Raw genomic sequence first — 278617 nt, 5'->3', positions numbered from 1 at the left:
GGTGGGCAGGGACATTTGCCCCTCTCCCAACCCTTTAAATTTACAGCAATATACTTCGCACCTCTGTTTTCTCTTTTTTTCCCTCCTTGTTTTTTGGGGGTTTTTTTTTTTTTTGGGGGGGGGGGGCTTTTTCAGGGGTTGCTCCCCCCACACGTTCACACGACGCCCATGTTCAAGGCCGTTTGCTCGGCACGTAGATCACCAAATATGACCGTGTGCCGTGAATTTTGCTGAGTTTTCCGCCTCCGAGACGTTTCTGTTTCTTTCGCCTCGCGAGGCAAAAAACTCACCGTGTGCGGTGAACATGCGCTGCGTGCTGAGCTAAAAAGATTACCTAGCCAATGAGATGACGTACTCTGTACGCGTGATTTTAATATATTTTTGTGCAAAGCTTCTAAAGCCTGCTGGCGTTTGTCCACATTTTTTTTTTTAAATTGCACGACCGAATTACAAGAATAATGTGCTTTTCTTAGGCTAGTTAATCTTCACCTAGTGAGAGGAAAGAAAAAATCAAGTAGGATACATATTTGCCTTATGGCTTCGCGAGGCAGAAAACTCTGCAAAATTTTACCGCACACGGGATATTTTGTGAGCTACGCGCTGAGCAAATGGCCTCAAATGACTTTATGCCCAGCAGGCATCTCTCGTGTGCGGTGTTCTGTATTGAAGCAGTTTTACTGTTGTATTGTTTTCTGTATTTCTAATGGCTAACCTGAAAGGTGCAATGGAAGTACAGCACACCACATGGCATGATGGCATATGATCCTGAGGTGAATTTTATCATTGAGGAGGCCTTCAAGAACAACTTTTCCTCGGTAAGCCTTGAACTTGACGGTGAAGATGTGATAATCTACTTCCAAACCATGCGGGAGGAATCGGATTCTTCAATCCTTGATGTCCAACGAATTGACCTGAAGAATGGTTTGTATAAGGAAACTTGTGTATATTGTACTATTGTAATTATTTTGATTAGGGTAAAAAAAAAAATCTAAATTTCGAAACTATTTTGTGTTCATTAAGTTAAAATAAAGAGTCGACCTTGGGGCTCACACAACTTGTCAGCTAAGTCTTTGATTCATCTTAGGTTTGACTTACTCTTTTCTATCCCATGAGTGATGTAAGAAAGTACACACTAGACCGAGCAGGTTCATTGTTTTGATTCCTGCATCTTATACCGTTCTCAGCCCCTTCATTTGAAGTGCCGAGCAACTGGATACCTATGAAGGATAACCACCTAAAAGTGGCACCACTTGTTGCAGGCACACCAGAATACACGACTGTGGAGAGAAAATTTCAAGCAGCTGGGGGACGTCATCAAATTAAAGAGGTAGCAATTACTTGTTATTTGCCGTAGATTTTCACCGTGACAAACCTTTTGATGGATAAACAATTTTATTCACTATCTGTTTTTTCTTACAATTTCTCTGCAAATATACAATTTCTTATTGCTAAACTACTCAGCTAAAGTTACTTTGCGTCTATAGTTCATTCGTTCGTCCGTCCTTTCCTTCGTCCGTCCGTCCGTCCGTTCGTTCGTTCGTTCGTTCGTTCGTTCATTCGTTCGTTCGTTCAATCGTTCGTTCGTATTGTATAAAAGGAGGGTCAATTACAAGAACGACGGAAGATGTGAGACCTTTTACATGTTAATGTCACAAAGATTAAGTATACTGTTAAAAGAAATGCTGTTTTGCCCACGATGTGTGTACACTTTCGTTTTCCATCACAGATACACAGAATTCAGAACAAAGGCTTGATGATGCAGTACCAAGCATGTAAGGCAGCGATGGTGGATCGTCTTGGTCGTTCTGACATCGAAGAGTCGTTGTTCCATGGTACTGATGAGAATACGTGCGATAACATCAACAACTTTGGGTTCAATCGCAGCTTCTGTGGAAAGAATGGTAAGAATATATGTATGTGAATAAAATGATTCATTTATTTTAAATGAAATAATTCATTAATTTTAGCTAATTAGGCAAGAAATCTGTTGATGTTTGATGGTTTGGCCAATTGATACTTCCTCATGAACTTCATTGACATGTTGTCTTTTTATATGGAATTCTCTAGGTTGCTATGGGTATCAAAGAAAAAAAATATAACAGGTATTAGAATGAATAAATTTAAGAAAAGTTGAGGTTCTGGACAAATTGCTGGTGCTTCACTTGTCTAACCTCACATCAAGTTCAATTGACACTTTTATAAGGTCATACTTAATAATACATGTTTTATTGTGCATGGAATGGGAAGAAAGATTGCCTTTAGATTGCTATCTTTGGATAATTAACTGCTTCTAATGATTTAAGGATTATATCTGTTTGACTTTTTGAATGCATTTAGTACTTCCTTGATTAACCTTTTCAGATTGTAAAATTACTGTCGAACATTGGGTGTTTGCCAACTATTGAGCATAATTGAACAAAATGTGTGTGTACACGAGCGGGATTTTTCACGTATACGAGAGCACAAGATTTATTGTACTGGTCATGAGTTGTTTGTCGACCCTGGGAATTTTTTTTTACATAATTGAAAAGAGCTCAATCTCAGCATTACTTCTGTGAGAACTGCATGCTGGTGCGATCTTAAGCTTAAAAATTATGAAGTATGAACACCTTGAGATGTGATGAAGTGATGTGATGAAGTGGTCATATTCTGGCCTGAATCTCCAAATGAAAGTTCCCGGAGAACGACTCAGTTAGCTGGATTGCATCACATTTTTTTTTGCGTCTTATTTTAACTCTCAGACGTTTCGTATTATTCTTCTAATGTAGTTTGAAGTCTCTCAATGTGGAAATAAACAGTTGTCACTTGGTGATGGTAAAATAGAAGGGCGTTGTATTCTAATGACTGTGGCGGCACTTGTATGATTCAAATAAATTGATTTGCCCTTGTTTTTTTATCAGCCACCTACTTTGGCAATGGAACCTATTTTGCCGTGGAAGCCGATTACTCTGCACAGCAAAAGTACGCACAGCCTGACGCACACGGTGTACAGTACATGTACCTAGCAAAGGTTCTGGTCGGAGATTACACTAAAGGCTCTCAGGGAATGAAAACTCCTCCTAACAAACCAAATTCCAACCAGCAGTATGACAGTGCGGTGAACGATGAAAGCAAGCCAGGCATCTATGTTATTTTTCACGATACAAAATCCTATCCAGAATACCTCATCAAATTCCAGTAAGCCAGTCATAAATGTTTCAGACGGTAGATGTTTTCATTCTATTGTATGATGAAAAACCTTCAGTCCATTTGAAGATAAAAAATAAAAGGCACGTAAGGGCAGTCTGAAATGAGTGATATTATGAAGATGATAATGATCAGTACAAATAGTGGTTCTATGATATCCATTTCTTTAATGTATGTTATTGTTTACACACATGAAGGCCAAAGCCATGAATTGATTTATGTCTATATATCAAATACCTCAATTCAATTCAATAATAGTTTATTATAATATGGTGACCGTTAGCGACGCAAGGCCGAATTGTTTTTGGATTTACATTAAAAGACAATATAAGACGTCATAAGACAAACTATTATAACTAAAATGGTTTTTAAACATCATGCATAAAAAACAGTTTAAAAAGTATATGTATATATGCATTTAAATATATAAAATGAAAAAAGAAAAACCTTTTAAAAGAGTAGTGAGATGAGCAATAATGGAGCTAAGATGAAAATGAAAAGGAACGAACATAACACAATGTGGTTAAAAAAATAAGCCATCTAACTTTTGAAGGGAAAGACTTCGAATAATAAAGAGAGAATTTCGAATTGGAAAAAAAAGGTTATTACCAAAAATAAGTGACATACAAGATAACTATGGACAGGATATGATAAGGAAAAACAAATATATATGTATAAATAGACTGGAAAATAGACTTTCAAAAGTGTGAAAATAATGAAATTTAGAGTAAAATGGAATGAAAAGAACCAAAAAACAATGTGGAAGAAAAATGTATATATATATAAAAAATATAAATTTAAAAAGAGTGGGTAAGCAAAGCTGGACACAAAATGTGCACAAAGTGTCCACATTTGAAATAGTAAGAACACGTGAAACTTGTATAGGTGTTTGCTTTATGCTAGTGCTCAAAAATCTGATTGAATTGTAAATCAATTATGGCTGAACAATAGTGTATGATAAAGAACTAAAATTGGTCCTTCTGTTGTTCTTGTATTCATATCTGAAGCAATACACTAGGTGAAGTTTCACCAAGGAGTTATTCATAAATAAAGTGTAATCAGTGCTGTGCAAAACGCCAAAAAATGAAAACATTTACTGAGATGTTTTGCAGCCTGTTTAGGGTGAAAAAAAAACGTGAAGGGCAAACCTGATATAAAAATAGTACCCCTTTGGTGAAACCGCTTCGGCAGTACAGTTTAAGGGATATTATGAAGATGATACGCTTACTAAATTGAAATAGTGCTTAATTATAATAACCATTTCTGTAAGTAAGTATATTATTGTACTACATGCAAATGACAAATCTTTGAAATTGATTGTCTGTAGATCAAAGGCATGTGAAGTAGAAAAGACTTTAAGTTTGTGTTGTTGTTTTCTTTCGAAATTACGCTTCAGCTTTCGAAGTAACAGCTTTACTATAGTTTACTTTTTCAATACACACAGATTAATCCTAACCACCTAGGGTGTGTGAAACATCATATTTAAATTTAATAATTCAGGACTGTTAGGGTTTATGTAACGTTTAAAATCATTAGATTAACGAATGTTGTCACAAGATGTCCGAACATCTTTTCACGTGCTATAATAATTACACTTGTAAACATAATACATGACGTGCCTTTTTGACTGATGCTGGTGCTCATAAATCTAATGGAATTGTCAATCACAAAGATACAGTTGACAAACCGAACAATAATGAATAAGGATTAAAAATAATCCTCCTTATGTTCTTGCATGCAAACTTTAAAAAGATACATTATATTAGGTTTATAAAAATGTAATAAGTGCTGTCGAAAGCGCTGAAATATAAAACCTTTTACAGACATGTTTTGCTGCATTTTGGAAAGGGGAAAAATGAAGAGCACATCTAAAATAGGAAGAAAACCTATTTTGTGAAACCACATTACCAGCACAATTTAAGTGATATTATAAACAAGATGATATGCATAGCGAATTGAATTATGTTTTCATAATAATTTCCTTCGAGTATATTATAGTATTACACGCCTATTGACCGAATTTATAAAATTGATTGATGTCTACTTCAAAGACACATGCAGTAGTTCAAAACACTTGTGTGTGTTTTTTTTTTAAATAAGTTCCAGTATTTACTTTCCAATACACATGGATTAATGTAGCTTTAAAAGTCGTCTGGTTAAAAAAGATTGGCACAAATGTGTAAAACGTTTCCACGTGTGCCATGGGTATGAGAACACGTCAACTTAGCAGTGCCCTTTTGACTGATGCTGTTATGTTACTTACAAACATCTGATCAAATTGTCAGCAATCATGAAGATACTGACAATTGAGAAACTGATAAAGATGGTCCTTGTATTGTTCTTGCATTCAGGTTTGAAGAAAAAGAAGTACTTTTAACTATAAAGCTTGTGAATAAAAAGCACCTCGGCTATTCCATCGTGACGTGCGTGACAATTCTAAAAAATAAAAAAATAAAAATTAACAAATTAAATAAGCACTTTGACTTGATATCACTTGCTTTCAATAACTGATTCAGCAAATGCCTGCAGTTAGATATATGATATAACTGATATTTTCTGAGATATCACGATTGATTCCATTTGTCTTGCGTGACGGGCTACTTACAGAGGATATTTACAACACCTCATATACTTGTTCTATTTTGTAGAATATTATATGTTAAACCTTGGTTTTTCCTGATTAAGATTAGTTTTACGTGATTAAACAGCCTCATTCTTATTTGGCACGTAGCGACATAGTAGCTTATAACTTTAACAAACGTAAGTATCATCTAAATTAATTTAAATACAATACAATTAAATACAATATTAACCTTTCTCTCTGCTATAAAAATATATGATTGGCCACAATCCATAATGTTAGCAAATAAAAACGTTTCTTGGACATCAAGATACGGCTTAACATTCGATGTTACTAACACATAACTCAAGTAAAGGATTTGTCGTCCCCTTCAATTTGATACCACACTTGAGGTGGTTATGTAGTTTTAAGATTCCATATTTTTTGGGGGGACATCCATTCATACTTTTTTCATGGAATTGCTCACCTGTGAGTGTTTTGAATCACAGAATATGCTAAAAGCAGTACATAAGCCATTACAGTTTTCTTTGCAAGCATAAGTAGAACGTTTGTATTTTATCTTATCTCTCTTTGATTTCAGTTCAATCATGATAATAATGATGTACAATAGTGTAATGGTAAAAGTGTAATACAGGGTGACCCCCCCCCCCCCCAAATGAAAACAGCACGTTGGGCCGCTGAGAAAATACCAATTATGTAACACAACTCCTTTTTGGTCCATTCCAATGGCATTACCACAGTTAAGGGATCCACATGCGTTTGTGTCGTAATCCTTACAAACCACACGGCACATAATATGACAAGAGTGAAATGAATTTGATGGAAATACCTTTTATTTTCCACCTAAACAGGTATCTTATCCGTGTTTAGTCCTATTTTAGACCTTTTCAGCATCATGAATAATGTAAAAATAAAGAACTTGCACAAACAAAAGCTGTTTGAACCACTATTGGAAAGGATGAAAATCACTTTTTTTCACATAAATGGCATTTTCTCAGCAAGCCAATGTGCAGTTTCCATGATTTTTGTAAAGTATAAGAATGAAAAACCTCCAAGCTTTAATCCTACTTCCAAAAAATAAACATTCATGGATCACATTTTTGGAGAAAAAAAAATGTTGCGGCGTTGCATTTTGTGGGTCACCCTGTACATGTAGGCCTATTCATAGTTTTTTAAAGGATTTAGAGCCGTATCCGTCGAACCCTAAAATTCGGAGATTTCAAACAATAATTTGATGATTGTCTAACGTTTCCAAGCAATTTATATATAACGAAATATTACTCTCTGAACAATATCGTATATTATTATTTATATCAGGCGTCCGTCCAGTGGTAACAATGAATCAGCGGATTGTTCGTTTTCGTAAAAAGTACCTGGATGACTACAATATTATGTCTGAAAAGTACTCGGATGAGGAGGAAATTATTCTTGATATTTGTCCTCATCCTGGCATTTTCACAAATGTCGCTGGTTCCAGCACAATCAACCAGTCAACGGAGCGTTGCGCGCGGCATCGTCACAAGCGGAAAACGGGCAGTAGGATTTACGGCTATACGCGCTCTGTTTTCAACAGCCACAATGCAGTCTAGACTAGTCCACGCCAACGACAAAATATGGGGACCAGTAGCTTCCATTAAACAGTTTTTGATTGGATCACCTCTGTCTACGCGTGCGCAGCATGATTTGTTTATACTTTCAAACGATGTGCACAGCTTTGTGCATGGGTGACACTTGAACGCATGGCTATAAACAAAAATACTTTTTATACCGAACCCTGTAGGCAAAATCGCCATGCTGAAAAGTAGTGCGCCTCTCTTTATTGAGAGTTGCCAGAGACAGTTTCAAATTCAGTGAAAACCGAAGCTTATCACCACAAAACGTGTTCAGGTAAACCTTGTTGCCATTTTGCAATAGGCTGGTTCCGCGCTAATATTATGGTTGTGCTTTTGTGTTCATGGGCAGGAATCAGACCTAAGCTAGTCCTGCATAGAATTTGAATACATTAGAAGAAAACCTCCCATTGAATTCAAGGGTCATTACCCTCTACCTGTCCCTACATTAGAAGTCCGAAGGACGACGGAGAGACCGGGAACCAGTCTAAATGCATTTTTCGAGTTTCACGATTTTTTTCTCTGTAAGCTAAGAATATTCTACAAAATTGGAGAAATAAAGACAATGTCCTAAAATCTATTTCTTGTGGATCAAGTCAGCCTGATATAAATAATAATCCAAATAATAACGGGTGGCTTTCGGTGGGGGGTACAAAAGTATATTGCACTCTAGAGTCGAAGTCAAGTGTAATATTGCTATAGCTCGTGCAATATTTCATAATTGTTGACTGCTGTGGTGTGGGATAAGCCGTGTTAAAAACCCGAGGGGCGCTTAACGTTAGCACACGATATAACAACTTGTTCCCCTCAAAGCCATCCAATATTATGTAAATCTGTGATGATAACCGCCTGAAAAGTACATTTTTTATATGTTACTCAGAGATATTACACCCATTAATGTACGGAATTTCAAGATAACCCATTTTCTTTTTTAAACGTTCATGTGTTTAAAACAAAAGGTGCGTTAGGACGAAATAACTTTCGAGATGTTTAAAGCATATTTTGTGGATGCTGCCTTTTTCGCCTTATTAGTTTCAATTTGTTGATTATTGATTTCGCTGTAATATGTTTTTCTCCGGTTATTGGATGAAGACGTATAAGCCTCAGGGCCATTAATTTTCCCCATCATTTTCACGGGCGTACAAGAGTACTCTTTTTCCTGGAACTCCCCCGAGTCTGATATCACCTGTTGTCCAACAAAGCCCTCTCTGTCTCCGGTCCAACGTCTGCCATAGCCATAAGTCTGCCATAAGTCTGCAAATTTATGCGACTCGTGCAACAGCCAATTAACGTCGCCTTTACAAAATTGTGACGTCATTTCGATCAGAAAGGTGGATCAAACTGTTGATTGGTCAATTTGGATGCTGTTTTGGTATTTGCAACAACGGGCATAGAGATATAGTTGTCTTACATCTTACAACGGGTTACCGAAAATCAAGGCGCCCGGTGAATGGTCAGAATCTCCAGGTCAAGACGGAGTCTTGTTTAGCATAATTAATCGCCGAATCTTGCACGCATATCGATCACAGATCGATACCAGGGATAGTCCACAGACTACACCCCCTCCCAGAGGGTACAAACTGAAAAGAATAAAATACGATTTTTCTGATTATCATGGGGGTGGGCATTATCATCATTTTTACACGGTCCCCCCCCCCCCCTTCAAACCGCCTCCCCAGCATACAGAGTGTACGCGCTTGAAAATGATGATTAAAATGGATGGTCCCTATAGACGTCTATATCAATTATCACTATAAAAAACGATCTTTTTTTTAAATGTGTATGGTATCATCGAGATTGTAAAAGTTGGTACATGTATCTTGTCATGGATGTACGTCTTATATCAAATTAACTTCTTGTAAGCTCAGTCATTAATATTTTCTAAGAGCCTTTCAGAAAATAAAATATCTAATTATACAATATATGTTCATTTAGTCATCATCATAGTTCAAGAGTCATTTGTGTTACAGTTTCAAATTGTGGTCCAACCACTGTGTTTAACTCATGCACATTAAATTCAAGTGACCATAACCTCCCCTCTTTATTCATGAGAGCGACGATTTTTTTCTGAGAGGACAAACCATCATAATTATCATACACATTAAGACTGGCAATGAGGTCACTAGTGCACGTCTATGCGCACCGAAGGACCGTGATTGACCAGAAGATGGTTCTATTTCCAGAAGCCGAAGGCCGATGGAAATAGGACCGAGAGGGCACTACAGTGACCGAATAATGCCAGTCCTTATGTGTATTGTAATAAGCCCGTACCTCTGTTCAAAATAAGAAAAATAAGCAAATAAACTTTTAAGGGTTTTGTAATTGAACTGTTATTATAAAAAATCAACTCATAAGCAATAGAACAATTAAGGGAAGGCTTTTAGTTTCCCTAGCTTCAGTTTTTAAAGCTATAGTCCATCATTTGTAATTAGTGCATTTTTTTCGTTTGAAGCAACAAAAGTGTTCAAAATCTAAAGAAGGATACTGAACAACTTACTTGATGAAGTTTCAGCTCAGCTTCAGCTTCATATTCCGAGAAAAACAGCATTCTAGGATCTCAATTTAAAATCAAAAGTTGCTAAATCATGTTTCGAATTGTTTTGAATTGCAGCTTTACGCGATGTTGCGCACTGATCCAACGAAATATAGCAACCGCGCGCGCCTTTGCGTCGTTCCAATGCTTGTGCGGGCTGCGCCGAATAACAAAACGAACAACTAATTTAAATTTTCCTACGGTGCTTCTTAAGAAACACCGTTGGAAATGCCTTCTTTCGTTGATTTCTTCAAAATGAGAGCTTGCCAGAAAGGATAATTTCACAGGGAGTTTAGTCCCCTTACTATCTTTCAACCAGTATGTTTTTCAACAATAATTACGCCGGTTACTTTTTTGGAAAGCTGCAAATGATGGACTCGGGCTTTAAGCTGCTGTTCACTGTTCACATCATGTGAGAGGGCGCTGTAATCAGTCAAATTTTTTCAGAGGAGTGCCTGAGTGGACAGACTCTGTATCTTGATTTGCCGAGAGCGAGTCACACGGTATTCGCTATTTTTGCTATCTTGCTGTGCACGGCCAAAAGTACTATACCTGTAGCAACCAAGGCACTATAGACCGCTTGCAGACGCGTTCGATAATTGACGCGCTAAGGTGAGCAACGCCATGTTATGGGACAAAATGTGCGTGAATTGATATACGCCTGTCCCACAACATGGCGTCGCGCGCCTTCGCGCGTCGATTATCGAACGCGTCTGCAAGCGGTCTATAGACCGCTTGCAGATGCGTTCCATAATCGACGCGCGAAGTCGGCACTATAGACCGCTTGAATGTGCGTGAATTGATATACGCCTGTCCCATAACATGGCGTCGCGCACCTTCGCGCGTCAATTATCGATCGCGTCTGCAAGCGGTCTATACCCGTAGCAACCAAAGTACTGTGGGCCTATGCGCTGTGTGCAAATGCATACGGTGTGTGCAAAAGTGTGCGTTGCACGTTGCGCGTATTGTTCCCAAGCCCTAAGCGCTACAGAACTGTAGTAAAACAAAAGCCTCCCTCGGTGATCCATGGAGCATTTTATTTTCGCGCTTGAGTTGTTTGCGTATCTTCCACATGCGCGTTGCATTAAGAATACACTTTTAAAGTTCAATCCATCTGTTTTGATTGTGTTCTACAAACACGCACATGAATTCAAAATGTCTGCGCCCAAAGCGGCTTCAAAGCGTCTCCGGATACGCACTGTGTGCAAATTGCATAGGGGGGGGGGTGTTGCGCGTTGCGCGTATTGTTTCCAAGCGCGAGCGCTTCAGAGCTGTGTTCCAACATTTCGTGAAGGGGTAGTAAGAAAAAGTGCAAGTTAATTTTCAACTAATTACGTATTCAAATATAGAAGTAACATTTTATTTTATTCAGATTAAATTTGTCAGTTATCACTTAAAATCAAGCAGAATCTGTTACAAAACAAATATTGACCGCTTTATATCGTGATGTAGTAAAACTAGCCTCCCTCGCTGATCAATGCAGCCTTGGTCAAGGCGCTAGTTGTTATTCATCCCGGCCGTAGAGCGGTAAACGATATCCTCGCTAGCGATATGCATGCGGTGCATTAAAAATACAGCGCGAACAGCGACCTCACGCGGCCACCATTTCTATGCAAATCAGTTGGACCCAATCTAGCGCCTTGGTTTAATCGTCGGCAAAAGCATATGTTTTTCTTTATTTTGCGCTGGATTTCTAGCGCACGACCTCGTATGCGAATACAGATAAGTGTAGGCGGGGCTAATATGTGGAGTGTCCAATCACACCTTGGTAAATCCGGACTTCATCAAATTATTTTCAGCTATTCGCCTTTTGCGGACGTGACAGAAATAACAGTTTTTTTGTGCATTGATGCCGTGTGCAGAGACACACAACGTGTACGTATATGGATTATGTACGGTGCCACGTTTCACTATGCAAGTTTCCACGCAACGATCGACCAATAAGAAAACGACATTTAAGGTAAGCTAAGGCTATTAACATAATGAGCACCAACCCCAAAACCTCACATAGACGATTGAACCAAGGCGATATATTGGGTCCAACTGATTTGCATAAAAACAGTGGCCGCGTGAGGTCGCTGTTCGCACTGTATTTTTAATGCACTGCATGCATGGACATATGACTGCATCCATAGCGCTAGCGAAGATATCGTTTACCGCGCTACACGGCCGGATGAATAACAACAAGCGCTTTGACCAAGGCTATGATCCGTGGAGCATTTTATTCTCCCTCGGCTTCGCCTCGAGAAAAATAAAATGCTTCATGGATCACCTCGGGAGGCTTGTTTTACTACACCACTCGAAACAGTCAATATTTGTATACTATTGTAACGAACAGTTGCGGTCAAGGACTTAAACTCACGCGAGTGGGCTAGCTTGGCTGAACAATCTCGGGAGAATAACAGAACTAAACTAAAGGCCGGGGAATTAAACTCAAAGAAAGGAATAAACATGGAGACGGGTTGATGATTCACTAATCAAAGTTTCTGGTCATGTTCCATCCACAACTAAACTGTTTTAAAACTAGGTAATAACTTACACACTATAACGATTTTAGGCGGGAGCCTAATATTTGGCCAAAATTGCAGTATGTGCGCGCAAGGACCCTGGGGATCCAGGACTTGGTACGCACTACGCGCACTACGCGATGCTGCTCGACCAACTCACGCGCTGGACAGCGCCCTCAGTGACCAAACCGTCACACTATACTCCGGAAATTACGCGCGCGCGGTGTCTTGACGCGCGTCTAGTTCACGCTGACGCACTAGCCATTATTAGTGAACCCCACGTGATCATGTTTCAGCCAACCAATATAAAGTACCAGCAAGAGATGTGTTTTGATACGAAATATGTCAGTGGAACATCAATGCGCATTGAATGGTATGGGCCTAGTATAGTGGAATCCGGCGACCAGAATTCGAAGCTTTTACTGCGGTGGTGTCACCCTCACGTGCATGTTGCACGCGTTCTTAAAGACGAGGCGCACGCGCATTTTGGTAATCTTTTTGGTCGAAGGAGCCCAAAGTGGGTGCGTCCTCCCTATGAGCGCGACTTGCGCGAGCCGCGCCGGGTGTCACTGCAGAAATTTGGTGCCGCCTTAATTGTCTATAACGAGTTTTTTAATAAAAAACATTTTCCCAACGATTGCAATAAATGTCGTGAGCTGCTCGACCTATCAACTTCACAATCTTTCGAAATTAATATTTAAATTCGTGATCTTTAGGAATTTTAGCAGATAATCCCTAGGCAGGTGTTTCGCTCTTTTGTCAGAACGTTTGAGAAAGACCCTGAACTACTATAAAGTACATGTCCATGGATTTCCGTGCACAATGCACTTTGGTATTGCGTGCTTGGGAATTTCCAATGTGTTGCATACCGGCAAGCTAACAATATGGCATCATTTACATGCAACGTCAAATACTTGAAATCAATTTGAAAGAAAAGGTCACAGTTCAATACGACGATAAAGGTTGTCTCTCTAATGCGCCTGCGCTGAACGTAGGTTAAGAATTTCCTGTATGTGCAATAACAGGAAGACAACTGCATGATTCCCTTCGTACATGTACATGTACATATATTCATATCCTATTATTACTAACGGCGTCCAGTATCAAAGTTTCACAAAATGTAACTCCCAATCCTTGCAGTTAGCTATGGAGACTAATCCCAGCCATTCGCTGACTTCTATTCGCATCCAACTTCCTCTTAGATGCTATCAATCGAAGGGACCACAAATTAAAGATAAAGTCTGGATATATTTTCAAAAGACTCAAGTAAGTGGAGGTTGCGGAGTGGAAGATGTCAACCTTTTCGAGGATGTCCATGGATTGTGGATGATAGTCACTTTCAATGAGCATTCAGGTGAGCGATCTCACATATGCATATTATGGAGCAATTACGGGTCCCGTTCGATCTCGAATGCGTTCTTATCAAAGAACGAGAATTGAGTTTTAATACATGTGGCTAGCGATATAATATTATAATGGCCTAAATTAAGCATGAATGTACTTTCGTGGAAAGAGGGCAGGGTTTTGAATTGTTTTTGAGGGAAATCAATGTTTTGGGAAAGTCTGATATGAAAACGACAAAATGCAACACAAAATTTATATGGAGATGGTGAACACAGGGACACACCGTGAATGCACAAAATAATGACATTTTTATAGATACTGTTCAAAATTACAACAACAAAAAACAGGGTCATAAAATAAAAAGAAGACTGCTGTAGATTGCAAAAGTTATTCCCACTTGACCAAAACTGGGACCGTTATTGTGTGGGTGGCAGGTGGGAATGTCCAACTAAAGGCCTATTCGGATCTCAATTATAGCTTAGTCACAGGATGGAACATTTTTCTCCTGCCTGCTCGAACTTCGTTGAATTCAATATTTCTATAATTTGTGTTTTCCTCCTGCAATAAAGGGTGCTTTGTATAGACCTACGTTACGTGTATAAGAAATTTACAGCCATGGTTCTCACTGTATAGGGGGCGTGGTGGGCTGGATGTTGTTAGGCTACACTGGGGGTGCCCACTTTCTGTTACACCCATTGAACATGGTCGCATTAGACAAAATAGTTTTCAGTGGGGGCGGGGGAGGGCAACCCTTTTTATTGGGGGCTTGCGCCCGGCCCCTACGCCCCCAGGCTACGCCGCTGCCACTACCCCTCCCACCGTGATGTTCTGTTATAGCGGATGATATGAGCCTGCAACAATTTTTGACCAACTGTCGTACAAATCTTGTGAAAACGTTATTTTACATATACCTTTTTATTCCCTTGGACGTCTCATCTCAATGAAACCGTCACCAACAGGTGTTCAGCAGGTATTAGAACAGGAACATCATGAGCTTGAGATTGACGGAGTTCGAACTCTCCTGGAAGTACATCCACATGAGCTGTCTCGAAGGCTCTCACTTATAGACTCGGCGTCTCACCAGGCATCCTCTTATCAACTCAAGGTGGTCTATTTATTATGTCTTTATGTATTTGATACTTTTCGGTTCTAATTACATTTACATATTGTGTTTTTATTCACATGTATAACTGAGTATGTGTTAATTGTCAAGTAACAGTTTGAATATGGACTTTGTCTTCAATAAAATGTGTTATATAGATTTTCTAAATCAATTTTACGTTAAACTTGCATTCTAACATTACCAATTATCTCCACGAAAGTGAATCGCAACTTGGCAGAGGTATTCGTGAACTGCATTGGGTGCACATTCACAAATACCTAGTCAGTTAACCCATTGTTATTGGTCAAGAGCCCGTCACGTGGCCGGTCTTAACCCTAAAAGGGCCGGGGCGGAATCCGCCCCCCCCCCCCCCTCCCCGACGTTTTCCGCGATAGCCTTAAAAAAAAGTTCGCGACCCGAGCCTCGAGCCTTGCGCATCTTTGATACCAAATTTATAAAAATCGGACCACGGGTTGTCGCGCAGCGAAAACTTTTTCGGCGCTACGCTCCGTGAAAACTGAATTTTCCCATATACGTCGTGTACATATACGTACCATTAGCACATTGGATAATTAATTAGTCATAATTCCAAAACCCTTTGACCTATAGTCATGACATTTCTTGGGTATGTTCATGATGAGTTGTTCTATGCATGTACCGAGTTTCAAAATTGTTTATCTTTCGATGGCCGAGATCTTAGGGCCCCCCCCCCCGGCATAGAGATGGTCAAAATAGCCCGGCCCTAATAGGGTTAAACGGATGATAAAGACCGTGGCTGGCTGGTCTTAAACATTTTTCCAGTGTTACATGAAATTTGGACTCCTATGAAATCCGGTGCCTTTTACTGTTTTCTCAGTTGAACATTTACAATTATTTCGTAGGCATGCCAATACTACCACTGACTCAGTATTTCATAGTCCTAAATTCACACAACCACGGCACAGCTGTGTTCTGCGCCACATCGCGTAGCATACGCGCGACGCGAGCGCCAATCTCCATAAAAAAAATTTGCGACAGGGTAATTCCATAATACGGCTAGAGGGGACTTTAGAAAAACATGAATTAAAAAAAAATGTTGGAAATTATAATGTTTCACTTTTTTCTTGAATTTTGGACCGACAGGTTTTGATTTTTACCGAAAATTTATTAAAGAGAATAAATATGTGCTTGGCCGGTATTAAACACAATGTTCAAGACCGATTGGACACAGGATGTTGATAAATACCCTCGCCTGCGGCCCGGGTCATTATCGCCCATCCAGACTTCAACCGGTCTTGAAGTTAGTGTTTAAAACCGGCTGAGCACACATTTATTCCGTTATTAATAGTAATATTGTTTTTCTCTTTCGATCTGTCGGAGTATTATAAAGGAGTGCAAAATAGTATCCTACCATTTCATTAATATAATTACGTAAATATTACGCCACATGAGCGTACTTGCTGAAATAACCCTAAAACAGTCGATGGTTCTATATTTCTTTCCCCTGAACCCGCCATTTAGTAGATCATCGCTTCTATCTTATTTTTAAAATCACACGTCTATACAATTTAGGGTGTTCCTGGACATAACAAGATATGGGGCAAAGGACCCCCCCCCCCTTGTCTTTTGAGACATTTGATATAAAAGGCAACACTAGGGTGTACGGATACTTGGAGGTACTATTCTGATCTGCCCCGAATGGTGCTGGGTATTGCAATCTTCGAGACGAAGATTACATTTTGGTCGAGCTTCGTTCATGACATTTTACTCTGCAGCATAAAAAGTAGACACTTAATTTGAATTAACTTGCCCTGTTTTGTAGCTGCCATCAACTCTTAACATTATATACCTGTATCCAATTTAGCATGATCCAGAAGATCACTCATCAGATTCAGAAGGTGAAGATGACGAGCCGGTTGTTGAGGTGACTGAATTCAAGCCATCGACATCAGATGAGATGCTCAGGCTCTATTTTGAGACCCCTCGTAAATCAGGAGGAGGTGACCTCAAAACATTTGACCATGACCCAAAGACTGGAGCCATCATATTGACATTTGAGAATCCATCAGGTAAATACACGGTATTGGGAAAAACACAATTATCCATGAGTTCTGAAGTATGGCGCCTCCAGACATCGATATATGCCTTTCACATATTTTGTGGAATTCAGCGTTGCCAAAAATGCCGCCTCCTATACACAATCGTATTTCGAAGTATATAATCGTACTTGATTAAAATATATTGAAAAAAAATATTGTTAGCAGCGGCGGCGGAATGGTTTTCAAACTGTTGGGTGGGCATCACCAATAACGGGGCACTTGCTCAGTAAAAGGTATCTTCCGTCAATGCAGCAGTGTATCCAGCATTTTTTGTTGGGGGGGGGACATCGGTGCTGAAATGTCGACACGGTGTTTTTTTAAGACACTTAGCCTCCGTAAAATCAAATAGTGTGGGGGGCTGGGATCTGGTATCATTTTCCAAAACCGGGGACGCTCTTCAAACCCGGCCATCATCGATATGCTTACGCATTATATGCCCATTTTTCGGGCGCATTCTTAGGGTGTTTGGGCTTGGTTTTCATATTCCTCGTTCATATCAGAACTCTCTATACCATTTTGGGAGATGGTTACTAAAAACAAATTATCAGAAATTTTAGGGCTGTCAGTTGTGTTTTCATCGCGAGGGGAAATTTTATGCTCGAGGGGGCACATTTAATATGTCTGCAAAAGGGGTAATTCGGGGGGGGGGCAAGTAACCCCCTCCCCCGGTTCCGCCGCCCCTGTTTTTTAGAATTTTTTTGGCGCCTTTAGACTAAAATCACTGCATAATTTGTTTACTTGGTCGTGCTTTACTGTTCAATCCTTTTTATCCACATACATGTATTAACTTAGATAGTCGTTGAAACCTTTTGTGGTTGTTATTTGTAGTTGCGCACTCAGTTGTCGCCAGATCGCATAGGGTTGATGGTACATCGCTGTCAGTGCGACAGATTGTGAAGAAGAAACCTCGCCCTTGTCCAGTCAAGAAGCGTTGTCTATTTCTGAGCGGAATTCCTGATGGGTGTTACTCAGAGCTTGTGACAATGTTCATCGAGATTCGGTCTGGTACGGATGAGTTCAAGATACAATATGGTGAGATGCCTGGAACAGCACTCTGCACATTCAAAGAAGATATCCCAGGTACACATGTCAGCCTATATTGATGTTCTTTCAAATATGTTAGGTGTAGAATCACTCAAATAATATTGAATGATATATCAGGAGACAGGAATGTATAGGCTTAATTATTTGTATGCCAATCATTCATCGTTGAATTCTTCTTTGCCCTCAATTTAGTTTACCCTTTGTTATATTTGTTTGTGTACAAAAATGTTTGATCGACGGCAAACTGTTTTTATTGTAGACATGGAAAATGTAATCGAAAGATTTCCCTCAAGGACTTTGCAAGGAGCCCAAGTGACAGCCGAGAAGGTGTACGAGTCAGATTGTATTTTAGTGCAAGGTGAGTAATTTACAATTACATCAATGTACATGAACAGAATCTATGTTTAAATGACAATTCACAGAAGACTGTACCTGTTTTAAGTAGGCCTTCGAGGACTCAACCATTTCGGGAACCATTTTCAAATTGAATTGGGAATATTCCAATGTCTTCATTAGTTAAACCTCTTATAAAAATATGTTTCCATAAATAACTTTGACAAAAATTTATTTGTATTGAAGGAGTCTCACCAAAAGCATCTTTAGAGATGATTGAGTTGTATTTTGGCAACAAAAAGAAAAGTGGCGGCACCGATGTCAGAGATGTACAACAGGGACCAACTAACACTCAAGCTATTGTCTACTTTGAGGACTGGAAAGGTACGTCAAAATTTCACGCAAAGCTTCTGGTATTTTTTTTCTAAATAACATTTAAGTTAAACGTTTGATAGTATAAAGACGTCAAACTGTTTCAACCGAACGCCTGTATTTATTTTGTGTTTGCGCACCATGTCCTAAAAAGTAAAATTCTTCTTCATGTGCATTTTCTATCTCTTCAAAACCTTGTAGAAGTTTACCTCCAATCAGCCTAATTCCAGTCTTCGTTTCATTTTCCCGCGAACAAATGCGATCTTAATTCAACTACTGAAACAGAAAAATATTGTTTTATTTTTCATAGTTATTGGGAATGTTTTATCAAAACGTGGAACCCACAAGGTTGCCGACACTGAGCTATTGGTTGAAGAGTACCATGAACGTCTGGGAAGACTGAGTCCATTAGATGTCCCAACTCCTCATGTCCCTAAGCCAGTCACTGTTCAAGTCCAAGAACCCATCATGGAGTTCATCTTCGGGAAGGGCCAGCACACAAAGAAGGCTTTGATTCAGAAGCTTAGGGATGCAAAGGCCATTCTGAAATGGCCAGATGGTGATGATAAGACAACAGCTAGGCTGGAACCTCTACTGGAAGATGGACAGCGACAATCATCTTGGCTCAAATGGTCTGAAATTGCTACCCAAGTTCTGACCGACTTCTTAAACAGATGCAAGTCATCCAGGATTGCCGTCCCACCGCCTTTTTGGAAAAACGTCATCGATAGAATAAATCAGCTTGGCACCTATAGTTTCTCCATTCAGCCTGATGCTCACACTCATCTAGTCACTCTGGTTGGGGAGCAGCAAGACGTTGATAAAGGACGCAGTGACATTGCAGGAGTTATCGAAAAGTTGAGAGCAAAGGCCGAGTATGAAGCCGAGCAAACAAAAGAAGACATAACCTTCACAGAGGAGAAGTCCAAGCCTTTTATCATATGTGGCATCAAGGACAAAATTGAAAAGGACTTTCCGAACATGACAATTACTGTCTTCTCCTTACAAGATAAAATAAGACTCGTTTTAGAAGGATCACGCAAGACCGTCCAGGAAGCAGAGCTGTCGATGTGGAGGCAAATGGACAGTCTAGAGAAAGTAGAACATAAAACGGGACGCAACAAAGTCAAGTTCGTTCAGAATCATACCGACAAAATCCATGAGATCTTATGTTCACAGGGCATTCGAGCAGCGTGTAATGGATCCGATGATGTCAAGATCGTCATATCTGGTGCCACTAAGAAGGATACGGTCCAAGCTAAAGCATACATCGATCAGGAAATAGAAGAGAATGTCATTCCAATCAAGGATCAGACTGTGCTTTCTGTTCTAAAGAGCAAAGAAGGGAGAGATTTGCTTGATGAAATACACAAGCAGAGGTTTACTGTGGTGAACATCAATGAAACCGAAGGCAAGCACTTTTTATTGATAATATCTATAGAGAAATTGTACAAAAATATATATATTTTGTTAGCTGCAGGTTAACCTCAACTGAATGTCTTTTTTTCTAGGTGTGGTACAGTTGGCTGGATTCAAGACTAGCTTGGAAGAGGTGAAACAAAGCATACTTGAATTTCTGGCAGTCAACGTCATCAACAAAGAATTCATTGAAATGAGTGGCAGTAAAATGCATGTGCTCCTTACACGTCATGGCCAGTCATTGGACAGCTTGGCAAAGCAACAAGAGCGCAATCACTTGAAGATCGCTCCGGAATCCGGCAGTAGAACGGGCGTTTACATTCAAGGTAACGAGGAAGGGTTGACGATAGCTCGTCTGTTCGTTAATTCATTGGCGGAAGGAATCAAAGACTCAAGTCCTCGAAGCAGCAGCGAATCGGATGAACAAGAGGTAATTCACAAAATAATGAAGGTAGCTACAAATTGACATCAATTTTGTCGATCTGTTTTCGCATGTATATGTACAATTTTATACAAATATAATATTTTAACACACCAATTAAGAAAATCCACTTATTACCTTAGGAGACAGCAAAAGACCAAAAGGAAGAGGAGGACGAGGAGCAAATTATTGAAGTTACCGGTTTCAACAAATCTTTATCAGAGGAGATGATAAAGATGCATTTTGAGAATCCCAGAAGATCTGGAGGAGGTGACATCTTTGAAAAGTTCTGTTCCAGTAAAATCGTTCAAAATAAGGTACGATGGAAATAATTCGTGTACTTTTACGAGGGAACACATCAACACTCGCATATCCCTAATTTTTCCTTTTAAACTATCGTTTAAGGTATAATTGTAAGGTGTAAATGGGGCCATAATATTGGAAGAGAGATGGTTGTTTAAAAGCAAACAGCATTCTAGGTTCTGTTATTTTTGCTTTGGTATTTTGTAATTTCTTTTAGTAGCTAGCAAAGTGATTGCAAGACAGCATAGGGTTGGAGGTACTAATCTCACAGTGCGTCAGATTGTAAAGAAGAAACCTCGCCCTCGTCCATGCCAGGGTTATCGACCTAGAACCACGCAACGTGATAAAACTCCCATGGTGGTTCCACCGCGTACATTTTTTGGGCTTGAAGCTTGAAGGGTTAATACAGAGAGTGTACTCTCCCGTACCCGAGTTCATATTCTTGATGTTTGTGCACACAGGTGTAAATTTATGTGAACACGAGGGACTCGCTGAATGCAGCCTCGGGGAGTCAGGTACAATGAGGATTATTGGCGGGGTCCAGCATAGACATTTTCTGTCTTTCCAATTTGTTATGTGCAGACTTATTCATCTGCATTGATCCGTCTTTAATCTCTTTCAGGAGGATTCTCCTGGTGGGAAAGAGGAAGAAGAGGAGGAGGAGGAGCAATTTGTTGAGGTTACCGGTTTCAAGAAATCGTCATCAGTGGAGATGATCAAGATGCATTTTGAGAATCCCAGAAGATCTGGAGGAGGTGACATCAAGACATGGGAGCATGACCCAAAGACTGGAGTCATCAGAATGACATTTGAGAACCCATCACGTATGTCATTTTCTTTTTGTAAAGTTTTATGCCATTAAATACAAAATCCTCTCTGTCATTTTTATAACAAATACAACAGAAATAATTTGTGTATGTATGTCAACAAACACATCAGCACTTGCACACTCCTATATTTTGGCACTTAGTGAATGGGGCCATAGGTTTGGAGGTGAGATGGCTATTTGAAAGCAAACAACATTTTTGGTTCTGATTTTTTTTGCGTTGATAGTTCTTTTCTTCTTCTTTTAGTTGCTAGCAAAGTGATTGCAAGACAGCATAAGCTTGGAGGAACTAACCTGATGGTGCAACTGATTGTGAAGAAGAAACCTCGTCCTCGCCCAGTCAAGAAGCAATGTCTGTTTCTGAGTGGAATTCCTGATGGGTGTGATTCAGAAAATGTGACAATGTTCATTGAGAATCGGTCTGGTACGGGTGCCTTTAAGATACAATATGGTGAGGTGCCTGGAACAGCACTCTGCACATCCAATGAGGACATCTCTGGTATAACTATTATTTTATATTTCTATTGTTGCATGTGGACTAAATGTGGTTTCTCCCGCGTTTAATTGTACTTAATTTTAAATATATAAAAAGGGGGTATAATAAAAAGTGACTGCGTAGGGACAGAGAATTACCTAACATGAGTAAAATATTTAAAATATGGTTTTAGTAAAACAATATTGCTGTTCTCTGTTTCGGCATAAGTTGTCGGTTGCTGCTCGTTGTACTTTCGAGAGTGTCAAATCACATTTATTTCTTCTTCATGACAGAAATGAAAAAATAATATAAGTATTGAAACGAAATACAAAGGCAACTAGAGGTGGCCAAACCTTAAAAGCATAGTTTGTATCAGGCATGCCATTACACATTAATGAAACTTATTTGCTACTTTTAGACTTGGATAAAGTGATCAAACGCATCTCTTCAAAATGTTGAAGGGAGCCAAAGTGACAGCAGAAAAGGTGCATGAGACAGATTGTATCCTAGTGCAAGGTGAGACCTAATCTAAAGTCAGGTTAACAGTATCTTAGCAGAAGATCAAGATAAACTCCAACAAATGCATGAAAGATACTAATGTTGATGACATTTCGTTAAGCTATACTGCATCCGATGCTCAGTCTTGGAAACCAAATTTCATTAAAATCGCAAATCTCATTAAACATACGTTTAATAAATTATTTGTGATTTATTGGCTTCTGTGAATTGTTGCGGGGATAATGTACAATGAAAACGCTTTTTTTCAAAAAATAGGAATTAGTCGCTGATTTTAACTTCTTTAATCTTTAACTTCTTTTTTTTAATGTCAAAAAACATGTTTCTCTTTAAGGGATCTCACCAAGAATACCTGTGGAGATGATTGAGTTGTATTTTGGCTACAAAAAGAAAAGTGGCGGCACCGGTGTCAGAGAGGTACAGCAGGGACCAACGGACACTCAGGCTGTTGTCTACTTTGAAGACTGGAAAGGTACATGCCAAGACTTTTTAAATTCAGAGTTTTACCATCGTTTAAGAGTGATTTTACTTTGCATTCATACTGTTGTTTACTATTTAAATCAAAAATTCTTTCTTGCAGTTGTTGGTGACGTTCTGTCAAAACTGGGAGTTCATAAGATTTGTGGTATTGAGGTTTCTGTTCAAGAGTACCATGAATGTTTAGGAAGACTCAGCCACAACCGAGAAACCTCATCGATTTCACAAATTATATCGCCTAAAAGCGTCAAATATGGGGCACGGGGAACAAGGCTGATCGAAAGTTCCCGAGGTGACATCGATAATCAATCGGTAAACGCATTAGACGATCTGAAGAGTAATGCAGCATCGCAGGCGACAGTTTTCCTGCAGACTGACAACCGTAATACGTTCTTTAAGTTTAAGGATGGTAGGTCCACTGGGGACCGAGGCGGTCCATTTGATGCAACAACACGAGCTGAATCTGCCGATGTTAAGAAAGATGAATGCCCTATCTGCTTGGCAGATAAAATGATTGACGAAGTGGCCCTCAGGTGCAACCACCGATTCTGTAAAACTTGCATCGATCAAGCGCTGAAGAACGATTACAAATGTCCTGTATGCCAAACAGTGTGCAGCCAACCTAAAGGCAATCAGCCAAAAGGAACGATGAAACACAACACTGACAGGTACTTGCATCTCCCTGGCTACGAACAAGATGGAGTCATAACCATAGCCTATCACATACCAAGTGGCACACAATGGGTAAGATATCTTTTTAACCCTTCAAGAAAGTAAAGATTTAAAGTAAATATTGTACATATTTCTCATTAGCAATGTAATGTCCTTAAACCAACCGACTAAAACTACGCCGTATTACATCGCTTTGCTCGTGAAAAACAGCATCAATATCACAATTTGGATGATATTTTTTTTCTTAAGTATATAACCATGGGCAATTTTGGTACATGTATACCGATTTTACAAAACGTTAATTTCCCTCTTGTTATTTGTACTTATGTAGGCTGACCATCCCAACCCTGGGAAGCTATTCACAGGCACTTCCCGAACTGCGTACCTACCTGATAACCAAGAAGGAAGGGAGGTTCTAGTCCTTCTGAGAAAAGCGTTCGGTGCTGGACTTGTGTTCACGGTTGGACGGTCAATTACTAGTGGTCTGGGTGACACGGTGATTTGGAATGATATCCATCACAAAACCAGCATGTCTGGTGGACCGTAAGCTCAAATAAATTGCATTTCAACAAAGCTTACAAATGAACAAGAAGTTGATCCAAAATCGCTTGAATCCTAAAGTCTTTCTCGAGTGTCAACAGTACTGTTCATTGTTTACCTATGATGAAGAGGAAATAATTGTCCCAAATGTGACCATGCACCTTCTTTAGGAAAGAAACCAAATTAAAACTGTTCACCAAAAAATTGAACGACCAAAAAAATAAACCGAGTCGTGAAAAAGAGAGAACGGCAAAGTTTTGCAGTGGCGTAGCACCGTCATTTTTATTGGGTGGTAATTTTTTTGAAAAGGGCACTTGCACATCCGCGGTGAAATGTAGACAAGGTTTTTTCCCCGGACACTTGGCCTCGGTAAAATAAAAAAGCGGGGGGGGGGGGGCACCATCTGTCGGTGGCAGCGCTGTTCAAAACCGACGATTATGCACACCAACGGCCAATATATTATGGTGGTTTTCAGGGCGATACATGTGCGAAATTCAGAAAAAGGCACCAAAAACGGCAGCTGCCACAAAAAAGGGCACAACTTCTTTTTACAAAAGGACACTTTTTCAGAAAAAAGGGCACTTCTTAAAAAAAGGGCACTCTTTACAAATTATTGGGGGGGGGGTAAAGCCCGTTATAAAAGAAAGGCATTTGAATGGAAAAGGCAGTCTTTATAAATACCCCCCCTCCCCCCCCCCCCCCCCCCCCCCCCCCCCCCGCTGGCTACGCCTATGCTTTGACAGTAAAATAGTTCACATATTTCATAGCATATTACTTTATTGGATATTAAAAGAAGTTATCTGGGTTTTTCCAGACAAAACTATGGCTACCCTGATCCTGGCTACCTGAAGAGAGTGAAGGAAGACTTGGCAGCAAAGGGTTTTCAGTGAAGCTCCCCACGTGAATGTGACACGACCTGCATTGGTTCTCTCCGTCTCGCATTGCAACCTGTAAATAAGGGCTAAAATAATTACTTCAAAAGAATTTGAACAACAGTGATGCAAAAAAAAAATTCTTTCAGCTTCAATCATCGTAACTAAATCTTTGTGATCAATTGGCAGTTTATGTGCCGAACCATCATTAAGAAACGTTGTGTTTATGTAATAGTTTAAATATCAGTCCGTCAAACACGCTTTTTCTCCAATAAATGTTGGCCTTAAACTGTATTGATAGTCCCATGAAGTTCTTTTGCGAAATGTTTGTAACTATCGACAAAAGTATGTCGCGAAATTATAACTTGAATGTTGAAGTACATGTACTTCCGCTGTTATATTGAAGAGTGTAATAGAACAATTATTCTCCAAATGTTCAAATTAATGTCTATATAAATACGACAGTTGAAAGTAAAAGTAAACCTTGTAAAAGTTGAAAAAAGGAGAGTGCATGTAACTGTTTAAGTAGAAAACTGACTTTATATTGGTTTATTTGCGATATTTCGGTTTTATCTATCTCCTCATTTCTCGATTCATTATGTATATACAATTGGCAGTGAATCTAAATGATATGAAGAGAAGCCTGCTTATGATATTATACTGTACTGTATATCAAGTAAGCATCAAAGTATACCAAAGACTTGCAATCAATATTAATACTGTACTATCTATGAAAGTACGCAGTCTCCACGTTTTTTTAAAACGAATACTTCAATCTATTTGAAAGGTTGATTTCTCGTAATGGCAAGGTTTGCATTGTACTTTCATTATGGCAAGTATCAAAGCATCATGGACGGTGTACTTTGAAGAATGCAAATCTGTTTTTTTTAATCCTATACGAATAGAGGTTATAACAGTGGCAATGCATAATGTTTCATTGCTTTTAAATGAATGTTTATTGTGACTGATGTGGTTAAAGCTCACTTACGAAGCTTTCCATCTGGCTGATGATGACGATGATAGTTCTTACTATATGGAGATACAAACAATCAAGTTATACCCAGTTGTATTTACCCAGACTTAGTATTCGAAAGCTATATGAGAAATAAGATGGATTTATTCTTCTTCTTTTTTCGTTTGATACATGTTGTAATGCTTGTATAGTTTGCCTATAGAAACAAACTTGTGGAGATTGTTAATCGTTAGTGTTTTGTCAAGCGACACTTTTCCAGAAAATTAAGGTAATTTCCCACGTCATCCGATATATGAAGCATAAAAGGAGAAACAGGCATGGTTGGTCATAAACAATACAATATCAAAACAGGGAAGGAATTTTGGTGATTTCTTGTATTTTTGAGAGGCATTTCCCATTATATGAAGGACTTGAAGTCACTTTATATTAAAGGCTGCATAGGCACAGAGAAGATATTCAAGATATGCTTGGGTATAGGTCTCAGAATCAGTTGCACTAATTTCTTATCACATATTGCATCTTCCTGCTATTTATATTCGGTTCGAAATTTGAAGTCCTCAAAACAATGCAATGACTATAATATGGATGATTTTATTTTACAGTAATAATGTCCTTTGACATTGTCAAACAGTTGTAACACTTAAGCCAGTGGGTCATTTATTCCAGGCAAATTTGGTATTTCAGGGATTTTAATGTCATCGAGAATACATTGTAAGCACAGAAACGGCAGTGTTTAATTCTTAGTTGTCCTATTTCCAACAAAAGTATGACGACGTGCACAGTATAGCCTCGATTAATTTTTATTGTAATGTGGCTTAAACTCTGCGTTTAAAACAAATAGTGTTATTGTACACTCTAAAAACTGTGTTTAGCAATTAAACACAATCTTGCTTTCACTTTGTAAACATGTTTAGAAGCTATATGATTACGTGTCCAACTCCTAAACATCAATGCTCAAATGCTAAACACTCTGCTCTAAACTGATAACAAGTGTTTAGGAAAGCGTTTAGCCTAATATTGCTTAACATGCGAAGATTTTGCAGTGTGGTGTTAGTTTGTAATAATTTACAATAGAGTATTTGAATTGCTGTAGATTTAGATATAGACGGGTTTCAGTGTGCATTGATTTATGAAGATTTTGTATAGGCCTACTTGCTGATTATTTTTCACTTTGTGAATCATGTCAATTTTTGGGGAGTAGTTCTGTACTGTCTCTTGAAGGATCAAGTGTGACAAATTGGATTCAGAAACAACAAAAAAGTTTGGTTTGTTAGACTGCATTTAAAGATGTATTGTCCGTGCTCTCTAACAAATTCGATTTTGGTTTCTCCCAACAAATTTTCAACTCATATTTATATTTTAACAAGAAAACAAGGGGGATTTTTAGCAACTTTACATAGATTCTTTATAGACTAAATTGACATCTCAAGTGAGCAATGAATTGTGACACGGAATTTTGTATAAGTAAATCCACGTGGTGCTCTAATCTTGCTGTTTATTGGACCCCGTGACGTGTTCTGCTTATCCACAGAAGTACATCGTTTATGAAAGTTTGCGCATGCACGAATGAAATGTCCATTTAGCTTATTATCAGGGTGAAAGCACGCACAGTCAATTTTGAATCAGTTGGGAACATAAGTTTATTCCATGTAGCTACTGAAGTATACAGTTGTCTTAAGTAATACAAAAATGTAGCTTAGCAAAAACAGTTTATTGGCAAAAAGTCACGTGATATTGCTTTTTATTGCTTGGATAAATATTTGTATGTAGAGTTTCATCATCAAAAACTGATTGGGGAAGGGGATAAAAAACACACACCGAAAACTCCTTCGCGATGGGCATATCATCATGGACCTTATACACGAGGAAGCCATTTTGGTCGTGTTTCCTGAAGGTTTCATGTGAACTGTTAAATGGGATGGTGCCAGACTATATATGCATTCTAGCCTCACTTTCAATTTTGTTTTAAATGTGGCTTAAAACATTTTGGTATGTTTAATCACATATTTGAAATTATTCATCAATCCAGACTGGTATTAATTTGTTATTAACGTTATGTCATCGGTTTGATTTCTCTTTGCAAGTTCCAAAATTGAAGATTTTACATCGCTTTCAATTTAATATAGCCGACTGGTGAATAAAGCCCATTCTGATACGAACGAAATCTCAAAAATTTCACTCACGCATGATGTTGGTGTTCATTTTCCGTTGAAGAATCAGCTCTCGAAACTGGCTAAACTCTTGTATGCTGTACATGTTCCCCATTAGTAAACGTATCTATCCTTAAATTGAAACGCTGCAATAAATAAAAGCCGCTGCATCCCTTCGTCTGTGATATTATTTTGTCATGCTTAATTTTCTGGGTTTTTTTATCAGCTAATCGTTAAAATAAATAAAAGCCGCTGCATCCCTTCGTCTGTGATATTGTTTTGTCGTGCTTAATTTTCTGGGTTTTTTTTATAAGCTAATCGTTCAGGATTTCGTTATTGTCGATACTAACCTCCAATACTATAGATAATCATATTAGCACTTGATTTGGCATACATCGTGTAGTGTACTCACTGTGATGCAACGAAGTAGTTGGGGTGGCTAAATTACGCCCCCCCCCCCCCAACACACACACCTCGCCCCAAGATCTTACATCCATATACTTGTGGGGAAGACCTTTGTTTTCCTTCTTCTCCTTTGTTTCCTTCTGGGGCAGATAGACTTCTAAAGACTCCCTTGTGGGGTCTATTATACTACATTATACTACATAATCATCTACAACAGCAATGAATTTTAACAGTATGGTGTTCTATATGTGCCGTCGGCGTCGCATTTGCCGAAGTCGCATTTTTAAGCTCTGGCAGGATCATTTTGAATGATTTTATGCAGACATTCATGCAAGAATTCTGGCAACACGGCCAGAGCTTATTGTGCAATCGCACTTGTTTTAATTTGACGATATTCATTAATAGCTGCGGGGATTACACTCATGACTTTCACGGTTTGCACACTAATCAGCTGAAATTGCAATTTTTGAATCGAAAGAATTATGAACGACTTTAAGGGTCCATGAAAAAGAATATTTCTTAGTAACATATTATGTGCAACTTTTTTATCTTCGTAAATATATAAAAACTATTTGACATCCCTTTTTGATTAATTTTATTGGCAAGTGTACTTCTTTCAGCATTTAAAATTGTCAATGCTTTTCCAGATAACTTAGGACGCTGTTGCTGTGATGTCTTTCAGGAAGTGTCTGTTCGTTTTAGGGGTTTCCTGTTCAAATGATGACCCCCCCCCAAAAAAAAATGCCATGTACAGACACAGCAACGAATCACTAGAAAAAAAAAAAAATTTACGACAGCGAAATATCCAACATTCTGGCACTTTTGGGAGCTGACACTAGTAACATTGAGGTTTCTGCCATGACATCACGCTTTTGCTCATGAATATGGAGATTTGCATCAGCATAAAAATCAAGAAAAGGAACAAAATACCCTTGACAATGGCAAGCCGAAATTGAAAATAGGGATCACAAAGGTGTTTTCAAGGATTGCACTTAAAAAATACATTGCATGGGCCCTTTTAACCTGTGGGATCAAACAAAATTACAATATCAACTAAGCTGAAAATGTTATGGGTGATATAGTTGTTACGCATCCCATTTACCACTCTGGGCAATTGTACTACATGTACTTCAAAAGAGAAAATGAATAAAAACAAAGATCATGTGCTTTTAAATACGCCGGTATTCAAGAAACTGCGTTTACATATTATCACAATTATCATTGAATGTTGTTTACTGTAAACAAAAACACTAATTGCTTTAATAACAATTTAATTGTTATTTAATGAAACTTAACGCACTCCTCAATACAACATAGAAGATGACCTTTATTATCAGGCGATGGGGCCAACTTATAATATCGAAAGCACGAGGGTATATTGATTTAGTGCTTATCTGTCACTCACCGTACTTTGGTCAGATGAGGATATCCGTCACAATACAATGAGTCATGTTGCACTGGCAACGACACACGGCGGTGGATGCAGTTATATTCCCCGACATAAAACTCATAAACATGGCGTCTCGGCCTTCCACTACAGTGTTGTGATTACTTGTAGGTATAGAACGACCATGGTCCATGGAGGGAAGAAAACGTGGCAGCACTGCTAAGCTTGAGACACACTTGAGTCAACCTCAGACTGAACAGTCATTTTCTGACACCTCATTCTTGATCCCAAAACAGAAACCTGGCAATTCCGATCCTTTTGCTGCGGATCGCAAGGACGACCGAGCTTTGATTGCAAGCCTGTAGCTAACCAGCATAGTGGACTCAGGCTGCATGATCATAGCGCATAATAGACGGGAAAGGAAGTGCTGAAAGAATATCAGGATTATCTACAAGGTCTCACCATATCTAGTCGAGATTTATTTGCAAAGCTGCCAACAAGACGCTGTATAAACCAATCCGATGGCTACAGACATCCAAGACACCTCTACTGGTAGTACGGAGACCAAGCAGTGTCCGATATGCTTGGCAGAGATCACAGGCGACGAGGTAGTCCTGGACAAATGCAAACATCGATTCTGTAAATCTTGCATCGCTCGAGCATTGAAGAGCAACTACAGATGTCCTGTATGCCGCAAGGAGTGCGGTGAGCCCAGAGGGAACCAGCCCAATGGAACAATGAAGAGTGAGACTGCCTCGTATTTTCATCTCCCTGGTTATCCCGACGATAATGTTATCACTATACGGTATAACATACCGAGTGGGATGCAAACAGTAAGATTTTTTTTATTGTCACAAACAGTCTGAGTGTTGATGCTCAAGTTGATCAGAGGATGGTCCGTGATCAGAGGAACCACAAAAAGAAGAAGTCCATTAAATAACAATTAATGGCAACGGTGTTTAAGCATAGATTTTCCATCGTTGAAAAATGCATAGTATATTGGGGCTTTTCATTTGGAAAAAAATGCAAACAATGGCGAATACTTCGCATTATTACATTGGACACTTGATGAAGTTTAGTTGTATTTAAATGTTAAAATAGTTCTTCCACAATGTACACTGACATCACTTTACAACATAATTCTCTGATGCGTTCGGAGACCTTGAAACTCATGCACAATGTAAACAGTGGACAAGCACCGTCAATGTTTTCACTACGTATCCGTCCAGGATGTCAAGCTGATGACATATCCCACTGAATTGCTTACGCTCTTCCGAATACGATCATATTTTGCTAAATCTTTTTGATTTTTTTTACGTGGGCTAATTCATTTTGTCGTGTTTTCCCCACCTTGTCTGTCTTTCAACTATAGGCTGATCATCCCAACCCAGGCAGCCATTTCACCGGCATTACACGCACCGCCTTCCTACCTGACAACCAAGAAGGCAAGGAGGTTCTTCGTCTTCTTGAGATAGCATTCGAAGCACGCCTTGTGTTCACGGTCGGACGGTCGGTCACCAGCGGTCAAGAGAACATTGTGACCTGGAATGACATTCATCATAAAACCAACATGTCTGGCGGACCGTAAGTTGAAAAAAATTAAATATCGTGGAGGAACAAGACAAGGCAAGACTACTAAAGATGGTCCAATGTGACTCACAGAACTATGATCAATTGATTCAGATTTGCTATTATTTACTAGAAGTCCTTGTACTTTTATTTTGTGCAATGGGCCGGATTTAGTCCTCCATTGGCGTTTAGGGATAATCCTATAGACCAATCCGGGCACGCTAGCAATTCTGTCACGAAGGCCCCCTTCAGTGGCGATAGCATTGCGCTTACTATTGCTCAGATAATCTGTAATGGGCAATAGGTTTGTACAATAGCCCTATAGCGTGCTACGAGAGTAGGCCCTACAGTGAGCACCCAAATTCATCTACATGGTAACTGCTCGGCTCATTGAGATGAGTGAGGAGTTGTTCAGTCTGTGAGTCAATCATCAGGCAGGTGCCAGGGCTGATCCAGATATTGGTTACTACCGGGGACGGATGGTGTGTCGGGGGGGGGACCAATAGTCAAACAAAATAATTTTAAAAATGGCCTTATTGAGAAAATTTCGGTCATTGCCGGGGAGGCCCACTCCGCGCCCCTTGGATCCACCACTGCCAGGTGCAAAGAGGACTTATAGGCTGACCCCAGTGTTGTAGTACTTGTACTCGGTTCTCGTACTCGAGTACTACTCAAGTACTTTTTGGGAGTATCGTACCCGTACTCAATGTCAAAGGTACTCGTTCTCGAAATGACGGTGCTCGTACTCGGGCAGCAAAGTACTCGTACTCGACATATCGAAATTGTACTTGATCATCAAAGTACTTGTACTCTAATAGTAGTACTCGGGGGGGGGGGGGGGAATAGTATAGCTTGACTTACCACTGCCTTATTTTATCGATACTTTCCGTTTGAAATAGTTGATTGGCTTGTAGAGAAATCGAAGTTTTCAAATGTTCCTCTGTGCACGTCTGGACAAACACATTTAACTGCTAGCCGTGAGTGGGCCTGTATATCAGTCTGACTGGGCCTGGGCCCAGAGGAAAAAAAGAGGGGGGAAAAGGAAAAAAGAGGTGCGAAGCCATATTGCTGTTAATTTGATTTAATTATGTTGTAATCGCAGATAGTGAAGTTATTGATTTGCACAATAATTTTGTTTCTTTTCAGAACAAGGTACGGCTATCCTGACCCTGATTACCTGAAGCGAGTCAAGGAAGACTTGGCAGCAAAAGGCATCGTGTGAATTGGAAGCAGTAGGCCTAGATGGCCCTTTCACTGTTTGAAATAAATGTACATTAAAGTTAAGCGACCATGATGACCCCCTCCCCATTATTTCACGGGTTGTGCTTTCACGGAAAACATACCATAACACGAATTTAGTCCCTGGAACACGAATATCGATGCGCATAGGATTTTAGTACAAACACTTTTTTGTGTTGTTGCACTTGAGAGATATATGGGGTCTAAGATAGGAAAATCGTGGGGAATTAAAACACAGCAAGTGTTGCCCAAACCGCTCTTAATTTAAACCTGCCATATCTGCGGGCTTCCATATTTAGCGTTTACATTTTTTTGATTTGTAAGTAACGTTTTCTTATAAACTACTTATAAACTACTTATAATGTTCCAATGTGTTATTAAAAGAAAACATTTAGAATGCATGTAGTTGTAAACTTTGACTGGATCAAATGGGGAAAAAATGAGGAATCTGATGGGAAAACACCAGGAATTTCGACAGCCCTTTTCCTCAGGAAGCCAAGCCACAGTAAGATCGACCCAAGTCAATCTAGATACAACAGAGTGTTATAAGTACACAAGAGTGAATTTATGCATATTCCATATTGCCATAAAGTCGCATCCGGCATGTTGCGTCTGCCAATAAAAAAAAAAGGAAATGGAGGTCAGATGTCACCCAACAATGAATTGGGGGGGGGGGGTTGAATTCATATCACTGACTCTAGATACCTTTCTCTTGCACTGTCTATAAAGTTCATTGACCTCTTGAAGGTCATCAGAGGTCAGACATGAAATGCCCACGTATGAAAATTCTTTCCATGGCATGAAAACATTGCCTTTAAATCATAGAATGAAAGCCTAACATTCAAACTGGGTCTTACAAAAGGCGGAAGTTTAAAGAGTAAAATTTCATATAAATAACGAGATATACGGTGTACAAAAGTCCTTAACCTATCAAAGGTCACCAGGGGTCAAATATGATTTCCCCCCACATCTGAGCATTGTTTTTATGGCCTGAAGACCTATGACGCAGACCTGGGTCGTAGGAAAGTGGTGTTTTTAAGAACAATAAACAGAGTATATGTACAGGTCATTCACCTCTCAAAGGTCACCAGAGGTCAAATGAAATGCCACCACGTCTGAAAATGTTCTCCATGGCATGATGAACCAACGTGCAACTATTCATGTTTCCGTCACAAAGTGCACAATGTACTATAGCATCCGACTGATATTTGACCTTGACAGCCCCACCGAAAAAATATAATCGGCGGTGGCAGAAGCTCTCAAGAAATCAAAACGTGTCTCGATCGCCATGGCAATTGAAGATCAGCAGCCATTGCCGCTCACCGACATAATTATGGAAGGACAGAGGTTTTTTAGAACCACAAAACTCCAAGTCATGAATGTTCAAGATTGATTTCCCAGGAGCCACATATGGGCCTGAACATTGGCAGGAAATCACTCAACCCTCATATCCTCGTTCCCATGGTCTCGAGCAGTACGCCCCCACTACTGTATACTTGCACCCGCTCACCCTCAGGCTTGTATTCAGTGATCATTTGCATGTTCAAAAAATTGGCGCATGAATTTGTATACAAATTTGGAATATATGTCATCTGATGCTTGTCTGTGCTTTAAACCAGTGTTTTATGGCATATGCGGTGTCCGAGGTAAATCTATTCGACGCGGTACTGTCAGCCTCGAGATCCGAAAAATCGATTTCCTTGAAGTAAAATGTTATAATCTTAATTTTATCTAGCCAATGTGCAGTATGACCTAATAAATCACGCTGAATAAAGATTGGCATACATGATGTATTGCATCAGGATTGGAAACGATAAAGTAACGCCTGGAAACAAGGTTGAGAAATCATCGTAAAGAAGTAAAGAAAAGGTAAGTCAACCTCGTCTCCAGTGCTTATTTGATTTCACTATCATTGTAATTATTATAATCCGTCCATACTTTCTTAAAAATACTATTTCCTTTACAACTTGCTCATATTAAAATGAAATGTGATACTGCATATACTGCTCGACACCCTGGTGACGGATTGGGTCACAGTGCATTCAACCTCGTCCCCAGGGTGTCGAGCAGTACGCGCCCACCACTACCTGCTCTCTCACCGTGGTATTGGATCATTCGCATGCGCAAGATTTTTGAACACGTATGCAAATGAGGAGTAGTTTGGTGTCTGCAACAACGTTACATTAGCGTTTGTTTTTGTATGCGGTGTCTGGGGTAAAAACAACATCAATTTGTTGCGCCGTGATCATGATAGCACGATTTTTTAAAGTTAAAATGTTACAATCTGGCCCGCTAATGTGCAGTATCACATTTCATATTATGAGCAAACTGGAAAGGAAAGGAGTATTTTTGAGAAGGCTGGACGTTATAATTACAATGATCATGAAAACACGCAATGCACGTTGGAATTTAACAACTACACGATATAAATACTAGCAAATTGCGGTATCGAATCAGGATACAGGAATAAGGTTTCCTATCCAGGGCTTACTATAGGAAACGTGGTTGGAAATAAGGTAAGCACTGGGGACGAGGTTGCAGTGCATTGTAATCACACAGCGTTATAAGGGTATTTCTCTACTGCGCCTGCGCTGAATCTAGGTTGGGGACTTCCCCGTGTGTGCAATAACACTATGATAACTGGCAGACTGTGTTCATGTAAAAATCGATACAGGTACGGTACGGATCGTTACCATTCGCGTGAAATTGCGTGAAAATATAGGCATATATTCTCAGATAGAATATCCTTATACCTTCGGCCATGGCATACATACCTAGTCGTTCTCAGACATCAGTTCGCGTTCGACTACCTCCTCACAAATATCAATCAAAAGGACCACAACTGAAAAATAAGGTATGGATATATTTCCAGAAAGCCAGCGGAGGGTGCAAAGTTGAGGATGTTAATATCGTATTCGCGAATGCCAGTGGCTTGTGGATGGTAGTCACATTCGTTGAGCCTTCAGGTGAGTGAATTGTTGATTCTTATTTTTTACGTAATGAGGCGAAAGAGTGAGTATATACGGGAGGTGAATTATTCGGTTGTTGTTGAATCAGCTATGTGATTGGTTTCCGATTCACTGGTTGTTTGCAAGGGGAGATTTGGTTTGAACATGTTTGAATATTAAGGCACGGTGGTCAGCTGCCTTAGTACCCAGTATAGGCCTGATTAATTGAAACCAATGACAAGGGTGAATCTGATCTAAAATGGGGGGGGGGGGGGGGGGGTTGTCAGGAAGGCTTTCAAGTGGGGATCCCGGGGGCATGCTCCCGGAATTCTTTAAATCTAAGATGCTCTCGCCTGAAGGCAATCTGAGAATTAATTGAGAAACTTTAGCATTCCATTTACTATATTTGACCCAGTTAAACACGTCACAGTATACATGTAACAACAAGTCGGCAGCTGAAGGGGGGGGGGGTGCAACCCTACCTTTATTCTGATCCACCATTCCAACTCAATGTCAAAACATCAAAACAACGATTAAATAAACAAACAAAAAGAGTTGTAATTATGTTAGGATCTTGCAACGAGTATCAGTTGCATCGGCTCTAACTTTGCTTTTCTTTAATCTCACATGAATTTTTCCCTGGTGGGCCCATCAATTCCCAATCAAATGGTCATCATCAGGTGTTCGGCAGGCACTAGCAAAGAGACATCATGAGATGGAGATTGACGGAGGATTTCTGACCAGCCTGGAAGTATATCCAGATGAGCTTCCCCCGGTTAAATCACCTCAAGATGTTGTAAGCCTATTTTCGGATTATTAGTTGCTCATTCTCATAAATTAATATACAATGTATCCAAATTACCGCTGATATCCACATGTAAGTCCTAAGAATTATAAATTGCTTTTGTATTTCTTACTCCAATTAAACTGTACAGGAAAATATCAGCCAACATTCCGCTTGCAACCAAAGTTCATTATCATATCGAAGTGACCAGACAATGTTGTCAGGTCATTCATCGAATCAACCTGACAAGATCGGGGGTCATAGTAACGATGACGTTCAAGAAGAATACTCTGTACCCCTCTGCCAACGAGGAGTCGGGATTGACGAACAAGACGAGTTGAGCGAGGATTGGGGTAGTGATGATGATGATGATGATGATGAGGATGGGGATGATGGGGGGGATGATGATGATGATGATGATGATGACTCTCCGTGTGTTGATCCAGAGTTTGATGAAGACCAATTGTGCTCTTCTTCCGGCGAGGATGAGTCACAGGATTCAGAAGGTGAAGATGATGAGCTGGTTGTTGAGGTGACCGACTTCAAGCCATCGACGTCAGATGAGATGCTCAGGCTCTATTTTGAGACCCCTCGTAAATCTGGAGGAGGTGACCTCAAAACATTTGACCATGACCCCAAGACTGGAGCCATCATATTGACATTTGAGAATCCATCAGGTAAACACGCGGTATTGGGAAAACACAATCCATCTAAATATTCAACAAAAACGGGTGAATATAGATACATAAAGTCTAGTGCCTCCAGGCTTGTATGTTCTTTTCATGCTTTATGTACTTCAGTTTACAATGTTATGCCGCCTCGTGCAAAGTACAGATTACTTCCAAAGTATTCTATATTCATTTAAGGAAATACCATTTTAACTGCTGAATTTATGAGCCGCCGTATGACTATAATTACAACGTGACTTGATTATTTTAGTAAGTCGTGCTGTACGTTTCCATCCTATTGTTCAAAGGTTATTTTGCTTTTTTGTTGAAACCCTTTGTGGTTTTTTTTTAGTTGCTCGGACTGTAACCGCCAGATCGCATAGGGTTGAGGGTGCAGCTCTGTCAGTGCGACAGATTGTGAAGAAGAAACCTCGCCCTCGTCCAGTCAAAAAGCGATGTCTTCTTCTAAGCGGGATTCCTGATGGGTGTGATGCAGAGCTTGTAACAATGTTTATTGATACTCGGTCTGGAATAGATGAGTTCGATATACAATATGGTGAGATGCGTCGAAAAGCACTCTGCACATTCACGGAGGATATCCCAGGTGATTTGTTTTGTTTAAACTTGAGATATGTTGTTTTGTCATTGCCGCACTGTCTGCAACAACAAACTATACGATTTCAGGTTATCATATGTGAATATTATTATGAATTTTATTTTACAAGGCTATTTATAAACTGATTAAAATTTACATTATGTGCACTGACAGAACAGCATGCAAACCCCTCAGCTTTGCTGTTAGGGCACTAATTGTTAAACACACCTTCTTTAAAAAGTGTCGGTTTATAGTAATAAAAATATTTCGATTGTCTGTAGACATGGAGGTAGTCATCAAAAGGATTTGCAAAAAGAAGTTGCAAGGATCCTTTGTGACAGCAGAGAAGGTGCATGAGTCGGACTCTATCCTAGTGCAAGGTGAGAATTGTTGTCAGTAGCCGGAACATGGGTAATGTTTTGGCGATAACTGTCTCTTAATATAAAGGAATTCCGAGTGACATGACCAAATACTTATATTGCTTTATAACCATTTGAAAACGATTTACAGCATTTAACTTTGTCAAAGAAATATGTTTGTCTTGAAGGGGTCTCACCGAAAGCACCTCTGGAGATGATCGAGTTGTATTTTGACAACAAAAAGAAAAGTGGTGGCACCGGTGTCAGAGACGTACAGCAGGGACCAACGGACACTCAGGCTATTGTCTACTTTGACGACTGGAGAGGTATAATGCAATGGTCGTATTTATATAGACATTTGGAATTTTACGATTTTTTTTAAGCTTAACTTAAAGATAATAATACACACATTCATGTTTACCGTCATTGTGGTTAATTCGGTTTTCAACATTTTACAAATTAAAGAAGCTAGAACATTCCAATAAATAACTGAATCACGACTACAAAAAGCTCTTATTTTCGGCAAATATCAAGTTCATGCCAGCATCGAGCGACCTCATCCTAGAGAGTATACGATTGGACTCCGAAAAGCGATATGAAATCGATACCTTTACTGAATGTCCCTCAGCAGTTCCCAAGTCATTCCATTCATGGCTGTATAAATGTATTTACTCATTATTAAAACTTGCTTGCTTTTAGTTGTTGGTGACGTTCTGTCGAGAAGGGGTACCCACAAGGTTGGCGGCACTGAGCTGTTGGTTGAAGAATACCATGAATGTCTGGGAAGACTTAGTTTATTAGATGTCCCAACTCCTCATGTCCCTAAGCCAGTCACTGTACAAGTCCAAGAACCCATCATGGAGTTCATCTTCGGGAAGGGCCAACACACAAAGAAGACATTGATTCAGAAGCTGAGGGATGCAAAGGCCATTCTGAAATGGCCAGATGGTGATGATAAGACAACAGCTAGGCTGGAACCTCTACTGGAAGGTGGACAGCGACAATCATCTCGGCTCAAATGGTCTGAAACTGCTATCCAAGTTCTGACTGAATTCCTGAACAGGTGTAAGTCATCCAGAATTGCAGTCCCACCGCCATTTTGGAAAGACTTCATTGGTAGAATAAATCAGCTGAACACCAAGAGCTTCTCCATTCAGCATGATGCCAGCACTCATCTAGTCACTCTGGTTGGAGAGCAGCAAGATGTTGACAAAGGATGTACTGATGTCAATAAAATCATTAAGGAGTTGAAAGCAAAGCCCAAGCATTTTCGCCAAAAAAAGAAAGGGGGTATTTTGACCTTCTGTCGCTGGTAATAAACCAAAGCAAAAATATCCACAACTAAAAGTCACTGGATAGGCCTAGTTTATTAAATAAAACACGTGGCGGCATTTCGAATTAAGATAACAGAAAATGTAAAATATAAAGAAACAAACAAACAAACACCCCAACAAGCAAACAAAAAAACCCTAAAAAGTGTTAACGATTAAAATACGATTGATAAAAGGTCGGTTTATTGTGAAATAATCAGTACAATCATCCAGATTGCACTGAGGGATAAAGTATGATTCGTCACTTTTGATTACATTAAATCAAACAAGTAGATATACATTAACTTGATATTTAATTAGTGCATGAACACCTTGATATTTGATTAGTGCATTAACACCTTGAATTACATTAAAACAAATTCACATTATTATAATTTTTTTTAATGAACAAGTCAGTGAAAAAAAATTAGTTTACAGATGTCTGTTCAGAGTTCTCAGGGGCTCAATACGTTTACATATAATATTGGTAAGTTTTACATATAAAGTTGGGAATCCCATTTTAAATCGCTTCGAATGAGTATTGCACGTTCGTTGCAACATATCTCAACATCATCCAACAAATAATGGGTGGAGGCACAGGGGAGTTGCGATAAAGCTTCCACGGTACGGTACTGACAGCTTCATGTAACTTGCTGTATGTTGTTGTCCAGCATGATGACTCTATTACCGTGTAAAATAGAATGTACACATGTAAAACTTAATAACTACATATTTATTATGGTGAAACTATAGTGGATTCTTATAAGGGATGGCGTGATCCCATCCGATTCATTAAATCAGAAACATTGTCATTGTGGAATATTTCATTAGGCCTAAGTTTGTGCATAGAGCTCTATGGTTTGTGTAATTTGGGAATGTTTGCATAACATCCGCAGACGTGAAGGCCATTATAGTTCTTTTATTGGACCATTTTTGAGAAAGTCCCTAAACCAGAGCTCTAAAGCACCCCGTTATTGTAAATGTTGTTATTGCGTGCTCAGGGATTTCCAGTGTGTTGCAATACCGAAAAGCAAACACTGAATGTCGCACGTACAACAACGATATGCTGGCACTCACTCAACTTCGTACTCGTACTGTCGAGCAGTACCCTCCCACGGCTACCTGCTTACTATCACACATTGAGTTGGACTTTTTTGCATGTTCAAAATCTGCATACATAGTCTAGTGCGTGGTGCATATGGCTATGGTTTAAATGAGTATTGGTTTTTGTATGCGGTTTCTTGGGTAAAACAGAATCGATTCGTCGCAGCTATCGGCCTTCAAAGTTAAAATAGTAACCAGCCAATATGCATGCAGCGCTGTGAGGTGGAGTGGACCTTCACACTGAACGTGACTAATCTAGCTTATATAGGCAAAGGCCTACACGTCGGGAAATAAAGCATCAAGTACAGACGAATCCCATTACTTCCTGTATTGCTATGCTGTCAGTGGCGTAGCCGGAAGGGGGGGGGGGCGACAGCCCCCCCCCCTTCCTATAAAACCTTGACGCCCCACCCCCCCAGTCGCCCCCCCACTAAGATTTTGAGTGTCTATAAAAAATATCATTGATCTGCCTGACGCCCCCCCCCCCATGAAATGTTCCAGCCCCCCCCCCCCCCCCCCCCCCCCCCCCCCCCACGCCACTGCTGTGTTGAATCAGGATAGCCAAATTTGCTATCCAGGGGGAACTTAAGTGAGCTCTGGGGACGAGGTTGGGTAACCCTTAAGGAAAAGGTCACAGAACAAAGAAATTTCTTTACTGCGCCTGCGCCGAATCTAGGTTGGGGATTTCCCGTGGCCGTGTGTGCAATATCGACAGCAACAGGCAATGACAGTTCATTCATGTAGGCTACTATACTAGGTCCTACCTTTGGATTCGTTTCAATTTGCGTCAACATTTTCTACTAGTATCAAATTGCTTGAAATTGCTTCGGTCTTTCACCGACAGATACTAGACTATCCTTACGTTCCGAAGCCATGGCATATATTCCTACTCCTAGCCATTCGCAGACTTCCATTCGCCTTCGACTACCTCTTGACAAATATCAATCCAAAGGACCTCAACTGAAAAATCAAATTTGGACATATTTCCAAAAAGACCAAGTCAGCGGAGGTTGCGAAGTGGAGGATGTTAATATCGTCTTCAAGGATGACGGTGGAGTGTGGATGACAGTCGCTTTCGCTGAGCCTTCAGGTGAGTGTGGTGTTGATTTATGTGTGGGCAGTGAGTTGGAAATGTAAATGACTTAATTATACTAAATTAGTTTGTTTTACAAATTACATTGGCTATGATTGGTTCGTTTTCACTGGTTGGTTTTAATATGCGATCATGTGTGGTACGGGGAGATTTGTCTTGAATGAATGAAGGCAAGTAACCAGCTTAGTAATAGCATGGAGCTGAGGGAAGGGTTAAGTGAAGGCTAGGCCCATAAATGTGGCCAATTTACTGGACTACCTCCGTAAATAAACCATCTACCATGTACAAAAACATGTCGATCTTTGTCAATTTGATTTTCACATTTAGGCTTAGTTTGTTGTCGATTTTTTTGCTTTAGAAGCATACTCGCCCTCTTTATAGGCTAATCAGAAAGTGCTGCCTTTTTCAGATGTCAATTTTTTTGTGAAATGTCCAGATTTGTTTGCACATGTTTGCGTATCAAAATTTCAACATGAAATTTCACGAAAATTAGACATCTGAAAAAGGCAGCACTTTCTGATTAGCCTAGAGGGAGAGTATGCTTCTTAAGCAAAAATAAACTACAAAATAAGCCTAAATGTGAAAATCAAAATTTGACAAAATTCAACATGTTTTTGTACATGGTGGAAGTGTGGCCTTTATTTACGGAGGTAGACCAGTAAATTGGCCACATTTATGGGCTAAGTGAAGGCTTGCTCTAAGGGATCCAGGGGCATGACCACCGGATTTTTTATTCAGCGAATCAGCGATTTATTCACCATTTGAATGTAAAAACATCGGAATGGCGATTTAATAAATAATACAAGAGTTGTATGTTGAGATCTTACACTGATTATCGGTTGATTTCTTTATTCTCATCAACATTTTCCTGTTGGGCCATGCATATTTAGATATCTATTTGTTATCAAATGGTCATCAACAGGTGTTCAGCAGGCATTAGCACAGACACGTCATGAGCTAGAGATTGATGGATTTCTGACCAGCCTGGAAATACATCCAGATGAGCTCTGTCATCAAGATGAGAGTATCTCCTCGGTTCATTCTAATCTGGAGTCTTACCTTGAATCCTTCATAAAATCCAATGTGGTAGTGGTAAGCCTGTTTTTGGATTATTATAGTTGCTCATGCTTATAATTAATCCTAATATCGATTCCAAAACGACAGATTTCAAAAGACATGTCAGTGTGGGAACGTCTGCTTTACTTCCAAACACTCTAAATGCTGATATAGGCAAATCCCCAGGACAAAGACTTGTAAGTGGCTTTTCTTCCTCCATTTCAAAATTCAGGAAAGTATTGGGAATAACGAACAAAACAACCTTGGTGAGGATGGAGGTAGTGATGATGATGATGATGACTCGTCGTGTGTTGATCCAGAGTTTGATGAAGACCAGTTGTCATCTTCTTCCGGTGAGAATGACTTTTCAGATTCAGAAGGTGAAGATGATGAGCTGGTTGTTGAGGTGACTGACTTCAAGCCATCCACGTCAGATGAGATGCTCAGGCTCTATTTTGAGACCCCTAGTAAATCTGGAGGAGGTGACCTCAAAACATTTGAACGTAACCCCAAGACTAGTGTGATCATGCTGACATTTGACAAGCCATCAGGTAAACACGCGGCATTGGGGAAAACCCCACAATTTTTCTCCATGTAAATATTCTACCAAAACAGATACGTAGACAAACCAAGTCTGGCGCCTCCAGACTTTGGCGTACTGTTTATATTTTGGGTACTCCAGTTTACAACCTTACTATGATAGCAGAGTGCAGATTACTTCCAAAATATTCTGTATTAACTTGAGCACATTGATGGAGATATCGTCGTAAGTGTTTAGGTTTTTATGCCGCCTTTAATATACACTGTAACTAAAATTACAGCATGACTAGAATTGTTTAGTTGGTCGTGATTACTTTTCTATCCTATTTTGCAATTGTTATTTCATTTATTTTTTTAAAAACCTTTTGTGATTGTTGTTTTTTAGTTGCTCGGTCAGTTACCGCCAGATCACATAGGGTTAATGGTGCAGCTCTGTCAGTGCGACAGATTGTGAAGGAGAAACCTCGCCCTCGTCCAGTCAAGAAGCGATGTCTGTTTCTCAGCGGAATTCCTGATGGGTGTAATTCAGAGCTTGTGACAATGTTCATTGAGAATCGGTCTGGTACGGATGAGTTCAAGATACAATATGGTGAGATGCCTAGAACAGCAATCTGCACATTTACAGAGGATATCACAGGTAATTAGTTTTTATAAAACTTAAAACATGCAGTTTTGTCTTTGCTGTTAACCAAGTTTATTGCAGCAGAAACTAGCTGTGATTTCCAAAAAAATTGTGCACCAGCAGAACAGCATGCCAACCCCCTCAGCTTGGCTGTCAGCCTGCCTGTCACGGCACTAATTGTTCAACTTATCCCGGCTTCTTGAAGACTTTCCGAGTTTTCTGCAGTATACAGAAATGGTTGATAGGTGATTTAATAGTTATGAACTGTTTCGATTGTCTGTAGACGCGGAGGGAGTCATCAAAAGGATTTCTACAAAGAAGTTGCAAGGATCCTTTGTGACAACAGAGCAGTTGAAGGAGTCGGACTCTATCCTAGTGCAAGGTGAGAATTGTTGTCAGTAGCCGGAACATGGATAATGTTTTTATTTAGATAATTCTCTCTCTCTCTCTCAAAACAGCAAAAGTAATTCTGAATTTCGGTATTTAGAGAAAAATTTGTTTTCCTTACCAGTTGAAAAAAAGAAAGATTTACAGCACTTAAATTTGTCCGAGAAATATGCTTATCTTGAAGGGGTCTCGCCAAAGGCATCTTTGGAGATGATTGAGTTGTATTTTGACAACAAAAAGAAAAGTGGCGGCACCGGTGTCCGAGAAGTACAGCAGGGACCAACGGACACTCAGGCTATTGTCTACTTTCAAGATTGGAAAGGTATAATGTGATACATATATTCAAATAGACATTTAGAATTTTACCACTATTTTTTTAAAGCTGAACTTTAAGGTCGAAGATGATAGACACATTATGTTTTACTGTCACCACAGTAATAATGTTTTTGAACTTATGACAAATTAAAGGAGCTAGAACATTCAAATAACTTAATCACGACTAGAAAAAATGTCACATACAGGGACCTGATCCTCAAGAGTAGCCGATTGGACTCCGAAAAATGATATGACATTGTTGCCATTACTGAAATGTTCTAGTTATTGCAAGAGCCCCGCAACAGTTCTCGAGTCATTCCATTCATGGAGGTATTCATTCATTTACTCATTAAAGTTGCTTGCTTTAATTTTCAATAGTTGTCGGTGATGTTTTGTCGAAAAGGGGTGCCCACAAGGTTGGCGGCACTGAGCTACTTGTTGAAGAGTACCATGAATGTCTGGGAAGACTGAGTCCATTAGATGCCCCTACTCCTCATGTCCCAAAGCCAGTCACTGTACAAGTCCAAGAACCCATCATGGAGTTCATCTTCGGTAAGGGCCAACACACAAAGAAGACTTTGACTCAGAAGCTTAGGGATGCAAAGGCCATTCTGAAATGGCCAGATGGTGATGATAAGACAACAGCTAGTCTGGAACCTCTACTGGAAGATGGACAGCGACAACCATCCTGGCTCAAATGGTCTGAAACTGCTACCCAAGTTCTAACCGATTTCCTAAACAGGTGTAAGTCTTCCAGGATAGCAGTCCCACCACGTTTTTGGAAAGACGTCATCGAAATAATAGATAAATTTGACACCAAGAGCTTCTCCATTCAGCTGGATGCCAGCACTCATCTAGTCACTCTGGTTGGGGAGCAGCAAGACGTTGATAACGGACGCAGTGACATTAAAGGAGTTATCGAAGAGTTAAGAGCAAAGGCCGAGAATGAAGATCAGCAAATAAAAGTAGACATACTCTTGACAGATGAGAAGTCCCAGCCCTTTATCAAATGTGGCATTAAGGACCAAACTGAAAAGGACTTTCCAAACCTGAGGATCACTGTAATCCCATTACAAGATGAAGTCACACTCATTTTTGAAGGATCAAGTAAGATCGTCCAGGAAGCAGAGCTGTCGATGCGGAGACAAATGGACAGTCTAGAGAAAGTAGAAATCAAAATTGGACGTAACAAAGTCAAGTTCGTTCAGAATCATACCGACAAAATCCATGAGATCTTGGGTTCACAGGGCATTCGAGCAGCGTGTAATGGATCCGATGATGGCAAGATCATCATATTAGGTGCCACTAAGAAGGATATGGTCCAAGCTAAAGCGTACATCAATCAAGAAATAGAAGAGGATGTCATTCCAATCAAGGATCAGACTGTGCTTTCTGTACTGAAGAGCCAAGAAGGGAGAGATCTGCTTGATGAAGCAAACCAGCAGAAGTTTACCGTGGTGAATATCAGTGAAAGAGAAGGTATGTTTTTTATTTTAAAAACTATCTTTTAAGAATAAATAGTAATCTATTGACATCAACAAATTTGTTTCCCATATTTGGATTTAACGGTGTTTTCTTTGTTTGTTAGATATGGTAGAGCTGGCTGGATTCAAGACTAGCCTGGTAGAGGTCAAACAGAACATACAAGCTTTCCTGGCAAAAAACGTCATCAACAAAGATTTCATTAACATGAGTAAGAGCAAAATGGATGTCCTCCTCAAGCGTTATGGTAAGTCATTGGACAGCTGGGCAAAGCAACACGAGCACAATCACATGAAGATCGCTCCAGAATCCGGCAGTAGAACGGGTATTTTAATTCAAGGTAATGAAGAAGGATTGATGATAGCTCGTCGGTTTGTTAATTCATTGGCGGACGGAATCGAAGACCCAAGTCCTTCAAGCAGCAGCGAATCGGATGAGCAAGAGCTGCTTCAGCCGGATGTTGCAATGAAGGTGGTAAAGCAGGTTCCCCCTGTGGCAGCTAAGCCTCGTAAGAAGGTACGCTCTTTGAAGGCTTCCCCCGACAAACGTGAAGCAGCAGAGATGGCCATGATGATGGTAACTGACCAGAGTGCCTCAGTATCACTGCCTCCCCAGGCTACTCCTGTATCAGTGAGTACTAGGCCTGATACCTTCCAAAGATTTGCTTCGATGACTCCAAGACAAGTACATGTATCACCAAGACAAGTACACGTATCACCAAGACAAGTACATGTATCACCATACAGCGGAACCTTTGTAACAAGGGAGAGAATGCAAATTTCGGTTTGCCAGGGTGACATCACAAAGCAGTCAGTATCCGCTGTAGTCAATCCAACGGACCCGGCCTTGCGTAACGCAGGAGGTGTGTCCAGGGCTTTAGCGTCTGCTGCTGGTGCTCCACTACAGAAGCATTGTTTAGACATGATGAAGAGTCGTCCTAACAATGTTTTGAACATAACGGAATGCATCCTCACACCGGGGTTCAATCTCAACTGCCTCATCATCCATGCCGTGGGACCAGGCAAAAATGGCCCGAACTTTAGCAATGAACTGCAGGATACATTTCTGAACTGTTTGCTCAAAGCAGAGGAAAATGAGGTGCGCTCCTTAGCAGTGCCGTTGATAGGTTCGGGATCAGCTGGCTCGCCCAAGGATGTCTGTGCCGATGCCCTTGTTTCTGCTTTGCTGAAATTTAGTAGTCAATCCAGTATGAATCTTCGTGATGTACAGTTGGTGAACATTGATCATGAATCTTGCGTTGCAATCACACAGGCCTTGCAGAACAGCGGACTCCATGCAACAAGCATGCCATGATGTACTTTCCTTCGTTAGCATGGTGGGTTTCAGATCGATTTGATAATAGGAATTCCCAAAGACTTCAACGAGTTAGTAGTACAATCACAAATTTTTTACTGCATGCACAATGTTAAATTTGAACTAAATTAAATTAGGCTTTAGCATATAATGATATAGGCCTATATGCTGATAATTTCAATCTAGTGTTGGATTTCATCAGTAAAAAAAAAGGCCTATAGGCGCTAGGCCTAAATCATTCTCGAAATGATTTTTTTTGTAGGTAAATACATGGTGGTCTAGGGTTCAGGTTTTTTCTTTTTGCTGCCCAAATGGAGGGGCAGTCGCTTAAGCCCTGTATATCCGCTACCAAGTTGTAGTAGGCCCATTTCATTGGTTTAAAATTGGGCCTAAAGTCTACTATCAGTGAGTGACAAAAACAATTGGGACTATTTGTTACAGCTTACCCTAGCTAGCATCTGCTCCATGAAGTCTAGAGCACAATTACATGTATTACAGAACACACATTTGAGACCGCTGGATATTCACTTTTCAGATCATTTGTGTTGGGCCACACATCGACAACAGTACGCTAATCCCACGTGTTTATTGTTGATTACTCCAAGATGGTCACCTTACAATTTCCTAACAGTCAGTGGTGCTTCCAGAATTTGGCTTGGGGGGAGCTCACAATTTTTGTTTAGAAGTTTGAATTTTTTTTTCAAATTTAGAACTAATATATTTGACATCTGGAACGTGTTGGCCCACACAGCTTTTGCCGCAAGTGTTTAAAAGTAGCTCAAAACGACATAGAAAAGGCTTTTTTTCTTGTATTTACAACTTCAACATGTTGATAAGTTGGGCACTGTTTATGGGAGCTTGCTGTTGTATGTGTATCTATACAAGCATGGGTGGGTCACAACAGGTATCGTGCCCACTACTTCGGCAAAACTACCAATACTTTTGAAGTGTAACTTTTTAAACTTTATAATGTTTGCTGCAATAAGTGTTGTTTAATAGTTACACATGCATGCGTAGGAAGACAGATTATTTGCTGTTAAAAGTCGACTTGTATACTTTAATTTCCATATTCACAGCACTGAGGAATATTATTAGAAAGCCAAACTGTTTGTACACAAAAGTGTTATCTATGGAATGATCAATGGAACATTTATGCAATATTTGCTTTGTAATTTCTGTTAAAAGGTTTGTTCGGTAATTGAAATGATTTAGAAAAGTACAAAAATACAAATACAGGACACTGAAATGGACACTGTTAACATTATTTACAATGTTGACAAAATGTCATGGTTTGCCATATCAAATATGTGTGCATGTATAGACTTCCTTCATGACAGCCATCTTGGATCTATATTGAATTCATTAACAATGAATGCACTAAATGTCTTCTCATGCTCGTCCAAGAACAAATCTAGTTTTCTCCAAAATTGCTGTTATGCCAAAAGGTCCATTAATACATGTACTCTTAAAGAAGTTGAAAGGTATTACTATACTTGGACATTGTATATACATGTACATTTCTTATTTTGCCACAGGAAACACTTTTAGTTTGTATTGAATCTGAAATAGCTCTCTGCACACCATTCTTGTTTTCCCTATTGCAGTGAAAATCAAATCTACTTGAAGACTATGTACATAAAGAACATTACTTGATATTTTCACTGATACTATACTAAAGTATGTTAGTTATACAACAAGACATGTGATTATCTTCAAACTGTTTTTGCGATGATACCCGTCCAGGGTGAAAAAAAAAATGCCCAAGAAAAATATACGACAGGTGTTTGGGCTAAACTGGCAAATGTGGTTTGACCTACAGATTTCCCATCAATCTGAGGATACAAGTTTGAATACACCCCTGAAGCACTGCATGGCTGAAACACTCTTGCTATCTATTACTGTATAGTTATTTACATGTTTAATTACTGTTGTACAATTGTACATTAAAATTCTTATCACTGAAGGGCATGATGTGCATTTGAAGATGTATAATAGCATCCATGTAGTAATATTGAAAAATATGCAGTCGCATTGGACTTATTTGTAAAAAGTGACCTGTGACTGATTGTTAACATTCCATTATCATGGTTATTCTACCGTGCATCCACACTTGGAGTAAATGCAGCCTGTGGAAAGTCATTCGCTGCATAAACTTTACCGCACCATGAATCTTGAAGGGAATATACAACATTTGTTTTTGGTGTAATTTTCAGAAATGGATGGATTTGGGGGTTAGCATTTGTAGATCATGCTGGAAAATCCAAGAAAAATATTCAAGTTCTTGAAGTCTGGTTCCCTGACCCCACTTGAGATGCAACAGAGCAATTTATGGACGTCAGGAATTGTAAAGTCAGAGAACCAGTCCAGCTGGCTTGTACCCGTTCATACAATGTACCTGTGTAAATCGATTGCAAATGAAATGTGGACTAACTAAAAATGGTAAATTATGGGCATTATTTGAAACGAGCCAGTTTTTTCCAACGCTGGTCAGCTGACCACTGTTGGAAATTGATACAAAAATACAAATTTTCTTGAATATGTCAGCACACCAAGTGCCATGATTTCACAGGATGCTTTAGACTGTCGTTCACTGACAGTCCAGCAAGGTATTTTATAAAAATTTGGTAGTTTTTGGTTTTTGCAAATGTTGTATATTCCCTTTAAGAGGACACCTTGAATTTTATGAGGAAAACCTGCTATTGACCTCTTAAACTTATATCAGATGTGGTTGTAGAAAAAAATGCCAATAATATCGCAGAACACGACACATAGACCAACACATGCTGAACTTGTAAAATATCGCAAAACACATACAGTAGAGGTCAATAAAGGTGACCCACACGGAAGTCACATGATCATAACATTTTTTTTGGTGTACTGAGCAGTTGCCGTCCGTACTGCAGCTATCTGCATTGGATTTAATTGGGCTAAGTTGACAACCGTTTCCAGTATGTTTTACCACAAAAGTCCAACGTGAACCTGGCTTTAGTTCTGTGTTAAATTATAGTATGCCTTATATCAAAAGACAAATTGTGAGCTTTAGGTAAATTATTTACATTTAGCTATAAAAGACAACAATGTGCTTATTTTTTCTTTCTTTCTTACACTCTTGTGTTGCGTGATCTTAGCTTGCGTGTGACAATACTATGAGAGTTGTCACTCTTTGATTCACCAGCGTTCAGGACCTGTGGTGACAAAGAAAAGGAACGGTTTCACTTTTGAGGGGAACATCTTTTCAGCAATAGATTTCTCACTGCATGTAGAGGTTGTGAACAAAAAGGTGAGTTGTTTTGGCAAATGAGACAGAACTGGCCAGAGGTCAAAATGAGGGTTTGCAAGTATCCGCTCCGTTCACAAGTACCCCCTCACCGGCAAAGAGAGTACAGTTGGGGGTGACCATTGATCTCCATATACACTGTGTATATGGAAATCAATGGGGGTGACCGACTGACGCCATCTTGCCCAAATGCAATTCATTTGCCACGAAGCGCAGCCACTGCGTGTACATAGAACAAATCCCCTGGTGCGCGTGCGTTACACACAAGGAACAGTGCGCGTGAACCAGAGAAATGTCCCGCCCTTGGGACGTCGTTGCTAGGTAAAAGGGCGCCCTCTTTGTCGGCGCACGGAGCCCATAGGAGAGAGAATAAAATTCCCCAAAATAATACTGTTTGTTACACTTCAATAAAACATGCCGTTTACAAGTTACGGATGTTTAAATTCGCATTTATCAACGTTTCCAAAAGGTAGTATACTGAGAAAAAGGCATTTAAAGTTTCGAGTTTTGTATTTGTGAAAATGAAGATGCCCATTGTTTTCTCTTAAAAACTCTTCTATTCCATGATTTAAATACAATTTCTTAAAAATATATGTATAGTAGAAGACATATCAAAGATTATGAATATCAATAAAACTGAAAATCAAAAAATATTACCCCATTCGGTTTTCCCTTTTTCTCCACTACTGCTTGTACCAAGTTCCATCTCATTTTGCCAGAACGCCACACAAATATGTAAGTCATGCATTTTAATTTTGGTATTGCCATGTAAATTTACATTTTGAAATATTATTTCAAGAAGAGTTGCAATACAGTTATTGAAGAAGATGGCTAATGACTAATTTTTTAGAGTTAAAATGTTTGTTTTTTATCATTTGCTAACTCTGATAATGGAATAAAATGCCTCAATCATATTTGAAATAATTTTCACTTTATTGCCTGAAGCTGATATACAGGGCTCGTTCAATGTAGGCCATTTCTGTAGGAGAACTGCAACTGCGTATTTTGTACAATCAAGCATGCATTTGCGCAGTGTTGAAAATGTTCCAAACATGTGTGCTTGTTGCTCGAATTGTGTTCAAAATACGACGCAGCCGATGCGCGTTATGCAACTTGATGCTCAAAATGCCGATGCACGTGGATGGTCTGTAGGAAATGAAGTCATTTGAACGAGACCTATTGGCAAGTGCCATTTTGAGCCGATACACGTATTATACATTCTGATTTGTCTTGCTGCATTCAAAGTCAAAGCATGCCGGGTTGTCAAGAACTCCAAACCATACCTCAAATGGCGAGCTCTCAAACGGTACTGAGATGTCCGTCTTCAGTAGACGCCTCTTGCGTTTCTTCTCCGTGGTGGGTGGAGGATAATAGGCAACCTCCTGCACTTCTGGAGACTTGGTTGGGGAGGTCATGTGGGCTGCGGCCGACTCCACTAACTTCTTGGCTGAGGTTTGGGAGCGAGATGAGAGTTTAGACTTAGAGGCAGCTGAAAACACAAGCGGAAAAGAGAGAAAGCGGGGTATAGCCAGAGGGAAGGAGCAAGGCCATTGAGGACCATCAACACATCATCAGAGTTGTTCAAGAGTGAGATTTTTATATTTCACGTCCATACAATTTCATTTGACTTCCGACCCCGTAACCAAAATATTGTAGGCTATGCAGTTATGCACACAGTCACACATTGAACTTGCACAGTGTTCCATAACTTTTGGACAGATTCTAAGTCAAGTCCTTAAAGTCATACACACGCAAGTCAAGTCAGAGGCTAATGTGACAAAAAGTCAACAAAGCCAATCGTTTGTCTTAGTTCCTTTCCTACTTGTGACCCCACTTGTGATTTGACCTGACTTGCAATCTGACTTGTGATTTGTATTATAGCCTAACTTTTGTTATTGACATGTGGTCTGACTTGTGACCTGACTGGTGATTTTACTAGTCACCTGACTGGTGAGTTGACATTTTACCTGACTTTCGATTTGACTTGTGACATGACTTGTGACCTGCAGCCGATTTCATAAAACCTTACGCAACTCCGCATGCCCCACAATTTATTGCGTAAGCTGCACAATATTTCACGCTGAGCAACATTTCACTTATGACACTTTTCACAAAAGTCTCGTAGTTGTAAGTCTGCGACTTGCGTAATAAATGTTGGCGTAACTTGCACAATCATTTCAGGTGGCGTAACTTGTGGCGTAGCGAATGAAACTGACCCATTTTACCAGCAAATCGCGATCATCATGGAGCCTGTTATTGCACAACTTATCAAGGTTGATACATGACACTCACAGCTGCTTGTTCGATGTAAATGAATTTCTATTTTACTCTTAACAGAGGCTTTTAGAGGTTGCCACAAGATTCCGAAGAAAGACAAAATTACTTTCAAAATGGCGGACGAAGAAATTCATACACAAATCGCCATCGTAAACGCTGTTATTATCCTTGTCCAAGATGTTTAAATTATTTAAAACGTTGCGCAGCTACGCCAAGTTTCATGAAATCGATCGTTACTTTATTGCGCAGCAAATTTGTTGCGTAAGTTTTATGCACTTTTTTTTCTTCGTGAAATCAGCTGCTGACTTGTGATTTCACTTGTGATTTGTCTTGTCACCTGACTTGTGATTTGACTTTTCACCTGACTAATTTTGTGATTTGACTTGTGATAAATCTTGTGATTTGTCTTGACTTTGAGACTTGATTTAAGACTTGACTTGGGATATGACTTGTCACCTGAATTGTGATTTGAATTGTCACCTGACTAATTGTGATTGTACTGACTTTATGGACTTGACTTCCAATCTGCTTGAGATACTTCTCTTTCATTTCCTTTGTTTTGATGGCCAAGGAATACCTGGAAGATTTTCTATAAATTCTCTATTATGTGATGATGGGATTGTATTAGCAGGTTATGGCCTTGATAGACGTGAATAGAGCGGTTAATCATTTCTACTTTCTATTAAAGTCGAATTAGATGGCTAAAAACTATAACAAACTATAAGCACAAACAGAATTTTAGCAAACAACAACACAATCAAGCTTTAGCAAACACAAAATCAGAAGTAAGGAAATGTGAAGCAGAAAGGATTGTTAAACTACTGATTCAGAAATCAACACAAGATTTTGGAAAGATTGAAGCAAATCTGAAAAGCGCAAAGCCTAAGCAGAAGTTCACTTAACAGAAACTGGCACTTTCACACAGCAGAGGTTTGACTCAGACTATGAAAGAATACCTGATTTTGCAAATTGAGTGTTTTGTAGGAGGTCTCCGATCCGTGATAGGGCAGCTCTCTTCCCACGATTGCTTGCTGAGGGAGTCTCTGCCGCGAGGGTGTTTTCATCTTGATCCTGAACACACAAAACAATAACAATTTATGAAAAAGTAGGGTTTTGTGTGGAAGACGGGTAAAATTTGGTTAAATTGGTACATTTTGCATGGAACTTAAGTTGACAGTACAGCAGTTTTGATTCACATAGAGATTGTGATGACACTTGGAAAAAAAAACCATGTAGTTCAAAAACCATGCACAATAAATCTAATACCAAGCCATGGACTACATCAAAATAGACAATTGCAGAGGATATTGCAAAGGCTAACAATTTCACAGCCTTACCAGATCTGTCTCGCCCCTGTTAGCTCTAGTATTGCGCTTCCGAGTGCTTCGTACTGGCCTGGCCGCACTCTGCTCCTCCGGCCGACTGCGTTTTTGGTAGGCATCCATGTCAATTTCCTTTAAGAGGTTGAAAAAGGACAGGAACAGGCATGTAAAAATCAAGTTTGTAGACAACTTAAGCCATGAAGCAATGTTTGTGTGTTTGTGCTTGGAAATTGTAGAGTGGAGAATTTATTGCAGGGCTTTCTTGAATAAATGTGCAAGCACTTTATCCCAATGGATTGAATGGCATTCTCAGGATGTAACCTGTTAGCACAGTTTGTATTCCCGTAAAATATAGGCATTTGTAGGTTTTTGGGATGCAAAACCGTGCAGAAATATATCTAAATGCTTATCTCGAATTCTCCACACTAGATAAAGTTACCAAATTTTGAAACACTTGTAACAAAAAAAAGGTTAATAGGTTTTGAAAAATCAAACTAGGTTTTCAAAGATTTCCAAGAGCCAAAATATAGGCATTTGTAGGTTTTGGAATGCAAACCCGTGCAATTATTTAGCATGAGGTAGCAAAAATATATCAACTTGCTTATCTCAAATTCTCCACAATAGATAAAGTTACCAAATTTGAAACACTTGTAAAAAAAAAAAAAAAAGTTAGAGAGGTAGGCCTCTATTGTTGACGTGGTTGTTTTGGAATTATAACTGAACTGTGGGTCAACTTGAAACTGTTGAAATGTATGACAGAAAATAAAAAATTCGATTTGTATAGGTTATTATAGGTTACTTTAATAATTAGGCTCCCAAATTGAAACATAGGGTTTTCATAGGTTTTATAGATTTAAAAAGGTTTTGCTGTGAGGCTTGCAATACTCCATGTCTACTGCATGGACATTGCTAGGGGGTGAGCAGCTATACACTCTAAGGAATGTAAACCTCTTGACATTAAGCAATTGAACACTTTCCCATGTAATCAACGTGCAGGATGTGGACATATCTGGCTGACTGGTACTCAAAAAGAGAGGCTTCTCAAAAAGAGAAGGAAGCATGGAACAAACCTCTAAGAGTTCTGTACTCTTTCGTTTCCTGGCCTTGCGCGTATTAGCCCTCGTCTTGCGAGCGGGCTGTTTCTTTTGGAGCGGTGTGAGGTCCAATTCCACGCGAGTGCGACGTCTACCGGGTTGGTGAAAACTCTCCTGATCTTTGACGTCCACGATGAAAAGGTCGGGGGAGTCTGGGTCTGGCTGTGGGGATGATGATGGTGCCGATTGTCTGGTTGTGGTGGAGGACTCAGAGCTGCTGCGTGAAAGACGTTTAACGTCCACGGTAACCTGAAGCGGTGATTTGAAAGGATTACACACAACTGTTTTTCATGTCCATCATTTAAGGGCTTCCTGCATGGACAAGAGGCGGTATTTTTTTGCCACTGTGAAGAGCCCAGTGTATGTATGGGACACACCATGTACGCATGTACTGATTCACCCCCGTATAGCGTGAAGTATGTGTCTTCGCATGAGTGTCAGGCCTCGTCAGCAATGTGTTTAAATGTCACTCCAAATGGTCTCCCTTTCTTACCATTGATGGGAGCCCATAACGAACCTTAGGTATTCTCTAGGAATTTTCCCAACCTGTTATTGGAATCAACCACTATTCAAGAACCCGTTAGTATACATGCTTTGTAGTTCAACTTTATAGGAGGCATCAAGTCCTAAAAGCATGTATAACAGTGGGTGTAGTTCTCAAAGCTGCAAAAATCCTCTGAAGTCTACTAGTGGATTTTAGTTTGTCTTCAAAAGAGGTGCTAATTGACTGCTCAGTTGAAATCTCAATGCAATAGCGCATGCAAGTCTTGACAGTTCAATTTTCATGTAAACGTCTTGGTACCACACACAGAGCAGTCTTGTCACAGACTCCAGTGTTACCAAGCTGTTATCTGCATGATTGATTTAACGAAAGTTGCGCTCCAATTTTTCATTTGATTATACTGTTAATGATTATTTGCAAAGTGGGTTTAGTTCTCAAAGCTGCAAAAATCCTCCAAAGTCTACCAGTGGATTTTAGTTATGTCTTCAAAAAAGGTGCTAATTGACTGCTCGGTTGAAATCTCAATGCAATAGGGCATGCAAGTCTTGCCAGTTCAATTTTCATGTAAACTTCTTGGTACCACACACAGAGCAGTCTTGTCACAGACTCCATACCAAGCTGTTATCTGCATGATTGTTTTAACGAAAGTTGCGGTCCAATTTTTCATTTGATTATACTGTTAAGGTCCATTATTTGCAATATTTGTCAATTGTAATGATTTCTTTCCTTTCACAGAGTCTATCCATTTCCCATGAATGGATAAGCCTAGTCAGAATATAGGAAGTTTTACCAGGCATGCAACTGAGAATTTAGAAGGAAAAAAAGAGGAAATGCCAAACCACACAAGACTTTGTACAGTATTTTTCAATTAGTAATGGCATTCATGAGAAGTAAGAAAGGAGGAGAATGTGGCCTCAAATTGTGTTCGCCAAATTAGTGTACAGTAGACTTCGTTATCACAGACTCAAAATTCAGGTTAAAGACTAGTGAACAAAAATCGTACATTTTTGTGCACAATGAATGGGACTTCACTTAATACAAAATCCAACAACATTTTGGCTTGGTCCAACCCAGTTTGTATCAATTACCTCAATGAGTCCTAGTTGCTGCTGTAAGTGGCGGTTGGCGTCCTCCAATTCTTGGATGGCATGGCTCTTCAAGACAAGGTTTCTCTTGGATTCGGCGACGACTTTCTCCTTGGCATTTCTCTCCTTCTCCATCTTGAATCATGAATGAGAATTCAATTTTTAATTTACCAGATAGTATTTTTTTCTTGTCGTATTCATGGCTTCATAATACAGAGGTGCAAAACTAGATGAACCTTTCCATTCTTACCTGTTCTCTCAATTGCTGTACCTCCCTCTGAAGCTCTCCTTGCACATTGGAGGTTTGGCCCCGCCCCTTCCTTGACCTCCCTTTTGTCTTGGTACTCGATGTGTCCTCTATGTAACTCTCATCATCAGTAACACTCTGAGAGTCTGAAATGTTTTCTATCATCTTAGTCTGCAAAGAAATTTAATGAAATAAATTTCAAATTTTTGAATGAAAGCACTTTCTCCAAATTTTTCATTCAGTCTCCAGAATATGTATGGAATTTAGCAATGGGAACTCATAATGCACATGTGTCCTTCAGAAAGACACTTTACACCAACTGCTTCTCTCCAAGCAGGAATATCTAACAGCACAGTCCAAAGTTAAGGAAGAAACTGTTATTGGAACTTGTAAGCTCTGGAATCTTGCAATGGGAATCCATAATGTATGCATCCTTCAGCAAGACACTTTACTGCAACTGCATCTCTACATGTAGGAATATCTAACAGCAGAGTCCCAAGTTGAGAAAAAAACTGTTATGGGGACTTCTAAAACTTTGGAATCTGGCAATGGGAACTCATAATGCACATGTGTCCTTCAGCAAGATACTTTACTTCAACCGTTCTCTCCATGTAGGAATATCTAACAGCAGAGTTGTAAAGCTTTGGAATCTTGCTATTGGAATCCATAATGCCTGTGTCCTTCAGCAAGACACTTTACTGCAACTTCATCTCTTCATGCAGGAATATGCAATGGCAGATTAAGAAGCTTAAAATGAAGATATGGGTAAATATAAGTTAATGTCTTTTACCTTAAGCTGTTCAATGTGCGCATCTTTTTCAGCTAGCGCCGCCTCATTCTTTTCCTGTGTCTCAAGGAGGGAAGTCATCCTCTGTTCCAGGGCCTTGACGAGACTGTCCCGGTCCTCACGCCACTTGTTGAGTGTTTCCTCTTTGCTGGCCACCTGCTTCATAACCTGAAGGCAAAATGGTCCAGGGCAGATCTTAACATGAGGCTCTACATCTTCATGGACAACTGTTACATGGATCAACATTAGGCAGGGTTCCCACAGAAATCTAAAAATATAATTCCATGACTTTTACACGACACTGGCAGAATTAAGGCTTGCCACGACCCATTCATAGGCAAAAATGTTGCAACCTGACGCCACTTTTTTTTCAGTTATCATCTCAATGAAGGTCATTCATTGCAAAAATGATGATAGGACATGAATCTGGGACTGAGAAATATTTCCAATTTTGTTTGGAAATACTTTGAAAATTTTCTTGACTCCCCATAGACTTTGTACACAATCGTGGAAGCGGCGTCAGTTTTTTCCCATTCCTACGCTGTTTTGGTGTCTTGGAGCCTATCTACAATACACTTGACCAGTCCAGTTTGACACACGACTACTGAGAACCCAAAAAGCATCACAATGGTGCACTGAACATGCAACAAGTGTACAGCACACATGCAAAAGAGAAAGTACCACAAATTGGAAGACTGTCATAGCCAAATACTATGCATCTTCACGTACGGGTTGTGAAGGACTCCATGACTTTTCCATGAATTGTTTTTTTCTAGGAATATTAACTTCACATGACTACTTGTAAAATAACCAAATTCCATGATTTTCCACAATAGCTTTATTTTGAGGATTTTCAAGGATTCTCCATGAATGTGGGAACCCTGGTTAGGGTTATAGTTGCTATTGGTGTTACATTTGATTTTTGTAGCTTTTATCTTTTAGGAATAACTTCATCTTTCTGCTTAGTAAAATCTGCACCCTTTGCAACTCAAATAAATGTTTAAATCACTAAGATAACTCTCAAGGTGAATCCTATTTTTTTTTAATGTGTCAGATAGCTTCTAGTAAACTTTAAAAACATAACAGACCTTTCAATTATAATAAAGAAACAAATTATTTCAACCTCTTTCTCCAGTGCAGTGACTTTCTTTTGCAGCTTCTCAGCTTGGAGTTTGTCAGGACAATCAACAGGATGATTCTTGGACTCAATAAGTTGTTTCTGAGAGTTCTCAAGCTGGCTTCTGAGCTTGTCAATGTCCTGCTCTAGGGTCTTGATGACCTGGTTGGAATCCTTGAGGGTGGACTCTGATTGAGATAGCCGTGCCTTTAGTTTACGAAAAAAGCAAAATGGGGAAGTTTAGAATAATTTTAGCAATATAACATTGTTGCTCTATCCTGGTTAGGTCTTGGAACATGACCTTTATGCTACAGTATACAAATATTGAGTAGCTCGGCGTGGAATGGGAGGAATATTATCGCAAGGTAAAATCTGGACCTTTTCATTTCACAAGGCGAAGCCGAGTGAAATGGAAAAGACCAGATTTTACCGAGCAATAATATTCCTCCCATTTCACAATTTAAAGCCACTCAATATTTGTTTATATAACTGACATATAGATCCTTGTCATTTGATATATTTGAAGTTTTATTTCAATACAAAACTGGAGGAAAATGTATTTCTCTCTTTGAAACCACCCCTTCACGAAAATGTTAGAATCCAACGCTGTAGCGCTTGCTCTTTGGAACAATACGCGCTACGCGCAACACTGAACGCACACACCAGCATGCATTTGCACACAAATACCGCATCATGATCCTAACTGTTGAATAGTATTTCCCATTCCCCATGGGCGGATAGTACTTGAGAGGCGGCGTGAATGGGAGCAATAACAAATGTCACGTGATGTGAGTTCCACCAATCAAATGACAAGGATCTGTATGTCAGTTATATAATATACAAATATAACATGGTTTGGATAGTTGATATTCACTCCCCAAGGCATTGGAAGTTGACAAACTTCACCTCGGGAACTAGTTTGTCAACTTCCGATACCGAGGGGAGCTAATATTGACTGTCCACCCGAAATAAACTATGTCATATTTGTTTTACTATACTTCATACATTTGTACATATTCAGTTGCCAAGTTTACTTTTCGTTCCAGTATGCACCAAAAATAAAATCGTCATAGAACTTGTCCAGTTAACCAAAAGTATATTATTGCTCAACTTCGCTAGTTCAGTTCTTTACAATACAGTATTTTTGAAACAGTTGTTTGTGGACAACTTTCTTTTGCACAGGAGGCATCTTTATTGTCCATAAATGTTCTCCAGTTCGGTATCATTGAGCTCGGGAAAATTAACCATCTCTTTGTGTGTAGCTCACTTGGGTGATGTTTGTGTGTGTGTACTACAAGCGTGGGACAGTTCTACGACTGATTTGTAAAGTGCATGCGTAGTACACTGTCTTACCCATGCGACAGTCTACTACGGATGCGTATTTGCCCTGCGCGTGAATCCGCGCGCGCACGCTTGGTAAACAGCAAAAATAACATCTGGCACGTGATGGTGAATTGACCAGTGAGAGTTCGGCTCTTGATCATGAATCTGTATGAGGTACAGTAATGTAAATTGTTGAATATTTTCAGTGCAAATAAAAATCTTCCAACTGAAGTCCTACAATTAATGATGCTATCTATTATAATCGCTACCTCAAGATCCTCGACGTGCTCATCTTTATCAGCTAACGCTGCCTTATTCTGTTTCTGAGAGTCTTCCAGCTGGCTTCTGAGCTTGTCAATGTCCTGCTCAAGGATCTTGATGGCCTGGTTGGTGTCCCTCAGAGTCGACTCTGATTGAGACAGCTGCGTCTTGAGTCCCAGAGAAGATGCAAAGAGGAAACAATGAAAAGAGAACACCATCATATTCAAACTTCTTAACAAGCATCTGAAAGTGACCTCATTGGAAAACATGTCCCACCTCTGAACCTACAGGGTGAGTAAAAAAAACACCCCGAAACCCAAATGTCGGGACTATTGTTTTAGTGAAGTTCTTTATGTAGCACTTTCAAAATCTAGGATATGAAAGCCCAATTCATAAGCTTTGTTGTAGTACAAGAATCATTCAAATCACTCATGTACTTTTCAAGTTACAGAATTTTAAACACAACCACCGTTTTAAGGTTCTGTCCACAAAAAACTTCAGTGTTCTTTCAGCAAAATGAAAACAAATCACATAGGGGTGTGTGTGAATTGTTTTCGTTTTGCTGAAAGAATGCACACCTTTTTTGTGATCCGTGGACAGAACTTTAAAACGGTGGTTGTGTTTACAATTCCGTAACTTGAAAAGTACATAAGTGATTTGAATGATTCTTGTACTAAAAGAAAGCTTATGAATCGGGCTTTCATATCCTAGATTTTGAATTTGCTACATGAAGAACTTCACTAAACCAATAGTCCCGACATTTGGGTTTCTTTTGTTTTTTTTACTCACCCTGTATTCAAAATTTTTGCTCATTTTCAGCATCCATCAGAAACCTCCCACCTTAAATCCAGTTGATAAATTAAGTTCCTGTCAAGTAGTTGTGAGTGCTGTCAGAGAGTAGACACTGATTAAACTTGACAACCGTTCTAATTGTTACCTTAAGATGCTGGATGCTTTCATCTTTCTCAGATAGTGCTGCCTCGTTTTCCGTTTGTGTCTCAAAGAGGGACGTTACCCTCGTGTCCAGGGCCATGACGAGACTGTCATGTTCCTCACGCCATCTGGCGAGTGTTTCCTCCTTGCTGTCCACTAGCTCCTTGATCTGCAGGCAAAGTGAAACAGTGGAGATGCTGAGATGCTACCGGAACCCAATTTTACATTGGGGCTGTTTTTCAATTTCATTATGACGGTCAGCAAGTTTAACTGACAATCCTTCAGAGGTAGCCCTTCTCCAACCCACCCTGAGGTAACACACTGAGTATACAGTGTTTGAACGTTGGTGAAGGGCAAAACCTAATTTGATTTATATCACCCCAATGCAAAATTCCATCTTATAACAAAATACAATCAAGACTCGGATAAGCTGGATCCTAAATTAATGAACCGGTAGCCAACTGAGAATGAGACACAGCAAAGATAAATCAAGTTTGTGGAAGTTCTTTTACTAAGCGTAACCTATGTCTTCAAAGTCAACTTTTGTTCTGAAAAGCTCTATACAAGGAATGTTTTACTTGTTACGATAACTCACTGAGGTAGGGGTGTACATTAATGGGTAGTACGTGAACCGAGTACCCGATTAGAAAAGCATGGTTACCCAGGCACCCAATTAAACCCCACCCAAAAATTTGAATTTCTGAATTTGCTCCTCGAATTGTTCATACATGTAAAGGTCTGCACGATAATACTACCACATAGGTGCATCAATACAGCAAGATACAAGGTGTGTACAATGAGCATGCTTTAACCCTAACCTTCCCAAATCCATTCCCATTCCCACCTATAGTAGTGGTGGTATTGTGGTGATTTCATTAGATTTGGTCCTAAAGCATTATATGAAGCAGGGTCAGTGATGGATTTTGGCAGACTTGGTCCAATACTAAGTAAAAGCCACTAGGTAGTTAGGGTTACGGTGTAAAACTGCAACTTTTGCGAGCTTCATAAACATGAAATATATTTTGTTTTCCCATGTACCCTGATTTTCATTTTGAAAGATTCCCATGAATCTCTTTCAAACCTTTCTTGTTCATTGTCTGAGATGTAACTTAGTGATTTGTAAAGTTTGTTACGAGTACCCTATCCAATAATCTGGGACAGGTTCCTGACATCAATGGCCGGGTACTCAGGTATCTGTTTCACATGCACAGCTCCACACTGAAGGAAAATATTTCTGGTAAATTCTTCATTGGGCCCATCAAATCCTCAAAACAGTATCTAGATGGGATTTCCATAAAAAAATAATGAAATTTGAACATTTTCAATCTCTTTCTGAAGGGCAGTCACACGTTATGAAATAGACATTTCCATAATAAAACAAACAAAATAATAACCTCTTTTTCTAGTGTAGTGACTTTCTTCTGTAGCTTCTCAGCTTGGAGTTTGTCAGGGCAATCAGCAGGATGCCTCTTGGACTCGCTCAGCTGTTCCTGAGAATCCTCCAGCTGGCTTCTGAGCTTGTCAATATCCTGCTCCAGGGTCTTGATGACCTGGTTGGAATCCTTCAGAGTTGACTTGGATTGAGAAAGCTGCATCTTTAGACAAAAAGGGGAGAGTTGGGCATACCACGCAAAAATCCTGGCTAAAGCATGGAAAGTGACAAGTCTCGAAAACCAGCCAAACCTGACCTAAATTTGTCGGTTGCGCCATGAAGTGACGTATCCTGTGCACAGTCCACATACTATACGTCAATTCGTGGTGCACCAGAAGAATTCTAGGACATTTTCAGTGGCCATGAGAACCTCCATCCTTAAAGCCTAGCCCAGAGAGGAAATCGAATATGACATGTTACTTTCAAGAGACTGTGCATGCTTTATCTGATATCTCTTACAACAAGTACCTCAAGATCCTTGATGCGTTCATCTTTTTCGGCTAACGCTGCCTCGTTCTGTTTCTGAGAGTTCTCCAGCTGGCTTCTGAGCTTGTCAATATCCTGCTCAAGCGTCTTGATGACCTGGTTGGAGTCCTTCAGGTTTGACTTGGAGTCACACAGCTGCATCTTTAGTCCGAAAAAATAAAATGCAACCAGGTGAACTATACAAAAAAGTTTTAAAACGTACACATTTTGTCTAATAGAAGGTGATATAGGCCTACATTTGCAAACGTAAAAAAACTGCCAAATTATTATGAAGTACCTGAAGTAAGTGAATAATAGTCTCAAGCATCCTGTGAAATCATGGCACCTGGTGTGCTGTCATTTTCGAGGAAAGTGGAATTTTGTATCAATTTGCAACGATGGTCAGCCAACCATCACGTCGTTGGGAAAAAAACCTGACTTTTTTCAAACACTAGCCCCATTTTACCAAATTTAGTCCACATTTTGTTTGCAATCGGTTACACAGCCATGAACGGGTGCAAGCCAGCTAATCTGGTTCCCTGATCTGAAAATTTCCTTGTGTATATAGATCAGGGAACCAGACTACAAGAACAGTATTTTTTTTCTTGGTTTTTCCAGTATCTATGAACACAAAACTTTAAACATGTCAGTGTAACAAAAACATCCTTACCCCAAAATCCATCTCTTTCTGAAAATTATGGCGAAAGCAAATGTTGTATTTTAAATTTAGATGCGCTAAATGAGGATATTAACACTAGTATTGATTATGATTATTACCTTAATATCCTTGAGGACTTCATTTTTATCAGCTAACGCTGCCTCATTCTGTCTTTGAGAGTCCTCCAGCCGGCTTCTTAGCTTGTCAATATCCTGCTCAAGGGTCTTGATGAGCTGGTTGGAGTCCCTCAGAGTGGACTCTGATTCAGATAACTGCGTCTTTAGTTCCAGAAGGAGTTACAAAGGGAAAGAGTTTGGAATAATTAAAAAGAACAACACTGTCGTTAATATACAAATAATAAAATGTTTGTGAGTGCAATGGTAAGAACAATTTCATGAGGTGACAGATGGACTGTTCCATTAAACAAGGCGAAACTGAGTGGAATGGAACATTCAATTTGTCACCTCATATATATATCTTTTCCATTGCACGAATGTGATACATTTTTTTGTTTTACACAACACCTGAATACATCCTCATCATCTGATTGGTCGGAGCTGCCAAAAGCTAGCCGTGAAATGGAACTTCCATTTACTGTGGAATGACATGTGATCACTGACCCACCAATCAGATAATGAACGTTTATAACGGTTTATGTATAAATCCCGGTGAGACATTGTCGAGTGACAGTTCAATTGTAATTGTTACCTCAAGATGCTCAATGCGTCCATTTCTGTCGGTAAACGCTGTCTCTTTCTGTCTCTGAGAATCCTCCAGCTGGTTTCTGAGCTTGTCAATATCCTGCTCATGTCTCTTGATGACCTGGTTGGAATCCTTCAGGCTTGACTTGGATTGGGACAGCTGCGTCTTTTGTTTCAAAGATGATACAAATGGGGAGAGTTAAACAACAAAATACACTACAGGTTTGGCGTTTGTCTTTGTTACAAGTGCAGGGTGATTGGCTACCACACTATATGGTTGTACATTGTCTCATACAGTAATATGCACAACTCGGGATCAGGGATGATGTTCGAGTCCAAGTCTCAAGTTTATGCTGTGAACTATATAAACAAAAAGAGGAAAAAAAATCTCACACAATCTGTAACGTGATCAGGTTGAGCCCAATCTCCCTAAAAGATGGCTGCTCAGTTCTAGCTTACCATTGTAAAGTGATAACCTTTAAATTGAACTGCCAATTTTAAAAAATACGTAGCATTATTTCTATTATGTGCATGTTTTGTTTTTTCCATTTTTCCCATTTCAAGCAACAAACTTGGTCAAAAACTAACCTGTGGAGGTTTTTATCTAAATGGCTCCTACACATGAGAAAACAGAGAAACATATGCGGAATTTTTTTTCTCGTAACAGGATTCTGTTGCTAACATATATCAAAAAGAGAGCCAACAGGAACTTTCTTAATTAAAACAACCTTCAATGATTGATTTATTACAAACTATACCACTTTCGGGCAGAACAATTTCACAGGGTATTTGGTACCAGTCCCATCTTAACTTTGAGCAAGGTTTCCCCATTGATTCATTGATTCGGTAGGTCGTCCACTTCTCGGTAATGTTCCTTCATGACTTAAAAAAAAAAACTCTAAAACTCCAGTCCAGTCCAAAAAGAAAGTTCTTTTGTCAAGTTACTGTGAGGTATAATATAATTGTACCTCGAGATCCTTGATGCGTTCATCTTTGTCAGTTAACACTTCCTCATTCTGTTTCTGAGAGTCCTCTAGCCGGCCTATTAGCTTTTCAATATCCTGCTCAAGCGTCTTGATGAACTGGTTGGAGTCCTTCAGGCTTGACTTGGATTGGGACAGCTGCGTCTGTAGTTTCCAAAGGAGATGCAAATGGGGAGAGTTGGGGATAATTCAAAACAAATTGTTGCTTATTCCTGGCTTAAGCATTGTAAAAGCGAAAGTTCTTAAAAAACCCTTTCTCAACCTATACGTGGAACTGTATTACAGACTTGCAACTGGGAATTTTGAAAAAAAAAACCAAAAAAAAAAGAGGAAATTCCAAACCGCACAAGACTTTGAACATTATTTTTCAGTTTGTAATGGCATTCATGAGAAGAAAATAAAAAGAAAATTAGTGGATCCGAGGAAAAGTTGCATGCCTTGTATTAACTGTTCGAGAAAACCTCCAAACTCCAGCAACAGATTTCTGATAAGTGACTGCGTAAGACTGAAAGTACCATAGAAACGATACATTTGAAGACCACTGAAATTAGTACCTCAAGATCCTCAATGCGTTTAACTTTCTCATCAAAGGCAGCTTCATTCTGTTTCTGAGACTCTTCCAGCTGGCTTCTGAGCTTGTCAACATTCTGTCCGAGGGTCCTGATGACCTGGTTGGAATCCTTCAGGCTTGACTCTGACTGGGACAGCTGTGTCTTTAGTTCACCAAAAAAAAAATGGAAAGAGATAGAATTAGAGATCATTATAAAAAAGAATGTCACTCAAAACTTCCCTTCGCTTTCACTAATTTAAAAAAAAAACCCAGAAGCTGTCCACTGTGATTATTACCTCAAGATGCTGGATGCGTTCATCTTTCTCGGATGATGCTGACTCACTCTTCTTCTGCGTCTCAAGGAGGGAAGTCATCCTGTGCTCCATCTGTTCAAGGGTATTGACAAGACTGTCCTTTTCCTCATGCCAATTGCTCAATGTCTCCGCTTTGCTGGCCACTTGCATCTTGATCTGGAGGCAAAGTGATGCACGGAAGATGCCCGGTTGTTAACATGAGGTTGCACTAAGACTGCACTTAAGCTAACTCTTAGGCCCAAAGGTTAACTGCAACTTGTTAGCAATTTGGCTTGTATACCTGTCTTTTAAGTATTGTATAGTAAAACTGCATTCTCTAGAACTCCGAAAAATCCTCGCATTCATTTAAATGATTCCAATAAGTTCTCATCTTACGTATTAGACTTTCCATAAACAAAAAAAGAAGAAAAAAAAGAAAACCAAGAAAGAAAACAAATTTCAAAAAAAAAAAAAAAACCCAATGCAAACCTCTTTCTCCAGTGCAGTGACTTTCTCCTGCAGCTTCTTAGCTTGGAGTTTGTCAGGACAATCAACACGATGATTCTTGGACTCAATAAGCTCATTCTGAGAGTCCTCCAGCTGGCTTCTGAGCTTCTCAATGTCCTGCTCCAGGGTCTTGATGACCTGGTTGGAATCCTTCAGGGTGGACTCGGATTCAGATAGCTGGGCCTTAAGTTCAAAAGAAAATGCAAGGTGTTTTTGGAGAACATCGTCAGTCAAGTTCCTGTTTAGCATTTGAAAATGATCTTTCTTTAAAAACAGTCTTCCTCTAAATCTTTTTGCCATGCCAAAGAAAAATGTTCAACCTTAAGTCTGTAAAAAAGTTTTAAAACTATTACGATTTTGTCGAGTAAATACACAAAAAAACCTCATAATTTTTTTTTTTTACATTTAATGCGCTAAGTGAGGAATTTAACACTATTGCCTGTTATATGGTCATTACCTTAAGATCACTGACTTCATTTTGGTCAGCTAACGCTGCCTCATTCTGTTTATGAGAGTCCTCCAACTGGCTTCTGAGCTTGTCATTATCCTGCTCAAGGGCCTCGATGATCAGGTTGGAGTCCTTCAGATTTGACTCTGATTGGGACAGCTGCGTCTTTAATGAAAAAAAAAAAACAAACAAACGCTAAGTGGAAGGGGACTGTTAGTATGATAACACAAGAGATCATCACTCAATTTTTTGCTAAGCATTTTAAAGTGACCTCAGGGGCAAAGCAAACACACTGGGAAGATGGACTATGGCTCAACTCTGTTCCATGTACAATCGTTTCATGCCTTAAGACCACCCAAATCTGTGACCTCACGGTCCTTGCTGTAATGCCACCCCACCATCTCAGGTCTTCAACCACCATCTTCAAGTTCCAGAAAATGAGACCCCTCCCCTCCATCAAAAGATCAATGAAACTAGCCAGTGAGTACTTAAAAAGGTAGAGTAGATCATTTGCAGCTATCTAAAAAGTTACTGACAAAGTAACATTGAAAAGCTTACTTGGTTTAAAGATACTTGGTTTAAAGAAAGTAATCACAATAAACTCCCTGTCAAATTATTCTTTCGGGCATGCTGTCATTTTAAAGAAACCAATAAAAGAAGGCCATTTCCAAAGATGCATCAAGTGACCATTTTTTTGAAATTTCAGTTAGTATTGGTTTGTAATTCAGCGAAACCAAGAATGGGTGCGCGCAAGTGTTGACATGACGCACATACGTGTGCAGTACCTATTACTCATCGGTTTTGTGCATGACATCGCGTAGCTGCAATCGGCTGAATGAGATTCTGCCCAGGAAAACCTCCAATATACAAGCTTAAAGTAATCTTGTATGCCCAAGGAAATAAACATAGATAAGTATTGAGGCCAATTATAATTGTTACCTCCAGATGTTCATTTTGTTGATCTTTTTCAGCCAACACAGCCTCATTGTTTTTCTGAGTCTCAAGAAGGGAAGTCATCCTGTGCTCCATCTGTTCTAGGGCATTGACGAGATTGTCCTTTTCCTCACGCCACTTGTCCAGTGTCTCTTCTTTGCTGGCCACTTGCTCCTGGATCTGGAGGCAAAGTGATGCGGGGAAGATGTGTTACACATTATTTTTGCACTAGCAGTACACAAGGAAAAATGTTGTGTCTTTAACCTATATGCATTCTCAGGGTTCCCACAGAAATCTGAAACACAACATTCCATGGACACAAACTCAGGCTTTGCAAGACCAAGTCCTTTGCTGTTTTGGCATCTTAGGAGCCTATATTGCTCTAGAGGGCAAGAGACGTCACTCCCTTTCAGCCTTCCAGTTTGACACTAAGACCACTGAGCACCTCAAAAGCATCACACCAGTGCACTGAATGTGCAACTAGTTTAGAGCATATGCACACAAAGGAAGTACAGTATTTTCAAACTGGACTGCCATTCACAGATGCTGCGCATCATCACAAATGGTTTTTGTGCAAGATTCCATGTCTTTTCCATGACTTTTTTACTTGAAATATTCCCAGACTTGTCCATGACTTTCCGTGATAGCTTTCAATTCCATGATTTTCCAGGATTATTCCATGAATGTGGAAACCCTGATTTAGATCAGCTTTCAGAAGAAGGCCATTATTTTGATTACCCAATAACTATGAATTACCCAATTTGTTCAATGTGTCCAACAATTGCTACGTACATCAATATTTAATAGATAATTAAACAATAAAACCAAATTTAACCTCTTTCTCCAGTGCAGTGACTTTCTTCTGCAGCTTCTCAGCGTGGAGTTTGTCAGGACAATCAACAGGATGGACCTTTGACTCGCTAAGCTCATTCTCAGAGTCCTCCAGCTGGCGTTTGAGCTTGTCAATGTCCTGCTCAAGGGTCTGGATGACCTGGTAGGTGTCCTTCAGGGTCGACTCTGATTGGGACAGCTGCGTCTGTAGTTTCTAAAGACAAAAAGGTAAGAGTTTGAGGTAATTACAAAGAGAATATCATTGCTCAAATTCTGGTCCAACGACAGAAAGTCATTTTTCTTTCTTTAAAAGGTGGTCCCTCCTCCTCTGCGATGAAAAATATTGTGAATGAACTCGACACCTTTTCAGTTTTTTGAAGTCCAATCCCACGAAGTCGATAGACCTAAGGCATAGTGACTTCACGGCTTTGTTTACATGCCCGCTTACCTATGGGATCTGGGGATGATACTGAATCCTTCCTGCTTGACTACCATAGGAAAATGAACGTGTAAACAAAGCGTGACGTCATTAGTATGTCTAATAGGTCTATTGGACTTACACTTGGTAACAGTTGTCTTCTGTTTGTTGAGGATTGAGTTTGTTTAACAGAATTGGTCTCTACATAGTACCACATGACCACGCAGCATCAGTTAAACGTGATGTTCCGGACTGAAGGGGATACTTGGTATGCATATTTACATTTAAAGTGCGTGATAAATCAAAAAGAGTGTGATGCTACTTGGTGTCAAAATTAGGTCAGGAATTTTTTTCAATAATGAGACAGAATTAAATTCCATTGCTAGTACACAAACGGATAGAGTATTATATGTTTCTCTGGAATAGACTATCAATGAAGCCATGCTCCATGATGTGATGAATTACAGTTGTGATTGACATCCAACATGCGTGTACAAATATCCGACATGTGTGCACGCGTGTCTGGACCATACATTACAGCATATTAGAGAGGCGCGCATATCATTGTGTGTGTACCGGCCCAGTGGGCGGGGCATAATGGGTTTGTCTGTTGTGGCAAATGCGGCAATAGAAGTACATGAATGCTTTCTCAATATTACATACATGTAAATCGATATTTATAATATTCAAGGAAGAATGCAAAATTAAACAAGGGGTAAGTCAAGATTTTACCTTTTCTAAACTCACAAAACCCTCTTAAACCTTGAAAACCTCAACGTGTTTGCCTTGTCCAACTGTTGAATTTTGCATTCTCCCCTGAAATAAATCTGAAAATGCCTCTTTTCCTCTTTTATTTAGAATTCAAGAGTCTACTTACCTCAGTGAGACCTAGTTGTTGCTGCAAGCGGCGGTTGGCGTCCTCCAATTCCTCATTGGTGTCCTCCAGTTCCTCAATGGCGTGACTCTTCAGGGCCAGGCTTCTCTCATATTCAGCGGCAACCTTCTCCTTGTCACTTGTCTCCTGCTCCAACTTGAATCATGAATGAGAATTCAGTGTCACAAGCGTCCGTTCATTGTAGAAAACAGAAGGAAATGTGTTTGGATTGGTTATTTTTTTCTGTTAATACATGTATAATAAATATTAAATCCAATTTATTTAAACTGCAAAACAAATGGGTCATTCCATAAATGTAGTGTCCAATATGTGACATGTTAACCTTGGAACTTTGTAATTTTTCTTTCAAGTGTCATTAAAGGGAAAATACAACATTTGCAAACATCAAAAAATAAAACTACCAAATCATTTTGAAATACCTTGCTGGACTGTTAATGAATGACAGTGTAAAGCATCCTGTAAAATCGTGGCACCTGGTATACTGTCATTTTCAAGAAAAGTGGTATTTTTGTATCAATTTCCAACGCTGGTCGGCCGACCAGCGTTGGAAAAAACTGGCTTTTTTCCAAATACTGGCCCCAATTGACCATCGCACTTGTTTGCAATCGATTACACACCTATGAACGGGTACAAGCCAGCTAGACTGGTTCCCTGACCTTACAATACCTCAATGTATGTAAACTGCTCTGTTTCTTCTTAAATGGAGTCAGGGAACCAGACTACAGGAAAATGATTGTTTTTCTTGGTTTTTATAGCATTTTTGAACCCAAAACCTCAAAAAAGTCAGTGTAACTATATTTGCTATATATTTCCAACCCCCCAATTCCATCCATTTCTGAAAATTACAGCAAAAGCAAATGATGTATATTCCCTTTAAGAGTGACTTCATATTTTTTCTTAATTGTTTGGTAGGAAGTTTGATATTCATAATCATTCTTGGAGGACAACTGCATTAAGCCCGGTTCATACTTCATGCGAAAGCAAGTGCGAAGCGAAAGTCATATTGTAAACAATGGCTTCGAACATATTGCTGACACCACAAATTTCGCTTCGCTTACACTTTCGCATGAAGTATAAACCGGGCTTTAAGGAGTGTATCTAGAATTAAAAAAATCATACGTGTCAGATGCAACAGAAACAGGGAAAAACTCTGCGGACCCCAAATTGAAAGAATCACCCGATTGGATTATCTATTTCCTTACTCAAAGGTTGTAAAATTGTGCAGCTCTGGTGTAAATCCAAACATTATACAAAATCACAATAGTTTCACTGGAGGAGATTTAATTTGTATACTTGATAATGTGCTTTCTACATCGCGCTTGCAGCATCCAAAATAATGATACTAAATACTGGAAATGAAATAAACATTCTTAATTACCACTAAGCACAAATAAATATTCTTTATGACCACGAAGCACTTCATGTTGTTGTTTGCGGTACACACCTTTTGTCTGGAGTCTTTGTGAATGTCTTCCAGTTCTGAAACGGAAACATTAAAATTAACATCTCAGTACCATAAGGGTAAATGGGGGGGGGGGGGGGGAGGAAGGCAAATGGTCCTGTAATCTAAGTAAAGTGGTTGGAAATATAATTAACAACATCTGACATTTGTTTTAATTGGAAATAATTTATGTTTTCAAGCTTTAAAGATCCGCGTGTTGAATTGACCTGATATTTTCAAAGCAAATTTCTTGTGGGGCAAAATAAACTCTCATTACATATCAATCCACAACACTGACAAGAGGAGACCGCCAACCATGAAATACTATTGAGAATAATGTCCAGAATTTTTCTTCAGAGAGGAACAGCACTCAATAGGGGCCACAGTATTGAAGCTATTTCACACTTCATACAGGCAAAATGCAAAGTGAATTTGACGTAGAGAAACATTCACAGTAAAATATTCTACATTGTTATTTATAACAGGCTTCCAGCGGTAAAAGTAAATCAGCGTAGTGTATACTTTCGTAAATGGTACCCGGATGACAGCAATAATTTATTATGTCAGTAAAAGTACCAGGATGAGGGCAATATTACTTTTGATATTGCCCTCATCCGGGCATATTCGCACGATCAAGAGCGTAGAAACTCAGTTGTCAACCAGTCAACATAGCGCTGCGGGCGGTACCGTCGTACGCAGACGCGCAGCATGGTATATGCGCACTGTTGTCAACAACCACAATGGCAGCTTCATGAGGCGCAAAAGTTGTTTTGGTAAGTGAAGACCATAAGAAAAAATAAAGACAGTGTCTTGAAAGGTATTTCTTGCAAATGAAGTCGGCCTGATATAAATAATATTATTGGATGGCTTTTTTTTTTTCAGAGGATACAAGAATATATATAGCACTCACTACGACAATATTGCACTCGTCAACTAGTGTTATATTGTTATAGCTCATGCAATATTTTCTTGAATCCCCTCAAAGCTATAATATAGATGAATCCAGGCACATGATCACTGAACACTGTACACACCCCCTTCAGTGGCGAAAGCATTATGCATACTACTGTGCAACGCTACTGCCCCATGACCGATTATCTGCACAATAGCTAGCACAATGATTTCGCCATTGAAGGGGGTCTTCCTGATAGAATTGATAGCGTGAGTGGATTGGCCACCTTGTATTTTATGGAGCAATGCGTCCAACTTCTCATCTTTGGCACATAGCTTAGCCTCAGCCTCCCTCAGGGCCTGCTTGCTCTCCTCTGTCAACCTCTGCAGCTCCGTCAACGTCTCGTCCTGCGAGCTCATCTTCTCGTGGCTCTCTTCAAGAGCCTCTTTCAGCGTCTCAATGTCTTGGCGCAGGCCTTCATTTATCTTCTCCTGGTTCTGAATTGAGATTGCAAAACAGCAACGTGGTCGATGGGATACTAAAACTATTATTTCGGAACAACTCCTTTAGAAATACGGACAATGTGTACAAGTAAAGATTCACAAACTTGCTGGGATGGGACTCGAACCCGTAATCTCTTACACAAGGAGCCTCAACCAAAGCAAAGGAAGCTCTAGGGAGGCAGATTGACACTTCATTGCCATTGAATGCACAAAGACGATAGGTTTATACATGAGTTTGTGCACATTCAAAATACAATTAGGCAGTGCACACACATGCAAAGTGTTCTACTGACTTGAGTTCTCGTAACAAAGTACCATCTAATGTTCATGAAATGAGTACACATCCTTGCTAGCCCGGGTAGTTCAATTCTTGTGCGTCGTTAGACTACCCTGGCAAACCAAGTCCACACTATTTACTATTTTAACACTCGTCGTCAGTCAGTCAGATTCTCGAGATCGGACATCCGTGGACTTTCGTTGCACTTCCACGTAGCAACAGCGCAAAGGGGAAAACAAACACAGGCAAAAAGGGAAGTGAAGCTATGCTGCAATGAAGTACAGCGACATTTTAGATTTCGCATCAGATTTCGTGGTTTTGACGCCAATATTGTCAAAACTTGAAACATCAAAGATGGTTAAAAGTTGCTGTGTATTCCACATACTGATAACTCATTTCAGGAGTCAACAACACTTCGAAAATACAATGAAAGAAGCGAGAGAATTAAAGAAATGAGTGAAAATTCATATTAATACGGCGATCTATGCATGACTCAGTACGTACACGTGGCTTTGTTTTCCCCATTGACGTCATGCTGACCTCAAGAATTGTTTGTGTTGCCTTCGTGACGTTTCTCCTGGCGTAATCTTTAAACTGTCAATCTTAGACGATTTACAGTCTTTGGTAGTAAACGAGGTATCAAAATGTAGCTAACAAAATTCCCCAAAGGTCTATGTATATGACGTTATCGTAAGATGATCAGATTCAAAATTATGAACCCTCCAATGAGTATGGACTTTCTTTTTTTGCTGTGTTTAGTAGATATATGTACTCGCTTTGTCAGGGTACCGTCTTAGTATGTTCAAGAGTAAGACTACCCTGGCTAGCGAGGATATGAGTACATAGCATTAGTACATTAACTTGTTGGTTTTCTGTTCCCTTTCAACCACCTTAGATTTCATTACCTGGACTTTTGTCTGCTCTGCATGAAGGAGAAGACTTGACACGTATTCCTCTTCGTCGTCAGGGCGCGGCCTCTTACGCGTAGTCTTGACCGATTTCTCGTACATTTCTAGTCGCTTTTCAAACATCTCTTCTGTGGTGAGACGCTCTTTCTCCAGCTGGTCCCTGAAAAGAGAAATTCAATCAATTTTATTACCTTTTGGATTAATTGCGTTCCAGTTTTTGTCAACTGATGCAGAAACATTATGTTCATTGGATATGCTTGCTTCATAGCATCTTTGAACACAAGTGCCTAGTGGCATGTATTTACGGGCAGTATGGGAACAGGGTGCGCTACTGAAGTAAAACACGGGTGCCCTATAAGCATAAAAGAAACCCAACCCAAAATGTCAAATCCCGGAAGTTGTCTACAGAGCTTTTTAGCTTAACACTTTTGCGAGCGTCATCTGTCCCGCATAAAAATGCACATAAACGTACCATCTGTATTGGTTTTCCATGTACCCCAGTTTCGTTTTGAAAAGTCCCAACAAATGGCATTCACAACCTTCCTTTTTCATTGTCTGAAAAGTTACTAAGTGACTGGTAAAGTTAGTTACGGTTACCCGATTCTATAATCTGGAACCAGTTTCTGACATCAGCGGTTGGGTAACCTGGTACCCAGTTCTAATGTACGCTCCCACAAGTGCCCCTGTTTACAGTGTCAAAGACAGAGTAAAGGCAGTTTGTGAATGCTGGGCCAATGCTATTGTGATTGCCAATGATGCTAGTTTACGCACATTCATGAATATCATAACTTTAAGCTATATCAACAAAGTACACAAAGCCCCTTAACTAGCCACACAATGCCATTGACTCTACCATCACCATCATCATCAGCCCAACCATAAACTCCCTTTCGTCACAAATATCATTCTTATACTTGTCCTTATTCAACTCTCACTACATTGTAATGTCTTACTTGTAGTCTCCCTCTATCTGGACCAGCTGCTGGGCCATCTCCTGACAGACTTCCTCCCGGATCTGCACCTCCAACATCATCATCCTTTTCTTCTCCTCAATCAACTGTGTCTTCAGCATCTCAACCAGGTTGATTAATGCCTGCAGAGGGTGCGAAATGAAAAGTTTAGAAATAAAAGACAAAACAGTCGGTGAAGTGCAAATCCCATAATTAAGATTTACCTTACTTACAATGGGGGAGTTTTGTCTAGTGGTTAGTGTTTGGGACTCATGATCAGAGGGTCAGGGGTTCGAATGCAGCTGCTGGTCATATGATGTGTCCCTGGGCAAGCTGCTTCATCCTCACTTGCCTCTCTTCAGGAGTATAAATGGGTACTGCGATGGACTAGCATCCCATCCAGGGGGAATAGAAATATTCTCAGTCATTTCATATTACTGAAACCGGAGAGAACTGCTGGCCACATTGGCTCATGACGGACTTTACTTACTTAAGAGGCAGTATTCTACTATGACAAAAGGCCAGCTGACCCTGGAATCTCAGTGGTCATGTGGTAGATGTCTGCACTAGTCAGCACGAGTTTGTGGGTTCGAGCCCCACAAAGAGCACTAAATGAATTTTCCTCGTGCAAGCTCTTTCATGGAACTGCATACACAGTGCTGATGAAAACATTGTTGGTGAGACCAACACTCAGAATTCAAATTTACTTCTATCTTGAGGCAACTTTCATCACGCCGGCTACATGAGGAACATTTCATACACAATGACTTACTGAAGAGCATAATGGCATTATGTTTATTGTTTTTCACAGAGCGAAATGAATCCTCACTTACCGATTGTGCCTTTTGGTTTTAGATGAATTGATTTACTTTTTGCATCAATCTGAATACAAACGCAGACGTGCAAGTTTAAAAGTAAAGACTGTCATGAGCCAATGTGGCCCATCAGGCTGGCGTTTATCTCCGGTTTCAGTAGCATGAAACAACTGAGAATATTTCTACTCCCCCTGGATGGGATGCTAGTCCATCGCAGATTACTCCCCAGCTAGAGAGGCAAGTGGGGGTGAAGTGGCTTGCCAATGAACACAACATATGGCCAGCAGCTGGATTGGAACCCCTGACCCTATGATCATGAGTCAAAAACCCTAACCACTAGCCGCATTCCCTTACAGATGTGCAAATAGCTCTACAAAATTTTGAGCTTTCCACAGGTCTGTACATAAACATGGATGTGGCGAGAGAGATGTATTGTCAAGGAAAAGAAAACTCTTGACATTCAATACAGCTCTTCCGTCCTGTCCCCAGCCCAAGACTTACAGCTCTGGACTCCTCATTCACCATGGACTCCCTTGGTGTCCTCTCTCCATCTTCCTCCTCCTCGTCATCCTCCTCATCATCTTCATCTTCCTCGAAGGACTCATCGACAGTCGTTAGGTCCAGGTTGGAGTCTAGCTGGGGGCCGGGTGTGGCCCAAGCCACCGACGCCCTGTTACGAGACAGCGACTGCCGAAGGGCCAGGGAGAGGGCGCGGGAGGAGGCCAGTTTGGGCCCGCCTGCTGCGGGGACCTTCCACTTGTTGTCCAGCTTGGAGGTCACTGTGGTCACCTGTTGAGTTAATTAACAGACTGTTAATTTTATTCACATCTCAAATATAAAGCTCAATTAAAAGCAATGCAGCCAAGTAAAATCACCAGCCAAACACGCGTTTCACAGAAAAGGATGGACAATGGCAAAGGAATGGTTTTTGACTAATTAAGTGCAAACCCGACCGCAAACCGAAATGGTTTGTCCATTTTTTCAGTCGGGTCGGGTTGGGTTCGGTTTTGCATTTACATTTTCGGGTCGGTTTAGCCATCTTTTGAAAAAAACAAAATAAACCGAAACAGTTGTGAAATTCAGGTGATGCAATAGTATTGACAGTCACTGTGACCGCAGCCCATTGTGTGGTGTGGCCACCGAGCGCACTATCAAGTTCCCACGGTATTAATTTTCTCCAGACGGATCAGGACTGACAGTGAAATAGATACATTGTAACAGTTTTCATGATACCGCGTGGTGATACCATGCGTTAGATCAATAAGCGGAGTTACTCTCGATCAACCCACTGAGTATGACAGAGAGAGAGACAATGGTTTTGCAAAAGAATTCATGCCAAAGAAGTGTTCCTTTTGTCCAAGCCAGATGTTCTTTTTTGGGGGGTCGGTTCGGGTCAGTTTTACCTTATTTTTTGCCGGGTTGGGTCGGTTTGAGGGAGTTAAGATCGGTTTCAGTTTGGATTCAGTTTATATCTCTAATGTTTCGGGTAGGTTTGGCATGACCATGCTTTATGTTAAGGCTGGGTGGGATTTCTTTACTTTTGAAAATAGTCTTGATTAATTTTGACTGAAAGGACTACTTGGCACAGAATGTATGCTTGCATTGGAGGGTTAATCAAGTTATAAACCCTGACGCTTGGATTCCAGCAGAATGGTTTAAAAAAAGGTGAAAGAAAGATAAAGAAAGTAAACCAAACATTCTGCTGGGATTGAAAATCCCAGGCTCTGTATAATCTGTATGTTTCAGCACTCAGTTTGTAGCAGCTTTTCACCACAAATTAATTGTAGTCATCAAAAATTCAAATCCATACCTGTTTTGCTATTGCCGAGAATTTCAAGACTTGGAGGGTCTCATCGAAGCCCGAGGCACACTGGTTGACGTTGACAACCATTGAAGCCTTGCCTTTACCCATGAAGAAACTCTGAAACAATCGTGTGAGCTTGCTCTCCCTAAACGGGATAATCTTTGGATTGGATCTGAAACAAAAAATGATAAAAAAATCCCATTGGTTTATAAAGTTGTTTGATTGTTCAAAACTGATTCTTGAGATGACCTTATGTTTGCAAAGATTTTAAATTTTTTCCGCTTGTAAACAATTTGTTGTACTTTAATTAAAGGCTGGCTCATACTTCATGCGAATACAAATACGAAGTTAATTTCGACGTCAGGAAATATTTACTGACATGAAATTCACTGGAGTTGAAATGTGTTCTACTTTTGGGAATTCGCAGCGCAAATACTGCATTTACGGGGAATCGGATACAGATTAAAAAAAAAAACAAGGGTACCTCTTAAAACTGGCATGGAACTGGAAGACTGCCAAATATTATGCTTCATCACATACACAGGGGTTGTACAGGATTCCATGACTTTTTCGTTACTTTTCTTGGAATATCCGTTTTTCACGACTCCTTGTAAAACAACAGAACTCCTTGACTTTTGAGGATTTTCCAGGAATTTAGTTCCTGACTGTGGGAATCCTGAATGAGCATGAAATGAGGAAACTAGCGACTTACTTTGGGTGATTCTGGTTGTATCTTAGTGTGTGTATACATTTGCCGAGTGTCAGCAATGACGTGTTGATGTTTCCTGCTTCTTTGAGGCGATCACCGGTGTTTTGGGTACGAGTGTACCGCTCCGATCCCGCCAGGTCACAGAATGAGAGCCTAGAAAGAGAAGGAAAGCCGTTAAAGATGGGAGTTATTCAGACTGAAACACCAAGTGCAGAAAAAATATGCCCGGACTCTTTCTTTCACTAACAAAGTTCTCCAAAATTTCCTCAGTATTTCTCTGGAAGCAAAGTTTGAAGTCTGAATTCAAATTTGAAAGGAGACTTTTTCTTTAAGATTTCGCACCAGTGAGTTGAGCCAAGTGATTAATGTTGAAGCCTTAACAGACTAGGTTGGTACGTACATGTCTAAATTTTTCAGTAGTCTGGTGTCATGACAGTGAAAATGTATTGTAAATGCAGGCTTGGTACCATGCAAAGTACTGACAGTCCTGAAGTTTCAGACTAGGCATTATTTACAAAATTCAGTCCCACATGGCAGTATGGTTTTATTTGCAAGTGATAGCCTATTGCAATATAGTTAAACTTGAAATCAAAAGGGATGCCCTCACAACTTTGTAGTTTTGCTAAATTTCACTGACAATGGATCAGTGCTGTAAGTTGGTTGAGTAGTTTTCCAATTTACTCTTTTGAGGTGTAAACACAATCCCTTTTGCGGCAAGTGTGGTAGAAACATTTAGTTACATTTTGTGGATTACAAACAAAATGTACAAAACAAAGTAACTGAGCATTTATAGTGCAAGTATGGATACTACAACACTGTAGAGAATTCAAGTGGACCCTGACATATTGAGGGAATGTACTCACTGACTGACTCTGGCGACATGTGGGTTCTCCACGTCCACCACTCTCAGGATCTTGATACTGAAGATGCAGTGACTGAGGGACAAATTCAACAACAAAATGAAGTCATTTTTATTCATTACAAGGTTCAACAAAGAAATTGCCTGCAGCAGGATTGGAACCTGCAATCCCTGGGATGCTGTACCAATGCTCTACCAAGTGAGTCATCCAAGCTTTGTCAGTGGTCTGCCAAACTGTTGATCTATTTGATGAGGGGCTGATTTCACGAAACTCATCTTAGGACTTAAAGACGAGTCCCCGCTCTAAGATCGATCTTAGCTCAGACGCGTCCTGAGACCGATTTCACTAAACCCATCTTAAAGCTACAGTCCATCATTTGCAGCTATCCAAAAAGTATTAAACTGGCGTAATTATTGTTGAAAAACATACTTGGTTGAAAGATAGTAAGGGGACTAAACTCCCTGTGATTTTGAAGAAATCAACGAAAGAAGGCCTTTCCAACTGTGCGCCTTAAGTCTTGGCACGACGCACACACGCTTGCTATAATTCGTCGGATCCATGGAAAAAAGTATGTTGGAAAAATAAAGCAAAAACAAGAATGAGGATTGATTACAACTCATGCAGGAGATGATGCCATACAATGTACCTGCGACTGGAGCAATGGTTGAGCTTGGTGGCTGCCATGCTTAGATTCTGCTGGCCAATCTTGAGGATTTTGTAGGCCTCGTCAGCACTCTGCACAGAGATTTCCTTCAATCCTTCACACAAACAGACAAGACCGAGGTTAAAGGGTTAACAGGCAGGTAACGAGGAAGTAACAGGAGAAAATGACAAGTTGTAGAAGACTTTATGGAGTGTTTTCAAGTTTGAATGACATAAAGGTGAAGTGAAAAACGAGAAAATCATGCAGGTACACTAAAAGAGAAAAAAAGATCCCTAATTCTAAACCACTTTCCTGGCTTGTATCATCAAAACTACCCTAACAGATAGATTAAGAAAGGAACAAGTAAAGGAACAAAAGAAAGAACAAACTAATACATGAACAAAATTCACAAACAAACCAGCCAACCAATAAACAAACACACATCAAAATGCAAGCTTGTTGAATCTTTTCCAGCAAGAGAGTTAGAAATGAATAAATGGACTTAATCTCGTGCAAGTGTTCAGTGCTATTCAGAAATGTTCAATACTTTGTCATCAACACTGTGAAGTCTTACCTTTGATGTATATTTGCCCGTTTTTATCCTCGGAAAATTTGAGGGGTTGCCTGCGGACTTTCTTGGCCTTCGGTATTGCTTCCAGTAGGTCATAGATGTACTCATTGTAGACTTCGGCAAATGAAACCCAGACGGAGAATTTCAGGGGACCCTGGGCCTCCACATCAACTGACGTGTCGTCAGGAATACGGCTGTTGATGTCATCAAGAACGTTGGGCATGCTTGCTGGAGACGAAAGAGTCAGTCAGGACAAATGTCATGTTAAAAATGTCTTAAATGACTGCAATTGCTTGAATGTAAAAGCACTGTATTCTCCGTGATGTCTGAAGGCCGGTTCATACTTCATGTGAAGCGAAGTTGACGTCAGAAAGCATTCGCTGCGGGAGTTGAAATGTGTTCAACTTTTGCAAATTTGCAGCGTGTAAACTTGCCCTGACGTCACAAACTCGCGTTCGCACCGAGTATGAACCGGATTGCTCAGATGGGATTCAAAAGCCAACAACCTCCTGCTCGGGTAATTAAAATCTGGTGAAACAGCTGGTGCATGCATCATTATCAAATCAGCTGACAGGTAGTTGACTCAACAATGATTTTAAATAGGTCGTATTCAATTTTTTATGGGAGATCGGGAGCCAACTATATCGGGGGGAGGGGGGGGGGGGGGGGACGGATGGACGTTCTAGCGGATGGGAGTTCCAGAGTACTTGCATTGTTGTCCTTTTATCCCTTTTTCTAAAGATTTCACTTGGAGGTACCTCCAACAAAGGACAGGTACCCCACAAGTGCTGGTAAGTACGGACGGACAGACAGACGACGACTACGACAATATGGGCGATTCCCAGACAAACTAGACTGGACAAAGTAGCAATTTTAAGTGTCCTACGCTGCGAATGTGTCGATTGTCTCCCACAATGCATTGTGAAAAATTTACTCTCTGTGGCAACCTCTTGGCGGCGCACTGTATTTGGAATCACTCGTATTGATAGACGCATTAAACCAAGGTGCTGGAAGATATAGAAGCCTTACCATCGTCTGTGATACTACTGACAGAAATTTCTGACTGGGAATCCTCAGTTGCTGTTGTGTAGCTGGAGGCCCTTGAGTCATCTGCTTCATCCATGCCAGAACTGTCTTGGGTCCCTTCCTGAATGAGGTGAAGGAGAGAATGGGCCTTAAATATAAGACAAACGAAGGTGTGAGATGACCAAGCTGCATGCTGATTGACAGAGGGCAAAGGTACATATGGGCAATTCCATGCAAAAGTGGACACAGCTGAAAAGAGGCCAGTTTATAAAATGTCCTTTTTTTGGTAACGTCAATTTCCGAGAGAAAACTATCTTCTGTGAGGAAAATCCACCCTAAATGCCTTAGCAGAATAATAGCACAGAGTTGACAGAAGGCCCACTCTAAATGTAACAGCAGTTACCAAGGAAGTGCCCAAACACATAGATATAGCACAATTGTTTCTATAGCTGGGTCAGGGTTAAGGCAAACTGTTTAGCACAAACTATACTTCAGCTAGCAATTTTTACTTTTCCATGAATGTGTACTTCCTTTCAATTATTGTGTTTATGCAACGTACGTACACAAATTTAAAGGATTTTCTGCTTACAACATTTCTTTCTTAGCACTGTAAGCACAGAATGTTTATTATAAGCACAAATATTTGTGGTGAGCAGATCCATGAAAATTGAGCCCAGTTTATTGTCTGATTTATTTTTCATGTCACCTGTTTGTTTGAGTTTCCCTCAGCCATTGATAGCACGGAGTCCTTGATGTACTCTTCCTTCTTACGTTGGCGCTCGTCCAACTTGGCCACATCACAGAAGAAACGAGGCTTGAGCTGCAAGCTGGGAAACAGACGGCCTTCAAGACTGTTGAAGATGACGTCCAAGGACCGAGGCAAGATGCCGCCATCTTGTGGCACGCCTAACAGGTGACGCATGGACAAATGACAAATTACAAAAAATGACATTTTTGGTTAGTTTTGTGTTCATAGATGCTGAAAAATAAAACAAGGAAAAAGATATCATGATCTTGTAGTCTGGTTCCCTGACCCCTACTTCAGAAGAAACTGAGCAATTTATAGATGACTGGGAATTGTTAGATCCAGACTAGCTGGCTTGTACCCGTTCACAGATGTGTAACCGATTGCAAACAAATTGTGGACCAACTAAATTTGGCAAATTGGGGGCAGTATTTGAAAAAAAAAGAGAGCCAGTTTTGTTCCACGATAGTTGGCTGACCATCGTTGGAAATTGATACAAAAATTGCACACATTTCAGCACACCATTGACATTATTTTACAGGATGCTTTAGACTGTCATTCACTAACAGTCCAGTAAGGTATTTCATGATAATTTGGTAGCTTTGTTTTTTTTATGTTTGCAAACGTTGTATATTACCTTTAAAGAGGTTGTTATTCTTTTTCTTAATTCTGGAATTCAACAAGGCCACAGGCATTTTTAGGTGGCAGTTATTTACAAAAAAGTAAGAAACATACCCATTAACTTACAACCTGCCAGTTGATCATTGAAAACCACTTTCATGCAAGTATACATGTATGCTAAACCGAGGGCCTACTTTTGTTGACAATAATCAACGTTTGACACAACAGAACCTTGCAGTAATCTTTCAGTTCAGTGAGTGAAACTACTTTGTCGAAATGAACTACATGTAACTAGTACATATGTATATTCACATTTTTTTAGCTGTCACATGCAAATTCCACCACCTAATCACCAGGCATGCAACTGTACATTCGCCAAAAAAAGAGAGGAAATTCAAAAATTCGGAAGACTTTGTGCAATGTTTTTCAATTTCGAATGGCAGATACGAGAATAAAGAGGAAATCAGCTGATCCGAGGAAAAGTTGCATGCCTGAATCACGAGTAGAATTTCTTTCCATTTCTGATACTTTTCATCGAACAAATTTAGTGAACAATCAGAAAATGGCACATGTGGGATGGTAACAAACCTCGGTAGTGCATGGCTTGTTCACGTATGGCCTTACAATAAGTCAAGCAGCTGTACAATTTTCAAGCGAAGCCGGAAAACTGACAACTTCAGGATTTGAAACAGCAAGCACAAAATGGTCTGCAGTGCCAGTTTTGCAAGACAAACAGGTCTCCCATATGCATAATCTTGCAACAAATGGTAGCAAAATGACCGTTTATTACCTACCCTGTATCGTATATGTCTTCCCGGCGTTTGTGACCCCGTATGTGAAGACCAAGCAGTTCTGGCCGTCGATGAAATCCTTGACCGTGCCCAGCATGGTCTCGTCAAAGAACTCCTTCTGGCTGGTGTCCTCGCCAAAGATGCGGCTGAAGGTGAACTTGTGAGTCATGTTGCTGAAGCCCCGCTGGCTGGACTTGAAGGTGAAACTGTCCTTAGGGGCCCTCATGAGGAGTGAAGTAGGCTGAGAAATCTCCATACAGTCCTACATGTAGGAAACGTGGACAAACAGTATTAACCCCAACTCCCCAGCCTAATTTACTAGGAACCATACCCATTCTGGCAAATTCCAACACCCACATGGGAAATCGTACACACACACTGTTGGACTTAGTTTCTGGAGGTACGCCAACCCCAGTGTAAAAGACCATCAGTTTAGGGGTACTGTACCTATCCCAACAGATTTAAACAAAACCTGCTGTTGAACTTTGATGGGTTGTGTTCGGTTAGGGTTAATAAAATAATTCAAATCTCCCTGCCAAATGATAAGATTTTTTTTATCCAGAGTGGGGTCTGGAAATCTATTGGACACCTCCAGGTGTTTTTGACACCCAATTTTGAAAGTGGTTTTTTTTGTTAAGGGAAATTTGAATCAGTTGGTGAATAAGGCCAGGTTCATGCTTTGTGTGAAAACCAATGTGAAGATGCAGCAAACCCAAATTCACACTGCAAATTTTGCAAAAATCGAACATATTCCAATTCTAGTGAATTTTGCAGTGAAAGTGTTAGATTTGTGTACAGTGAGGGGCTGTTGAATTAACTTGACATAAAAGTGAAATATAAACGGGCCTTAAAACATTTGAACCAAGACGGAAAAGGCCAATCATAAGCCCGAAAAATAAATAAAGTGTCTTTATCTCCGGTTTGGGCAGTGGAGTCATGTTGGCGTAGTGTTACTTTCCTTGCCTCCCACCTCTGTGACCTTGGTTCAAATCCTACCCAGGCCAACATGTGTATTGGATTTTCAATCCCTTCCTGATTTTGTCAGTTTCTTCAGTGTATCACAATTCACTTGTGTCTGGGTTTTCCTCTCACCTCTAAAACTGAACGTTTTTTGAGTGACTTCACCCTACTAGTTTCTTTTATAGTGAGCTAAGCACCATTTACCATTGGGGCTTTTGAAGAAACTCATAACCAGAATTAAAAAAACAAAAACAAAAACAAAAACAAAACAAAACAAAACAACGTAATCATACATACATATACATATTATGTTAACAGTTTGGAGTCTACATGTATGTCTGGGGTCTACCCGGTGTTCCCCACTACCGATGTTCCCCGAAATCCTTAGGATTAGGGCTAGGGTTATTGGGTAGGGATTTCGGGGAACATCAGTATTGGGGAACATCGGTATTGGGGAACATAGGTATGCACCCCTATGTCTACCGTAAAGAGTTGAATGGAACTTTTACCTGGGATTCGCCTTGTTCCTTCTCCCGGTTTGTGAAGGGTCGTATCCTGAGGTGGACCTGCATGTGCTCACGGCTGTGGGCAACGCTCTCCCTCGTGAGCTTGGCCGTAGGAGCTGCAAAATCCTGTATACATGTAAGGCAGAAATCATTGAAATTACAATACCAACTATCTTTAAAATAGAAATGTGGATTTTTTTTTATTGGCAAATAGCTCCAGAGGATGAGTCTGTAAATGTCTTGAGTCTGTAAATGTCTTGAGTCAGACTCAGATTTGCTGCCGAGTTTTCGACTGCAATTTTGCATGCAGGCAAAGTGGGAAAATACTTGGCATATTTGGAGGTGTCAATTCTTTATCAGAATAAGGCCAAAAAAAAAAGTCTCCGGTTTCTGGTATGGAGCTTGCCCCAAAAGTGGTGCGGCGACGCGGCTTTTTTTTTTTTTTACCTGTTTTTTTTTGTTTTTTTTGGCTTCAAATGTCGGCTGATGACTACAAATGGTGCCCGACTAAACTTAGTGCAAATGTATGGGAGTCCAGAGAGGCCACATAAATCTTATTCTCGATCATAACCCCTTCTAAAAACACGTTAAAATTGTGCAGCAGGAGAATTCCAGTCAAACCAGTGAGTTTGGCGGTTTTGAAACATCATCTTGTATTGAAAAAAAAACTTTTTCATTTTGCCGACGCGCATGGCTACGGCGACGCGCGCGCATACCAGAAACCGGAGACTTTTTTTTTTGGCCTAAGGGACATAATCTATGAAAAATTCCGGAAACTCAAGTTTGCAAGTTGAATGTATAATCAAGTTTTCCAGAAATTGTGTATTAACAAACTGCTACATTTTTCAAGAATGCAACTGGAATAACCCCAAAAGAGGAAATTACAAAAATACAGTTTTTTTCCTAATTTATAATGGCACACATTGTAAGTGTGAAGTGAAACAAGAAGAAGAAATCGGCTGATCCGAGGAAATATTGCTGCCTAAAATTTCTTTTAACCTTAACTCCCTAGCCATTTTTGCCAGGATGCAACCCTAATCCAGCAAAATGCAAAATCCTCCGTTAGCCTATTTCTTGAATGTGGTCCTTGAAGGGGTGACCACTGCCTCAATCCTCCAGCAATCACTGTCACTATGTTGAGGCCGAGCCATGTGACATCCTGGAGCAGTGCTGAGGATTTCAAGTATAATCTACATGTAGGCCTAACTTTGTGCATGGCTTGCGCATAAACAACACGTACATGTAGGCTACATCTGGCCCAAGACCTTGACAAAGTGCATCCTCCAAAATCGGCAACACCTTTTTGCCCTATAGCCTCAATCCTGCAAAATCCTTTATTTTACAAAGAGGATTTTGGAGGATTTGGGAAGGTTAGAGTTAGTGGAATCTTCCTGGGAATTTTGCATAAGGGGAGATGCCAATTGTAATACCTAATACAGTAATATCTGCCTTGCACTTGATGTTGGAAAAACCAAAACTTACAATTGCACAATATAGCTCATTTTAAATCTATAATTAACACTTTCTGTTGTTTAAAAAAAACCCAGATAGTCCTCATATTTTCCCCCTAATCATGCATTATGTCCAAGTGTGATAAAACCTTTCATTAGCTACTAGGCCACTTGATGAGAAAAAAAGAGACCTCAGGAATGAACACATACCTCCAGCAGGTTCTTGCGTATATCCGGTCTGGTTTCATCAACTTCATCGTTTTCAGGGTCGTAAAGGTCATCAAAGCTGGTGCATGTAATGTCTGCCATCTTTGTTTGAAAACGTTCGAGCGTAGAACTGCTGACGGTGTCTGAAACTAAAAGATTTCAAATATAACTAATCCATCATTTGATGTGACAAACATGAATAAATTATATTCAATTCAGTAGTCAGTAGTCAGAGTGAACCCAAGCAAACATGTATCTAAAACTTTATATTACAATAAATAACGTGCATTTTTGATGTAACATCACAGGGTTCAATTGCTCCCCCAAGCGTATTATGAATCCAATGTTCTTCCATGCGTATCATAAATCGTATGATTTTGAAATTTTTCACACGTCTGAATCATAAGTTTTGAAACAACTTGTATTAATTTCTGGAAAAAAAATGTTTAAATTTCATTAAAATAGAGGCAGTTTTCTGTATACACATGTTTTTGTGAAACGTGCACGCAAATGATACTTGCACTTGTACGCATGCGCAAACTATCATTTCGCTTGTACCGTACCCCCCGCGGCGCGCTCCGAGCAAACCGAAAATCATCGCTCGATCATATGCGTGCATGTTTCAAGTGTCAGGTTGGCTCAGTGCGGAAAGGGCATATTTTTCATCATTTAAGCCAAAAAACGACAAAATCCAGCGATGTTAGTTCTGCGCATATTTTGTGAGTATGTCATGAGGTGTAGTACGGAGTTTGGGGGCAAACTGTGCAGCGGTTCTGTGGGAAATGTCTGCATTTTGATGGACGTTTTTGTACTTAGGCCCCTAATTAGTGTTTTGTGCTGATAACAATTTTGCGGGGTTCTTAATCTAGTATGATATGTTCACTACGTGGAGCCTCATAGTTCTAGGAGTACAAAAAAGGTAGGAAAGTCACATTTTCTTTGAAAGTGCTTTCAAAATTACAACTTTAGAACATTCATTTGAGGAAAAACAATAAAACTTTTAAAAGACAATTAAAAGACTTCTAAGTTCTAGGCTAAAGTTTAGCGCAGCCTGCAAAAGTTGATTTTGGGTCAACTCGTACCCGAGTTAACTCGTATCCGAGTCAACTCGTACTCGAGTCAACTCGTACCCGAGTCAACTCGTATCCAAGTTAACTCGTACCCGAGTTAACTCGTACCCAGGTTAACTCGTACCCGAGTCGACTCGTACCCGGGTCAACTCGCACCCAGGTCAACTCGTACTCCCCTCCTTTTTTAGTTTGGAAGTACGGATGGATGGTTAACAAAACTTCCGATTTTACCCTCAAAAACGGCGACTGAGAAATAGTAGTTACGCCGCCAGAAAAACAAATAAAGTTCAAGGATTAGTTGAAGGCGGTGGTATCAAATGTTGCTCACAATCTGGATGAAAAGGGAAAATGTACCGTTCATCAGCAAGGGCTTCATCGCGAACGGACGGGTACTGCGCGGAGAACATTTTCAAAACGGCATCAGTGTGGTACTCGCGAGTCGACGGAGCCCTCGCTGATAAACGGTAAATTTCACTTTTCATCCAGATCTTCAGATGTGTTATTTTAAAATTTGTGTAGTATTTTCTCTTAGTAATGATGTTTTTCCTTTCTTTTTTTCAGAGACCCTGGATCACTGAGATTGCGGAGTGACTGTGCGAACTGCTACATCTTTTTTTTGTTCTAAGGTGTTTTAAGGGCATAGTTTTCTTTTTACGAATTTAGTATTTTAGACCTTTTTTCTTTTAAAGAAAGCTGCTATTAAAAAATGAATTTTGTAATGTAAAAGTAATATTTTTCAACGTTCACTCACTCCATTTTTGGCATCATTTATTGAATAATAACTGCACATGGCACAAATCTCTTTGGGAAGATTGGGGGCCCTGAAAGTACAAATCTGAAGAGAAAATATATTACAGGAAACTTAAAAGAGTCACACGGACATCGTTATTTAATTTATAATGATTCTTTAATATGTTGGTCATTTTTTGTACAATTAGTTCGGTAAATGTCGTTAAAAAAATCTTGTGCAGCTTAAATAAAGTTTCTGCGATAAGTTCAACTAGAATATTATTTTGGTAACAACAGAAATGTAGGATTTTTAATTATTTGTTTACATTTGAGGCATCAAGGAAGTAAACACGATAAAGGAAAATGGTGGCTCGTTTCATTCAGAGATGCTCTTTCTATAAGTTTTAGGGGACCAATTTGTTAGTTGATCCTTGGGTGTGAAAGATTGTTTGACATTAGCAAATTGTAATTCAAGTGCAAGAGAAAGTTTTATTATCTTAAACAAAACTGAGCTAATCGGGTTTCGTCCTCGAAACTTGACATCCGATTCGATTCATCATGAACTGTGTGACAGCTAGACCATCCGATCGATCGGTTCGAGCAGCAGAAAATGGTTCATCGGAAAACCACAGGATCATCTGTAATATAAAAATAAAATAAATTGATAAAAGCATGCATACTTTGGGTAGAACATTTATTTGAAGTATGAAAATTAGCCCCGTATTAAATATGTACAACTACAACTTACACCAAGGCCTAATGCCGTTGAAAAACGGCGAAGGTTCCGACACTAACTACGCGACGGCAAAAACACCGTGCACGCACAACCACTTTGACCGGCGAGTGTGCGCACAGGCTCGGCGAAAACGATATCACCGTGCACGGTACGACCACGTTGACCGATGAGTGCGCGCACAGGCCCGACAAAAACGATGTCACCGTGCACGGACGACCACGTGGACCGGCGAGTGCGCGCACGGGCCCGGCAAAAACGATGTCACTCAGTGCACGGTACGACCACGTTGACCAGCGAGTGCGCGCACAGGCTCGGCACAAACGATGTCACCGTGCGCTGCACGGACAACCGGCCATATCCCTCCGATCTTCCGTTCGTTTCACTGATTTTCTTTTCGAAAATAGGCAACTATTTTGAGCTGCGGGTACGAGTTGACTCGGGTACGAGTCGACTCGGGTACGACTTGACTCGGGTACGAGTTGATCGGGGTACGACTTGACTCGGGTACGACCTAACTCCGGTACGACTTGACTTGGGTGTCAATTTTGGGGTACGAGTTGACTCGGGTACGAGTTAACTCGGGTACGAGTTGACCCATTTCCCAAAAGTTACTTTGGTACCGGACAGTCAATTGCAAAAGTCAGTTTTGAACAGAACTTGTGAAAATTAGAGGTGTCCTACTCCTAAAAATAAGGATTAAACCCATATGGGCATGAACAGTGATGAAACCATGGCATGGCCATCATGGCCATGGGGGAAAAAAGTGGAAATGGGGCGAAGTTGGTTGGGTACCCGGGCCTGGCCTATACAAAAACAATATATGGCAGGTTCCAACACTCCCCAGCAGCGCGAATTGAAAAATAAAATGTCCTTACCAACCTCAGTATCCTTCACGGTATGTGCACGAAGCAATTGTCATATATTTATCTTCTATTGGCTTTCAAAATCAAGGGAAAACATACGCCTTGATTTTGCCGTGTGCCGTCTAAAATCTTCTATCTCGCGCCGTATGAAAATGTTTTAAAAAATTGACCAATCAAATAACTACTTTTAACTGGTTCCCATCTTCGTGTTACGCGGAAACAAGCGTTGGGTGAGTGAGAGCCAGTGCTTTATATTTATTAAAAAGGACGACCGTTTTAGCCGAATTTCAGCTAAATTTTTGACATAATTTTTCAAGAAAAAAACGAGTTAGACAGAAAATTTAGCAGAATGATTTTTTAAGCAGATTCCTAGCAGAAATAAATGAGAGATTAAGAAAAAAATAGCACTTAGCAGATTTGTTTTAAAAAAGGCTTCAATCTGTGGTTCCCTGGCTAGACACGTGCAAATTGTTTTAACTTTTCAATTTGAAGTAAATTTTACGATTTAAGTTTAGCTTAAGCAAATTTCTATAACACCTGCATGTGAGTAAAGTGTTTACAATGTACATGTGTTTTATTTCTCCATGGTACATGTATTTCGTGTAATAACAGGCGATTCAGCAGATTTTGGTTAAATCTAGCAGAATTTTACCGTGATCTTACGGTCACCCCGTTATTACACTTAACGAAACGTTGGCGGCGCTGTTGTATACAATAAACGGTGATGGATTCCGTGGCGTAGAACAGAGTGCAATTGTAGGGTTGGTAAAATCCATCCCCATCGGCTAGAAAATTGGAGTTGAGTCCACAGAAGTTTCTCAATATCGTCCTTAATAAACATACATCATGTATGGTCAAGATGAAGGTAATTTGAGTGTAATTTGTATATGTAAACTAAAATTGATAATTTGCTTGCGGTCGTACTGTCGATCGTGTCAAAACACAAGAAATCGGTATTGCCAGATTACAATGTACGATAAATACTATCCTACGTAACACAGGGGTGGGGGAGGTTGGGGGGGGGGGGGGGAGAGCACGGCAGGTAGCGCCACGACTGTTGGGACATTTCTCATTTCCTTCGTAGACAGCAGCGCGCACACATCGCGGACGAGCAAACCCAATGTACATGACGTATTTGTACACAACTCTACGACGTAGGCCTAGCGGAAATCGGCCTAGCCTATATGCCTAGGGTAGACGTCCCGAATTTCGGCACCATAAGAGTCGATTATTATTTTTCGACATATGCAGTATCGATTTACCCGGTACTCCCGTCGACACACAGCATGTGGGCATACATGGCATAGCGCATGTTGCGATACCTAAACTTTATCGATCCCGAACCTGCTTTGGTAATGTCACGTGACTTTACCTTTTATGGAGATATTTTTAATCCCAATTTTTTTGGCAAGAATGCATCTCAAGTTTCCATTATTTCTGGTTGAAACCCAAGCAGTACGGGCGCACGCACCAACTCGCGGATTGTCCTCAATAACGCGGAAATCCCCCGATCGGGGGACAAAATGTGTCCCTGTAAACACGGAATGTCTCCGTTTATGGGGACAGTTTTCAAAGATAAGATCTTGCGCCCTCAGGGGGTGTCTGGCGCATGTCAAGGATGCTAAAATCGGATTCCTTGTCGAAAGACACCCCTTTCCAGTGTTTCACTTACGTAATCCAATGTATAAATCTCAAATTACAGGCCGGAGAATATTTCGGCCTCCAGCGCTGCAAACCTCATGGTTCCAGTATCGATACCGAATATATCAATAGTATCGATACTGGCAGTACCATTGGTACAGCATTGTTGAAGTCGAATATTACAATGCAAAGAATCGATTTTTGGTATCGAAAACGGTAAAGTTTGTTTTGTTTTGCACGTGCGACATTCGACCATAGACCAACCTACCTGTACATAAAATAAATTGTCATGATGAACTAAACAATATTTTTCCCCAACTTTAATTTGGGCTAGTCACATAATTATATATTACTAAATTAACTGTTTATATCCATATTGTCAGGTGAGGATGACTAATGAGGAAAAGCAAGCACAGTCAGTGGTGATTGCAGAGGGAAGTTGATGGACAAAATCACCAAGTGGGAAATTAAATACCACTATTATTGTTTATATGGATGGGCATTTTGTAATTTGGCAGTTCTCTGTCATGTCTGTGATTAAACAAAATTCAAATTGGCGTGAAAAGTTACTTTTATTTAACCACTTAGTGTAGATGGCTCTTAATGAACTTACCTGAATACTTCAGATGCCTGACGACTGCTTCCTGATTGCCTTTTTTATGACTTTTTTTTATTATATCCAATTCTAATTCATTATGATGCGCAATCTTTACATTTTAGTGCATGAAAGTTGAATAAACATAAATCAACAAGTGAAGATGCCAAGTGAAGATACTTATTCCTGTCTTATCTGGTGGTAAATAAAAGTACATTGTATTTAAAATTAAAGACCAGTATTCACAAATTTTAAAAGCATTTCCCTGTTGGCTCCATTTGTATTTATTCTTTCGATTCAAAAATCAAACTAACAGTTAAAATAATACAAGAGAAATGAATAAATGTTCCTTCTTTTTTGGCACTCAAAAATTAATCACAAGGGATTACAACTAATCAGGTTATTACATTCAATGTATTTGTCAATCTACCAACTATATATATTGTTTATGGAATATGTAATGTTTTTTTTTCCCCGATGCTGCTTTTGTATGGTTTTTATGCCCCGCGGCGAAGCCGAAGGGGCATACTGTTTCCGCCTTGTCCTTCCGTGGGTGGGTGGGTGGGTGGGTGTGTGGGTGGGTGGGTGGGTGTGTGGGTGTGTGTGTCCGGACAAATCTTGTCAGCGCGATAACTTGAGAAATACTTAACATATGAACTTCAAATTTGGTTTGTGGATTGTTCTTGGTAATCCTAAGAAGCCTTTCGCATTTGGGGCCAAAAGGCCAAAGGTCAAGTTCACAGTGGCTAAAACAATAGAAATCTTGTCAGCGCGATAACTTGAGAAATACTTTACATGTGAACTTCAAATTTGGTTTGTGGATTGTTTTTGGCAATCCTAAGAAGCCTTTCGCATTTGGGGCCAAAAGGCCAAAGGTCAAGTTCACAGTGGCTAAAACAATAGAAATCTTGTCAGCGCGATAACTTGAGAAATACTTTACATGTGAACTTCAAATTTGGTTTGTGGATTGTTTTTGGCAATCCTAAGAAGCCTTTTGCATTTGGGGCCAAAAGGCCAAAGGTCAAGTTCACAGTGGCTAAAACAATAGAAATCTTGTCAGCGCAATAACTTGAGAAATACTTAACATGTGAACTTCAAATTTGGTTTGTGGATTGTTCTTGGCAATCCTAAGAAGCCTATTGCATTTGGGGTCGAAAGGTCAAGTGTCAAGTTCACAGTGGCTAAAACAATAGAAATCTTGTCAGCGCGATAACTTGAGAAATACTTAACATATGAACTTCAAATTTGGTTTGTGGATTGTTCTTGGTAATCCTAAGAAGCCTATTGAATTTGGGGCAAAAAGGTCAAGGGTCAAGTTCACAGTGGCTAAAACAATAGAAATCTTGTATTTATTCTGAGATTATAGGGATTAGGGATTAATTCATATAAAACCTACAGAAGACACTAATGCTGTCAATGAATGTTCCATGTGACCAAGGTACATGTAAGTTGATGTTAAAAGAGTGGTGTTATGTCATGGGAACAGTCACGGTTGCGGGGCATTTGTGTTTGTAAACACACCTGACTTGTTCTGCCTACAACATTACTTTGTTGTTTGTAATTAATTCCATTCAGTACATCTTATTTCAGTTTTTTGTAGGTTTCATTCTAACCAGTAGAGTTAAAACTTGTAACACATACATTTAACTCCTACCTTTAAAACAAGAAGATTCATATCACGATCATGAATTTGTCCGACAACAATGTCAACAATATTGACCTGTGGTATAATATTCTTTCACCTACAGAAATTACTTGGTTGAATGAGTCCTTACAAATAAAGCATTTTGTAGCGTTTTAAGGAATTTTTCTGTGCCAAAAATTCTCCTGACATGCCTGAACATGATTAAAGCAGGTATCATATTTCTTCAATAATTTCAAAGTAATATTGAATTAGCATTCTTCTGAACAAAAGCCAAAACAATATCTAGCAGCTTGTTCACTCTTTGATGCATTGAATTTAGCACTGCCGTCACAGAAGCACCGTTGGAAGGTTGGTAATCCTAGAATGAAAAAAAAAACACATAAAGGTAAGTTGGAACAAATGACAACTGATTAATTGTTACAATGAACCACTTTATCAATGAACGAATGATTAAAATTGTGCCAACTTCGATCTTATCAAACATTTTTTTTTAAATTTAATGGGGATGGTTGAGCAAAAGGAGTTCATTTCTAAAAAGCAGCTGATCTTTTCAACTATTGCCTGTCCCTAATTTGTTTAGTCACATTTTTTAAGCAGAAAAAAATTATACAGCTCATTTTCAACAAACGAGCCTGAAAAATATTGGTTTATAAATACATGTATCGTATAATTGGGCCTGGGTTGGGTAGCATTCTCGGTCATCATGAGCGTGCAAAATTATTTTAAAACTTAGTTTAAAAGTTCTGAAATTGAAACCAATCCTGTACTCACCCAACATCAAATTCAAACACAATCAACAAGGTCATCTGTAAAGACTAGCCCAAAACCCTGTCATCACTCAAAAGATTTCACAAAAGGTGCTAAATATGAAGAAAACAATTTTGAGAACAAAACATTCACATCGTGCAAAACAAAACACGAATCTGCCGTGCCCAAGATTATTCTCCAGCCTAACCAAACCTACTATGACATACAGGTCAATTAAGTCAGGACACCAGGCTCAAAACGTTTGTCCCCCGATCGGGGGACATTATCCAAATCGGGAGACAGTGCTGCTCCAAAATAAATTCGGGGGTCGACTGTCCCTGTTTTGGGGGACATTCTCTACAGACTGAGACAATCCTCGAGTTAGTGCGTGCGCCCGTACTGCCAAGGGCGGGAGTTCGTCTTGTCACCCGATAGCATTGCAACATGGCTGGTCACGTGACCGCGTTGGCGGGCCAGTTCACTTTTTATATAGGGGTGCCGAATTTCGGGACGTGCCGAAATTCAGGACGTCTACCCTACTTGTTCAAGTCATAGAGCTATATTAAATTACTAATACTAGAGCGTTAACTCCTCATTCTTGCGCGCGGAGATGCTTTGAAGCCGTTCTGGGCGCAGACATTTTGAATTCATGCGCGTGTTTGTAGAACATAGTCATAGTGAAATCGGATGGATTGAATTTTGAAAGTGTACTCTAAATGCAACGCGCAAGAAGAACATACGCAAACAACTTAAGCGCGTCATGACAGTTAAAAAAACGTCACGGCAAAAAAAGCATATGCAGCGAATACGCGCACACGTTGCGCTGTTTGCGTAGAGCAAAATGACACACTCATTTGCTGATCGTGCGTTTCGGTTTTGGGCGTATCCGCTTCGATAACGCACCGGTATGGAATACAAACGCAGATATGCAAATAGCCGTACAAAAGCCGTACAAACTTGCTAGTTCTCTATAGGTTTGTGTACAAACATGGATGCGCCCATCAGGCATTACTTTGTACATCGAGTTAGCGCTCTAGTAATTTAATATAGCTCTGTAAACCAAGTACAATTAATACAGAGTTAAATATTGTCAGACCTCCTAAAGCTACGCACTCCTATTTCTGCGTATACGCCTTTAAGTTATATTTTGCAAGGCATGCATCCTAAAAAATGACATACCCCTACCTTCAGAGGTCTTACATCATGTACATCCAGTAATCATGGTAAATCGGCAACGAATTTCGACGGTTTTAAAAAGCATGGCGTCTCTGTGATTTACCACATTGTTTGGCGAACGTGTACCTACGGGCCCGGTTCCTATAAGGGAACAAAATCCACTTTTAAATGATTTGACCTACCAAACTAGTTGTCGACATTAAGAACATACAGGTATGTCATAGATAAATGGCAGGGTTTTGAATTTTTGAGGGAAATTTTGGGGTAAAATGATGATGACAACGACAAAACACAACACGAAAATAAAGATGGCGGTCACTGCGCGATGTACATTTGTGTACTGTGAGCAAGCAAGTCGCGCTGCACGGCAACAACCGGCCCTCAAACCGCATAAAAAAAATCGTAATTTCTACCAAAGAAACTGTTCAAAAATAACCAAAAAGGTGTCATTACATTGAGAGAAGTCTGCTTTAGGTTGACAATGTCATTTTTAGTAATAAAAAAATTTTTGATTCTAATTTGATCGAAACAAAACAGGGGCCCTACACTACACGATTGCCGATTGTTTCCTGACCCCTCCCCCCCCCCCCTACAATAAACACAAGGCCAATGGGGTCAGGGAACCAGACTAGAGCTTTAGTCATCCACTGAGCATGCGTACACCACGGCTGATGCCTGTCTTTCACAAATCTTTGGAGCTCTCTGAAGTACCGGATGCACTACACGACCGCAAGTGAAGAGCGCACACAAGAGGGCGCGGCGCGCCTCACTGCATTGAGCTCCACCAGTTATGCCAGTACCCGCTGCTCCGCAGCCGACGTGTCTGGCTCTAAAATTAAACGTTTTCACAAACTAATTATTTATACTATTTGAAATGTTGGGCACGAACCGTCAGGGCTTGGGGTACCCCTAGAACTATGGGGCTCCGTGCAAACAAAGCCCCATTTCATGTAGATGATAGCCCCAAAAATGTGGCTGAAATACTGGACTTCCTCTGTTTCAGCAAGCTAACCGACAAATACACCAAAATGCGTGAAAAAGTCCGTTGCTAGGGTAGCAGAAACTCAAATAGGCATCGGAACTATTTTGTCACTTTTTAATCACCAAAAACAATACTGAACTGCTTATTAGCAAAAATAAGTCTAGTTATCCTGTAAGTTTGGGCAAAAGATGGACGGCTTCTGGGCAAAAACATAGAATCACACCGCGTCTATATTTTGGAGTGTGAACAATTGATCCCATAGATCCACTGATTGTGCCAATACAACAAAAGAGAAAGTGTGTGATATATTTGGCACAAATGCCTTGTTTTTCAGTGTCCTAGCCATTACTTTGGGATAAAGAACCGAGTACTACAGAATACTACAAACATTATGTATGTAGGCACCATGTACCAAAAAATACTATGTGTATTTGTTTTGTGCCCACTTACATGCTGAAGTACTGCATACAACATGTAGTAGTATTTTGTAGCTTTAGGTGAGGTTAGTGTTAATAACAGACTACCGGGGAGATAAGGAAAGTATACATAGTTTTCTGGACTTTTAATGCCTCCTCATCTTTTAAACTTTTGTTGGCTGTTCTCATTCCAGAGCCGTATGAAGAGGATGACTCTGAAGAGGTCACACAAGATCTTTGGCAGGAGGCCTGCTGGATTGTCATCAGCTCCTACTTTGATGAGAAGGGTCTTGTGCGTCAGCAGCTGGACTCCTTTGATGAGTTCATTCAGATGTCAGTACAGCGCATCGTGGAGGATGCCCCTGCAGTCGACCTACAGGCCGAGGCACAGCACACATCCACCGAGATGGAGATACCGGTAAGTTATTGAATCCTAATCCCAATCAATCCTCAAAAATAAACAAGGCGCTTTTGGAAGATTTGAGAGGATTGAGGCTCTACATTCCTTTGAAGTGCTGGTTGATATGTAAGGATGCATTGTGTCAAGGTCTTGAGCCTTACCTTGCATTATAGACTACTTCGGCAACAGCCATTTTCAGAGGTGGAATTAGGTCTCGCGCGAGTCGCGCTCAGGTAGTATGCACACACTCCAAACTATGTCTTTTATAACGCATGCAGCATGCGCACGAACGTGTTTCCACCTCAAAATGGCTTCCAATTTGTTCTCCGAATTACTCTATAGATATCCACACTGCTTCATTGCCTTAGAAGTGAGTTGCGGGATTTTGAAGGATTGAGGCAGTGGTCACCTCTCTATCACACAAATTCAAGAACTAACTTATGATTTTGAAGGATTGAGCCAAAACCCAAATCTTACTTATGGTTTAAGTACCACATACTGCATGACAATGTATCAGATTCCTACCACTCTGGGAACTTTTGGTTTAAATTATTTATAAAGGGGAAAAAAGGAAAGTTATATTGATACAGTAAACAATTATCACTTTTTTGTTTTATGCAAATGATTCAATTTTTAAGTTTGATGATGTTTTTAAGCCATATTCTACATAAATTATTGTACAGACCAACTTTGCATACAAAGTATCCACAATTTTTACTCCTTATGAGCCTTATGCTTTGGAAATAGTGACTTGCAAGATATTAACTCCATTCACATCAAAAAAGCAAGTTGTCATGGAATAAGTTGGTTTCAGTAAATGTAGGATTTGCTTTTTTTAGTTATTTGTATCTACTAAAATTTCATTGTTTTCATTCTTGAGTGTGATATTTTTTTCCTTTGACAGACACGTTACTTGGTGAAGTTTGAGCAAATCTACCTGTCCAAACCTACACATTGGGAGAAGGATGGTTCACCGAGTCCAATGATGCCCAACGAAGCACGACTCCGTAACCTCATGTAAGCAAGTTTGTCTTTAATAGCAAATCGTCATCAGGGCTCAAATTTAGTTTGAAATCCAACAGGTTAGTTGTCATGCACTGTAATAAGATTTTCAGCAATTTTGTTGCTTCAGATGGAAAGAAATGCACAGAAGCAAATGATCCTACGTACCTTTAACCATAAACTCCCCAACTCCATCAAAATCCACCCCCAATTTTGGTGGATTTTGGGGACTTGGTCCTGCAGGCCAGGTTTGACTAGGTATTGATGGAGTGTGATGGACTTGGGTCTGGAGGCCTAAAGCAGAGCATGCATTGTAAGCAGTGTGATTGATGGATTTTGTCGGACTTGGTCCAGTACTTAGTAAAAGACAGTAGGGAGTTGGGGTTAAAGCAGAATTTCAAAACAAAGCCTGCACCTCTCCATTCTGCAGCTACTCAGCCCCTCTCTATGTGGACATCATGAAGACAGTGATCCAAGATGGCGAGGAGACGTCAGAAACTCAGCATCTCAAGACGTTCATTGGCAAGATTCCCATCATGCTTCGCTCCACGTACTGCCTGCTCAGCGGCCTCACGGATCGTGACTTGACAGGTCAGTCCACAGTGCCACATAAAATACTTATATAATATTGGATAGCTTTAGGGGGATACAAGAATATTGCACTAGCTATAAAAATATTGAACGAGTCGAAGCTGCCATTGTGGTTGTTGACAACATACAGTGCGCATATATTCTGCTGCTTCTACGTGCGACGGTACCGCGCGCTATGCTCACTGTGAGTTTCTACGCTCTTCATTGTGTGGGAACCAGCGAAATGTGTTAAAACGTCGGATGAGGACAATATCAGAATAATATTGTCTTCATTCGTCATGATTTTTTTAAGACGGTGTAAATTTTTCGGACATCATGCATTTTCCAAACTAATCATGAGGTTTTTTTTTACTGACATAATATTGCAGTCATCCAGGTACTTTTTAAGAAAGCTGTAAGCATACAATACGCTGATTTATTTTTACCACTGGAAGCCTGATTTAAATAATAAAATAAAGCTTAATCAGCTTCAGGCAAAGCATAAATCATTGTTATGACACCTCATGCATATGGTAATTTTTCCAATGTTTTAGTGATATAATAAACATAGGCATTTCAAGGACGTCCTAGTAGTACTATGCATTAGTACCCCGTGTTAGCTCCTAGACTCGTAATGATGCAATAGTTAACAGGGTTTCCAGCCATGTTGGAGATGAGTTTCAAAATTTGAAGTCGGGGAGAGCTCTTGGAATTTGGGGAAAAAAACAAAAATCAGGGAAAACTCGGGGAATTTTGGAAAAACACTAGCCCAGGTTGGACTCCATTGTGTACACGCATTGGAGTCCAGGGTATGAATCTCTCCTGCCATAGGGGAAAAAAATTCTAACACATTTTTTTCATATTTTTACCTGACGGAGGACGCTGAAATTTCACTTAACATATTCCTTGTGTCCAGAATTGTGCCTGCGCTGGGTTTAGAAAAGGCAAATATGTCCGTGGGCGGCGTGTTTACCGAAAATTAACCGCAATTCCACGCTTTCGTTGAAAACATTTTCAGTACGAAATCCCCGTGCATGCACACCTAGCACGCTGCCGCCATGGCAGCAAATGGCACGCGCGTGTACGTCTGAGTTCGTACTGAAAATTGAAAGCGTAGATGTTGCGGTTTATTTTCGGTAAACACGCCGCCCGCGGACATATTTGCCTTTTCTAAACCCAGCACAGGCACAATTCTGGACACAAGGAATATGTAAGCGAAATTTCAGCTTCCTCCGTCAGGTAAAAATATGAAAAAAATGTGTTATAATTTTTTTCGCTATGGTAGTTGAAGTTATACCCTCAGTTGTTATGAAATGAAGACGTCGTCCAACCTGGGCTAGGAAACACACCAAAAATCAGGGAAAACTCAGGAAATTTGACAGTAACCCAGAAGGGAAAGGTTTTCGCCAGTTTGACGTAGGTGCGTCTTGTGCCATGTATCCAAGTTGTGTCCATTGACTATTAAATTGGCTATGATGGCATTTTATAGTTTATGCAGTGTGAATATTGCACACCTCTCCTGACACTAACAATTGGCTGTGCTGCACCACCTCTTGACTTCCCAGCAACCTTGTTAAAGTGAAACATTTCTCATGGAATTTTTGAAATTTCTCAGGGAAATATCACGGAAAAGTCATAGTATTTTGTTTTTATGAAATTCTGGGAACCCCTGTAGTAGGTAATGCAAGTGAGGTTGAATACAACTCTGGTTTCTGCTGCTAAACTATTTCTTGTCAAAAAGTTGCTGCTTTACATTGTTCAGAGCTGTTTGTATTTTCAGTAGCTTGTATCCTCAATTTTCTCCTTTTTTTCACTGGCAATTGTTTGTTTTTTTTCTCATCAGAGTTGAATGAATGCCCTCTCGATCCTGGTGGCTACTTCATCATCAACGGTTCAGAGAAGGTGCTGATAGCGCAGGAGAAGATGGCCACTAACTCGGTCTATGTCTTCTGCAAGAAAGACTCCAAGTATGCCTTCACTGCTGAGTGCCGATCCTGCTTAGAGAACTCATCCCGTCCTACAAGTACCATATGGGTCCATCTCATGGCCAAAGGAGGACAGGTATGTTAATTAAGACTTGAAGATTTGCGTGGTGGAAAGTCAATAGTTGTTGAGTCTGTGGTAGAACTATGTAGTCCACTGTCTGTGGTTGTGAAAAGAACCGGTGTTGTAACTTTGTGGGGAGTGTGGCCAAGTGGTTAGGGTTCGTGACTCATGATCAGAGGGTCAGAAGTTCAAATCTAGTTGCTGGTGATAACGTTGTGTCCTTGGGCAAGCCATTTCACCATTACTTACCTCTCTCCACCCAGGAGTATAAATGGGTACCGGCATTAGCTGGGGAGTAACCTGCGATGGACCGGCATCCCATCCAGGGGGAATAAAATTATTCTCAGTCGTTTCATGCCAAGGAAACTGGGGATAAAGTCCAGTCTGATGGGCCACATCACTTCATGACTTTCTAGTTACTTGGTAACTTGGCATTTTGGACAGTACGCTCTGTCAGTCTTCTGGAGACTAGACTGTCTGAAACTTCAAGTTACCAAAGCCGTTCTTTTCAGAACCACACAAGTCACAAAAGAGATTTGCCAACATGGTACTACCCCAAACCTAACATCTATTGACAGGTATGGTATCCTTTAGCAGCAGGGCTTTCTATTAGTGTGCGTTTACAATGTAGCTATATTTTATGCACTTGCAGTGGAAAATACAAAATGAATGTAAACTCTAACATTTCTTTGTGACTTGCAGGGCTCTAGGAAGAGTGCCATTGGCCAGCGCATTGCATCCATCTTGCCCTACATACGCCTGGAGATTCCCATCATGATTGTCTTCAGAGCCCTGGGCTTTGTCGCAGACAGAGACATCCTAGAACACATCGTCTACGACTTTGACGATCCTGAGATGATGGAAATGGTAAGAAGGATGCATGGTTTCTTAACCTATAACCTTTGAACTTGACCTTGTGTAACCCTAAACTGATATTTGTGAAACCATGTCTAGTTCGGAAACTTTGGCTATTTTTTAAACTTTGGCTATTTTTTAAACTTTGGCTATTTTTGAAGCTTCGGTTTTGTCACTGGCTTCAGCTGCAGGAGATTTGAGGCCCCTGATGTGGGGAAATCTGGTTCAGTATATGTCAGTATTCTTTTCTGCTAATATTAGGCCATTGTGTAAAGTATTTGATTTAGCCATGCTTTGACTGGAGGGATTGATATGCCAGCTGTACTAACCAGTTACCTCTTTTGTCTGTTGATGGAATTTTACTAGTCACAGCTTTAACACGTGATCTGACTGTTTATTACTAGCCTGTCTACAAATGCATGGCAGGGGAGGTGCAAGAAAAATTGACTGTCTGTGATTGATCAAACAAAACGAGGGTTTTAACCCTAACCCCCTCGGCCCTTTTTGTTGAGGTCCCTTATGTAGGGAAATCTGGTTCAATATGTCGGTATTCTTTTTTGCTAATATTAGGCCATTGTGTAAAGTATTTGAATCCTTCAAAATCTTCCAACAGTCCTGCCTCTCAATATGCATTCATCCTCAATCCTCCAAAATCCTCCTCGTCTTCAAACACCATTCAGCCTCAATCCTCCAAATTCAACCGATACTGAATGTCCATGTGCCCTCAATCCTCCAAACTTGTACGTTACATTCAGCCTCAATCCTCCAAAATCCTCCAAAACTGCCCGGAGAACTTTGGAGGATTGAGGAAGGTTAGGGTTACTGTGGATTTTTCTGCTGTAGTTCTGACTGTTGGATTATTTGAAATCCTCTACTATAGGTGAAACCATCGCTGGATGAGGCCTTTGTCATCCAGGAGCAGAGTGTCGCGTTGAACTTCATCGGTGCTCGTGGAGCTAAGCCGGGTGTCACCAAGGAGAGACGAATCAAATACGCCCGGGAGATCCTACAGAAAGAGATGCTGCCTCATGTGGGCGTCAGTGATTTCTGCGAAACCAAGAAGGCTTACTTCCTTGGGTAAGAATAGCAGAAAGGGAAAATTTAGTTTGCTGATGTAGAGGGTCGTTCCATAAGTTAAGGGAACAATTGTTTTGGTGACCCTGTTACATGTGATTTAAGATTTTGTAAATTCATGACACATTCTTTAACCTTCCTGCTTGGTTATTTTCCTACTTTTTTTGTGGTACTTCATAGATACTGCGTACACAGACTACTCCTTGCTGCATTGGGTCGGAGGGAAGTGGATGATCGTGATCACTATGGCAACAAACGGCTGGATTTAGCTGGTCCCCTGCTGGCCTTCCTCTTCAGAAACCTCTTCAAAAATCTGCTGAAGGAGGTCCGGATGTACGCCCAGAAGTTCATTGATAAGGGCAAGGTAAGTTAAAACAAAACAAAATCAAGAGTGTACAATATTCTTTTCAGCTGATTCAGAATGGGTTAAAAGTTTGTAAATTAAGCTAAAAACAATACAGTGGTATTGTGAAGGAAATAATAACCAACTTTTGCGGTTTGCATGGAGACTTGACTTATTGCCTACACTTGTATCATAGAAGTACATGAAACAAGCAGCACCAGACTAATGCACATGTGGTGTAGAGGCTACATGAGGTACATAAAAAGGCAAACCTCGAAAAACTAGTCTCAGACTAGCGTATGTCACAAGTGACAGACAGTGAGTGAGATAGGTAACCAGTCTATTTCACAAGTGACAGTCAGTCAGTGGGGCTACAGCACAAACGAAAAATTCTGCATTATCATTTTCTGATTACATGATGATAATTATAATGCCAAAACTTGGCATGAACAGGTTTTGTACAGACACTTCATTAAAGGCACTGGCACTTCATGTCCACACAGTATACCTTGGACATTTTCTTTAATAACCCATCAGCACCTGTTCTATATTGCATTGTATTTATTAGAAGGATCCACAAAACCCTAGAGTGATCGGGCAGTTTTGGGCTATACAGGGAGAGTATGGCAGGGCTGTTTGGGGCTGTACAGAGACAAATGGGTGAAAGCGAGCCTTGAAAAGATTGAATGGGTCTCATGTTGCAACAGAAGGTTACCCAGTCACTAGAACAATGTAACACCTCCCTGGTTTCTTGTTTAACCCTCGTATGCAAACATACTTATTGTACCAAGTAGTCCTTTAAGTAAAACTCAAACAAGTGACTGTTTTCAACAGTTAAGAACTCCCAGACTACATTAAGCAGGATTGACTGGCTGGGACTGTTTAAGTAACATGATACAGCTATGCTTTGACTCCGGGTGAATGATAAAACAGCTGTGACCACAGTTTGCGTGCTTTGTCTGTTGACCCAGTTTGACTAGTCACAGTGTGCTTGCTTGACATATGATCTGACTGCTGGTGATTAGTCTTTGTTTGAAGTACATGTAGGTTACACATTACATGTACCGCAATTGCAAGCTTTTCATGTTCATTTTTGTATTGTCTAGGATTTCAGTATGGAGTTGGCTATCAAGACGAGGATCATCTCTGATGGGCTGAAGTACTCACTAGCCACTGGAAACTGGGGCGATCAGAAGAAAGCACATGCTGCCAGGGCAGGTGTCTCACAGGTCAGATAATAAACCTATCCCGCACAGGGCCTCCAGAACCCATGAATAGTTTGTATTGCAGGCACGAGAAAGTGTCATTTGGTTTGCAAAGTGGAGGACTTACGAGGCACTCAGCGAGGTTGTTGCAAAAATTCTAAACAGAGTTAGGGCTACTGAATTCTTCTATGTTGAAACTTGATCAAGAATTTTATTGAAAGAGAGAAAAAAATGGTATTTGAACAGCTTTATTTTGAAACTTGTAAAGTCAGAAAAGCTTGACATTTGGACAAAGGGGAAACTTGCTTTGGGCAAAATTATATGAGAGCAGCAGCAAACAAGCAAGAAACGTTAGCCAGGATGAAAGGGAAAAGACAAAAAGGTTCAGATGCAGGCTGGAGGGACAGCGGATGGTGAGGAAAGGGAGGGAATAGAGAGAAACAAAGTAATGACAACAAAGAATTGTTCTATTGCACAGTGTTTGATTTTGACAGATCAACCATGTTGGTCTTTAATAATTCACAACCCTTCAAGTTTTGCCTCTTTGATATGAACAAGCCTTCACACATCACAGTTTATTAACGCATCAAACCACTGACATGAGACATTTTGAAGGGTTACACACTACATTGGTGAATTTGAAAAATCTTGAAAAATCCTGGAAAATCCTGGAATTTGAAAGCTATCATGGGAAGTCACGGAATTTTCTTATTTTACAAGGAGTTGTGGAAAGTTGATATTAAAAAAAACAATTCATGGAAAAGTCATGGAATCCTCTCTTTACACTTATCCTCTATATTGTTATATGTTCAGTGCCCCATTGTGATGCTTTTGTGGTGCTCAGTGGTCTTGTGTCAAACAGGAAGGCTGAAAGGGAGTGGTTGCCACATTTTGATGACTGGCCAGTGTATTGAAAATAGGCTCCTAAAATGCCAAAAACAGCGGAGGAATTCTGTCATGGAAACCCTTAATTCTGTTCTGGAAAAGTCGTGGAATTTCATTTTAAGATTTCTGGGAACCCAGCTCCCACTCATGTTAATTTCTGGTTCTTGCTTTCTATTCACAGGTGTTGAACAGACTGACGTTTGTGTCGACGCTCTCTCATCTTCGTAGACTCAACTCCCCCGTCGGCAGAGACGGCAAGCTGGCCAGACCACGTCAGCTTCACAACACACTCTGGGGCATGATTTGCCCGGCCGAAACACCAGAGGTCAGTGGGTATAACCAATATAACCCCAACCCTCCATAATCCTTCAAAGTCCACCAGGGGGTTTGGGAGAATTGTTCGGGATTTAGGAAAGAAGGGCCTAGTCACTATTAGTATACATTGGGGTGATGCCCCTCGATGTTAGTGTACATGAAGAATGTGTCAATGGGCTATTAACAAAATTTCTTCTCAAAATGCTTCGAGATTCTCTTTCCATGCCATTTTCGAGATTCACCCCCAAAATAGATTTTCTTCAGTTGCTTGTCCTAGCATTACAAAAGTTATCCACGTTTGAATGAGACTTTGAATGAAACAAAATATTCCAATGTTTAGTTTTGAAAAAATTACTCTAAAAATCCAGTTCTCACAGAGTAGTCTGGTTTCTGCCACCTTACCACGCTAAAGCAAACCAAATTAAAAACGTTGCTCGGAGTGTTGACGCCCAGAAAAGAGAGAAGGCATTTTTCCCCTATAAAATAAAAAATGTAGACCCTTGGTGGCATTCGAACTTGGGCCACAGAAGTGTAAGGCGAGGAAAGTACCGCTGCACAAACCAGTTCCCCTGGGTTTTACAGATAACATGGCAGCTGCTAGTTACACAGGACTATATTTGTTTTGTGTTTTGTCTAGGGTCATGCTGTGGGTCTTGTTAAGAACCTTGCCCTGATGGCCTACATCTCAGTCGGCTCCATGCCCAGCCCTATCCTGGAGTTTCTGGAGGAGTGGAGCATGGAGAACTTGGAGGAAATTGCCCCCTCAGCCATCAATGAGTATGTTAATCAACCACTCTGATAAACTGGTGATCAGTCTCAAACCCGTTAATTGCTACATGAAATTGAACTCCCTTAATTCTCCGGTCTTCACTTGAACAATAACATTGACAAAGTGGGAAACTACCAACACTGGGTTAGATAGCTCGGCTGGTAGAGCACTGCTTGATATTTCAGAAGGTGCAGGTTCAAACCCCACTCCAGTAAATTTCCTCGTTCAATTTGTATAATTATTGCAAAATTAAACAAGCAGTAGCTGAAGGTTGAACGCTGAGATAACCCTGTAAATCCTCGTAAAACCTTGAGGTAAAATCATGAGGTAAAGCCTTGAGGGAAACCGTAAACCTCAAGGTAAAACCTCGAGGTAATCCTCAAGTTACCACCAGTCTAATTTTGGCATTCTCCCTCAATAAACCTAGGGCCACCAAGATCTTCGTCAATGGCTGCTGGGTGGGCATCCACCGCGAGCCCGAGCAGCTCATGAATACCCTGCGCAAGCTGCGTCGACAGATGGACATCATCGTCTCTGAGGTATCCATGGTGCGTGACATCCGGGAGAGAGAGATTCGCATCTACACCGATGCCGGTCGCATCTGTCGACCGTTGCTCATCGTGGAGAACCAGAAACTCCTACTGAAGAAGAAACACATTGAAATGCTGAAGGAAAGGGAGTACAATAACTACAGGTAAGGATTTTGTTCATGAACCATAACAGCTAGACCCTTGAATCTTTCAAGATCCTCAAACTGCCGCCATGTAAAAATTGGAAACAACAGCAGACCTCCAAAAACACTTATTCTTTCTTGAATTTGTTCAGAGGAGGGATGACCACTGCTTCAAAACGTCAACATCTTCCAACAATCACTGTTAAGACATTGTGCGGATATTATAATGTCATTGTGGACTTCAGTTATGCATGGAATTTTAAACGCAACCACGGTTTAAAAGTTCTGTCCATGGATCACCAAAAAAAGTGTGCGTTCTTTCAGCAAAACGAAAACAATTCACACACATCCCTATGTGATTTGTTTTCGTTTTGCTGAAAGAACACTTACCTTCTTGTGATCCGTGGACACAATTTTAAAATGGTGGTTGTGTTTAAAATTCTGAAAAGTACTTGAAAAGTACATGAGTGATTTGAGTGATTCTTGTACTAAAAGAAAGCTTATGATAGGGCTTTTATGTCCTAAATTTTGAAAGTGCTACCTGCAGAACTTCACTAAAACAATGGTCCCGACATTTGGTTTTTTTTTTTTTTATTCACCCTGTATGTTCTTCAAAATCAACTGACACTTTTTGCCATTCAGGATTGGGGAGGGTTATTAAATTTATTTTTTGGCAATGGGCTGGTGTAGCCAAGGAATGACTTTTGACAAGTGGAGCCCCTTGGTAAGAGATGAATTTTAGGAAATCACTATTTTATGCGTGTGGAAATAAAACCTGCAGGATTGGAATTTGATTCACAGCTATGGAAGTATGATAATCAATATTTACCATTGTATTCATTGGCTCCTAAAATTGCCTCCAATAAATGCCATGAAACATAGTAGACTCCATTCACAAAATGTGGGAATGTAATAGATGAATAGAATAATCGTTATTTTAAAATACTGAGATACGCATCAAAATACTTGAATCTCTGGTATGGTATTTGGCTGTATATACACTTAAAGGGAATGTACATCATTGGCTTTTGCTGTAATTTTCAGAAATGAACTATTTGGGGGTTAGTATAATAGATCAAATGTTGTTACACTGACATGTTTGAAGTTTTGTGTTCGAAAATGCTGGAAAAACCAAGAAAAACAAAAATATTCAAGTAGTCTGGTTCCCTGACTCCACTAAAGATGAAATGGATCAAACATACCAGAAAATTGTAAGGTAAGGGAACCAGTCTAGCTGGCCTGCACCCGTTCATGAGCATGGAACCAAAAGCTAGCAAAACTAAATTTAGACTTAAAAAAATTGTAAATTTGGTGCAGTAATTGAAAAATAGTTAGGTTTTTCCAACGGTGGTCGGCCGACCAGCATTGGAAATGTAGACAAATATACCATTTTCTTGAAAATGGCTTCACACCAGGTGCCATAATTTTACAGGATGCTTAAGCATGTCATTTACCAACATCCTAGTAAGGTATTTCGTAACAACTTGGTAGTTTTATTTTTCGATGTTTGCAAATGTTGTATTTTCCCTTTAAGACAAATGACAGACGGTTTTAAGTCATTTTTATAAATATTACCAAGCAACCTACTCTGCTTCCCTATCACGCCTGTTATAGTTCCTAATGCTAGTACTGCCAGATATTCATCAAGTTTTTCCCGGGAACTGCCTTTCTTTGGAACTCCCTACCTGAATATTGCTTCCCTTCTACCTATTATCTTTCACAATTCAAATGAAATGTGAACAGATACCTCTTGCTACTATGACTTCTTCCACTCTTTTTTTTTGTTCTCTCAAATTTGTAGCCGAAGCTGTTAAGTGCCTCGGCCTTGTGTTTTGGCGATTCCCCCCTCCCACAAAAAAAATACCTTGAATAAAAAAAAAACATCTCTTCTTCTTTCTTGACAGCTGGCAGGACCTTGTGGCCAGCGGTGTTGTAGAGTATATCGACACCAATGAGGAAGAGACCATCATGCTGGCCATGACCCCGGATGACCTACATGAGAAGGTTGTCATGTATTGCTCCACCTACACACACTGTGAGATCCATCCATCAATGATTCTTGGTGTGTGCGCGTCCATCATTCCTTTCCCTGATCACAACCAGGTGAGACACCCTAACCCTAGTAGCTGATTGACCCTTGAGTTACTCTAGCGTCCCAAACCGCCCTGCCTATTACTCACTGTAGCGCCCGCCAAGCGCTCTATGCTTTTATTGATTTTTCAGCGAATACACACATTGTAATACAATGTAGTACATGTGCTAATGGGTTATAACAATCCCTGGATCGAGACTGCTGAAATTTTCTTCACGTTTTGTATTTGTTATTATCACTCACATAGTTGAAGCTCAAGTGTGTTCCTACTCAGTATACGAAAACATAAGGCCTCAGGGATTAGTATTGTTAGGGCATAGGCCTAGTAGTTGACAAAATATTCCCTTAAAAACTTTCTCCATTATATGATTGTTATACAAACAGGTTAACCCCTTAAGCACGGGTTATTATGGGGACATTCCTCCACACATAGAGCAAGTGGCCCGCATGACTGCACAGCCTTTGTGTGGTAGCGGGACTGCCAAAAGCAGCAGCTGTGGAACTACCCACTAGCCTTGTGCCACGGCATACCACAGCTGGCAACTGCATTCCAATGAGGATTAGCGGCCGCGGCCATGACCGCTTCCCGAGCGCATGGGGTTAATAACTGGCTACAGGAAACTACAGGAACTCCACAGGATGTCACGCTTATCCCCTGATCAGTAAATGATGCCAAATGTCGCACTTAAACGAGCAACGATGAACACCTTGTACTTAAAAAGTTTAATGTAATCATGTGATTTAAATTTATGTACATTTATGTAAAATTACAACATTATTCATGCTCAGCAGCTATTTTGGGGTTATCTAAAGTCCTGTGGGTTTCCTGATATAATCCACTTCAATGAAAACATGCTTGTCAATTTTTTTTCTGAATTAGTTCAAATTAAACCTGAAACCTGGTAAGTCATCTGATTAGTGGTGTAGTACGGGAACCTGGTACCCTATTGAGTTAAAACAAGGGTACCCATTAAAGAAACCCAACCACAAAAATTCAAATCCCAGAAGTTACCTAAAAGGCTTTGTAGCTATACATGTTCGTTGTAAACTGCAACTTTCGCAGTTTTGGTTTTCCATGTAGCCAGGTTTTTATTTTGAAAAGTCCCAACAAATGGCATCGAAATTTTACTAAATGATTTGTAAAGTTGGTTACGGGTGCCTGACCCCATAATCTGGAACCGGTTCCTGACATCAGCAGTCGGATACAAGGGTGCCCGGTTCCCATGCACATCCCTACATTTGATTATATGTAGTGGTTCCTGCTGGCTTTCATGCATAACTTCATCATTACAAGCTATTGATTGCAGTACTTGCTTCTATATAAGATGTATAATTGGCTAACCAACCCTTGCCTGTGGACTTGGTCCCAACTGAGAAAGCTTGTACTGAGTATACAAATTTAAAAAAATGAAATTGTTAAAAGACAAACCAAATGTTAAAATGTTTCCCCCTTTCTCCCCCAGTCTCCGCGTAACACCTACCAGTCCGCTATGGGTAAGCAGGCCATGGGAGTCTACATCACCAACTACCACGTCCGCATGGACACCCTAGCCCACGTGTTGTACTACCCGCAGAAACCACTGACCACCACACGGTCCATGGAGTACCTGAGATTCAGAGAGCTGCCGGCTGGTATTAACTCCATCGTGGCTATTGCTTCATACACTGGCTACAACCAGGAAGACTCGGTCATCCTGAATTCTGCAGCTGTGGATAGAGGATTTTTTAGGTTAGTGTCAGACATTTTTTCTGGATTTTTTTCAAAAAGTTTCCTTTTGAAATGTGGAATTCCTGAGACTTTCCCATGAAGGTGTCATTTAACCCTAATGCCCATATTTGTTAGGATGTAACCTCAATCCTGAAAAATCATACGGTAATCACTGTCAATATGTTGAGGCAGAGCCAGTGACATCCTGGAGCAGTGCGGAGGATTTCAAGTATAATCTAGGCCTAAATTTATGCATGGTTGAGCATAAACAACACAAGGTCCGCCCAAGACCTTGACACAGTGCATCCTTTGAAATCAGCAACACATTTTTGCCATGTAGCCTCAATCCTGCAAAATCCTCCATTTTGCAAAGATGATTCTGGAGGATTTGGGAAAGCAGGGTTAATCTAAAGGTTTGTGTAGAATAAAAGGAATTGGAATTTTAAGGGGTGCCTTTTTAGGCAAATGCTAACATATCTCAAATTAGGTTTTGCCCTTCACTGACGTTTTTAAAACTGTATACTCAGTGTATGACCTCCCGAGTGAAAGTTGGAAAAAAATCACTCGGGTGGGACTCGAACCCACGACCTCCTGCTTTCTAGTGCAGATGTGTTTAAAAAACGTCGGTGAAGGGCAAAACCTAACTTGATTTATATCACCCCGACGCAAAATTCCATCTTATAATTGCTAACATATCGTGGACCCTACATTGCTCTATGGACTAAGGTGGCCCCAAACCCTCTGCTGATTATTTCATGAATTTTTCATTTTCTGAAGTGTTACCTATACTCAACAGATTACCTCAAAGGATGTTGAAGTATGGTAGCTATGGAAAAAAGTTGTTATGCAAAACTTGATGTGTACAAAGACTTTTGAAGAGGAGTAATATCTCATTCTTCTTTCCATCAGGTCAGTGTTCTACCGTTCCTACAAAGACTCCGAGTCTAAGAAGATGGATCAGGAAGAGTATTTTGAAAAGCCTACCCGAGAAACTTGTAGAGGTAAACAGAATGTGACATGCAATTAAAGAGATTATTTCCTTAACCTCTGATGCAGACATACATTCTGTGCTAAGTAGTCCTTTCAGTCAAAATCAATCAATGACTGTTTTCGACAGTTAAGAATTCCCAGCCTACACAAAGTAGGATTGACTGGCTGTGACTGTTGATGTAACTTGATACAGCTATGCTTTGACTGGGTAATTGATCAGCCAGCTGTGCCCAAAACTTGCCTGCTTTGTCTGTTCATGGTCTGTTGACTGAGTTTGACTAGTCACACTGCTTGCTTGACATATGATCTGACTGTTGGTGACTAGCAGGTGTTACAAGTTTAAAGCAGGGGAAGTGGATGGAAATTTTGACTGTCTGTGACTGTTCAAATGGCAGGAGGTTTAAAGTTGTATTCTCTGTGCTTTTCAATAAACTCTAAATTTTTGGAGTGCACAACATTCTATACAATCAAATCACATTGGCTATTCAGTGGAAGTCTGCTCATGCTCTAGCCTTCACAATTCATTGATTGTGTAACTTGTTAACATAATAATCGGAGCATACGTTTAGGTTGTTCCAACTCAATATTGATTGGCAAAGAACAATGGGTAAGTTGGCCAACAGAGAGGGGTGCAAACCGGTAAATAGGCCAAAATCCATCCGCCGAGCTCATGAATAAAAGTTATACCCTCAAAATATTCTATATTAGAGAAGTCTGAGCGCCGTAAAATTGGGGAATTGAAGAGATTTGGTAATGAACCTCTGGCCCGGACTTGGGGCTTCCAATTTTGAGCATTTTGGATGCTATTGGGCTCGAAAGTGGTACTATATTGCCATGTTGTGGAGGGATCGTTTTTCAAGATGGCTACTTTTCCGCTTTGGAGAAAATAGGGGTTGTCTTCTTTGGGTGAGAATATCTTGAAAAGTCAATGGTCAACCCACCAAAAAATGAAAAAAAAACAAAAGATTACATGTTGATCAGCATTTTTCTGTGCAGCTTGAATACCTGTGAGAGTTCCGAGTATTTTTAAAAGAATTTTGAAGTATGGGCATTTAGCACTAGTGTCTATGGGAATTTATTTGCAGGGTTGCATCCAGAGATTGCTGGCATGTTCATTTCCTTTCATCCCCTTTGCTGCAACTTGGACCACATTGACATATCATCCCTTTCAATTAACTGTCTATATCTCTGGATGTAGGTGTCCAAATGAGATAGGGCAAACAGCATTGTGTAGAGAAATAATCATTCGTATACAAGTTATTATTAAACAAAATAGGAGCTAGTATTTTTAAATATTATTTTCTCTAAATGTATCATTTTTTTGATACACACTGTACTATTTCAAACTTTTGGGTCAAGGTGAGACTGACGCAAGTTTGATTCACAAGTGACAGTCGGTCAGGAACAAAGAGCACTATAGGCTTGCCCCTCATGTTATGTATGAGGTGTAATAATCTGAAGTCAAGATATCTGACGGCATCTCCTTGTTTCCTTGCTATCACCAGGGATGCGGCCAGCCGTCTATGACAAGCTGGAGGAGGATGGTATCATTCCCCCAGGCACTCGTGTCTCTGGAGACGACGTCCTCATTGGCAAGACCATCACTGAGCCAGAGGATGATGATGAGGTACCAGACAAACAGGAATTCATAGCTTGCTAGCAAATTTGCTTCATTTCATTCTGGTCTCGATAGCAGACCCTGGAATGAGTAACTGGCTTCCCATGATCGGATTTGAAATCAAAATAACAAGTCATTGATGTGTATCATATGTTTAATGTTGACTTTCAACATTGTGTTGATATTTACTTGTCTTCCTAAAAAAAATGCCTTTTTTGCATTTTGCCAACTACTTTATCATAAAAATAGTAATTTGTCACGTTTGTTTTCGTATCTAACGTGGCAACACATTGATACAGTCTAGTACCCTGTACACTCTCATTGCGAACCTCATTTTAAAATTTAAGATTTTTGCCTTTTCAATGATCCAATACCAGGATACATGTAAGTAGTAGCGTACTAGTAGAAGTGGGAAACAGGTTGTCGATACTGCACATAAGAATATGAGCCCCACCCCTCAACCAAAGCACCTCACAGATTATTCAGTCCGATAGTTTAAATATCTGGGGTAATTTGTAGTTTGTCCTACAACTCCTACAAATGATGCCCTATCCGCTCCGTTCACAAGTACCCCCTCACCGGCAGAGAAAGTTTAGTTGGGGGTGACGGACCGACGCCATCTTGCCTGACTGCAATTTTGCTGCGACACGCGGCCGTATGTACCACTGTGTGTACACAGTACAAATCCCCTTGTGTACGTGCGTCACACGCACACAACCAGCTAAATGTCAACCAGCTAAATGTCCCGCCCATGGGACGTCGTTGCTAGGTAAAAAAGGGCGCCCTCTTTCGTTGGCGCATGGAGCCCATACAATGGGCCTATAGATATCTCTTAAATGACGTCACTGCCTACAGATTGTCACGTGCATCAGCATTTTGGGTGTCAAATTTTCGTGACGCGCATCGGCTGCGCCGTATTTCAAGAAAATTCCAAGCATCAAGTTTGTGGTTAAGAACATTTTACACACTGCGTGCACACGTACCTGATGGTGTTGAATACGCAGTTGTAATTTTCTTACAAAGATGGCTGTCTTGGAGAGGGTCTATTGTTACACTTGTCTATGAATTGTCCTGGATATTCAATGGGATTGCTCCTAACACGTTGCATGTGCATTTACAGCTGGAGGGTACCAGTAAACGGTATACCAAGCGAGACTGCAGTACGTTCATGCGACGCACGGAGACCGGGATCATTGATCAAGTCATGGTCAGCATCAACCAGGAAGGCTACAAGTTCTGCAAGATCAAGGTCAGAATTAAAGGGTTCATGACATGACTTTTACATCGGCACATATTTGTGTTTATAACCTTGGACCACTGTAGGCCAATGAAAGCATAGTATCCAAGACATGATATGTTCTGCGGTATCAAACAACAGATGACTCCAGTACATGAGAGTGTTTGGCGACTGAACAAATTGCATCTGTTGAGATAAATGATGTTTTGTTAATTTTTTGGATGCCATTTTTGTTTTCTTAAAGGTTCGATCAGTGCGTACTCCTCAAATCGGAGATAAGTTTGCCAGTCGGCACGGGCAGAAGGGTACCTGCGGCATGAAATACAGACCAGAGGTAATTGTCTCTCCAGCTGTTCCGACAGTGTTTAAGAAAATCAGTTCTATATTTACTTCTGACTGTGTTTAAGTAAATCAGTTTGGTACAGTTACTTCTGACAGTGTTTAAGTACATCAGTGCTATATTTAAACTTGGGATAATCACAGCAGATCACAAGTATGGGGGGCCATGATGATCAAATTTACAATTTGTAATTAAGCATGAAATCAAAAAAAAAATGGAAATATATAGGGCTGTGCATCGGAACCGGGTACCCGACTAACTGACTGCTGAATGTCTCAGGAACGGGTTCCAGATTATAGTATCGAGCACCCGTAACCAACTGTAAATGTTACTTAGTAACTTCTCAGACTATGAAAAAGAAAGGTTTTGAATGTCATTTGTGGAGAATTTCCAAAATGAAAACCAGGCTACATGGAAAAACAAAACAGATTGATGTTCATGACGCTTGCGAAAATGCAATTTACACTGTAAAGCTACATGTATTGAGCCCACTGAACACAATCTTGTTGTACATGTATGTGGTAGTGTTATCATGCAGACCTTAATGAACAATCTGTAAAGCAACTTCCTACATTTGAATTTGGGTTTCTTTAACGGGCATGTGGGTAATCGTGTTTTTTTCTGTCGGGTACCCGATTCCCATACAACCTGTAAATGTACACCCGTAGAAATATAGGTTGCATATAATTTGGTGAAAACTGCATGACTTGCCCTCAGTAAACAAGAGGCCAGAACAAACAAGTGAGCTGCTATATACTAGTACAGATACATCGTAGTTTGAAGGGAAGTTCCACAAAAATTGTGGTCCTTTGGTAGTCAAATGCAGCCAGTGTGGAGGGACCAGTAATTTTGCACTACTTTCCCAAAATAATCCATGTTATATTTGATTTACTACCTTCATAGAATGGAGGGAAAAAAATTCAACTGCCGTCCCTATGTACACTCAAAATTTTAGGGTCTGTCGGTTACCAGAAACATTTGTTGGGAGAGACTAATTAATTGGTATTGTTGTACTGCACCTGTTCAGGACATGCCGTTCACCTGTGAAGGTATCACCCCAGACATCATCATCAACCCCCACGCCATCCCTAGCCGTATGACCGTTGGTCACTTGATTGAGTGCCTCCAGGGCAAAGTATCGGCCAACAAGGGAGAGATCGGTGATGCCACACCGTTCAACGACTCGGTCAACGTGCAGAAGATATCGGACCTGCTGCATGAGTATGGGTACCATCAGAGAGGCAATGAGGTAGGGACTTGCTTATAAAGATAACCTTACGTTATCCGTCTATTTCTGACACATTACGTCCAGTTTATAGGAAATCCGTGTATTTCCGACACCTTACGTTAAGTTCATTGTAAATCCGTCTATTTCCAACACCTTACGTCCAGTTTTTAGGAAATTCATGTATTTCCGACACCTTGCGTTAATTTGATGGGAAATCTGTCTATTTCTGACACCTTATGTTAAGTATATAGGAAATCCGTGTATTTCTGACACCTTACATGAAGTGTATAGGAAATCTGTCTATTTCCAACACCTTATGTGAAGTAAATCGGTCTGACTGGGCCTGGGCCAATAACGCACAATGAACCATTTGCCGTACGGCCGTATTCGGAAATAGAAGTACACGTACTAGTACTCGGCATACAAGTACTCGTACTCGCACTCGGGAAGTACAAGTACTCGTACTCGGAGACTTGTACTTGTACTCGGAAGTACAAGTACTCGTACTCGTACTCGTACTCAGTAACCTAAGTACTCGGCAGTACTCTGTACTCGGAAAAAAGTACGTGACTATAACACTGGTGGAATTCTATGATGGTGAAGGAATTTGACCCCCACATGTGACAGCCCACAATCAATCTCAGTCATTCATTTCCTGCCAGCCTTTTGACCCTACTGTGTTGTTTTTCTTTCAGGTGCTTCATTGCGGTTTTACTGGCCGCAAGATTGGCGTGCAAGTCTTCCTTGGTCCGACCTACTACCAGCGTCTGAAGCACATGGTGGATGATAAGATCCACTCTAGAGCACGAGGGCCCGTGCAGATCCTGAACAGACAGCCTATGGAGGGCAGATCACGGTAATGTCCAGATCAATTCCTTGTTTAGATATGTGCTTCAACAAACTTGAAAAAGTTTGTGAGGCGTTCTGGCAAACTGAGACAGAACTGGCACAGGCCATTATTGGAAAAAACTGCAAAGAAACAATTTTTGGGGGGGATTTTCAGATTGATTGACATTTGTAATATTGGTATGCCTACTACACATTTAAAGAAATAGTATAATGTCATGGAATATCAAAAGAGTTTTTTAGGAAAAAAACAATTGGCATCTCTCATTTTCACAAATACAAAACTTGAAACTGTAAAGGCCTTTTTCACGGTAATTTTCTTTTTTGACATGGTAATAATTGCAAACTTTAAACAGCCATAACTTGCCAACGGAATAACTGTCTGATTGAAGTGAAACAACCAGTGTTGCAAGGAGAATATTATTCTCTTTCCTAATACCGTAATTGCCAATACTCATTTCAACCTCTGCTCATGTTGCCAGAACACATAGAGCAGTGCATAGGCTCGACTAAAGTAAATCATCTATTCAATTGGTTCGGAAAGGCTATTGACTGGAAGTCTTTTCATGCATATGGTGTAGGCAATTGGCCAGATATAGCCCAGTATGTGGTAATCCTATACAATAGCACTGCCCAGCTCGCTTCTCCAGCCAGAAAACAGTCTTTTAAGTCACAATTAACAGTTAGTGAGTTGGCTACAAAGATGACTATATGCTTACCCTGGGCTCACTAGGACCAGCAGAAAGATATAAGGACAGTATGAACCTTGTATTGTCTAAAGGGAACAATTATTATTATTTTTTTTCAATTTCAGTGATGGCGGTCTACGTTTCGGTGAAATGGAACGCGATTGTCAGATTTCTCATGGCTCGGCCCAGTTCTTGAGGGAGCGACTGTTTGAGGTATCGGACCCCTACCGAGTCCATGTCTGTAACCTGTGCGGACTCATGGCCATCGCCAACCTGAGGAACAACACATTTGAGTGCCGGGGCTGCAAGAATAAAACACAGGTACGGAAACCTAGCCCTTCCACCCATCACCTAACCAACTGCAGCCAATTTCACAAAACAGTGCATAATCGACTTGCCCAATGGCATTTGCAAAATAGATTTCTGAAAATGTCAAAGAATTTTCAGCATCTGTTGATAATGCTGGAAATCTGCTCTTTTTTTCCCCCCTATTCTTGATGCAGATTTCCCAGATCCGTCTGCCCTATGCCTGCAAGCTGCTCTTCCAAGAGTTGATGGCCATGAGCATTGCGCCACGGATGATGGTCCTGCCAGAGGGAAAAACATAAAGGAAAACAAGTCCCCCCCCAGAGATGGAATCCTACAGGGACAATAGCATTGGAAGTTCATGTTGCCAGTTATGTTCATCCCTAAAAGATGCCCTGTTTAAAGGGATGATGGTACCCTTAGAAAAGGTCTCTCAGAGCATGAAATCATAATTATTTATACAGAATCTCAATGAAAAGACTCAGATTTGTTCGTCCTTACCCTCCAGGCATGTACTTTTCTTCAAAGTGGAACAGGGAAAAGCATCTGAAAATATCTCTCTCGGAAGATGGAATCCTGATTGAAAAGTACTGTAGTGGAATTCTGTTCCCAGTTTTGCTCATTCTAATTGATAAGGCACACAAAGCAAGAAAATATTGTTGTATGGAAGTGTCTTAGGGACCGTGACCATTCAGCCCTGGTATTAAGAGGGCCCCCCGGCACCCCGTCCGGTCTTCAGCCCAGTCTCGTCCGGTACATGGTCCTGTCTGACCAGAAGTTTTGAAGTCAGTCAGGCGCATTAATTTATTGCCCTTCAGAGAACGTCCAGAGCAGAACAATAGCAGACTTACCGGATTAAAGATAAAATCCTTCCATAATGACTTGGTAATTTACGGTCCCATTGTGCACGAAACCACATGGCAGGGGTTTTGATCTGTGCTGACGAAAGTTTTCTATTGTTTCGCGCAGAGAGATGAAAACCACAAGCGGGTTTCTTCTGGGATATATTACATGTGTCAATACTTGCAAACAATAGACCCCAGGATAGAGGAGTTCCTGATTAGCAACAGGACTAGCTCCTGGGCCGGTACAAGAGGACTTCTTGGGACGGGACGAGCTAAACCGGGGGGCCCTTTTCATACCGGGGCTGAATGGTCACGGGCCCTTATAGAAGATATGATCGTTAATGGAAAAGTAATGTTATAATTTAGTTTTCCAACTGTGATTATCCCGATTAAATGGGCATATAGCTTTTCCTTCAGTCAGCTGATGACTAATCACTGTCAGTGACATAGGAAACTGTGAAAGGGAAGGATAATAATGAGCAGCTTAGATGGAAAGTGTTGGTCATATGGAAACCTTGAAAAAGCTGTGACTTAATTCTTTGTGTATGGGAGGCCCGTGCATGGGCTCAAAATACACCTGCTTGAGCTGACAAACTGGAAAACAAGCTTGAACTTTGCGTAGACGTTGTTCTTCATGCTATCGTTCGGCAATTGAACCTGTTCTTAACGAGTTTAAAATTAGCTTGATAGCAATACCGTGAGAAAATCCTGGATGTGTTTTGATATAGAAATTCTCCAAGATGGACAACAGTTGGCATTTATGCTACAAGGTTTATACGTGTATTTGGTGCTCAATGGAAACGCATCAGCATGGAATTCACATGGAAACAAGTGAACACAGAGTTGACCAAACCAATTATTGAAAGTATTTATTTCATTAGTTTTTATGAAAACAATTCACATCAAATTTTCATTGCGCAAACAGTGTATTGCAATGCCAAATACATATTTCAACTTCAATGCTAATAGAACAAATTCATTGTTAATTTTAAGAATTAGAAGAAAATCTATAAGGCACCTACAGTGACGCACATTTACAATGTAATACAAAGGTTCTATGGACGGATGACAAGGATGAATACAAAATTGCATCTAGCTGAGGAAGATTAAACATGTGCATAGTGTACAGGGCGGGTCATGTAAATCATTTCATGAAATGCTGTTGAAATGACTAATTGTTAGCTCAAGACTACCAAATTTGCACAACGTCATATCCAAAACTGTTTTGACTAAATATTTTTGGTGCATCCTGAGCTACAAAGTAACACATTTTTTTAGTTCGACCTTTGAAATGGCATAAAGAGCAGATAGTACATGCCAATACAATTCACTGTCACTTGACTGTTGCAGATGTACCAAATGACTCCAGAGTGTTAAGATGTTGTTCTAGTAAATAGGCATTAATTCATAGATTATGCCTGTCTGAAACCAAGTAAATTTGGGTCGAGACGGTGTAACGTTGCTCAAGTACCTTGTCCAAACAAAATGTGTGCTGCAAGTCCAAGTGCGTGTATTATCAGGCATTTTAGAGAAAAATTCCAAAGTCACAAGACTTTGTACAGTGTTTATCAATTTCTAATGGCATTTATGAGAAGAAAAAAACGAGGCATGCCTGTATTAAGCATTTAAAATTGATTGTGCTGGGTCATTTTTGTAGGATCCATTTTTTTTGTTTAAAAGTTTAAACAACTTTCCCACTTTCCATCATGGACACTGTATATAAAACTAAAAGTACATGTAAATATTATGTTTCCGAACAAGTTTTTTGAATAAACTGTCAGCTAAACTGCTGGTGAAAATAATTGTGTGTCGTCAATTGTTAATGTTCGTAACAGAATTGTATTAACTAGTGCAGTGCCCGTCTAAAATGTGCATGTTCGGGAAGCGCAAATTGCTTTGCCGCTGGTATAGGTTGCATACTTGCAGAGTTTTGGAGAACTGCTCGTGCAAACAACGCACGCGATTCAATGGTGTTGTTTTCACAGGTTGTCAAAGTTTCACACTTACGTCAAAGTTTGTGCCAAGTTTGAAGTTCGACCACCTACAATGGTCGCTCAGTCGACTGTAAAAATAATGTGCCCGTGTACATACGAAAACATGGTATGCAGTGCTATTCACCCGTACTGGACAATGTATCGCCCTACAATGCACGTGCCCGTCCTTTTTGCATTGTTTGCGTCATATTGAGCACGTGCGCTTTAGCTTAAACATGACGTAAACAATTGAAAAGAACGGCAGTGCGTGGTGTTATGTTCTAAGCTGCCACGTTTGCCTCCGAAAACACTGCTTTTTTGCAGCTTTTTCGAGAACCGCTCATCCAAACCACTTCAAACTTGGCACTGCACTTTCTGTGGCCCCGAGCAATACACCCGCCGATTTTCAACTCCATACGGTGCCCGGTTCTGGAGATAATCGACGGACAGACAGACAGACAGAGATTCCTTGAATTATAGTAATATGAGGGTCAACTGTAATTCCAACACTGCCCCACTCCAGGATCTGTCACGGCTGACCTGACTGAGCCATGAGAATGACTTCCAAGTTGATGGAACGACCTAGGGCTAGCTCTAGCTGACTCGGGGAAGCTAATGGCATGTACACAAAGGCTATGCAATCTAAATGGCAAAGAAAATGTAAAGACAACAAATATGCCATGCCATGTCATATTACATGCAATGCCCAGGGATGTAAGTGGACTCGTAACATTCTTACTGTGATTGAGGTCCAAAAACTCTGAGAAAAATGCGGAGCCAACACCCAGTGCTGGGTTGGCAGGATTATGACTACTATACACAGCAGCACTGGTAGTGACCATTTAATATGCCATCTGATGAAGAATTTGCGATTATTTTATGTGAAACTAAGCCTAGTTTACTGCAACGGTGTGATGTGGTCAATTATGGGGAAACTGATTGGTCAGGTGGTACTTTGACATCATACGATCAGAACCTATATTGAGAACCGGTCGGTAATTACTAGTACTCTCTTGTTCTTACAAATTTTGTAATGTTAGAATATATAATTCGGGGATATGCATTAAAATATAAACACCCACTTTCAATAACACAATCTATCAAATTCAAAAACCAAAGCAAACAACATTAACAAAAACCTCTCAACCTCAGAAATCTAAGCCTTACTGAACCTGGGTCACCATCAGATTGGGCAACCCGTAACACACATAATTGAACCAATGCCTGCTGATCAACTCCAGCTCTTCGTTCCCAGCTAACTGCTCTCTGCTGGTCGTGTCGGTCGCTGAACCCTGAACTTTGACCTCAGTCACCTGACTGATCTTCCTCTCTTCCTTCTTGCCTTTGGTCTTGGCGCTCTTGCCCTCTTCACCTTTAACCTTTGCCTTTCCACCATCGTCGCCTTTGCCCTTTACGTTTTTAGACTTGTCTCCTTTTCCGTCGCTGCCGCTACTGTTGGCTTTCTGGGGCTGCGAGGCGACGCTGTTTTTGCCGTCGTTTTTGTCATCAGCTCCTTCACCTTCTTCTTCTTCCTCTCCTTCCTGCTTCCAGGTCGGGATGAACATCCGGCGGACTGTTTGGCCAGACGTCCTTCCAATCTCCAAGAGAGCTGTTAGGTTCAATCGGTAAAAACAACAAATTAAATATCTAAGTTTGTTAATGTACCCTGCCGGAGATGTTTTGTCGTCATTAGTTATACCTTAGGGAGACAGCGGACTTTAGGGAGACATTTCAGTGTCTCCAAATGTCACAACTCCTATTTTGTAGATGCACAATTTTAATGTTGCAAATCAATTTTATCGACTGAACGATAAAATATCTTACACGCAGCACGAATGGTTTTTATGTTTAATGATTTATTGGAGATCATGAATAATGCATTAATGAGCGGATTGGCTAGCCCAGCAGCAACGTGGTTAGACAGAGGCAAGGTGTGGGCTGTTGTCACGTGGAGAAGACCACTTCGTTGCAGTAACTGAATGTGGAAACATCGTTATCGCTATTCTCCTGTTCAGCTTCAAGTTATACTTCGAAATTTATCCGAAGTTGTCTTCGAATTTCTTAAAGTAGTTTCGTTGTCTGGTTGACGTTGGATCTCATTGAGTAACTTCCAAGAATGCCTAAATCCACCCGGTCATCAACTCCAGCAACTCCAGCTGCGAACAGGATGGATGCCGGCATTGGCAGGAGGCAGCGCGGGAGACCCCGTACACGGGCCACGCAGTCTGGGGTGAGGGCACGTCGTGTTCGGATTGACGATGTGCCGACGCCGGTGGTCAGAAGTCAGCACCCGGCGTTAGGACAACCGGAGCTGCCGATCGAACCTGCACCAGGACCGAGTGGATCTGAGAGCCAACAAGCAAGGCGGGGTGAGTCTGGCGTGTCATCTTTGCCTGCAATGAACATTAATCACGCTTCTTTTTGCGAGCCAGCCACGAGTATTCGGATGTAAGTGCTCTGAAGACTTTTGCTGCCACTTAGCGGTTTCTCGGCGCTTCTTTGCGGAGTTTTTCCCAACGGGATTTTGACTCTTCATTTTGGCAAACAGGAAGAGTGGGTTTACCTTGAGGGTTTTTTCACTCCGTAAAAAGTGTGGGAAAGCGCGACTGTGGTCGTGGGACAGGGTTCGGCAAGCCATATTCCAGGGTCGCTGAGCCTGTCCAGTGAAATGTGTTGACATTGATTTATAATTGTTTAATTCCAAACCTTTACAACAATAACCCAGCCTGTGCCGGCTAGGGTTTGCTTCCACGAAGTCGGTTCCGATCGCGAAGCATTCCAATTATTTATGCCAGCGAACTTTGTGTTTCAATTAAGGCAATTACTTTAAAAGTTTCTACAAGTGTCCTATCAATTACGGAGCAATTTAGAAGGGGCGTGTATATACCACAGATGGTTTTCGGAGTGGGGGACCGTTATTACCCCAGGTACGGTTTAAAGTGGATCCGGAGTGGGGGCCCGGTTATGTACCCCAGGTTCGGTGGGTCTGATCAACCCAATGGTTTGTAAGAGTCAGTTTGCCCAAAGGATTTCAGCAATGAAAGACTGGTATCTGGCCGTCTATTTATGTTGGTGGTGCGGTATGGTAAAACGGAAAACAAAACATGCTTTGATTTGTCATGAAGATTTAATAAACACATTCAGGCTGCGGCAAATCCAATATATTGGTTAATGATGTTTTGATTGTACATGTATTCGTGTCTGAGTGTAATAGGCTAGATCGATTGCTCATGGTCCAAAACGTGAATATACCAGAATTTGTGCAGGTAGGATAAGGGAAAAGTGGTTAGGGATCATTAAAGTTTGACACATTTTGTGCACAACCCTATTGGAATGTCTCCCTGATCGAGGTACCAATTCCCGTAATATCAATACATAGTAAAGTCTGTCCCGAGCCAATGTGGCCCATCAGGCCGGCGTTTATCTCTGGTTTCTGTAGCATGAAACAACTGACCATTTATACTCCTGGGTGGAGAGAGGCAAGTGGGGTGAAGTGGCTTGAAGGACACAACATATGACCAGCAGCTGGATTCGAACCCCTGACCCTCTGATCATGAGTCACGAACCCTAACCACTAGGCCACACTCCACCCCTGATCAATACATATGACAAACTAATTATTTCAATAGATATGATACTAATTCAGTCACATGATGTTTCACACATGCGTCCTGCAGAAGAAAATTTTGTGACCAGATTTGTGAACTGACTTCGTCTAGCAATGGATTTGACCAAAACTCTGCCCTCACCAAACCCATCCCACTAAACCACTAGGTCCTTACATTTCATGAGTGTCTGGAACTTGTTGGCGTTGTGCTGCAGCGTGCAGTGCCACTGGTTTGCCATGACGCAGCTAGCCCCGCTCAGACTCAGAAGCATCGATGTCTCCACCGATTTCTCCAGGGATAACTCGTTTTTGCTGAAAACAAGAGTGGATGTGTCATGAAATCGATTACAACTTGGGAATAAGTTGTTAGATGTGAGGCGTTATGAGACGGAACTGGGCACGATTTTCAGATTTATTGGCTGTTTCGGCAACCGGCCGAAACAGCCTTTGTTTTCGTTAAAGTTTTTTTTTTTTCTTCTTGACTTTTTCAGCCATTCTTCATAGCATTTGAACACGTTTTTACAGTGGAAGGCACTTTAAGCAATAAAATCAATCCGATTGACTTTATACTTGGCACACACTTAGACCAGCATCTGAAGTTGTGTGCCGAACATTGACGTCATCATGACGTCATCACGAGTCACGTGACGTCACATTATATGCGATTTTTCTGTTGTGACCATTTTCTAGCAGAATTCGGCTAGATCTGACAGATTGGGCTATATCTCCAGAACTACATAGACCAGGATGTCTTATAGATGAAAATTAACTTAACGTCATGATGACGTCATCACGTGACATATGACGTCAGATAAAAAAAACCATATTTTGAAGGCCTATATCTCCAGAACTGCAAGTCCGATTGAGTTGAAACTTGGTATGTATATGTACCTACACCGGGAAGCGTTATAGATGAAAAATGAAGTGACGTCACGATGACATCATCACATGACATGTGACGTCATATTAAACGTGCATATTTTGAAGGCCGATATCTATAGAACTGCAGGTCCGATTGGGTTGAAACTTGGTATGTACCTAAGCCGGGAAGTGTTGTAGATGAAAATTGAAGTGACGTCATGATGACGTCATCACATGACATGTGACGTCATTATTCAAAACCCTATGAGAATGTTATCACATATCATATGCCACCATTTATTATGAACAGAACTACACATCCTTCCTTGATGGAACTTATACTTGAAACTTTACATGTCACACGTCGCAAAAAATTACCGAAACAGCCCTATGTTTGTCCACAAACATAAATCTAGTTGATATTTGAAATCTCTTATATGTAACTTGTAATCTAACATATTTTACAGACACAGTATAACAATTGTGGAATAGCTGTGTTTTTAAGGAAAAACAACTGGCATCTTTCATTGTCACGAATACAAAATCTCAAAACTTTAAAGGCCATTTTTTCAGTATTTCACTTTTTGGACTTGTTGATTAACGCAAACTTTAAACAGCCATAACTTGTCAACGGAATGTCCCATTGAAATGCAACAAACAGTATTGTGAGGAGAATTTTATTCTCTTTCCGAATATCCACCAACCCTCAATCCAAACTCTGCCCAGCGCTGTCTCATTTTGCCAGAACGCCTCACATATTTAACAATTTTTGACTGCTGCTGCTTAGTGATGTGGGACATGCTTGCTTTAGGTAGCCATGGAATCTGAGACAAAGTCAAAGTTAATGCATCTTCAAGGGTTTAAACAAAACACGTCCAACATCACTTTCATGACAGTAAAAAAAACATTTAAGGCCAAAAAAAAAAAATAGTCGGTCTCTGGTCAGCGCTCGTCGATTTTAACCATGCGCGTCAATCTTTTTTTTTCCAAAATGTTCCAAAAAAAAAAAAAAAAAAAAAAAAGCAAAATAGTACCCCACCTTATCTGTACAATCCAAGCTTGAACAACAAAAAAAAAGCCAAAAAAAAAAAAAAAAGGGCTGCGTCGCCGCATCAATTCTGGAACTTTGGTCCGACCAGAGACCGATTATTTTTTTTTTTGGCCTAAGAGAATTTGGGTTCATGCTAATCATTTAAATACAGCAGTCAAATTTTGGACTGAATTTTACTTTTTTTGGACGTCAATCTTGGACTGCCGCATGAAACTCTCGCTCGTCTGCACCAGATCCAGCAGTATCACTAACTGGCATTCTGTTGATTAAACAAAACAAATTCTTTCAGATGATTAAAAATACAAGACAACAGCTCTAGACCCAAAACATTTCTCTCGAGCCAAATAATAATGAACATACAAAATCAGGGAAAAAAGAAAATAAAGTAAATTTGTTTGTTTTTTTGGTTACAATTCTTTATCTCAAATTAAAAAACAAGACAACAGCTTTAGACCTAAAAGATTAGCGCAATTTGTGCTACAGACGAATCTGGGCATGTGACCACTGTACAGTCATAAGGCTCCATTTTTTAATGGAGAAACCATTGTGTACTTTTTTAAAAAGGCTACTGCCCCGTGACAGGTTATCTGAACAATAACAAGTACAATGCTTTGCCACTAAAAGGGGCTATCATGATACATCTGATAGCGTGCTCGGGCTTTAGCACAATGTTTCCGCTGCTTACTGTTAAGCAGTGCCAAGACATTGATTCTTACCCGAGAGATTCATAGGAGCCAGTTTCTGAGGAGAGAGATGAGAGAAGAACTTCTCCAGTCCGTAGAAGATGAAAGCAGCACACTCACGGAACTGCTCCTCCCATTCACCAACACTGTACAGCAAAGAAACAAAAAAAAAGAATGAAAATAAATGAGTACACAATGTAAAAGTATATAGTAACAGCACTGTATCGGTAAAGGGCAAAATACCACCTTGGTTTTTTTCCCTGCAAATTCTGAAAAGGGGTTGACCCCCCCATGCAACTGTCAAGTTTGCCATAATGCTATCTTCATCTCCAATAGAGTCCAAGCCTCTTTGACGCAGACAAATTTCAAACCACAGTCAATGCTGAAACTCTCGGTTCTAAGCCATTATTATTAAGACATTTAGGAATTTTCTATTTTAATATGTGCCACAAATTAGGGAGCAGTGATATGCAATTTGAAATTCTATAATCCAGCTTCTTCAGAATGTCAAAAAAGCAGGGCTGCATTTGTACAACAACTTGAGTCTTCCAAATCTTGCGAGTCTTGTTTTTTTCCTTCTTTGCAACAAATATCTTTCTTATGTCTTACTAAGATAAACCAAAAAAAATGCCAACACAACGCCAGAAATTGAAGTTCTTTCATTTCCTTAAGAGTACACAATAATCAGGAATTAAACCGAGATGGTATTTTTGTTGGTTGTCTGTTCATTTTACCTTGGAACATGTTCACTGCCGGTAATGCCTTCCCAACGTGCTGAGAACTGGTTGTTGTAAAGCTTCAAGGCTTCTTGGAGCTCATACACAGGATAGCCAGCTTCTGGATGTCATCAAAAGAACAAGAAATGATATATGTGAGACGCGTTCTGTCCAAATCAGACACTTCTGGGCAACCGGCCGAAAAAGGGCGTATTATGTGTTATTAAAATCTTCTCCTTTTCAATGACAGTTAACTTTTTGAGATATGGGCTTCCCAGGCAAAATTATGCCCCTTTCAAGTACGTGGTCTCAGAAACAGGAAATTGCCTGATGAAAGCATTCTTGAACTGAAGTTTATTTGAGGTTCATCAAATTTAAAATTATTCTGCACAGTCACATGCAAAGTAATGGTATTACAAATACTATTTTTCAGTAAAGTTCAAAAATATTTATAAAGAACTGATTCCAGCAAGTGGCTAAATATTGAAACAAAAATGAAGCAATTGCAAAAATTGAAAATGTTTTGCAAATCTTTACCTTCTCCTGGGCAGTCATAATGTGGATCAATGACATCTGTTCAATGACACACTTGAAGGAAAATAATCAATCTAAAACTATGCTGATAATACACAAAAATGCTAATTTTTTATATTTCCGACATTTGGCATCTTTCAAATTGTCATGCTTCCCACACTATTATACATTGTGTCTGGAGACATACATTTGAATGACATCAAGTTGAGATTAAAGTTAAGATTGACAAAGAAATTAGCAGGTGCTGAATTTGTATCTGAAACCTCAGAGTACCAAACTGGTAGTCTCCAAATTTGTCCCCTTTAAAGGGAGGATTAACTTCCCAGTTTTGCAGGCTTTCTGGTGATGCTGGCATTGTACTTTAGCATTATCCCTGCCAAAATGGCACATTAGGGTTTATTATTTCTGTCTTACGTATCTTTATCAAAATTGAAAAAGACAAATTTAAAGACTGCCAAAGTAGAGCTGGATAGCTCAGTTGGTAGAGTAGTGATGTGGTGATGTGTTGCGGAGGTTGCTGGCTCGAATCCCACTCCACTCATTTTTTTTCAACCTCAAACTGATTAAATCAGTAGGCCTACTACTCCGTTTCCCTCAGTGGTTGATTTGATGATTTGAAATATAAACTTGAATTTTCTCTGAGTGATCTCTGATCACCATTTGCCAGATCTGCATCATTGCTAGTTTTGCTACCCGCAGGGCTATAGAAAACTCAGTGGCTAGATCACCAATGCACTGTATTATGATCCAGTCAATTAAATTTCACATAGATTGTGAATTTAAAGGATACATTTGAAGCTGTGGGTGTCAATGGGCAGGCAACCAGGTGGGACTGGGCGATCAATTGGCACCTGCAGAAACAATATACATGTACCGGGTATATCATTCATTATGTTATCAATAGTCAATTTTGTTAAGCAAATAAGGGTAGGGTAACATTTCAATTCGGTGGTTGGGTGGTAATGCTTCTACACTTGTAAGGAGGAAGTCATAGGTTCAAGTCTTACCTGAACTAGATTGTGGATTTTTTTCTCCGCTGGGAAACATTGAGTACACTTTTTTTTTTATTTCAATTTGGTTTGAACTGATGAGCCTGCATTGCACAATTCTGAAGCAAGAGGTGCAGCCAATGCTGGAGGCAAAGCCTGGCTTTTGCAAATGCCACATGGAGATAACAAATGGCCAATTTCATGGAACTTCTAATTATCACAAAAATTTGTTAAGCACAGAAAGTATCTGCTCATTAAATGCAGGTTACCAGTCAAAATGCAATGCAACCAATATTGCACGTGACTGGTTCCCAACCGCGTTTCGCTTAGCACATGAATTTGCTAAGCAATGAGTGTTTTTCTGTCAACCTACCATCTTGACTCCTTTAGCCTTGTCTTTAGCTGCCTTGATCTTAGCTGCTTCTTTCTTCTTCTTGTCGTCACTACTTGCTTCCTCTGTCAAAAAGAAGGCCAAAACTGATTATTATATTGTCTCCGACACTGATGACTGTGGAGCGCTGTGGTCCAGTGCTTATGGTGTTCAACTCATGTGCCATGGTACGTGAGTTCGGACCTTAACGGGGAAAATGGTGCTTGTGTTCTTGGGCAAGACACTTTACTACAATTGTTTCTCTACAATGGGTACCTGTGAAGGCAGAGACCAGGTTGCACTGATCTCGAGCTGCTGCAGAAAAATGGTCTCCTGGCCTGATGAACAGGGGTAATAATTGTGCAGCATTTTTAAACCTTTGGTATAACGCGCTATATAAGCATCACATTTTTATTATTATTATGTCCCCACAAGTCCATCACATGTCCCCACAAGTCCATCACAAGTCCCCACAAGTCCATCACATATCCCCACAAGTCCATCACATATCCCCACAAGTCCATCACATGTTTCCACAAGTCCATCACATGTTTCCACAAGTCCATCGCAACGTCCCCACAAGTCCATCACAAGCCCCCACAAGTCCATCCAAGTCCCCACAAGTCCATCACAAGTCCGCACAAGTCCATCACATGTCCCCACAAGTCCATCACAAGTCCCCACAAGTCCATCCAAGTCCCCACAAGTCCATCACAAGTCCATCACATGTCCCCACAAGTCCATCACATGTCCCCACAAGTCCATCACAAGTCCCCACAAGTCCATCACAAGTCCCCACAAGTCCATCACAAGTCCATCACAAGTCCCCACAAGTCCATCACAAGTCCATCACATGTCCCCACACGTCCATCACATGTCCCCACAAGTCCATCACATGTCCCCACAAGTCCATCACAAGTCCATCACAAGTCCCCACAAGTCCATCACAAGTCCCCACAAGTCCATCACATGTCCCCACAAGTCCATCACATGTCCCCACAAGTCCATCACATGTCCCCACAAGTCCCCACAAGTCCATCACAAGTCCAAACAAGTTCACTACAAGTCACTTTCTTTTCCATGCATGCAACACAAGGATTTGTTGTTTGGGCCCTCAAAGAGACGGAATGCCGGAATGATTTTTTTTCTCCAAAACATGAAAACGTCAGAGATCCAATAGCCATCCCTGTTCCCTGGCATCCCTGTTCAAAGTGACCTTGGTGGTCCGGTCCTTAAGACATCTGCTACAGTGTTGCAGTCGAGTCTGTCATAAATCTGGTCACAAGTAAATCACAAGTCCTTTCACAAGTCTAGCCACAACTAACAGGGGATGAATAATGACAATGGATTGCCTTTGCCACAGTTCGTTTGAAGAGCTTGCCACTTGACTCGAGACTGAAGGACTTGTGATGGACTTACGAGGACTCATGATGGCTTTGCGATGCACTTGACTACAACACTGATCTGCACTAGTAAGCAGGAGGTCATACTCATGGGTTCGATCTCATCCGAGCAAGCTTGTTAACTTTCTGTTCTTTAAAAAAAAATCTTGGATAGCACTGAAGTTCAAAATTATGTCAGTTAAGAACAAAACTAGATATGAAAACCTCTGGGTTACCTTCTGGTTCCTTGTGGATGCGATGGTACAGCATCTGCAGGGAGAAGTCACGAGATAGGGAGGTGATAGCTGGAGAAGAGAAGATTGCCAAGGCTTCTAGAGGCATCTCTAGGAGCCACTTATCAGCCAGAAGGATGACGCATTCCTCTGGGGAAGTGGAGGTCGATGGATCTGAACGAGATGTTGGAGCGGGTCCTGGTGTCTCCAAAGCTCTGGGGAAAATCAATTTAATCCATTGTTATTTTACTCTGCCAATTGCAATTCTTTTTATTTTGATGGGGAACTGCCAACATTGGCCTGGATAGTTCAGCTGGTAGAGCATTGGTACGCTATTCCAGAAGTCGCAGGTTCAAACCCTGCTCCGGTCAATTTCTTTGTGCAATTTTATAATACATTTCCATTTTGATCAATTTCATATCATATGTATTTGTCATCCAACCTTAAATGTGGCACATGCCTTGTTTGTATGCGTGACGGCCAATTTACTCAGCGGAAACAAAAAGTGGCATACCGCGTGATATACAAATATTGACTGCTTCAAGTGGTGTAATAGAACTAGACTAGAACTATGCCAGGAAGAATAATTTCACAGGGAGTTTATTGCCATCCCCATCTTTAAACGCAGTAAGCTTTTCAACAATAATCTCGTCAGTTACTTTTTGGATAGCTGCAAATGATCAACTCTACCCATAAGGGGTGCAAATAGCAGTTAATGCCAAGCCAAGGGTAGCGTTTGCTCCACAGGGTGTACTAAACAAAAAAACAGTATGTTTTAACTGTTTTAACTTAAATTAATCAAAACTTAATTTAAATAAGACAACAGGGGGAATCGACAACCTTTTTACACTATTTTGTTCAATAGGGAAACCAACATAAAATCCAAGTCCCTTCAATATCATCTACCTGATAGCTGGGTCCAAGTAAGACAGGACGGGTTTCAGATATTCCTCCAACTCTCGTAACAATTCAAGAAACTGCTCCTGAAGTTTCTCCTCAGCTTTCTCAATATCCCCGGACCAATCCTGTAATTTAAAAAAAAAAATAGCACGATTCAAATAACTAGGTTTGGACTTGACTCCCAATAAATACAGAGATAGTAGACTATTCATGAGCTTGCCAATGCATCATTTGCACTGCAGCCATCTTTGAGGTGGGTGCTGTTGTTAAACAGGGATTCCCATGAGTAGACCTCTTCTACATTAAGGGAATAAATGTGTGCTTGGCTGGTTTTAAACAAGACCAGTTTGGAGTCTGGATGCTGATATCGTTCAAGACTCCAAACCGGTCTTAAACATGTTGTTTAATACTGGCCAAGCACATATTTATTCCTATTCATAAGGACTGTGAAATACTGACTCACTGGTAGTATTGCGCATGCCTACGTGAGGACTGTGAACATTCAACAAAGGGTAAAAGGGACCAGATTTCATAGGAAAGTAAGATTTGAGGCTTTGCATGGTGGAGATACTAAATAATGAAAGGTGTACGGAAACACCATGTGGGAATAATTTCTCAAACTAAGAGAATGGTTCTGAAAAGAACCAGAGGTATAAACTCGACATTCTGGTCAGTATGCTCTGACCGTCTCCTGAAGTCTCCGTGCTCTGACTCTCTCCTGAAGACGGTCAGAGCATCCTGACCAGAACGTCAAATTTATACCTCTGGTTCTTTTCAGAACCATTCTCTTAGTTTTCTATTAGATTTCATAGGAGTCCAAATTTCATGTGGCACTGGAAAAGTGTTTAAGATTAGCAGCTGGTGTTTTATCAACTGTTTAAGACTGGTCACGTGACAGACTCTCGACCAATGGGAATGGGTAAACAGTCTTAGGTATTTATGAATCACTGTTAATAACAAAACACACCTCAAAGTTGGATGCTGAATGCACTTGATCTACAAAACACGGGTACTGGGTTCGTACTGGGTTCGTACTGGGTCCGCATCCCGGTTTACTCACACCCGTCCTGACAATTACCTTGATGCTCTCCTTCATGTCATCTGAGATGTTCTCCAGCATCTTCTGTCGCTGGGCCTGCTGTGATCGCTGGTACTCTGCCTTCAGCAAAGTGGCCATAACGTCCTGTTTATGTTGACGGAATCTGCATTGAGAGACAAAAAGGGAACCGATTGAGATCCACCAGCTTCCACTGCAGGTATCAGTGAAAGCAACACTGTAAAACTTTCTTTCTTTAGTGTGTATTTTTCTGAAATCAGATTTTTCCCTTGACCGTTTTTCTTAAGTGTTTAATGAACATGTATATACATTTACTTGCTTATCAATATTTGTTAACTGTCTTTTAACCAAGATGATCTGTATTGTTCACTTGTGATGAAATTTTGTGATAGTAATTGAAAATTTCTGCTCAATACAGCTTAACTTAGAATTGATGTTTAGTTTCTATTTTAGCTCAGTAGCATTTTGTATTTTTCACTGTTATGTGTTTTTGTTTGTTTTGCATTTTGCAAATAATTACTCAATTGGTTTCATAATATGAGTGTTTACATGTAAGCCTTGCTTGTTTTTTTGTATGTTTGCTAGGTTTGCTTTTAATTTTTCAATTTTTTGGTTGTTTGTTTTTGTTTTTGGTATATTCCCTGATTTTGAGAAAATTATATATTTTTCATTAATTTTAATGCAGGCTTTCCCCCTTATGTCAGAAACATCACTATGAGGTAATAGTAGAACCTTTTAAAACGAGAGAATTTGAGGTTTTTTGGGGTGACGTGATAAAAATATATAAAAACAGATTTGTCTGGTTATAAAGAAAAAGATCTAAAAATATTGCATTTGAGAAAGATTCTCTATCATTGAAACATCCGGCCTGCTAAATTTTATGATTTACAAAACATGACTGGTTACAGACCTCCTGTGCAGTGACTCCAGGATCTGGGGATCCACCAGTGCCCGAGTGACCTTTGCCCTGGATGTTGAACTCTGACTCCCTTTGGAGGGTTTACCCCCCTCCTTGCCTCCCGCTGGTTTGGGTCTGTCCAGAATGGAGCCGTAAAGTGTAGACCTGGTGCAGAAAATTGACAGAATGAATAAAAAACATTATAGGGTGTTTTTGCAGGAATTTTGCATCAGGGAGATAACAAAAAATGCGTTGGTGAGATACAAGGAATTCCAGAAATGAGTTGAAAACAAAGTAACATTTAAAGAAAAGTGGAAAGAACTTTTTTTTACTAACTTGTCTTCAGAATGTTGCAGGATGACTAGGTTGAAGTTTGGAGGCAGCTCTTTCATGAGGTCCATGTGCTGTGGGCTGACTGCAATACGTTTCCATGCCTATCGTGCAAACAAGACGGCAAACATCATTCACTTCACAAAATTAATTGGATTTACAAACCAATTATCAATTACAAACTTTTCTGGATTAAGCATTTGATACAATGAACTTTAAAGGCCTCATGATCACTTTCTGCTACAAAAAGAAAAAAGAAAACTACCAAATTCTCCAAAATAGGCATCTAATTCTTTTGCCTGTGTAGCTGTACGTTGGAGGAAGAGGGTGAACCTCACTTGGTTGAAACATTGTAATGATCCTTCAATACTCTGTGAAGTTTGCCATATGTTATATGCTGTCATTTTGAAGAAAATGACAGAAGATGGTCCGACACATCTTTGGAAATTCACGTCGTGGTCAGTTGAAATCCGTTCCCTCCATTAACGCATTGTCTTCTCTTATTATGTAGGAGACAGGAACTAGTCCAGCAGTTGTTTGAATAATACCTCCGTGTGATCAAATTTATTATAAAAGGGAGAAAGTGTTGATGAAGCTCTTCAAAATGTTGAACCACACGTTCTCAACATGCAACAAGGCAACGATTAAATTTTTTTCCCTCCATGTGTTTAAGATCATCCTGGCGAACCCTCTTGGGGTTTATCACCTTCTTTGTTGCCCTTCCCTTTCCATTTTACCCTTTTCCTCTTCCATCTGTTCCCCCTCCCTATTCTGTAATAAGCCCCTCCTCCCCCATTCACACTAATACCACATTTATTAATATTCTCCCTTGGTCCCCCTCTCCCACCCCCCTCCCCCACATCATCCCTGCTTTCAATCCCCTCTGATCCTTCCCACCACACTCCTTTGTTCCCTTATTCCTGATATTCATGCAGACTGGTCTCCCCCCCCCCCCCCTCAATCCCTCCTTTGTATTTCTCATTCCAATCCTGCATGCCTGTATGTCCCCTGCATGTTTGTTTCTTGTTCCTCTGCCATTTGCCTCTGATGAAGAAGGCCGTGCTAAGGCCGAAATATCAGGCCACTTACATTTGTTTTTACTTGTATATTTCAGGTCACAATCAATCCAGTCAGTTAGAAGTTGCAGCAGAATATACGTGTAGTTAGTTAGTATCAAATCTTGAAGAAAAAAACCTTTTCACTGTTTTCTCAAACTGCATATTACCTATGGAGCTAAATTAATTAATTGTTTTCACCAACTGCCTACAGTTCCTAAACAGAGTCCAAATATATCGTCCTACCTCAGAAGTTTCTTGCAAGCTTTCGTTGACCACTTTAGCCAAGGTGCTATAGGCCATGTTGGTGGTTGCCGCGTCACTCTCTAGTCGCTGTCGTTGCTGCAGTAGGGCTGCTTGCTTGGAGGTGGATGGATCACGCTGGGCCCGCAGCAGCAGGTCTTCAAGACACTTGGAACTTACACAACTCTGGGAACAAGAACCAGAATGTTGCAAAGCAATTAAATTGGCCTCAATAACTTATTCATATTGCTATTATGATTCAGTCTTTTAGTTTTCCCTCAAAGTGGACATGCACTGCAGCTGAAATGTCAAAAGTCACAGGATGAAGAAATGTTTAGGATTTTAAGAGCTGTTTTCAAAAGTGACACTTGTGGGATTGGCATACAGGATGCCGCCAATTTTGTCGACAGTATTTTGATGACACTATCATTCCACTTGGGCTTGGCACATCGGCAGGGCCAAGCTAGCGAATGCAGACACGATCACGTGACTGAAACGCACACTGGGATAACCAATAACGCTTCTGAATAGCAAAGCATATGTACATGTACACAGGGACAACAATGGATTAAATAATGATGGTTTTGGCTGGCTAAATATATGTGTACGCTCATCCATTCAGGTGCTAAGTTTCTAAAATGCACATATCTGAATTTTCCCTATCTCACCTGATAGAGAGCTAAGTATTGAGAGGTCATTGCACTATCATACTGACCACAGCTCTCCACAAGCTCAAAACATGCGGCCGCTACCAAACTCTGCAAGAAAGAATTGTGAAAAATCATAAATGACCACATACAAAATACTTTTCCAACAGGAATATCCTATAAAATGCTTCATGACACAAGGATGACAGGAACCTCAAAGAACTGAAAACTTTGCAGCTCTAATAAACTGTTTGCACCTCTACTTTACTGTACTACATTGCGTTTATTCCCTAATGATATCCATTCAAAGCTTGGGCATTTTAGGGCAGTACATAGGTACCGATGGGCAGTACAGGGAGTGGTAATAGGCAGGGACTATTTTAGACGTTGGAAGCAACAAGACCACCATTCAATACATACAAATGGGTGTTTTTTTACTTACCAATGCATCCTATTATTACTTTTCAAAGACTCAACTAGTTATCAAAAAAATTAATACCACAGTATGTTGTCTGTTGTGATACAGTACAATTGGACTCCTTGCACAAGTACCCCCTCAACGAATGGAAAGGAAAAGTTAAGGGAAACCATGGTAAGGGACATTCAAACACGGACAGTGCTTGATGCTCACAAGAAGAGACCACAAAGCGTCATGCACTGTTTTTTAGGCAGTCCATGGGTTACAGCCTCAAGAAGCAATGAAATGGCACCAAATTGGCTTCACTTCGTTACACCCACTGATCTCTATATAAAGACTGGATAGCGGATATCCATACACCAGTCACACAGTAGACTTTGTATATGGACCAATTCGCCTCCGGTCTCACGAAGATGGCCGCGTATATTACAAACGTTCTACGCATATATAGCACACCCGCTGTATCAAGAGTTGACGCGCAGTTTGGTCACGTACATGTATTATGATGTTCTAAAAAGGACACATTTCCGCAGTGATTATTTTTTCCAAAACGCCGAAAAAGGAACTGCGGCATTAAAAAAACAGAGTAAATCACGACGTTAGAGAAATTGTAAACCGTAATCAGTGGTGGTGGTCAAAATATAAATCAAGTGAACCGCGACGTTACAAAAGTAACCATGATGCTATAAAGACGGCAACTTGTCCTTTGTAGATCACCAGCCGGTCTCACCGGTCCCACCAATATGGCGTCAAATTTATTCATTGTGCGGCTCTTTATCCGTTATCCAGTCTTTATATAGAGATCAGTGGTTACACCCCTCAGTTGAACAAAGTACCATGGGCTACATCATGGCAGACAATGATTACTGTATACTAGCGACTGAGACAGCTACTGTTCAGATTATGGACTACCAATGCACCGGTTGGATTCAACCTTTGACCCTTACCCTGTCTCCTTTCTGGAGAGCGAGCTGCACACTCTGCGCAAGAACCTCCGTAGCCTGGGCCAAATACAGCTCAGAGACCGTCTGATTAGCCTGGCAAATCAAAAAATTTAAAAATAAAGAAATAAAAAAGGGAAAAAACAACAGTTTGGGTAATCAAAGTTGGCAATATTAGCAGCTAATGAGAAAATATTACTTCACAAATTCACAAGAAATGTTGCTGCTACTCCGACAACCACTACGGCCACTGACAACAACTATGGTCTTTGTTGGAAAGCACATGTGCTTGCCGTACCTTGATATCAGCTGCTACTGCTGAGTACTTGATCTGTTGAGAGGCAGACACCTCCGGATCCTTCCCATCAGGCACTGCTTCACCATCCTCCGTATCATCGATGTTCTTGATTGGCTGGCCGCCTCCTTGGCCAACTCCCGATCCAGCTGTGAGATTCTGAAACATGAACAAAAATAATCTTAACACAACCAAACAAAGTAAAATGGAAGCCTCAAGAGCTACTTTTGTTTTGCAGGCTGTGTGGGTTCCGTGCACAAGTACCCCCTCAGAAGGCAAGAAATGCTCAACCAATGCTCTACATGTATATACCAATCAGCTATCCAGCCCAATGTACTATGAACATCTTCATCCCTTAAAAATTCATTAAAAGTCCATTTCTCCGTGAAAAGAATCTTTAAGAGATGTTTCACGGACATTTACATGGGGCTTATATAGGACTAATCCTGTAAGGGTATTTTCACGTTTTTTTAATGACCCTGACCACTGAGGATTATCATTGGTTAAACATAACGGTACACTGGGTCTATCTCCATGAGTAAACAAAGGACTTTCTTAAGGGTGTTTTCACGGGACTCCTAATCTGGCTTAATATGTTGAAAAATCCGTGAAAATTAAGTTAACTGTAATTTCAAGGGAAAATGGCTCTTTAACAAATTTTTAAGGGATGAAGATGTTCCATGTCTGACACTTGACAAAATAAACTACGCAAAAGACCCTTGACACACAAATACACTACAGCAACATTGACATATCTTTATGATTATTTGATATTTTGGTTGCGGATATGTCAATATTCACCATGTATTGTAGATCCCATTGGCTTGGTGGTGCAGCACTACAGCTGTTAGCTAACATGCGCAGACAACGACCCATGTTATACAAACTCTGCAACAGTCAAAATAAAAGCAGATGATAAAAACAGATTCAATTGTTAAACCAGAGATTCACATAGTAGAAATATTTTGATGTAATTTTATTTTTTTGAAGAGAACCTCATACTCCCAGATTGTTTATCTGGGGTCAACTTTTTTTTTGTCCCTTGTGAATCTTTTCAATATTAGGTTTTGCCCTGTATACTGCCCCCGAATGATTGTGAGAAAAAAAATCACTCGGGTGGGACTTGAACCCACGACCTCCTGCTGACTCGTGCAGACGTCTTACCACTCGACAACCGAGCTTGCAAGGGTCGGCTGGCTGCTTCGAATCAGATATAGCAGCGGGTGCAATGAAACTAACAAGATGGATTCGCACCGGGCTGATGTTAATTCAATATTCACATTGAAATATATTAATTTATGATGTTGATGCGCCCCTCTCTCACCGGATATGCTGAATCTGGGTTAAGCATTGAAGAGCCATTCAGTGGCTCGAGCCCTCCGCCACCCAAGAGGTTGTCAAATTTTTTTGTTGTTTAGTCCCACGATTTGCCCTTGGTGATATGAATGTGGCCTATTTTTGCATAGTATAATATCAGTGTGGTGCCACCAACGTCAAAATAGTCCTCCCCCCAAAAAAAAAACACACACACAATTTTTTTTTTATGGCCAAAAATTTTGGGCAAAAACTTCTAAAAAATTGGAAAAAAAAAGTTGAGAGTGGCCCAAGTAAAATTTACACCCTTTCACTTAATTGATTGTATTTCTGAATCTAGGGACCCAAATGGACTGGGGTATAAAGGAGTGGATTGAGAAATAGTCAGGCTTTAATGTGATATATAATTTTACTGAAGAAAAACAAACAGTTTTAATCATTTGTTTTCTGTATGTTGCACTTTTTGTGGCACACTCTGTCTAATTTCCAGAAATTCATCTGACCTTTGCTTTGAGTTGACTGATGGAACCAGCCAAAGAGTGTGCACTCTGAAGGAGGGACAGGGCACCGGTGGCAAACGTGCTGCAGAGAAAGAAAAAAAGAGAGTTACAAATTTTAGATAATTTAAACTCAGACAAGACTAGGCAAGCCTAATAAAGTGGGAATGCAAAATTAAACAGACAATAAATCGAGGTTTACCTCAAGGTTTTATGAGGTTGTATGAGGTACCTTAAGTTTAACCTCAAGTTACTCTTTGGTAATTTGGCATTCTTCCCTGTTAACGAGTTCGCCCCAGGATTATTTTTGCTGAAAATTTCAATTTTGGAATGAGGCAAAATATAGCAGCCATCTTCTGATGTACAGCCGAATGCCACAAATATTGATTCGCAAGAGTCATTTCAACAGTATTTGTTTGATATTTCCAACAGAGCGTAAATTGCAGAACAATAGGTCGTGCACAGCAGCCAATTCAAAATCAACACACGGCCCGCCTCCACTGACGTCACGGACTTTGTGTGTGTGTACAAAAGACACGAGGGATTAGCGTGTTTAGACGTCACCCAGAGGCGATTGGAGGCAATCTTGACGTTTTAACCTGTCAGCCATGCCTGTGCATAAAGACAGCCAGTGCGTGTCAAACTGGTTAAAAGCAGGTCCCAGACCAATGTCAGTCATCTGAGTCAAATTTTTGGGCCAAGGTGAGACATATATAAGCAAGTTTAATTCACAAGTGACAGTCCGTCATATCGGTCAGTGAGACAGGTACAAAGAGGATTGCCTGCTGGCCCTCTAGGACAAGCAAGAAGGAATCTCACATTATGCTACAATACTGGCAATCATAACAAAGAACTTGAATCCTCATTTGAACATTTCAACCTTAAACAGAATACATACATTGAACAATTTGAAATACTTTACCACAGATGCTGCAGATGTACTGTCAATGCTTTTTAACAAATTTGAATTTTTTTTCTCCTAACAAATGTTCACATTAATGTAACATTCCAACAAAAAACTGGGTTATTTTGGTTTTGCATTAACAACAGTTTGCCTTCACAAGAGAACCAAATCATGAGCTATATAAATACCTGATACAATATACACCCACCTGGCCATTTGCTGCCACAGTTTGTCAGTATCAGTCAGGACTGGTGTGGCCGATATGAAGTCTTCTACCAGCTGAAAACAAAGAAAGGAGAATAATTGAATCAGTGCATGTACACGGTGTGCCACTTGGAATTCTCTGAAGCAGTCACACAGTGCCATTAAAGCTATAGTCCATCATTTGCAGCCATCCGAAAAGTAACTGGTGTAATTATTGTTGAGAAACATACTTTGTTGAAAGATAGTAAGGGGACTAAACTCCCTGTGAAATTCTTTCTGGCAAGCTGTCATTTTGAAGTAATCAACACGCGCCCACGGTTGCTATAATTCGTCGGATCAGTGTGCGACATCGCGTATAGCTCCAATCGGCTCAGTGAGAACACGTCTCGGATGCTGAATTCAGGCCCAATTCAAAACATGATTCAGCAACTTTTGATTTGAAATTGAGATCCTATAATGCTGTTTTTCTCGGAATATACAGCTGAAGCTGAGCTGAAACTTCATCAGGTTAGTTGTTCAGTATCCTTCATTAGATTTTGAACACTTTTGTTGCTTCAAATGAACAAAATGCACAAATTACAAATGATGGACTATAGCTTTAATAGGGCAGAATGCAAAATTAAACAGACGGTAACTCGAGGTCTACCTCGAGATTTTACAAGGCTTTGAAGGGGGTACCTCGGGGTTCAACCTCGAGTTACTGCTTGTTTAATTTTGCATTCTTCCCTCAACTATTCCTGCATATTTTTTTACTGCATTTACTTCAGATGTGTTTCTGAGCTCACATCATGTCACACATGGGGGAAAAGGTCTTTCTCTGTAGCAGCACCTTGTCTTTCGAAGCAACTTCGTGTACCTCTCTACATCAAAACTTCTTAAACAATTCATTTTTTCCAGGAATATCTCTAGACCAATCTCATGTCTTTCACATGTGGGCTCTTTAGGTTTATAGAGTTAATTACTACAGTGAGTTTTCTACGTTTTGTCTTTCCTTTCTCAGTGTTTTTGTCGTTGTTTAGTAATTTTACGAACTCTCTGGTCTTAATATTATTTGCCACCACTGTGTCAGAAGTGGAAACTCTCTACAAATCTCTACTCTTTAAAAGCCTCTTCCTTTTATTTTGTGTGCTTTCATTATTTCACTGATCATCGTCTTCATGGATAGGAATAATTTAACCCATTAGCACTTGAATTATCGCATGTTTTTTTTACTCCTTCATGAATCCATGAAATCATACAGTGAGATGGTTCAAGGAGAAACAGACAAAATTGTTTTTACCGATACAGGGACTAACGGTCAAAATTCCACCTGATTATTACTTTTATTCATATTGAGGGTTATGAGTGTCATTAGTTTAATTTCAATATAAAACGTTTATTACCTTTTCCACTTCTCCTTTTTGAGCCTCGGCTAGTTGGTGATGTCTCTGCTCCTCTGCGTAGATAACAAACATGTCAATCAGGAGTTCAGCATAGGAGATCTTGAGGGCACAGGACTCACGCTGCAGAGGCAGGCTGATGCTTCTCATCTGGAAAGACAAGGAGGACATATACAAATATTGACTGCGTCGAGTGGTGTAGTAACTCCCCCCCCCCTCAAGTCTGTCGATGGAGCACTCTGTTTTCCTGAGGCAAAGCTTGGGCACCGTGGTCTATTGGTTACTGTGTTTGACTCATGTGCCGTGGTAGGTGGATTCAAACCCTGAAAGGGAACATGGTGCATGTGTTCATGGGCACATATGGAGAACTAGGGAGCATTTGCTCACTCGCCACTAGTGGAGCTCTGTTTACGTGGGAAGACTGGCTCATGTCTAGGCACTCTGAGCAAACTTTCGTTAATACGCGTGTTGGTTAAACTTACTTCCTCGCATCGCATCACAAAATGCAGATTTTCCTCTTTCACATGAATATGATTTCTTTATGAAGAAAGGCGAATAATTTTTATGTGCACTTTTTCATTGAAAAACGGGCAACTCAGTGAAAATTTCGCGTTTCCTATGGAGGTCACGGCACATTTCCCCGATTTTTTAGGTTGCAGGTTTACTTCTTCGAACAGCACACGTGTGAACCCGGTCGCATACAATTACCTCGCACGGTTTCTGAAAGATAACACAATAAGCTTTCCATTCATGTAACAACCGTTTAGATTGGATGAGAAGGACAAGGGGCACTTTTCTTGTCAAATCAGACATCGTTTTTGTTCCGAGGATCGACCTGCTGTTTATGTATAGTCCGGTCAACGCAGTGGGGCTGTGCAGGTCGCCGGGTCAATACACCGTTGTGTGTGACCGCAGAGCATGCAGGGCTTTGATTTTCTGCACATATGGGTGGCAAAGTTCTCCATATGGACACTTTACTACAATTACCTCGCTCCAGCCTGGAGTATAAAATGGGTACCAGTGAAGGTAGAGACCAGATTGCACTGATCTTGAGCTGCTGCTGAACAATGGTCTCATGGCCTGATGAACAGGGGTAATAACTGTGAAGCACTTTGAAACGTTTGGTCTAAAGCGCTATATAAGCACCAAATTTATTTTGTATAAACTTGAATGCTCTTTGGGTCACCAAGGAAGGCTAGTTTTACTGTACCAGGAGTTAAAGCGGTCAAAACCTGTTTTTGTAAGACCTGACCCATAGATTCTACTTAGTTTTAAAAGATATCCTTTATATTGGAACAAATTTCAACACAAAGGTACTTCTATTTCAATCTGAAATAAGTTGAAAAATTACTTGCACTTTCCCAAACAACCCTTCCATTAAATAGGCTATTTGTCCTCAACTCTGTAGCGCTTGGGTATATATGCATGTGCTCAAAGACTTCCAGTTGTTTGCTATGCATATAACACTTTTTATTATTTCAATTTTCAATTTTTTATTATTTCAATTTTCTGTCAAGTTCCCTGAGTTTTCCCTGATTTTTTTCCCCCAAAGAGTTTTCTCTGCCTGAAAAAATGGAAACTAATTTCAAAAGGTCTTCCCCCGATTTCCAGAGTGGTTGGGAACTCTGTTGAAGGTGACATGGAATAATTCTTTAGGAAGTACTTTGAGGATCTGTTTGGTGCCATACCTCTTGCACTGCAGACAGCGTGCACACGTCCTGCACTAGGCTGTCCATCATCTGCACTGCTTGCTGCATGATGGACTGGGCTTGCAGGAGATAGCTGTGCTGTAGCTCTTTGTCGTCACTGTCGCATGCAAACAACCTGAGGAGGAAAACGTTACAATGAGAAGTCATGGAAACTTGGTGGTAGTATAAAGTGCACCACTTGTCCATGAAGCAATATGTATCATGGTCAGTATACGGAAGACTTCATGAGCATGGACTTCGGCTATGTAAACCATCTGTTGCTCGTCAAATTTAATAACAAGCAACATCTAGGGGTGTGCATTTACGGGTAGTAAGGGAACGGGGTACCAGATTGAAAAAAAAAAGGCAGGTACCCGGGTACGTGTTATACAAACCCAACCCCAAAAATTTAAATCTCGGAAGTTGCTGTTCAGAGTGTTCATTAAAGGTTCACATGATAATACTACATTGGTGCATCAATACAGCTAGATACTATGTATACAATGAGCTTTATAGCTTTACGGTGTTAACTGCAACTTTCACGAGTGTCATAAACAAGAAATACATTTTGTTTTCCCATGCGGCCTGATTTTCATTTTGAAAATTCCCCACAAACGACATTCAAGTCCTTTCTTTTTCATCGTCTGAGAAGTTACTAAGTAATTTGTAAAGTTGGTTATGGGTACCCGACCCCACGATCTGGTTCCCGACATCAGCTGTCTGGTACTCGGGTACCCTGTTCCGATGCACAGTCCTAGCAACACCCCAGCAGTCTACTGCCATTGCTTCGCTCACTGTTTGTGCCGTGTTGGGGAGCTTCATAAAACTTACCCCTATAAAGACTACATGTATTGAGATCTGTGCTCGAAGTAAAGAGGGAACTAGCCAAGCTCTACTAACATATATGCATAGTTGGGAATAAACTGACATGCATGAACTACACAGTCATAAGTATGGCTAGGAGTACAAGTACATGTGTCATACAAGGATGTCCTGCAGTTAATGTTTTTTGCTTTTCTTGAAATGGAAAATTGACTGATGAGAGCCTTTCGCTAATGAATATGTAATAGGTTAGACAAAAATTCCACAGAAGTACCTGAGTACGCTAGCATGTTGCTGCATGACCTGTGCAGCCTCTCGCTTGTAGTTGGCTTCGATGAAATCCTTGGCACTAAACTGCAATCTCTGTAGACAGATTAAAGGGACCTTGAAGTGAATTTTACACTGGAACTTATTGTGTGCAAATTCCCATTCCTCTGAAATGTATTAAAACTATGAGACGTCTGCTTTTGGTAAAAAAAAATTCAATCGTACACATTGTAAGAAAATAGATAATGTTTCGTTCTTTTCCTGGCAACTGTTATTGCTGTTATGTCGTTGGCTCTTCACACGCTCTTCTTTTTTGCTTACTTTCTTTTTATGTTCAAATCGAGAAATTTTCTTGATGAAAAAAGATGGTGCATAAAGTTTGCTCAATGATTTACTGTCAAGTAGTTAATCATCAATGGCCTATGAAGTGGAGTGTCATGGCCGAGCGGACTCAAGCTCTGCGGATGTTTCTGATCAGCAGAGTGTGGGTTCGAGTCCCGGACTCGACACTTATGTCCTTAAGCAAGACACTTAACCATTATTGCTTTGTCCTTTGGATGGGACGTAAAGCCGTAGGTCCTGTGTGTAATGCACATAAAAGAACCCAGTAACACTATTGCTAAGAGAATGGGTTTGCCCCGGTGTTTCTGGCGGGGCGTTTATCTTCAACCAGATGAAGGCAGCACTTGTAAGAAAGGAAGGAAGAATCACAAACAACAGAAAATGTACCACAGCACAAAATCTAAAGTTCTGGCAACTTTTGGTGCTGAGTTAAGTCTGGAGCACTGACATTTATGCCTTGACTTACAGTGCAGATTTGCTCATGGATATAGAATTTGCAGGCAACAAAACGCCCTTGAACACTGCAAGAATCTGTGATTAGCCTAGAAACATTAAAAGTATATTCAGATTGGAAAAGGAAAGCTTACCACCAGTTTCCAGCTATTTGATAAAACATTTTGATAAAATGTTGACTTAATGTGTGAGTGACTCACCTTGCATGCGAGCTTCAGCTCGTTATGTGCCTTGGGTTTCATGGTGTCTTTACTCTCCTCAAGAACTTGACTGATCTGAACTGAAGCAAACCTGCAGAAAAGATAATACATGTGATCAATGATGGTGAGAGACATACAACAACTTACTTTTGGGTCAAGACATTGATGTCTGTATAGATACGCGATCACCTGCCGGAAGAGGGCGTTATCAAAACCAACAGCTATCACCCACGAACCATTATCAAAACAACATCTTGGGAATCTTGTAAAGTCCCCCTACAAATTGGGGAAACTAGTGTGCATGAGCTTCTTTTGCAGGAAAATACGGTCCATTTTCAGTCACATGCATACTACATGTACTTGCGACAAAGAGCTGCCACAAAATTGCACTAAAGTCTGGTAGCATCTTGTACGCTACAGGCTCGAAGGTTTTTGATAATGCCCTCTTGTGATAAGTGACTGCGTATCCAATATTCAACAACAACGTCTTGACCCGAGACTAGCAAAAACTGTGATAAATTGGGCCGGTATAGCTTGAATATCCGAGTCCATGAAATATGAACTCATTGGTAGTATTGCACATGCATAAGTATGATAATAGCCTATTTATAGGCCTATACATGTATATACTTGTCACATGCGAGGGATTAACCAATAATAGGGAAAAGGAGTCAGATTTTCATAGAAGTCAGAATTTCATATGACACCGGTACAACAACTTGTCAGGCGCGTTTTTTATGTAAGGTCCTTTCCACAGCAACCTTTAATCAATGTGTTAAGGAACAAGATTAATAAGGCTGATGCAGTCTAACACAACATGAAACCCAGCATCATCCATAGCCCAACACTCACCCTCCTGAGGACGGACAGAGCACACTGTCCGAAACATCGAGTTCTACACTCGACCAACCGGTTCTTTTCAGAACCACACTTCTTCCAAGCAGAGTTTACTTTCCACATGGTGTTACCTGCAATCTTTCTACTTTATCTAATCCACCATGCAAAGCTTCAAGTCATATATAACCGAAACCCAGAGTCCGACATTTACATTTTTTGAAATATTGTTCCACTACAGCTGGGTTAAATTTGAAATTTCCAAGCCCATTTACACATTCTCAGAGTGAAAACAATTGCAGAAATTTCTTCCACTACTGAACAAAGTATACACTGCCTGGCATTTTTACCCACAGCATCACTTACAATCTTGGTTTTTGGGCAGTGAAGTAAGCACAAAGGCAGGTTCATACTTGTTTAAAAGTGAGCGCATCCCAAATTTGTGAATTCCAGGCATATTTTTGGACTGTGGCTTTGCAAATATTGTCTACATTTCAACTTGATGAATTTCACTGCGAATGCTTTGTAAAGTCAACTGTATGGAGTATAAACCAGCTGCAGTTAATCATACAAATGAAGCAACTACACTTTAGAATCTTTCTTAAAAAAAAATGAATTAAGATGAATTTCTTACTTAGCGTCCAGTGTGGACCCGATGTAGGTAATCAAGTTTTTCTTGTTTGGTCTCTGCGTAGCGAAGCTAGTGTAGGATGCCAGTGCTTTTTTGATGATGGCTCTGGCTTTGTTGTTACGATCTCTGTCTTCAAGATCGCCCAACGTGGCATCCACGAGTAGCAGTATGGTATCCAACCAGTAGGACTCATCCCCGTCAAACTTCTGAGCTTCCAGAAGTAAGTTGATGGCCTGCCCGTAGTTGGCTTCTTGGAAGGCTAGCTTGGCCAGGTTCTGGAGTATCTGGGCTTCAGTGTGTTTGTCATCAAAGGCCTTCGTGGAGAGATGGGCTTCGCTTAACAGCTGTCTTGCCGCTTGGTAATAACCCTGAAAAAAAGAAAAGTCAGTAAAATATTGGAATCTAAATAGACATAATGACATTATGCTTTGTTTCATGTGTACGTGTATTCTAGAGGGAAGCAGATATTCTAGTCTATACATTACATTCTTTGTGAAATTAGCTCCACTAGTGGAACAAAACTATTTAGTTGAAACAATGTGACCTGATCCAACAACAAAGGCCTTACATTTTTTTTTTCACTATTTAAGCATTTTATATGCAAAGACTACTCTGCTGGCATCAATAGGCAGATCTTATGTGAGTTAAAATTTGTCTGATACTGTTTCAGGGGGGTTGTGTGGCCTAGTGGTTTGGGTTTGTAACTCGTGATCAGAGGGTCAGACGTTCGAATCCAGCTGCTGCCCATATGTTGTGACCTTGGGCAAGCCCCTTCACCCCCACTTGCCTCTCTCCACCCAGAGTATAAATGGGTACTGGCATTAGTTTTGGAGTATTCTGCAATGACTGGCATCCCATCCAGGGGGAGTAGAAATATTCTCAGTCGTTTCATGCTACTGAACTTAAACCTGAGATAAACACCGGCCTGATGGGCTATATTGGCTCGTGACAGACTTTACTTGATTGTTTCTACTGATTTCTGTTATGCACTGAGGCCTAGTACTTAAAAGCGGCTCTGGCGACTTGTAACTCTTTGTTGGGTTTGGTCACAAATTTCTTTTGTGAGTTATCAGCCTTAGAGACAAACAGACGGTCGCAAAAGTTTCCTTTGAATGTCTAGTTTTTACCTGTTTGATGAGGATCTCTGCTTGTTGGGTCCAGGCCTGTCTGAAGGTCATACCACTCAGTGGTATACTGTGACCCAGCACCGACTCCACAATATCAGTCTGCAATGGACACAAATGTACTCAATTATAGTAACAATATGTGAAGGAAAAATGACAAAAGGTATGTGTGGCAAACAGTGTGTGTTCATGCCAGCTTCCTCGAGTTGACCAAAGCTGGACTTGTGCCACTTGCGAAATTCTTTTGCTATTTTCATTTCTTAATTGTGGCACACCAGAGTAGCCACAACAGAATATGCTCCTGGAGTAGAGTAGTGGTGGAACTGTTTCACATTTAGTTTATCTCAAAGAGTTGGCCGTGTTGTAGACAGTTGGAAAGACTAACTTATGTCGAATAAAGTAGTCCAAAAAACACCTCTGTTGATGCTAAGTTGAATTCTAAATCGCAGAAGCCAATATGCTTGTTTAACACTATTCCACTGCAATAGCACATGACTTTTTGACCTTTAAATTAAATTTGGTAAAAACTACAAGAAGGCGTGTTAGCATGTCTGGCTCAAGTGGCTGTTTAATAAGTCTGCCTTTACAACTAGACTAACCAGGGAAGCCACTTGATTGCATTTTGAAAAAACAAAACAATTGTGCCCTCTACCTCAAGATGGCTAATGTGGATATAATGCAAGTATTGCATGGAACTGAGTACTTACACCGTAAGTAAGACTCAATACGAAAAACACATCAGAAAAGCAATTGTTGTAAAGTGTCTTGCTCTAGGACAATATCAGCATGGCTTTTGAGCTGAATGCAACTCCAACTGGTCCAATATGTAAACTGAAGGGATGCTTGTTTGTGGAACATTTGTTGGGAAAATGATGTGAATCTACAATATAAAGGGAAGAGGGTGCGCAATAAAAGCGAAAGACTGACTTTTTGATCAGCAGGAATGATGGTCCTAGAGGGCTTCTTCTTGAGTTTGTCGTCGGCCGACATGAGACGCTGCAACTCCTGAGCTCGCTGGGCCTCCACTCGCACTTGATTCTGTCTCTCCTTGAAGCGAGCTGTTTCCTCCCGACACCTGTCAAGAGAGGCCGCTTTCCAAGTTAAGTTATGAATTATTGACTGAACAGGGCCTTAAACATTCAAATTCAGTCAAGTAAAACTCACACTACATCTCTCTGGTGTGAGCATTGACTTACTTGGCCATATCTTCTTCACTGACACCCAATGGGCCGGAGCAGGACTCGTGAAACTTGGCTGCTGACGTCAGGTTCAACTCTAGACAAATCTCGGCAGACCTGGGACGATTATGAGGAAAAAAACAAGTCATGTACACATGTACATTTGATGAGGAGAGTACAAATTGAGAATAATTTGTGGATATATCAGTGTTGTAGTTATCCTACTTGTAGTCAAATACATTTTTAAGTACTTGTACTCAAAGAAAAAAAATACCTGTAGTCGTCTCATACCCATGGCAAAGTACTTGTACTCGTTCTCGTACTCATGGGAATATTCTCCCATTAGAATTTTAATTTCTTTATGAGGTACACACAAAAAAGGATCCCATTTTCTACTGTTTTCTAAAAATGCCTTAGTTTGACAGCAAAAAGCCCATGAGAACATGTACATGTATGTCGATTTCAAAATGCACATACTCAAGGAAAGTACTCATACTCATGCTCATAGAAATGTACTCTTACAATGCCCTCATATTCATAACGTGATTGACTTTGGGGGCATTTGGGGGACTTGTGGCGGATTTGCATTTTCCAAATTGAAGTCAAAGCATGCAGACCAAAATGTCAAGCTAACACCTCTGTTTCATCCTAGGAACCAACTCTCAATTTTTGCATTAGATATGGAAGAAACTCCACATGGTGTATTTTACAAGCATCCACCAATATGTAAGCATTCACAATATGTGCTGCAAGTGAGCCCTCAAATACAGTCGGTTCGGGTATGTTCAGATTTGGTTCAGAAAGTGTTATCAGCAAATTGGAACGTCAAAAAAACAAGTTGCTGCTGATTTACATGTACACCTGCATGCATAATAAACCACTTTTAAAGAGCCGGTCAAGTGCCAGTATAAACCTAGGCACACAGCTGCTCTATAGCACGGACTGAACAATGGAGTTTGTTTCGGTTTGGTTCAGTTCAGTAGTGCTATATTTGACAAAACTTTTTTTGGTTCAGAGGTTCCGCTGCAGCACTACTCACAATAGCCTGTATGTGTTGCCAGCTACATTGGACTCCACGATATCTCTGGCGATGACTTCTCCTAAGACGAGAGCAGGAAAGGTCAGGTGACTGTAGCCAATCCCTCGCAGCTCAGACACTAGGCAATCCAGGTAGTAGAGGGTTAGCGTCTGTGCAGATAGAAAAGATTGCCAAAAAAAGACAAACATGGAAATTAATAAGCTGGGAATGATTCTGTCACAAAGACTAGCAGCAAATGAAAAAAAATAAATCGAATTTTATCTAATGCTCTATGATGTTCAAGCTGATATATCATCGCTCTGTTTCCAGCAGGCGCCATTTTAAGTTTGAACACGGGCTCAAAATGATGTATTATTGGACAGCCATTAAAAGTCTGATACCAGCCAGTGTGTTGATTGTCAGGTTGCCTTATGACATAGGGTCAACCTATTTAAATATTGAATCAGATGCATCATGCTGCATGTGCTGTCAGTACTAAAAACGAAATTAGAAGCACAAGGTCATTGCCTGTCCTCATGCATACACTTGTATTATGTCAACAATATTACATATTGTAAACAAAATTGACCAGGGGTGTGGGGGAGTTGGAGGTGGGTGAGCGGGGACTGAGAGACAGGATGGAGACGCGGGGTGCGGGGAAAAGTAAGGGAGAATTATCAAAGTTGACAGATATGGAATGACTGCTTTAATCATCCGACAGACTGATAAAAATACACTAAAGCACGGTTCATACTTCACGCGAAAGCAAGTGCGAAGCCAAATTCATGTCGTCCACAATGGTGGACCTGCTTGAAACGTATTGTTGACGTCACAAATTTCGCTCTGCTTTCGCGTGAAGTGTGAACTGGGCTTTAAGCTGCCTTATTGTTTGAAGAGATGACTTCACACTATACCATAATTCTTCTGCAAAACCTTGTTTTTTTGGGGGTCAAAATAAGACAACTGTATCTATACTTTCTCAGGCTTAATTCCTACTGTACCTATTTACATTTCAGTATGCGTTGACTTGGAGTGAAGCATGTTTCCATGATTCAGACTACATATTCTATTGGAAATGCAGCAATGAAGAATTAAGAAATTCAGAAAACAGTTCTTACCGGTTTGGTGACGGAATCTTTGTTGATGCCCTCTCCAGTATGATCTTCCTTAAAAGCTTCTCGCATCTGACAAAAAACAAATAAACAAACAAACATTAAAATCAGTTTTCAGGCACAATGTTTCCACTGTAATTGAATAATGACTAGATCAATATTTTTCCAATCATCCAGTTACAAGCTATTCAAATGAACTGTGACAAATGCATTCCCATGTCACTGCTAACTCCTTGTCAAAAAGGTGTGCGCAGACATCCAGGAATTGTTTATATTGGCTCATCTAGCTTCCACACCAAGTTTGTTGAAACTCAATGGTTCGTTCTCAAGTCTGGAGTGCTGAATGAAACAACATCAGCAACTGATGAAAACTGGTGTTCAAATGAATAGATGTTTTCACCAGTTGACGTGATCCCGCCCACACTTATAGATAACAGATCTTGGCAGAAGTATCAACAGTCTCAAAAGTATCAAAAATCTCACCTCATCTGGGACATCATACATGGCCCAGTCTTCGGGATGAAGTGGCACCGCGTCCAGCGGACCTTTCCTCTTGGGTTTATCCCTGGGCGTCTCCTGCTCCTTACCCCCCTTGCTGCCCGCGTCTTTCTTGGCTTTACCCTTGGCCGAGTTCTTCTGGCTTCCCTGCTGCTCATTGGAGATGGAGACTTTGGCCATCTCTTTGAATACTTGACCGGCAGAGCTGAGAGAAACCTGCAGAGATTAGAATGTGTAAATAAATACCTTTGAGAGTTGATAGCTTCTGACTGGTCATAACTAAATCACGTGGGGGTGTATTAACGTGATAAAAAGACCAGCTTCAAGAACAAGTGAATAAATGGCCTTTGAACCAGCATTGATCCAGCAGCATGTAAGCCAATGATTGGCCAAATATACAACAGTCTTACAGTAGCTTGTTACAATACAGCAGTACATGTATACTGGCTTAACTACGCAGGCGTATGCAGCACAGTTGCTATGCAGGGCATGCATACGCCTGCGTAAGTCTTCAGACCACATGGTCGTACTGAGGATTTACAACCAAAGCGTGGATCTGTGATTTATTTTCTGTTAACACGTCGCCACAGACATATTTACTTTTTCTAAACGGAGCATCTTTGTAAGTCCAGACACAATAAAAATGTAAAATTCAGTTCCCTCCCTAATATAAAAATATGAACAAAATGTAATTTAATTCGCTATGGCAGCAGAAGGTCATACCCTGAAAGTCAGTAGTAATGCAAAAAAGATGTCGCTGTGGGGGAGCTAAAACAATCCGTACAAAAATCACACGGTGAAGGAATGTTTGGCAGGAAAATGCGGTCAACAATTCCGCCCTTACAAATTTCACCTTAAAAATATGAATAGGAAGCAAGTTTCAGCTTTATGAACCCAAGTTACAAGTTAAAAAAAAATGAACACTGAAGATAGTTTCTGTAGTCCTGGCTGCATAGGGGTAGCAAACTTTTTACAATACACTTGTCAGTCATCACACTGAGTCGAGCCTTCCAGTTAGACACATAACCACTGAGTTCAACAAAAGCATCGCAAGGGTGCACTGAACACGCAACAAGTTTAGCGCACGCATGCATAAAGAGAAAGCAGAATCAACTGGAATGAAAACTGGAAGAATGCCAAAAGCCAATTGTTTTATATTGCGCTTGGATACTGTAATTCACTGGCTGAGAACGGCCACGTGTCCAGTCGGTAAAAATGCACATTGGTTAACCTCATATATATATACCGGTACATGTACATGTACAATGGGCACGCGCGCAAAGCTGCATACATGCAATGCGAATCAAAACTGCTCAGTCTCATGCAGGCCAGGAAAGCCTGCAGTTATCAAGGGTTATACCGCACTGATTTAAGTTATTTCTTGCAAAGTAAGTTACGACCATTTATCGCTTTGTCTTCTTGGCACGATGTAACTAAACAATTGTTCACTGCTGTGATGTGGGATATGCTGTTTTTTACCCCTCGGGGTGCATAGCACCCAGGCGAAGCACCTCGGGTGTTAAAAACGTCATGTCCCACATCACAACAATCAACAATCAAAACAGATTCATGCTTACCTGCCAAATTCTGACCAGGAAACCCCAGGCTAGCAGGCAGTAGGTCTTGTGCATGGGCGACCCCCGGCCGGCCATCTTGGCCAACATGGTGTGGATTCGAACCAGGTGCTCCAGCTGCTTGACGCTGGTCAGCTCAGAAGCAGACAAGTTCAAGTTGGATGCCGACAGACCGATGACCGACTGCTTCTTGATCGGGATAAACCGGGCTGCTTTGGAGTCCTCCCCCTCGCTGTCTGTCGCCCCTTCTGTCGCTGTTTTTGTCTCCGTGGGGGTGGGGGAGTGAGGGGCGGCAGGGGAGTGGGACACTGGCTCAGCAGATTTCTTGCCTTTCTTCTTTTTGGACTTTCCTGTTGCTGTGTTGGAAGTAATAAAATCAATCTCATTGATACGTCACCTTGATCATTCTCAAAGACTTTTGAATAGTTTCATCTCGGTTGCTTTATGCAATGTTGTTAGAATGGACAAAGCAAACAAGGAGGTAGTATATGCTCACATTAGTGCAAGCCGATACTGATACTCGCAGTCAACAACCAAAGCATTGACTTCAGGATTAAAAACACACAGAGCTGCCAACATGATCCCTTTGATTACATCTTAAAAACAATTATATGCACATAATAATGCCATGTTACAACACAACAACATTGCCTGATGTGCTAAGGTTTGTGGGTTATCACATCCTCGTGGGTTATCACATCCCAATGTGCCATGTTTCAAAGTGAGTGTTCAGAACAAGAAAATTTAAAATACAGCAAATTTTATGGCTGTGCCTAACATTTAGCAGAAAAGTTTTATAACTACTGCAGATAACAATGTGGTATCCTTAAGCACATTTTGTGATGTAGACATGCTAACACTTGTGCTAAAAACTATCTATATTGTTGTGTAACTATTTTAAGCAAATTCTGCCCCTGTAAGTTAGCATGCTCACTGCCCAGCTTATTGCTTACAGTTCCCATGAAATAGCCAAGGTTCAATGAGCAGAAAAACATGCAATGTGCAGCGCCATAAAATGGGCTCTAGATGTTCCAAGTAAGTTTTCAGAGTAACTTCCTTACCTTGTTCGGTGACTTTAGCCCTGGTCTCAATCTTCATGTTCAACAGGATATCAGCGGCCCATTCCAATTGATCCAGGCAGTCCATCAAGGGAAACTCATTGACGTACAACCACTCGGAAAACTCCATCAAGTACTCTACTTTCTGCCAGTCACTTGCACTAACCTGTTACAAGGGCAATACAAAATAAATAATATGAATAAATAAATTGTGGGGATTACTGTCCTTACTCACAGCAGAAGCTGAATTGCAAAGGATGCAGCTACAACGTGGTCAAGCAAAAGACGTCTTAGGCAACCACCATACGACCCATGTCTAACCATGGAGCACAACCAGATCAAGAGTGATAAATTTTGCAAAGGGAGGAAAACTGGACAACCCTGAGAAAGCCCTAGTGGCACAGGAGAGAAACAACAAACAACTCTACTCACATATATGACCAGAGCCTGGGATTCGAGCCCAGGAATCGAACCCGGGCCACAGTGGTGAGAGGCGAGTGCTTTACATACTGCAGCGCCCAAGCCAACCATGCCAAAAGTGGCGGTAATATCTCTACTCGAATATGACCCGAGCCGGGAATCGAACCCAGGCCATAGAGGTGAAAGGCGAGCGCTTTACATACTGCATCTCCCATGCCACCCATGCCACAAATGTCAGTAACAACTCTACTCACATAAGACCTGAGCCGGGAATCGAACCCGGGCCATAGTGGTAAAAGGCGAGCGCTTTATGCACTGCGCCCCCCATGCCATCCATGCTAAAAGTGTAAGTAACTACTCTGCTCATGTATGACCCGAGCCAGGAATCAAACCCGGGCCACAGCAGTGAAAGGCGAGCGCTTTACACACTGCGTCTCCCATGGTAGCCATTGCCAAATGTGTCATTAACAACTCTACTCGCATATGAACTGAGCCGGGAATCGAACCTGGGCCACAACGGTGAGAGACGAGCCCTTTATGCACTGTGCCTCCTGTGCCACCCATGCTAAAAGTGTCAGCAGAGTTGTAGTGTAGTCCACTACAAGTGAAATCTCAATGGAGTACCGAAGTGAATACGTCAGGCGCACAAAATGTGTGCAAAAGACATTAGCGCGTGATTCAGCCCGAGAACCAACATGTACGCGTACTCCATTCGTTTGCACTGCACTTTCTGGTTCTAAATGACGTCACACTTCAGTACTCCATTAAGTCCGTCACAGTCTCTTACCTGCAAGACCTCAATGGCATTCTTGTAAGACGTCAGCTGCTCGCGCTGATCTCTGGAGCACAGCGCCACCTTGCGCCACATTGTGGACAGGTAATCTTCACTCTCATCCTAATGTTGAGGAAAAAACGAAGACTTAACTTACAAATCGTTGCTGTTCTTACTGTTTTTTTTTCACTGTTTACTTGTCTCAAAGTACAATATGCCCAAATGTCAAAGCGAAACATTGTTTGCTTTCTTAATTGTCATCATTAGACATATTGCCTGCATTCCACGTCTTTTTGTTTGTTCGAAAAGTGCAAAAGACACTGTCTCCACATCTTGAGAACGTAAATTCATGAAATTGTGTGCAATGGGTCCATAATGTTCGCATGAAGTGACACAAAATCTCCTTGTTAACGTGCATCGTACATTGGTTTACACGAATCTGGATGGGAGCGGACACGTGCGCTTATGATGTTGCACAATTGTCATATGACACGTGAAAGAAACATTTTCACAAAGTGACAAAAGCTTTACGGCGCTGAAAAGATAACATCCTCCACAGTTTTATGTTCCCAAGAAGTGACCAAAATATTTGTACAGAGTAATGGGCAAATAATAAAGGCCTCCATGTTTTAATGTTCCCATTGATAACATTTTGTTGATGACATTACTGTTCCAGTTTGTGTCGGCATGCTCGCAGGGCCTAGCTAACAAACGCAACATATTCGCAAGAGTGGAACGCCCATCGTATTTTTAAAAGTTGGATGCTACATAATCGGTGTCTTATCTAGCAATCTGACCACTTGTTTTTTACCCAATGAAATCATCACTTCTTATAGCTGTTAAAAAAGGATTGGAAATAAGTTCTTTATGTTTCATTCATCTAAAATATTCATTCAGAATAATGGCCTTTTGAGAAGGGCAAATGTAACGTAAGGCAAATATTTGGTAAACTCACCTTAAACTTGGCAATATCCACACTGACATCTCTGCCTAATTTTGCCTTGACCATTAAGCGATGCTTGAATATCAACCTGAGAATAAACATCAATTAAAAAACAAACACAGGAAATATGAAAATACTGATACTAGTGTATTGACAAACTGATATAACTTTCTTAGTTGAGTTGTATTCAAGTCAAATGAGTCGAGTCCGTGTCTCGAGTCATTTGATTTAAAGGGAATTTACATCATTAGCTTTTGTTGTAATTTTCAGAAATTAACTATTTGAGGGGTTAGTATAAGATCAAATATTGTTACACTGACATGTTTGAAGTTTTGTGGTCGAAAATGCTGCAAAAACCAAGAAAAACAAATAATTCAAGTAGTCTGGTTCCCTGACTCCACTAAAGATGAAATGGATCAATTTATAGATGCCAGTAAATTGTAAGGCAAGGGAACCAGTTGTAGCTGGCCTGCACCCGTTCATGAACATGTAACCAATAGCAAACAAAATTTGGACTGAAAAAAATTGTAAATTTGGAGCAGTAGTTGAAAAACAGTTAGGTTTTTCCAACGGTGGTCGGCCGACCATTGTTAGAAATGTATACAAAAATACCATTTTCTTGAAAATGACTTCACACCAGGTGCCATAATTTTACAGGATGCTTTAGACTGTCATTTACCAACATCCTAGTAAGGTATTTTGTAAAAACTTGGTAGTTGTATTTTTCGATGTTTGAAAATGTTGTATATTCCCTTTAAGTCCGAGTCCAAGTCACTTTGGTAAAAAATGAATGTGTATGGACATGTGATGCGCTGTCGGGAGAAATAGGGACGGACACATTTAATAACAAACATTGTTATATGCAACACCACCTGGACAGTGGTGTGGTACAGTTCAATACATAACGTTCTTTTGGCGATGCTTTAACGTTACTTTCAGAAATAAATATCAGAACTACAGGTATGTTTTTAAAATGCAATTTTCTTTTCTAAAAAAAGGTGTTGACGAGTCATAAGTCGATCATTTGCATACAGTGTGAGTCATGATGATTGAGTCCGAGTCTCAGTCTTTTGCAGATGTGACTCAAGTCGAGTCTGAGTCTCTGAATTGTGTCTTGAGATGGACTCCAATCCGAGTCCTGGTCTTGAGTCCCACAACGCTGACACACAGTGACGATGACAACACAATAAAATAAGGGTAGCCAAGATTCTGCAACTTACAATCTGTGCTTGGTGCGAGGCATGTCAGCCACAGCCTTATCCATAGCCGCTAAGGCTTCCTCCCATTCACCCTGTAAGGAATGAAAGCCACTGTGTCAAGATTGCAGCTTGGTAATACTGATAATTTAACTGTACACAAACAGACATCCGAAAATCTTAGACGGTTGACGTCCAGATTTTATAATTTGCAGGTACTCCAAGTTTGGGGAAATCTATCTTAAGAGCCTTTCACCTTGACAACAAACTCCATTTCGGACCGTGGTTGAAAAATGAGATTTTGGAAAGCCCTTGGACACTAGCAAGAATCCAACACGGCTTCTACCTGTGTTGATTTCAATAACAATAGTGTGAAGAGGCCTGTAGGTACTTTTTGCAGATGGGACACACATTTTTTCCCCTAAAACTTTTGCATGATGTACGGTACATACTGTTTCGTGAAATCATTTGTATTCTCTAGTCTTACCATGGAACTGTATTAAATTACTAGAGTGCTAACTCAATGTACAAAGTAATGCCTGCTGGGCGCATCCATGTTTGTACACAAACCTATGGAGAACTAGAAATTTTGTACGGCTTTTGTACGGCTATTTGCATATCTGCGTTTGTATTCCATACCGGTGCGTCATCGAAGCCAATACGCCCAAAACCGAAACGCACGCGTGTCATTTTGCTCTACGCAAACAGCGCAATGCGTGCACGTATTCGCTGCAGATGCTTTTTGCCGTGACGTTTTTTAATTTTCATGACGCGCTTAAGTTGTTTGCGTATGTTCTACCTGAGCGTTGCATGTAGAGTTCACTTTCAAAATTCAATCCATCTAATTTCATTATGTTCTACAAATACGCACATGAATTCAAAATGTCTGCACCCAGGACGGCTTCAAAGCGTCTCCGCGCGCAAGAATGAGGAGTTAGCGCTCTAGTAATTTAATATAGCTCTATGAGTCTTACCGATCTCCTTACCTGATCTACATATGCCTGGAACATGACCCCATACATGGCAGCCCTGAGAGTGAGATCATCCTCTGGGTCTGATAAGATACCAGCGATAGGGGAGCTAGTTGGGGTCGGGGCAGGGCTGTCCCCCTTGGCAGCGGGTCCTGCTGCGGGTGCTCCGTTGGTCATGGTGGTCCCCTGCTAAAGAAATATTTTCAAAATCAGGAAATCATAACACACAAAAGATATGCCTGAATTATCGTCAGGCCATAAATAATTCGAACTTTGTAAAGTAAGTGTTCGGAAGTGGGGAGGGATTTTTTTTGTTCGATGTCTCAATCAAAAGGGACTACTTAACCAACTGTTTCCTCCCTAGTTCGTACAGTGATACCATGATTACTTGTAATCTTAAGGAAGGCAGCCAATCACCAACCTCCTTCTTGACATTCTTGTCTGCAGTGGCCGTCACACAGTCTAGGATGATTGTGATTGGTTGTTTGAGTAGCTGTCTCTCCATTGGCTCATTGACCAATGGCAAACACCCGTTCCAGTAGAGTCTGGCCGCAGTGATGACCAAGCCGTAGTTCTTGGCCTTACGTCCATACCTGGCATGAAAAACCACTTCCATCACTATTCACAAGTTCTAATTCATACTTTGATTGGTAGGGTATCAGACTATTGTGTCCTTAAGCAAGACAGCTTACTTCAATAAATTCTATTCCCTAAACAGTTCAATCTGTCAGCAGTGATGACCAAGCAGCAATTCTTGGCCTTGCATACGTACCTAGCATGAACAACACCATCTCAAGTTTTTTCACAAATTCTACTGAAAACTGGAACCCTATAGAATATGTTCATGAGTAATATGATAATGGCTAGAGTACCAGACTATTGTGTCCTAGAGCAAGAGAATTTACTCCAATAATTTCCATTCCCTAGACAGTACAATCTGTCTGCAGTAATGACCGAGCCATTCTCGGTCTTGTATCCATACCCGGCATTAACAAAACCATCAAAATATTTATTCACAAATTCTTATAAAGTAGCAACCCTACTGACAATATGTACATGAGCCTCATGGTATTGTGGCTTAGGTACCAGACTACTGTGTCGTCAAGAAAGACGGCAAAATATGACTTTTTTTCTCATTGTGCCGGATATGGTATATAAGTTCAAATTTGTAGCAAACACTTGAAATCTAGTAAGCTGATATTTTGCAGGGATTCATTTCTGGCCTCTGGGCAGTGAGTGTGAACATCCTGGTGAGTCAGGTTGGTGCAGTGGTTCCTTCCTCCCCTTCCACCTCAATGGTCCAGGTTCGATTCTTGCCCTGGTCCACATGTGGATTGGGTTTTCAGTCCGTACTGGATTCCATTGGTTTTTCCAGAATATTCTTCTAGGGTTTTCCTCCCATCTCTAAAGCTGTAATTTCTTCTCAATGTCTTCACTCTCTAGCTGTCTCAGGCTTGTGTTTTACAATGTCGGTGTTTTTGAGGAATCACTGGTTTCATTACCAGAAAATAATTAAATAATATAAGTTATCCCCCGAGGGGGAGTGGAACACGGAATAATGTAATGTGTCTGTGTCCCACATATTCGGCCGAGTGGTATGTGGGACACAGACGCACTACATTTTCCGTGTCCACGAGCGTGAGGGTGATTAACAAATTTATTTTCAAGCAAACTTGATGCGCAGTAAAGTTGGACCTAGCTCGCTTTAAACGAACCTTCTAGCGGTTTAGCGCATGCAGCAGGAATGTCGCTCGCATCTTTGAAGAGCGCAATACGCAGGGTGTGATATGGACAGTGCAATACAGCCTCATATCACACTGTTGTTGCCATGGACCGACCAATCAGAATCGAGGATCCAAGTTAGCTTAAAGATAAATAATACTAATTACCTTGCTGCATTCAGGAAAGCATCCAACGCAGCACGTCTGATGGCGTTCTTTCCTTGCATGTTGAACATCAAGCTCTGGCCCAGGATGCGACTGGAGTAGCTCAGCATCTCATTGTACACCATCATCTTGTGCCTTGAAAAAAGTCAAGAGTTGAGAATTGGGTTTGAAAGTTGTATGTATAAATGCAAATGAGCTATTCATAAAAGAATGAACCACTAAGGGCCTGCCTCAAAGATGCCAATTTATGGACCCTATGTACAAACATATGACGCTTTGTGACTGTTTTCGAAAGTTCTAGTGGGAGAGATACAACACTTGCGCATACTGGTTCACACATGAATGTTGCGGAGTACGCACGACTAATTCTATTCTGAATACATGCGCACAAAACCTGCAGCGTCTTCACATGAATGTCAGTTGCTGCCAGCAGTGTGTTGGAATGTCCATCCCAGTGGTATCCCCCTACTCTTCTTTTGTAACTGTTGAGGGGAGAAGCACCACTCAAAACACAAATACATCATTGGGAAGTCTCACGAATAAATTAACACTTATTGCCCCAAAACAATGCAACCCCCCAAAAAGGAAAACTGCTTGACAAAAAATCTGTGTGCAAAACAAATACATTTGGTACGTGGATGTCCAGTTTGTTCCATAATGGTCTGGTGAGTCGAGACTCAAACTCGACACTATAGACTCAAACTCACACTTGGATTGAGGTGTTAAAGTTGAACACAATTGGCTGTTTTTCCTGGGAATAAAAAAGAGCACAAAGTGGAATAGACTATTGCCTAGTTCCTACCAGTTCTGATGAGCCAAGATGAGTGCAATTTTTGACCTGAAATTTTTTGGCATTCAATTGCGCAAAACTTGATAAAATGTTCAACTCCAGGCAACTTTCACCTCAATTGTTTCTCTTCAAATTTACTTTGCATTTGGGCCCCGCCCATAGGCCCTGCACACGTGGGCAGCAACACATGAACCTCTCCAATGCCACACTGTATGTCCAGCCGCTCGCGTCATACACACATGCACGCATGTCGGCTGACCTTTATGCACGCATGTCCGATGTAATTAATCATGGCTGTGATTGGTCAAAGTGTTATGGGTTTCAGATTTTAATAATGGATCAGTCTATAATGAGCATTAATGGGACCATCAGACACACAGAAAGAAAAAGAGACCAACAGACAGTCCTTACTCATCCATCTTCTTGCTCCTGACTCCACCGTTGTTAAACTCCAGTGCCTTGCCCGTGACACGGATCACAAGCTGGTGGTCTCGACTGGACAGCGCTAGCTCCGCGAGCCGGGTCCAGACTTGGAGCTCTACAAGAACATCCTGCCAGTCACATTCCTCTACCATGTTGGATATCTGCATGTTAGAATGCACAGATGTTAGGAACAGGTCAAGTTAGAAATGATTTGATCCAGGGGCTACGATTTCTCGTAATCACTAGCGGGCTGGGGGGGGGGGGGGTGGTTGGAGAGACAAGGGAACAGAGGGTTGGTAAAATTCAAATTTCACACATACATTTTATGTGCGCTTTTAATACTGATTGCAAGCAAGCAATACCTTAGCGCTATTACAACATTTTGAGAACCTAAGTTACTACAGCTGAATGACATGCATGCATTTGTTGTATTCATTCATAACTTATCTTGACACTGTACTTGTTGCAATAAGAGTAACTTTTAATATGTTTGGAACTCATTGAAACTGCTGCTGTTCCTTTTTTCCCCTGTACTTCCATTATTAAAACTAATTTTTGTTACTCATGGAATCTCCGTCATGTGTCTTCCAAAATTTTTTAACTTTCGGTGCCTTAAAAAAGCCAATCTTTTGTCTAAGGCAATGTTCGACTTACTTGGCAATGGCTGGAAAGTCTTTAGGAAGTGGCTGCAAGCGCTTCCGTAGGAGCATGTGTAATTTCCAGCCAAAGCCAAGTAATTCTGACACGGCCTAAGTTTGTGCCACTTGTGTATGTTTGTGTATTGTGGCATTCTCGTATCACAAATCATTTCACCCCTAGGCCCTGCCAGTGTATTGAATCCCCTCTCAAACTCACAAATTTCAAGCAACACACGGTTATAAAGAAGTAATGTCCCCACAGACATACATGTATTTCATTGGCTACCAATACATCACTGATGTTTGTGTAAAACTGCTTCTTTACATGAAAGTACCACAATAAATTTTGCAAACACGGCTGACAAGGACTCAATCAAAATTACGTACAATTTCCAACAAGCCATTCAAATCATAAGTCCCTGTATAGCACCAAACCACCCTGCCTATTACTCATCGTACCGCCCCAAACTGCCCAAGCACTCAATGGTTCTATGGATTCATCCGTGAATAAATACAATGTAATGCACAGGTGCTTATGGGTAAAGTGGAATACAAAATTCGTTCAGGCCGCGAGTTTCTGATCGAGTTTCTTTCTGTGCCAGGCAATAACTCTATACTTATTTTGTAACTTTACCTACCTCTGCTAGCGGTGGCGTTTCCTTGAAGTCTGTCAATCCGTTGCCGTTCAGTGACCTCATCTCCAAGGCAACCAGGGAGCGGGTCAAGGGTCGCTGACCTTCACTGTTGTTCTGCCACACAACGAATACCAGGTTTGTTAGAAAAGAGACGTGTGACTGTAACATCAGATTTATTACCCTACCTCATCTTCAGTTCCTAGGGACTTGGGAATCTGTTGACCCAGGAGTTGTTAAATAATAAGCAAGTATCACCCCAACCCATGAAATATTTCTCACTATGCTACTGCAGGAAATTATTACCCTACCTCATCTTCAGTTCCCAGGGATTTGGGAATCTGTTGACCCAGGAACTGTTAAATAATAAGCAAGTATCACCCCAACCCCATGAAACATTTCTCACTATGCTACTGCAGGAAATTATTACCCTACCTCATCTTCAGTTCCCAGGGATTTAATGCTGTTGACCCAGGAGTTGTTAAATAATAAGCAAGTATCACCCCAACCCATGAAATATTTCTCACTATGCTACTCCAGGAAATTATTACCCTACCTCATCTTCAGTTCCCAGGGATTTGGGAATCTGTTGACCCAGGAACTGTTAAATAATAAGCAAGTATCACCCCAACCCCATGAAACATTTCTCACTATGCTACTGCAGGAAATTATTACCCTACCTCATCTTCAGTTCCCAGGGATTTAGGAATCTGTTGACCCAAGAACTGTTAAATAATAAGCAAGTATCACCCCAACCCCATGAAACATTTCTCACTATGCTACTGCAGGAAATTATTACCCTACCTCATCTTCAGTTCCCAGGGATTTAGGAATCTGTTGACCCAAGAACTGTTAAATAATAAGCAAGTATCACCCCAACCCCATGAAACATTTCTCACTATGCTACTGCATCACATTATTACCCTACCTCATCTTCAGTTCCCAGGGATTTAGGAATCTGTTGACCCAGGAACTGTTAAATAATAAGCAAGTATTATCCCAACCCCATGAAATATTTCTCACTATGCTACTGCAGGAAATTATTACCCTACCTCATCTTCAGTTCCCAGGGATTTAGGAATCTGTTGACCCAAGAACTGTTAAATAATAAGCAAGTATCACCCCAACCCCATGAAACATTTCTCACTATGCTACTGCATCACATTATTACCCTACCTCATCTTCAGTTCCCAGGGATTTAGGAATCTGTTGACCCAGGAACTGTTAAATAATAAGCAAGTATTATCCCAACCCCATGAAATATTTCTCACTATGCTACTGCAGGAAATTATTACCCTACCTCATCTTCAGTTCCCAGGGATTTAGGAATCTGTTGACCCAAGAACTGTTAAATAATAAGCAAGTATTATCCCAACCCCATGAAACATTTCTCACTATGCTACTGCAGGAAATTATTACCCTACCTCATCTTCAGTTCCCAGGGATTTGGGAATCTGTTGACCCAAGAACTGTTAAATAATAAGCAAGTATCACCCCAACCCCATGAAACATTTCTCACTATGCTACTGCATCACATTATTACCCTACCTCATCTTCAGTTCCCAGGGATTTAGGAATCTGTTGACCCAAGAACTGTTAAATAATAAGCAAGTATCACCCCAACCCCATGAAACATTTCTCACTATGCTACTGCATCACATTATTACCCTACCTCATCTTCAGTTCCCAGGGATTTAGGAATCTGTTGACCCAGGAACTGTTAAATAATAAGCAAGTATTATCCCAACCCCATGAAATATTTCTCACTATGCTACTGCAGGAAATTATTACCCTACCTCATCTTCAGTTCCCAGGGATTTAGGAATCTGTTGACCCAAGAACTGTTAAATAATAAGCAAGTATCACCCCAACCCCATGAAACATTTCTCACTATGCTACTGCATCACATTATTACCCTACCTCATCTTCAGTTCCCAGGGATTTAGGAATCTGTTGACCCAGGAACTGTTAAATAATAAGCAAGTATTATCCCAACCCCATGAAATATTTCTCACTATGCTACTCCAGGAAATTATTACCCTACCTCATCTTCAGTTCCCAGGGATTTAGGAATCTGTTGACCCAAGAACTGTTAAATAATAAGCAAGTATTATCCCAACCCCATGAAATATTTCTCACTATGCTACTGCAGGAAATTATTACCCTACCTCATCTTCAGTTCCCAGGGATTTAGGAATCTGTTGACCCAGGAACTGTTAAATAATAAGCAAGTATTATCCCAACCCCATGAAATATTTCTCACTATGCTACTGCAGGAAATTATTACCCTACCTCATCTTCAGTTCCCAGGGATTTAGGAATCTGTTGACCCAGGAGTTGTTTGACTCTGGTCCAGATGATGATGAGGGGATGACGGACTGAGATGGGTACAATGTCCATCGGTCTGGTGCCGTTGGTTACCTCCATGGCATACTCACACACCTGCAGGGGAAGGCAGGGAATCAGACAATTGTACACAAAGTGTATGCAAGTGCATTACAAGATAATATTTCCAGTCAAGTTATTCAGAGCCCTGAAACTGATACCTGAGCCAACACATTGGGTATATTATGGTCAAACTTGTCCCCAAGTTATCCCAGATATTCATAAAGAGAGATGACTTCTGATTTTTCCATGTTATCTTTAAAAGCTGCTCTCCACATGCTATTTTGAGTTTCTCATATTTGCATATTGTAGCCTAGCCACGTGAGGCCGCTGTTTGCGCTTCGTTCAGTACGTGTGAGAGCGTAGCGCCCGGCTATACTGTTTTGTTTAATAGCGCCCAACCATCGATCATTGCCTTGAAATTACACACGCGTCTATGGGAAGCGGCTGCAGCAACTCCGCAAAGACTTGTGTGTAATTATATGTACAAGCCTTACCAAAGTAATTTGAATACGGCCTATGCTTGACTACACTCTTGACGGCACTGCTCTCGAGGTCGTTGCTGACTTCAAATACATTAAAGCTTCGATCTCATCAACAGACAAGGACCAGAATGTTTGAAAGGCACTGGCCTGGACGGCACTCCACAAAATGAAACGTTTTTGGAAATCCGGCCTACGCGACACCCTGAAGCACTCTTTCTTCGTGGTGCCAGTAGAGTCAATCTCAGTGCCATAACCTGGATGCTTACTACTCAGCAGGAGAAGATGGGACGTACACCCGCATGCCGAGGATGGCCTTGGATGTGTCATGGACTGACCATATAAGGAACATCCACCTCTATGGTGGTCTACCCAAGGTACATGTAAGTGAGAAGATTCGTGAGCGAAGATTTATTTTTCGGCAGCCTCCTCCCTCACCCTGTGGGAATCAACCCAAGGAAAGGCCTCCAGAGGCTAGAGGAGGCAACCCTACATCGATGTCCTAAAGAGAGACACAGGAGTCCCCACGACTTACGATCTGTGCTTCTGCGTGGAGGAATGATTTGACTGGAAGCAGAGAATCAGATGGGCCTGTGTTGCTGGAGGACCTCTCCCAGCCAGGACCTGACCTGAACCTACATGAATGATTGTGAATCACTTATATTGGCCTTTAACCTTTAACTTTTAGCCTCTCACCTCCAAAGCCTTTTTGATGTCATCTTGTCCCTCTGGGTCCACTGTCAGGCTCTTGGTCTTAGCGGAGGTGTGACTGGTGACTGACTTGGCCTTCCTGGGTGACTCTTTCTCCCCGCGACCCTTCGGGGAAGGGGACGGTGGGGGTGCGACCTCCCGGGCCGGCGATTTGGGGATCCACGGCTGAACCAAACCGTAGGCCAGGGCAGTGCATAAATTTACTAGCATCACTGTTTCACTGTAGTACGAAGAGGAAGAATAATAATAACTGACATTCAGTTTTGAGTAGAGTCCATCACAAGTCCAGACCATTTATAGACAAAAAAACATGTTGGATGTACCACCTCATAGCCGAGTCAATGATTGTTATTAAGTTGGCTTTCCACAAGCAAGTTTTTTTTTTTATCCGCTATACAGGGTGTATAAAAAAACGAAACCCAGATGTAAACGTTAGCTATAAAACATCTAATACACATTTTCAAATAAGTTAAAGATCATGTGAAACCCCAATGTGTCCTCTTTCCAATGATACCTTGATTATGTGTCTGTGGCCACTGATGACTGAGCACTCATTGTTATTCTGTCTTCTGTCAAGGGTCAAAACTTGTACTGTGCCAAGTTTGTGCAAAAGTAACTGGTTGCTGGCTGGTTTGTTATGCAAAGGTAATTACGGTTGGAGATATGCGACGTCGTGCAGAGCTGTGTGTGGAAAGAGGTGGTGGCCAGGAGGGGTTAACTTCAACATTAAGAGTGGTTAAATCACTGTGTCAAAATGGAATAAATTGTTTTGAGGAAAAGGATGTCTTCTTTCTTTAAAATAAGCCGTTCCACGTGCCCAGAATACCAGTTACCCTTTTGCACAAACTTGGCCCAGTGCAGGATTTGACTCTTGACAGATTAACAACAAATGCTCAGTCATCCGTTGCCACAGACACACAATCAAGGTATCATTGGAAAGAGGACACATTGGCCTTTCACATTATCTGTAACTTATTAGAAAATATTTATTAGATTTTTTATAATGTACATTTACATTTGGGGTTCTTTTTTGATACACCCTGTAGATATGTTGCTTATCATTCACAATCAATCCATGGAATGTTTTGACAGACACTCGAAATGGACACGAACATAAAGGTATATATGAAAAGGTACGTGTGCTACATTTTGAGATTAATTTTTCGTGTCTGTGAAAATGAAATGTTAAACTATGTTAAATGGATAACAAAAAGCTGTACAGAAAGGCAGCTTCAGGTTGGCCAAATACTCACCCAGCGTGTCCGACTTGTTTGAGATCCTGCAGTAGTGAGCCATAGCAAGCCACTAATTCCCTGTGTCTGTCTGAAGACAGAAGGTGATTGTTGTAATTCCACAGGTAGGCAGCGGCGCTACAAACGACCCAAGGCTCGTTCAGCTGCACGCCAAGCTCAGACCCTCTCAGGAATCCCTTGGTGATGGAGTCCGATAAATCTTTGATCCAATCTCTATAGAATATTTTCAAAAAGAAAGAAATACTAACATCTGTTTGTAATATAAAGGGATATGTATTTGTGGATTCTGACATTTTTGCCTGAAAATTGCGACACAAAGGAAAAATATTTACACAAACATGTATGGTGCCAAGATTTTTTACAATTTGGTTAAAATTAGAAATCAGGCAATTGCAGGAGGATCTGCACCCCTGAATAAAACAGTTATTTTGTTTTGATTTGGATACTGTAATTTCACTGGTATGGAGCAGTCATGGGTCAAATCATGGGTAAAGCGAAGTCAAGCGTCAAGCTCAGTAAAATCTTGACTTTTCCATTTCACTCGAAATTTTCAATTTCACTGACGACAAGCAGAGCATACTGTTCGAAACGTTGAGTCCCTCTGGTTCTTTTCAGAACCACACATACTCACAAAAGAGATTTATTCACATGGTGCTACCGCAAACTTATCTGGTCTTAGTACCTTTCCACCATGCAAACCTTCAAATCTCATTTCACACGGCGAAGAAAAGTCCAGATTTTACCTTGCGACAATATTCCACCCATTCCACTCTGAGCCACTCAATTTGCATAAATAGTTGACTAGAGTAATCTAACCCTGCCTTCGGGTGAAAGTAGTATAACTATGGTCATGCATAGTCCTCGTTAAAACTTGCTCATTTATGTCACACAATTACCAGAGTTGTACAACTTGTGACTCGAGTCCCATTTCCCGTGACTCGGACTGATAAATGACTCAGATTCAGACTCCGACTCGACCTTACGGACTCGGACTTGGACTCAAACTCGGGACTAGGACTCGGGACTTGACCAAATTCCCCCCCCCCCTAAGATTTTTTTTTTGGGGGGGACAGTGTAATTATATTTTGAAGACGATCTTTTCCTTTTCAAGCCATACAGTCAGTGCGAAAAAAAGAAAAACACCTTAGTACTGTGCATACACAGCACATGCGGCTGGCTTGTTTCTGATATATTCATTGAGGGAATCAATGTGAGGTTTCAGCAGCACCGCCACATTTATTTCCAATATAAAGTACTTAAAGTTAACTCATGACTAGAACTTGGACTCGACCTTTGTGACTCGTGACTGAGACTTGACATGGATGGACGTGCATGACTTGGTCTCCGACTCGATGTGTACAACTCGAATACAAATCTGTCAGTTACTGTGGAGCACATCATGTGTGTTTTAAAGATGCAGTGCATCAGTGAACATCTATAAATGTGTAAATGCCATACTCTACAAGAGCATTTCACGTCTGGCAGGACAGCTTACAGTCATCAAAGATGACACTGTGATTGATTGATTTCTGCTCCTTGGAAAAACCTCTCTAATGTGTTATTAATTAATCAATCACCTGTATGTAATCCAATCTGGATCATCCTCAGGCTTCGTGGGCACATATCCCTTGGGATGCTTGCTTTTATCCACTGGAGGTATGGGCTCGTTGTTTAAGCTTACGCCTTCCGATCTCAGGAGATGGATTGAGGACTGAAAAAAAACCAAAGATACAGTTTCATCAAATAATACTCACCAAATGATACTGACTCCAGTCGGCAAGACACTTTATAGCCCCTACTGCTTACCATGGTTGACTATTTAACAAACTCAAACACAGCATGCACACAACATATAAATTTACTACTTTTCAACAAGCTGGCATGTTAGTGTGTTTTGCTGCCCTTACTTCAACCATACCAGCAGCCTTGGTCGAGGCGTTCGACGCAAGTGTCCGATGATTGATGGTTGGCCGAAATTAAGCAAAACAGAAGCCGTGCTAGGAACTCACATGTACTGTACGAAGCACGAACAGCGACCTCACGCGGCTAGGCTACAATATGAAAATCAGTTGCTGGTGACTGAACTCCTTGGAACAACGGTCGTAATGACCCAACTTTTTTCCGGCAATTTTTGTGAGTTTGTCGCTGGATTTATATCAAGTTATATTTGTTCTGCGTTTTTTTTTTAACTTGCTGCAGAATGTAGCCACACTATCCAGCTCACTATTCACTATCTGTCCATGTACAAAATGAGCCCCCATGACCAAGTACTGAATAAAAATGTCATCTTTACTCACGTACAATTAGGTCGTCGCTGAAAGGGCGTCGCTGGAAATCCAGCAACAAAATAAAGAAAAACGTTAGCCAAGGTGCACAATTGTTTCATAGCGTTCGTTCACAACAATGGACGATGCTGAACCGCCTCAGAACTGGCGTAGGCCGCTTCGCCGCGACTATGAAAGGCTGGGGGCTCAGGGACTCTGCCGCATGCGACTGTGGCCACCCAGAGCAGTCAGTTGACCATATCATCGAGTCCTGTCCACAGCACCGGCCACCCCACGGCGAACATGGCATTATCACCCTGGACGATGACACAAAGACATGGCTTTTCTCCACCAAGTTGCAGGTGTGATGAAGAGAAGATGGTAGCATACGAGAGAAGAAGCACCAACTGATTTGCATATTGCAGCCTTGCCGTGTGAGGTCGCTGTTCGCGCTTCGTACAGTACATGTGAGTGCATAGTGCGTGGATACTGTTTATGTTAGCGACCGACCATCGATCATCAGGCACTTCCGTTGAACGCCTTGACCAAAGCTACCAGCTTTGAGAGTATTTTCAGCTCGTTCTTATGGTGTTGATTACTCATAATGTTACCATTACAAAAAAAATTTGATAAAACTGTTGAAGTATGTATAGCCATGCACAATTTGAGGTATGAAGTGCCATTTGGTGATGTGATGAATTGGCTTTTATTAACCCAGATCATAAAACAGCGATAACTTTCATATTTTTGCACATGTGGTCTTGATTTTTTTTCACCACACATAAAATATAAAGTTCAAGGAAATAAATTATCAATACACACACCAGTTCTAATTTTGGCTAGTACGCAGTGGGTGTAATTTTGCAATGAAGTCACATTTTTCTTTCATACAAAGTGAAATTAAGGTTTAGTAAGGATTCGTTTGGACTTCACCTCAGCATTCAAGAAGTGGATCTCAGAAAGCGTCCTTATCAGGTCCTTGTCAGAGTGGGACACAGTGTGAACCTCTTGGGGAGGAGCTTCAGAAGCTGCCTTCCTGCTCTTGGTAGGTGTCTCAGCTTGCTCTGGTTGGCCTGAGACAATGCTGCCAGGCGAAAGAGAAAGACGTTCAAGATCAATAAGTTTACAATTTGGAGACAACGAGATCCTCTTCAGGGCACATAGCCTTCCAAGGAGGATGTTCAGAAGATGCCTTCCTGCTCTTGGTATACATCTCAGCTTGCTCTGGTTGGCAAGAGACAACCCACCCAGGGGACAGAGAAAGACATAACAGATTAATTAGTTAATATTAAAGAGCAGGGCAGGTCCTAGTCAGAGTGGTTTAGGGAGTGAACCTCTTGGCAAGAAGGTTCAGAGGCTGCATTTCTGCTTTTGGTTGGTGTCTCAGCTTGCTCCGGTTGGCCTGAGACAATGCTGCCAGGAGAAAGAGATAAAGATGTTAAAGTTTCATTATCTAACAACTTAGAGCAGGTCAATCCTTGGTCATTAGAGACACTTGGAAATTTGGTAAAAACTGACAGTTGATAGATGGCAAGGTGACTTACCTATCGTTGCGGGTGTCTGAGCGCCCAGTGGACGGCCTGACCATATGCCAGCGGTCATCATCGTACAGCAAGGCAAAGCGTGCAGCTACGCGGCAGACGTCCCACACCTCCTGCTTTCGAGCAACCTTGGCTAGATCCGCCCACAGTCTGGCTCTGTTGGTGCACAAACGAATGCAGGAAATGCATACCCAATGTCAAATAGCTGTCACAAGGTTCCGATTAGTGATGTGCTTCGTACTTTGACCTATACTTCGTACCATGAAAACTAGTGGGCATCCCTTTTTTGGTTAATGTTATTAAAAACTGCACTTCTTTAAACATTTAAAAACTGTCCATGCTTTTCTGAAAACTGAGGGCGCTGTTGCTTTGATATCATTTCAGGAAGACACTGTTCTGTTCAGGGGGTTTTCTGTTCAAATTGTGAACCATATAAATAGCTCTTTGAGACATTTGTGAGAACAGTTTGCTCATTGAAATATTGGCATGTACTTAAACAACAACAAATCGCCAAAGGAAACTAAATTTACGACGGCAAAATATCAAAAATTCTGGCAAATGTTGGTACTGAAATAGCTGTAACTCGACAATGGTTGATTTTGCTCCTGAATGTGAAAATTTGCATGAGCATAAAAACCAAAAAGGCATACCCTTGAAATAGGCAAAACAAAAAGTAAGGTAAAATGAGACACAAAGATGAATTTTCAAATGATTGCATTAAAACAATACGCTGCACAGGCTCTTCAAGCAGATTGTGAGAAGTGCTGTAGTTGAGTTCTTTGCCATGAGTACGAGTGCCAGTAGTTTGCCACGAGTACAAAGAGGTACCAAAAAAGTACTCGAGTATGAGTGTGAGTACGAGTACAAGTACAAAACTGCTTTGAAGACTTTGCAGACTCGATCCGCACGCTCTTCTACTTATTACTAACCTTTCTCTTTCATTCTCACTCCCCAGTCTCTTGATGTGGCCGCTGCATTTTTTAACGCATTTCTGAAAGTGTCGGGCTCTGTTGCCAAGCTGGTTGATGACGGTCTGGTACCCCTTGCCTCCTCCACCTGTTTATGAGGGAAAAGAAGCAAGGGCGTCACACCAAACAGAAGTGAAAACTCAGTCGATAATGCATGTTTTCTGACACCGATTGCGATAGTACAGTAAAACGCTGCTATAACAAACACCACTATAACAAACTTGCAGCTATAACGAATATCCCATTTAGCTCCTGAAATATTAATTGTATTTCATGTACAATTAAGGCACAATCACTATATAGCGAACAACCACTACAACAAACATTTCTTATGGACCCCATCATGTTCATTGCAATGGCGTTCTACTGTGCTTTTTACTTCTCAAAAGCAGAAACAAAGCATGTGGGTTTTAACATTTTACAGCACACAATTCACACATTAAAGACAAAATACAGTACATTGTACATGAATGTCGGTGTTTCATATGGCATGATGAGCCTATCCGGATGGAAATTTTAATGTTGGTTTCATCGTTCTCTGATGTTACTTAAGCTCTGTATTGAGTTTTAATGAAGTCAGTCACAAGTCACCACAGATTATCACAAGTCAATCAAAATTCATCCAGTTTCAAGTCATGTCACAAGCAGTGTTGTAGTCGAGTGCTTTCATAAGTCCAGTCACAAGAAATGGGATGTAATGTACAATGACAATGGAATCACTTGACTTGAGACTGAAGGACGTATGATGGACTTGTAATGGACTTGCATGCAGGGACTTGCAGGGATTTGTGATGGACTCAACTACAACACTCGTCACAAGCTATTCAAATGAAATGTTTCAGACAATGTTATTCCATCTTATGGCTTTTGATACATGCCGCAAAATCTGGCAGGGCTTCCATCACTTGTGACTGGGTGGGACCTTAAATTAAGATTTGATTGACTTTCACTTCTTGTGATTAATTACAACCAATATTGCCTCTGACAACAAGCTTCAATACAGCGTGGCCTAGTTACATATTGATGTCTCTTTCAAATGTCTATTTGATGGACTCTGCAAGTTAATGAAACAACGTGACGACTTCGGATAGATTCTATGCATCTTGGTAACCACATATCAATTCTCATTATTGAGACGTTTCATGGTCAGTAACGAGTTCACATAATCGTTGCTGTTTTTTCATGTCACTGATTGACACACTAAGCAGAAGTGAGTGACACTGATACAATAGAAAGAGACCCAGCATGTTTTGATATCTTCCCTTGTGAAATTAAAAGCACATATCAGAGTTAGGGCAATGATGCTCTTCCAGATTGATGTGCAGTCATTTCAGCACTGGACTCCGGTTGGGGTGAGATGTGGGAGATGATGGTGTCTAAAAGGTTCATCTTTGGCTTGATATGCCTTCATCTGATGGTGGGGTGCACTGGTGGTAACGAGATGTGTACGGCTTCTAGATGGGCGTGTCCTCCTACTTAGATCCAGTGGATGGTAAATGCTACAAAGCCATCGCTGAGCCCATGACATGGTTTGAGGCAAAAGAGGAGTGCATCAAGATGGGAAGTGTCTTGTCCAACCTGCACCACAGCTGCACTTTTAAGAAACCCACAGTGAACACGCCTGGACTCATATTAAAAATAGACAACTTGCAATTCACCAAATACGGAGTTGAGCTTGCAATCACTAAAACATTAAAACCATTGTGACCAATATATCTTGCCTTTGTGTAGCATGGACTGTGAAGAAAATTGAATGAGCAATTTTATGTTCATGCATTAAACACTGTTATAAAAAATAGCAGGCTAAACCACCAACGGGTATACTGACATGTACCTTTAATATTTGATGCTTTCATCAGACTGAAATCTTTTGCTCATGGATGTTTTAACTAATATTAGTAATGTAATTTAGAGATAATGAAAACATGAAGCAAGGTGAAATGGTAGTCAATAGGGTAAACTGGGGTAAAAACGCCTGATTTTTAGGTTTTTGTTAAATATCTCAGTACTACTTGGAGACACCAGGAAATAAATGTGTGGTTTTATGCAATACATGTCTCCTCTATCAGGTGCAAATATAATATCATGGTCATTATATTGATAAGGAGAAATTTTCCCCCCTTTTCGGGAGGAAGTTTGGCGGGCATTTTTAACCGGACCTCGGGGTAAAAACGCCCGCCCACATTTATAAAAAAAAAAATTGCTTTACCACAGGTTTCCCTGTAGTATAGTCATATTTTTATAATTAATTTAATATGGAGGGATACTTCATCAAATACAAATAACTTTTCAAACACAACTGGTTAATTATAACTACAAACTTGATCATTTGAAACAGGTATTTTTATGTGGAAGGAAGTGGAACATTAGCGTACATAATTCGTCCATAATGAACTTGTCAACATTATACAACTCGACATTATACAACCATGCATGCGTAATCATTATAGACGCCGTTTGCACAACAGTGGCATGACAAAAATGTAATACATTGGCGTACACGTACGTAATAATACAGGTTGATATACATGTACGTGTACATGTACATTAATGGCCTTTAGATATGAACACCAGTCCAAGCTCTATTTCGAAAACAAGGAGTATAATTTTTGTTTTTCACCTCAAGATTTCAAATGTGGGGCACCGGAGGGGGGGGGGGGGGCAACGGACATCTGCTGGGGGGGGGGGGACACGTGCCCCCTTGCCCCCCCTCCTAGTGACACCACTTGTGTTAAAAACATCATATCCCACATCACACCAGCCAACAATATCACCAAAAATAGTGAAAGAGATCACATTTTAGGTACATGATACTTCAGTCAAATGAAACCATGTCGTGTCATGAAAAAAAAACACCAGGATAATCCCACAAAACTCCAAGGTAGACAATTAGTACCAGTATAAGGTAGGGCAGGACTATCAACTCTGGAATTATAAAGCATGTTGTTTTAAGATTGGAAACAGAAAGGCTTAAATAAAGGTTATGGTAAGAGCCAGTTATCATGGTTGTGATAGTGTTCCGATATGTTTATGTAAATTGTTTTGGTTTTGCTGAAACTTCTCTTTATAGTGATCTGTGGACACCGTCAATTTTATAACTGTATTTGTCTTTAAAAGTCCATAACTGGATCTGTACATGAGTGATTTGAATGATTCTTTTACTACAAGAATGGGCTTGCACATCCTAGATCTAAAAAGAGCTCTTCTTTAAGAAATAGGGGTGCCATTTGGGTTTCCTTTTTTGACTTACAGTACCTTGTACATGTACACACAAATCAAATCATCTTCAAGTTTAATAAAACATCCAGAGTCTCTGCATACTATTCAATGCATTGAGGGTCCATTGGCATATAATTTGAGTTGTCTCATTGTTATACAGAAGAAAAGGGAATAGGAGTCACAATGGCTGCTATTACTTGTACTACCTTTCATCAATATTCTGCACCAGTTCATATTGTCCATGATACAAAGGCCGGGCTTCCAACTTGTTTTGGTATCTTACCTCTCTTAATTAAAAGAAAATATCTGACGCTCAATTCTTAACAAAATGAGTCAACGTGAAATGCAGTCACTTCATTGCAGAACCAGACACCAGTTGAGTAAGGCCTGAGAGATGATGGTGTCTAAACGGTTCATCTTTGGCTTGATAAGCCTTCATCTGATGATGGGTTGCTCTGGTGGTAACGAGATGTGTAAGGCCTCCATTGGGCATGGATGGGCATGTCCTCCCACTTGGTACCAGTGGGGACGCAAATGCTACAAAGCCATCACTGAGCGCCTGACATGGTTTGAGGCAAAAGATGAGTGCATCAAGATGGGAAGTGTCTTGGTTGTGCCACAGTCTCAGGAGGAAACTGAGTTCCTGGTCCAGCTACAGCAATCCAACTTTTGGATAAACTGCAATGATCTCCAGGAAGAAGGTTGGTTGAAATTTTGAATTTACAAAATTTCATCAAATTAATACCAGAACATTGTGAGCTTGTTTGTTTTAAACAATCATACCGATACTTGGCAATTCCCACCTCTGTATTTATTTCCATTCTGTTTTTTTTTAATAGGTACTTGGAAGTGTGAGAATGATGAGGCTGAGTTCAGGAATTGGTGGACTAGTCCACAGTGGGGGCCGCAACCTGATAACAGGAGAGGTATTGAGCACTGTGCCGAGATGTGGGTAGATCAAGAAGCGGAATGGAATGATGTGCGATGTGATGCTCAACTCCCTGCAATATGCAACCAACCTGCACCACAGCTGCACTTTTAACCATGTTAACCGGCAAAAGTTATTATTGACTGGCAATCAAAAATGGACACCATGCAATTTGCCTACTTAGTAGAGATTTGAACCCACAACGATGAGAACAAAATACTCAATCTGTCAAATATAGCTTCACTGTTCAAGATGATGGGAAAAAAACTCTTTATAGCAATAAAAGACACTGACCATTACAGGAATTGAACCCCATCACCACAAATTGACAACACTCTACCAAAAAATTCCAAGCTCAGAAGGTTCAAGGCACACAGTAGAAAGAAACATACATGTAAACTTGGTTAAAATACCAAACAAAATTTAAATGACAAAACAATGAGAATGCTGCTAAGTGTTATTTTTATGTTTAGTGAAGCTACATGTACGTGCTTAATGTGTAAAATACCAACAAGAGTTTACTGCTAATGCTTTTTTTCTAAATTACTTAAAGAATAAAATTCTGATATGGAATTTGATTTGTCCTAGAAAAGAGGCAAACTTTTAACTCAAACAACATCAAGCAGAAAGGATGTAAACAATTCTTTCAAAATATAGCGTTACATGTGTGTCAGCAGGTCTGATGACCATAGTGAGTTTTTTCGCTTTTGCTGACCATTTTGTCCACGCGGTCATAGGTTTGTCTTATTTTCTGTGTTAGTCTATTTTATGTTATCTTGAATTGTATTGTTCTTATTTAATAATAATAACATAATGCTTGCATACAAGACGTTGAAATTGTGATGTAGCAAATTGATTGGCAATTGGATATTGAAATAAATTACCTGGTAGATGCACCCTCTCGGAATTAAAGATTGCAATTTTATTATTGGTTTTGCTCTTCTCTGATGAAAACTTGAGCTTTGTATTAAGTTTGAATGAAGTCAGCAACAAGTCACCCCAAGTTATCACAAGTCAATCACAAGACATCCATTTTCAAGTTATGTCACAAGCTACTCAAAGGAAATGTTTGTGGCAATGTTCCATCTCATGGCTTGTAAAACGCGCTGCAAAGTCTGACTGGGTATCCATCACTTTTGACTGGGCGTGATATACCTGAAATTAAGTTTTTGACTGACTTTCACTTTTGGCGATAAGTTGCACCAATCTTGCCTCTGATAACAAGGTTCAATACAGCGTGGCCTACTTGCATATTGATGGCTCCTTCAAATCTCTATTTGATGGAGTCTTCGAGTTAATGAAACAAAACAACAACTTCTGGTAACCACATGTCAGTTATCATTATTGAGATTCTGTCATGGTCAAAGATGACTCAAATGATTGTTGCTTTTCCTGTCATTGATTGACACACTAAGCAGAAGTGAGTGGCACCGATACAACAGAAAGAGACCCAGCATGTTTTGATATCTTCCCTTGTGAAATTAAAAGAAAATAACAGAGTGTGGGAGATGATGGTATGTTTGAAACCGACTGGCAGATAGTCCTCACCGTTCATGATCTTGGCCTTTGTCATAAGGTTTGATGACAATCTGCGGATTGTTTCTGAGTTTAGGAATGGTTGATAGTTCTGTTTTGGTCATGTTTGTGAGGGGGTTCCTCAGCCGGATGTGGGCTACTTCCATTTTCGTTGTTTCCAAATAATTCTCAAGTGTGAAAATAGGGGTGGTTTTTGGAAACCATGAAAACGGAATTTTAAATGTTTTTTGTTTGAGGGGTTTATTTATTCTTTTACTAAGAGAATTAGGCTTTCACATCCTAGATCTGAGTGCTTCATGTAGATCTTCTTTAAGAAATAGAGGGCGCCCTTTGAGTTCCCTGTGTTTTACTAAACTTGTACAAATAAGTCAAAATCATCTTCAAGTTAATGAATCACCCAGAATCTCTGCATACCATTCAATGCATTTAGGGTCCATTCTCATAATTTTGTGTTGTCTCATTGTTACAGAAATGGGAACAGGAGTCGTAATGGTTGTTTTTATTTGTACTACCTCTGATCAATATACTGCACCAGTTCATATTGTCCGTGATACAAACGCCGGGCTTCCAACTTATTTTGGTATCTTCACTCTCTTAATTAAAAGAACATATTGGAGGCTGAATTCTTTACAGAATGATTCAACGTGAAATGCAGTTACTTCATTGCAGTACCAGACACCAGTGGAGTAAGGCATGAGAGATGGTGGTGTCTAAACGGTTCATCTTTGGCTTGATGAGCCTTCATCTGATGATGGGTTGCTCTGGTGGTAACGAGATGTGTAAGGCCTCCATGGGGCATGGATGGGCATGTCCCCCAACTTGGTACCAGTGGGGACGCAAATGCTACAAAGCCATCACTGAGCGCCTGACATGGTCTGAGGCAAAAGATGAGTGCATCAAGATGGGAAGTGTCTTGGTCGTGCCACAGTCTCAGGAGGAAACTGAGTTCCTGGTCCAGCTACAGCAATCCCACTTTTGGATCAACTGCAATGATCTCCAGGAAGAAGGTTGGTTGAAATTTTGAATTTACAAAATATCAACAAATTAATACCAGAACATTGTGAGCTTGTTTGTTTTGAAGAATCATACCGGTACTTGGCAATTCCCACCTCTGTATTGATTTCCGTTCTGTTTTTTTTACAATAGGTACTTGGAAGTGTGAGAATGATGAGGCTGAGTTCAGGAATTGGTGGACTAGTCCACTGTGGGGGCCGCAACCTGATAACTGGAGTGGTATTGAGCACTGTGCCATGGTGTGGGTAGTTCAAGAAGGGAAATGGAATGATGTGCGCTGTGATAGTCAACTCCCTGCAATATGCAACCATCCTGCACCACAGCTGCACTTTTAATCAGCAACAAGTAATTATAGACTGGCAATCAAAAATGGACACCATGTAATTTGCCTACTTAGTAGAGATTTGAACCCGCAATGATGAGAACAAAAGACTCAATCTGTCAAATATAGCTTCCCTGTTCAATATACAGGATGGAAAAAGAACTCTTTTTAGCAATAAAAGACACTGACTATTACAGGAATCGAATGCATCACCTCAAAAACGTGAAGTCAAATTCACAACACTCTACCAAAAAAATCCAAGCTCAGAAGGTTCAAGGCACACAGTAGAAAGAAAAATACATGTAACTTGGTTAAAATACCAAACAAATTTAAATGACAAAACAATGAGAATGCTGCTAAGTGTTATTTTTTATGTATAGTGAAGCTAAGTGCGTAAGGTAAAAAATACCAACAAGAGTTTACTGCTTAAGCTTTTTATTCTAAATTACTTATAGAATAAAATTCTGATATGGAATTTGATTTGTCCTAGAAAAGAGGCAAACTTTTAACTCAAACAACATCAAGCAGAAAGGATGTAAAAAATTCTTTCAAAATATAGCGTTACATGTGTGTCAGCTGGTCTGATGACCATAGTGAGTTTTTTTCGCTTTTGCTGACCATTTTGTCCATGCGGTCATAGGTTTGTCTTATTTTCTGTGTTAGTCTATTTTATGTTATCTCGCATTGTATTCTTCTTATTTAATTATAATAACATAATGCTTGCATACAAGACGTTGAAATTGTGGTGTATCAAATTGATTGGCAATTGGATATTGAAATAAATTACCCGGTACATGTAGATGCACCCTCTCAGAATTAAAGATTGCAATTTTATTATTGGTTTTCCTCTTCTCTGATGTAACTTGAGCTCTGTATTAAGTTTTAATGAAGTCAGCAACAAGTCATCCCAAGTTATCACAAGTCAATCACAAGACATCCATTTTCAAGTTATGTCACAAGCTACTCAAAGGAAATGTTTGTTGCAATGTTCCATCTCATGGCTTGTAAAACGCGCTGCAAAGTCTGACTGGGTATCCATCACTATGGACTGGGTGTGATATACCTGAAATTAAGATTTGACTGACTTTCACTTTTGGCGATGAGTTGCACCAATCTTGTCTCTGACAGCAAGGTTCAATACAGCGTGGCCTACTTGCATATTGATGGCTCCTTCAAATCTCTATTTGATGGAGTCTTCGAGTTAATGAAACAAAACAACAACTTCTGGTGACCACATGTCAGTTATCATTATTGAGATTCTTTCATGGTCAAAGATGACTCAAATGATTGTTGCTTTTCCTGTCACTGACAATAAGCAGAAGTGAGTGACACTGGTACAACAGAAGGAGGTCCCGCATGTTTTGATATCTTCCCTTGTGAAATTAAAAGAAAATATCAGAGTTGGGCCATGATGCTTGTCAAGATCAGCCCCCTTGATGTGCAGTCATTTTAACACTGGACTCCAGTCCGGTGGGAGATGATGGTATCTAGAGGGTTCATCTTTGGCTTGATATGCCTTCATCTGATGATGGTTTACACTGGTGGTAACAAGATGTGTTCACAAGGCCTCCATTGGTGGTCGTAGAGGGGTGTGTCCTCCTACTTGGATCCAGTGGCAGGGGCGGCGGAACCGGGGGGGCTTTTGCCCCCCCCCCCCAGATTTTCCCAAGTGCCCCTTTTGCGGCCATAAATGTGCCCCCTCGAACAGTAAAGTGCCCCCTCAAGATACAACAAAAATGCCCTTAAAGTATCTTACTATTTCTTAGAAGTAACCATATCCCAATAATGGTATAGATATTTTTGATATAAACGAGGAATATAAAAATCAAGTCCCAAAACACATACAATACGGCCTGAAAAAGGCACATAATGCATATTTAGCATATAATCATTGGTTTTGAAGAGCGCCCCCTATGTTGGAAGATGGTACCAGTCATAGCATTACATGTACATGTGTGTCAGACAGTCTGAGGACCATGGTGAATATTTTTTTCCCCTTTATTTTTTTTTCCTTTTGCTGTTCCTCTGCAGTCATACGGTTTCGTCTTAGGTTCTGTATTAGTCTATTTTATGCTATGTTATGCATAATGTGTTATCTTGTATTGTATTGTTTTTATTCGCTATATAAAATGATAAAAGTAATAATAATAATAACAAAATGCTGAGATACAGGATGCTGAAGTTCTGATGTGGCAAATAAATTGGTAATTGGATGTTGAAATCAATTATCTAATTCGAAAATAAAGTTGAAGCAAGACAGATCTTTTTTAATATACCGGTATTTTAAATTTGGGTCAAATCCCTTGGCTTAAAGTATTCCCTTTTCCATGACCTTTCCACATTTTATTTTTTTTTATTTTGTAACTTCCAGCATTTGTATGGATTCTTTGGAGTATATTAAAAAATACAAACAACTTCAGGAAAACTGGAGCTCCCCTAGGCTGATATCTGGGCATTTTCTTGAAGGTGGCACACTCCCCCACCATTACCCACTAGTGCATTTGCAAAATGTATAGCATCTTTTCGTGTTTTTTATTATGGCAAAATGCCTAGCAACGTTATTACACGTACAATGTACATCTCAAGGTTACCAGTGCTGCCCAAGTTGCCATATTGCTAGGCAATAAACCACGGTGGTACCGGTAGATATTTTAAATAAATAATAACACAATGCCTGGTTACAGGATGCTGAAATTGTGATTTTGCAAATAAATTGGCAATAGGATATTGAAATGAATTAGATGCACCTTCTCAGAAATAAAGTTGAAGCAAGAAAGATATTTTGAAAATATTCCGGTATTTTAGATTTGGTTGTTTAAAAATCCCTTGGCTAAAAATGTTCCCTGTTTCATGACCTTTCCACATATTAATTTTTTGATTTTGTAACTTACAACATTTTTATGGATTCTTTGGAGTTTTATACAAATAATAAAAAAAGACTTCAGGAAAACTGCAGCTCCCCTAGGCTGATATCCGACATATTAACAACTTGTACAATTGCAAAATGTATAGAATCCTTAAATAAAGGAATAAATGTGTGATTGGAAGGTATTAAACACTCTGTTTAAGACCGGTTGAAGTCTGGATGCTGATAGTTAACCGAGCTGAATAATTACCCTTTCGGTAAAAAAAATCTAAACTTTTCGGTCCACAAGAGTAAACAAAAAGGCAAAAATTACAAATTCCAATGATTTCTTTCAACAAAACACCACACAATGCTAAGGCCCTCTGGTAAACAACAACTTATATATGGAATGCTGTGTGATGTCGTGCAGAATGCAAATGTACGGGTGTAGTGTGAATTTAGGACTATGATGTACTTACTCACTGGTAGCATTGTGCATGCCTGCGTGAGGATTGTGAAGGTTCAACCAATAAAACCATGCCGGCACCAGATTTCATACATGTACCTTTTAAGAAGCAACAGTAATTACTGACTGGCAATAAAAAAAATGGACACCATGCAATTTGCCTACCTAGTAGAGATTGGAACCCACAACGACGAGAATAAAATACTCAGTCTGTCAAATATAAATAAAGCTTCCCTGTTACAGGACGGAAAAAGGACTCTAGCAATAAAAGACAGTGACCATATCAGGAATCAGACCCATCATTACAAGAAATGCTCAAAATTCCAAGCTCAAAAGGTTCTAGACACACAACTTGAAATCATACATGTACACTTGGTGAACGACTGAAACAAAACTGAAATGACTAAAAAATAGGAATGCTGCTAACAAGATGTTGCCAAGTGCTGTGTGTGAAAACTACTAACAAGCGTTTACTGCTTATTATCTTTCTAAATTGCTTATAGAATAAAAGTCTGAAACAAAGTGTAATTTGTCCAAGAAAATAGGCAGTGTCTTACTTCTTTTAGAAACCATTTAGAAAGGATGTAAAAATTTACTTGATCAAGTTGACAAGTCTTTCAAAATTGGCTTTCTAGCATTACATATACATGTGTGTCAGCCAGTCTGAGGACCATAGTGATTTTTTTTTTTTTTTGATTTTTTTTTGCTTTTGCTGTTCCTTTGCAGTCATATGGTTTTTATCTTAAGTTCTGTATCAGTCTATTTTATGCTATGTTACATGTATGTATAATTTCTTATCTTGTATTGTATTGTTTTTATTCGCTATACATGTATTACATGATCTTGTATTGTATTGTTTTGATTCACTATATAAAATGATAAAAAAAAAATAATAATAACACAATGCCTAGTTACAGGATGCTGAAATTGTGATTTTGCAAATAAATTGGCACTTGGATATTGAAATAAATTAGATGCACCGTCTCAGAAATATAGTTGAAGCAAGAAAGATATTTTGAAAATATTCCGGTATTTTAGATTTGGTTGTTTAAAAATCCCTTGGCTAAAAATGTTCCCACATTTTAATTTTTTGATTTTGTAACTTACAGCAATTTTATGGATTCTTTGGAGTTTTATACAAATAATAAAAAAAGACTTCAGGAAAACTGCAGCTCCCCTAGGCTGATATCCGACATATTTACAACTTGTACAATTGCAAAATGTATAGAATCCTTAAATAAAGGAATAAATGTGTGATTGGAAGGTATTAAACACTCTGTTTAAGACCGGTTGAAGTCTGGATGCTGATAGTTAACCGAGCTGAATAATTACCCTTTCGGTAAAAAAAATCTAAACTTTTTGGTCCACAAGAGTAAAAAAAAAGGCAAAAATTACAAATTCCAATGATTTCTTTCAACAAAACACCACACAATGCTAAGGCCCTCTGGTAAACAACAACTTATATGGAATGCTATGTGATGTCGTGCAGAATGCAAATGTACGGGTGTAGTGTGAATTTAGGACTATGATGTACTTACTCACTGGTAGCATTGTGCATGCCTGCGTGAGGATTGTGAAGGTTCAACCAATAAAACCATGCCGGCACCAGATTTCATACATGTACATGTAGGAGTCCAACTCCAAATTTCACATGAAACTGGACAAGTAACAGTCGCTTGTTACATTCACCAAAAAGAAATATCTACATATTGCTCTACAAGGATATTACAAGTTGAGGTGCAGTCATTTCACCACTGGACATCAGTGGCATGAGATGTGAGAGATGATGGTGTCTAAACGGTTCATCTTTGGCTTGATAAGCCTTCATCTGATGGTGGTAACTGGTGGTAACGAGATGTGTAAGGCCTCCATTGGTGGTCGTAGAGGGGCGTGTCCTCCCACTTGGTACCAGTGGGGACGCAAATGCTACAAAGCCATCACTGAGCGCCTGACATGGTCGGAGGCAAAAGATGAGTGCATCAAGATGGGAAGTGTCTTGGTCATGCCACAGTCTCAGGAGGAAACTGATTTCCTGCTCCAGCTACAGCAATCCAACTTTTGGATAAACTGCAATGATCTCCAGGACGAAGGTTGGTTGAAATTAGAATTTACAAAATATCAACAAATTAATAGCAGAACATTGTGAGCTTGTTTGTTTTGAAGAATGGTTGTTTGGGAATTCCCACCTCTGTATTTATTTCAATTCTGTTATTTTGTTCAATAGGTACTTGGAAGTGTGAGAATGATGAGGTTGAGTTCAGGAATTGGTCGACTGGTCCACAGTGGCTGCAACCTGATAACTTGAATGGTGAGCACTGTGCCATGGTGTGGGTAGATCAAGAAGGGAAATGGAATGATGTGCGCTGTGATAGTCAACTCCCTGCAATATGCAACCAACCTGCACCACAGCTGCACTTTTAATCAGCAACAAGTAATTATAGACTGGCAATCAAAAATGGACACCATGTAATTTGCCTACTTAGTAGAGATTCGAACCCGCAACGATGAGAACAAAAGACTAAATCTGTCAAATATAGCTTCCCTGTTCAATATACAGGATGGAAAAAAGAACTCTTTATGGCAATAAAAGACACTGACTATTATAGGAATTGAACGCATCACCTCAAAAACGCAAAGTCAAATTCACAACACTCTACCAAAAAATTCCAAGCTCAGAAGGTTCAAGGCACACAGTAGAAAGAAAAATACATGTAAACTTGGTAAAAATACCAAACAAATTTCAATGACAAAACAATGAGAATACTGCTCAGTGTTATATTTATGTATAGTGAAACTAAGTGCGTAAAGTGAAAAATACCAACAAGAGTTTACTGCTTAAAGGGAATGTACATCATTGGCTTTTGCTGAAATTTTCAGAAATGAACTATTTGAGGGTTAGTATAATAGATTAAATATTGTTACACTGACAAATTTTGAAGTTTGGTGTTCGAAAAGGTTGGAAAAACCAAGCAAAACAAAAATGTTCAAGTAGTCTGGTTCCCTGACTCCACAAAAGATAAAATGGATCAATTAATATATAGATGATGGAAAACTGTAAGGCAAGGGAACCAGTCTAGCTGGCCTGCACCCGTTCATGAACATGTAACCAATAGCAAACAAAATTTGGACTGGAAAAAAATGGGAAATTTGGAGCAGTAGTTGAAAAATAGTTAGGTTTTTCCAACGGCCGACCACCGTTGGAAATGTTTACAAAAATACCATTTTCTTGAAAATGACTTCACACCAGGTGCCATAATTTTACAAGATGCTTGAGACTGTCATTTACCAACATCCTAGTAAGGTATTTCATAAAAACTTGGTACATTGTAGTTTTATTTTTTGATGTTTGCAAATGTTGTATATTCCCTTTAGGCCAAAAAAAAAAGTTGCACCAATCTTGCCATGGGCGTCGGCAAAATGAAAAAGTTTTTTTTTCAATACAAGATGATGTCTCAAAACCGCCAAACTCACTGGTTTGACTGGAATCCTGCTGCTGCACAATTTTAACGTGTTTTTAGATGGGGTTATGATCGAGAATAAGCTTTATGTGGACTCTCTGGACTCCCATATATTTGCACTATAGTCGGGCACCATTTGCAGTCATCAGCCGACATTTGAAGCAAAAAAAAAAAAAAAAAACAGGTAAAAAAAAAAAAAGCCGGTCGCCGCACCACTTTTGGGGCAAGCTCCATACCAGAAACCGGAAACTTTTTTTTTTGGCCCTAAGCTTTTTTCTAAATTACTTATAGAATAAAATTCTGATATAGAATTTGATTTGTCCTAGAAAAGAGGCAAACTTTTAACTCAAACAACATCAAGCAGAAAGGATGTAAACAATTCTTTCAAAATATAGCGTTACATGTGTGTCAGCAGGTCTGATGACCATAGTGAGTTTTTTCGCTTTTGCTGACCATTTTGTCCATGCAGTCATAGGTTTGTCTTATTTTCTGTGTTAGTCTATTTCATGTTATCTTGCATAGTATTGTTCTTATTTAATTATAATAACATAATGCTTGCATACAAGACGTTGAAATTGTGGTGTAGCAAATTCATTGGCAATTGGATATTGAAATAAACTACCCGGTACATGTAGATGCACCCTCTCAGAATTAAAGATTGCAATTTTACTATTGGTTTTGCTCTTCTCTGATGAAAACTTGAGCTCTGTATTAAGTTTGAATGAAGTCAGCAACAAGTCATCCCAAGTTATCACAAGTCAATCACAAGACATCAATTTTCAAGTTATGTCACAAGCTACTCAAAGGAAATGTTTGTGGCAATGTTCCATCTCATGGCTTGTAAAACGCGCTGCAAAATCTGACTGGGTTTCCATCACTTTTGACTGGGTGTGATATACCTGAAATTAAGTTTTTGACTGACTTTCACTTTTGGCGATAAGTTGCACCAATCTTGCCTCTGATAACAAGGTTCAATACAGCGTGGCCTACTTGCATATTGATGGCTCCTTCAAATCTCTACTTGATGGAGTCTTCGAGTTAATGAAACAAAACAACAACTTCTGGTAACCACATGTCAGTTATCATTATTGAGATTCTGTCATGGTCAAAGATGACTCAAATGATTGTTGCTTTTCCTGTCATTGATTGACACACTAAGCAGAAGTGAGTGACACCGATACAATAGAAAGAGATGTTTTGATATCTTCCCTTGTGAAATTAAAAGAAAATAACAGAGTGTGGGAGATGATGGTATGTTTGAAACCGACTGGCAGATAGTCCTCGCCGTTCATGATCTTGGCCTTTGTCATAAGGTTTGATGACAATCTGCGGATTGTTTTTGAGTTAAGGAATGGTTGATAGTTCTGTTTTGGTCATGTTTGTGAGGGGGTTCCTCAGCCGGATGTGGGCTACTTCCATTTTCGTTGTTTCCAAATAATTCTTAAGTGTGAAAATAGGGGTGGTTTTTGGAAACCATGACAACGGAATTTTAAATGGTTTTTGTTTGGGGGGTTTATTTATTCTTTTACTAAGAGAATTAGGCTTCCACATCCTAGATCTGAGTGCTTCATGTAGATCTTCTGTAAGAAATAGAGGGCGCCCTTTGAGTTCCCTGTTTTTTACTAAACTTGTACAAATAAGTCAAAATCATCTTCAAGTTAATGAATCACCCAGAATCTCTGCATACCATTCAATGCATTTAGGGTCCATTCTCATAATTTTGTGTTGTCTCATTGTTACAGAAATGGGAACAGGAGTCGTAATGGTTGTTTTTATTTGTACTACCTCTGATCAATATACTGCACCAGTTCATATTGTCCGTGATACAAAGGCCGGGCTTCCAACTTATTTTGGTATCTTACCTCTCTTAATTAAAAGAAAATATTGGAGGCTGAATTCTTTACAGAATGATTCAACGTGAAATGCAGTTACTTCATTGCGGTACCAGACACCAGTTGAGTAAAGCCTGAGAGATGGTGGTGTCTAAACGGTTCATCTTTGGCTTGATAAGCCTTCATCTGATGATGGGTTGCACTGGTGGTAACGAGATGTGTAAGGCCTCCATTGGGCATGGATGGGCATGTCCCCCAACTTGGTACCAGTGGGGACGCAAATGCTACAAAGCCATCACTGAGCGCCTGACATGGTCTGAGGCAAAAGATGAGTGCATCAAGATGGGAAGTGTCTTGGTTGTGCCACAGTCTCAGGAGGAAACTGATTTCCTGCTCCAGCTACTGCAATCCAACTTTTGGATAAACTGCAGTGATCTCCAGGAAGAAGGTTGGTTGAAATTTTGAATTTACAAAATTTCAACAAATTAATACCAGAACATTGTGAGCTTGTTTGTTTTGAAGAATCGTTGTTTGGGAATTCCCACCTCTGTATTTATTTCCATTCTGTTATTTTGTTCAATAGGTACTTGGAAGTGTGAGAATGATGAGGCTGAGTTCAGGAATTGGTCGACTAGTCCACAGTGGCCGCAACCTGATAACTGGGGTGGTGAGCACTGTGCCGGGGTGTGGGTAGATCAAGAAGGGGAATGGCATGATGTGCGCTGTGATACTCAACTCCCTGCAATATGCAACCAACCTGCACCACAGCTGCAATTTTAATCAGCAACAAGTAATTATAGACTGGCAATCAAAAATGGACACCATGTAATTTGCCTACTTAGTACAGATTCGAACCCACAACGATGAGAACAAAAGACTCAATCTGTCAAATATAGCTTCCCTGTTCAATATACAGGATGGAAAAAAGAACTCTTTATAGCAATAAAAGACACTGACCATTACAGGAATCGAACGCATCACCTCAAAATCGTGAAGTCAAATTCACAACACTCTACCAAACAATTCCAAGCTCAGAAGGTTCAAGGCGCACAGTAGAAAGAAAAATACATGTAAACTTGGTTAAAATACCAAACAAATTTAAATGACAAAGCAATGAGAATGCTGCTAAGTGTTATTTTTATGTATAGTGAAGCTAAGTGCGTAAAGTGAAAAATACCAACAAGAGTTTACTGCTTAAGCTTTTTTTTTCAAAATTACTTATAGAATAAAAGTCTGATATGGAATTTGAGTTGTCCTAGAAAAGAGGCAAACTTTTAACTCAAACAACATCAAGCAGAAAGGATGTAAAAAATTCTTTCAAAATATAGCGTTACATGTGTGTCAGCTGGTCTGATGACCATAGTGATTTTTTTTCGCTTTTGCTGACCATTTTGTCCATGCGGTCATAGGTTTGTCTTATTTTCTGTGTTAGTCTATTTTATGTTATCTTGAATTGTATTGTTCTTATTTAATTATAATAACATAATGCTTGCATACAAGACGTTGAAATTGTTATGTGGCAAATAGATTAGCAATTGGATATTGAAATAAATTACCCGGTAGATGCACCCTCTCAGAATTAAAGATTGAAATTTAATTATTGGTTTTCCTTTTCTCTGATGAAAACTTGAGCTTTGTATTAAGTTTGAATGAAGTCAGCAATAAGTCATCCCAAGTTATCACAAGTCAATCACAAGACATCCATTTTCAAATTGTGACATAAGCTACTCAAAGGAAATGTTTGTGGCAATGTTCCATCTCATGGCTTGTAAAACGCGCTGCAAAATCTGACTGGGTTTCCATCACTTTTGACTGGGTGTGATATACCTGAAATTAAGATTTGACTGACTTTCACTTTTGGCGATAAGTTGCACCAATCTTGCCTCTGATAACAAGGTTCAATACAGCGTGGCCTACTTGCATATTGATGTCTCCTTCCAATCTCTATTTGATGGAGTCTTCGAGTTAATGAAACAAAACAACAACTTCTAATAACCACATGTCAGTTATCATTATTGAGATTCTTTCATGGTCAAATATGACTCAAATGATTGTTGCTTTTCCTGTCATTAATTGACAGACTAAGCAGAAGTGAGTGGCACCGATACAACAGAAAGAGACCCAGCATGTTTTGATATCTTCCCTTATGAAATTAAAAGAAAATATCAGAGTGTGGGAGATGATGGTATGTTTGAAACCGACTGGCAGATAGTCCTCGCCGTTCATGATCTTGGCCTTTGTCATAAGGTTTGATGACAATCTGCGGATTGTTTTTGAGTTTAGGAATGGTTGATAGTTCTGTTTGTGAGGGGGTTCCTCAGCTGGATGTGGGCTACTTCCATTTTTGTTGTTTCCAAATAATTCTCAATTGTGAAAATAGGGCTGGTTTTTGGAAACCATGACAACGGAATTTTAAATGGTTTTTGTTTGAGGGGTTTATTTATTCTTTTACTAAGAGAATTAGGCTTTCACATCCTAGATCTGAGTGCTTCATGTAGATCTTCTTTAAGAAATAGAGGGCGCCCTTTGAGTTCCCTGTTTTTTACTAAACTTGTACAAATAAGTCAAAATCATCTTCAAGTTAATAAATCACCCAGAATCTCTGCATACCATTCAATGCATTTAGGGTCCATTCTCATAATTTTGTGTTGTCTCATTGTTACAGAAATGGGAACAGGAGTCGTAATGGTTGTTTTTATTTGTACTACCTCTGATCAATATACTGCACCAGTTCATATTGTCTGTGATACAAAGGCCGGGCTTCCAACTTATTTTGGTATCTTCACTCTCTTAATTAAAAGAAAATATTGGAGGCTGAATTCTTTACAGAATGATTCAACGTGAAATGCAGTTACTTCATTGCAGTACCAGACACCAGTGGAGTAAGGCATGAGAGATGATGGTGTCTAAACGGTTCATCTTTGGCTTGATGAGCCGTCATCTGATGATGGGTTGCTCTGGTGGTAACGAGATGTGTAAGGCCTCCATTGGTGGTCGTAGAGGGGCGTGTCCTCCTACTTGGATCCAGTGGGGTGGTAAATGCTACAAAGCCATCACTGAGCGCCTGACATGGTCTGAGGCAAAAGATGAGTGCATCAAGATGGGAAGTGTCTTGGTCGTGCCACAGTCTCAGGAGGAAACTGAGTTCCTGCTCCAGCTACAGCAATCCAACTTTTGGATAAACTGCAATGATCTCCAGGAAGAAGGTTGGTTGAAATTAGAATTTACAAAATATCAACAAATTAATACCAGAACATTGTGAGCTTGTTTGTTTTGAAGAATGGTTGTTTGGGAATTCCCACCTCTGTATTTATTTCCATTCTGTTATTTTGTTCAATAGGTACTTGGAAGTGTGAGAACGATGAGGTTGAGTTCAGGAATTGGTCGACTGGTCCAGAGAATCCACAACCTGATAACTTGAATGGTGAGCACTGTGCCGAGGTGTGGGTAGATCAAGAAGGGAAATGGAATGATGCACACTGTGATCTTCAACGCCCTGCAATATGCATCCAACCTGCACCACAGCTGCACTTTTAATCAGCAACAAGTAATTATAGACTGGCAATCAAAAATGGACACCATGTAATTTGCCTACTTAGTAGAGATTCGAACCCGCAATGATGAGAACAAAAGACTCAATCTGTCAAATATAGCTTCCCTGTTCAATATACAGGATGGAAAAAAGAACTCTTTATGGCAATAAAAGACACTGACTATTACAGGAATTGAACGCATCACCTCGAAAACGCAAAGTCAAATTCACAACACTCTACCCAAAAATTCCAAGCTCAGTAGGTTCAAGGCACACAGTAGAAAGAAAAATACACGTAAACTTGGTAAAAATACCAAACAAATTTCAATGACAAAACAATGAGAATACTGCTCAGTGTTATATTTATGTATAGTGAAACTAAGTGCGTAAAGTGAAAAATACCAACAAGAGTTTACTGCTTAAAGGGAATGTACATCATTGGCTTTTGCTGTAATTTTCAGAAATGAACTATTTGAGGGGTTAGTATAATAGATTAAATATTGTTACACTGACAAATTTTGAAGTTTGGTGTTCGAAAAGGTTGGAAAAACCAAGAAAAACAAAAATGTTCAAGTAGTCTGGTTCCCTGACTCCACAAAAGATAAAATGGATCAATTAATATATAGATGATGGAAAACTGTAAGGCAAGGGAACCAGTCTAGCTGGCCTGCACCCGTTCATGAACATGTAACCAATAACAAACAAAATTTGGACTGGAAAAAAATGGGAAATTTAGAGCAGTACATGTAGTTGAAAAATAGTTAGGTTTTTCCAATGCTGGTCGGCCGACCACCGTTGGAAATGTTTACAAAAATACCATTTTCTTGAAAATGACTTCACACCAGGTGCCATAATTTTACAAGATGCTTGAGACTGTCATTTACCAACATCCTAGTAAGGTATTTCATAAAAACTTGGTACATTGTAGTTTTATTTTTTGATGTTTGCAATGTTGTATATTCCCTTTAGGCCAAAAAAAAAAAGTCTCCGGTTTCTGGTATGCGCGCGTCGCCGCAGCCACGGGCGTCGGCAAAATGAAAAAGTTTTTTTTCAATACAAGATGATGTCTCAAAACCGCCAAACTCACTGGTTTGACTGGAATCCTGCTGCTGCACAATTTTAACGTGTTTTTAGATGGGGTTATGATCGAGAATAAGCTTTATGTGGCCTCTCTGGACTCCCATATATTTGCACTATAGTCAGGCACCATTTGCAGTCATCAGCCGACATTTGAAGCCCAAAAAAAAAAAAAAAAGGTAAAAAAAAAAAAAGCCGGTCGCCGCACCACTTTTGGGGCAAGCTCCATACCAGAAACCGATAACTTTTTTTTTTTTGGCCCTAAGCTTTTTTCTAAATTACTTATAGAATAAAAGTCTGATATAGAATTTGATTTGTCCTAGAAAAGAGGCGAACTTTTAACTCAAACAACATCAAGCAGAAAGGATGTAAACAATTCTTTCAAAATATAGCGTTACATGTGTGTCAGCAGGTCTGATGACCATAGTGATTTTGTTTCGCTTTTGCTGACCATTTTGTCCATGCGGTCATAGGTTTGTCTTATTTTCTGTCTTAGTCTATTTTATGTTAAATGTTATTGATAATTCTTATCTTGCATTGTACTGTTCTTATTTAATTATAATAACATAATGCTTGCATACAAGACGTTGAAATTGTGATGTAGCAAATTGATTCGCAATTGGATATTGAAATAAATTACCTGGTAGATGCACCCTCTCGGAATTAAAGATTGCAATTTTATTATTGGTTTTCCTCTTCTCTGATGTAACTTGAGCTCTGTATTAAGTTTTAATGAAGTCAGCAACAAGTCATCCCAAGTTATCACAAGTCAATCACAAGCCATCAATTTTCAAGTTATGTCACAAGCTACTCAAAGGAAATGTTTGTTGCAATGTTCCATCTCATGGCTTGTAAAACGCGCTGCAAAATCTGACTGGGTTTCCATCACTTTTAACTGGGCGTGATATACCTTATCAGCCTGTATTAGCGTGGCCTACTTGCATATTGATGTCTCCTTCAAACCTCTACTTGATGGAGTCTTCGAGTTAATGAAACAAAACAACAACTTCTGGTAACCACATGTCAGTTATCATTATTGAGATTCTGTCATGGTCAAAGATGACTCAAATGATTGTTGCTTTTCCTGTCATTAATTGACAGACTAAGCAGAAGTGAGTGACACCGATACAACAGAAAGAGACCCAGCATGTTTTGATATCTTCCCTTGTGAAATTAAAAGAAAATATCAGAGTTGGGCCATGATGCTTGTCAAGATCAGCTCCCTTGATGTGCAGTCATTTTAACACTGGACTCCAGTCCGGTGAGATGTGGGAGATGATGGTATCTAGAGGGTTCATCTTTGGCTTGATAAGCCTTCATCTGATGATGGGTTGCACTGGTGGTAACGAGATGTGTAAGGCCTCCATTGGGCATGGATGGGCATGTCCTCCCACTTGGTACCAGTGGGGACGCAAATGCTACAAAGCCATCACTGAGCGCCTGACATGGTCGGAGGCAAAAGATGAGTGCATTGAGATGGGAAGTGTCTTGGTCATGCCACAGTCTCAGGAGGAAACTGAGTTCCTGGTCCAGCTACAGCAATCCAACTATTGGATAAACTGCAATGATCTCCAGGAAGAAGGTTGGTTGAAATTTTGAATTTACAAAATTTCATCAAATTAATACCAGAACATTGTGAGCTTGTTTATTTTGAAGAATCGTACCGGTACTTGGCAATTCCCACCTCTGTATTGATTTCCATTCTATTTTTTTTTCAATAGGTACTTGGAAGTGTGAGAATGATGAGGTTGAGTTCAGGAATTGGTTGACTAGTCCACAGTGGCCCCAACCTGACAACTGGGGAGGTATTGAGCACTGTGCTGAGGTATGGGTAGATCAAGAAGGGAAATGGAATGATGCACACTGTGATCTTCAACGCCCTGCAATATGCATCCAACCTGCATCACAGCTGCACTTTTAATCAGCAACAAGTAATTATAGACTGGCAATCAAAAATGGACACCATGAAATTTGCCTACTTAGTAGAGATTCGAACCCGCAACGATGAGAACAAAAGACTCAATCTGTCAAATATAGCTTCCCTGTTCAATATACAGGATGGAAAAAGAACTCTTTATAGCAATAAAAGACACTGACTATTACAGGAATCGAACGCATCACCTCAAAAACGTAAAGTCAAATTCACAACACTCTACCAAAAAATTCCGAGATCAGAAGGTTCAAGGCACACAGTAGAAAGAAAAATACACGTAAACTTGGTAAAAATACCAAACAAATTTAAATGACAAAACAATGAGAATGCTGCTAAGTGTTATTTTTATGTTTAGTGAAGCTAAGTGCTTAATGTGTAAAATACCAACAAGAGTTTACTGCTAATGCTTTTCTTCTAAATTACTTAAAGAATAACATTCTGATATAGAATTTGATTTGTCTTAGAAAAGAGGCAAACTTTTAACTCAAACAACATCAAGCAGAAAGGATGTAAACAATTCTTTCAAAATATAGCGTTACATGTGTGTCAGCAGGTCTGATGACCATAGTGATTTTTTTCCCTTTTGCTGACCATTTTGTCCATGCAGTCATAGGTTTGTCTTATTTTCTGTGTTAGTCTATTTTATGTTATCTTGCATTGTATTCTTCTTATTTAATTATAATAACATAATGCTTGCATACAAGACGTTGAAATTGTGGTGTAGCAAATTGATTGGCAATTGGATATTGAAATAAATTACCCGGTACATGTAGATGCACCCTCTCAGAATTAAAGATTGAAATTTTACTATTGGTTTTGCTCTTCTCTGATGAAAACTTGAGCTCTGTATTAAGTTTGAATGAAGTCAGCAACAAGTCATCCCAAGTTATCACAAGTCAATCACAAGACATCCATTTTCAAGTTATGTCACAAGCTACTCAAAGGAAATGTTTGTTGCAATGTTCCATCTCATGGCTTGTAAAACGCGCTGCAAAATCTGACAGGGTTTCCATCACTTTTGACTGGGTGTGATACACCTGAAATTAAGATTTGACTGACTTTCACTTTTGGCGATAAGTTGCACCAATCTTGCCTCTGATAACAAGGTTCAATACAGCGTGGCCTACTTGCATATTGATGTCTCCTTCCAATCTCTATTTGATGGAGTCTTCGAGTTTAATAATGAAACAAAACAAAAAACTTCTGGTTACCACATGTCAGTAATAATTATTGAGATTCTTTCATGGTCAAAGATGACTCAAATGATTGTTGCTTTTCCTGTCATTGATTGACACACTAAGCAGAAGTGAGTGGCACCGATACAACAGAAAGAGACCCAGCATGTTTTGATATCTTCCCTTGTGAAATTAAAAGAAAATAACAGAGTGTGGGAGATGATGGTATGTTTGAAACCGACTGGCAGATAGTCCTCGCGGTTCATGATCTTGGCCTTTGTCATAAGGTTTGATGACAATCTGCGGATTGGTTTTGAGTTAAGGAATGGTTGATAGTTCTGTTTTGGTCATGTTTGTGAGGGGTTCCTCAGCCGGATGTGGGCTACTTCCATTTTCGTTGTTTCCAAATAATTCTCAAGTGTGAAAATAGGGGTGGTTTTTGGAAACCATGACAACGGAATTTTAAATGGTTTTTGTTTGAGGGGTTTATTTATTCTTTTACTAAGAGAATTAGGCTTTCACATCCTAGATCTGAGTGCTTCATGTAGATCTTCTTTAAGAAATAGAGGGCGCCCTTTGAGTTCCCTGTTTTTTACTAAACTTGTACAAATAAGTCAAAATCATCTTCAAGTTAATGAATCACCCAGAATCTCTGCATACCATTCAATGCATTTAGGGTCCATTCTCATAATTTTGTGTTGACTCATTGTTACAGAAATGGGAACAGGAGTCGTAATGGTTGTTTTTATTTGTACTACCTCTGATCAATATACTGCACCAGTTCATATTGTCCGTGATACAAAGGCCGGGCTTCCAACTTATTTTGGTATCTTCACTCTCTTAATTAAAAGAAAATATTGGAGGCTGAATTCTTTACAGAATGATTCAACATGAAATGCAGTTACTTCATTGCAGTACCAGACACCAGTGGAGTAAGGCATGAGAGATGGTGGTGTCTAAACGGTTCATCTTTGGCTTGATGAGCCTTCATCTGATGATGGGTTGCTCTGGTGGTAACAAGATGTGTAAGGCCTCCATTGGGCATGGATGGGCATGTCCCCCAACTTGGTACCAGTTGGGACGCAAATGCTACAAAGCCATCACTGAGCCCCTGACATGGTCTGAGGCAAAAGATGAGTGCATCAAGATGGGAAGTGTCTTGGTTGTGCCACAGTCTCAGCAGGAAACTGAGTTCCTGCTCCAGCTACAACAATCCAGCTTTTGGATAAACTGCAATGATCTCCAGGAAGAAGGTTGGTTGAAATTTTGAATTTACAAAATTTCAACAAATTAATACCAGAACATTGTGAGCTTGTTTGTTTTGAAGAATCATACCGGTACTTGGCAATTCCCACCTCTGTATTGATTTCCGTTCTGTTTTTTTACAATAGGTACTTGGAAGTGTGAGAATGATGAGGCTGAGTTCTGGAACTGGTGGACTAGTCCACAGTGGGGGCCGCAACCTGATAACTGGGGAGGTATTGAGCACTGTGCCGGGGTGTGGGTAGATCAAGAAGGGGAATGGAATGATGTGCGCTGTGATAGTCAACTCCCTGCAATATGCAACCAACCTGCACCACAGCTGCACTTTTAATCAGCAACAAGTAATTATAGACTGGCAATCAAAAATGGACACCATGTAATTTGCCTACTTAGTACAGATTCGAACCCGCAACGATGAGAACAAAAGACTCAATCTGTCAAACATAGCTTCCCTGTTCAATATACAGGATGGAAAAAAGAATTCTAAATAGCAATAAAAGACACTGACTATTACAGGAATCGAACGCATCACCTCAAAATCGTAAAGTCAAATTCACAACACTCTACCAAACAATTCCAAGCTCAGAAGGTTCAAGGCACACAGTAGAAAGAAAAATACATGTAAACTTGGTTAAAATACCAAACAAATTTAAAAGACAAAACAATGAGAATGCTGCTAAGTGTTATTTTTATGTTTAGTGAAGCTAAGTGCTTAATGTGTAAAATACCAACAAGAGTTTACTGCTAATGCTTTTTTTCTAAATTACTTAAAAAATAAAATTCTGATATGGAATTTGATTTGTCCTAGAAAAGAGGCAACCTTTTAACTCAAGCAACATCAAGCAAAAAGGATGTAAAAAATCTACTTGATAAAGTTGACAATTCTTTCAAATATAGCATTACAAGTGTGTCAGCAAAGTGATTTTTTTTTCGCTTTTGCTGGCCATTTGGCCCATGCGGTCATAGTTTTGTCTTGTGTTCTGTATTCATGTTGATTTATAATTCTTATCTTGCATTGTATTGTCCTTATTTAATGTTACAAGATGTTGAAATTTAGTTGTGGCAAATAAATTGGCAATTTGATATTGAAATAAATTAGTCTCACCTTCTCAGAAATAAAAATAACAGCATTGCCTTTGAAACCCCTCAGCCAGAGTCAAGTTATCATCTGGAAACCATTAACCTTTAACTCAACATTGTGACCTTGACCTTTGATCTTTGACCCCTGTTTGACCCCAGAACCAATCCCAACATGCCTGTACCAATGAGCAACCCCCTACCGAAGTTAGACACCAAAATTTCATTTCCAACTCAAGTTATCGATCATCCGGAAACCATTTACCTTTAACTCACGACGGTGACCTTTGACCTTTTGACCCCAAAACCAATCCCAACTTACCTACTCCCAAGGGCAACCCCCTTTTAAAGTTAGACACCAAAATCTCATTTCTAACTCAGGGTATCATCCAGAAACAATTTACCTTTAACTCACCTACATCTAAGGGCAACCTCCTACTGAAGTCACACTCCCAAACAACATCTAACTCAAGTTATCATCCAGAAACTAAGTTGCCCGGACGGACGGACGGACGCCATAGGCGATGACAATTCCCATTGAGCCTCTCGACTGAGGGGTAAAAATGGCAATTTTACTATTGGTTTTCCTCTTCTCTGATGATAACTTGAGCTCTGTATTAAGTTTGAATGAAGTCAGCAACAAGTCACCCCAAGTTATCACAAGTCAATCACAAGACATCCATTTTCAAGTTATGTCACAAGCTACTCAAAGGAAATGTTTGTGGCAATGTTCCATCTCATGGCTTGCAAAACGCGCTGCAAAGTCTGACTGGGTATCCATCACTTTTGACTGGGCGTGATATACCTGAAATTAAGATTTGACTGACTTTCACTTTTGGCGATAAGTTGCACCAATCTTGCCTCTGATAACAAGGTTCAATACAGCGTGGCCTACTTGCATATTGATGGCTCCTTCAAATCTCTATTTGATGGAGTCTTCGAGTTAATGAAACAAAACAACAACTTCTGGTAACCACATGTCAGTTATCATTATTAAGATTCTTTCAAGGTCAAAGATGACTCAAATGATTGTTGCTTTTCCTGTCACTGACAATAAGCAGAAGTGAGTGACACTGGTACAACAGAAGGAGGTCCAGCATGTTTTGATATCTTCCCTTGTGAAATTAAAAGAAAATATCAGAGTTGGGCCATGATGCTTGTCAAGATCAGCCCCCTTGATGTGCAGTCATTTTAACACTGGACTCCAGTCCGGTGGGAGATGATGGTATCTAGAGGGTTCATCTTTGGCTTGATATGCCTTCATCTGATGATGGTTTACACTGGTGGTAACAAGATGTGTTCACAAGGCCTCCATTGGTGGTCGTAGAGGGGTGTGTCCTCCTACTTGGATCCAGTGGCAGGGGCGGCGGAACCGGGGGGGCTTTTGCCCCCCCCCCCCAGATTTTCCCAAGTGCCCCTTTTGCGGCCATAAATGTGCCCCCTCGAACAGTAAAGTGCCCCCTCAAGATACAACAAAAATGCCCTTAAAGTATCTTACTATTTCTTAGAAGTAACCATATCCCAATAATGGTATAGATATTTTTGATATAAACGAGGAATATAAAAATCAAGTCCCAAAACCCATACAATATAGACTTGGCCAAGTCTGGGTTGCGCTCGGTCTGTAAATCCATTATCCACTCACAGCGCATATCGCATACGTCCTTACAGTACATAACGCGCGCCCTCATGCGTCGAATCCAGACCATCATGTTAAAAACGTACATGTACATGTTATTTTCAAGTGATGCAGCAACCCAGACTTGGTGAATCTGCCAAGCGTACGCGCTGGTTTGTTCCACGTTTGTACACAGTCTATGGAAATTAATTCTCGATGTGATTGGCTTCTACCGATTTCGGTAGAAGCCAATCATATCACAGTATTTCAGGTAATGAGCGTTTTTATTCTTAAAAACGTGCGCAGATTGTTTTGATATTATTCCTAACACGCAATCAGCATTGTCTGCGTATTCGCGCAGCCAAAGTTTCGCGGAGAACGCACACGCATCCCATGGTGACGAGTAGAAACAGATACACGCACGCGTACGTTCGAATGCTTTGAAACGGCTCTGGGTACGCACAACACGAAGCGGTATCAATGGATCTCAACATCTTTTACAGGTTAACCTCAATAAAATTCCCTTTTGTTTTGAATAACATTTGAATGTCGTATATTCTTTATTAATTCAATCCAAGAGAAGCTGATCTTAGCATTATCATCCTAATATAATGTGTTTGAAATCTACAAATGAAGATTACGTTTTTAAACTTTTGCATATTGTTATCCAGCCTTCCTTACCTACTGAAAATAATAAACGAGTCTTCAAAAATTTGCTACTTTGATTGGTCAAGCGATGTTGTTGCATATGCATAGAGACGGTGTTGCATATGTATCGATGAATACAGGCGCGTTCACGCGAGGGGGGGTGCTGATGGCAGATTGATCAAGTCGGAATTGCTAACTTTTGCACCACATGTATGCACATGCTCTGCAGTACATGCAAACCGATGCAAACACATGTACGTGTAATACGCGTGTTGTACAATGTACATACAGTGTGTGCGCATTGTTATACGGCACTGAAAAGGAACACGCACTGAAGTGTACCTTGTCGGGCATCTGGAAAGACGTAAATTAAGTGATTTTTGCTCCCTTTTTTTTAAGATACCGACTTAAAGCAATTCCGACTTGAGTCAAGTCTACATACAATACGGCCTGAAAAGGGCACATAATACATATTTAGCATATAATCATTGGTTTTGAAGAGCGCCCCCTATGTTGGAAGATGGTACCAGTCATAGCATTACATGTACATGTGTGTCAGACAGTCTGAGGACCATGGTGAATATTTTTTTCCCCTTTATTTTTTTTTCCTTTTGCTGTTCCTCTGCAGTCATACGGTTTCGTCTTAGGTTCTGTATTAGTCTATTTTATGCTATGTTATGCATAATGTGTTATCTTGTATTGTATTGTTTTTATTCGCTATATAAAATGATAAAAGTAATAATAATAATAACAAAATGCTGAGATACAGGATGCTGAAGTTCTGATGTGGCAAATAAATTGGTAATTGGATGTTGAAATCAATTATCTAATTCGAAAATAAAGTTGAAGCAAGACAGATCTTTTTTAATATACCGGTATTTTAAATTTGGGTCAAATCCCTTGGCTAAAAGTGTTCCCTTTTCCATGACCTTTCCAAATTTTATTTTTTTTTATTTTGTAACTTCCAGCATTTGTATGGATTCTTTGGAGTTTTATTAAAAAATACAAACAACTTCAGGAAAACTGGAACTCCCCTAGGCTGATATCTGGGCATTTTCTTGAAGGTGGCACACTCCCCCACAATTACCCACTAGTGCATTTGCAAAATGTATAGCATCTTTTCGTGTTTTTTATTATGGCAAAATGCATAGCAACATTATTACACGTACAATGTACATCTCAAGGTTACCAGTGCTGCCCAAGTTGCCATATTGCTAGGCAATAAACCATGGTGGTACCGGTAGATATTTTAAATAAATAATATACACAATGCCTGGTTACAGGATGCTGAAATTGTGATTTTGCAAATAAATTGGCAATTGGATATTGAAATAAATTAGATGCACCTTCTCAGAAATAAAGTTGAAGCAAGAAAGATATTTTAAAAATATTCCGGTATTTTAGATTTGGTTGTTTAAAAATCCCTTGGCTAAAAATGTTCCCTGTTTCATGACCTTTCCACATTTTAATTTTTTGATTTTGTAACTTACAGCATTTTTATGGATTCTTTGGAGTTTTATACAAATAATAAAAAAAGACTTCAGGAAAACTGCAGCTCCCCTAGGCTGATATCCGACATATTAACAACTTGTACAATTGCAAAATGTATAGAATCCTTAAATAAAGGAATAAATGTGTGATTGGAAGGTATTAAACACTCTGTTTAAGACCAGTTGAAGTCTGGATGCTGATAGTTAACCGAGCTGAATAATTACCCTTTCGGTAAAAAAAATATAAACTTTTCGGTCCACAAGAGTAAAACAAAAAGGCAAAAATTACAAATTCCAATGATTTCGTTCAACAAAACACCACACAATGCTAAGGCCCACTGGTAAACAACAACTTATTTGGAATGCTGTGTGATGTCGTGCAGAATGCAAATGTACCGGTGTAGTGTGAATTTAGGACTATGATGTACTTACTCACTGGTAGCATTGTGCATGCCTGCGTGAGGATTGTGAAGGTTCAACCAATAAAACCATGCCGGCACCAGATTTCATACATGTACCTTTTAAGAAGCAACAGTAATTACTGACTGGTAATACAAAAAATGGACACCATGCAATTTGCCTACCTAGTAGAGATTCGAACCCACAACGACGAGAATAAAATACTCAGTCTGTCAAATATAAATAAAGTTTCCCTGTTACAGGACGGAAAAAGGACTCTAGCAATAAAAGACAGTGACCATATCAGGAATCAGACCCATCACCACAAGAAATGCTCAAAATTCCAAGCTCAAAAGGTTCTAGACACACAACTTGAAATCATACATGTACACTTGGTGAACGACTCAAACAAAACTGAAATGACTAAAAAATAGGAATGCTGCTAACAAGATGTTGCCAAGTGCTGTGTGTGAAAACTACTAACAAGCGTTTACTGCTTATTATCTTTCTAAATTGCTTATAGAATAAAAGTCTGAAACAAAGTGTAATTTGTCCAAAGAAAATAGGCAGTGTTTTACTTCTTTTAGAAACCATTTAGAAAGGATGTAAAAATTCACTTGATGAAGTTGACAAGTCTTTCAAAATTGGCTTTCTAGCATTACATATACATGTGTGTCAGCCAGTCTGAGGACCATAGTGATTTTTTTTTTTTTGATTTTTTTTTGCTTTTGCTGTTCCTTTGCAGTCATATGGTTTTATCTTAAGTTCTGTATCAGTCTATTTTATGCTATGTTACATGTATGTATAATTTCTTATCTTGTATTGTATTGTTTTTATTCGCTATACATGTATTACATGATCTTGTATTGTATTGTTTTGATTCACTATATAAAATGATAAAAAAATAATAATAATAACACAATGCCTAGTTACAGGATGCTGAAATTGTGATTTTGCAAATAAATTGACAATTGGATATTGAAATAAATTAGATGCACCTTCTCAGAAATAAAGTTGAAGCAAGAAAGATATTTTGAAAATATTCCGGTATTTTAGATTTGGTTGTTTAAAAATCCCGTGGCTAAAAATGTTCCCTGTTTCATGACCTTTCCACATTTTAATTTTTTGATTTTGTAACTTACAGCATTTTTATGGATTCTTTGGAGTTTTATACAAATAATAAAAAAAAGACTTCAGGAAAACTGCAGCTCCCCTAGGCTGACATCCGACATATTAACAACTTGTACAATTGCAAAATGTATAGAATCCTTAAATAAAGGAATAAATGTGTGATTGGAAGGTATTAAACACTCTGTTTAAGACCGGTTGAAGTCTGGATGCTGATAGTTAACCGAGCTGAATAATTACCCTTTCGGTAAAAAAAATATAAACTTTTCGGTCCACAAGAGTAAAAAAAAAAGGCACAAATTACAAATTCCAATGATTTCGTTCAACAAAACACCACACAATGCTAAGGCCTTCTGGTAAACAACAACTTATATATGGAATGCTGTGTGATGTCGTGCAGAATGCAAATGTACGGGTGTAGTGTGAATTTAGGACTATGATGTACTGACTCACTGGTAGCATTGTGCATGCCTGAGTGAGGATTGTGAAGGTTCAACCAATAAAACCATGCCGGCACCAGATTTCATACATGTACCTTTTAAGAAGCAACAGTAATTACTGACTGGCAATAAAAAAAATGGACACCATGCAATTTGCCTACCTAGTAGAGATTCGAACCCACAACGACAAGAATAAAATACTCAGTCTGTCAAATATAAATAAAGCTTTCCTGTTACAGGACGGAAAAAGGACTCTAGCAATAAAAGACAGTGACCATATCAGGAATCAGACCCATCATTACAAGAAATGCTCAAAATTCCAAGCTCAAAAGGTTCTAGACACACAACTTGAAATCATACATGTACACTTGGTGAACGACTCAAACAAAACTGAAATGACTAAAAAATAGGAATGCTGCTAACAAGATGTTGCCAAGTGCTGTGTGTGAAAACTACTAACAAGCGTTTACTGCTTATTATCTTTCTAAATTGCTTATAGAATAAAGTCTGAAACAAAGTGTAATTTGTCCAAGAAAATAGGCAGTGTTTTACTTCTTTTAGAAACCATTTAGAAAGGATGTAAAAATTTACTTGATCAAGTTGACAAGTCTTTCAAAATTGGCTTTCTAGCATTACATATACATGTGTGTCAGCCAGTCTGAGGACCATAGTGATTTTTTTTTTTTTTGGATTTTTTTTTGCTTTTGCTGTTCCTTTGCAGTCATATGGTTTTTATCTTAAGTTCTGTATCAGTCTATTTTATGCTATGTTACATGTATGTATAATTTCTTATCTTGTATTGTATTGTTTTTATTCGCTATACATGTATTACATGATCTTGTATTGTATTGTTTTGATTCACTATATAAAATGATAAAAAAATCATAATAATAACACAATGCCTAGTTACAGGATGCTGAAATTGTGATTTTGCAAATAAATTGGCACTTGGATATTGAAATAAATTAGATGCACCGTCTCAGAAATATAGTTGAAGCAAGAAAGATATTTTGAAAATATTCCGGTATTTTAGATTTGGTTGTTTAAAAATCCCTTGGCTAAAAATATTCCCACATTTTAATTTTTTGATTTTGTAACTTACAGCAATTTTATGGATTCTTTGGAGTTTCATACAAATAATAAAAAAAGACTTCAGGAAAACTGCAGCTCCCCTAGGCCGATATCCAACATATTAACAACTTGTGCAATTGCAAAATGTATAGAATCCTTAAATAAAGGAATAAATGTGTGATTGGAAGGTATTAAACACTCTGTTTAAGACCGGTTGAAGTCTGGATGCTGATAGTTAACCGAGCTGAATAATTACCCTTTCGGTAAAAAAAATCTAAACTTTTCGGTCCACAAGAGTAAAAAAAAAAGGCAAAAATTACAAATTCCAATGATTTCGTTCAACAAAACACCACACAATGCTAAGGCCCTCTGGTAAACAACAAGTTATATGGAATGCTGTGTGATGTCGTGCAGAATGCAAATGTACGGGTGTAGTGTGAATTTAGGACTATGATGTACTCACTCACTGGTAGCATTGTGCATGCCTGCGTGAGGATTGTGAAGGTTCAACCAATAAAACCATGCCGGCACCAGATTTCATACATGTACCTTTTAAGAAGCAACAGTAATTACTGACTGGCAATAAAAAAAATGGGCACCATGCAATTTGCCTACCTAGTAGAGATTCGAACCCACAACGACGAGAATAAAATACTCAGTCTGTCAAATATAAATAAAGCTTCCCTGTTACAGGACGGAAAAAGGACTCTAGCAATAAAAGACAGTGACCATATCAGGAATCAGACCCATCATTACAAGAAATGCTCAAAATTCCAAGCTCAAAAGGTTCTAGACACACAACTTGAAATCATACATGTACACTTGGTGAACGACTCAAACAAAACTGAAATGACTAAAAAATAGGAATGCTGCTAACAAGATGTTGCCAAGTGCTGTGTGTGAAAACTACTAACAAGCGTTTACTGCTTATTATCTTTCTAAATTGCTTATAGAATAAAAGTCTGAAACAAAGTGTAATTTGTCCAAGAAAATAAGCAGTGTTTTACTTCTTTTAAAAACCATTTAGAAAGGATGTAAAAATTTACTTGATCAAGTTGACAAGTCTTTCAAAATTGGCTTTCTAGCATTACATATACATGTGTGTCAGCCAGTCTGAGGACCATAGTGATTTTTTTTTTTTGGATTTTTTTTTGCTTTTGCTGTTCCTCTGCAGTCATATGGTTTTATCTTAAGTTCTGTATCAGTCTATTTTCTGCTATGTTACATGTATGTATAATTTCTTATCTTGTATTGTATTGTTTTTATTCGCTATACATGTATTACATGATCTTGTATTGTATTGTTTTGATTCACTATATAAAATGATAAAAAAATCATAATAATAACACAATGCCTAGTTACAGGATGCTGAAATTGTGATTTTGCAAATAAATTGACAATTGGATATTGAAATAAATTAGATGCACCTTCTCAGAAATATAGTTGAAGCAAGAAAGATATTTTGAAAATATTCCGGTATTTTAGATTTGGTTGTTTAAAAATCCCTTGGCTAAAAATGTTCCCACATTTTAATTTTTTGATTTTGTAACTTACAGCAATTTTATGGATTCTTTGGAGTTTTATACAAATAATAAAAAAAGACTTCAGGAAAACTGCAGCTTCCCTAGGCTGATATCCGACATATTTACAACTTGTACAATTGCAAAATGTATAGAATCCTTAAATAAAGGAATAAATGTGTGATTGGAAGGTATTAAACACTCTGTTTAAGACCGGTTGAAGTCTGGATGCTGATAGTTAACCGAGCTGAATAATTACCCTTTCGGTAAAAAAAATCTAAACTTTTTGGTCCACAAGAGTAAAAAAAAAGGCAAAAATTACAAATTCCAATGATTTCTTTCAACAAAACACCACACAATGCTAAGGCCCTCTGGTAAACAACAACTTATATGGAATGCTATGTGATGTCGTGCAGAATGCAAATGTACGGGTGTAGTGTGAATTTAGGACTATGATGTACTTACTCACTGGTAGCATTGTGCATGCCTGCGTGAGGATTGTGAAGGTTCAACCAATAAAACCATGCCGGCACCAGATTTCATACATGTACATGTAGGAGTCCAACTCCAAATTTCACATGAAACTGGACAAGTAACAGTCGCTTGTTACATTCACCAAAAACAAATATCTACATATTGCTCTACAAGGATATTACAAGTTGAGGTGCAGTCATTTCACCACTGGACATCAGTGGCATGAGATGTGAGAGATGATGGTGTCTAAACGGTTCATCTTTGGCTTGATAAGCCTTCATCTGATGGTGGTAACTGGTGGTAACGAGATGTGTAAGGCCTCCATTGGTGGTCGTAGAGGGGCGTGTCCTCCCACTTGGTACCAGTGGGGACGCAAATGCTACAAAGCCATCACTGAGCGCCTGACATGGTCTGAGGCAAAAGATGAGTGCATCAAGATGGGAAGTGTCTTGGTCATGCCACAGTCTCAGGAGGAAACTGATTTCCTGCTCCAGCTACAGCAATCCAACTTTTGGATAAACTGCAATGATCTCCAGGACGAAGGTTGGTTGAAATTAGAATTTACAAAATATCAACAAATTAATAGCAGAACATTGTGAGCTTGTTTGTTTTGAAGAATGGTTGTTTGGGAATTCCCACCTCTGTATTTATTTCAATTCTGTTATTTTGTTCAATAGGTACTTGGAAGTGTGAGAATGATGAGGTTGAGTTCAGGAATTGGTCGACTGGTCCACAGTGGCTGCAACCTGATAACTTGAATGGTGAGCACTGTGCCATGGTGTGGGTAGATCAAGAAGGGAAATGGAATGATGTGCGCTGTGATAGTCAACTCCCTGCAATATGCAACCAACCTGCACCACAGCTGCACTTTTAATCAGCAACAAGTAATTATAGACTGGCAATCAAAAATGGACACCATGTAATTTGCCTACTTAGTAGAGATTCGAACCCGCAACGATTAGAACAAAAGACTAAATCTGTCAAATATAGCTTCCCTGTTCAATATACAGGATGGAAAAAAGAACTCTTTATGGCAATAAAAGACACTGACTATTATAGGAATTGAACGCATCACCTCAAAAACGCAAAGTCAAATTCACAACACTCTACCAAAAAATTCCGAGCTCAGAAAGTTCAAGGCACACAGTAGAAAGAAAAATACATGTAGACTTGGTTAAAATACCAAACAAATTTAAATGACAAAACAATGAGAATGCTGCTAAGTGTTATTTTTATGTATAGTGAAGCTAAGTGCGTAGAGTGAAAAATACCAACAAGAGTTTACTGCTTGAGTTTTTTTTTCTAAATTACTTATAGAATAAAAGTCTGATATGGAATTTGATTTGTCCTAGAAATCAGGCAAACTTTTAACTCAAACAACATCAAGCAGAAAGGATGTAAACAATTCTTTCAAAATATAGCGTTACATGTGTGTCAGCAGGTCTGATGACCATAGTGATTTTTTTTTCGCTTTTGCTGACCATTTTGTCCATGCGGTCATAGGTTTGTCTTATTTTCTGTGTAAGTCTATTTTATGTTATCTTGCATAGTATTGTTCTTATTTAATTATAATAACATAATGCTTGCATACAAGACGTTGAAATTGTGATGTAGCAAATTGATTGGCAATTGGATATTGAAATAAATTACCCGGTACATGTAGATGCAACCTCTCAGAATTAAAGATTGCAATTTTACTATTGGTTTTGCTCTTCTCTGATGAAAACTTGAGCTCTGTATTAAGTTTTAATGAAGTCAGCAACAAGTCACCCCAAGTTATCACAAGTCAATCACAAGACATCCATTTTCAAGTTGTGACACAAGCTACTTAAAGGAAATGTTTGTGGCAATGTTCCATCTCATGGCTTGTGAAAAGCGCTGCAAAATCTGACTGGGTTTCCATCACTTTTGACTGGGCGTGATATACCTGAAATTAAGATTTGACTGACTTTCACTTTTGGCGATAAGTTGCACCAATCTTGCCTCTGATAAACAAGGTTCAATACAGCGTGGCCTACTTGCATATTGATGGCTCCTTTAAATCTCTATTTGATGGAGTCTTCGAGTTAATGAAACAGAACAACAACTTCTGATAACTACATGTCAGTTATCATTATTGAGATTCTTTCATGGTCAAATATGACTCAAATGATTGTTGCTTTTCCTGTCATTGATTGACACACTAAGCAGAAGTGAGTGACACCAATACAATAGAAAGAGACCCAGCATGTTTTGATATCTTCCCTTGTAAAATTAAAAGAAAATATCAGAGTTGGGCCATGATGCTTGTCAAGATCAGCTCCCTTGATGTGCAGTCATTTTAATACTGGACTCCAGTCCGGTGAGATGTGGGAGATGATGGTATCTAGAGGGTTCATCTTTGGCTTGATATGCCTTCATCTGATGATGGGTTGCACTGATGGTAAGGAGATGTGTAAGGCCTCCATTGGTGGTCGTAGAGGGGCGTGACCTCCAACTTGGATCCAGTGGGGTGGTAAATGCTACAAAGCTATCACTGAGCGCCTGACATGGTCTGAGGCAAAAGATGAGTGCATCAAGATGGGAAGTGTCTTGGTTGTGCCACAGTCTCAGGAGGAAACTGAGTTCCTGGTCCAGCTACTGCAATCCAACTTTTGGATAAACTGCAATGATCTCCAGGAAGAAGGTCGGTTGAAAATCAAAAATTAAATTTACAAATCATCAACAAATAAATACTAAAATATGGTGAGTTGTTTGTTCAAGTGAATCGTTGCTAGTTAGTTCCCACCTCTGTATTTATTTCCCTTCTACTGTTTTCTATCAATGTCAATAGGTACTTGGAAGTGTGAGGATGGTACTGATGAGGTTGAGTTCAGGAATTGGTCAACTAATCCGCAGTTGCCACAACCTGATAACTGGAATGGTGAGCACTGTGCCCAGGTGTGGGTATGGCCAGAAGGGAAATGGAATGATGTGCGATGTGATGCTCAACATCCTGCAATATGCAACCAACCTGCACCACAGCTGCACTTTTAAGAAGCAACAGTAATTACTGACTGGCAATAAAAAAAGATGGACACCATGCAATTTGCCTACCTAGTAGAGATTCGAACCCACAACGACGAGAATAAAATACTCAGTCTGTCAAATATAAATAAAGCTTCCCTGTTACAGGACGGAAAAAGGACTCTAGCAATAAAAGACAGTGACCATATCAGGAATCAGACCCATCATTACAAGAAATGCTCAAAATTCCAAGCTCAAAAGGTTCTAGACACACAACTTGAAATCATACATGTACACTTGGTGAACGACTGAAACAAAACTGAAATGACTAAAAAATAGGAATGCTGCTAACAAGATGTTGCCAAGTGCTGTGTGTGAAAACTACTAACAAGCGTTTACTGCTTATTATCTTTCTAAATTGCTTATAGAATAACAGTCTGAAACAAAGTGTAATTTGTCCAAGAAAATAGGCAGTGTTTTACTTCTTTTAGAAACCATTTAGAAAGGATGTAAAAATTTACTTGATCAAGTTGACAAGTCTTTCAAAATTGGCTTTCTAGCATTACATATACATGTGTGTCAGCCAGTCTGAGGACCATAGTGATTTTTTTTTTTTTGGATTTTTTTTTGCTTTTGCTGTTCCTCTGCAGTCATATGGTTTTATCTTAAGTTCTGTATCAGTCTATTTTATGCTATGTTACATGTATGTATAATTTCTTATCTTGTATTGTATTGTTTTTATTCGCTATACATGTATTACATGATCTTGTATTGTATTGTTTTGATTCACTATATAAAATGATAAACAAATAATAATAATAACACAATGCCTAGTTACAGCATGCTGAAATTGTGATTTTGCAAATAAATTGGCCATTGGATATTGAAATAAATTAGATGCACCGTCTCAGAAATATAGTTGAAGCAAGAAAGATATTTTGAAAATATTCCGGTATTTTAGATTTGGTTGTTTAAAAATCCCTTGGCTAAAAATGTTCCCTGTTTCATGACCTTTCCACATTTTCATTTTTTGATTTTGTAACTTACAGCAATTTTATGGATTCTTTGGAGTTTTATACAAATAATAAAAAAAGACTTCAGGAAAACTGCAGCTCCCCTAGGCTGATATCCGACATATTAACAACTTGTACAATTGCAAAATGTATAGAATCCTTAAATAAAGGAATAAATGTGTGATTGGAAGGTATTAAACACTCTGTTTAAGACCGGTTGAAGTCTGGATGCTGATAGTTAACCGAGCTGAATAATTACCCTTTCGGTAAAAAAAATCTAAACTTTTCGGTCCACAAGAGTAAAAAAAAAAGGCAAAAATTACAAATTCCAATGATTTCGTTCAACAAAACACCACACAATGCTAAGGCCCTCTGGTAAACAACAACTTATATGGAATGCTGTGTGATGTCGTGCAGAATGCAAATGTACGGGTGTAGTGTGAATTTAGGACTATGATGTACTTACTCACTGGTAGCATTGTGCATGCCTGCGTGAGGATTGTGAAGGTTCAACCAATAAAACCGTGCCGGCACCAGATTTCATACATGTACATGTAGGAGTCCAACTCCAAATTTCACATGAAACTGGACAAATAATTTAGACAAGCCAGCCACATCTTTATCAACCATTTAAAACCAGCCATGTAACAGCTGGCTCTCGACCAATAGGAATGGGTAAACTGTCTGAGGTATTTTTGAATGTTTCATTATTATAGAAAAACACAACGTTATTACATGTACAAGGTTGCCTTGTACATCTCAAGGTTACCAACGCTGCACAAGTTGCCATCTCGCTTTGCACTATACCACGGTGGTAGATATTTTGAATACATATTTAATCAAATTTCACTTTTCGCGTCAGGCATCTATTCACCGCAGCGTACATGTACTTACATGGAAATGCCTAATTGATGTCTGCCTTGAATTCATGGTCATACCACAATCCTTTTAATGGAATTAAGTACAGTCGCTTGTTACGTTCACCAAAAACTAATATCTGCATATATTGCTCACAAGGATATTACTTGAGGTGCAGTCATTTCACCACTTGACATAAGTGGCATGAGATGTGAGAGATGATGGTGCCTAATAGAGTTCTGGAACTGGTTGACTAGTCCACAGTGGGGGCCGCAACCTGATAACGGGGGAGGTATTGAGCACTGTGCACAGGTAGTGGTAGATCAAGAAGGGAAATGGAATGATGTGCCGTGTGATGCTGAACGCCCTGCAATATGTATCCATCCTGCACCACAGCTGCACTTTTAATCGGCAACAGTGATTACTGACTGGCAAAAAGAACTAGACACCATGCAATTTGCCTACCTAGTAGAGATTCGAACCCACAATGACGAGAGCAAAAAACTCAATCTGTCAGTCAAATATAGCTTCCCTTTTTAAGGACGGGAAAATGACTCCAGCAATAAAAGACAGTGACCATATCAGGAATCGAACCCATCACCAAAAGAATTCATGCTCAAATTGACAACACTCAACCAAAAATTCCAAGCTCAAAAGGTTCTAGACACATGGTAGAAAGAAATCATATAAGTACACTTGGTTCAACTAAAACAAAATTGAAAAGAATAAAAAATAGGAATGCTGCTAGCAAGGTGTTGTCAAGTGCTGTATGTGCAAACTACCAACAAACGTTTACTACTTATTCTTTTTCTAAATTACTTACAGAATAAAAGTCTGAAACAGAGTGTAATTTGTCCTAGAAAATAGGCAGTGTTTTAACTCTTTCAGAAATCATTTAGAAAGGATGTACAAATCTACTTGATCAAGTGGACATTTCTTTCAAAATTGGCTTTATAGCATTACATGTGTGTCAGCCAGTCTGAGGACCATAGTGAGTTTTTTTTTGCTTTGGCAGTTCCTCTGCGGACATACGGTTGTGTCTTAGGTTCTGTATTAGTCTATTTAATGCTATATTATGTATCATTTGTTATCTTAATGTATTGTACTGCTTTTATTCGATTTTTAAAAACTGATAAAAGTAATTTAATAATAATAACATAATGCTGGGACACAGGATGCTGAAATTGTGATTTTGCACATAAATTGGCGATTGGATCTTGAAATAAATTAGATGCACCTTCTCGGAAATCAAGTTGAAGCAAGAAAGATCTTTTGTAATATACCGGTATTTTAGATTTGGCTAAAATCCCTTTGTTAAAAATGTTCCCTTTTCCAATACCTTTTCTCCTTTAAATTGTTTGATTTTGTAACTTGCAGCATTTTTATGGTTTCTTTGGAGTTTTATTAAAACAATACAAAAGACTTCAGCTCCCCAAGGCTGATATCTGGGCATTTTCTTGAAGGTGGCACACTCCCCCACCATTACCCACTAGTGCATTTCCAAAATGTATAGCATCTTTTAATGTTTTTTATTATGGCAAAACGCATAGCAACGTTATTAGGTGTACAATGTACATCTCCAGGTTACCAGCGCTGTCCAAGTTGCCATATTGCTAGGCAACATAACACGGTGGTAGATATTTTGAATAGATATTTAATCAAATATCATGTAAGGCGTCAAGGATCTGGCATTTAATAAAGTGGTTTCTATACAGCGTAGCCTACATGCATGAAGTTGCCTAATTGATGTCTGCCTTGAATTTGTAGCCACCGATTACATCTATTCATCTACTCATGGAACTCAGCGAGATCCACTGGCAAGAGTATAACTGCATCTTGGTAAGTAGGTGTCAATTATAATTAACGAAGACTTTCATGGTCATACCACAATACAGACTTCTAATGGATAATAACAGTCGCTTGTGACAATCAGCAAAAAGAACATCTGCGTATTGCTCTACCAGGTTATTACTTGAGGTGCAGTCATTTCACCACTGGACATCAGTGGCATGAGATGTGAGAGATGATGGTGCCTAATACCGGTACACGATTCATCTTTGGCTTGATAAGCCTTCATCTGATGATGGGTTGCTCTGGTGGTAACGAGATGTGTAAGGCCTCCATTGGGCATGGATGGGCATGTCCTCCAACTTGGTACCAGTTGGGACGCAAATGCTACAAAGCCATTACTGAGCGCCTGACATGGTCTGAGGCAAAAGATGAGTGCATCAAGATGGGAAGTGTCTTGGTCATGCCACAGTCTCAGGAGGAAACTGAGTTCCTGGTCCAGCTACAGCAATCCAACTATTGGATAAACTGCAATGATCTCCAGAAAGAAGGTCAGTTGAACATCAAAAATTAAATTTACAAATCATCAACAAAAAAATACTAAATTATAGTGAGTTGTTTGTTCAAGTGAATCACTGTTAGTTAGTTCCCACCTCTGTATTTATTATCTTTCCACTGTTTTCTATCAATATCAATAGGTACTTGGAAGTGTGAGGATGGTACTGATGAGGTTGAGTTCAGGAATTGGTCGACTGATCCACGTTGGCCACAACCTGATAACTGGAATGGTGAGCACTGTGCCGAGGTTTGGGTAAGGCCAGAAGGGCAATGGCATGATCAGAATTGTGATGCTCAACGCCCTGCGATATGCATCCATCCTACACCACAGCTGCACATCTAAGAAGCTATGGTCATTATTGACAAAATGGACACTGTGCAATTTGCCAACATACCGGTACAAATGTAGGATTTGAAGCTGCAAGAATGAGAACAAAATCCCTGTTCAAGACACAGTAATAAAAGACAGTGATCATTACAGGATCGAACCTTAGTCACAACAACAACGCGTGCTCCAATTAACAACACTCTTAATACGAATCCCCTACTCAACAGGCTGAAGGCACTCCAGAGAAAGAAACCATACATGTACAGCTTTTGGTTAAAGCAATCAAACAAAATTTAAATTACCAAAAAAAATTGGAATGCTGTTAAGGCGTTATGTTTTATACATGTACAAAGTGAAACCAAGTGTTTATGTGAACAAATATCAACAAGCGTTTACTGCTTATAAATGCTTTGTTTAAAAGGGAAGATACAACATTTGCAAACATCAAAAAACGAAATGAACAAATTATCACGAAATATCTTACTCATTGTTAGGGAATGAAAGTCCAAATCATCCGGTAAAATCATGGTTCCTGGTTTGCTGACCTTTTCAAGAAAACCTGTATTTTTCCAACACTGGTCGGCCATCCATCATTGGAGAAAACTGGCTTTTTTTCAAAAACTGCTCCTAATTGATCATATTTAGTTATTCCGCATTTTCTTTGCAAGTGATCACACACCTGTGAAGAGGAACAAGCCTGCTTAACTGATTCTCTGACCTTTTTCCACAAAGTCTACAAATTCCTCTGTATCATCTTAAGAGGGGTCACGGAACCATCTACTACACAAGAACATTATTGGTTTTCTTGGATTTTCCAGCATTTCCGAACATAAAATGTGAAGCAAGTTAATTTAACAGTATTTGCTATAACATACTAGTCCACCAAATCCATTCATTTCTGAAATTGCAGCAAAAGCAAATGTTGCGCATTCCCTTTAAATTACTTTGAACATGTTGAATGACTATATTTTATCTTCAGATACATACATACTGGTACATGTACAGTACTGCATGCCTTACAAATGATTGTAGTATTACTATTATTATAAAATGAAATTCTGAATTAGAAATTCATTTGTCGTAGAAGGTAAGCAATGTTTAATCCTTGCAAAAATATTCAGAGGGGATGTAAAAATCTACTTCAGAAAGTTGATAATATTTTCAAAATTGGCTATAATACATGTACAAAATGTATGCAACAAAACATACCATAATACATGTACTGGGATACAAGATGATGGAATTATTGTGTAGCAAATTTATTGGCAATTGTATGCATTTTCTAGGAAATAAAGCTGAAGCAAACAACATATTTTTTGAACCTCTTTTAGGTTAGGCTCTGCTTAATATAGATAAGTCTCTGCTTAATCTAACCAGACCTGTATTAAATTCCTTCAAATGCTAAAACATTCCCTTTTCTATTACCTTTCCACTTTTAAATTTCTTTGCTGTTATAATTTTGTATTAACTTGAACTTTTGCTGGATTTATGGGAGTTTGATATTTTTTTAAAACGATTTCAGGGAAATTTGAGCTCACCTACATGTAGACTGATATCCAGGTATTTTTTGGAAAGTCGCACACTATTACACCATTACCCACTAGTGCATGTATTGCATCCTTTTAATATTTTGTGTTTATGGAAACACACATTCTCAGGGTTACCGACGCTGCACAAGTTGCAATCTCGCTTGGCAATATATTACGGTGGTAGATACTTTCAATAGAGATTTCAGTATACATGGATTTCAAATTTGGTGTCCAGATCTAGCATGTAATAAAGTGGCTCTATAAAGCGTAGCCTACTTGCATGAAATTACCAAATCGATGTCTGCCTTGAACTTGTATTCATTGAATACATCTATTCAGCTTCTCATGAAACCAACTAGAACCACTGGCAGAGTTATATATATGTAGTATGTATACGAATGCATCCTGGTAACCAGACGTCAATTCTAATCAACTAAGAGTTTCATTGTCATACCACAATAGGGACTTTCAACAGGCTTTATGTAGGCATTACTTTTGCTCTGCCTGAACTACAAAATGACTACTTGAGGTGCAGTCATTTCACCACTGCACTTTTAATCAGCAACAAGTAATTATAGACTGGCAATCAAAAATGGATACCATGTAATTTGCCTACTTAGTAGAGATTCGAACCCGCAATGATGAGAACAAAAGACTCAATCTGTCAAATATAGCTTCCCTGTTCAATATACAGGATGGAAAAAGAACTCTTTATAGCAATAAAAGACACTGACTATTACAGGAATCGAACGCATCACCTCAAAAACATGAAGTCAAATTCACAACACTCTACCCAAAAAATCCAAGCTCAGAAGGTTCAAGGCACACAGTAGAAAGAAAAATACATGTAAACTTGGTTAAAATACCAAACAAATTTAAATGACTAAACAATGAGAATGCTGCTAAGTGTTATTTTTATGTATAGTGAAGCTAAGTGCGTAAAGTGAAAAATACCAACAAGAGTTTACTGCTTAAGCTTTTTTTTTCTAAATTACTTATAGAATAAAAGTCTGATATGGAATTTGATTTGTCCTAGAAAAGAGGCAAACTTTTAACTCAAACAACATCAAGCAGAAAGGATGTAAAAAATTCTTTCAAATTATAGCGTTACATGTGTGTAACAGCAGGTCTGATGACCATAGTGAGTTTTTTTTCGCTTTTGCTGACCACTTTGTCCATGCGGTCATAGGTTTGTCTTATTTTCTGTGTTAGTCTATTTTATGTTATCTTGCATAGTATTGTTCTTATTTAATTATAATAACATAATGCTTGCATACAAGACGTTGAAATTGTGGTGTAGCAAATTGATTGGCAATTGGATATTGAAATAAATTACCCGGTAGATGTAGATGCACCCTCTCAGAATTAAAGATTGGAATTTTATTATTGGTTTTGCTCTTCTCTGATGAAAACTTGAGCTTTGTATTAAGTTTGAATGAAGTCAGCAACAAGTCACCCCAAGTTATCACAAGTCAATCACAAGACATCAATTTTCAAGTTATGTCACAAGCTACTCAAAGGAAATGTTTGTGGCAATGTTCCATCTCATGGCTTGTAAAACGCGCTGCAAAGTCTGACTGGGTTTCCATCACTTTTGACTGGGCGTGATATACCTGAAATTAAGTTTTTGACTGACTTTCACTTTTGGCGATAAGTTGCACCAATCTTGCCTCTGATAACAAGGTTCAATACAGCGTGGCCTACTTGCATATTGATGGCTCCTTCAAATCTCTATTTGATGGAGTCTTCGAGTTAATAAAACAAAACAACAACTTCTGGTAACCACATGTCAGTTATCATTATTGAGATTCTTTCATGGTCAAAGATGACTCAAATGATTGTTGCTTTTCCTGTCACTGACAATAAGCAGAAGTGAGTGACACTGGTACAACAGAAGGAGGTCCAGCATGTTTTGATATCTTCCCTTGTGAAATTAAAAGAAAATATCAGAGTTGGGCCATGATGCTTGTCAAGATCAGCCCCCTTGATGTGCAGTCATTTTAACACTGGACTCCAGTCCGGTGGGAGATGATGGTATCTAGAGGGTTCATCTTTGGCTTGATATGCCTTCATCTGATGATGGTTTACACTGGTGGTAACAAGATGTGTTCACAAGGCCTCCATTGGTGGTCGTAGAGGGGTGTGTCCTCCTACTTGGATCCAGTGGCAGGGGCGGCGGAACCGGGGGGGCTTTTGCCCCCCCCCCCCCAGATTTTCCCAAGTGCCCCTTTTGCAGCCATAAATGTGCCCCCTCGAACAGTAAAGTGCCCCCTCAAGATACAACAAAAATGCCCTTAAAGTATCTTACTATTTCTTAGAAGTAACCATATCCCAATAATGGTATAGATATTTTTGATATAAACGAGGAATATAAAAATCAAGTCCCAAAACCCATACAATACGGCCTGAAAAAGGCACATAATGCATATTTAGCATATAATCATTGGTTTTGAAGAGCGCCCCCTATGTTGGAAGATGGTACCAGTCATAGCATTACATGTACATGTGTGTCAGACAGTCTGAGGACCATGGTGAATATTTTTTTCCCCTTTATTTTTTTTTCCTTTTGCTGTTCCTCTGCAGTCATACGGTTTCGTCTTAGGTTCTGTATTAGTCTATTTTATGCTATGTTATGCATAATGTGTTATCTTGTATTGTATTGTTTTTATTCGCTATATAAAATGATAAAAGTAATAATAATAATAACAAAATGCTGAGATACAGGATGCTGAAGTTCTGATGTGGCAAATAAATTGGTAATTGGATGTTGAAATCAATTATCTAATTCGAAAATAAAGTTGAAGCAAGACAGATCTTTTTTAATATACCGGTATTTTAAATTTGGGTCAAATCCCTTGGCTAAAAGTGTTCCCTTTTCCATGACCTTTCCACATTTTATTTTTTTTTATTTTGTAACTTCCAGCATTTGTATGGATCCTTTGGAGTTTTATTAAAAAATACAAGCAACTTCAGGAAAACTGGAACTCCCCTAGGCTGATATCTGGGCATTTTCTTGAAGGTGGCACACTCCCCCACCATTACCCACTAGTGCATTTGCAAAATGTATAGCATCTTTTCCTGTTTTTTATTATGGCAAAATGCATAGCAACATTATTACACGTACAATGTACATCTCAAGGTTACCAGTGCTGCCCAAGTTGCCATATTGCTAGGCAATAAACCATGGTGGTACCGGTAGATATTTTAAATAAATAATAAACACAATGCCTGGTTACAGGATGCTGAAATTGTGATTTTGCAAATAAATTGGCAATTGGATATTGAAATAAATTAGATGCACCTTCTCAGAAATAAAGTTGAAGCAAGAAAGATATTTTGAAAATATTCCGGTATTTTAGATTTGGTTGTTTAAAAATCCCGTGGCTAAAAATGTTCCCTGTTTCATGACCTTTCCACATTTTAATTTTTTGATTTTGTAACTTACAGCATTTTTATGGATTCTTTGGAGTTTTATACAAATAATAAAAAAAAGACTTCAGGAAAACTGCAGCTCCCCTAGGCTGATATCCGACATATTAACAACTTGTACAATTGCAAAATGTATAGAATCCTTAAATAAAGGAATAAATGTGTGATTGGAAGGTATTAAACACTCTGTTTAAGACCGGTTGAAGTCTGGATGCTGATAGTTAACCGAGCTGAATAATTACCCTTTCGGTAAAAAAAATCTAAACTTTTCGGTCCACAAGAGTAAAAAAAAAAGGCAAAAATTACAAATTCCAATGATTTCGTTCAACAAAACACCACACAATGCTAAGGCCCACTGGTAAACAACAACTTATATGGAATGCTGTGTGATGTCGTGCAGAATGCAAATGTACCGGTGTAGTGTGAATTTAGGACTATGATGTACTTACTCACTGGTAGCATTGTGCATGCCTGCGTGAGGATTGTGAAGGTTCAACCAATAAAACCATGCCGGCACCAGATTTCATACATGTACCTTTTAAGAAGCAACAGTAATTACTGACTGGCAATAAAAAAAAATGGACACCATGCAATTTGCCTACCTAGTAGAGATTCGAACCCACAACGACGAGAATAAAATACTCAGTCTGTCAAATATAAATAAAGCTTCCCTGTTACAGGACGGAAAAAGGACTCTAGCAATAAAAGACAGTGACCATATCAGGAATCAGACCCATCATTACAAGAAATGCTCAAAATTCCAAGCTCAAATGGTTCTAGACACACAACTTGAAATCATACATGTACACTTGGTGAACGACTGAAACAAAACTGAAATGACTAAAAAATAGGAATGCTGCTAACAAGATGTTGCCAAGTGCTGTGTGAAAACTACTAACAAGCGTTTACTGCTTATTATCTTTCTAAATTGCTTATAGAATAAAAGTCTGAAACAAAGTGTAATTTGTACAAGAAAATAGGCAGTGTTTTACTTCTTTTAGAAACCATTTAGAAAGGATGTAAAAATTTACTTGATCAAGTTGACAAGTCTTTCAAAATTGGCTTTCTAGCATTACATATACATGTGTGTCAGCCAGTCTGAGGACCATAGTGATTTTTTTTTTTTTTGATTTTTTTTTGCTTTTGCTGTTCCTTTGCAGTCATATGGTTTTATCTTAAGTTCTGTATCAGTCTATTTTATGCTATGTTACATGTATGTATAATTTCTTATCTTGTATTGTATTGTTTTTATTCGCTATACATGTATTACATGATCTTGTATTGTATTGTTTTGATTCACTATATAAAATGATAAACAAATAATAATAATAACACAATGCCTAGTTACAGGATGCTGAAATTGTGATTTTGCAAATAAATTGGCAATTGGATATTGAAATAAATTAGATGCACCTTCTCAGAAATAAAGTTGAAGCAAGAAAGATATTTTGAAAATATTCCGGTATTTTAGATTTGGTTGTTTAAAAATCCCTTGGCTAAAAATGTTCCCACATTTTAATTTTTTGATTTTGTAACTTACAGCAATTTTATGGATTCTTTGGAGTTTTATACAAATAATAAAAAAAGACTTCAGGAAAACTGCAGCTCCCCTAGGCTGATATCCGACATATTAACAACTTGTACAATTGCAAAATGTATAGAATCCTTAAATAAAGGAATAAATGTGTGATTGGAAGGTATTAAACACTCTTTTTAAGACCGGTTGAAGTCTGGATGCTGATAGTTAACCGAGCTGAATAATTACCCTTTCGGTAAAAAAAATCTAAACTTTTCGGTCCACAAGAGTAAAAAAAAAAGGCAAAAATTACAAATTCCAATGATTTCGTTCAACAAAACACCACACAATGCTAAGGCCCTCTGGTAAACAACAACTTATATGGAAAACTGCGTAATGTCGTTCAGAATGCAAATGTACCGGTGTAGTGTGAATTTAGGACTATGATGTACTTACTCACTGGTAGCATTGTGCATGCCTGTGTGAGGATTGTGAAGGTTCAACCAATAAAACCATGCCGGCACCAGATTTCATACATGTACCTTTTAAGAAGCAACAGTAATTACTGACTGGCAATAAAAAAAAATGGACACCATGCAATTTGCCTACCTAGTAGAGATTCGAACCCACAACGACGAGAATAAAATACTCAGTCTGTCAAATATAAATAAAGCTTCCCTGTTACAGGACGGAAAAAGGACTCTAGCAATAAAAGACAGTGACCATATCAGGAATCAGACCCATCATTACAAGAAATGCTCAAAATTCCAAGCTCAAATGGTTCTAGACACACAACTTGAAATCATACATGTACACTTGGTGATCTGAAACAAACTGAAATGACTAAAAAATAGGAATGCTGCTAACAAGATGTTGCCAAGTGCTGTGTGTGAAAACTACTAACAAGCGTTTACTGCTTATTATCTTTCTAAATTGCTTATAGAATAAAAGTCTGAAACAAAGTGTAATTTGTCCAAGAAAATAGGCAGTGTTTTACTTCTTTTAGAAACCATTTAGAAAGGATGTAAAAATTTACTTGATCAAGTTGACAAGTCTTTCAAAATTGGCTTTCTAGCATTACATATACATGTGTGTCAGCCAGTCTGAGGACCATAGTGATTTTTTTTTTTGATTTTTTTTGCTTTTGCTGTTCCTTTGCAGTCATATGGTTTTATCTTAAGTTCTGTATCAGTCTATTTTATGCTATGTTACATGTATGTATAATTTATTAACTTGTATTGTATTGTTTTTATTCGCTATACATGTATTACATGATCTTGTATTGTATTGTTTTGATTCACTATATAAAATGATAAAAATAATAATAATAACACAATGCCTGGTTACAGGATGCTGAAATTGTGATTTTGCAAATAAATTGGCAATAGGATATTGAAATGAATTATATGCACCTTCTCAGAAATATAGTTGAAGCAAGAAAGATATTTTGAAAATATTCCGGTATTTTAGATTTGGTTGTTTAAAAATCCCTTGGCTAAAAATGTTCTCTGTTTCATGACCTTTCCACATTTTAATTTTTTGATTTTGTAACTTACAGCAATTTTATGGATTCTTTGGAGTTTTATACAAAAATAAAAAAAGACCAGGAAAACTGCAGCTCCCCTAGGCTGATATCCGACATATTAACAACTTGTACAATTGCAAAATGTATAGAATCCTTAAATAAAGGAATAAATGTGTGATTGGAAGGTATTAAACACTCTGTTTAAGACTGGTTGAAGTCTGGATGCTGATAGTTAACCGAGCTGAATAATAACCCTTTCGGTAAAAAAAATCTAAACTTTTCGGTCCACAAGAGTAAAAAAAAAAGTCAAAAATTACAAATTCCAATGATTTCGTTCAACAAAACACCACACAATGCTAAGGCCCTCTGGTAAACAACAACTATAAATATGGAATACTGCGTAATGTCGTTCAGAATGCAAATGTACGGGTGTAGTGTGAATTTAGGACTATGATGTACTGACTCACTGGTAGCATTGTGCATGCCTGCATGAGGATTGTGAAGGTTCAACCAATAAAACCGTGCCGGCACCAGATTTCATACATGAAAGAGTCCAACTCCAAATTTCACATGAAACTGGACAAGTAGGCCTAACAGTCGCTTGTTACATTCACCAAAAACAAATATCTACATATTGCTCTACAAGAATATTACAAGTTGAGGTGCAGTCATTTCACCACTGGACATCAGTGGCATGAGATGTGAGAGATGATGGTGCCTAATACACGATTCATGTTTGGCTTGATAAGCCTTCATCTGATGATGGGTAATTGCACTAGTGGTAACGAGATGTGTAAGGCCTCCATTGGTGGTCGTAGAGGGGCGTGTCCTCCCACTTGGAACCAGTGGGGACGCAAATGCTACAAAGCCATCACTGAGCGCCTGACATGGTCTGAGGCAAAAGATGAGTGCATCAAGATGGGAAGTGTCTTGGTTGTGCCACAGTCTGAGGAGGAAACTGATTTCCTGCTCCAGCTACAGCAATCCAACTTTTGGATAAACTGCAATGATCTCCAGGACGAAGGTTGGTTGAAATTAGAATTTACAAAATATCAACAAATTAATAGCAGAACATTATGAGCTTGTTTGTTTTGAAGAACGGTTGTTTGGGAATTCCCACCTCCGTATTTATTTCCATTCTGTTATTTTGTTCAATAGGTACTTGGAAGTGTGAGAATGATGAGGTTGAGTTCAGGAATTGGTCGACTGGTCCACAGTATCCACAACCTGATAACTGGGATGGTGAGCACTGTGCCGAGGTGTGGGTAGATCAAGAAGGGAAATGGAATGATGTGCGATGTGATAGTCAACTCCCTGCAATATGCAACCAACCTGCACCACAGCTGCACTTTTAATCAGCAAAAAGTAATTATAGACTGGCAATCAAAAATGGATACCATGTAATTTGCCTACTTAGTAGAGATTCGAACCCGCAACGATGAGAACAAAAGACTCAATCTGTCAAATATAGCTTCCCTGTTCAATATACAGGATGGAAAAAAGAACTCTTTATAGCAATAAAAGACACTGACTATTACAGGAACCGAACGCATCACCTCAAAAACGCAAAGTCAAATTCACAACACTCTACCAAAAAATTCCAAGCTCAGAAGGTTCAAGGCACACAGTAGAAAGAAAAATACATGTAAACTTGGTTAAAATACCAAACAAATTTAAATGACAAAACAATGAGAATGCTGCTAATTGTTATTTTTATGTATAGTGAAGCTAAGTGCGTAAAGTAACAAATACCAACAAGAGTTTACTGCTTAAGCTTTTTTTTTCTTAATTACTTATAGAATAAAAGTCTGATATGGAATTTGATTTGTCCTAGAAAAGAGGCAAACTTTTAACTCAACAACATCAAGCAGAAAGGATGTAAAATATTCTTTCAAAATATAGCGTTACATGTGTGTCAGCAGGTCTGATGACCATAGTGATTTTTTTTTCGCTTTTGCTGACCATTTTGTCCATGCGGTCATATGTTTGTCTTATTTTCTGTGTTAGTCTATTTTATGTTATCTTGCATTGTATTCTTCTTATTTAATTATAATAACATAATGCTTGCATACAAGACGTTGAAATTGTGGTGTAGCAAATTGATTGGCAATTGAATATTGAAATAAATTACCCGGTAGATGCACCCTCTCAGAATTAAAGATTGAAATTTTATTACTGGTTTTGCTCTTCTCTGATGATAACTTGAGCTCTGTATTAAGTTTGTCTCATTTTAAAGTGAAAAGGCGTTTCTTTCAAACCATACCTATGTTATCTCAGTTGGTTAAAAATTTACTTCTGGCATCCTGTTATATTCTGTTTGCATTTTGTTTTGATACACACTTTAGAATAAAGGTCTGAAACAGACTGTAACTTGCCCTAGAAAATAGGCAGTGTTTTAACTCTTTCAGAGATCATTTAGAAAGGATGTAAAAATCTACTTGATCAAGTTGACAATTCTCACAAAATTTGCTTTATAGCATTACATGTGTGTCAGCCGGTCTGATTAGTTCCTCCAAAAAACCTAGTTTAGGTGACACAAAACTAAACAGGCTACTCTACCAACTAGTATATGATGCTCTGATCCAGAATTTTTCTAAAAGTTCACAATATCCCAATGCCCATGGCTATAAACTGATGTTATTAGGCTGTTTATAGATGATTTAAATGTGAAGCTGAAATAATAGTGGATGAACTACCGGGTAGTCAACAGTATAAATAGCACAATATAGTTTTCCTGTTTGAAGTTCTTCTACACAGAAAATGAAACCTAAGATATAGAATTGTTCCTTACCACTGTTATGTCAAATTTAACGTTATGTGATGAAGAAACCATGTCGTTGAAGTCAGAGAGTATAGGCCTAAAATGATGCTGTAAAAGATATAAATGTGAACATCAACACCAAACAACTGAAATAAATCAAATTGTCAGTGATCAGATGGTGTAAAGGACATACTGAAACCAGCCGCTAGAACTTTGATACATAATGAAAAAGAGGATTTCTGTGTGTTGCAATCTAATAAATTGGTGAAAAGAGACTTTGTCTGCAATATGTTTCAAATCATTTTGTAATATTTAGATTCAGATGTCTTTCATGCATACATGGTTCTTCCTTTCAAACATGTCAGACCACAGCTTTTTGGATGATTTTTCATTGAGATTTGGTAGAAATGAGTGACAAAGTGGTTCAGCTCTACTTGGCCCAGTTACAATCTCACGTCTCGCGTCTCTATTCAATACATACACAGAAATCAAATCATCTTCGAGTTAATGAAACACCCAGAACCTCTGCATATTATTCAATGCATTCAGGGTCCATTCTTATAATTTGAGTTGTCTCATTGTTACAGAAATGGGGACAGGAGTCGCAATGGCTGCTTTTATTTGTACTACCTCTGATCAATATACTGCACCAGTTCATATTGTCCTTAATACAAAGGCCGAGCTTCCAACTTGTTTTGGTATCTTCACTCTCTTAATTAAAAGAAAATATCTGACGCTCAATTCTCAACAAAATGATTCAACGTGAAATGCAGTAACTTCATTGCAGAACCAGACACCAGTTGAGTAAGGCCTGAGAGATAATGGTGTCTAGAGGGTTCATCTTTGGCTTGATGAGCCTTCATCTGATGATGGGTTGCTCTGGTGGTAACGAGATGTGTAAGGCCTCCATTGGTGGTCGTAGAGGGGCGTGTCCTCCTACTTGGATCCAGTGGGGTGGTAAATGCTACAAAGCCATCACTGAGCCCCTGACATGGTGGGAGGCAAAAGATGAGTGCATCAAGATGGGAAGTGTCTTGGTTGTGCCACAGTCTCAGGAGGAAACTGAGTTCCTGCTCCAGCTACAGCAATCCCACTTTTGGATAAACTGCAATGATCTCCAGGAAGAAGGTCGGTTGAAATTTTGAATTTACAAAATATCAACAAATTAATACCAGAACATTGTGAGCTTGTTTGTTTTGAAGAATGGTTGTTTGGGAATTCCCACCTCTGTATTTATTTCCATTCTGTTATTTTGTTCAATAGGTACTTGGAAGTGTGAGAACGATGAGGTTGAGTTCAGGAATTGGTCGACTGGTCCAGAGAATCCACAACCTGATAACTGGGATGGTGAGCACTGTGCCGAGGTGTGGGTACATCAAGAAGGGAAATGGAATGATGCACACTGTGATCTTCAACGCCCTGCAATATGCATCCAACCTGCACCACAGCTGCACTTTTAATCAGCAACAAGTAATTATAGACTGGCAATCAAAAATGGACACCATGTAATTTGCCTACTTAGTAGAGATTCGAACCCGCAATGATGAGAACAAAAGACTCAATCTGTCAAATATAGCTTCCCTGTTCAATATACAGGATGGAAAAAAGAACTCTTTATGGCAATAAAAGACACTGACTATTACAGGAATCGAACGCATCACCTCAAAAAGCAAAGTCAAATTCACAACACAATACCAAAAAATTCCGAGCTCAGAAGGTTCAAGGCACACAAGTAGAAAGAAAAATACATGTAAACTTGGTAAAAATACCAAACAAATTTAAATGACAAAACAATGAGAATGCTGCTCAGTGTTATATTTATGTTTAGTGAAGCTAAGTGCGTAAAGTGAAAAATACCAACAAGAGTTTACTGCTAATGCTTTTCTTCTAAATTATTTGAAGAATAACATTCTGATATAGAATTTGATTTGTCTTAGAAAAGAGGCGAACTTTTAACTCAAACAACATCAAGCAGAAAGGATGTAAACAATTCTTTCAAAATATAGCGTTACATGTGTGTCAGCAGGTCTGATGACCATAGTGAGTTTTTTCGCTTTTGCTGACCATTTTGTCCATGCGGTCATAGGTTTGTCTTATTTTCTGTGTTAGTCTATTTTATGTTATCTTGCATTGTATTCTTCTTATTTAATTATAATAACATAATGCTTGCATACAAGACGTTGAAATTGTGGTGTAGCAAATTGATTGGCAATTGGATATTGAAATAAATTACCCGGTACATGTAGATGCACCCTCTCAGAATTAAAGATTGAAATTTTATTATTGGTTTTGCTCTTCTCTGATGAAAACTTGAGCTTTGTATTAAGTTTGAATGAAGTCAGCAACAAGTCATCCCAAGTTATCACAAGTCAATCACAAGACATCCATTTTCAAGTTGTGACACAAGCTACTCAAAGGAAATGTTTGTTGCAATGTTCCATCTCATGGCTTGTAAAACGCGCTGCAAAGTCTGACTGGGTATCCATCACTTTTGACTGGGCGTGATATACCTGAAATTAAGTTTTTGACTGACTTTCACTTTTGGCGATAAGTTGCACCAATCTTGCCTCTGATAACAAGGTTCAATACAGCGTGGCCTACTTGCATATTGATGGCTCCTTCAAATCTCTACTTGATGGAGTCTTCGAGTTAATGAAACAAAACAACAACTTCTGGTAACCACATGTCAGTTATCATTATTGAGATTCTGTCATGGTCAAAGATGACTCAAATGATTGTTGCTTTTCCTGTCATTGATTGACACACTAAGCAGAAGTGAGTGGCACCGATACAACAGAAAGAGACCCAGCATGTTTTGATATCTTCCCTTGTGAAATTAAAAGAAAATAACAGAGAGTGGGAGATGATGGTATGTTTGAAACCGACTGGCAGATAGTCCTCGCGGTTCATGATCTTGGCCTTTGTCATAAGGTTTGATGTCAATCTGCGGATTGGTTTTGAGTTAAGGAATGGTTGATAGTTCTGTTTTGGTCATGTTTGTGAGGGGGTTCCTCAGCCGGATGTGGGCTACTTCCATTTTCGTTGTTTCCAAATAATTCTCAAGTGTGAAAATAGGGGTGGTTTTTGGAAACCATGACAACGGAATTTTAAATGGTTTTTGTTTGAGGGGTTAATTTATTCTTTTACTAAGAGAATTAGGCTTTCACATCCTAGATCTGAGTGCTTCATGTAGATCTTCTTTAAGAAATAGAGGGCGCCCTTTGAGTTCCCTGTTTTTTACTAAACTTGTACAAATAAGTCAAAATCATCTTCAAGTTAATGAATCACCCAGAATCTCTGCATACCATTCAATGCATTTAGGGTCCATTCTCATAATTTTGTGTTGACTCATTGTTACAGAAATGGGAACAGGAGTCGTAATGGTTGTTTTTATTTGTACTACCTCTGATCAATATACTGCACCAGTTCATATTGTCCGTGATACAAAGGCCGGGCTTCCAACTTATTTTGGTATCTTCACTCTCTTAATTAAAAGAAAATATTGGAGGCTGAATTCTTTACAGAATGATTCAACATGAAATGCAGTTACTTCATTGCAGTACCAGACACCAGTGGAGTAAGGCATGAGAGATGGTGGTGTCTAAACGGTTCATCTTTGGCTTGATAAGCCTTCATCTGATGATGGGTTGCTCTGGTGGTAACGAGATGTGTAAGGCCTCCATGGGGCATGGATGGGCATGTCCTCCCACTTGGTACCAGTGGGGACGCAAATGCTACAAAGCCATCACTGAGCGCCTGACATGGTCTGAGGCAAAAGATGAGTGCATCAAGATGGGAAGTGTCTTGGTCGTTCCACAGTCTCAGGAGGAAACTGATTTCCTGCTCCAGCTACAGCAATCCAACTTTTGGATAAACTGCAATGATCTCCAGGAAGAAGGTTGGTTGAAATTTTGAATTTACAAAATATCAACAAATTAATACCAGAACATTGTGAGCTTGTTTGTTTTGAAGAATCATACCGGTACTTGGCAATTCCCACCTCTGTATTTATTTCCGTTCTGTTTTTTTACAATAGGTACTTGGAAGTGTGAGAATGATGAGGCCGAGTTCAGGAATTGGTGGACTAGTCCACAGTGGGGGCCGCAACCTGATAACTGGAGTGGTATTGAGCACTGTGCCATGGTGTGGGTAGATCAAGAAGGGAAATGGAATGATGTGCGCTGTGATAGTCAACTCCCTGCAATATGCAACCAATCTGCACCACAGCTGCACTTTTAATCAGCAACAAGTAATTATAGACTGGCAATCAAAAATGGACACCATGTAATTTGCCTACTTAGTAGAGATTCGAACCCGCAATGATGAGAACAAAAGCCTCAATCTGTCAAATATAGCTTCCCTGTTCAATATACAGGATGGAAAAAAGAACTCTTTATAGCAATAAAAGACACTGACCATTACAGGAATTGAACGCATCACCTCAAAAACGCAAAGTCAAATTCACAACACTCTACCAAAAAATCCCAAGCTCAGAAGGTTCAAGGCGCACAGTAGAAAGAAAAATACATGTAAACTTAGTTAAAATACCAAACAAATTTAAATGACAAAACAATGAGAATGCTGCTAAGTGTTATTTTTATGTATAGTGAAGCTAAGTGCGTAAAGTGAAAAATACCAACAAGAGTTTACTGCTTAAGCTTTTTTTTTCTAAATTACTTATAGAATAAAAGTCTGATATGGAATTTGATTTGTCCTAGAAAAGAGGCAAACTTTTAACTCAAACAACATCAAGCAGAAAGGATGTAAAATATTCTTTCAAAATATAGCGTTACATGTGTGTCAGCAGGTCTGATGACCATAGTGATTTTTTTTTCGCTTTTGCTGACCATTTTGTCCATGCGGTCATAGGTTTGTCTTATTTTCTGTCTTAGTCTATTTTATGTTATCTTGCATTGTATTCTTCTTATTTAATTATAATAACATAATGCTTGCATACAAGACGTTGAAATTGTGGTGTAGCAAATTGATTGGCAATTGAATATTGAAATAAATTACCCGGTAGATGCACCCTCTCAGAATTAAAGATTGAAATTTTATTACTGGTTTTGCTCTTCTCTGATGATAACTTGAGCTCTGTATTAAGTTTGAATGAAGTCAGCAACAAGTCACCCCAAGTTATCACAAGTCAATCACAAGACATCCATTTTCAAGTTATGTCACAAGCTACTCAAAGGAAATGTTTGTGGCAATGTTCCATCTCATGGCTTGTAAAACGCGCTGCAAAGTCTGACTGGGTATCCATCACTTTTGACTGGGCGTGATATACCTGAAATTAAGATTTGACTGACTTTCACTTTTGGCGATAAGTTACACCAATCTTGCCTCTGATAACAAGGTTCAATACAGCGTGGCCTACTTGCATATTGATGGCTCCTTCAAATCTCTATTTGACGGAGTCTTCAAGTTAATGAAACAAAACAACAACTTCTGGTAACCACATGTCAGTTATCATTATTGAGATTCTTTCATGGTCAAAGATGACTCGAATGATTGTTGCTTTTCCTGTCATTGATTGACACACTAAGCAGAAGTGAGTGACACTGATGCAATAGAGAGAGACCCAGCATGTTTTGATATCTTCCCTTGTGAAATTAAAAGAAAATATCAGAGTTGGGCCATGATGCTTGTCAAGATCAGCCCCCTTGATGTGCAGTCATTTTAACACTGGACTCCAGTCCGGTGGGAGATGATGGTATGTAGAGGGTTCATCTTTGGCTTGATATGCCTTCATCTGATGATGGTTTACACTGGTGGTAACAAGATGTGTTCACAAGGCCTCCATTGGTGGTCGTAGAGGGGTGTGTCCTCCTACTTGGATCCAGTGGCAGGGGCGGCGGAACCGGGGGGGCTTTCCCCCCCCCCCCAGATTTTCCCAAGTGCCCCTTTTGCAGCCATAAATGTGCCCCCTCGAACAGTAAAGTGCCCCCTCAAGATACAACTAAAATGCCCTTAAAGTATCTTACTATTTCTTAGAAGTAACCATATCCCAATAATGGTATAGCTATTTTTGATATAAACGAGGAATATAAAAATCAAGTCCCAAAACCCATACAATACGGCCTGAAAAGGGCACATAGTACATATTTAGCATATAATCATTGGTTTTGAAGAGCGCCCCCTATGTTGGAAGATGGTACCAGTCATAGCATTACATGTACATGTGTGTCAGACAGTCTGAGGACCATGGTGAATATTTTTTTTCCCCTTTATTTTTTTTTCCTTTTGCTGTTCCTCTGCAGTCATACGGTTTCGTCTTAGGTTCTGTATTAGTCTATTTTATGCTATGTTATGCATAATGTGTTATCTTGTATTGTATTGTTTTTATTCGCTATATAAAATGATAAAAGTAATAATAATAACAACAAAATGCTGAGATACAGGATGCTGAAGTTCTGATGTGGCAAATAAATTGGTAATTGGATGTTGAAATCAATTATCTAATTCGAAAATAAAGTTGAAGCAAGACAGATCTTTTTTAATATACCGGTATTTTAAATTTGGGTCTAATCCCTTGGCTAAAAGTGTTCCCTTTTCCATGACCTTTCCAAATTTAATTTTTTTTTATTTTGTAACTTCCAGCATTTGTATGGATTCTTTGGAGTATATTAAAAAATACAAACAACTTCAGGAAAACTGGAGCTCCCCAAGGCTGGTATCTGGGCATTTTCTTGAAGGTGGCACACTCCCCCACCATTACCCACTAGTGCATTTGCAAAATGTGTAGCATCTTTTCGTGTTTTTTATTATGGCAAAATGCCTAGCAACGTTATTACACGTACAATGTACATCTCAAGGTTACCAGTGCTGCCCAAGTTGCCATCTTGCTAGGCAGTAAAGCACGGTGGTACCGGTAGATATTTTAAATAAATAATAACACAATGCCTGGTTACAGGATGCTGAAATTGTGATTTTGCAAATAAATTGGCAATAGGATATTGAAATAAATTAGATGCACCTTCTCAGAAATAAAGTTGAAGCAAGAAAGATATTTTGAAAATATTCCGGTATTTTAGATTTGGTTGTTTAAAAATCCCTTGGCTAAAAATGTTCCCTGTTTCATGACCTTTCCACATTTTAATTTTTTGATTTTGTAACTCTTTGGAGTTTTATACAAATAATAAAAAAAAGACTTCAGGAAAACTGCAGCTCCCCTAGGCTGATATCCGACATATTAACAACTTGTACAATTGCAAAATGTATAGAATCCTTAAATAAAGGAATAAATGTGTGATTGGAAGGTATTAAACACTCTGTTTAAGACCGGTTGAAGTCTGGATGCTGATAGTTAATCGAGCTGAATAATTACCCTTTCGGTAAAAAAAATCTCAACTTTTCGGTCCACAAGAGTAAAAAAAAAAAGGCAAAAATTACAAATTCCAATGATTTCGTTCAACAAAACACCACACAATGCTAAGGCCCTCTGGTAAACAACAACTTATATGGAATGCTGTGTGATGTCGTGCAGAATGCAAATGTACGGGTGTAGTGTGAATTTAGGACTATGATGTACTGACTCACTGGTAGCATTGTGCATGCCTGCGTGAGGATTGTGAAGGTTCAACCAATAAAACCATGCCGGCACCAGATTTCATACATGTACCTTTTAAGAAGCAACAGTAATTACTGACTGGCAATAAAAAAAAATGGACACCATGCAATTTGCCTACCTAGTAGAGATTCGAACCCACAACGACGAGAATAAAATACTCAGTCTGTCCAATATAAATAAAGCTTCCCTGTTACAGGACGGAAAAAGGACTCTAGCAATAAAAGACAGTGACCATATCAGGAATCAGACCCATCATTACAAGAAATGCTCAAAATTCCAAGCTCAAAAGGTTCTAGACACACAACTTGAAATCATACATGTACACTTGGTGAACGACTGAAACAAAACTGAAATGACTAAAAAATAGGAATGCTGCTAACAACATGAACAAGATGTTGCCAAGTGCTGTGTGTGAAAACTACTAACAAGCGTTTACTGCTTATTATCTTTCTAAATTGCTTATAGAATAAAAGTCTGAAACAAAGTGTAATTTGTCCAAGAAAATAGGCAGTGTTTTACTTCTTTTAGAAACCATTTAGAAAGGATGTAAACATTTACTTGATCAAGTTGACAAGTCTTTCAAAATTGGCTTTCTAGCATTACATATACATGTGTGTCAGCCAGTCTGAGGACCGTAGTGATTTTTTTTTTTTTTGATTTTTTTTTGCTTTTGCTGTTCCTTTGCAGTCATATGGTTTTATCTTAAGTTCTGTATCAGTCTATTTTATGCTATGTTACATGTATGTATAATTTCTTATCTTGTATTGTATTGTTTTTATTCGCTATACATGTATTACATGATCTTGTATTGTATTGTTTTGATTCACTATATAAAATGATAAAAAAATAATAATAATAACACAATGCCTAGTTACAGGATGCTGAAATTGTGATTTTGCAAATAAATTGGCAATTGGATATTGAAATAAATTAGATGCACCGTCTCAGAAATATAGTTGAAGCAAGAAAGATATTTTGAAAATATTCCGGTATTTTAGATTTGGTTGTTTAAAAATCCCTTGGCTAAAAATGTTCCCACATTTTAATTTTTTGATTTTGTAACTTACAGCAATTTTATGGATTCTTTGGAGTTTTATACAAATAATAAAAAAAGACTTCAGGAAAACTGCAGCTCCCCTAGGCTGATATTTGACATATTAACAACTTGTACAATTGCAAAATGTATAGAATCCTTAAATAAAGGAATAAATGTGTGATTGGAAGGTATTAAACACTCTGTTTAAGACCGGTTGAAGTCTGGATGCTGATAGATAACCGAGCTGAATAATTACCCTTTCCGTAAAAAAAATCTAAACTTTTCGGTCAACAAGAGTGAAAAAAAAAGGCAAAAATTACAAATTCCAATGATTTCGTTCAACAAAACACCACACAATGCTAAGGCCCTCTGGTAAACAACAACTTATATGGAATGCTGTGTGATGTCGTGCAGAATGCAAATGTACGGGTGTAGTGTGAATTTAGGACTATGATGTACTTACTCACTGGTAGCATTGTGCATGCCTGCGTGAGGATTGTGAAGGTTCAACCAATAAAACCATGCCGGCACCAGATTTCATACATGTACCTTTTAAGAAGCAATAGTAATTACTGACTGGCAATAAAAAAAATGGACACCATGCAATTTGCCTACCTAGTAGAGATTCGAACCCACAACGACGAGAATAAAATACTCAGTCTGTCAAATATAAATAAAGCTTCCCTGTTACAGGACGGAAAAAGGACTCTAGCAATAAAAGACAGTGACCATATCAGGAATCAGACCCATCATTACAAGAAATGCTCAAAATTCCAAGCTCAAAAGGTTCTAGACACACAACTTGAAATCATACATGTACACTTGGTAAACGACTGAAACAAAAATGAAATGACTAAAAAATAGGAATGCTGCTAACAAGATGTTGCCAAGTGCTGTGTGAAAACTACTCACAAGCGTTTACTGCTTATTATCTTTCTAAATTGCTTATAGAATAAAAGTCTGAAACAAAGTGTAATTTGTCCAAGAAAATAGGCAGTGTTTTACTTCTTTTAGAAACCATTTAGAAAGGATGTAAAAATTTACTTGATCAAGTTGACAAGTCTTTCAAAATTGGCTTTCTAGCATTACATATACATGTGTGTCAGCCAGTCTGAGGACCATAGTGATTTTTTTTTTTTGGATTTTTTTTTGCTTTTGCTGTTCCTTTGCAGTCATATGGTTTTTATCTTAAGTTCTGTATCAGTCTATTTTATGCTATGTTACATGTATGTATAATTTCTTATCTTGTATTGTATTGTTTTTATTCGCTATACATGTATTACATGATCTTGTATTGTATTGTTTTGATTCACTATATAAAATGATAAAAAAATAATAATAATAACACAATGCCTGGTTACAGGGTGCTGAAATTGTGATTTTGCAAATAAATTGGCAATAGGATATTGAAATGAATTAGATGCACCTTCTCAGAAATAAAGTTGAAGCAAGAAAGATATTTTGAAAATATTCCGGTATTTTAGATTTGGTTGTTTAAAAATCCCTTGGCTAAAAATGTTCCCTGTTTCATGACCTTTCCACATTTTAATTTTTTGATTTTGTAACTCTTTGGAGTTTTATACAAATAATAAAAAAAAGACTTCAGGAAAACTGCAGCTCCCCTAGGCTGATATCCGACATATTAACAACTTGTACAATTGCAAAATGTATAGAATCCTTAAATAAAGGAATAAATGTGTGATTGGAAGGTATTAAACACTCTGTTTAAGACCGGTTGAAGTCTGGATGCTGATAGATAACCAAGCTGAATAATTACCCTTTCGGTAAAAAAAAATCTAAACTTTTCGGTCCACAAGAGTAAAAAAAAAAAAGGCAAAAATTACAAATTGCAATGATTTCGTTCAACAAAACACCACACAATGCTAAGGCCCTCTGGTAAACAACAAGTTATATGGAATGCTGTGTGATGTCGTGCAGAATGCAAATGTACGGGTGTAGTGTGAATTTAGGACTATGATGTACTTACTCAATGGTAGCATTGTGCATGCCTGCGTGAGGATTGTGAAGGTTCAACCAATAAAACCATGCCGGCACCAGATTTCATACATGTACCTTTTAAGAAGCAACAGTAATTACTGACTGGCAATAAAAAAAAATGGACACCATGCAATTTGCCTACCTAGTAGAGATTCGAACCCACAACGACGAGAATAAAATACTCAGTCTGTCAAATATAAATAAAGCTTCCCTGTTACAGGACGGAAAAAGGACTCTAGCAATAAAAGACAGTGACCATATCAGGAATCAGACCCATCATTACAAGAAATGCTCAAAATTCCAAGCTCAAAAGGTTCTAGACACACAACTTGAAATCATACATGTACACTTGGTGAACGACTGAAACAAAACTGAAATGACTAAAAAATAGGAATGACCTTTCCACATTTTAATTTTTTGATTTTGTAACTTACAGCAATTTTAGGGATTCTTTGGAGTTTTATACAAATAATAAAAAAAAGACTTCAGGAAAACTGCAGCTCCCCTAGGCTGATATCTGACATATTACCAACTTGTACAATTGCAAAATGTATAGAATCCTAAAATAAAGGAATAAATGTGTGATTGGAAGGTATTAAAGACTCTGTTTAAGACCGGTTGAAGTCTGGATGCTGATAGATAACCGAGCTGAATAATTACCCTTTCGGTAAAAGAAATCTAAAATTTTTGGTCCACAAGAGTAAAAAAAAAAGGCAAAAATTACAAATTGCAATGATTTTGTTCAACAAAACACCACACAATGCTAAGGCCCTCTGGTAAACAACAACTTATATGGAACACTGCGTGATGTCGTGCAGAATGCAAATGTACATGTACGGGTGTAGTGTGAATTTAGGACTATGATGTACTGACTCACTGGTAGCATTGTGCATGCCTGCGTGAGGATTGTGAAGGTTCAACCAATAAAACCGTGCCGGCACCGGATTTCATACATGAAAGAGTCCAACTCCAAATTTCACATGAAACTGGACAGGTAACAGTCGCTTGTTACATTCACCAAAAACAAATATCTACATATTGCTCTACAAGGATATTACAAGTTGAGGTGCAGTCATTTCACCACTGGACATCAGTGGCATGAGATGTGAGAGATGGTGGTGTCTAAACGGTTCATCTTTGGCTTGATAAGCCTTCATCTGATGATGGGGTGCACTGGTGGTAACGAGATGTGTAAGGCCTCCATTGGGCATGGATGGGCATGTCCTCCCACTTGGTACCAGTGGGGACGCAAATGCTACAAAGCCATCACTGAGCACCTGACATGGTCTGAGGCAAAAGATGAGTGCATCAAGATGGGAAGTGTCTTGGTCATGCCACAGTCTCAGGAGGAAACTGAGTTCCTGGTCCAGCTACAGCAATCCAACTTTTGGATAAACTGCAATGATCTCCAGGAAGAAGGTTGGTTGAAATTTCGAATTTACAAAATGTCATCAAATTTCAGAACATTGTGAGCTTGTTTGTTTTGAAGAATCATACCGGTACTTGGCAATTCCCACCTCTGTATTGATTTCCGTTCTGTTTTTTTTGTTGCAATAGGTACTTGGAAGTGTGAGAATGATGAGGTTGAGTTCAGGGATTGGTCGACTGGTCCACAGTGGCTGCAACCTGATAACTTGTATGATGAGGAGCACTGTGCTGAGATGTGGGTAGATCAAGAAGGGAAATGGAATGATGTGCCGTGTGATGCTCAACGCCCTGCAATATGTATCCAACCTGCACCACAGCTGCACTTTTAAACAGCAACAGTGATTACTGACTGGCAAAACAGAACTGGACACCATGCAATTTGCCTACCTAGTACAGATTCGAACCTGCGACGATGAGAGCAAAATACTCAATCTGTCACGCAAATATAGCTTCCCTGTTCAAGACATGGGACAAAAAAAGGACTCTATATACATAAAAGACACTGACCATTACAGAAATCGAACTCATCACCACAAGAATGCATGCTGAAAGTGACAACACTCTACCAAAACATTCCAAGCTCAAAAGGTTCAAGGCACAGAGTAGAAGATAGTTATACATGTAACCTTGGTTTAAACAACCACATGAAATTTAAATGAAAAAAAACAAAAACAGGAATTCTGGTAAAAACAAATTTGCATAGTGAAACCAAGTGCTTTATGTGAAAATACCAACAAGAATTCAGCTTATATACATTTTTTAAAAAATAACTTAATATAATTTAATTTGTCCAAGAAAGTAGGCACTGTTTTAACTCCAGCACTATCATTCACAAAGGATGTCAAAGTCTACTTGATAAAGTTGACGATTCTTTCAAAATTGGTGTAGCATTACATGTGTGTCAGCAGGTCTGAGGACCAGTGACTTTTGTTGGCTTTTGCTGGCCCTTCCCATGTGGTCATATGGTTGTGCCTTATTTGTTCTGTGCTAGTCTATTTTATGTTATGTTATAATTTCTTATCTTGTATTGTTTTGTTTTTAATCACTATATAAAATGATAATATTCATTTATAACAACATAATGCTTGAATAAAAGATGCTGAAATTGTGATGTGGCAAATAAATTGGCAATTGGATATTGTAATAATTTAGATGAACCCTTTCAGAAATAAAGTCGAAGCAAGGAAGATCTTTTGAAATGTCTTTTACATTTGGCTAAATCAGACCTACATACATGTATAAAATCCCTTGGCTATTAAAAATGGATTCTTTGGAGTAGGATAAAATTTGATAAAAAAAAATATAAAAAAGATTTCAGGGAAACTGGAGCTCCCCTAAGCTGATATCCAGGCATTTTTGGAAAGTGGCACACTCCCCCACCATTAATAATAATAATAATAATAACCGTATTTATATAGCGCCTTTTGCCAGAGGATACAATGCGCTTGGGAAGAATGCAACCAAAGTCAGGTAAATGAAGCATATGACCATATGAGACCCATTATGTAGCACCTTTTTGCTAGGTGCTGTGGTGCATAATTGCTGCCACTGCCAGAAACACCAGGGCAAACCCCTCCTCTTAGCGACAAGTGTTACTGGGTTCTTTAACATGCATTACACAACACACGGGACCTATGGCTTTACGTCCCATCCGAAGGACAAAGCATGTTCAGGGTGATAAAATGTTCAGGGTGATAAGTGTCAGTTATCATGGTTATGAGAGTGTTCTGATGTGATTTTTGATCTGTGAATAGTTTTCGTTTTGCTGAAATATTACTTATCTTTATTGTGATCTGAGGACAAGGTAAAAAAAAACGGTGTTTGTGTTAAAAATTCCATAACTGGAAAAGCAAATGAGCGATTTGACTGATTCTTTCACTAAAAGAAAGCTTATTAATTGGGCTTTCATATCCTAGATCTGGAAAGCACTACATGCAGAACTTCTTTAAAAAATAGGGAGCACCATTTGGATTTCCTTTTTTTGTACTCATGTGCACCCTATACAGCATCCTTTTAACGTTTTTTGTTATAAAAGACACAATATTATTACATCTCAGAGTTACCGACACTGCACAAATTGCCGTCTCACTTGATAATGTACCACAGTTGTAGAAATTTGGAATGGAGATTTCATCAAATTTCACTTTTAGCATCTAGGGATCTTACATACCCGGCCAGGAACATGGTGTTTGTGCCCTTGGGCAAGACACGTAACTACAATTGCCTCTCTCCACCCAGGAGTATAAATGGGTACCTGTGAGGGTCGAGGACCGATTGAGCGCTGAGATCGGCTGCCACGTGGTCCCATGGCCTGATGAACGGGGTAATAAGGCCAAAAAAAAAAATAGTTCTGCTTCCGATTACATGCCTTTCAAAAATAGGGTCGGTCGGTCGGAAATTTTTTATTTTGGGCCAATTTTTTTATGCAGATTGAATGGGGTATTCAATATTATATGCCTGAACTATTTCTATTGCACTACGAAAGCTATACACGAAATGGCAACAAAAAGTGAGTAAAACCTACCTTTAATTATTGTCAATATATTTACGTTCGATAATTTCAAAAAATAATGGAAAATTCAGGCCGTTCGCACCATATGCACAACGCTAGTCAAGACGCGGGGAGCTGGCCAAAACTCCGAGGTGTGTGATGTGTGCGTGTGTGGCGAGCGGCCCACCATGGGCCGACAGACCTGTTTTTACGGTCAACAATTTCGGGAAACACGCGGCATGTATCACTCCAAATACGAGTAGTGCGATCTCAAAATGAACTCTTGAACACAGAAAATACATACACAGACAAGCTAGATCAATTCTGTAAATTAACTTGCAAAAATGTTCTTTCTCCATCGGTGTTTTCTTGGCATTTTTACGATGTCGAATCCGACCAGTTGACAGTGGCCTGCACTGTACTGATAGCGCGCTATCGGTCGCATAGCTAGCTATGGACTGGTTACCGCATTTTCATTATGTCTTCTAAATTGGCCCCTGCGCGGCACGGCGGGAACCAGTCGCCACGTGATTATAGTCACCGTGCGTGACATCGAATTGCGAAGTAGTTATATCGCGAAGCGAATTTGTAATAACGGAGGTTTCTTTTGAAAAAAAAGCGAATGTAAGTAAGAAAACAAATAAATACAAGCATTTTTGGATGCAAAAGGGTTGTTGAGAGGTATTTTTTGAAGACAGAAAAGACAAATTTTATTTTTATTTATTCAATTTTTTTATTTTTTTATATTTTTTTTTGGAATTGCCGATAATTTTTTTAGGGTTGCAGCCTAAAAATAGGGTCGGTCGGGTAACCGGAAGCAGAACTATTCTTTTTTTTGGCCTAATTGTAAAGCGCTTTGAGATCGTTGATACGATGGAAAGCGCTATATAAGCACAATTATTATTATACAGCGCAGCCTACTTGTTCAAAATTGCCAAATGATCATCTGCCTTGAATTTGTATTTATCGATTACATCTATTCACCAAGGTAACATTATAGGAAATGTAAACTTAATGCTGTCTAAGAGCTTAGGAAACACAAAGTTTGTTTATATTGGACACAAACCCTTCAATATGTGCTCCATGTGCTCTTTAACCTATTTCATTTTTTCTGTTAACGAACTCCCAATTTGTATGTTTTACATTTGTATTTTTATAAACGGATAAAATTACCTTTCCTCTATTTTCGCCATTTACAACACTCTGAAATACACTTGTATTTTGGTTTGCTTTTGCGACCATAATGCACAAAGAGATACTAACGAATTTTTCTCAGGCCGCAAAAACTGTGTAAAGTAATTATTGCATAACTACTCCTGGGCAGATTTTTCTTGTACGATATCTCATTTAAACCTGAATAATTTTTGCATTGCTAGAACAACAGCAATTTAAAAACAACATCTATTTGTCAGGCTGAACTTGAGAAAGAACAGGCAGGGGAGAGCAAGTTTAAAGACAAATGTAATACACCAAATATGTAAACATCAAAAGACAAAACGACAACATTGTCATGAAATAACGGTACCTTACTGGACTGTAAGTCAGACCTGCTAACCTCCGGGGATCGAAAAACTGTATTCTGAATCTCCAAAAGTTGTATTTTTCTTTAAAAAAACTGTATTTTTCAAAAATATGCAAATATACGAGCTATACAAACATATAGATGTGGCTGCAATGCTCCAACTTCAATACATCTTTGTTGAGTTACAAATAAAATGACCAGAGGTCTCCCTGTGGGTGGTAAACCCAATCAAACAATTTGCATGAATAAGGATACTGATCATATACCTTTTTCATAAACAAACTGCTTTAAAAACTATTAAACTTAAACTTAAACTTAAACTAAAGACTGGACTTAACCCTAATGTTTGAAATAAATAATATTATTATGCAAGTGAAACGTTCATAGGACTTCCAAGTATAATCTAAACTTATTCATGTTTTATCACGTCGCCGCCAAGACAAGTGCCAGTTTCAATCACACGCATGACCGTACTGAATGTTAAAAAAAAAACCACATCAAAAAGAACTTGGCCTAAAAAGACAAAGATTTCTTGCATTTGCTGGCTGATTAAATTGCTCTTTGCGCGGCATTGTTGATTTATCCGATTTTTATTTTCGTTTCAGAACGTTTTATAAAGTTACTAAACATGCTCAACAAAAATGTTTGACAACGAAACACTGCGTACACATGTGTTGTGACTATTTCGTGCGTGCACTTAGAAATAGAAAGTTGATTGACTGCACGTACGATCTGCCGTACGTACTCCTGCTGGTACGTGTTGTTTACTAATACAGACATTTATTTATGCGGTGGGGTGCCGCTGCTTGAAGTATCGGCACACTCCGGGAATGGACTGGTTCTAGTTTGTGATACCGTGTACATACATGTATGTACATCGTACAGTGGGAATCGCAAATACAGATTCAGTTCATGCAGTACATCGTTTACTTGGCTTCATGCATATTTGTGTGCATTGATTCAGCAGATTTTATGTAAAAGCAAAACCAAATGTTGTACATGTTACCCTTTAACCCCTTGCTTATGCCAACAAAAGTATACCTTTCTTAACCAGTTCAAGTAGGATGACGTGTATGACGCAAAGGTTTTGCGGTATTCGGAACAGATGACGGATAAACATGCAACAAGCGAGGCTGGAAATATCTGTCTGCGACCCGCTCGCAGCGAGCAAAGCCGGAAATGTCGGGGTTTGCTACCCACAGATGACGGCCTGAACCCGTCTGGCATTGAGGTTCGTGAAAACAATCCTGCGCCTAGGTCCGGTCAATGTCAAAATAATCCCGGCGCGAAGTGGTTAAAGGTATGTCTGTGAAGGGAAACCTATTACAATATCTACATCTCCCCTGCACATACTCCATGGATGACCATATTTTCGTGTATGTGAATGCACTTGTGCAGACCAATGTTGATTTAGCTTTTTGCTCTTGTACAAAGTGTGTCAAGAGCATGATCAAATGGTTTACTGTCTGGAATACAGAGATGAGCTCAATATACTAACTGATGATCTTCATTTTCTAATTACATCAAATTGAAAAAATGGGATGGTGGCAAAAGTATGTGGCAAGCAGCAAAACATTAACAGGCACAGCAGCTAAAACAACATATTTTTTTATCTGTGACTTGAAAAAAAAATGTGAAATAATAGATCATATAGAAGCTTGAATGAATGAAGAACTGTGAATGATCTGGATGTGAAAACTAGCATTGGGGTCTAAACACTACGTGTCTCTCTTTATGTTATTAGAGTAACTTGCCATTCTGCGGTTCGGTCTCACTGATCTGTTGCTCAAATGAGAGCAAACGCTCTTCAAATGAACTAGACAGTTCTTCTGAAGCAGAGGGAAAAAAGCAGGGTTATAGTCGAGGCCTTTGCCAAGTTTCTATTTCAGTTATTATTAATATTATTTCTGTGGGAAACCCACAGAAAACTTAGTCCGAGTATCAACCGTTGTCCACGGAGCCTGTCTCCAGTCCAACGTCCGATATATCTAAGAATGCAAATTTACTAAATTGTGACGTCATTTCATTCCGAAATCTGGACAAAGTTTTTGATGGATCAATTCGGATGCAGTGTTTTTGTAATACAACAATGGCCGGCCATAGGATCTACAAAACCTAGACACGACATGGGCACCAAGCTTGGCGCATCGCGTAACATAATACAGAGCGCGTGACCGCAACGTAAAAAAAAATAATAGACGTTGTGTCTAGGTTTTATTTATAGATGTCCATGACGCGACAACGATATATAGAAAGCGCCCGCTGAATGGTCAGAATGTCGAGGTCAAAACACAGGGTTTTTTTTGCATAATTAATCACCAAATTCGCTCACATTCGCAAGGGAACCCACTTCTGAAATCTAAATTTGATGTCTTTGCCTTTTCTCCACAGGCTTCAGGCTTGGGGAAAACTTGGTTCAGTACTGTAAATGTAAGTTATGGGGTGGCATGGGTGGGTAGTACGTAAAGCGCTTTCGTCTCGCCACTGTGGCCCTGGTTCGTTCCCGGCTAGGACCCTATGTGAGTGGAATTGTGCGTTGGTTCTCTCCTGTGCAACGAGGGTGTTTCTCCGGGCCCTTCCAGTTTTCCTCCCTCCGAAGAAATCAAACACTTTTGATCTCTGGCTGTGCTCCGTGGTCAGATAGGTCGTATGGCCGCTGCCAAATGCGCTTTTACATGCCTGCGGCTCGACCACGTTGTGGTGGCATCCTTCTCAGCCGAGAGTAAGGATGATTAGCCCCCCAAATTATTAGAATGATTGTTATGATCACATAAAAATTGCTCTTACCTTTGATTTCGTTCTCACTCTCTAGGACCAAGAGGAAAGCATCTGGGGACAATGCCTGGCCGGCTTTGACCAGGAGGGATCTCTTCATCCTAACGGTGCCCGACTCTGCACTCTTCCTGGCCTGGGAGGAGAATACAATTGATTGATAGGTTATGAGACAAGAGTCTCAAGCATGAAGACAAAATAAGAAACTCATGCTGTCTCAAACAGGTGTAAAGATGTCAGTTATCCGTTATGCTGATCTTTGTATGGACGAATTTACTGGATAATCAAGCACGTTACCATCAAGGGCCCAGTTATTCGCCGGGCTGGAGTTTCTGGTAAACCGGCACCAAACTGAAGGTGTGGGAAAAAGGAATGCCCCACGGATCACCGAGGGAGGCTAGTTTTAAGCCGTGTCCGCACTGGACTTTTTTTTTTAAGGTTTTACCGAGACGATGGTAACACGAAAAATGGTCAAATGTGACCACTATCCGCACTTGGACTTTCGACACAGGAAATTTTACCCAGACCGCGTGGTAGAAGTGACCGAGCTGTCAATACTATAATGACTCACGCAGGAAATAAAATGCCGATCACATTTTTTCAGCCCCCGATATGCACAGTATAATATTACACATGCCATTAAAATGCACAATATAAATCATTACATACGATATTATTTCATCTTGACACGATAAATCTTGATGAAAATGCCTATATTTCTGACGCATTTGGACGACATCGAAGCCATGGACTCAGGAAAAGTAACTGAGAGGAAAACGTTCTAGGCTGTCCGCAGTGGACTTAATATGGGAAAAGTACCCATAGTCTCGGTAAGTTTTACCAAAAACGTTCAGTGCGGACAGGGCTTACATGTTACTGTACCTCGAGTTTAAGGTACATAGCATTATTTGCTCTTGGTGGACTTTTTTTTATGTGAAGCAACAAAATTGCTCAAACTCTTAACCCCAAAAAACACCTCTTTTTATTGTTTTCTTTTGCTCGAAACCATTTCAGGCAGAATACTTTGACAGGATATTTTGGATCAACCCTATCTTCACTTTGAGCAAGGTTTTGCTCACTCAATCAGGCGGTACATATCCGGGTCATTACCACTGTTCCTATGTGCCTTTTAACCAGTTCGCGCCGGGATTACTTTGACAAGAACAGAATGAGACGCGGGATTATTTTTCACTCGACCTCAAACCAGGGCGGGTTGAAGCCATCACCCTCGGGCAGCACACTGTGCATATTTCTGGCCTCACTCACTGCGAGTGGGTCGCTGCAGGATATTTTTGGCCTCGCTCCCTGCGTATTTACTTGTCATCCGTTCCGAGTAACCGTACAACTTTTGCGGGAATACACGTCACTCGGCGCGAACTGGTTAATATCACCTCCTCTATAGATTGTGCTGAGTTTATCTACCTGTTCTATGATCATTGCTGCTTGGTCTTCCATGCTGTCAGGTGGTTTGTACAGCTCTGCTCTCAGCTTCAATCGGTGGAGAGCAGTCTCTAGACGTTCATGGTACTGCCCACCGTCATCCAGACTCAGAGCCTAAAAATGCAACAAACAGTGTTGAAATTATCCCGGATACTCTAAACTTCGAACTTTAAACTGCAAACTCTATGCATCAAATTAGGTTTTGCCCTTCACCGACGTTTAAACACTGTATACTCAGTGTGTTACCTCCCAAGTGAAAGTTGGAAAAATCACTCGGGTGGGACGCGAACCCACGAGTCCCACCCACAACACACTGAGTATACAGTGTTTAAACATCGGTGAAGGGCAAAACCTAATTTGATTTAAATTACCACACCAAACCTGGGCACAATTTCATAGCGCTGCTTAACAGTTAGCAGCAAAGTTGTGCTTATACTACAGCTGAAAACCATGCTGCTGCTTACCCACTATTCCATGACGTGGATGTAAAAACAATTGTGCGCGCATGGAGATTTCTATTGTTACATCACTAATTCAAGCGTCTTTTTCCTTTAAGGTTAAGCGTGCCTTTGCTACAGTCTCTATGAAATAGACGGAGGCTCTGTTAGTACACAATTGGCTGAAATTGGGCCCTGATTAAAAGCCATTTCATACTAATGAGAGTGAAAAGCAAAACAATGGCAATGTGTACACATTTTTCACAAATTGACAAGCAACATGTTGCTATTAGTGTGCATGTGTAGGTTACGTCAGGAATCACCCACTCGTCCGTTAAAGGTGATATACAACATTTGCTTTTGCTGTAAATTCAGAAATGGGTGGATTTGGGGGATAGTTTTTCATAACAAATACTGAAACACTGACCTAGCTGTTTAAAATTGTGTTTAAAGTTTTCACAGATGCTGGAAAAACCAAGAAAAAATGCTGTTCTTGTAGTCTGGTTCCCTGACCCTACGAAACGGAGCAATTTATAGACGTCAGGCAATTGTCAGGTTGGGGAACTAGACTAGCTGGCTTGCACTCCTTCATGGATGTGTAACAGATTGCAAACAAAATGTTGACTAACTAAATTTGGTATTATTGAGACTATTATTCTCTAACATTAAAGTAAGGCATTTCAAAATAATTTGGTAGTTTTGTTTTTTGATGTTGGCAAATGTTGTATATTGTTGTCGATAAAACCTGCTCATGAATCAGAAAATCCTGTTTTCAGTCTTTCCCGTCAGTGAGTTTCCCTACCTTTTTGAGGTGTTCCATCGCCACTTGTATCTGTTCCTCATCTTCCTCACATTTAGCCAACTCGGTGTGGATTTGACAGCGGAGCAACACTAACAAACTGCAATTCCATAAAATAATCATTCCTTCATGAAAAAGTTGCTAAAAACAATTCAAATTTGTTAATCGTAAACAAAATGTGCACGTACCATTGAAGGGCAAGGATTGACAGATTCCACCTCCCCCCCCCCCCCCCCCCCACCTTTCCTCCTTCTATTAAAGCTTAACCAGTTCGCGCCGGATCTGTTTTTGCCTAAAATTTCTATTATTGAAAAAGGCAAGATATTGCAGCCAATTTTATAAAGCCAAACGCCACAAATACTGATTCGCAAGAGTCATTTCAACAGCATTTGTATGATGTTTCTTACCCAAGCTCATATTTTTTAAAACACTCCGGGATGTGCACACGGAGCATAAATTGTACCACAACTGTCCGTGCACTTTGAATGTGTGTACAAAACAAATAAGGGATTAGTGTGTTGAGACTTCATCCGGAGGCGAGTCGCGGCACGCTTGACGTTTTAACCCGTCAGCTGTGCCTGTGTATAGTTCGTGTTAACACGTCATCCGACGCAAAGTTGTTAATAAATGCAATGTCCTAGTAGAACATCACTGCTTAGTTCACATGCAAAGTTTAAGCGCGATCAACCAAGAACGTTTTTGTAATTTCTGTCCATCACTTTTCATACTTACAAACATGCAAGTGTATTTCCCTACACTTGGTCAATGAAAAACACAAGATTATTTCCGTTTCCTGCATTGAAAATTTGACATCTTGTGCTATTGCTACCGGTACCTTCAATTTTCATGACAATGTAGGCGAAATTTCAGTACGACAAAAGCTTGAAAAATGATCAGAATGAAAAGATCCTGTGACCACGAAGTTGGAGAAAATATAATTGGTGGAGCCCCAACCTCGTACCCATGGTTTCGAGCAGTGCACTACCACGAGCTGCTCTCTCACCAGTGCTTGATCATTATATACATGTAGCAAGTTCAAAAATCTTGCACATTATAATAACTGGTAGGTACAGAATAGTGTGGTGCCTGCATTAACTCATTTTAAAAAAAATTATGCAATGTCCAGAGCACAAGGGGTCTTGCAGGAGAAAGATATTAGGTTATAATTTTACCCATCCAACATGCAGTATTACTATAAAAGTAACTATTATTAAGGGAATAAATGTGTGCTCTGGAGGTTTTTATCACTCTGTTTAAGACCACTTAGAGTCTGGGTGCTGATAATTACCCGAGCCGGAGGCGAGGGTAATTATCAGCACCCAGACTCTAAGTGGTCTTAAACAGAGTGATAAATACCGACGGAGCACATATTTATTCCCATTCATAAATACCTTTTCGGTAAGAAAAAATCATATAATTCGTTCAAAACATCCCGATTTTGTTCAACAAATTCACTTTATGCTTTTTGAAACATTCCTCTTGCAAAATAATGGAGTGTTCAGCTGGCGAGTAAGATGTAAACAACCCTTTTATGGAGATTGACGCGCGCGTAGCATGTTCTGCGCGATGTCGCGCAGAACGCACCTGGGGCGTTGCTTTTTGAATTTAGAACTATAAAATTCTGACTCCCTGGTAGTGTTGCGCATGCCTACGTGAGGATTGTGAACGTTCAACCAATGAAACGATAAGAGGCACTGGATTTTTAGGAGTCCACATTTTATTGTGACACTGGAAAAGTGTTTAAGACCAGCTAGCCATGTCTTTATCATCCGTTTAAGACCGGCCACGTGACGGGCTCTCGACCAATAGGAATAGCTAAACTGTCTGAGGTATTTATGAATATGTTCTTAAGGCGGGTTGGATCATATTAATTCACAGAAAGTGTTAAAAACGTGTAATAAAAAAATTAAATAAAGAAGTACGCAATATAAATCCATTACAGTGGAACGCCACTATATCAAACACCATTATACCGAACATTTGGCTATACCAAACATCATCCTAGGCTCCCGGTTTTTATGTACAAAACGTACCGAACATTGTTGTTAGAAAACGTCAACAAATTAACAAAAAAATCTACCGGTTATATTCAATGCTATTTGGGCCAGTTTTTTTTAATCCCGAACATCAAACGACCCATGGTTACATCGTGTTTGAATGTTGAAGAGTGATAGGTGGCTAGTATTTTTCAAAGGAACAGAACGGAAAAGCCACCCATTAAGAAACATTTTTTGCATATCAAAATGGCAAAAAGGGGGCATAAAAACACACTAATCAAATCCAGTCAAAAGAAGGTGCACTTTAAGTAGGGCACAAGGGGGCGCTATTCAAATGGACAGATGCCATTTTATGTACTGGCGTCTCAAAATGCTATACCGAACGATCGCTATCTCAAACATTTTCTGTGGTTCCCACGATGTTTGTTATAGCGACGTTCCACTGTACATGCTATTGCAGGACCGAATCAGAATACAGAAAGTGATTTTTCCCTTCCAGGGTCTACAATTATTTTGAGGGTTGAAAGTAGACACTGGGTATGAGGTTGAGGTGCCCTTTTCTTTGACCTAACCACACATTACCTTTGGATGTTTTCCAAGGCTTCTGCTACCACAGTCAGGGGCTTACGACAGTGCTCCCTCAGGTTGGTCTGAAGTAATGGTAGACAGAGATTCCATTGGGTCACGCAGCCAGCTTGGATAATATTTGGGTCTCCGTAGCGGACCGCGTTCATCAGAGCTTCAGTCAAGCGGTTAATGGCTTGGATGCGGACCTACAGTGAAAGAAGGATTTATATCATAGGGCTAGGTCTGTTACGATTATTCAGTTATTTGATGAATTGATCGATTGGTTATTCGGTTACTTATTGCAGAACTTCAATTGACCCCAACCCTGCGAGACGCAACACAGTACATCAGGTGTAAGGGTCTGAGACCTTGCTGCATTGAGCCATCCACACCAGTGCATAAAGGGCCAATTCTGAAACTATGAGAGCTAGTCCCAATGAACAGTGCCACAGTTGTGTGCTGCAGTTGGGGACTGCATATTCTGAGGCAGTTTGACACTGACATTTCTGACCTGATGGATCATGCTACACTGGTATGGCCTCACAACACTGGAGCTGTGCATATGAACCAGGTAACCCAGTACCCAACCAGGAACCGGTTCCAGATTATGGAATTGAGTACCTGTAACTAACTTTACATAATTTATTACTTTGTAGTACAGGGGGAGTGTGTGGCCAAGTGGTTAGGGTTCGTGACTCATGATCAGAGGGTCCGGGGTTCGAATCCAGCCGCTGGTCATATATTGTGTCCTTGGGCAAGGCACTTCACCCCCACTTGCCCCTCTCCACCCAGGAGTATAAATGGGTACCGGCATTAGCTGGGGAGTAACCTGCGATTGACTAGCATCCCATCCAGGGGGAGTAGAAATATTCTCAGTCGTTTCATGTTACTGAAACCGGAGATAAACGCCGGCCTGATGAGCCACATTGGCTCGGGACAGACTTTACTTAGTACAGGTTTTGATGGTCATTTGTGGAGATTTTCAAAATAAAAAACAGGCAACGTGGAAAAACAAAGCAGATTGATGATTATGACACTTGCCAAAATGCAATTTACACCGAAAAGCTTCATATTGAGATCACTGTTACACACTTGCAACTTCCAGTATTATCGTGCACATCTTTAAGAACAATTTGTACAGCGACTGACGAGAATTGAATTTGGGTTTGTGTTTTTTTAACGGGTACCCGTGTTTCTTTCAATCAGGTACCCGATTCCTGTACTACCGTACCTGTAGATACAAACCCCTAATAGGTCTCTCTCTCAATTGACGTCACTTCCTACAGATTGTCATGTGCATCGGCATTAAGCTGCGCCGTATTTCAAAGAAATTTTGAGCAACATGCGCGTACTTTTAGAACATTTTGCATACTGCACGCACACGCACCTGATGGCATTGAACATGCAGTTTTTCCTACAAAGATGGCTATCTATGAAAGGGGTCTATTGTGACTCCTGCAGGAATTTCAAAAATGATTACACAAAAAAGCTGCAATCTAAACCTAGACAAAAACATTCTTTAGAACGTGTTAGCTCCAGTATCCAATATTTTTACTTTTATTATTACCAACTTGAATTTCATACCTCAACAGACATTTTACTGTAGGATTCCTGCCTCTCCCTTAACTTCAGCACCATCAGAGAACACTCAATGAACTCCATTTGAATGAACATTCCCTTGTCCTGTGCAGTGAAAGAAAATGCATCAGTCATTTACTTCTCTAATTAAGGGTGCATGGATCATTTGCTCTTGATTCATTTTTCCATCTGAAGCAAAAGAGTTGCTTAAATTCTCAACCTTGAGAACTCTTTACATCGGCGGCTTTTATACATTTTGAGAATACAGAGCAAATGCACAATTTTTGGGGTCCCATAACTGGATTCTGTTGCCGACGCACGTCAAAATGTTTGCTTACAGTCAAACTATTTTCAAACCACATTCAATGTTGATTTTCTTCCAAAGGATACCTAGCCCGAGTTTCACCCGTTGTTCAACAGAGCCATCTACAATGAAAATATACGTCTACAATGCAAACTTATGCGAGCGCCGTGCGCTAGCCAATCAGAGTTGACTTTAAAAAAATTGTGACGTCATTTCATGCAGAAATGTGAACTAAGTTGTTGATTGGTCAAATTTCTGCCATGTTTTTGTTGATACAACCGGTTGCCAAAGACCCGATAGAAGGCGCCCGCTGAATGGTCAGAATCTGGAGGTCAGGTCGAAGTCTTGTTTTGCATTTATATTTAAATAATGAAAGGTTTGCGGAAACACCATGTGCGAATAATTACTCAACTAAGAGAATGATTCTGAAAAGAACCAGAAGTATAAACTCGACGTTCCGGTCAGTATGCTCTGACCGTCTTCAGGAGAGTGCCTAAACTCTCCTGAAGACGATCACAGAGTTTAGGCACTCTCCTGAAGACGGTCAGAGCATACTGACCGGAACGTGGAGTTTATACCTCTGGTTCTTTTCAGAACCATTCTCTTAGTTGAGTAATTATTTGCACATGGTGTTTCCGCAAACCTTTCATTATTTAGTATCTCCACCACGCAAAGCCTCAAATCTTACTCATTTATAATTAATCGCAGAATCTGCATGGATATCATTGACGCTTGCTTCGCAAGTGGCTCTTCCACAGACTAAAAGATACCATTTCAGGTGGAAGATTTGCCGGGTTTTTGATACCAGTCCTATCTTCACTTTGAGCAAGGTTCCTGTCATTAAATCTGTAGGAACTTTTCTAGGTAATTGCAAATGATCCTACATATGGCTTTAATGTTACAAGAAGACTCCTAGATGCTGTTATACCTTGATGTGGGTGTTTTTCATTCCGTCCAGACATCGTGCCACAAGGTCCGGTTGGTCATACTCGATGCACAGATTAGCCAGTTCTAGAAGAAGAGGAGCTCTACACAAGACAAAAATAATCAGCATAAAGTTGGAAAAAAATAAAACAGTATTAAAAAATTCTGAAAATAAGAATCAATCCAACAATTGTGATGTGATCAAGCTAAATAAGTCATTTGTCGGGAATTTTTATTTGGAGAAACAGGCCAAAATAGGGCCACTTCATCACATCACTGCATCACATCTCTTGGTGTTCCAACTTCCATAACTTTTTTTAACTAAAGATGGTGTCAGCATGCGGTTTTCACAGCAGTAATGCCGAGATTGTGCTCTTTTCAAATCTGTAATAAAAAAAAATTGGCCAGGGTCGACAAACGACTCATGTAGCTTGATCGCATCACAATTGTTTGCATACTTGTGGGGGAAGAGTAAATCTGAATTTAAAGACGGGAAAACTAGTTTGGGAAAACTACTTTTGACCTTTTTTTTGACGTTCCGTATATGTTTTAGTAATGTACTGGGAGATGGATTTTTCTTTTATGAGCAAAAGACCTTATGTATAGCAGCCACATTAGAGGGCAATGCCTTTGTTTTGGTGGGATATGCATGAGTGAATCTTTAGTGCATTCTTTGTTATTGAATTAAAATAACAAAAGATGCCCTCTAAGATGGCTGCTACGAATACAAAGTAAGGTCTATTGACTTCCAACATTGGTTATGTTTTCAAGAAAGAAACAGGCACATCTTTAAACAACCAAAGATAAACATTATTATTGTTATTATTCTAATGTTACAATTAAGACTGTCAGTTTGTTATGTAATCATTTCTACACAATTAAAAATCCTAATCTGGTACAGTTGTTAATGTACACGTATGAGTATACAGTGAAAAGTTCTACTTGTACAGTACATGTAAGTCACGTTTCTATCAAGTTAATGGACAAGTTAACAGTGTACCAATTCAAAAAGTTAAAGAATAAAAACAGATGGAAACTATAAAACATTGGGTAGTAACTGTTAGTGTCTTTTTAATTCTACAGTTTATTGAAGGGCTTTTGATATTATCTTACTGCAGTAATAATTATCAATTATTCAATTATTCCTTGAAAATAAACTTCTCGTTTATATTCTTTTGCACAGGAAATCAACAGCTTTTATAATTTCTGGAAATAGATTCTTAGCTTTAATCAACTTACATGTAAATGATGTGTTTGACAATATACAAATAATGAATGTTTGTGAGTGCAAAGGTAAGAATAACTTCACAAGGTGACAGAAGAAATGTTCCATTCCACGAGGCGAGGCCGAGTGGAATGGAACATTTCATCTGTCACCGAATGAAATTATTCTTTCTATTGCACGAACGTAAAACATTCATTTTTGTTTTATATAACACCTGAATAAATCCTCGTCATCTGATTGGTTGACTTTTAATAGCCAATTTATTCAAGTAAAAAATTGTTTACAAGTTTGACAAGTTTGACATATTTAATTTATGCAAACTGTTCAACAGGTTGAGAACTATCATATCCAATTTATCTCAATTTAAAACTTTTCCATAAGTTTAGAACTTAAACAGTTCAATAAGTTCAGAACTTTTATTACCAATTTAAACACCACAGCGCCACCTTCGGCAACATGTGCACTGACAGTGCAATGGTACTTCTAATCACAGTGCAATAGTACTTCCATTGCACTGTGCGCTGCGCGCCACGCGCGCACTGTGCATTCAATGACATGTGATAATTCAATGACATGTGATCAACGATCCACCAATCAGATGACGGGGATTTATTCAGGTGTTGTATAATACACAAATAATTGAATGTTTACGAGTGAAATGGAAAGAATAATTTCATGAGGCGACAGACGGAATGTTCCATTCCTGACAAGGCGAAGCCGGGTGGAATGAAACATTCCATTTGTCACCCAATGAAATTTGTTCTTCACATTGCACGAATGTGAGACATTATTTCTTTTATTCAACACCTGAATAAATCCTTGTCATCTGATTGGTCAGAGCCACCAATATGTGACCGTGCAATGGAACTACTATTTGAGATACCATGGAATAAAACTTCCTTATTTTGCATACGTGTGGCCAGGCCGTGCACTGGGACAAATAATTCAATGACACATGATTTTGGTGACACACTGCATTGTCAATCAATACATTTTCCCAATACATGTACTTGAAAAATCATGTCATATGAAACTATATTCCTCGATTTTTGCACACAACAAACAGGTGGACCGTGAAAAATGGTGCAAGTGCATCGATCCTCAACTCAGAAAAAAATTGGATTTGAGAACTTCTGAAAGCAACAATAAGTTATGACAAATGGCATCATTCTGTGTCAAATGTGCGTGCAAAACAAATATGAGCAACTCATGTGTTGCTACAGGGAAGTGAAAAACATAACTGTGCACTGTGCAATATCTGCTCTTGGTAAAACAGATTTGAGTTCATGCAGCAGCCATCTTTGTCTTATACCCAGAGGCCATCGTGACTATTAACATGTATATTTCCGTGGTGGTACCAGCCTACTCTAGGCCACAGTTGGTACATGTAATCCAAATCGCATGCAATGTTTCAGTCTAAAGTGAAAAGAGCTATCCAAGAAAAGTTAAATATTGCAATTGATGACATGTAATCTTTAGCAATTTGCTACAATACTTCACTAATTTGAGGAGTTTTGCATTTAGGAGTCGATTCCAAATTGACTCATAATTCCTTGACGAAAATAGGAGTTGCCATGTGCTGGAGTTGCCAGTGCTGGAGTTACCAGTGCCTACCAAGCTTGTACTTTTTCAAGGAGCGATCCAAGATGGTACCACTGTACCACACATCAGATCTTCTTGTACGTGAGGTATTCTGGTAAAATGAGACGGAACTGGGCAATGGCTATAGTGAGATGCTAAAAACTAAATGGGGGTAATGTTTTTCCTTGATTTTCAGACTTATTGATATTTGTAATCTTCGATATGTCTACTGCACATATTTTCAAGAAATTGTATAAAAATCATGGAATGAAAGTGTTTTTTAACACAGATTGGTATCTTTCATTTTCACGAAAAACAAAACTCAAAATTTTAAAGGGCGATAAAACGTGTCGATAAATGCGAACTTTAAACAGCCATAACTTGTCAATAAAATATCCCACTGAAGTGCAACAAATAGTATTGTAAGGAGCATTTTATTTTCTTTCCTATTGCCAACACACCCTCATTTCGACCTCTGCCCAGTTCTCATTTTGCCATAATGCCTCACATACCGGTATACGTGTACACCGTAGGGCCAAACTCCATTTGTAGAAACATTCCATGAAGGAGAATTTCTTGAAAAAAATGAGTAAAACAAAGATGGCCACTGCATGGATCATTCAGGACTTGGGTATAAAAACTCACTTTTCCCATTTCGAGACAGGGGTGGTTGGGAGGGGTCTCCATTTTGAAACCACTGACCTCCTACCAAATTGACCAATAGGATTGCAGGAGGCAGGTAACCGTGGTAACACAGATGAGAAAAACAGAAAGCAGCCGGGAAAAGGTGCAACAAATGAGTGAATTCAGTAAATCATGCAAAGGAAATGTATAAAATCAATTGCAGAGCTGTGATCAGGCAAGTACATGACAATTTATACTTAAATGAATTACTATTTGACAATGGGACTAAAATGGGGCGAGTTCAAAAGAAACTGACCGAGTTGGGGGAAAAAACTAAAAATATATGGCTCGTTCCATTTAATATAAATCACATAGGAATCAAGTACATGTTATTGACTAGTAACTGTGAACATTTCACTTCATTCGTATACTCAATTCACAAGTGATTTCTATTTTGATAGAAATACCACAAAAATTCAGCTGTCCGACACTGATCATTTAGGCCTACCAATATGCATTGATGAACACCCTTTAAACACAATGAACCATATGGAAGTGTTTCTATTCCTACATGTACCTCTGTGAATGAACGAAAACTTGTGAAGGAAAACAGACAAAAATCACCGTCATCGTTTCAGAAAAAAAAACTTGACTTGTTCATGGTATACAAAACAAAAAGTCTGACAGTAAAAAATAATGTTTAAGTCTGGACTCAACGATTCAAAATTCATTTGTTTTTGGAAAATGACATTAAATAGTTTCTAAGGCAACAATCTCATGCAAAAGAAAATCAGGATTAAATATAGAGTATATATTACTTGTTATAAATGTGCAATTTTTTTGTATTTGAAGTAACAAAGGTGCTCAAAATCTAAAGCAGGGTGCTTAACAACTAACCTGATGAAGTTTTAGCTCAGTAAATGCTGTACATTTTGAGAAACAACAATATTCTAGGATCTCTGTTTCAATTGAAAAGTTGCCGAGTCATGTTTCGTATTGTGCCCAAAATCAGCATCCGGGACACGTTCTCAATTCAGACGATTGCAGCTACGCGATGTCACGCACTGTACCGACAAAATAAAGCTACCACGTGCATTGTGTCAACACTTGCACCCATACACGGCTTCGCTGAATAAATACATTGAACTACTAATGGAAATTTACAAAAATGCGTCTTTATAAACGCATCGTTGGAAATGGCCTTCGTTTATTGTTTTCTTCAAATTGACAGCATGCCAGGAAGAATAATTTCACAGGGAGCTTTATACCATTACTATCTTTAAACCATGTATGCTTTTTCAACAACAAAAATTGGCAGACCCTTGTTTTTGAAAGCTTCAAATGATAAACTCTGCCTTTAAGCATTCAACGGTTTTAGCAGTGGAATTTTTTTTGGGGGGGGGGGGTGTTAAATAAAAACCTCTGAGTATATGCACTCAGTATACAGGTGCATGCACTTTTCCCGACTTAATTTTCTCGTTCCTGTATAAGCAATTATAAAACCATTATCCACTAATCAAATTATTGGTTGATGAAATTGTGAACCTATTAAACCATTATCGGTTCTTGGCCAGGAATAAATCGTTTTGAAGATGTGAGATTTAACACCTTTATTTAATTTGTGGCGCAGAGTTGAGGGAACCAATTTTGTTGAGCAAATTTTCTCAGGTGAAGTGTTAAAGAGCTTTTAGTAAAATGTACGTCAGGCTTTCTTAATTTCCTCTGAAACGGGAAGATGACCCAGCATAGTAATTATATTAACCTGATTTCTTTTGGTTGATTTTTTTCTCTTTTATGGTGGCTCTTTTTTTAACATCCATGTGGACTTCAAATCTTATCTGATTGGATTCCACCAAATTGGAAAATTGCGACCTAGTGCCAGTGGAAATACCGGTACGGCAATAATCCCTGAGGATGTCTAGGCAAGCAGCGTCTAGAAAGTTAGGGGTAAAACTAAGCTGTGACCAAATTTTCAGACACTCTGATGCTCAAATTATAAAAGCAATGATTCCAACTTAGTGAAATTATTCAATAATGCTAGAGTTAAAAGTAGGGGCAATGTTGGAACAACATCATTTTGTTTATATATGTTTTTGCTGATCACCATTCTTTACCAAGAATAAAAATATGCGGAATCAAGTATCTACATTGTATAGTCTAAAAACTAATTATTCCCCACTTTTCACATACATGTAGTTTGCAGGGGAGTGAGGCCCAGTGGTTAGGATTCATGACTCATAATCAGAGGGACAGGGGTTCGAATCCAGCTGCTGGCCATATGTTGTGTCCTTGGGCAAGCCACCTTGCCCCTCTCCACCCAGGAGTATCAATGGGTATCGCCGGGGAGTAACCTGCAATGGACTGGCATCCCATCCAGGGGGAAAAGAAATAGTCTCAGTCCTTTCATGCTACTGAATTCAGAGATAAATGCCGGCCTGATGGGCCATATTGGCTTGTGACAGATTTTACTTACTTTCACAGTATTTGCACCTAACACAAACAAACATGTCCACTAAAAAAAATTCACGTTTAAGGTAAGTAGGTCAGGAAAGAGAAAATTGATTTACAACATGCAAAAGAAAGTAGGCTGATTCACACTCGAGGGCGAAAACAAATGTGAACGGAGAATTTGTGACATCGCACATTTCAACTTCGACAACTTTCACAGCGAATGTTTTGTGGCATTAACATTGCCTCTGCATTCGCATTTGCATAAAGGATGAACTTGCCTGAATGGTTATAACGATAAATGTCATGCAGTTTCTATTTCATGCAAATGAAATTTAAAGCAACATGCAAAGAGAATTAAAAATTCATGCACATGCAGACATGCATTGCAATATTAAAACAATAAACGTACTGAATATTTTTAAACAAAGATTGCAAATAAAGCAATATTCTTTGAGGAAAGCCTTGAAAATAACCCAAAAATATTCAAAACTCTTCACTTACCTGATGTATCACACAGAAAAGCAAAGGGCAAAACAGACAAAAACAAAAAAGAAAGAATGTATTTAATCAGAAAATGTTTGCCATAGACTCATAGGTACCGTAAGATACTGACCTAATATCTAATATTGAGGCTCAACGTTTTTGGTGGTTTTTTTTACAAATAATTTGAACGAATCTCAGTTGTTAAAGATGTAATGCCTTAGCACGGAAAGACTATATTTAAGGTATTTTGCGCACAGCTGAGTCTTACAGATATACTCTCCGTGCTCTTCAACAAATGACATTTTTTTTTCATAATGATTTTTCAATTTGTGTGCATTATTTTAACCAAAAAAAAAGGTTTATTCTATTTTTAGGCATGTTAGGCTTGCTCATGTTGAACTTGATCATTGCATGTGAAAATTGAATAACTGAACATTTGATTATAAAGTCCAAGTTGGAATAATCGAATACTTAATTATTCCAAAATGCACAGTCCAAAGTTTACAATATAATGTAAGTGACCTGCATATGACTGTGTTGCCAACTCATTAATGCTTTTTAATTGTGGCTGCCAGATTAGTCTACAGACAAAAGCACATAAACTCACACAGTAAGCACACGTTCAGTGCAAGACACAGCAGTCCCTGGTTGGGTTGGTGCAGCAGCAGCAGCAGTGACAGCTGCAGGTGCAGGCACTGCAGGTGCTCGCTTGTTAGTGCGTGGGGGTCTAAAAGCAAAGAGTGCAATTAAGACAAAGCAAAGAAAGCTGTGCATGCCATGCAATAGGAAAATACAAGCAGACTGGAAAAAAAGAATATTACATGAATATGAATGGGTGGGATGGGGTGTCCCATCATGCCCATGGACTTGCAGTTATAAAGCTGTTTGGTTTTCCAACTGTGCATCTAAGATTTGACAATTTTCATTTTCAGGTAAAAACAGCAAGTACACGTACGTACTGCGTGTCCAAAAAAAACTGTCCTACTTTTGATCCTGAATAACTGTGTTGTTTACTGACTGAATGAAACCAAACTTTTCGATCATGTAAACAAGGCGTGACAAATTTTATGGATAGAGTTTCATAAGCTTTGTGCAAGAAGGTAAGATTTAAACGCCATACGAAAAAAAATTCACTTTCAGAATGTCAATACAGGGTAACAGTGCTGGAGACGGTGGTGGCAGGTGCGTGCTGCGGCCGAAAGCTTCTGAATGCAGGATCACCCCTGATGTCATTGCACACCTCCTTGATCGTTTGGGGCAATTCACGATTGAGGTGTGCAATGACATCAGGGGTGATCCTGCATTCCTTCAGAACTTTCGGCCACAACACGCGCCTTCCGCCACCGTCTCCAGCACTGTACAGTGGAACGTCACTATACTGAACACCGCCATACTGAACATTCGGCTATATACATGATACATTGGCTCCCAATTTTTGTGTACAAAACATTCCGAACATTGTCGTTGGAAATGCCAACAGAAGAGCAACAAATGGCTATTATTTCCTCATCAAATAGAAGGCAAAAGCCACCCATGTAAGCTCAAAAACTGTGTAATTACATGATTCAATAGTCGCACGTGTTCAAAGTCGTCATTCAGTAACTACCAGGGCGCACAGGGTGAAGTTCTGCTTCCGGAATTGAAAATATTAATGGACACATTTGGTGACTCCGCGCATGGTTTGTAAATGCAACTACATAATAACGATGATCAAAAGAGGGCAGGGCGCCACTAATGTGTGAAAATCGCTAATCCGACCGATCACTATTGCGAACAATTTCTGTGGATCCCACGATGTTCGTTATAGCGACCCCACGTTCCAATGTATTGGAGGACGTCAAGTCGAAAGTGGCAGATTCTGAAAGTGAGTTGTTGGGTTTTTTTTTCGTAGGGCATATAAATCTCACCCTCTTGCACAAAGCTGATGAAATTTACTCAATAAAATTTGTCATACCTTGTTTACATGATCTGAAATTTTGGTTTAATTCTGTTGGTAAACAACAGAGTTATTTAGAATCAAAAGTAGGACATGTTTTTTGTGCCACGTAGTACTAATTGTAACTAAAAACAAAGTCTGTAGAGGCAGTGATAAACTGAATCATCCACAAGTTTTTATGTAATCAAAAAAGATGATGAGTTTGAACTAAGTCACAGCATACAAATACATGTTACAGACTCAATAGTATTCACAATTTTAAATAGCCAACATTGAGCCCATTGGCACTTTTGATTTGAGAAGCCCCTTTTTTTTCTTTTTCTTTTTCCCTGTTCATTTTGCGGATGTAGTTGCAGAGCCATTATCCATATTTCATGTACAAGTAGGTAATGGTCTCATCAGTCATTAAATTGTCAGTTTATCAAACTGTGAGCCAGCAAGCCATATCTACATGTAGCTTGAAATCAAACAAAGGCAAAAATAATGGCCTCCATTTGAGGCAGTTGGGTCCATAGATTACAGGCCTATGCCTCCTCAAGAGTAATGAAGTGAGTAACTGAGCGGACCCGACAATGTCCGATGAGGATGAAGTCTGAATGAGCTAAAAACAACGGTGAAGATCTAATACATGTGGCAACTAGTGATATTGTGCAAGTTCTCCGAGTGTGGCCTAGTGGTACAGGGTTTGTGACTCGTGATCAGAGGGTCAGGAGTTCAAATCCAGCTGCTGGACGTACATGTTATTTGAAATATTCCTTGTAATTTATGCATATGAAACCAGTGATAAACACTTGCTCGATGACTATATTTGGCAGAGAAAGCCATATTTGGTGGAGAAATTAGACCGTAAGTGAATAATTAATAGCCTTAAGCATCCTGTGAAATCATGGCACCTGGCGTGCAGTAATTTTCAAGGAAAGAGGAATTTTTGAATCATCCAGGTTTTTTTCTTCAAAACTGCCCCAATGAATTTACCATATAGTCCACGTTTTGTTGTCACTCGGTTACACATCCGTGAACGGGTGCAAGCCAGCTAGTCAGGTTCCCTGACCTGACAATTCCCTGACGTAGAATTGCCCAACGAAAATGACTATCAGGGGGATTCATAATTTAATTGAGAAATCCAATTTTCTTGTGAGTCATTCATGACCAAAATTAAAATGTGCGATAATCCAATTGACTGTGCCAGTGACTTGTGACCGGTGATAAGTGCAATGGGTATGACTGGGTTTTGCTTTGGCTTACACTGATCCGTCCCCAGCTGACTGGCTTTTCGTGCTGGGAAAAAAAACGGAATTGTTTGAAAATTAACTCTTATTGCAGAACATTCTGTAACAGAAGGTGAAGAAGTCCATGATCATGGGATCATTTGGGGCACGTGAATTACATGTATTTATGTATGTTATAAACAAATATTTGTTTTGGTGGGTTTAACTCTTCATACCGGTAGTTACAATATAAAGTCAGCTTTCTGTCCTCTGTGCCTCCCATAAATCTCCAGTCATCGCCTGCTGTTAAATGTTTCACCAAAATTGAGCAAGATACGGATTTGCAAATTGTGAAATAATTTCTTGTTCGAATTTTTTGGCAAGCACAGGAGAGACATACTGAGAAGCAGTTGTGGCTCCAGAGTTTGCCTCAATAGAACGTGCAAGTTGCCCTCAAAAACCTGCAAGATTTTACAGGAAAATCTGTAGTACATCTGGGCACCGTGTATCTACATCGAGTGAAACATGTCCAGACTGGGCTTATCCAGTCAAGGACAATAAATAGGTTATTGGAAGAAAAAAACCCAGAAAGCATTACAATTTACAATATACCTTTGAAAATATTGCAAATTAATCAATATAAATGAACTGAAAAATTATGACCTCAGCTCCTGTTTAATCAATCACCCAGGTATTAACAATTGGGTAAATATGCCATGACTAGACCAGTTGGTGACATGAAAAAGTGAATGTGACCTGGCGAGTACTTGCACGCTCTATTATGCTGTATTAAATCAAAACAAGTTTGTGCAGCACCTGGTTAACTAAGCAATGATTGGTTTTTTTTAGAGGCAGAAAATAGGCAAGGTATCTAGATTAGAAAGGCAAGCACAACAGTTGTGGTCACGGAGATGCTAAGAACAGAAATTTACTGATTGCAAATCAGGTTACCAGTTAATATGTCATGCAATTTTATGCTTGTCATTGGTTTTCTGCTGAGTTGCAGTTGCTGCTCTCATACATGAACAGTGTATGTGCAAGTACATGCAACAAGTTATAGATAAAATCCTAGTCATTATGATATACCCCGTATACGTATGCCCTCTTTGCCGGCTAAAATGGAACCGTCGGCGAATTCCGCAAAATCCTCCAATTGCCACCATGTACAAATTTTATTCAGCCTTAATCCTCCAAAATCATCCATTATGTTTTGAATTTGTTCTTTCGTTATTTCTTGAAATTGTTCAGTGGAGGGGTGACCATTGCCTCAATCCTTCAAAATCCTCCAACAATCACTGTTTATAGGTTGAGGCAGTGCCAATGACGTTTAGAAGCAGTGCAGATGATGTCGAGCATAATGCAGGACTCAATTATGCATTGCTAAACATTATACGGGGTACATGTACCGGGCCAAAATCAACCGACACTTGTTTTGCCATTCAGCCTTAATCTTCCAAAATCCTCCAAAACTTCCTGGAGGATTTTAGGGAATAGGGTTAGGGTTAGGGAATTCTCATTAAAAAAAATTACTAAATACCACAGAAAAGAGCAAGTACTTTTCAAAACTACGAGGCAACTTTTAAAACTACACTAACCTTCTAAATGGATAACAATATACATGTAATTTAGCAAAATGTGAAATTTTGTTTGGGTTGGTACTTGTAACACACATTTGTGTAGTACTACACTATTCTTGCCCTATGCAAACTGCATTTGTAATTTACTAAAAACAACGAAGCAATGAAATAAAAAAATCAAGAAGTAGGCTATAACTATTTGCTATTCTACACGACTGGAAGTGAATTAAAAAGAGGTTTGTGATCTATAATTTGAGAAAAAAATCTATGTAAAAAGCTAGAAAGACTAGGTAGTAGAATAAACAGAAATGGTTGAGAGTCGTTTGATAAAAAGGGTACTTTATGTCAAGGAGAGGGTGCTTGGCCATGCAAAATCCATGCAGTTACAGAAGTGGGCGTATACACTTACACGTCACCAATCGCGGCTGTGACCTTTGACACAGAGGTCAAAGAGGCAGGGGAGGAGGCATCCTCCCTATCTGTCTGCTTACTGCTTACGAAGTAGGGAAAATGGGGGTGTCAAATCATGGGCAGGGTTACAAAATGGACGATTTAGGGTTAGTACATGTATGGGGTAACAATAACATAGCTTGTTACATTGTTTCTATAATGTTTACTGGTATAAATGATCGCGTAAACCCTGTCAAAATGACATTTTTGTTTCACTCATATCCTTCCTTGCACACCAATTGTCAGTGCTGTGGTCGAGTCCCTGCAAGTCCAGCACAAGTCCCTGCAAGTCCATCACAAGTCCAGCACAAGTCCATCACAAGTCCATCACAAGTCCATCACAAGTCCATCACAAGTCCATCACAAGTCCGTCACAAGTCCATCACAAGTCCGTCACAAGTCCGTCACAAGTCCGTCACAAGTCCGTCACAAGTCCGTCACAAGTCCGTCACAAGTCCGTCACAAGTCCATCACAAGTCGTTCAGTCTCAAGTCAAGTCAGGAGCTATTCAAATCAACTGTTACACAAGCATTCCTTTGTCATTGATCATCAAGTTACTTGTGACTGGACTTATGAAAGGATTGTGAATGGACTCGGCTACAACACTGTGACTTGTTTCACTGCAGGCAGCGATACCTCTATTTCATTTTCTTGTATGTAAAAAATCCTGACACAATTGAAAACACAAGCTGACTGCTGTCATGCAGGACGTGCATAAATATCTTATAACCCATATTATGCCTTCAACAAAATGTTTAAATTCTGAACAAAACAGCGCATCTCCAAATTTGCTTGGTGAAACCTTGACCAAAAACTATTATGAAGTAAAATGTCATCCGGTAAAAGTATAGTTTAACCCTAACTCCCAAGCGTCTTTCACTAGGAACTGGACCAAGTCCATCAAAATCCATGAATCGCTGTGCTTTTAATACAAAACTATACATGCCATAATGGAATCCACCACTGACGCACTGGTTGACATTCATTGACTTGCTACACATGGCTTTTATCATAATAGCAGTATAGGAAGCTAGGCGAAAACCAATCGGATACCCCTAGCACTGCTTCAGGCCATTAGGCCCACGTCCTCCATTGATATTTAGTCACGCCAGGCCTTCTGGACCAAGTCCCCCAAAATCCACCAAAATGGAGGGGTGGATTTTGATGGAGTTGGGGTGGTTAGGGTTGAACCAACAACTGACGCAAATCCCATAAATTGTCTTTTCAACATTCAAAGCAGAATTTCTGTGAATGCAATAATCATTAGTCTGCTTTCATTTAGTGTTTTGGTCTTCTAGCCAACAAGACACCTCATAATAATGCAACTCTCCTACAGGTTCACACCACCACATCCAAATCCAAAGAAATCAGCTACATTCACTGCATTATATTCTACATCTAGGATCAATCTGCTACTAATCTATGAAAACTGCTACTAAGTTCACACTCCGCTGTTGTCGTGGTTGTATTGCTGGTCAGATCCCACATGATCAAAACCATGATAGAGGGGCAGATAGGGGAAACATTTGGGGGAATTGTGCCTTTGATGATACAAGCATGACATGTGACACACAGTCATCAGAGTATGTCTTAAGAAAGATATTTGGCTATAGGGCCATCGCAGATTTGTCCTTTGAAAAAAATACAGGTACCGGTACAATAAAAAGCAATTTTAATTTTTTTTTAAATGGTTGCCATTGCTTGTTATTCTACCTATATTTGTTCAAAGGACAAATCTGTGATCGCCCTATCGACAAATATCTTTCTCAAGACATACTCTGACTGTGTGCCAAATGCCATGCTTGTATCATCAAAGGCACAATCCCATCACCTATCTGCCATACTACGACACCCAATGAAGGCGGCCATCTTGGTAGGCAAAGCAGCACAACACATTGCGAACCACTATAGATCACTAGTATCTTGAAGCAAGGCTACATTCCACCAAGATGGCGGAAACAGGAGTCATGACATCATCTGCAAACTCTCTAACATCTGCCAGCAATGCTGACATGCAACCACTTCAACAAATTATGAAACAAGTTGAAAATAATAAATAAATTCGTAAAAAAACCTCTAAAAGATGAAGTGGCTTACCTGACTTCTTCGGAGACGCTGACGGGCGTAGCTGTCTTGCGACCACTGAGGGCGCTGTTGGAGCGCGATGGGTCTTCCTCCATCAGGATCTGACGCAGGATTTTGTCTCCTTGCACCTCAAAATCAGAGATTTCTTTCTGCTCCAGTGAACTAAAGGAAAACAGGAACAAACAAGATAGGCATGCATCATCAATGCTGAAAACTCTGAGGCTTCTAAACAATGAATAATACTGTACTTCATATTTGAAATTACAATGTATTTACTCATTGAAAGAAATCCAGCTGTTACACCTATAACAGTTGTAATGAAAATGTAACACTTTGCTCTGAGTTTTACCAAAAGCTTTTCACACTTTTGCCATTGGGGCTGCCTTCAGAGTTTTGCTTTTGACGACACACACACATGTATGGCCTGAGAGAAAATCTGACACATATCCCATTTATTATAAGATGGAATTTTTTTGGAATTTTTTTTACATCAGATTCAAACCGGCCAACCGATCCCGTTAGCTCAGTGGTCGAGTGGTAAGACATCTGCACTAGAAAGCAGGAGGTCGTGGGTTCGAGTCCCACCCGAGTGATTTTTCCAACTTTCACTCGGGAGGTAACACACTGAGTATACAGTGTTTAAAAACGTCGGTGAAGGGCAAAACCTAATTTGATGTATATCCCATTTCATCATCATCATTTCACAGAATATTCTAATGAATATTACTTTTATTTGAAAGGTGATGTAGTTCTGTAAGTACCACACGGAATTACTTACACTCTGAGTTTGACCAGCTTGTAGTACGCCGTCAAGTCTCCGCTCTGTTTGATGTCCTTGATTAGTTTACTGTGATCCACAAGCTGATGACGAATCTAAACCAAGAAAATGATTATAACTCAATATATAGATCTCCTTTAGAGGGTCCATCCTCCACGAAAGAATTTTAAAATGCCTGCTAATGTTTAGTCTTTAGTGAAAGGGCAAAATATATTGGAAATCAATCACACTGTCAGGCTTCTCATAATGCAGGTATTGGAGAACTCGCCATGTATCTTACACTTGTAAGCCAGTCAATATCACAGCGAAGTTAGGTACGGACTTGATGCATTTGATCAGAACTTGTTGGGAAGTTTACAATTTGGGAAGTTTTCCGACTGTCTGCACTAGACTTAATTTGGTCACGTTGACAAGTCTTTGTACGTTTTACCAAAAAGGTCCAATGCAAACACTGCTTAAACCTAAAGGGCCTTGCGCGTCTTTTGATACCAAAAACATAAAACTCGACCAAGGGTTGCCACGCAGCGAAACATTTTCCTGAAACTGCATTTTCCCATATACATCGTGTACACAGAGCAGAGTTACCATTCGTACATATGAATAATTAATTAGCCATAATTCCAAAATCCTTTGACCTATAGTCATGAAATGTCTTGGGTAGGTTCATGATGATTTGCTCTATGCATGTACCGAGTTTCAAAATTTGTCGTCACTCGATGCCCGGCTGAGAGATGGTCAAAATAACCCAGCCCTTTTAGAGTTAAGTGTGTGAATTAAGCTTTAAGTACCTCAGCAGTGGCTTAATAATTGAAAAATCTTGACGAAAGCCCCAAAAACGCCTCTGATTTGAACGATTTTGAATGCCCTTTGTTCCGCTCAATAGACTTTGTGCATGGTGTTTTCGACCATTTTCCAGAGCCCTGTGGATGAGACACACAACATGCGCATACTGGTTTGCATGTGTATGACACTATTCACACTAAGTATGTGCAAAAACCCGTAGCATCTTTCAGGCATGCAACTGGGATTTTAGAAAAAAACGAGGAAACTCAAAACCACGCAAGATTTGCAGTGTTTTTCAATTCGTAATGGCATTCATGAGAAGTAAAAAACGAGGAAATCAGCAGATCCGAAGAAAAGTTGCATGCCTGGTCTTTGCATGAGCATCAGGCTTCGTCAGCAATGTGTTCCAATGTCTCTCCATGTGGTCTCCCCCACACTCCCCTTTGTTTCTGTTGAGGGGTACATGTGCACAGAGTCCAACATGTCATCAATAATGCCAACATCTTATTCAATGTAACTTAAACCTCCAAGCTACAATTTTCTAATCCTAACAACATTTGTTGACAAAATACACAAAAAGAACAATAGTGGCATCAGTACGCATTTCAACTAATTTGTAATATGCAACATTTTAAAACTAACCCAACGGTAAAGCGTTTTGCATTGAGATGCAAGTGACATACATCATTTCTGCATGAATTTTTCATGCGCAATGGAAATACAATCTTATGACATTAAAGGGACACTAGGTCCTGGAACAGCCCAACTGGGCTACAAAACGCGCTTTGAACGAGATGATGTTAATCGGAAACAACATTTAAAAGTAGGATATAAACATCCACACAACTATCCTTTAGAAACTGGGCCTTTTTGTGCTATTCCTGTATTTTGCGTGCGAGAACAAATTTCGGGGTCCACTTTTGCGACCCCATAAATTCGAGCTGTTTGGATGGTAGTTGTGATTCCATTTGTAAAGTGTTCGCCTTTAGCGGACGTTGAAGAAACCACATTTCTTGCATTGGTGATTGGTCACCGCTGTTTGCGAGACACACAATGTGTATATCGTACACTGAGAACGACACAAAAAGCGTATTCGTACTCCGTCGAGTCTGATGTAAACAACCAGGGATTTTTCCTCTTTTCTCGCGAATGGTAAGACATTAGGTTGGTTTTCTTTCAACCAGATGTTTGAAATTGGCTAAGTAAATAATCCAAAACATGAAATTTTCAGGGATTTCAGGAGCTAGTGCCCCTTTAAGTTATAACTACCGGTATCCAATACCTTTCAGCATATTAAACTCAGATAAAAGAATCCTTTCTTCAAACCATACAGGAGTAAAAAAAGAACCTGAATTTTGACAAATTGGTTGTCACAATGTTTCTTGCACTGACACAACGATTTCTTTTGTAAACAGGAAATGTACCTGTAATCCCAAGACCTGTTTGTACAACGCTGCCACGTTGGTCTTGGTAAACTCCGCCGTGGCTTTGCTGACCTCCGCGGCCTCTTTGACTCTCCCGGCATCCACGTGACACTCAATCAGCGCTATCATCAGCTGGGCCCGCCACTCGTAGTCCTTGTCGTCGATATCGTCCAGGGCCTTGACCACTGAGTGTAAGCTGATGGACAGGTACTGGCGGTAGCCCGGCTTGAGGAACGGACGGCAGAACTGCCAGAAGAGGACCGAGGCATTGTAGACGAGGAAATGATATCTGGAAAATAAATGATGATCAGATGGAATCAAGGGTGAGATCGAGGGATGAATGGAAAATCCATGAAATAAATCGACAGAGGGTTTCAGGGTTGACGAAGGCCCAGGAGCAACGTAGGGTATACATGTACATGAAATACAATTATGTCAACATACCATAGCTAATGGGTAACAATTTCTTCTACATGTGGTTCATATATGCATATCCCCAAATACATACTTGCAGGAAATACTAAAGGGTGACAAATATGTGTACAAACCTTTGGTTTTCCTTAGCAAAGTTAATTGCCTTCAGCAGATAGACCACAGCTTTTTCTAGTTGTGTCTGCAATCAAAACAAAACAAAATGACTGAAGGAACAGAATTAGGAAAGAATGTTGCATCCTGACGCCACTTTTTTTAATCACATATAGGTCTCTCTCAAATGACGTCACTTCCTACAGATTGCCACGTGCATCGGCCTTTTGGGCGTCAAATTGTCGTGACCCGCATTGGCTGCCCCGTATTTCGAAGAAATTTTGAGCAATATGCGCTTGTTTAGAACATTTTGCAAACTGCGCACACACGAACCTTATGGCGTTGAATAGGCGTAGTTTTCGTACGAAAATGTCGTCCTATGAGAGAGATACATTATCTCAATGAAGGTCAGTCATTGCAAAAATGTTGAAAAGAGATGAATCTGGGACTGATGGAAACATTTCCATTTTGTTAGAAAATACTTTGAATATATGCAGTCGACTCTCCATAGCCTTTGTACACAACCAAGGAAGTGGCGTCTGGATAAGTGCATTCTTTCCTAGAATGACATAATTGCCAATGTGCACAAACTGAGAAATGGTCTTATATATTATTGTGTGCCCCTGTTCTTGCATCGTATATGGGACACATATGGAGTGAGTGGGGGTGACCCAAAATACCCCCGTCCTTAAAGGGTTAAGCTGCCTCTGATCAAAATGGGAAAATAAATATTAGAAATGGAAGCTTACACTATCTTCAGCTGATGTGGGTGCCAACAGTTGGGCCTGGCATAGGTACGCTCTGCACAGAAACTGGTTGGGTGGCGACGCTTTCATGAAAAACATCTTGAGACATTCCTTGGTGATATCGACAAGACCATACTACGAGGAAGAAAGACAAAACAGTTTCTCCCTTTAAACTAGAATAATTATGTGGCTTTTTCAACAAATTTACCTCGCGTGTTTTTAAACACCCCTCTAGCTATATGAATCCAAATTTCATGTGACACTGGGAAAGTGTTTAAAGACCAGCCAGTCATGTCTTTATTAACCGTTTGAGACCAGCCACGGACAGGCTCTCGACCAACAAGAATGGGTAAAATGTCTTAGGTATTTATGAATGATGATTGAAGGTGGAAAACACTGTACACATTGTCTGACGAAATCAGACCTTGTACCTTTAAAGGTACATGTATTACATAAATCTAAATCTATTTTTTTTATGGAGAAAATTTAGTGATGAGACTATCAACTGGGACTTTAAATTATTACACCTTTAGATGGTTTAGGTATTAAAAACCTGCACTGGCAAAGTTGATTCATACCAATTGTATTAAAACAGATCAAGGAATGATTAAAGCAAGAGTACTGTAAGTGTGCTGACTGAACAATTCATTGCTATTCTACAAGAATTTAAAATTCAAACTTCGAAAAAACAACATTTAGACTCTGACCTTGACTTCAATCAAAACAATGATTTGGGGTAAATATGCAAAACTTACACATACAAATGTATTAGTAGAGGTGATGCTCATGAAGTAGGGGTGTTTGAGTGTGTTAACATCTTACACTTTGTAATTAAGTGGAATTGAGTCGATTTCAATGATTAAAATAACCCTCAATCAAATGCCAAAAAAAGTGATCTAAATCAGTGATTAAAACAAAATTGTTTGATTTAAATCGCAAGTTAAATCAGCCATTTAAATCAATGTGACTTAAATCAGCCAAAGCTGGGGGCATGACTGTGAAAGTGCTTGTTGAAAAGTCTAGTCACCTGGAAGGCAATTTCTGCACACAGCACATAGAGATCCTGGCCAAACGGTAAGGGTCCATCTGACGTCGGTTTAGTCTCTGCAGCGGTCTTGAGCTGATCGTACGCTTGATGAAGGAAGGAGCCTTCTGATTCAACTGCAGTATTTAGGAATAGTCCAAATCAAGGTCAAGAATGGCAGTGCAGAGTTGAAACTGGATGGAAAGATTTTCTTTGCGTCACACTTTTTAATTTTTTATTTTCCACCGAGACAAAATTTAATCACCTTTGAAAGAGATCAAGCATTACACACACACAAAATTCACCTACATTGGCCACGTTAACTTAAAGAATAATTACTTCACAAATTTCAAATTACCTGCACCTGACAATAATTTAGGCATACATTTTTTCATGCATTATGGGTGCAAAAGCAACCCAAAATAAAAGGGTTGAAAACGTCAGAAAATGGAGGGGGGAAGTGTTTTGGTGTCAATAAAACACACAAATAAAAAATTGGTTAGGAAAATGTGGCCTTCACGATGGGCCGGATTTAGCCCATGTTTTTTTATTGGTGTTACACACTGGGGTAATCTATTACAACCTTTGGGCCAAGGTAACTCAAAAAATGTGGGACTCTCAATACTGTGCACGAGAGTCCCAAATAATAAGATACTGAAAACAGGCAATACAAGAAAATAGACTGGCACATGACATGAAACAACCAGTCCACACCCCTTTAGTACATTAACCAACTGTCACTGTGTCAAAAGGAACATCTGGTACCCATTCTCTATTCCACACATTCTCTCCATAGTCATCAGGTCATGCCACCAGACTACTGAGGGTCAATCTTTTCACAAAGTTGGGCATTGCACCAGTCTAGTCTTAGGCTTCAAATTGAAATCACTTGGCTTCACTAGTTCCCAGGTGTAAAGTGTTGAAGAAATGTCTTCTTTAATTAATTAAAAATTGAATTGAGACATCAAACTTGGCTGGCAAAATACTGAGGACTTTGTTGTTGCCTCATGAAAATTTTGTCAGCTGAATATTGAGTTAATTTGGACTGAGTTTGTTTTGCATATTTTTCTGCTTTCAAAGTCCCAGTCTGGATGTAGACCATGCAAGCAATGATAAAAATATTTAATTGTTCTTTGGCATCCTCTCTCTTCAAAATTTAACATAGATTCACTAATTAGACCTAACGTCCTAGCCATTACTTTTAGATAAAGAATAAGTACTACCATGGAGCTATAAAAAGGAATACTATGAGTGTTGTGCACAAGTTATATGCTGAAGTATTTCATACATGTATAGTAGTAATTGTGTAGCTTTGGGTGTGGCAAAGGTTACGGTAGCTAAAACAGCGGGCATGTTTGAAACCCTATTTTCTTGAGTGATAAACTACCGGTAGGCCTAACGTTAAACTTAGGCCTACAGTCAACAGTAAGTTGAATAAGCATGTAATTTAGGACCCCGTTCCATAAATAAGAGAACGAAAAGACACTTTTATGTTTAGGGACTGTTTAGGTTTACCAGCAGGAACCATTTTGCATTTTATAAAAAAAATTAACATAAAATTACAAAAACCTAGAGTTTTTACTATTTTAGACCTACTTTATTTCATTCAATGATGAATAAAAAAAGACTGGGGAAGAATGTGGCACCCTGATGTCACTTTTTTCATCATATTCCTACGTCAACAAAAGTCAGTCATTGCAAAAATGTTAAAAAGACATCCATCTGGGACTGAGAAACATTTCCAATTTTGTTAGAAAATACTTTAAAAATACTCTTGACTAGGGCCTATATCTCCATAGACTTTGTACACAACCACTGACAACCAGGCAACAGTGACCAACAAAGTCATTCATGAAAGTGGCGTATGGATATAGGCCCTCCCCCTATTTCAATTCTTTCCAAAGGCTGCTTGGGGCTGCAAAAGTCATTTTGGAAACTCTGACAGTCATTTGCAAAAGTCATCTGTAAACGGAACAATTAAATAGGGGTGTTCTAAACTACACGACTACCCATTCAACGTGTTCAACAACGTCAACAACATGCACGAGCAGAACGGCGCGGCAACGGGGTTTTCGAATCCGCCAAATCAAATGAAATTGACAAGACAAGCGACTTATTTAAAAGATGCAACGATAACGTCAACTGGTAAGCTCAAATATACCTCCATACTGCTGAGCAGCAGAGAGAAGTTGTCTTATATTGCTGTCCATAACTGTCAAGTCTTCAACATTGAAAAACGAGCTTTAAAGAACCATTTTACTGCACAAAGTTAACATTCTGACGGCTATCCTCCATTCACACGATATCCTGGCAACGGATACCGCTCTGGCGCTTATTGCTATACCGTACGTACAAAAGTGACAATTGATTGATTTAGCCAGTGCTAAAAAATATTTAGTTTCTCTCTTTTCCATATTATTTTTACTATTTGGGGCAGGAGAACGAGAGGAATTTTTTTTTTTTATGTCCACATAACAAATCTAGGGCTTCCACCAAATCACTCTAAAACTGCAGATAAAACTTTGTTAGTTTGTAACGTACTAATCTCAGTGTTTGGTGTGCGGTTGATAGACATTTTACAGAGAACGTTTAACACAGCAAAATCTCTTCTTTTTGTTCCAGGAGTGCATGGGGACATTTAGGAGCGTACCGTTGGCTGTTGACGGTTGTCGTGTAAATCTCTGGCCAGAAACAAGTTTACTAGGCCGAAAGTTAATCCCCTGCAAAATAACAACTATGTGTGTTAATTGAGTGCGCAGCCTAATTATGGAACACTTTGATTTTATTCATACCACGTACCGAAACTTCTTGCACGGTGAAAAGTCTGACATGATGATGATCTTGCCTCTTCAGTACGTGGCTGCGGGGGGGGGGGGGGGGGGGGGGGGCGGTAGGGGATTGGCGGAGCAGTTAGTGTATGGGCCGGGGTTGGCGGGGGTGTTGGCCGTGTCGGAGGGGGTGGCAGGGCCGGTGTTGGCGGGCCGGGGGCCGGGGGTGAATTTGTTTCTGCATAGGGGACGTTGAACAAGGAGGACAATATGGTCCCCAATTCCCGAAGCCCCAATTTTAAGTTCGCGATGTGTACAAGACATATGGGAGGTCTTTCAGAAAAGTTAGTCACGTAAAAACAAAAGAGGGACAATAGTCCCCAATTGCAGGTATGCTACAGGGGCACATGCTACCCTGCTATACATGTCTCCCCCTCCCCAAACCGGTCTACCCGATGTTCCCCGATACCTAGTCTATATGTTCCCCAATACCGGTGTTCCCCCGAAATTAGGGTTCGGGTTAGGGTTAAGGTTACAGGGTAAGGATTTCGGGGAACATCGGTCATGATTAGGGAATATGATTATCGGTCATGATTTGGGACTTATTGGTATGCACCCGGCCCCATCCCTCCCCACTCCGACGGAGGAATGAGCTTATATCTTTAAAAACGGATTCAATGCCCCTCCAGAAAATGACCCCCCCCCCCCGGTTATAGTGCACCCCCAGCCCTTACAGAAATGTCCCATGAGCATCCCATGGGATTCCCATGGGGTCCCATGGGATTCCCATGGGACCCCATGGGAAACCCATGGGGTCATCAAGAACACCATGTAAGTTAAAATGATCATCATGGGAAACCCATGGGAACACCATGGAGATTGCATGGACAACATGGGAACACCATGGGGATTTTACGAGCTCCATGGGAACACCATGGGGATTTTATGAGCTCCATGGGAACACCATGGGGATTTTACGGACACCATGGGAACACCATGGGGATTTTATGGACATCATGGGAACACCATGTTGAATTAATGAACACCATGGGAACATCATGGGAATTTATGGACACCATGGGAACACCATGGGAACCCCATGGCGATTTTATGGACACCATGGGAACACCATGGGGATTTTATGGACACCATGGGAACACCATTGGGATTGTATGTCACCATGGGAACACCATGGGGATTTACTGGACACCATGGGAACATCATGGGGATTTTAGACACATGGATACACCATGAGGATATGGGGATTTTAGACACATGGGTACACCATGAGGATTCGGACGCCATGGGAACACCATAATGTGGGTGATATAAATCATGGATACAATGGGAACACCATGGAGATTTAAAAGGCAGCACGGGGACACTGCCGGGTTATACTGGAGAACATGCATGTGCCATGAAAAACCATCATAGACCCAATTGCACTCCCAAGTTATAGGCAAACCTTTCTTTGATTTAATTACTTATTCGCCTAGCTGTAAATTTGAATTCAATTAAAAATATTTCCCTTGTGGTCATAGAGGTTATCAAGAATTCTATTTGTTAAGCTGACCATGGGAAACTCCTGTGGATGTTCACCAATTGAACACAATGGGATAAACACCATGGGACACCATGGGAACACCATGGGAACACCATGGGACACCATGGGACCACCATGGGACATTTTTGAGAGAATCTCTTACAATAACGAGTGTTGTAATTGCACATTTTTGAATATTTCTGTTGATAAGTGAAGTTAAATGATGAATACAGTATTTTTTTATGTGGACAATGTGTCATTCAAACTTTGGATAATATTGATTCATTTATTATTATGGTTGGAAACATTTATGAGAAAATAAATTGGGAACACTGTGATAATATGGTACAACTTGACAAGTGGTATGGGAGCAATAATATGGACTTTAGTCATAGAGTGCACATACCACTCCTATTACGTGGAACAACCCCCATTGGAGTTCCGTGATGTGCTTCACCTATTTGGTGAATAGTACTTAACACACAGGGTTAAAATGTATAGGAAGTTGTTATTGAAAAATACCATGGAGCAATATTTTTTTGAGAAATGAAAGGAAACCATACATGGGACAAAGCCCATACAAAATTTCCCATGGGAAAAAGCCTATGGGAAAAATCCCATGGGAAAAATCCCATGCTACATGGTGTCCAATTCACCATGCAATTCCCATGGGGTCCCATGGGAAAATTTCCCATGGGAATTACATGGGACATTTCTGTAAGGGAGGTCTCCCACGACCTCATGAACCTCATATATAAATACATAATTGATTCACGACCACATGAATTTTTGTGCAGATATTAAACTGGTGCAAGATCTTAAAGGGCCATGAAATGTGTTTTAATGCAATCCTTGAAAATGCACCTTTGTGTCCCTTTAACCTTATATTTTCAATTTAATTTTGCCATTGTCAAGGGTATTTTGGAGCCTTTTTGGGTTTTTTTTATGCTAATGTGAATTTCTATATTCATGAGCAAAAGTGTGATGTCATATCAGGCAGAAACCTAAATGTTGCAATTAGTTTATTTACAAAAAGTTGCAACAATTTTGGATCATTTCGTTGTCGT

The 278617-nt window shown here is 39.6% G+C and overlaps 18 protein-coding genes and 1 pseudogene across 23 annotated transcripts; 16 read left to right on the top strand and 3 right to left on the bottom strand.

The window, feature by feature from the left end:
- Positions 1-752: 752 nt before the first annotated feature.
- On the top strand, positions 753-3701 carry LOC119740107 (protein mono-ADP-ribosyltransferase PARP15-like). Its single transcript, XM_038215308.1, has 3 exons — positions 753-815; positions 1727-1901; positions 2901-3701. The coding sequence occupies exons 1-3, from the start codon at positions 753-755 to the stop codon at positions 3179-3181; spliced, it is 519 nt and encodes a 172-aa protein (XP_038071236.1). The 3' UTR covers positions 3182-3701.
- A 12348-nt stretch (positions 3702-16049) lies between these two features.
- On the top strand, positions 16050-25229 carry LOC119740106. Its single transcript, XM_038215307.1, has 13 exons — positions 16050-16142; positions 16707-16911; positions 17770-18021; positions 18245-18343; positions 18565-18702; positions 19001-20101; positions 20202-20539; positions 21456-21657; positions 21907-22158; positions 22985-23122; positions 23231-23871; positions 24131-24342; positions 25154-25229. The coding sequence occupies exons 1-13, from the start codon at positions 16050-16052 to the stop codon at positions 25227-25229; spliced, it is 3747 nt and encodes a 1248-aa protein (XP_038071235.1).
- Positions 25230-30159: 4930 nt separating this feature from the next.
- Positions 30160-33602, top strand: LOC119740022 (probable E3 ubiquitin-protein ligase DTX3). The gene is made up of 3 exons (XM_038215214.1): positions 30160-30959; positions 31499-31710; positions 32842-33602. Exons 1-3 carry the CDS (start codon positions 30648-30650, stop codon positions 32915-32917), a joined length of 600 nt encoding a protein of 199 aa, XP_038071142.1. The 5' UTR covers positions 30160-30647; the 3' UTR covers positions 32918-33602.
- A 1656-nt stretch (positions 33603-35258) lies between these two features.
- On the top strand, positions 35259-48914 carry LOC119740105. The gene is made up of 16 exons (XM_038215306.1): positions 35259-35900; positions 36563-36678; positions 36818-37343; positions 37687-37938; positions 38211-38309; positions 38477-38614; positions 38988-39600; positions 39820-39850; positions 41522-41792; positions 42718-42887; positions 43084-43402; positions 43777-44028; positions 44297-44395; positions 44585-44722; positions 45094-46194; positions 46304-48914. The coding sequence occupies exons 1-16, from the start codon at positions 35696-35698 to the stop codon at positions 47509-47511; spliced, it is 5538 nt and encodes a 1845-aa protein (XP_038071234.1). The 5' UTR covers positions 35259-35695; the 3' UTR covers positions 47512-48914.
- A 1686-nt stretch (positions 48915-50600) lies between these two features.
- On the bottom strand, positions 50601-91120 carry LOC119740021 (kinesin-like protein KIF20B). 5 transcript variants are annotated; one of them, XM_038215209.1, is made up of 39 exons: positions 90941-91120; positions 87534-87679; positions 85876-85998; positions 84410-84668; positions 82956-83155; positions 82253-82370; positions 81227-81451; positions 80656-80767; positions 80013-80084; positions 79153-79302; positions 78447-78612; positions 77138-77425; positions 75825-75964; positions 74869-75031; positions 73470-73680; positions 72295-72329; positions 70833-70985; positions 69542-69751; positions 68713-68886; positions 67783-67938; positions 67308-67508; positions 66822-66995; positions 66530-66688; positions 65961-66119; positions 65000-65158; positions 64411-64569; positions 63637-63795; positions 63131-63331; positions 61741-61905; positions 60812-60970; positions 59226-59426; positions 58106-58270; positions 57319-57486; positions 57072-57203; positions 55458-55730; positions 54403-54519; positions 54022-54136; positions 52072-52277; positions 50601-50696 (listed from the first exon to the last, which is right to left on the bottom strand). In XM_038215209.1, the coding sequence occupies exons 2-39, from the start codon at positions 87630-87632 to the stop codon at positions 50613-50615; spliced, it is 6210 nt and encodes a 2069-aa protein (XP_038071137.1). In that variant the 5' UTR covers positions 87633-87679; positions 90941-91120; the 3' UTR covers positions 50601-50612. The 5 variants fall into 5 exon arrangements, with proteins under 5 accessions (XP_038071137.1, XP_038071139.1, XP_038071138.1 ...); XM_038215211.1 differs by having other exon boundaries at positions 52072-52235; XM_038215210.1 differs by having other exon boundaries at positions 90945-91120.
- Positions 91121-91613: 493 nt separating this feature from the next.
- On the top strand, positions 91614-121968 carry LOC119739814 (DNA-directed RNA polymerase II subunit RPB2). The gene is made up of 22 exons (XM_038214897.1): positions 91614-91793; positions 98325-98548; positions 99435-99547; positions 99963-100123; positions 101946-102163; positions 102851-103015; positions 103884-104080; positions 104258-104441; positions 105527-105649; positions 106692-106835; positions 107463-107602; positions 108022-108288; positions 110172-110370; positions 111823-112088; positions 112977-113068; positions 114563-114684; positions 115796-115924; positions 116157-116246; positions 117280-117501; positions 118176-118336; positions 119141-119336; positions 119519-121968. Exons 1-22 carry the CDS (start codon positions 91775-91777, stop codon positions 119621-119623), a joined length of 3537 nt encoding a protein of 1178 aa, XP_038070825.1. The 5' UTR covers positions 91614-91774; the 3' UTR covers positions 119624-121968.
- Positions 121969-122515: 547 nt separating this feature from the next.
- On the bottom strand, positions 122516-174813 carry LOC119740104 (cilia- and flagella-associated protein 46-like; the record flags this gene model as incomplete). Its single annotated transcript, XM_038215305.1, has 48 exons — positions 122516-123748; positions 125922-126058; positions 127836-127917; positions 128375-128487; positions 129076-129178; positions 129595-129630; positions 130382-130442; positions 130954-131036; positions 132569-132780; positions 133472-133590; positions 134544-134667; positions 135433-135585; positions 135757-135854; positions 137052-137234; positions 137717-137806; positions 139061-139150; positions 139353-139508; positions 140151-140237; positions 141167-141245; positions 142273-142343; positions 143651-143797; positions 145336-145471; positions 146432-146520; positions 147420-147510; positions 148888-149252; positions 150012-150110; positions 150936-151083; positions 151205-151303; positions 152226-152374; positions 153323-153388; positions 153800-154030; positions 155392-155744; positions 156450-156612; positions 157654-157761; positions 158594-158669; positions 159802-159872; positions 160764-160937; positions 161170-161341; positions 162638-162769; positions 163836-164008; positions 165124-165234; positions 167410-167559; positions 168681-168915; positions 169949-170161; positions 171526-171659; positions 173146-173296; positions 173757-173909; positions 174683-174813. Coding segments are annotated over 48 exons (6843 nt in total), but the record flags the coding sequence as incomplete, so codon positions are not given.
- A 3710-nt stretch (positions 174814-178523) lies between these two features.
- LOC119739813 (hepatic lectin-like) lies at positions 178524-179617 on the top strand. The gene is made up of 2 exons (XM_038214896.1): positions 178524-178641; positions 178780-179617. Exons 1-2 carry the CDS (start codon positions 178536-178538, stop codon positions 178980-178982), a joined length of 309 nt encoding a protein of 102 aa, XP_038070824.1. The 5' UTR covers positions 178524-178535; the 3' UTR covers positions 178983-179617.
- A 1487-nt stretch (positions 179618-181104) lies between these two features.
- On the top strand, positions 181105-181561 carry LOC119739811 (snaclec convulxin subunit beta-like). The gene has a single exon (XM_038214895.1). The coding sequence runs from the start codon at positions 181105-181107 to the stop codon at positions 181426-181428; it is 324 nt and encodes a 107-aa protein (XP_038070823.1). The 3' UTR covers positions 181429-181561.
- Positions 181562-186757: 5196 nt separating this feature from the next.
- Positions 186758-187938, top strand: LOC119740103 (perlucin-like protein). The gene is made up of 2 exons (XM_038215304.1): positions 186758-187141; positions 187276-187938. Exons 1-2 carry the CDS (start codon positions 186835-186837, stop codon positions 187470-187472), a joined length of 504 nt encoding a protein of 167 aa, XP_038071232.1. The 5' UTR covers positions 186758-186834; the 3' UTR covers positions 187473-187938.
- A 5299-nt stretch (positions 187939-193237) lies between these two features.
- Positions 193238-193878, top strand: LOC119740102 (C-type lectin lectoxin-Enh1-like). Its single transcript, XM_038215303.1, has 2 exons — positions 193238-193448; positions 193682-193878. The coding sequence occupies exons 1-2, from the start codon at positions 193238-193240 to the stop codon at positions 193876-193878; spliced, it is 408 nt and encodes a 135-aa protein (XP_038071231.1).
- Positions 193879-196216: 2338 nt separating this feature from the next.
- Positions 196217-198794, top strand: LOC119740101 (asialoglycoprotein receptor 2-like). The gene is made up of 3 exons (XM_038215302.1): positions 196217-196532; positions 196672-196775; positions 198774-198794. Exons 1-3 carry the CDS (start codon positions 196217-196219, stop codon positions 198792-198794), a joined length of 441 nt encoding a protein of 146 aa, XP_038071230.1.
- A 210-nt stretch (positions 198795-199004) lies between these two features.
- LOC119740100 (tetranectin-like) lies at positions 199005-199652 on the top strand. The gene is made up of 2 exons (XM_038215301.1): positions 199005-199311; positions 199450-199652. The coding sequence occupies exons 1-2, from the start codon at positions 199005-199007 to the stop codon at positions 199650-199652; spliced, it is 510 nt and encodes a 169-aa protein (XP_038071229.1).
- Positions 199653-209123: 9471 nt separating this feature from the next.
- On the top strand, positions 209124-210964 carry LOC119739767 (perlucin-like protein). Its single transcript, XM_038214819.1, has 2 exons — positions 209124-209729; positions 209864-210964. Exons 1-2 carry the CDS (start codon positions 209423-209425, stop codon positions 210058-210060), a joined length of 504 nt encoding a protein of 167 aa, XP_038070747.1. The 5' UTR covers positions 209124-209422; the 3' UTR covers positions 210061-210964.
- A 554-nt stretch (positions 210965-211518) lies between these two features.
- LOC119740099 lies at positions 211519-212201 on the top strand (annotated as a pseudogene).
- A 13207-nt stretch (positions 212202-225408) lies between these two features.
- LOC119739766 (tetranectin-like) lies at positions 225409-226101 on the top strand. The gene is made up of 2 exons (XM_038214818.1): positions 225409-225739; positions 225874-226101. The coding sequence occupies exons 1-2, from the start codon at positions 225424-225426 to the stop codon at positions 226068-226070; spliced, it is 513 nt and encodes a 170-aa protein (XP_038070746.1). The 5' UTR covers positions 225409-225423; the 3' UTR covers positions 226071-226101.
- A 2002-nt stretch (positions 226102-228103) lies between these two features.
- Positions 228104-275577, bottom strand: LOC119739762 (cilia- and flagella-associated protein 46-like). 2 transcript variants are annotated; one of them, XM_038214814.1, is made up of 17 exons: positions 275401-275577; positions 273243-273376; positions 272219-272350; positions 271493-271557; positions 270945-271233; positions 268738-268832; positions 267972-268121; positions 263885-263917; positions 261311-261430; positions 257791-257850; positions 254344-254443; positions 253118-253216; positions 251549-251739; positions 248973-249069; positions 247716-247847; positions 246309-246429; positions 228104-228462 (listed from the first exon to the last, which is right to left on the bottom strand). In XM_038214814.1, the coding sequence occupies exons 1-17, from the start codon at positions 275447-275449 to the stop codon at positions 228452-228454; spliced, it is 1878 nt and encodes a 625-aa protein (XP_038070742.1). In that variant the 5' UTR covers positions 275450-275577; the 3' UTR covers positions 228104-228451. The 2 variants fall into 2 exon arrangements, with proteins under 2 accessions (XP_038070742.1, XP_038070743.1); XM_038214815.1 differs by lacking the exon at positions 228104-228462 and adding an exon at positions 231207-231232.
- LOC119739765 (asialoglycoprotein receptor 2-like) lies at positions 228276-229319 on the top strand. Its single transcript, XM_038214817.1, has 2 exons — positions 228276-228604; positions 228740-229319. Exons 1-2 carry the CDS (start codon positions 228298-228300, stop codon positions 228934-228936), a joined length of 504 nt encoding a protein of 167 aa, XP_038070745.1. The 5' UTR covers positions 228276-228297; the 3' UTR covers positions 228937-229319.
- Positions 238977-240714, top strand: LOC119739763 (C-type lectin lectoxin-Thr1-like). Its single transcript, XM_038214816.1, has 2 exons — positions 238977-239499; positions 239638-240714. Exons 1-2 carry the CDS (start codon positions 239193-239195, stop codon positions 239835-239837), a joined length of 507 nt encoding a protein of 168 aa, XP_038070744.1. The 5' UTR covers positions 238977-239192; the 3' UTR covers positions 239838-240714.
- Positions 275578-278617: the final 3040 nt, after the last annotated feature.

The sequence above is a fragment of the Patiria miniata genome, unplaced genomic scaffold, assembly GCF_015706575.1.
Source record: "Patiria miniata isolate m_02_andy unplaced genomic scaffold, ASM1570657v1 HiC_scaffold_4, whole genome shotgun sequence".
In the NCBI taxonomy this organism is placed as follows: Eukaryota; Metazoa; Echinodermata; class Asteroidea; order Valvatida; family Asterinidae; genus Patiria; species Patiria miniata.
The sequence above is the reverse complement of the archived record's forward strand: the minus strand, read 5'-3'. Positions and strand labels throughout refer to the sequence as shown.

Bases quoted from the DNA above. Each gene is read 5' to 3' on its own strand.
- LOC119739765 (XM_038214817.1), top strand. From the start codon at position 228,298: ATGGTGTCTAGAGGGTTCATCTTTGGCTTGATGAGCCTTCATCTGATG. The intron at 228,605-228,739 runs GTCGGTTGAAAT...TTTGTTCAATAG, and splicing joins CAATGATCTCCAGGAAGAAG to GTACTTGGAAGTGTGAGAAC.
- LOC119740100 (XM_038215301.1), top strand. From the start codon at position 199,005: ATGGTGGTGTCTAAACGGTTCATCTTTGGCTTGATGAGCCTTCATCTG. The intron at 199,312-199,449 runs GTTGGTTGAAAT...TTTTTACAATAG, and splicing joins CAATGATCTCCAGGAAGAAG to GTACTTGGAAGTGTGAGAAT.
- LOC119739814 (XM_038214897.1), top strand. The intron at 108,289-110,171 runs GTAAGGATTTTG...CTTTCTTGACAG, and splicing joins AGGGAGTACAATAACTACAG to CTGGCAGGACCTTGTGGCCA. The intron at 110,371-111,822 runs GTGAGACACCCT...TTTCTCCCCCAG, and splicing joins CTTTCCCTGATCACAACCAG to TCTCCGCGTAACACCTACCA.
- LOC119740101 (XM_038215302.1), top strand. From the start codon at position 196,217: ATGTGGGAGATGATGGTATCTAGAGGGTTCATCTTTGGCTTGATAAGC. The intron at 196,533-196,671 runs GTTGGTTGAAAT...TTTTTTCAATAG, and splicing joins CAATGATCTCCAGGAAGAAG to GTACTTGGAAGTGTGAGAAT. The intron at 196,776-198,773 runs GTATGGGTAGAT...TCATTGTTACAG, and splicing joins GTATTGAGCACTGTGCTGAG to AAATGGGAACAGGAGTCGTA.
- LOC119739763 (XM_038214816.1), top strand. From the start codon at position 239,193: ATGGTGGTGTCTAAACGGTTCATCTTTGGCTTGATAAGCCTTCATCTG. The intron at 239,500-239,637 runs GTTGGTTGAAAT...TTGTTGCAATAG, and splicing joins CAATGATCTCCAGGAAGAAG to GTACTTGGAAGTGTGAGAAT.
- LOC119739811 (XM_038214895.1), top strand. From the start codon at position 181,105: ATGGTGGTGTCTAAACGGTTCATCTTTGGCTTGATGAGCCTTCATCTG.
- LOC119740105 (XM_038215306.1), top strand. From the start codon at position 35,696: ATGGCATACATACCTAGTCGTTCTCAGACATCAGTTCGCGTTCGACTA. The intron at 37,939-38,210 runs GTGATTTGTTTT...GATTGTCTGTAG, and splicing joins ATTCACGGAGGATATCCCAG to ACATGGAGGTAGTCATCAAA. The intron at 44,396-44,584 runs GTGAGAATTGTT...CTTATCTTGAAG, and splicing joins GGACTCTATCCTAGTGCAAG to GGGTCTCGCCAAAGGCATCT.
- LOC119740106 (XM_038215307.1), top strand. From the start codon at position 16,050: ATGTTCAAGACCGATTGGACACAGGATGTTGATAAATACCCTCGCCTG. The intron at 16,143-16,706 runs GTTAGTGTTTAA...TATCCAATTTAG, and splicing joins AGACTTCAACCGGTCTTGAA to CATGATCCAGAAGATCACTC. The intron at 23,123-23,230 runs GTACATGCCAAG...TCTTTCTTGCAG, and splicing joins CTACTTTGAAGACTGGAAAG to TTGTTGGTGACGTTCTGTCA.
- LOC119740021 (XM_038215209.1), bottom strand. From the start codon at position 87,632: ATGGCAGACATTACATGCACCAGCTTTGATGACCTTTACGACCCTGAA. The intron at 54,137-54,402 runs GTAAGGCTGTGA...TTGTGTGTTCAG, and splicing joins ACAGGGGCGAGACAGATCTG to GATCAAGATGAAAACACCCT. The intron at 50,697-52,071 runs GTATGGTTTGGA...TTGTCACCACAG, and splicing joins TTGAGAGCTCGCCATTTGAG to GTCCTGAACGCTGGTGAATC.
- LOC119740107 (XM_038215308.1), top strand. From the start codon at position 753: ATGGCATATGATCCTGAGGTGAATTTTATCATTGAGGAGGCCTTCAAG. The intron at 816-1,726 runs GTAAGCCTTGAA...TTTCCATCACAG, and splicing joins TCAAGAACAACTTTTCCTCG to ATACACAGAATTCAGAACAA. The intron at 1,902-2,900 runs GTAAGAATATAT...TTTTTTTATCAG, and splicing joins CAGCTTCTGTGGAAAGAATG to CCACCTACTTTGGCAATGGA.
- LOC119739767 (XM_038214819.1), top strand. From the start codon at position 209,423: ATGATGGTGTCTAAACGGTTCATCTTTGGCTTGATAAGCCTTCATCTG. The intron at 209,730-209,863 runs GTTGGTTGAAAT...TTTGTTCAATAG, and splicing joins CAATGATCTCCAGGACGAAG to GTACTTGGAAGTGTGAGAAT.
- LOC119740102 (XM_038215303.1), top strand. From the start codon at position 193,238: ATGATGGTGTCTAAACGGTTCATCTTTGGCTTGATGAGCCGTCATCTG. The intron at 193,449-193,681 runs GTGTCTTGGTCG...TTTGTTCAATAG, and splicing joins TGAGTGCATCAAGATGGGAA to GTACTTGGAAGTGTGAGAAC.
- LOC119739813 (XM_038214896.1), top strand. From the start codon at position 178,536: ATGGGAAGTGTCTTGGTTGTGCCACAGTCTCAGGAGGAAACTGAGTTC. The intron at 178,642-178,779 runs GTTGGTTGAAAT...TTTTTTTAATAG, and splicing joins CAATGATCTCCAGGAAGAAG to GTACTTGGAAGTGTGAGAAT.
- LOC119739766 (XM_038214818.1), top strand. From the start codon at position 225,424: ATGATGGTGCCTAATACACGATTCATGTTTGGCTTGATAAGCCTTCAT. The intron at 225,740-225,873 runs GTTGGTTGAAAT...TTTGTTCAATAG, and splicing joins CAATGATCTCCAGGACGAAG to GTACTTGGAAGTGTGAGAAT.
- LOC119740022 (XM_038215214.1), top strand. From the start codon at position 30,648: ATGGCTACAGACATCCAAGACACCTCTACTGGTAGTACGGAGACCAAG. The intron at 30,960-31,498 runs GTAAGATTTTTT...TTTCAACTATAG, and splicing joins TACCGAGTGGGATGCAAACA to GCTGATCATCCCAACCCAGG. The intron at 31,711-32,841 runs GTAAGTTGAAAA...GTTTCTTTTCAG, and splicing joins ACCAACATGTCTGGCGGACC to AACAAGGTACGGCTATCCTG.
- LOC119739762 (XM_038214814.1), bottom strand. From the start codon at position 275,449: ATGGACAGCAATATAAGACAACTTCTCTCTGCTGCTCAGCAGTATGGA. The intron at 273,377-275,400 runs GTATATTTGAGC...TAAATACTGCAG, and splicing joins TGCTGCTCAGCAGTATGGAG to TTGAATCAGAAGGCTCCTTC. The intron at 261,431-263,884 runs GTAAGCCAAAGC...CTTTGCTTTTAG, and splicing joins TCAGCTGGGGACGGATCAGT to ACCCCCACGCACTAACAAGC.
- LOC119740103 (XM_038215304.1), top strand. From the start codon at position 186,835: ATGATGGTGTCTAAACGGTTCATCTTTGGCTTGATAAGCCTTCATCTG. The intron at 187,142-187,275 runs GTTGGTTGAAAT...TTTGTTCAATAG, and splicing joins CAATGATCTCCAGGACGAAG to GTACTTGGAAGTGTGAGAAT.